Source organism: Chanodichthys erythropterus, chromosome 7, assembly GCF_024489055.1.
Source record: "Chanodichthys erythropterus isolate Z2021 chromosome 7, ASM2448905v1, whole genome shotgun sequence".
NCBI lineage: Eukaryota > Metazoa > Chordata > Actinopteri > Cypriniformes > Xenocyprididae > Chanodichthys > Chanodichthys erythropterus.
In genome coordinates, this window is record NC_090227.1 from 26,124,071 (window position 1) to 26,367,863 (window position 243,793).

General features: G+C 37.4%; 16 protein-coding genes across 21 annotated transcripts in view; 9 read left to right on the top strand and 7 right to left on the bottom strand.

The window, feature by feature from the left end:
• The window catches only part of vwf (von Willebrand factor), a 64,620-nt gene extending 25,510 nt beyond the window's left edge, over positions 1-39,110 (top strand). For both annotated transcript variants that reach the window (XM_067389978.1, XM_067389977.1), the window contains exons 17-52: positions 432-526; positions 651-805; positions 1,498-1,601; positions 1,721-1,859; positions 1,932-2,066; positions 2,355-2,501; positions 3,323-3,463; positions 3,569-3,667; positions 3,788-3,944; positions 6,544-6,699; positions 6,801-6,936; positions 10,023-11,464; positions 13,709-13,819; positions 13,902-14,045; positions 14,146-14,289; positions 17,152-17,316; positions 17,405-17,451; positions 18,575-18,752; positions 19,518-19,732; positions 21,387-21,576; positions 22,444-22,773; positions 24,036-24,283; positions 24,422-24,524; positions 24,639-24,710; positions 28,479-28,580; positions 28,674-28,879; positions 28,994-29,143; positions 33,513-33,596; positions 33,691-33,874; positions 34,618-34,658; positions 34,763-34,870; positions 35,785-35,883; positions 36,777-36,905; positions 37,864-37,903; positions 37,994-38,091; positions 38,187-39,110. In XM_067389978.1, coding sequence (XP_067246079.1) covers positions 432-526; positions 651-805; positions 1,498-1,601; positions 1,721-1,859; positions 1,932-2,066; positions 2,355-2,501; positions 3,323-3,463; positions 3,569-3,667; positions 3,788-3,944; positions 6,544-6,699; positions 6,801-6,936; positions 10,023-11,464; positions 13,709-13,819; positions 13,902-14,045; positions 14,146-14,289; positions 17,152-17,316; positions 17,405-17,451; positions 18,575-18,752; positions 19,518-19,732; positions 21,387-21,576; positions 22,444-22,773; positions 24,036-24,283; positions 24,422-24,524; positions 24,639-24,710; positions 28,479-28,580; positions 28,674-28,879; positions 28,994-29,143; positions 33,513-33,596; positions 33,691-33,874; positions 34,618-34,658; positions 34,763-34,870; positions 35,785-35,883; positions 36,777-36,905; positions 37,864-37,903; positions 37,994-38,091; positions 38,187-38,378 — 6,286 coding nt within the window. In that variant the 3' untranslated portion in view covers positions 38,379-39,110. The remainder of the gene's footprint in view (positions 1-431; positions 527-650; positions 806-1,497; positions 1,602-1,720; positions 1,860-1,931; positions 2,067-2,354; positions 2,502-3,322; positions 3,464-3,568; positions 3,668-3,787; positions 3,945-6,543; positions 6,700-6,800; positions 6,937-10,022; positions 11,465-13,708; positions 13,820-13,901; positions 14,046-14,145; positions 14,290-17,151; positions 17,317-17,404; positions 17,452-18,574; positions 18,753-19,517; positions 19,733-21,386; positions 21,577-22,443; positions 22,774-24,035; positions 24,284-24,421; positions 24,525-24,638; positions 24,711-28,478; positions 28,581-28,673; positions 28,880-28,993; positions 29,144-33,512; positions 33,597-33,690; positions 33,875-34,617; positions 34,659-34,762; positions 34,871-35,784; positions 35,884-36,776; positions 36,906-37,863; positions 37,904-37,993; positions 38,092-38,186) is intronic.
• A 12,288-nt stretch (positions 39,111-51,398) lies between these two features.
• On the top strand, positions 51,399-84,885 carry ano2a (anoctamin 2a). The gene is made up of 26 exons (XM_067389979.1): positions 51,399-51,596; positions 52,599-52,765; positions 54,720-55,025; positions 57,576-57,668; positions 60,966-61,108; positions 61,211-61,265; positions 62,992-63,043; positions 63,187-63,242; positions 63,359-63,406; positions 63,595-63,659; positions 65,713-65,847; positions 66,256-66,416; positions 66,552-66,634; positions 68,682-68,759; positions 69,652-69,717; positions 72,917-72,991; positions 73,069-73,270; positions 73,396-73,507; positions 74,283-74,340; positions 74,424-74,524; positions 74,740-74,891; positions 78,830-78,982; positions 79,090-79,142; positions 79,269-79,450; positions 79,542-79,647; positions 82,104-84,885. Exons 1-26 carry the CDS (start codon positions 51,560-51,562, stop codon positions 83,280-83,282), a joined length of 3,918 nt encoding a protein of 1,305 aa, XP_067246080.1. The 5' UTR covers positions 51,399-51,559; the 3' UTR covers positions 83,283-84,885.
• A 2,779-nt stretch (positions 84,886-87,664) lies between these two features.
• Positions 87,665-96,320, top strand: cers3b (ceramide synthase 3b). Its single transcript, XM_067389980.1, has 11 exons — positions 87,665-87,881; positions 88,764-88,931; positions 89,227-89,344; positions 92,238-92,356; positions 92,480-92,537; positions 93,851-93,901; positions 94,107-94,199; positions 94,582-94,710; positions 95,143-95,249; positions 95,330-95,483; positions 95,721-96,320. The coding sequence occupies exons 2-11, from the start codon at positions 88,768-88,770 to the stop codon at positions 95,835-95,837; spliced, it is 1,110 nt and encodes a 369-aa protein (XP_067246081.1). The 5' UTR covers positions 87,665-87,881; positions 88,764-88,767; the 3' UTR covers positions 95,838-96,320.
• Positions 96,321-96,503: 183 nt separating this feature from the next.
• On the bottom strand, positions 96,504-107,570 carry caps2 (calcyphosine 2). The gene is made up of 16 exons (XM_067389981.1): positions 107,436-107,570; positions 107,310-107,350; positions 107,179-107,224; positions 106,993-107,082; positions 106,585-106,788; positions 104,970-105,037; positions 104,790-104,879; positions 102,630-102,704; positions 102,463-102,558; positions 102,277-102,355; positions 102,088-102,203; positions 101,942-102,018; positions 97,699-97,850; positions 97,406-97,525; positions 97,195-97,291; positions 96,504-96,908 (listed from the first exon to the last, which is right to left on the bottom strand). Exons 1-16 carry the CDS (start codon positions 107,481-107,483, stop codon positions 96,745-96,747), a joined length of 1,563 nt encoding a protein of 520 aa, XP_067246082.1. The 5' UTR covers positions 107,484-107,570; the 3' UTR covers positions 96,504-96,744.
• Positions 107,571-108,336: 766 nt separating this feature from the next.
• On the top strand, positions 108,337-111,387 carry glipr1b (GLI pathogenesis-related 1b). Of its 2 annotated transcripts, none has more exons than XM_067389182.1 (5): positions 108,337-108,706; positions 109,428-109,667; positions 109,769-109,884; positions 110,058-110,143; positions 111,160-111,387. In XM_067389182.1, the coding sequence occupies exons 1-5, from the start codon at positions 108,509-108,511 to the stop codon at positions 111,282-111,284; spliced, it is 765 nt and encodes a 254-aa protein (XP_067245283.1). In that variant the 5' UTR covers positions 108,337-108,508; the 3' UTR covers positions 111,285-111,387. The 2 variants fall into 2 exon arrangements, with proteins under 2 accessions (XP_067245283.1, XP_067245284.1); XM_067389183.1 differs by having other exon boundaries at positions 108,337-108,682.
• Positions 111,388-116,505: 5,118 nt separating this feature from the next.
• On the top strand, positions 116,506-124,647 carry si:dkey-30c15.17 (cAMP-regulated D2 protein). Its single transcript, XM_067389184.1, has 9 exons — positions 116,506-116,779; positions 116,846-117,204; positions 119,204-119,405; positions 119,495-119,628; positions 119,713-119,840; positions 120,620-120,738; positions 123,566-123,706; positions 123,907-124,079; positions 124,195-124,647. The coding sequence occupies exons 1-9, from the start codon at positions 116,506-116,508 to the stop codon at positions 124,645-124,647; spliced, it is 1,983 nt and encodes a 660-aa protein (XP_067245285.1).
• A 3,965-nt stretch (positions 124,648-128,612) lies between these two features.
• bbs10 (Bardet-Biedl syndrome 10) lies at positions 128,613-132,467 on the bottom strand. The gene is made up of 3 exons (XM_067389185.1): positions 132,413-132,467; positions 131,869-132,056; positions 128,613-130,491 (listed from the first exon to the last, which is right to left on the bottom strand). The coding sequence occupies exons 2-3, from the start codon at positions 132,054-132,056 to the stop codon at positions 128,874-128,876; spliced, it is 1,806 nt and encodes a 601-aa protein (XP_067245286.1). The 5' UTR covers positions 132,413-132,467; the 3' UTR covers positions 128,613-128,873.
• A 9,184-nt stretch (positions 132,468-141,651) lies between these two features.
• syt1b (synaptotagmin Ib) lies at positions 141,652-145,329 on the top strand. Its single transcript, XM_067389186.1, has 8 exons — positions 141,652-141,832; positions 141,938-142,113; positions 143,474-143,587; positions 143,754-143,921; positions 144,007-144,174; positions 144,695-144,812; positions 144,897-145,030; positions 145,228-145,329. The coding sequence occupies exons 1-8, from the start codon at positions 141,652-141,654 to the stop codon at positions 145,327-145,329; spliced, it is 1,161 nt and encodes a 386-aa protein (XP_067245287.1).
• A 7,690-nt stretch (positions 145,330-153,019) lies between these two features.
• On the top strand, positions 153,020-153,709 carry LOC137022914 (putative nuclease HARBI1). The gene has a single exon (XM_067389383.1). The coding sequence runs from the start codon at positions 153,020-153,022 to the stop codon at positions 153,707-153,709; it is 690 nt and encodes a 229-aa protein (XP_067245484.1).
• A 2,127-nt stretch (positions 153,710-155,836) lies between these two features.
• On the bottom strand, positions 155,837-160,967 carry si:dkey-30c15.13 (uncharacterized protein LOC558731 homolog). Its single transcript, XM_067389187.1, has 7 exons — positions 160,827-160,967; positions 160,427-160,591; positions 157,949-158,059; positions 157,758-157,814; positions 156,525-156,632; positions 156,296-156,442; positions 155,837-156,204 (listed from the first exon to the last, which is right to left on the bottom strand). Exons 1-7 carry the CDS (start codon positions 160,842-160,844, stop codon positions 156,151-156,153), a joined length of 660 nt encoding a protein of 219 aa, XP_067245288.1. The 5' UTR covers positions 160,845-160,967; the 3' UTR covers positions 155,837-156,150.
• A 2,449-nt stretch (positions 160,968-163,416) lies between these two features.
• Positions 163,417-174,135, bottom strand: LOC137022915 (B-cadherin-like). The gene is made up of 15 exons (XM_067389384.1): positions 174,106-174,135; positions 173,589-173,690; positions 172,897-173,046; positions 172,614-172,769; positions 172,192-172,336; positions 171,934-172,100; positions 168,600-168,728; positions 168,323-168,508; positions 167,840-168,084; positions 167,036-167,178; positions 165,015-165,236; positions 164,708-164,926; positions 164,078-164,214; positions 163,835-163,966; positions 163,417-163,637 (listed from the first exon to the last, which is right to left on the bottom strand). The coding sequence occupies exons 1-15, from the start codon at positions 174,133-174,135 to the stop codon at positions 163,428-163,430; spliced, it is 2,373 nt and encodes a 790-aa protein (XP_067245485.1). The 3' UTR covers positions 163,417-163,427.
• A 3,039-nt stretch (positions 174,136-177,174) lies between these two features.
• anln2 (anillin, actin binding protein 2) lies at positions 177,175-188,881 on the bottom strand. 2 transcript variants are annotated; one of them, XM_067389189.1, is made up of 23 exons: positions 188,777-188,881; positions 188,231-188,296; positions 187,847-188,023; positions 186,616-186,702; positions 186,333-186,505; positions 186,139-186,231; positions 185,090-185,219; positions 184,527-185,008; positions 184,077-184,171; positions 183,582-183,708; positions 183,320-183,455; positions 183,059-183,223; positions 182,833-182,959; positions 182,646-182,694; positions 182,431-182,496; positions 182,311-182,343; positions 181,676-181,697; positions 181,487-181,596; positions 181,147-181,200; positions 180,707-180,793; positions 179,505-179,612; positions 179,289-179,425; positions 177,175-178,476 (listed from the first exon to the last, which is right to left on the bottom strand). In XM_067389189.1, exons 2-23 carry the CDS (start codon positions 188,286-188,288, stop codon positions 178,314-178,316), a joined length of 2,679 nt encoding a protein of 892 aa, XP_067245290.1. In that variant the 5' UTR covers positions 188,289-188,296; positions 188,777-188,881; the 3' UTR covers positions 177,175-178,313. The 2 variants fall into 2 exon arrangements, with proteins under 2 accessions (XP_067245290.1, XP_067245291.1); XM_067389190.1 differs by lacking the exon at positions 181,147-181,200.
• A 580-nt stretch (positions 188,882-189,461) lies between these two features.
• pdp2 (putative pyruvate dehydrogenase phosphatase isoenzyme 2) lies at positions 189,462-192,745 on the bottom strand. 2 transcript variants are annotated; one of them, XM_067389986.1, is made up of 2 exons: positions 192,677-192,745; positions 189,462-192,151 (listed from the first exon to the last, which is right to left on the bottom strand). In XM_067389986.1, exon 2 carries the CDS (start codon positions 192,105-192,107, stop codon positions 190,524-190,526), a length of 1,584 nt encoding a protein of 527 aa, XP_067246087.1. In that variant the 5' UTR covers positions 192,108-192,151; positions 192,677-192,745; the 3' UTR covers positions 189,462-190,523. The 2 variants fall into 2 exon arrangements, with proteins under 2 accessions (XP_067246087.1, XP_067246088.1); XM_067389987.1 differs by lacking the exon at positions 192,677-192,745 and adding an exon at positions 192,513-192,594.
• Positions 192,031-212,292, top strand: terb1 (telomere repeat binding bouquet formation protein 1). The gene is made up of 22 exons (XM_067389982.1): positions 192,031-192,166; positions 193,284-193,341; positions 193,808-193,918; positions 194,021-194,149; positions 196,083-196,211; positions 197,283-197,343; positions 198,096-198,193; positions 198,340-198,468; positions 198,550-198,702; positions 198,784-198,915; positions 200,241-200,366; positions 203,274-203,386; positions 204,571-204,786; positions 204,888-205,186; positions 205,580-205,644; positions 205,796-205,891; positions 206,045-206,314; positions 206,585-206,626; positions 208,066-208,107; positions 210,267-210,337; positions 210,440-210,607; positions 211,512-212,292. Exons 2-22 carry the CDS (start codon positions 193,335-193,337, stop codon positions 211,557-211,559), a joined length of 2,505 nt encoding a protein of 834 aa, XP_067246083.1. The 5' UTR covers positions 192,031-192,166; positions 193,284-193,334; the 3' UTR covers positions 211,560-212,292.
• Positions 212,293-212,489: 197 nt separating this feature from the next.
• Positions 212,490-215,446, bottom strand: si:dkey-238c7.16 (uncharacterized protein LOC559078 homolog). Its single transcript, XM_067389988.1, has 2 exons — positions 214,696-215,446; positions 212,490-213,615 (listed from the first exon to the last, which is right to left on the bottom strand). Exon 2 carries the CDS (start codon positions 213,606-213,608, stop codon positions 212,895-212,897), a length of 714 nt encoding a protein of 237 aa, XP_067246089.1. The 5' UTR covers positions 213,609-213,615; positions 214,696-215,446; the 3' UTR covers positions 212,490-212,894.
• Positions 213,443-243,569, top strand: neto2b (neuropilin (NRP) and tolloid (TLL)-like 2b). 2 transcript variants are annotated; one of them, XM_067389983.1, is made up of 12 exons: positions 213,443-213,511; positions 230,030-230,128; positions 232,354-232,410; positions 232,554-232,697; positions 232,972-233,220; positions 233,352-233,399; positions 236,096-236,116; positions 236,218-236,345; positions 237,747-237,975; positions 239,351-239,464; positions 239,859-239,989; positions 241,308-243,569. In XM_067389983.1, the coding sequence occupies exons 2-12, from the start codon at positions 230,119-230,121 to the stop codon at positions 241,830-241,832; spliced, it is 1,656 nt and encodes a 551-aa protein (XP_067246084.1). In that variant the 5' UTR covers positions 213,443-213,511; positions 230,030-230,118; the 3' UTR covers positions 241,833-243,569. The 2 variants fall into 2 exon arrangements, with proteins under 2 accessions (XP_067246084.1, XP_067246085.1); XM_067389984.1 differs by lacking the exon at positions 236,096-236,116.
• The last annotated feature ends 224 nt before the right edge of the window (positions 243,570-243,793 follow it).

Genomic DNA, 243,793 nt, shown 5'->3' on the forward strand with positions numbered 1-243,793 from the left:
AAGACCAAAAATTATCCAGACACTTGACATAATTTAATTAAGAAAAAAACAATTTAATATACAGCAAGGATGCAATAATTGATCTAAATGGACAGTAAAGACTTACGATATTAAAAAAATTCTATTTCACATAAATGCTGTGCTTCTGAACTTTATAATCATCATCAAAAAATGACCATGTGACTCTGAAGACTGGAGTAATGCTGTTGAAAATTCAGCTTTGGCATCACATGAATAAATGACATTTTATAATATATTCAAATTGAAAACAGTTACTTTAAATTGTAATATTTTTCACAATATTACTATTTTACTGTATTTTTGATCAAATAAATGAGAGACTTGTCAAAAACATCAAAAAATCTTTCCAACTCCATGCTCCAGTGTATATATAATTATTTTTTACATTTTATTGTTTTTTCTGTATGTAGTGTATGTGAGAGCGGATCAATGCAATGCACTTCTAATGAAGCCACTGGATCTACACTGACAGACCTCTTCTTTGACGAACATTCTTCTTCAAGAGGTATTTCTCCTCGCTTTCATAATGGAGCAAAACTGCACTTGATACAACAGAAACACACAAGTGAACAGAATACTGTTGCTCAGTCAAGTACATATAATGAATTCTTTGTGTGTTTCACCTGTAGTGCGGCGCTCTATCTCTTGTCCACCTCCACTGCAGCAGTTTGAGTGTGGCAGTGCAAGGGATGCTGGGATAGAGTGTGCTAAGACCTGCCAGAATCTGGACCTGGAGTGTGTCCGTCAGGGATGTGTGTCTGGCTGTATGTGTCCACCTGGAACGGTAAGTGTGAAAGCGAACACTAGGAAATGCTGTTTGTTACACAATATAATTTATGTTTATATTAAGAAACATTAATATTCATGAACGAAGTAGGACTGGTAAATTCAGATCAGATCAGCTTTATGTTTCCTTAACTATATTTACACAACTTTTTAATGTTTTGATAATTTGTTTCTGAAAAAATACTTTTGAAAAATATTTTTTTTTTACTTTTTTAATTGTTTTTTGATAAAAAAAAATCACATGATTCTTCAGAAATCATTCTAATATGCTGATTTGCTGCTCAAGAAACATTTATTATTATTATCAATGTTGAAAACAGTTGTGCTGCTTAATAAGTTTTGGAAACTGTGATTTGTATTTTTTTTTTTAAATATGAAGTATAAATGTTAGACATTTACTTGTCTATGGAATTTCATAACTGTATTGTCAATAATTTAACACCACATTATTAGAAATATGTACAAAATTATTTAAACCATTAATATTATCTACAGCACATTATTTAGTTAGTTTTCTACATAAATAATTTCTCCTCACAATATTTTTCTTTTCACTCAATTAAAATGCACAAATGAGCATACATTATATTTATTAAACGTATCTATGAGCATTTTACGTATGCAGCTTTTTAATGTATAAATCTTTTTAGGCTATATAAAATTGTTTTTTAATGTTATGGGTGTTTGCAGGTTCGACACAAAAAAGAATGCATTCCACAAGAACAGTGCCCTTGTTACCATAACAACCGCCCCTATGCCTCAGGACAGAGCATTAATGTGGACTGCAACACCTGGTAAATGAGCCAATCATGGCTCTTCTATTGGCTGACACTGGTGTAATGTAATTTTGTTGCATACATCAGATGACAAGAATAAGCATTCTTATTATTTTTTTTTCAATTACATTTCCCAGTGTTTGTGAGAAGCGTCAGTGGAAGTGTACGCAGCGTGTGTGTGACGGTGTGTGTCGTGTGATAGGAGAGACACACTACATCAGCTTTGATGGACTGAAGTTCTCATTTCCTGGACCTTGCCAATACGTACTAGCTCAGGTAAACTCAATATTCTCTCTTTCCCTCATATTCATCCATGTTTTTGCTCATTTTCTTTGTCTGTCTGTGTAGGATTACTGTAATGGATTGGATGGAACGTTTAGGGTTCTGGTGGAGAACTCCGCTTGTGGGATCGCAGGTTACCGCTGCAGTAAAAGCATCACAGTGTTGTACATGGGAGGGCTGATTGTAATGGAACATGGCGAGGTAACACTAAAACTCAGTTATAGAGTTATATTTTACACTATAAAGCTACAGTCTTGGATGTTGTTGCCAATAAAATGTTACTAAATGCACAATAGTGCAAAAGATATTTTGTTAGCAGAGCAAACTAAACCAATTAGATAGATAGATAGATAGATAGATAGATAGATAGATAGATAGATAGATAGATAGATAGATAGATAGATAGATAGACACGTTATGACAAGCATCATGTGTGTAGTAAAAGCATACAGACTTTTTTCTTTCTTTCACTGTTGTCTTCTTCTCTAGGTGAGGATGAAGAGGCCTGTGTTGAAAGAGATAGCGGTTGAGATTGTGCGCTCTGGACAGTATTACATCGTCCTTCTGGGTAAACACATCTCCATCACCTGGGACACAGGGACCCGAATCTCACTGCAGATCAATGGACAGTACAGGGTAACACACATTAAAAGAAAAACACACACATCTGCCTAGCTATCTGAGTGAGCACATACCATAGACAACTTCTTTTTTTTGTTGTGAAAAATATTTGTGAATTATGTTTATCTTGGAGTATGTTACCCAAGTGGTAAGATTTAGCAAGTTAACCAAAAAAGAAAAAGGATTTTTAGAGTAAAAAATGATTTATGAATCAAATATTATGAATAATAAAAAAAAAATTATGAATAGTTTTTATCTTTAAGCATGTCCCCAAAGAGACATTTTTATAAAAGTATTTATAATGTTTTAATAATACATAAAATAAACATTTAATATTTGAATATTATAAAAAAATATTTTTATAATTAAGATAATGAATCAAAATTTATGAATAAAAAATATTTTTTCAGCATGTCCTCGAAAGTTTTTGTCAGATGCATCAAGTAAACAAAAAACAAAAAAAAATTTTTTAGAGTTAAAATGATTTATGAATCCAAATGTATGTATAAAGTATGATTTATTTTTACCTTTGAGCATGTCCACAATATGGGTTTTTATCTGATTTATTAAAAATATATATATATTTATAAATAAAAGCTGATGAATAATTTTTTTTTATTTTAACATGTCCCCAAAATTTTTTTTTTTTTTTTTTAGCAAGAGTTAACGCCAATAAAAACATTTTTAGAGTTAAAAATTATTTATGAATAAAAATGGATGTATATATATTTACCTTTGAGCATGTCTGCAATATAGGTTATATGGGTTACAACTAAACTTGGAGCACAATTGAGAAATTAAGAATAAGCTTATAAGTTTATTTGTGTGTATTTAAGGGGAAAGTATGTGGCCTTTGTGGAAATTTTGATGGCAGTCAGAATAACGATCTGTTGAGCAGCAGTAACCAGATGGAGGTGGACGCTGCAGACTTTGGAAACTCGTGGAAAGTTCGACCTAGCTGTGCTGACGCTGTTCCGGTGAGTTAATGTGCATCACGGCCTGAGCTGGAGAGTTTTCCTACAGCGAGTCAAAGCATAAAGAGATTAAATGATCTCAGATTACATATTTTGATCTGCATGCAGGTGCTGTCTCAATGCAGCACAGACATGGTGAAGCTGGTGACCGTGGAACAGTCCTGCCGTGTGCTCACCAGCACCATCTTCAGGGAGTGCAATATTGTGGTTAGTAACATTTATACTCAATAGTCACAATTAAATGATGACAACACAATGTCATGTGGTCATTACTCCGCTTTCTTATAATTTTTTTATTTTTTTTACTTTTTACTCTGACTGTATCAGGTGGACCCTGAGCCGTACTGGGACATCTGTACTCATGACACATGCTCGTGTCCATCGGTCGGTGACTGTGCATGTTTCTGTAACACCATAGCCGCATACGCTCACGAATGTGCTCAGAAGGGGCTGCTGGTGAACTGGAGGTCCAACGATTTGTGCCGTAAGTTTCACCACTGTACCCCTTAGCAAGGCACTTAAAGGTAATTTTCTCACCAACAAGTTATTACAAACCCAACAGACGTTATTTCTTCTGCAGAATACAAATTAAGACATTAAGTAGAATGTTCACACTCTTTTACACAATGAAAGTGAATGGTATAGAAGCTCTTGATCTCCAAAAATGACAAAAAACTCTTCTGAAACTGTACAAATAGTATTTGTGTTCTAAATTTTTTTTTTATTATTATCAAATTTAAGGGCAATATTTACTGTTTGGAATAGATTTTAAGTCATGTTTTACTTTTAACAGGGTATTTTCTAATTAACCACAAAAAATAAAAAATAATTTCTATCAAATGCTTGCAAATATAACACACACACATATAAGCGATATCAGCTGTGCGATATCGCTCTATATCATCACAGCTATGATTCGGCTGTATACAGAAATTGAATAAAGTTATTAAATACTTTACAGTCTTCACTGCATAAAATTTTATAATTTTCTCTTTTACCCTTGTTCTTTGATTAATATTAATGACAGACATCAAAACAACTGATTTATTAAGCTACTGTGACTTTAAGAGCTGCCGCTGCTGAACATGACGTGGACAGACGTGGACATAACACAGACACGACATTCATAGACAGCGTGTTATCATTTGTCTTGTGGCGCTTGAATGGTTTAAAAGTATTTATGTGAAGAAGAGCGTGATCATATAATGCAACGCTAGCCACATTATGATGGAAAAAATGTACAAACCCGATTCCAAAAAAGTTGGGACACTGTTCTAATTGTGAATAAAACCAGAATGCAATGATGTGGAAGTTTCAAATTTCAATATTTTATTCACAATACAACATAGATGACATCAAATGTTTAAACTGAGAAAATGTATCATTTTAAGGTAAAAATAAGTTGATTTTAAATTTCATGGCATCAACACATCTCAAAAAAAGTTGGGACAAGACCATGTTTACCACTGTGTGGCATCCCCTGCTCTTTTTATAATAGTCTGCAAATGTCTGGGGACTGAGGAGACAAGCTGCTCAAGTTTAGGAATAGGAATGTTGTCCCATTCTTGTCTAATACAGGCTTCTAGTTGCTCAACTGTCTTTCTCGCATCTTCCTCTTTATGATGCGCCAAATGTTTTCTATGGGTGAAAGATCTGGACTGCAGGCTGGCCATTTCAGTACCCGGATCCTTCTACGCAGCCATGATGTTGTAATTGATGCAGTATGTGGTCTGGCATTGTCATGTTGGAAAATACAAGGTCTTCCCTGAAAGAGATGACGTCTGGATGGGAGCATATGTTGTTCTAGAACTTGGATATACCTTTCAGCATTGATGGTGCCTTTCCAGATGTGTAAGCTGCCACTCATGCAACCCCATACCATCAGAGATGCAGGCTTCTGAACTGAGCATTGATAACAACTTGGGTTGTCCTTGTCCTCTGGCGTCCCAGTTTTCCAAAAAGAACTTCAAATTTTGATTCGTCTGACCACAGAACAGTTTTCCACTTTGCCACAGTCCATTTTAAATGAGCCTTGGCCCAGAGAAAACTGTTTAGATATGGCTTCTTTTTTGACCTATAGAGTTTTAGCCGGCAACGGCGAATGGCACAGTGGATTGTGTTCACCAACAATGTTTTCTGGAAGTAATCCTGAGCCCATGTTGTGATTTCCATTACAGTAGCATTCCTGTATGTGATGCAGTGCCGTCTAAGGGCCTGAAGATCACGGGCATCCAGTATGGTTTTCTGGCCTTGACTCTTACGCACAGAGATTGTTCCAGATTCTCTGAATCTTTGGATGATATTATGCACTGTAGATGATGATAACTTCAAACTCTTTGCAGTTTTTCTCTGAGAAACTCCTTTCTGATATTGCTCCACTATTTTTCGCTGCAGCATTGGGGGAATTGGTGATCCTCTGCCCATCTTGATTTCTGAGAGACACTGCCACTCTGACAGGCTCTTTTTATACCCAATCATGTTGCCAATTGACCTAATAAGTTGCAAATTGGTCCTCCAGCTGTTCCTTATATGTACATTTAACTTTTCCAGCCTCTTATTGCTACCTCTCCCAACTTTTTTGGAATGTGTAGCTCTCACGAAATCCAAAATAAGCCAATATTTGGCATGACATTTCAAAATGTCTCACTTTCAACATTTGATATGTTATCTATATTCTATTGTGAATAAAATATAAGATTATGAGATTTGTAAATTATTGCATTCCTTTTTTATTCACAATTTGTACAGTGTCCCAACTTTTTTGGAATCTGGTTTGTATGCTGCTTTAATTGCGTTAAATATTTTTAACTGAAAAAAATGTATTGTGTTTGTTAACGTGCTAATTTTGAAAGCACTAATAAATACATAAAACTGCACTAAACCTATAACTGCACAGGCCTTAGATGAAATATAATGAAATAGCCTATATCAAATGTTATTTTATGAGCCTGGTGAGCACCTATTTGTATTGTTGGAAAAACTAACCCTTTAACCCCAAGACAGAAACATGAATGTGTAAGAGTTAAGAGTTACAGAAAGTCAAATTGTACAACAGTGTGTGCTATATGACTGTTTACTTACAGCAATGAGTTGTGAGGAGCTGAATAAGGATGCAGGAGTGGAGTGTGAGTGGAAATATAACGCCTGTGGTAGCGCTTGCCCTACCACCTGCCAGCATCCTGAACCTCTGAACTGTCCTATGACATGTGTGGAGGGATGCCATGCCGTCTGCCCACCAGGTAGGGCTAAGTCACACATACCGACGAGTAAATTGACTTCATAGACTTCAATCTCACTTTCACTTTCACATTCACACATTCTGTCTGCTTCAATCCCTCAGGGCAAGTTTTAGATGAGGTGCTGAGGAAGTGTGTTGAACCGTCACAGTGTCAGGTGTGTGTGCATGGCGGGGAGAGAATCTCCCATGGAAAACAGTTCATCCTTAACCGTGAAGATCCTCATCTTTGCCAGATATGGTATGCTATGCAACATTCTTCTTTGATCTCCTTCACTCATTACTCCATGCAGTGTGTAGGAGAATCTCATAAAGAAAAGTCATATTTAATCTCAAAATCTAAAAAATAGCAAATAGAAAAAATGAAAAGAATAGACAAATACTTAAGAGTCTATGAATTGATCATTATTGCAGTGAGAGTCCAGACCTTAATTTCATTAAAAGTCTTTGGGATGTTCTGGAGGAGACTTAACAGAGTACTCACCTCTTGCATTGTCAGTACAAGAACTAGACCAATTATTGATGCACCTTATGATGGAAATAAATATTGTGATGTTATTTTCATCAAGAGGTGCATCAATTTTTGGTCAAGATCTTAAAAGAACTGTTCCAAAATATATAACATGCTAGAAACATAATAATCACAGCAGTAATGATCCAGTGATAGACTTTTAAGTATTTGCCTATTTATATCCAAACAACGACTTTTTTTGGCCAGAAAGTGTATACACACACACACATACATTAACATATTATATTAACATATAGGGCCCTATCTTGCACCCAGCGCAATTGACTTTGTACACCGACGCATGTGTCATTCCTATTTTGCGCCCGCGCAAAGCGCGCTTTTCCCTCCACAGAAGCACGTCGCTAAACTAGTGAATGAACTTGACCTCACTGGGCGGTTCAGCGCAAAAAAGGAGGCGTGTTCCGGCGCAAACAATCCCTGGTGCTATTTTGCTGTTCCATTAAACAATTGCGCCACTGACCAGAAAAAACCTAGTCTAAAGTCAGTGGCGCGTTGCGCGTTGTTCATTATGCTATTTTAAGGGCGCATGCTTGACCATAATGTATAGCGTGCACAACGCGCATACACTTTGCTCATGTAATCTACACAGATGCAACAATTATTTTTGCAAATCATATCACATTAGTTACACTAAAAAAATATTAACACATGAGATGACGGAAATCATTGTGGTGTGCCACAAAGATGTGAAAAAACCGTTTAACCGACGCTATTTTGGGTGGGTTTCTCCCATCCCCATACAACACAACTTCTCTGTCTTTCACTGCTCTTACAAGAACATCAGTCTCCTCGGCTGTGAACCGCTCCTGGCGTGCGCCTGGTAAATACGCCATAATAATAGCAATCCATAATGGAACTTGCGCACCTGCTTTTAAAGGGAATGTTGGATGACGCTCTGATTGGTTTATTTCACGTTACGCCCAAACCACACCTATGAATAATGAAGCAACTTCAGACCAACCCATTTTAGATTTGCGCCGGGGGCAAGAGCCATTTAACCCGCCGGGAAAATAGCAACAGCGCCGAGACCCGCCCACAAAGGTACTTGCGCTTCGCGCTTTGACACTTGTGTTTCAGATCGTTAAAATAGGGCCCATAATATTTTTATATATATTTTTATATAATTTTATAATTATATAAAAGTATCCTAAGGTCTGTATATTTTTCATACAATTTTATATTTGTATATATTTTTTTTTTTACATAAAATTATTTTATAAATTATTTTTATATAATTTTTATATACATTTATATACATTATACATAAAATTTTTCAGACACTAGGGCCCTATAATACACCCGGCGCAATGCGACGCAAGGCGCAGCGCAATTGTGTTTGCTAGTTTGCGTCCGGCGCCGTTCGCGTTTTCCCGTTCAGCGCCACGTCCTTAAATTAGTAAATGCATTTGCGCCAGTTAGTGCGCCCATGGGCGTGCTGGTCTAAAAAAGAGGTGTGTTCAGGCGCATTGCCAGCGCATTGCTATTTTAAGGAGCTGAAAATAGACTGCGCCATAGACCAACTCAAACCTGGTCTAAAGTCTAAAGTCAGTGGCGCAATATTTTTTTGTTAGAGCGCTTTGGTGGAAACTGCGCCTCTGGGCGCGTCCACAGTGCGCGTTGACTTTGCTTATTACACACAGGGATGCGCATCACACAAATATGCCAAATATTAAAAACAAAAGGATTACAGTGTAAAAGAATATTATTGTGTAGGCTACATAAATATAAAAATGTAATGATGAATAGTCATTGTGTGTATTAGAATTAGGATACCCATTTTCAATTCAGCCTATTACTACTTATAATGATGAACGAAACTGGCTAATTAATTGAACAATCTTGCCAATACACACACATATTAACTGACTGATCGCGCGGAGCTATTTGAAAGCCTGCATCCAACGCAGACGACTGAAAGATTGACTGGCCACTTAACAGGTAATTTCAGCAAAACATCACTCGTTGAACTCCTCAGTTGAATCGGTGTGTTTAATAAGTCAGTGTATTTTATAATGTTATATGTTATATAATATATATAATGTTATATCCCGTAGATGATCTGCTCGCGTGCTTTAACATCGCGCACGAGCAGATCAGTTTCTTTGCTTGAAAAGCGTTCAGCTTTTCCGCCAACAAATTCCGGCATGTAAATAGCAATCCGCCATGGCGCGAGCGCATCTCGTTCTTAAAGGGAATGGGAGATGACACTCTGATTGGTTTATTGAACGTTACGCCCATTACTCATTAAGAGAATAGGGACAACCCATTTCAAAAATGCGCCCCGGCGCACGGACCGTTTTTCCGTCGTTAAAATAGCAAAAGTGGATTTGGACACGCCCTGAGTGCACCTGCGCCATGCGCTTCACACTTTGCGTTTAGATCGTTAAAATAGGGACCTAGATATCTTCTTTTTTTTTTTTTATAGTGGGTGCAGGACACTATAGTTAATTTATGTAAGTGAGGATAGAAAATACAGCAAATTGTGACATTGTTTTACCCAAAAATTCTAAAAATTATTTTTTTTAACTATAGTGAAAAAACTGTAATAATGAATGAAATGTTCAAGGTGTCTGAATACATTTTGGTTTGACTGTGTGTGTGTGTATATATATATATATATATATATATATATATATATATATATATATATATATATATATATATATATATATATATATATATATATATATATAAACTGTAAAAAATGCATTTTTATACTTTCTGACAGGTTCTAGACAGGCTTTGTGAGATACATAGATTTAGGTGTATAAAATTCATGTTTGTTATGCTTTCAGTCACTGTGAAAGCAACACACTGACATGCGGCCCATGTCCTCTAACTGGTTTGGCCTCCACGCTAGCACCAACCACCATAAGCAACACTCCTACTCCACTCCCGTTTTCCACCCCGGTGCCAGCCGATGCCTGTGATAGGGCGATGGACCTGGCCTTCTTAGTGGATGGCTCCTCTGCTTTGAGTGAAGAAGACTTCAGTTTAGTCAAGCTCTTTATCCTCCGGGTAGTGGAGCGGTTCCGAATGGGTTCCGCCCACACTCGTGCCACGGTTCTTCTCTTCCACTCTGGTGTGAAAAGTTTTGAAATGCAGGTGCAAAAATGGTTCTTCAAGAAGATGGTGCGTGAGCTGCGTTACAGCGGTGGTGATGTAGCATTTATGGACGAGGCAATAAAATACCTAGCAGTCTACATTTACGATAAAAACAAGCGCGAGCACGCAGGGCGAGTTGCTATATTGCTGACGGCGAGCGCAAATCCTAGGCCCATGCGTAGTACTCAGCGTCTGCTGCGTAAAAAAGACATCACCATCCTCACTGTGGCTCTGGGGCCTGACGTCAACATGGCACAGGTTAATGAGATCACGAAGGCCACGCCCAGCAGTCGCTCATACGTAGTGAGCAGCGTAACAGAGCTTGATGATGAGGCTCTGGCCATCACAGACTACCTCTGCACTTTGGGACTGGATCCTGAACCCCCAAAGAAACCCCCTACCAGAAAGCCCAGCACCACTTCAGTCACCCCAACAACTACCACAGCTTCTAAACTCACTGTCGCCACGGTCCCACCAACCGCTGCCATTGTAACCTCATTTCCCAGCATCCCCCGTCCTGGAACGACATTTCCTCCACCCACAGTAACAACATATGAGATTGTCTTCCTGTTAGAAAGCTCAAATGCAGTGGGTGAGGAGGGCTTCAATAAGACACGAGATGCTTTGGTCGATGTTATTGCTTCACTCGATGAGAAAGAGGTGGACAATCTACGGATCACGGTGATGCAATACTCACTCACGGTTACCGTGGTAATCAGCCGCATGGAATTGCAGCACAGGGAGCAGGTGCTGCAGAGAATGCGACAGTTACGTTGGACCAAAGGTGCGGAGGTCAACACAGGTCATGCCGTTCGTTCTGTATATGAGACTATCACTACAGACACACCAAGTAATACACCAGACCAGATGGTGTTTCTTATAACACAGAGCCCTCCGACGGACATCATTCAGCGGCCTCCAAGCTCCACTCATAAAAAAGTGTATCCAATTGGTATCGGCCAACAGATTCGATATGAGGATCTTGCACAGCTGAGCTTCCCGGATGAACCGATCATGCTGGATAATCCCTCGGACCTTAGGATACTACAGCCCATGCTGATAAATATCAGTAAAACAATCAGGAGGCCTCTACTGCCTACACTTCCACCGAGAGCCACACTGCCCCCTTCAGGTCAGATACAACAATGCTACACTCTTTTCGCATCTTGCTATATTCTAGGGCTGCACAATTTAGGGGGAAAAAAATCAAATTGTGATTTTTTTCTGATAAAAATTGTGACTGCAATTTAAAATGCAATTAAAAAGGTTGCTGTGCTTGTTTGTAGGGCTGCACAATTTGGCCTCAAATTCTGTGATTGTGTAATCAATGACTAGAAAATAATACAAATAAATATAGCTGCGAGCAGCAATTATCAGGTTCAAGCGCTTTAAGGCCTTTAAGCACATGTGTAAAAATGTATAATGTTTTAATTAGCAAGCCTGTAACCATCTCGATCATAGATGGAAGAAAATTTACAGCCAATTTTAGTAAAAGTGGCTCCGGCCACTTCGAAAGTTTTGGCGGCCCTTAAGGTCGTATTTCGTAAATCGAAATATTTTAACTTTTTTTGATAATTATTAAAAATCAGACTCCAGAGAATCTTGCTGCACTGGTTTGGTTCTGATTGGGCCAAAAACCTAGGACTAAATCCAAAATACCCGTAAATATTGCCAAAACAACGAGCGAATCCAAGGCATGCATTTTGTCCGTCTTGAACCAAGGATTCCAACAATGTAAGACACTTGATCCTACGCCTACGGTTTAGGAGATATGAGCAATTTTGTACTTTTCACCGCTGTAGCGCCCCAGTCAGGCCAATTGGGGCGAGCCTTGGTGATGTTGTAGACAGTTTGAGTACTATCATCCCTCAAAGTTTTAAGTCTCTACGACTTACGGTTTGGTATGCTCGATCACTTTTAGGGGGAAATGCTGATCCTTGGAGATTTTAACAATTACAATAGGGTTTCAGCACTATGCGCTTGAACCCCTAATCATTACTAAATAAAAATATTACAAAAAAAAAAGAAATATTTCTATTGTAATATTATAAAATAAATAAATTCAAGAAAAAATAAACTACTAATAATGTTTATTTCATTACATCTGTAAAACTATGATACTAAAATTTATGTTTGTCTTAATTTCTCCATTTTTAAACATAAAACCATTGAACTTTTTGGTGGAAAACTGCAGGGATGCCTTGAAACCTCTTTTTTGTTGTCAACAGCCAGTTTATAAGTGCTTCTCATTACAAATCTGAGAAGATGGTTGCCGCATGATGCATTTCTAAATGCATGTTATAAATGACTCAAACTCAAGCAGAGCTGAATTCATGTGGAGCAGCATTAATGTGAACCAAGCCGCTCTTTACTCTGAAAAATCGCAGTCTTTGTTAATCACACTAAACCATATTGTGATTTTGGTTTTATTTAAAGGGATAGTTCAACCAAAAATTGAATGAAAATTCTGTCATAATTTACTCACCCTCAGGTTGTTCCAAACCTGTATGAATTTCTTTCTCTTGCTGAACTCAAAAATAGATATTTTGAAGATTGTCGGTAACCAAACAGTTCATGGGCCCTGTTGACTTAGTCTCCCCCCCCCATTAACTGTTTGGTTACCGACATTCTTCAAAATATCTTCTTTTGGTTTGGAACGACTTGAGGGTGAGTAAATGATGACTATGAACTATCCCTTTAATTGTGCAGTCCTGCTACATTCTTTCTTTTCTATTGTCATCACTGCCTATTCCACTGCACAAGGTCTTTTTCATCTCAGTTCTCAGATTTTTCATTGACGATGAGTGTGATTGCTGTAATTTCAAAAAATGAAAGATAAAAGGAAAAGTGAGGCAGCAGAGAGAGTGACTGGTGCGCAACAATGGAATGATGTAATTCCCTTAATTACTGTGGAAATTGTCTGGCAAATGATGCAGAAACATGGTGTTGTACACAAAATGATCAAAAATGATTGGATTTGGCAGTGGCACAGTGCTGAATGTCAGATGGCTTATTTCAGATGACATATCAAATTATCTTATACATTTTTGGTACTATATCACGCTACAGGAATACTTTTTAGACAGTAGTGTTATGTTGGTTTGACTAAGCAACCACGAAGAACACCTAAGCAACCATCTATCAACTTCCTAGTAACAAAACTCTATAGCACAAAGTATATAAACATTTTTAAAACTGCCTAAGTAGCCGAACTACTTAAGGCCTAGCTAATCTAAAAGGTAAAACCTTTTTAAAAGTTAAGACTTTGTCAAGCCAATATTCAAATGCTGTCTTTTCTAGATTTATGGATGCTTACAGAGTGAATACATACATGCTTTCTTTGTAATTTTATGTATGTGTGTGTGTGTTTGCTCAGTGCCGTGTTCAAAGCCCATGGACTTGCTGTTCCTGTTGAGAGCCTCTTCTGATAACCAGTTTGAAGACTTGAAAACATTTGTGAGAACTATTATAAAAAGCACAAATATTGGTAAGTCTCCATGAGATTGATTTTTTTCATTTTGTGTGTGTTATAATAGTTACTTCTAGAGTTCTACTTATCTGTATTGCAGGTCGCAATCACACACAAGTGGCAGTGATAGTGTATGGGGGAAAATCAGCAGTGGCAGTTACATGGAGAGATGAACAGACAGAAGACAATCTTCTCAAGCTTCTAGATACCCTACACAGCAAGACAGACAATATATCAAGACTGGGTAATCATGCTGTGAAGACACAGCAGCTACAATACAGCCTGACAGTTAAAACATATGCCACACTACATACATGTGGGCGTTCTTTCCTCTTTCTCTGCAGGGGCTGCTCTGCGAATGGCCGTGCAGACAGCCATTTCCTCCACCAGTGGGGGACGGATGGGCATCCCTAAAGCTGTGGTTATGGTGGTGACTGACAGGTCAATAGACTCGGTGCAAGAGGCAGCAAACGAGGCTTTGACCGCTGGTTGGTGAAATAGTTTTCTAGCTTTATTGATTCACTCAATATTTACAATATTGGTCTTAAAATATAAGTCTATGGTGGAATATATTCCAGATTTACTGTAAAAGCAATAATGTGCAACTTGTATTTTTGTTTAAGCACATTAATAGCATGAAATGCGTTTTATTTTTAAAGGTACACCATGTAACTTTTTGCCCTCTAGTGTTTAAAAAAACAAACTGCATGCACTGTGTGGATGAATACTTTGTGAACGTAACTTAACCGAAAAACAATCAAATAAATTGTGGGATTTACAAAGTACTTCAGCTGCACCAGGAGAAAACAAATGTAATATTTTACTGATCTGAGTCAGCACCAATTGAAGATAATGGTGTGGTAAATGAGGCACATGTGTTTTGCTTGGAGTGGAAGCAAATTGTTCTTTCTCATAACTAAAAAAAGAGAACTAGATTATCCTACTGCTCATAAAACATTCACTACTAGGCTTAAGAGATATAACCAGATTAGATAGAAAGGATCTCATGCTGACTAGCTGAACACTTTACTGTAGCTATACCTATTAATATTTAGACACGGTACTTCCTTGAAAATAAATTCCAGCACAGTGCTACAACAACCCATAATGAAATAACCCAGTAGATAAATAGGTAATGATAGACAACACTTTACAATGAACTCTGTTAGAGAGCTACATATGGCAATTTATCTGTTCAATAAAATACCTTTCTTACTTGTTGAGTAATAAAAAAGCCATCTCCATGTCGACTTTACAACATTTCAAATCCCTCTGTTCTTGTCATCTCCAAAAATCCAAGCCAATGTTGATTCTGGTTTTATTACGAGCTCTGTCATGTTCTCTTTTTGCCAGCAGACTCTCCTCTGTTCTTTTAAAACAGGTGATTAACAGAGGTTCGAGATTTATCGTGCTTCATGTCAACCTTTCTTGTACAATTCTTGGGCAATTACCCATATAAACACTTATAATAGGCTTGCCATAGTGAATCAGGGCAGGACCAAACATGTGTTGGAAGAATGACTGATGATTTATTAACTCATTATTTAAATTTTGTTAATTTTTGAACAAAAAAAGTTACATAGTGTACCTTTAAAGGGTTAGTTCACCCAAAAAATGAAAATAATGTAATTAATTACTCACCCTCATGTTATTCCACACCCGTTCAGTCATCTTCGGAACACAAATGAAGATATTTTTGATAAAATACGATGGCTCAGTGAGGCCTGCATTGCCAGCAAGATAATTAACACTTTCAGATGTCCAGAAAGCTACTAAAGACATATTTAAAACAGTTCATGTGACTATAGTGGTTCAACCTTAATGTTATGAAGCCACGAGAATACTTTTTGTCCAAAAAACTAAATAATGACTTTATTCAACAATATCTAGTGATGGGCGATTTCAAAACACTGCTTCATGAAGCTTCGAAGCTTTCCGAATCTTTTGTTTCGAATCAGTGGTTTGGAGCGTGTATCAAACTGCCAAAGTCACGCCCCCCAGTGGTGAACCATTGAAATTTTTAAACACTTATGATGTAATGAAGCACTGTTTACTTAAATCACGTGACTTTGGCAGTTTGAGACTTGCTCCGAACCACTGATTTGAAAACAAAAGATTTGTAAAGCTTCGAAGCTTCATGAAGTTGAATAAAGTCATTATTTTGTATATTTTTATATTTTACTTCATAACATTAAGGTTGAACCACTGTAGTCACATGATCGGATTTAAATATGTTTTTAGTAGCTTTCTGGGCATCTGAAAGTGTTAATTATCTTGCTGGCCTCACTGAGCCATCGGATTTTCTCAAAAATATCGTTCAAAGATGAACTAAGGTTTTATGGGTGTGGAATGACATGACGGTGAGTAATTAATGACAGAATTTTCATATTTTGGGTTAACTAACCCTTTAAGTTGTAAAGGTAGGGATGAGTATGTTGAAATTATTCTGTGGTAATCAACAGCATTTCACTATGACTAATGTTACACAACATAGAACACTCTAGCAACCACCTAACAAGTGAAAAGTGTGTAAAAACAAACAAACAAAAAAGTGTAGATTTACAGTAATGCAATAGAAATCTATGGGCAGAGACATTTCAGATTTAAAAGCAGAAATGTGCAGCTTGAAAGTTTTTTTGTTTAAGCAATTAAACAGTACTGTTTGTACAAACATTTGTTTTATTTTAAGCTGTAAAGTTGTCGAAAACAGAGGGATGAGTTTAAATTTTTCCAGCAGCATACCACTACAAAAGTGCTTAGTATCACGTTAACGTATTAAAAAAAATCAAATAAAAATCTTTTTGAGAATAAAGTCATGATGTTTTGAAAACATTTTATTAGAATAAAAAGTCAAACTTTCAAGAATAAAGTCGTAACATTATGAAATTTAAGTCAGTGAATTATTGGACTATAGTCATAATATTATGAGAATAAAGTCTTAAAGAAACATCAAAGTGAAGTGGAGTCGACCACTGGTTGTTATTTCAAACTGCACAAAAGAGGCTATTTCCTGAATGTCTGTCTGTTTTTTTCTTCTGAATAAATTCGATTTCCTACATAACTGCTGCAGTGTCCTCATACTAATGCTATCTTGGTGCTGATGCAGCAAAAGACCAAGGATTTCTGAGTTGTTAAATCCTACAGTACGATTGCACCACAAATGCACCACATCCATTTTTTTTTGCATTAATGAAGCTGCAGCATCTGTCGCACCCTATTCCTATTGTAGCCTTTTCTCATAATGCTGTGATTGTTTTCTCAAAATATTACTATTTTATTTATACTCTTAAATTTTATTCTTTTATTCTCATAACATTATGACTTACAAGCAAGGTGTTTGTTGCATACAGGTGTGTCAGTGTTTCCTATTGGACTGGGGAACCAATATGACCAAACTGAACTGAGCATGCTCGCGGGTCAACACGCTCAGGACAACATCATTCGCCTGAGCAGCACTGAGTACCTGCTCGCCATGGCTCTACTCGACCAGTCGTTCACCGACAAAATCTGCCGGGGTGAGACTTACATGTACACACTCACACACACATAACACAATAAAACAGGACTAATTTTGATTATAATGACGATGACGATGTCCCTCAGCGGGTCCTCCTGGAGTGTGTGTGGATGATGAAGGGAATGAACGGAAGGTGAGAAGTTTTTAAGAAGGATGCTAAACTTCCATTAAAGACCTCAACTTTAGGAACATCAGCTTCTGATTTTCTTCCATACAACCTCTTGGTCGGATGCAGGCTTTCCGAGAACTCGCATCCAATCCATTTCATTGGATCTCAAGATCCATAATCTATTTCACTGTATCAGGCATTCTGGGCCAATAACTTCACCCCTCAACAACCTTTTTTCATTAACAGATCATTTAATCTAAGGTCAGAAACATATTTTATGCAAGTAAGCAAACATGAATGCTAGGCCAATGCATATTTGGGTGAAAATGGCAGTAGCTAATCACTGAACTCAAGGGGGCGATAGAGTTACATTGAAATGTTTGTGCCATTAAAACTGGAACTTTTTTAGACAGCTATAAATGTCATCATTTGAACTGACTTGCTTATCAAGAGTCTGTTGCTCTGTCATGAGAAAAATGACCATAGAAGACACATTTCACAATGCAACAAATGCATAGCTTCCGTAGATAGAAGTGTTTGCGTTTATTACTTGCATAGTGTGTTTCGTCTACCTAGGTCTGCACGATTTGAGGGGAATAATCTAATTGTGATTTTTCTGAAATTGCGATCACAATTTAAAATGCTATAAAAAGATCTCAATGATTGATGAGATTGTAGGGCTGCACAATTTGGACAAAAATGTTGTGATTATATATCAGTATGACTATAAAATAATAATAATAATAATAGTACAGTAAAATGAAATTATTCTTCTTATTTTTATAATTATTATTATTATCACTAATTAAAATATCAAAACTATATAAAAATATTTAAGAAAAGATGCCATGTTGCGCTTCCAAACAAGTCAAACTCAGAGCAGATACACAGATGAGTTCATGTGGAGCAGCATTTACTGCTAACCGAGACATTGAAAAAACTATAATTATAGCCGCTCTAAGATGTTGAAAAAAATGGATTTATGTATAAAAAACACAGTGCCACACTTCACTCTGAAACATGCAGCCTTAAAGCCATATAGCGATTTTGGTTTTATTTCAATCGTGCAGCACCTCCTGCAGACTAACAAAGGCAACTGATGTTCTGGTTTGTGCGTCAAATTATTCTGATAATTTCTGTTCATCAGCCTGGAGAAACATGGTTGTTGTCGGACGGCTGTCACTCAGTACTGTGCAACCCATCAGGCACAGTAACGGTGCAGAGCCACCGCATCAACTGTGAGAAGATGGAGCCTCCCGTGTGCACAAACAGCCTCCCGGCTCTCCGCTACAATCACACCTGTGGCTGTACCTGGACATGCCCCTGTATGAACACACACCTCTAATTATGCAACAACCAATCCTGTGATGAATCGCATATTAAAGGGGACCTATTATGCCCTTTTTCAAAGTCTTGATTTTGTTTTGGGGGTTTACTAGAATAGGTTTTCTTACTTAAAAGTTCAAAACACATTATTTTTCGCATTTTTTTACATAATTACAGCACCTCTCTTTGTGCTCTGATTGGTCGGCTGGGCCAGTGTGTTGTGATTGATTGTTTTGGAAATGTCAAGCCCCTTACCATAATGTAAGTTTAAACACACTATTAATGCAACTCAACCAGACCTCACACCCTTTATTTTGCATATGTCTTGGGCTTGAATTATTTAAATGAGAAATATTGTGCTGTGTTCATTCCCAGAAGAAAACTCAAGACTACAATCAAGGTATTTCAGGGAGAAACAGTGCTTACTGATAAAGAGAATAACTCCCTTTGGAGTGACTTTGTGCTTTGTAACTCCGTAACAAAGCAACATGAAACACTAAAGAAAGTTAAAAAAAGAAAAAAAAGAAAGAAAGCATAATAGGTCCTCATTTTAGGTTATTTGTACTCAAACATGGATTAAAATTGCAAAATAGCAATTTATTTCCGAGATGATACTGAATTAAACATGCAATGTGATGAGGCCAAGTGACAATTAAGCGTTGTATGGTTTAAAAAGTTGCATAATGCATTGTTTCACATACCATTTACAAAAATTGAATGAAAATGCAACTTCTAACTTAAACATGCTTACTTTCTTTCCTCAGGTAGTTGCATGGGAAGCTCCACTAGCCATGTTGTGTCATTTTCGGGGGCGGCTCTAAAGCTAAGAGCCGCTTGCTCTTATTTGCTGCTTCGCTCAGGAGGGGCGGAGCTAGTGTTGCATGCGGCTGCCTGTAAAAGCTCTCCCAATCAGATCTGCATGAAGAGCCTGGAACTGAGGGAGGGAGGGACAAGTGTGGTGCTACAGGATGATATGAAGGTAGATGCACTGAAAAAGCATGCAAAGTGAAACAGCCAGTGTTGGGGGTAATGCATTACAATTAACTTGAGTTACGTAATAAGATTACTTTTTCAAGTAACTAGTAAAGTAACGCATTTCTTTTTCAATTTAATACAAAATATCCAAGTTCCTTTTTTAAATAAGTAATGCAAGTTACTTTTTCACATTTATTGACTGACAGCTCTCCCGTCCCCATGTTGAGAGAAATAAAGTGCAGAAGTGTTGTGTGCGCTGTGTGAACATGATGGTTATAGTTCTTGTGAAGATGCGTTTATTCATCGCACTGCACAAAAACATTCACTATTCCTCGAAATGAATAAAAACAGTGAAATGCAATCTCAGAATTTTACACAAACGTGATAATTAACTATATTATATTACACAGATATACTTTATGTATTTAATTTCTCTTTATTTACTAATGTCTTTGATGCTGACCTTCAATTATCTAATTTAACCATACTAATAAGCAAAAGAAATAAGAGTGTTGAACTTCCTTCTTCTGTATGCTATTCTTCTATAATCCAGAATGGCAGCACAGCTGAAAGGTTTGTTTGAGCTGCGCCTTCTACTGTACAGGTGTAATTACGCATTTCCTTTAGCCTGAGGCTTACTTTTGGCATGAAAGGGCCTTAAAGGGATAGTTCACCCAAAAATGAAAATTTGATGTTTATCTGCTTACCCCCAGGGCATCCAAGATGTAGATGACTTTTTTTCTTCAGTCGAACGCAAATTATGATTTTTAACTGCAACCGCTGCCGTCTGTCAGTCAAATAATAGCAGTGATTGGGAACTTGAACAATAAGAGTCGAAAAAACTTCCATAGACAAATCAAAATTAAAACCTGCGGCTCGTGACGGCACATTGATGTCCTAAGACACGAAAATAAACAGTATTTATATAATTTTTTACCTCTAAAACACCACTATGTCCAACTCCGTTCAGCTTCCGGCTAGTGAGGTCTGATCGTGCTCTGACAATGGAAGTGATGTCTTGCGCTCATTGAAGTATATGGGCGAGACATCACTTCCGTCAACAGAACGCGTTTTTTGACCTCACTAACAGGAAGCTGAACGAAGTTGGACATAGTGGTGTATTAGAGGTAAAAATTATATAAATAATGTTCGGTTTCTTGCACAAACCGATTGTTTCGTGTCTTAGGACATTAATGTGTCATCACGAGCCGCAGGTTTTAATTTTGATTTGTCTAAGCAAGGTTTATTTACTCTTATAGTTGAAGTTCCCATCCACTGCTATTATTTGACTGACAGAGGGCAGCGGTTGCAGTTAAAAATCATAACTTGCGTTCGACTGAAGAAAAAAAGTCACCTACATCTTGGATGCACTGGGAGTAAGCAGATAAACATCAAATTTTCATTTTTGGGTGAACTATCCCTTTAACATTTGCCAAAAATATAACTTTTTTGTTGTTAATAAAAAACAAACAAGCAAGCCCAGCCCAGGTGAGAAAAAGTAACACATTACTTTTCATAAAAATTAACTAACGCAATTAGTTACTTTTTTAGGGAGTAACGCAATATTGTAATGCATTACTTTTCAAAGTAACTCTCCCCAACACTGGAAACAGCTTACCAAGTTAGCAGAGAAATTCAGCATGTTCTGTACATTTCAGGTGACTGTGGGCGGTGTGTTAACCGCAGTCCCATTCAGAACTGAGGGAGTGACTGTGACACAAATTGGTGCAATACTTCACCAGCTGAGATCAGAGCAGCATGGTTTCACACTCACCTTCACTCCCCACAGCAACGAGTTCATGATCAACGTGGACATCGCCATGAAACCCAACACCACTGGCTTATGTGGTAAATAAGGTTCCTTTAAGCTTACGAATGTAATTTTGAGCTTGATTGCTGATGAGAGTATTACTATAATTGAATCTGCCTGTATCAATGTTTTGTAGTATTTAAAATAAATTTTTTGAATAATTAATTTTTACATTCCAATTCAGTTCCTGAAAGTGATTTAAGGTTGCAATCAAGATGCAAAATTTACACATTTTCCCATTAAATTAGATGATTTTATATATATATATATATATATATATATAGATATATATATATATATATATATATATATATATATATATATATATATAAACGGTAAGTTCTTGTCCTTGATTCTGATTGGTCAATAGCTGTGTTTTATTCACAATGACCAATGGCGTAATAATGTAACTTCTGTTGCTGGTCACGGTCAGGGACTATTTTTTTCCGGTGGAAGGAAGGCTTTAGTGAATGTGTACTTCATGAAAGTTGCATTGATACATATTTTTGGCTTTAATATATGTATTGTGTGGTAACCGTTTTATAAAAGCAATAAGCTACTCGAGGCTAGTGCTGTATCGTGAATAAGTCACAGTTGAAGGGGTTGCTACCTTATTGCTTAGATAAGAAATGATATTAATAATCAATCTGATGCCACCTATAGAAATGTTTGTTTTTCTCTTATCTAATTTAAATTAAAGTTAAATGTAATCAGTTCAGAAAATATATAGCAGCAAATAAATGGTTATTCATAACTAGTTCAAATTAACGTTTGGTTCCAAAATGTGACAATGTCAAATTTCTTTCATTTGCGGTTCCTCTTCCTGTCAGTCTAATTCAAAGTCCAGATCAACATGCTGTGGGGTGTGTAAAGTACATAAAGTAACTTATAAATCTCTCTTTCAGGTTCCTGCTCTGATGATCAGACAGGACTGGTGTTATATGATGGCAGTGTGACCACAGACCCTGACGTGTACCTGAAGGGATGGTCTCTGGGCGAGTGTGTCCAGCATAAGGCGGTTGAGTCGTGTGCTGCAGGTGTGGCGAAGGGCTGCGATGTGTTAAGTTCTGAGGTGTTCGGCCGCTGTCACGCGCTGGTTCCTCCGCAGGAATATATGAAGATCTGTCAGAGCGTGGCCTGCCAGCCTAATGCGGTTTGTGACCTTGTTACCGCGTACAGCACAGTGTGCCGTCAACAGGGAGTGTGTGTGGACTGGAGGACGCCCACCCTCTGCCGTGAGTCTTCTGTGATTCATGAGTCATGAAGTGAAGCGCGTGAGGGCCTTCTCAGATCAGTGGCTCTAGGCCTGTGAGATGGTTGTTCTTTGATCAATGTGACTGAGAAAGAGAACAAACAGGAATTACAACAGGTCTGTGCGCAGTAATGGAATCTTAAGCTTGAAAGAAAGATAATGTGGGAGCTATACATCTAGTGGCTGGTATTAAAGGAATAGATCCCCCCAAAAATGAAAATTATGGCATTAATTAATCACCCTCATTTTTATTTAGGTAATTAATCGCTGATAATATTCACCCCTCTAGCAGTGTTTATAGTTTATATACTAATATATTATTTATTAATATTTTGAATTAGCTTTTATTTTTGTATTTTCGGTTTTCATTTTAATTTTAGTTTAAATTTGTTATGTTCTTTGGTGATATTATTAGTTTTTTAATATTTATATATATATATATATATATATATATATATAATATTTATATATATATATATATATATATATATATATTTTAGTTTTAGTAATTTTAGTATTTCAATTTAACGAAAACAAGTTTTAAAGGTTTTAGTTTTAGTTAACAATAACAGTGCTTCTCTTTAGAAGATTAAAAAAAGATAGAAATAAAAAAATATATTTATTAAATAAATACTAATTTAAAAGATCCATTAATAATTTAATAGTTTCACATCATATAATTAATCAGAAGACTTTTTGCACATCTCCTATGGACAACTTTTCTGTACTTTTTGTCCTTTTTGTCTATGAATTGACATTTTTCCCACATGTGATGATTTCGTGTTCAAATAAAAAATTTAAAAAACAACATGAAGATGAGTAAATAATGATCATAATATGAGGTTATCAAAAAGTATCCAAAATCCCTGCTTTTATGTTGCACAATTCATCAGTGTACATTATTCTAAAAAAAGGTTTTCATAAGAATGTAACAACTTCCTCCTCTCCCCCAATTTTCATTACTGCAGATGAAACAATTCACACAAATCACACATGTGGGGAAAATAAAGATATTAAACAATGATATAAAAATATAATCTCCAGATGGACAAAATCAAATCCAACCCCGAATTTTATTTCCTACTGTACGCTGCTGTTCTCTTTTTCACTTCTGAAATTTTGCATTGCAGAATTAAATGTTGTGAACTGCATTTCATATTGTTAATAATTATGTATTTGCTTTCTTAATTGCGATTGAAGTGTCATATACTTGAATTTTACATCTCAATCTCTCTGTGTGTGTAGCCATGCCTTGCTCGGACTCTATGGAATATGCTGCCTGTCGAACGGGATGTTTGGAGCAGTGTGGCCAAAGCCAGTTCAGTCCTGGTGACATGATGGGTGATGGTTTAATAAAGGGCAATGGATCAGTGTGCTGGAACACTCCCACAGAGGGCTGTTTCTGCCCTGAAGGGTCTGTGTTAATGGGAGATAAGTGTGTAGGTAGAGAGGCCTGCAGTCAGTGTGTGGACCACCATGGGAAAACCCATCAGGTATATTAATTTTGCCATTTATTGAACACCAGTGCCTTTTATGATATTGCAATTGCCCCCTTTATAAAACCAATAAGCCTTTGTCAGATCTGTGATAATGCATACGACAGTCTCATGACCTTGGTGTGTGTGTTTCAGTTTATGGAAAGCTGGAATCCTGAAGACAACCCCTGTCTTCTCTGTGTGTGTCTGGATCAGCAGCGCATTAACTGCACAGCTTTACCCTGCAGCAATGCTAAAGGTAAAGACACAATGTGTATATATTCCCTCTCTCGTCCACTACACGATTAACAGCCCCATTTCTTGAAGTGGTTTCTCACTGTGTGTTGTCATGGTTACTGTTGCTGTGCTACAGCCCCAGAGTGTGGACAATGTGAGATTCTCCAGGAGAAGATGGGATCCAAGTGCTGCCCTGAATATGAGTGCGGTGAGCTGAGAATACACACAGAATCCAGAAATAATGTACATTGTAGTTATCATTACATCAACAATTTATTATCGTCACTAACATTCTAATATCAATAAATACAGATAAATAATAATAAAAAAATTATAATATTGATAGCTGATATGGCCCTGATATATTGTACCCAATATATCTAGACATGCTAAACTCCATCTACAGCTATTTTAAACAGCAGTTTTCAAATTCTTTCATATTTATTATACATGCAATCTGTTAGTGCTCATATTAATTTAGAGATTGGAGTATTTGCACTTTTAAAATTTCTTTTATCACACACAGGTCTATGTAGAATGAAAGTAAATGTAAAAAGATTGTTGTTAAAAAAGAAATGACTATTTATATATTGTTATATTATTGTAGCCTATTTATATAATTTCCCTTATACAGTTATATAGGGGTGGGCAATCTGATGATTTTATATCGTGATCAAACTTGAAGATGTCCACAATCTACTTTTCACGCAAATCGTACAGATTGTGATCTTTTATGTCCTCGTAATAATGTTAAAATACAGCAATGACTGCCTACTAGATGGCTGTGCTGACTGCTGACTGACTTCATGCGTGGTTACGCATTTGAAAAACAATTCAACAGCAGTAGGTCTGTGCGATGAATCAAATTTTAGTTTCGGTTTTTGGCTTCCAATGATTATGAAAACGTGATAATCAAGATATACCGCATACCGTTACTTTCCTTTTAAAGGTGCCCTCAATGAAAAATTGAATTTATCTCGGCATAGTCGAATAACAAGAGTTCAGTACATGGAAATGACATACAGTGAGTCTCAAACTCCATTGTTTCCTCCTTCTTATATAAATCTCATTTGTTTAAAAGACATCTGAAGAACAGGTGAATCTCAACATAACACTGACTCTTACGTAACAGTCGGGGTGTACGCCCCAAATATTTGCATATGCCAGCTTATGTTCGTGACATTTTGAAAGGCATTAGACAAGGGCAGCCAGTATTAAAGTCTGGATCTGCACAGGTGAATCAACAGTGCTTGCATAAGCAAGCAAGAACAATAGCGAAAAATGGCAGATGGAGCAATAATAACTGACATGATTCATGATATCATGATATTTTTAGTGATATTTGTAAACTGTCTTTCTAAATGTTTTGTTAGCATGTTGCTAATGTACTGTTAAATGTGGTTAAAGTTACCATTGTTTCTTACTGTATTCACAGAGACAAGAGCTGTCGTTATTTTCATTTTTAAACACTTGCAGTCTTTATAATTCATAAACACAACTTCATTCTTTATAAATCTCTCCAACAGTGTAGCATTAGCCGTTAGCCACGGAGCACACCCTCAAATGTAAACAATATAACAGTATACAATACTCACATAATCCGACGCATGCATGACAAACACTTTGTAAAGATCCATTTGAGAGTTATATTAGCTGTGTGAACTTTATGCACTGTTCAAGGCAATCACGAGCTCCATGGGCGTGGAGCACGAGAATTAAAGGGCCAGCCCTGAATTGGCTTATTTATAATAATGCCCCAAAATAGGCTGTTAAAAAAATGTATTAAAAAAATCTATTTTGAGCTGAAACTTCACAGACACATTAAGGGGACACCTTAGCCTTATATTACATTTTTTTTTTTTTTTTTAAGTTCTAGCGCACCTTTAAGCGGCATGCTTTCACCCCTCCTTAAAAGCCTAAACGTAACATCCAAATCAGTCAAATCATATAACGTGACTGTCGTAAAATGCAGTCTACTGCGGGACCTGCTTTATTTAAAAAAGAGTTATTAAAAGTGCATTAAACTGCGAAAGAGACTGATTCCCATGTGCTATGTGCACGCTGCGAGAAGGAGCGGAACACGGAGTAAGGGGCCGTTCACATAGAACATGTTTTTCTATTCCAATGCACTACTTTCACCCTCATGCCGTTCCACACCCGTAAGACCTCCGTTAATCTTCTGAACACAAATTAAGATATTTTAGTTGAAATCTGATGGCTCTGTGAGGCCTTCATAGGGAGCAATGACACTTCCTCTCTCAAGATCCATAAAGGTACTAAAAACATATTTAAATCAATGTGAGTACAGTGGTTCAATATTAATATTATAAAGCGATGAGAATATTTTTGGTGCGCCAAAAAACAAACAAAATAACGACTTATTTAGTGATGGCCGATTTCAAAACACTGCTTCAGTAAGATTCGGAGCATAAATGAATCAATGTATCGAATCTGCTGTTCAGAGCGCCAAAGTCACGTGATTTCAGCAGTTTGGCGGGTTTGACCTGCGATCCGATTCATGATTCAATACACTGATTCATTTATGCTCCGATGCTTCCTGAAACAGTGTTTTGAAATCGGCCATCACTAAATAAGTCGTTATTTTGTTTGTTTGCCACACCAAAAATATTCTCGTCACTCTATAATATTAATATTGAACCACTGAACTCACATGAACTGATTTAAATATGTTTTAGTACCTTTATGGATCTTGAGAGAGGAAGTGTCATTGCTCCCTATGGAGGCCTCATGGAGCTAACGGATTTCAACTAAAATATCTTAATTTGTGTTCTGAAGATTAACGAAGGTCTTACGGGTGTGGAACGGCATGAGGGTGAGTAATAAATGACAGAATTGTCACTTTTCGGTGAACTAACCCTTTAATGTTAAAAAGACAGACAAAATCACTCACTGCTCTTTACTGAATAACATTAGTAGTTTTAAAAAGAATCAGTGTCTATTTAATTCATACAGTGAAGACTATGCAGTGTTTTAAAGGGGACCTATAATTCCCCTTTTCTCAAGATGTAATGTAATCCTCTGGTGTCCCCAGAATGTGTCTGTAAAGTTTCAGCTCAAAATGCCCCACAGATCATTTATTATTGTCAAATTTGCCCCTATTTGGGTGTGAGCAAAAACACACTGTTTTTTTGTGCGTCTCTTTAAATGCGAATGAGCTGCTGCTCCCGCCTGTTTTCCAAAAGAGGGCGGAGCTTTAACAGCTCGCACTTCGGTTGCTCAACAACAACAAAGCTGGAGAATCTCACGCAGCAAAAATGACGATTGTCAGTAACGGTGTTCAGCCTTACATTGTTCAAACTGGAGTCGGACACTGATGGAAGTTACAACTTTTGAATGCAACTAGACGTGTCTGTATGGTTAGTGGATAAATTTATGTAGTGCAAATCCAGCGTTGAATTCACCCTCGTTTTTGAAGCAATCCGGTGTAAAATGATGGCATGGCAACAACAACTCTTCCTCTTCTCTAAAGCAGCCCAACATGGCGTCGCCCCATTTGTTGCGTGTTCTCGGAGGCAGGGTTTATGTAAATTTTGTGATGTCACTAACCTGGGAAGAAGCTTGTTGTAGTCCCTACCAGCCGTTTGTTGTAGTCCTTAAACAGTTTTCTTTAAATTCAAATTCTTTAAAATAAAATATCTCCCTTTGCATTGAACTTTGAGTGTCGTAACTTTGCAGACGTTGTTTATGCTCAAACAGTACACTAACTAAAGTTAAAAAAGTGAAATCATAATCAACCACCCCTTTAAAGTTTAACTCAGGGTTTTATGACTATTTTGACAACTGATTGTTTAATGCAGTACTGTGTTGGGATATTCTCGATAGTACATCTCAAAATTTTTAAGATTGCATTTCAGATCGTGGATCATGATTGTTTGTTATAAGATCGTGATATGAAATTTTGGAAAGATAGCCAACCTGCTGATATAGTGTTGTGATGTACTGTGTGTGTTTGTAGTGTGTGATGCAAACTGTAAGCGGCCAGATCCCCCGCTCTGTGATCACGGGCTCAGTGTCGTCCTCACAAACCCCGGAGATTGTCTGCCAGTTTATCAGTGTGGTGAGAGCACATACACACACACATACTCTAGATCGTTTCACATAGATGGTTTCCAATCACGTACACATTGTCTCTTTCACTGCCTTCTTTCAGTTTGTAAAAAGGATCAGTGTCCTGTGACAACAAAACCATCCTGCCCTGCATACAAGAAGCTGACGGTCAAACCGTCAGAGTGCTGTGATTCGTACAGATGTGTGTGTGACTGTCAGAACATCACCCGCACGTGCCCTCCGGGTTACATCACGAATACTATCACCAACGATTGTGACTGCATAGAGGTCACCTGCACGCCTGATAAGGTTGGCACGCTTTTGTGCTCTCGCTGCGCATGTGTTATTTACTTGCCTTTGCAGCTCCATGTCCTGACGAGTGTACTCTGCAATCAGCATGTGATTGACTATTTATATGTGCAGGTGTGTGTGGTGGACGCTGTGGTGTACCAGGTGGGCAGCAGATGGGATGAGAAGTGTAAAACCTGCACCTGCACGGAGCAAGCAGACAGACAGACCGGCCTGCACATCGCTCAGTGTGTGGACCCCGTCTGCAACCAGATATGTCCTCTGGTGCGTCCTACACAACTTAGTTTCAATCTTTGAGTTTGAGTAATATTCATTTGTGAATTTTTATGAATTCTATTCAATTTATTGAACATTGAATGTATTATAATCATATGTTATTTTAAAGAGGCCATATTATGCCCTTTTACTAAGTCTTGATTTTGTTTTTGGGGTCTACTAGAATAGGTTTTTATTAGGGCTATCAAAATAACGAGTTAATTTCGATTAATTAATCTGAGAAAAAATAATGCGTAAAAAAAAATAACGCAGATTAATCCATTCTGTTTTGACCTTTGAACCTGGAGCCGTTCTCGTGTGCGCGAGCTCTCTTTGCACTCTCTCTACCTCACACATAATAATCTAAATCAACTGACACAATGCTAAAAGTTCGTAAGACCGAATCCATGTTTCACAAGGCGCATTCGGAGAATGTTTTAACTGAATAACCGCTGGGTGTGAATAGAGCTCAAAAGAACGTCACCTCATCCTCTCTGACAGGCGCCCTGCACGTGCAGCTGACATAAACCACACTTTCAGTAAACAAAAAGAAAATCCTATCCAGTGGTGAAGTGTTTTATGTGTTGACAAATCTTTTGCGATGTCCTAATAACAGTCGCGATTCGCACGCAACGCGTCAACATCCGCTAATGTCCGATTCGCCAACTAATGACTCATTTGAACAGATACATTTTAATGAATCATGACAACAACTGATCTGTCCACACGGTCTATAATGAATCATTTACTTGAACAACTCTGAAATGAGAACATAAGTGTGCTTACCCCATTTAGCAAGAGTGGTTAGTAAAATTAGCCTTAATAATCCACAATATTTTCAGGTTATTTAAATGACAATGTGTAGTAAATTAGGCCTACCTATAAAATCAGTTAGTTTAGACTGGAGTAAGGTGAAACCAGAACAAAGTTTGTTTTTAGCTAGGTGCATTCAATTGCATGGTAGAAAATTTTTTTTGCAAAGAGGGCAAGAAAGAATTACAGTGAGAGTGACGGGTACTTTATTGTCAGTATCGGGTTCGCAGATCACGTGAGTAGGGCACTTTTTACTGTTTATGTGGATGACCAGGTCTGCCACCACCGAAGACCATTTCTGACCCAGGAAAAACCCTGCATTGATTCATTTGAATTGAAATATTTAATACTTTCACAGCAAAAATTATGTATGCGATTAATTTAGATTAATTAATCACAGAGTATGTAATTAATTAGATAACATTTTTTAATCGATTGACAGCCCTAGTTTTCATGCTTGAAAGTTCAAAAAACATTATTATTATTTTTTTTACATATTTTACATTGTTGCAGCACCTTTCTTCCTGTAACTGTCAGTAATGCTCTGTTAAGTTCCTGTCTCTAGAGCAATGTACTCTGATTGGTCAGCTGGACCAGTGTGTTGCGACTGGTCAACCGGTTTGAGAAAAATGTCACGCCCTTACAATAACCGCAAGTTTCAACAAACCACTAACCCAACTCAACCAGGCCTCACACCCTTTTTCGTATTTTGTTTTCCGTTTTCTGCCCCTCTCTCCTACCATCACAAACTTGAAACTGATCCCGTCAACATGTGAGGTGAGGCTTTTCTAATCATTATTTCTAAGGATGGATGAAGGAGAACAACAAACATTATTCACCGCTGCAAAAACATGTGATGTCCTCAGCATTTTGGTCCTTTTGGACCTGACTTCCGCTTTTGATACTGTCTGTCACTCTGTACTTTTGTCCCGATTGTCTGCATTCGGCATTTCAGAAACAGCTCTACAATGGCTAAAATCATATCTCACAGACAGGCAACAGTTCATTAGCATTGACAAATTCAACTCTCATTCTGTCACCTTCTCTCGTGGAGTGCCTCAAGGATCTGTCCTTGGTCCACTTTTATTCTTAATCTACACACTTCCCCTAGGTCAGATCATCCGGCGCCATGGCTTTATTTTTCACAGTTATGCTGACGACACACAAATTTATTTCACTGTACAACCTAACTCTGTTTTTCCTCCCCCTTCCTTAACATCTTGCTTACACGATCTCAAAATATGGATGGCTCAAAACTACTTAATGTTGAATATGGAAAAAACTGAAATTCTGCTAGTAGCTCCTAAATCCCTTGATCTCACCCAACACGATTTTTCTGTTAATATTGACGGTGTCCTGGTTCAACCCTCTCCCACTATTCGAAACCTCGGTGTGTTGTTCGATTCTAGGCTAAGCTTTGAACCCCACATCAATCAGCTTGTGAAGTCCTGTTTCTTCCATCTTCGCAACATTGTCCGTTTAAGACCCTCACTAAATCTCAAAGATGCAGAAACTGTTGTTCACGCTTTTATAACTTCACGTCTTGATTATTGTAACTCCTTGCTTTATGGTCTACCCAAAAAAGTCATAAATCGCTTACAGTTCATTCAGAATTCAGCTGCCAGGGTCCTCACTTTTACCAAAAAAATCAGCTCACATCACCCCTGTCTTACAGCAACTACACTGGCTCCCTGTTAATTACCGCATCCAGTTTAAGATTCTTCTTCTAGTTTTTAAGGCTCGTCATGGTTTAGCACCTTCCTACCTTCGCAAAATGATTATCCCCTATGTCCCTGCCCGTACTCTGAGATCGAGCACTGAAAACTTGCTTGCAGTCCCCAAGTTCCGTCTATCCAGCGTGGGTGGTAGGGATTTCAGCATATCAGTTCCTAAGCTCTGGAACAAGCTACCACAAAACCTTTGAGATATCTCCTCTCTTCAGACCTTTAAAACTGCCCTCAAAACACACTTATTCACTTTATGTTATGTTATTTGATTGTCTGCCTCAACTTTCCAGCACTGTGCTTGTTTTTTGTAAGTCTAATGTTGATTAACCTTCTTTGTCTGTTCCATCTGGATGATTGATACTGACTGTATACTTATATGTATTCATATTATATTGCAACTAAAGCGTCCTTGGGTTCCTGAAAGGCGCTAAATAAATAAAACATATTATTATTATTATTATTATTATTATTATTATTATGTAGTAAATAAAAACATTTGACATTCTCCAGAGCGCAAACACAAATACACACTGGAGCATTCATAAAAACTGTTTCATCAATATAATATTATTACAGTATCAACTGAGGTGCTCTTTGTTTTCGTTTGACTTGCTTAGCTCCCTCAAGCACCCCCACAGAACTGGGCCTGTCTGTATAATTCGTTCTTCTCAAGAAAGTTGAAAATGTGAAAAAAGCATAATAGGTCCTCTTCAAAAGACAAAATGTAGCAGCATTTAACTTTTGTATTGAGACATACTGCATGACTGTGTGAAATCAATTTCAGCCTGTGCTGTTATAAGTGATTTTTTAATAAGGCATCTATTATTATTACTTATACTTTCAGAAGGGAATTGAAGTAACTCCTAACCTCAAGTATTACATTTTTCTGCACTCATGCAGCAATGAATGAAACCAATATCGCTTTAAAGTTTTGATGAAATTAAAGTAGAGACCAGTCTTTTCTTTGGCATTGTGACAGAAATCCAAATGAAATGAGTTATCGAAAAAAAAAAGAAAAAAAAAGAAGAAAATTAGGGCAGGTTCTATCTATCAATTTTTGATTGTTTTTTTGAGATCTGGACTTGCACTCAAAAGTGGAGGCAGATCTGAATGAGAGCTTTCAGTCGACTAAGAAAGTGAACAAAACAAACACATTCACGTACAGTAAGAATCATTCACAAATACACGCATTTAGAGAATCCAACTTTAATGCAAGCCAGTCAACTAGGTGAATATCATGATGACAACCCAGGCAGCAATGTCAAGTCATGAATTTGAATGGAAAAGACCCAAAATGTTATGCTTAAATAACATATTTCAAATCAGGAATTAAATCTGCCAACAATATGCTTCTTTTAAATCACACAAAAATACTATACTATATATATTCTCGGGCTGGTCCAGCTTATCTGCATATCCACATTCAAGAGTAAACAGTCAATACATCTATGAGAAAGAATATGATAGTGGCTCTTTTGATTTGGATCACCACCAACCACCAAGAACACCTTAGCAACCACACCAAAAACCTCTCTGGCATCTTAGTAGCTAAATAGAATAGCCCTGGCACCTATTCGCAACAGCAATTTTGTTAAAAAAAAAGAAAAGAAAAATGCACTTAATATAATTTCCTTCACCCCCTGCAGTCTTGGTCATATTAACAAAAAGGAAACAATTTAAAAGTATAAAAAAATGATTACATTCTGATGAAAAATAATGAACACAAATATGTTTTCCCTTACAATAACAGGCAATAATGAATCATGCACAGTAAGTCTAGATACATTTATAGCAAAGTACAAATGATTATTATTTCACATTGATTTTTGTATATGTAGGGAACCACATACTCTCATTCAGAAGGTGAGTGCTGCGGTCACTGCCGTAAATCCAGCTGTGTTGAAGGAAGCCATTTGAGACAGGCAAGTATTTAGTGTATTGTTCCTTCCACTCTTTTCTTGTGTTTGAATGCGCTTTGATCTGAAATCAATTCTCTTTGACTTCACATGCGAGCAGGTCGGAGAGCAGTGGGTGTCTCCACACGACAGATGTGTGTGGAGCGAATGTGTACAGGTCAATGAAGAAGTGTTCATCCAGCATACAAATGTGTCCTGCCACCTCATGGACACGCCAAGCTGTCCACTGGGCACAGAGCTCCAGTGCAATAACGTAGATGACTGCTGCCCGACCTGCCACTGCGGTACAAACAGCCTCTCTTCCACACACAAACTAACACAGTCCAAAATTAACTGAAAGGGTTAGTTCACCCAAAAATGAAATTTCTGTCATTAATTACTCACCCTCATGTTGTTCTAAACCCGTAAGATCTTTGTTCATCTTCGGAACAAATTAAGATATTTAGATTTTTTTATCCTCCATTGAAAGCAACGAAATTGCCACTTTCACAGTCCAGAAAAGTAGTAAAAACATTGTTAAAATAGTCAACATCACTGCAGTGGTTTATGAAGCGACAAGAAAACTTTTTGTGCTCAAAAACAAAAAAATATTCAACAAATTTGTCTCTCCCGTCACTCTGGTACGCTATTTACGTTGCGGTGTTTCCGTGTTTCTGATGTGGAACCTGGAAGCGCTGCAACGTAAATAGCGTACCAGAGTAAATAAATAAAGATAGTATTACATACAATAATTTCACAATATTTGCAATAATATAAAAATATAACTATTATAGAGCTCATTCAGTTCCGATATTTAATAAAAATCCTAACATTTCCAAAGAAAAATATCCATTAATGAAATTTCTGAATAAAACGGTTCTTAATAGTAGTAAAACCTATTAAGTGGTTTTATTTGCTTGCTAAATCCAATTTTACTCCTATTTGGTGCTTGAAGTGTTAATTTTGGACCCTGCACACACATACTGCTCGTTCACTGCTGCTCTCTGATTTTCCTTAGACGTTAATGCTTTTTTTTTTCCCTCTGCAGTTCCAATGAATGCCTGCGTGCTGAATCAAACTGTTATTGCGGTAAAGACGTTGAGTTAACATACAGAATACTAATGTGCCATGTGCAGATGTCTTGGTGCATAACAGATTGACTTTGGGGTGTCTTGCTCTGTGTGTGTGAGTAGGCTGGAGAGCGAGTAATGGTGGATGTCTGCACACACTGCGAGTGTGTGGGAGATAAGAGGAGTTATCGGCTCTCTTGCAGGAAGATGAGCTGCTCCCCCTGCTCAGAGGTAAAACCCTCAATCTGAAGATTATTAAAGGGATAGTTCACCCAGAAAAATGACAATTCTGTCATCATTTACTCACCATCATGTCGTTCAAAACCTGTATGACTTTCTTTCTTCCATGGAGCGCAAAAGCAGATGTTTTGCACATGCTTGGAGACATCCAAGCTGCTTTTGTGTGCAATGAAAATACAATAAAAAGGAGCATAATTTAAAACAGCTATTAAAGGGATAGTTCACCCAAAAATGAAAATTTTATGTTTATCTGCTTACCCCCAGGGCATCCAAGATGTAGGTGACTTTGTTTCTTCAGTAGAACACAAATGATGATTTTTAACTCCAACCATTGCGGTCTGTCAGTCGTATAATGAGTGTCAATGGGAACTCCATCTATAAGAGTAAAAAAAAAAACATGCACAGACAAATCCAAATTAAACCCTACTGCTCGTGACGACACATTGATGTCCTACGACATGAAACAATCGGTGTGCGCGAGAAACCGAACTACGTATTAATATAATTTTTTTACCTCTAAAACACCACTATGTCCAACTGCCCTCCACATCCGGTTAGTACGACTGACAGACTGCAACGGTTAGAGTTAAAAATCATCATTTGTGTTCTACTGAAGAAACAAAGTCACCTACATCTGGGATGCCCTGGGGGCATCAAATTTTCATTTTTGGGTGAACTATCCCTTTAATGTCAGTAAAACCACATGCCATAGTTCTAGAGTGTCATGATCTGTCACATTTGAATATTGAAATAAGATAAGAAAGCTTTGTAAAGCTTTTAAAGATACATAAGAATGAGAAAATGATGGCAGAATCTCAATATTTATAAGTAAATTGAGCCTTAAAATGATCGTAAGCCCTAAATATATGAGTACAGTCACATGTCATGTGTGTTTTTTTTTGTAGGGATATACACTGGAGCCAATACCTAATGCTTGCTGTGGCCGTTGTGTAGCAACTTCTTGTAGCATCCGACGACCTGATGGACAGCTGGTCACTCTGAAAGTAATAAATATGTGCAGACATGAGTTAATGTCACAAACTGTAGCCAGTATAGTCAGTGTGGAAAACAGGTTTGAATCTCCCCTCTCTGGTCAATAAGAGCAAGTAAAATGGTTAAAATGGCCAAAACAAGAAAACAGTCATGTTTAGCCATCTTAAGATCTGCTTTGCTCAGAAGAATTGTTTAACCATTTCAAAGGCATCCATGTATGTACTACCATTTAAATGTTTTTTATATATATATATATATATATATATATATATATATATATATATATATATATATATATATATATATATAATTTTTTTTTTTTTTTTTTTAATTAAAACGTTTTTGAGCAAAGACACATTAAATTGATCAAAAGTGACAGTAAAGGCATTTATAATGTTACAAAAGATATCTATTACACATGTGCTGTTCTTATGAACTTGCTATTCATCAAAGAATCCTGAAAAAAAAAAAATCATAATTTCCACAAAAATATATTATATATCTGTTTTCAACTTTGAAAATAATAAGAAATGTTTCTTGGGCATCAAATCAGCATATCAGAATGATTTCTGAAGGATTATGTGACACTGAAAACTGGAAAACTATATAATAATTATTCTAAGAATAAAAATATGCCTTATGCCTTGGTGAGCATAAGAGACTTCTTTCAAGTCATTAAAAAATCTTACTGACCCCAAACTTTTGAAAGGTAGTGTATATAAGGCCATTGTTTATGAATCCTTGAAGAAAACTACAGGATAACCAAACCAGATATAATCAAATATTAATGCTTGAGGAGTTAGTGAGCCGGTATTTTGAGACCCCTTGCTGTAAACGATCCTGATGTTCTGTTGATTTTCAGAATCAGATAGTGTCAAAAATGTGTACATATGTGTGTGTTCAGGCAAATACAACGCGTACAGATGGCTGCACTAAACACACATGCAGTGTGAATAAGGATGAAGAACTGGTGCTGGAGACTCTAGTGACAACATGCCCTCCATTTGACCGCAAAAGCTGTCTGGACCATGGGGTACACACACACACACACACACACGTTTGTTTCACTATATTACTGAGGACACTGGATAGACTTCCATTGATTTTATATCTGTTTAATGAGATTTAATGCAACCCCTACCCTTAAACCAACCCATCACAGAAACATGTGCAAAACACTAGATTTAAATAAAAACATGTTTTTGGCCGATTTGTAAGCCTTTTTAACTGGACCAGTAAAATGTCCTCACTAGTTGATTGTCATAGCGTTTCACTGTATAAGTGAGGCCCTCAAAAGTATAGCTAAACCTGTACACACACACACATACACTTTATAATCTAACAGTCAAATTTATTAAATTAAAAAGTTCCTTTTACTCACATATTACTGAAAGTTCTTTGCACTTAATAGAAAAAGATATGTGAACTCAATAACTGATTATATTAAGCAGATCTCAAACTGAATGTGTTGCAGCAGACTCCTAGTTCCAGCATGCTTTGCTTCAGACTCTGTAAGGAAAGTAAATGTTGAAATTAAATGTTATTTATTTTGTGTTTTTGCACAAGATTAATATAGACTGACATCTGTTAGGGTTTAATTTTCTGTTATGTTGTGCTGTAGTAAGCAATCAACTGCAAGAGTGTTAAGTTAATGTTTCTAAATTTAATGGGTTGTAATCTATACAGTGAATTTTCAGCTACACACCGTATTTAAATGGAGTGTATAGTTTAACTGTATATTAGGAAATATTCTTTTTATAAGTTCACAGTACTCATAACTATTGGTTTCTAAGCTTAAATGGATTGAGGCAATTGGTTTCCTCAATTGAAATGAGTTATCCAACAGTATCAAACAATCACATGACAAACCCTACTCTTTAGTCATCTATCAAACCCCAAACACCAATCCAGGAATATGTTTCACTTGAATAAATCACAGTTATTGTGTTGTACAATTATAAAAAGTGATACTATGCATCCTTTGTCCACAGGGAAAAATAAGCCAGATTGGAGACACCTGCTGTGAAATGTGTAAGTATAAACACAATAACAACCTGCTCAGTTTATAATCTCCATCCATGTGATCTGAACATGACGTGTGCACGTTACATGTCTGTTTAGGTACCGAGCCAGAGTGCAGAAGAACTGTGGGTCTTCTGAATTACATCAGGGTGGACGACTGCCAATCAGAAGAGAAGATTGAACTCACTTACTGCGAGGCGAGTCAATACACTTTTGCATATGAAGGGTGCAACAATATCATGAAGCTATATACATATAATTTATCCCGTCTGTCTTTCTCTCTCACCCACAGGGAAAGTGTACCAGCAAGTCCCGTTATTCTCTGGAAAAGCACAAAGTTGAGAGCGAGTGTGTGTGTTGCTCAGCTACAGGCACCGTGCCCATGAATGTTTCCCTACGCTGCGCTAACGGCACGCGAACACACCACCAAGTCCTCGCTGTCACTGGATGCGACTGCATGTCGCACGCCTGTCCGACCGACTGAGAACAGGCACACAAACCTGATAACATTACATACAAGTGAAAAACTGCTACAATACACTTTCATATATGCATCAACAACAGGTATTGTTGCTCAGTGGAGTTTGGAACAACTGATTTACTGATAATCGAGCACTTCATCATACATTTTTATAAAGGACACATCATTAATAAATGAACAATAATCTCTGCTGCATTGCCATTTTGCCACTAAACAATCTGTCCATACAAATATATTCTTGTTTATAAACAACAATTATGTGTGGTTGTAGTTTATGACTGTTTATTAGATTAAACTACAATAAAGAACGAGGTTAAAGAAGTACTTGGCTTGGACCATTCGGTGGTGCTCAGGACACTTGAACTCATTTGTGTGAGAGCGTTCATGTGCATGGAAAATACTGATCGGTAAATTAGCTGTAAAGGGTGTTGAAGGGTACAATTCACACATCTGGAGGACACGAGTCACACATTAAAGACTTGTTATTCCCCTCTCGGCCTCATTAAATAGAGTATAACAAGGTAAAAGTAGGTTAGAGTAACCAAATGAAAACATGAATAATTTGTTATGTGCAGAAAAGGATTCATGTCAATTTGAGCTGTCATGACCTTCACAATAACTGTAAAATCATCTGGAAATCATGTCAGTAAGTGTGTTTATTAAACCCAGAGAGTCACTGCATTATTACGATGTGTTTTGAAGGTAATTATATAAGTGCATGACTGATCCATGCATTCTCTGATGGGAATTACTTAGCACTCATTGTGTACAACAGCATCAGATATTTACTACAATACTAGTGATCAGTTTGCTTTTGTTCTCTCATTTAAAGGATTAGTCCACTTTCAAATAAAATTTTCCTGATAATTTACTCACCCCCCTGTCATCCAAGATGTTCATGTCTTTCTTTCTTCAGTCAAAACGAAATTAAGGTTTTTGATGAAAACATTCCAGGATTATTCTCCTTATAGTGGACTTCAATGGCCTCCAAATGGTTGAAGGTCAAAATTACAGTTTCAGTGCAGCTTCAAAGGGCTTTCAATGATACCAGATGAGGAATAAGGGTCTTATCTAGCGAAACAATCAGTAATTTTAAAAAGCATATACAGTTGTATTTTTTTTCGAAAATGACCAATTGTTTCACTAGATAAGACCCTTATTCCTCGTCTGGTATCGTTTAAAGCCCTTTGAAGCTGCACTGAAACTGTAATTTTGACCTTCAACTGTTTGGAGTCCATTGAAGTCCACTATAAGGAGAATAATCCTGGAATGTTTTCATCAAAAACCTTAATTTCTTTTTGACTGAAGAAAGAAAGACATGAACATCTTGGATGACATGGGGGTGAGTAAATTATCAGGAAAATTTTATTTGAAAGTGGACTGATCCTTTAAGGCCATTTAATGTTCTGTCGTAAATAAACTGACTGAATAAATGATGTAAAGCGTGCTAAGGCAGGTAAGGTAGTGGTTGTTTAATGTTGAAGTCTCTGAGGTTCAGTTCTGTTGAGAAGTGACCCAGGAAAATGCCACTGTGCTCTTAAACAAAGCGTATAACCCCAGGTTTATCCAAGCAGACAAAATGCTACAAATCAGTTTGGACATAAAAAGCATAGAGACTATTACTGACGCAGTTTAAATGTCAACAGCCTTTAGATATTAATTTATTCCCAAGTATATCAAAACTCTTTATTTTTATAGACTCGGTTCACAATGAATATCATTAATAAGTGTGATTTCATTGTATAATGCATATAGGAATTGTTCATCAAAAACTAAACATATGTCATTATTACTCACACTCATGTTGTTCTAATACTTTATGATTTTTAACACAAAAGGAGAAATTTAGCTGAATATTGAGGTTTCCTTTCCCATACAATGACAGTAAAAGATTACCATGGCTGCCAAGCTCTAAAAGGGACAATAATGTACCATATTACCATACAACACATCCGCTATATTCAATGCGTTCTCGCTCAAATCTTATTTGCATATTAAAATATATTGGTGCATGAAGACGATGCGTCAGTTCACACGTGTTCCCTAGTATATAGTATGCAAAAGGAGTATATTAAATAAGTATGTCCGATTATGCAGTATTCAGATAGTATCTGCTGATTCTGAAGTATGGACCCATATATTCCATAATGCAGAGGTTCCCAAACAGCCTCCCCAGCACTTTGCATGTCTCCTTTGTCTGACACATTTCAGATCTTGGAGTCTCGACTAATGAGCTGATGATCTGAATCAGGTGTTTGATTAAGGAGACAGCGTTGGGAAGGCTCCAGGAAGGTGTTTGGGAACCCATAATGCGATACGAGCTGAGAAGCTGTCAGGTTTAAAAGTTGAGCCGTGTGTGTGTTTGTTTGTTTGTTTTCAAGTGTAAGTGGTGTGAATGCCAATAACAATATCCTTGTGGTTAAACTGTACCTGAATAAATTGTCACAGTTGGTTTTAGTAGCCTACATGAAAAGTTAAAGTACGCACAAGTCAAAGGACATAACAAGATGGCGGATATTTCCGGTAATCTATCTGCGTAACTACGGATTTCAGACATTTCACAGTTTTTACATTTTGCAAGTACAATTTGAAACAGTAATAACTAAGTAAAATTGAAATGATTCGGGCCCACCACACTTTTAGAGGCCCACCATCATCCACTTTCTGCATCCGCCACTGGTCGAGAAGTAAATTATTCAGAAGTTAGTACAGAAATCTGGTCGTAGTAAGTGGTTTGTGTACTTAGAGGGGCATAATGAATTCGACCTCTCATTTGTAAACAAACTGAATGAACAAGTCATCTCGTTCGTGAAAGAAACGAATGAACGATTCATCTGCTGACTGACTGTGAGGAGTTAAACGCTGGAGTATCTTACTGGAGATACTGGAGTAGGCTATATTATATATTTGTAGTATATATTTGTATTCGTACATTTAATAAAGAACACAAAACTTGGTTAACTCTTTAATGAATCGGTTATGTGAATGATTCATCCCTCACGCGTAACGCCTCCTACTGTTAACTTGCAGAAAGAGTCACTGAACGAATCAGTTAACGGATCCAAACGATTCTTTTGAAAGTGTTTAAGGCTGCATAACATCTCCATTTGTGTTTAACTTAAGAAATTAAGTCATGAAGGTTTGGAACAACATGAGGTAAGTAAAAGATGTCAGAACTATCATTCTTGGGTGAAATTTCTTTATTATTTAATGGTTGATCATAAAATACATTACAACTTATTTGTATGAGGCATGTTGAATTGGATTTTGAATTTGCATTCTTGCATTTAGCGTTTGTGTGAGAGAGACGCCGAGTGTGAGGGGGAGGGGGGAGTGTCGGCTGTCACCGTTCTCTCGGTGCACGTGTAACCCACCCAATTAATTGAGGTTGTTCCTAGGTATTTTTTTTTAATGTATTTTTTTTCTCTTTCCTAATGCATAAAATGTTCAGACATTTTTTTTATTTTACTTTTTAAAATTATTTTTATAATTATTAATTTGTTTTCGTGACGGACGAAAATAATTAAAAGAAACGCGTCGATGGGTGCTGACGTCACATGCGCGCCAGCTCGTTGAAGAGAGAGATGTGAGCCACATGTGCGGCTATTATTAATCTTGCCCATCTTCATCATTATTTTTCTAAATTGATGTCTGAACTGTTTTATTGCATTAGGTAAGTCACCATCATTCTTTATTTTCATAAATATGGTTTAAGCATTTGTTTGTTCATATAATGAAATGCGGATGGTTAATGCTGTTCCTTAGACTGGTACAAAGTGTGCAATACCATACTTGTAAAGTGTTTATGCTGAATTTATATACTTGTTAAAGCTATTTGCACATTTATGTTATGAAATAATGTTGTTAAAGTTTAAAAGTTGTAAACGTTATATGCATTTCGGTGATGGATGCTGACGTCACATGCGCGCCAGCTCGTTGAAGAGAGAGATGTGAGCCACATGTGCGGCTATTATTAATCTTGCCCATCTTCATCATTATTTTTCTAAATTGATGTCTGAACTGTTTTATTGCATTAGCGATTGGATGTTGCACCACAAAGTTTGAGGAGATTGGACTGTCTCAACGTTCGGCGGTCGTGTTGGAGTCGCGCAGTGAGGGAGATCCGCGTTGGATTTGCACTACAGAATAATTGCGTCATCTGAGGACTCCGCTTGTTTTCTTCATCGTTTCTTCATCGTTTCTTCATCGTATCTTCATCGTATCTTCATCGTTTCTTCATCGTTTCTTCCTGCAAAGACTGTAGGCATTTACACACACACACACAAATTGAACTGAGACGCATTCACACAAACTGAACTGAGACATATCCACATAAATGGAACTGAGTCATTTATATTCCTCTTGGACTTAAGTATACACTCAAGTACACATACTGATTTTTTTATTTATTTTTTTTTATTTTTATTTTCTTTGTTGTTGATGAACAATATACTTTGTATTCAATTGGTGATTTGTGAAGGGCAAAGAATGTTTTCATGTGATGTGTGCAGTGTGCAGTGTTTAAGTGCATACTGAAAAAAAAAAGAAAAAAAAAAAAAAAAAAAAAAAAAAAAAAATTAAGGGAATACAGTTACAGTTCATTGAAGCTAATTAATGTGTTTCATTCATTTATAATTCATTTTACTATTAATTTTTTTTTTATTCATTCTGTTAGTATTGTACATGACTTAAGTTATACAAGTGCAGACACACATATTTAAAACAAAGTTGTAGTTATCATTTTGATTCAGTGCATGGTGTGAGACCCCGAACCCGGGACTCCAAATACTAGCATAAATAGGAATTAATTGTATTTGGTGAGCTCAGACCCAAGTAGATATTTTTCTTCCTTTTCTTTGATCTGGATTTTATAAACGGGTTACAGATAAGAGAGAGAAAAATTTGGCGCCCAACTTGTGGGGCTGCACTTGTGTGACACAATTAGGTTTTGGTCCAAACTATTCTGAATATTTTCTTAATTTTATTTTTTTCTTTCTTCTTCCTTTAATTTTTTTTCTTTCCCCTTTCTCTTCACAATGGATCTGTGTAAGCTACATAATTTTGATCCTGAAAGATCTATATTGCTTACAAAAGTAGACCCAAAGACTACTCTTGTGGAAGTGAGGAGATTCTTTGACCATCTTGATGAAGTGAGGAAAATTGAGTGGTTAGGTGACAAATTCCCAGGAGAGCTTCTTTGTGAATTTCAGGAGGTTACTACCCCATTAATAGCCGAAGAAGAATATTTGAATGCAGATGACCAAAATGTATGGGGAATCGTGCCACTAGATGGGAGACAGAACAAAGATGTGCAACATCACTCTAACGCCCCAACATCACTATACAGTGAATATTCAGATAAAACCTTGGATAATATGGCTGATCAGCTGTTGGCACAAATAGAGAGTTTGGCGAAACTACACTGCGTAGATGTTGATGAGCTAAGCCAGCAGGTAGTGACAAAGCTTGCACACAAAGCTGATGGTGCAGACAGGGGCCCTTCAACTTCAACCCCTGCTCCAAGAAAATCTTGTAATGTAATGCCAGCAGCGATGCAGTCTGTAGTTACCAATTCAGCATCAAAAGTGTCTTTTGCGATTCAAGCTGATTCACCTCCTGTGGAGAGAAATGTAAAGCATGAGACTCCTGTCACGTTTACTATACCACAGGAGGTACAGCGTGTAGTGGTTGAACATGTGGTGAAGCATGACCCCGATTACCAGGGACATGTCACCTCACCCCCTAAACTGAGAATGTTTTCTGGGCTTTGCCCCAAGCCTAATGGGGAAGTTGATTTCAACACGTGGCAATTGTATGTTAGGCAGTTACTCTCAGACCCTTCTCTGATGGAGAGACATAAGAGACGGCACATTTTGGATAGCCTCCTACCCCCTGCTCTTAATGTCGCTCTAGGAGTAGGCACAAATGCACCACCAGAAGTGTACGCATGGGAACTAGAAAAAGCTTATGGTAGTGTCACTGGTGGAGACGAGCTGTACATCCAGTTTATAGAGACGCACCAAAACAGGGGTGAGAAGTCCTCTGATTATTTGAGGCGACTCTATTCTCTGATGCAGGAGGTGGTTGAAAAGAAAGGAGTGGTTGGCGAACATTCTGATACTTTACTTCTCAAACAGTTCATCAGAGGGTGCTGGGATGAAGTCCTGATAACACAGTTGCGTCTTAAGGAATTATTAACAGGCTCGTCACAATCTGATTTGAGCTATTCCAGCTTGCTGTACAAACTGAGGTCTTATGAGCATGAGAAACAGCTTAAGGAGAAACGTAGGAGTCTACATCTGTATACACCACCTGTTAGAGCGCAAAACCAAGTCCATGTTACTGTTGATCATGGATTTGCAGCTAACACTGAGGAGGTTCAAGACAGTCTGGCATTGACGAAACGAATAAAAGAGCTTGAAGCTGAGGTGGCTAAAGCTAAATCGCAGAAGCCAGCCTCAGTAAATAAATCGTCATATGACCAACTCCAGGTCAGTGGGCCCAAGAAGAGAAGAGGCAAAGAAGGGAAAACATCACACCCTGTGCCTCAGACTCACTCTAAGTCACTGCCTATGGGTGGGTTTTGCTACCGCTGCGGTGAAGACTCTCATTATTTGCAACAGTGTACTAATCCCGTGAATGCAGCATTGGTGCAGCAAAAGTTAGTTCAGAGACATGAGCAAAGGAGTTCTCCCACCAAAGTGCCGACACCCACTGCACATTTAAACTTGGAGTAGCTTCTGTTGAGGAACGAACAGAAGCTGGAGTTGTGAAAAGTTCCATAGAAAAGAGTAACCAGGTCCCTAGTGGTTTAGTTGGGGAACCTTGGGAGAGTAAAGCTTGGGTGGATGGAATTGAGTGTCGCTGTTTAATAGACACTGGATCCCAGGTGACATGTGTAGCAGAATCCTTCTACAAGCAGTACTTACAACATAGGGGTATTACTTCTATGGGAGATTTACTCCGGGTTGAGGGAGCTGCGGGACAAATAGTTCCTTATATGGGGTACATTGAGATAGATGTACAGTTTCCCAAGTCTGCCTGCGGAACAGATGTAGTCGTTGCTGTGTTAGCGTTGGTCTGCCCTGATCAGGTCTACAATGCTCGGGTGCCCTTGCTAGTGGGTACAAATGTACTTCGCCAGCTTGTCCAAGATTTTAAAGTACTGCAGGGAAAAGAATATATACAGCAAATGCCCATTAGCATCAACTGGATGACTGCTTATCGTAATTGTGATGCTAATTTGACACCCTGTAAAGGGGCACAGCACAACACCCCAGTTAGACTGTCAGGCAAGAAATCTGTAACGATTGGTAAAGGGGAAAAGTGCGAAGTGATCGGTGTTTATCGAGTTAAAGATTGTGGTCAGAGCAAGACGCTGATTATTGATGAACCACTGATGCATCACATTCCAGGTGGTTTAGTCGTGGAATGCAAATTGATTCAAGCTGAAGCAAGACCTCGAAATAAAGTCAAAGTAGTCGTTCGAAACATTTCAGACCACAGTGTAACCTTGCAGCCAAAGGGCGTGCTCGCTGAATGTTCAGTGGTGGACTGGATTAAGTCTGTCCCTATTCAAGATAACACTAGCACTTCACAAGATAGCATTTCCCTGATGGCAAGTCTTTTGGTAAAGGCGGAAGACCCTTTGACTCTCAATTTTAATGATTCTCCCATTTCTGAGGAACTCAAAGCTCATATCATTGAGAGGATAAACCGTGAAGCGTCTAGTGCATTTGCAAAGCATGATCTAGATGTGGGACGAGTGTCAGGCGTGGCACATCGAATAGAGCTAATTGAACATGTTCCCTTTAAAGAGCGCACACGTCGAGTCTCTCCAGCTGATTTTGAGGATTTGAGAAAACACCTGTTAGATTTGCTTGCTAGCGAGATCATTGAGGAATCTAACAGTCCTTATGCTTCCCCAGTGGTACTGGTGAGGAAGAAAAATGGAGATTTGAGAATGGTGGTTGATTACCGCAAACTCAATAAACTAACAAAAAGAGATGCATATCCTCTCCCGAGGATCGAGGAGACTTTTACTTTGTTGTCAGGCTCCAAGTGGTTTTCGGTCTTAGATTTAAAAAGCGGATACTATCAATTAGAAGTCGAAGAAAGTGATCGTCCCAAAACAGCATTCACTACGCCATTTGGAAATTGGCAATTTCGGCGGTTACCACAAGGGCTGACAAACTCTCCTGCCACATTTCAAAGAACCATGGAGAAAGTCATGGCTGGTTTGAATTTGCAGGAAGTCATAGCTTTCCTTGATGACTTAATCATTTTTTCAGATACACTTGAACAGCATGAGGATAGGCTCATGAAGGTTCTCCAACGTATTTCTGCATTTGGGCTGAAGTTAGCGCCTTCCAAGTGCAAGTTCTTTCAATCTTCCGTTAAATACTTAGGACATGTTATTTCTGCTCAAGGTATACACCCTGACCCAGAAAAGATTTCTGCTCTAACAGAATGGCCTCTTCCAAAGACTGTCAGAGATCTGAGGGCGTTCCTAGGCTTTGCTGGGTATTACCGGCGATTCGTTGAGGGCTACTCTCAGATAGTCAAGCCTCTAAATGCGCTGTTACAGGGTGAATTTTCTACTAGAGGACGGTCAACATCATCGTACCGGGTTAGGAGTAAAGCGCAATCCTTAGCTGGGAAATGGAATGATGAGTGTCAAGTTGCTTTCGACACTATCATCCAGAAGCTTACAACTGCTCCAGTTCTAGGTTTTGCGGACTGGAAGTTGCCGTACATTTTACACACGGACGCCAGCGTCACTGGCATAGGCGCTGCTTTATATCAAGTTCAAGATGGAAAGACTAGAGTTATCGCCTACGCCAGTCGCGGTCTATCTAAGAGTGAGAAAAACTACCCAGTGCACAAGCTAGAGTACTTAGCGCTTAAATGGGCTGTGTCTGAAAAATTTCACGATTTCTTGTATGGCACAAAATTTACAGTGTTAACCGACAACAACCCATTAGTGTACGTTCTCACAACGGCTAAATTGGATGCGGCTGGCCATAGGTGGCTCGCAGCTCTGTCTATGTATGATTTTGATATTAAGTACCGAGCGGGCAAAACTAATGTCGACGCGGATGGGCTTTCACGTCGTCCTCAAGAACCACTTGTGGATGATGCTGAGGCCATACAGATAGATGAACGTGTAGCAAACTTGATAAGCAGAGCAAAATGTGCAGCAACTGAGTTTGAAAACATTGAGCACGAAGCAATTAAAACTGTGTGTATGCGACATTCAGTGTGTTGCGAGACGCATGTTGTACAGTCGTGTGAGGAGGGAGACCTGCTGGAAGGCAGAGTTATTCCAAGTCCCGCTGTCGAGATGCTTCTTTGCAATGACGCTGTTGTCCCTGATGATTTCTTAGAACCTGAGCCCTGGCCTGGACAAACCACATTACCCAGTATGACTTCCACAGATTGGTACAAGTTGCAAAGAGAAGATGTAGCCATTGGAAGAGTAATTGACCTTGTGGTGTCTGGGGAAACTTTAACTCAGGCAGATAGACTCAAAGAATTGAAAGAAGTGAGTCTAATGCTGAGGGAAAGGCCCCGACTAAGCTTGGTAGATGGTGTACTATATCGCATGGTGTCCGATCAGTATGGGCAAAAATACAAGCAGCTAGTGGTTCCCCCGAGTTTTAGAGACAGAGCTCTTGAAGGAGTTCATGACGAAACAGGGCACATGGGGTATGAAAGAACTTTGGAGCTGGCAAGAGGTAGATTTTATTGGCCGAAAATGGCAGAATATGTTGAGAGAAAGTGCAGGACTTGTGAGAGGTGCGTCAAGAGAAAGGCTCGTGTACAAAGGGCTGCAGAACTCGTAAACATCAAAGCTTATTCTCCTTTGGAGTTAGTCTGTATTGACTATCTTTCATTAGAGCCAGATTCAAATGATACCCGTAACATCTTAGTCATTACTGACTTCTTCACTAAGTTTTCTTGGGCATTTCCCACTAAAGACCAAACAGCCAAAACTGTGGCTTCAGTGTTGTGGGAAAATTTGATCTGCAGTTTTGGTTTTCCTAAGAGAATACATAGTGATCAGGGGGCCAATTTTGAGTCTGAGCTTGTGAAGGAGTTGTGCACGCTAGCTGGAGTTAAGTCGCGCACAACACCCTATCACCCACGGGGAAACCCAGTAGAAAGATTTAATCGAACCCTTCTGGATTTACTGGGAACCCTGAGTGATAAAAAGAAAGAACATTGGAGAAAATATGTCCGTCCCCTAGTGCACGCATATAATTGCACTAGGAATGATGCGACCGGTGAGTCTCCTTTCTTTCTAATGTTCGGACGCCAACCTCGTCTGCCAATCGATCTTTGTTTTGGAATTAACCCAAAAGGGCATAATTCTAAAACTCATACTCATTATGTCTGTGAGTTGAAGCGAAGGCTGAGATACGCTTATCAATTGGCCATTCAAAATTCTGAAAAGAGACAATTGTTGAACAAAGCTAGATGGGATAAGAAAGTGACAGCTGCTGCAGTAGAAGTTGGCGATCGCGTTCTTGTTAAGAACGTTAACATCCGCAGAAAACATAAGATAGCAGATCGTTGGGAATCCACCGTATATGTGGTGATAAAGCAGCCTAATGCAGAGATCCCTGTATATGTTGTTCGGCCTGAGAACGGTGAAGGCTCTGAGCGTGTTCTGCACAGAGATCTTTTACTCCCATGTGGGTTTCTTCCAACCAGTCCTGATGAGATTGAGGAGGCTCCAGTTGTTGAAAGAGCAGTTACACGCAGGATGCATAGACATGAGTTGGAAGGGAGCTTGGAAGTTGAATGTTGTGAAAAGAATGTGGAAGCCGAAGGTCCCATGGTGTCTCTGAACCCTTATGCCCCAGAGTTTCAGTTGGGGATGGCGTTGCGGGAGGTCTCTGATTCTTTGTCTCACAGTTTGTTGAATGATCAGGCAGAAATCTCTGATTCTTTGTCTCACAGTTTGTTGAATGATCAGGCAGAAATCTCTGATTCTTTGTCTCACAGTTTGTTGAATGATCAGGCAGAAATCTCTGATTCTTTGTCTCACAGTTTGTTGAATGATCAAGGAGAAGTCTCTGAATCTTCTGTGTCTCACAGTTTGTTGAATGAGCAAGAAGTTGAAATGCGCCAAGGTGATTGGCAAAGCGCAGAATCTGTTGAGAACAAAGTGGAAGAGAGCTGTGAGGCTGTAATTCAGAAAGATGTCACATCCTTAGTGGATGAAGTTAAAGAGATGACAGTACATCCTGATGAGTTGTGTGCTGAAAAGAGAATTGATCCTCCTATTGCATTAAGGAGGTCCCAAAGAGAAAAGAGACCCCCAAGTAAATTGAAAGATTTTGCTTGGAAAGCACAATGTGGGATGCAGTGTGCAAATGTAGAATCCAAACCCAACTATTTCAGTCAAGTAATTGAGATGATGCAACAACAAATGAAAGTGCAACAAACTCAAAGTGAATTGTTGTTTAGCCTTGTGGGTAATGTACCAAATTAAGTATCTGATGAGGACATCAGAGTTTCAGCAGGGGAGGATGTAACCCACCCAATTAATTGAGGTTGTTCCTAGGTATTTTTTTTTAATGTATTTTTTTTCTCTTTCCTAATGCATAAAATGTTCAGACATTTTTTTTATTTTACTTTTTAAAATTATTTTTATAATTATTAATTTGTTTTCGTGACGGACGAAAATAATTAAAAGAAACGCGTCGATGGGTGCTGACGTCACATGCGCGCCAGCTCGTTGAAGAGAGAGATGTGAGCCACATGTGCGGCTATTATTAATCTTGCCCATCTTCATCATTATTTTTCTAAATTGATGTCTGAACTGTTTTATTGCATTAGGTAAGTCACCATCATTCTTTATTTTCATAAATATGGTTTAAGCATTTGTTTGTTCATATAATGAAATGCGGATGGTTAATGCTGTTCCTTAGACTGGTACAAAGTGTGCAATACCATACTTGTAAAGTGTTTATGCTGAATTTATATACTTGTTAAAGCTATTTGCACATTTATGTTATGAAATAATGTTGTTAAAGTTTAAAAGTTGTAAACGTTATATGCATTTCGGTGATGGATGCTGACGTCACATGCGCGCCAGCTCGTTGAAGAGAGAGATGTGAGCCACATGTGCGGCTATTATTAATCTTGCCCATCTTCATCATTATTTTTCTAAATTGATGTCTGAACTGTTTTATTGCATTAGCGATTGGATGTTGCACCACAAAGTTTGAGGAGATTGGACTGTCTCAACGTTCGGCGGTCGTGTTGGAGTCGCGCAGTGAGGGAGATCCGCGTTGGATTTGCACTACAGAATAATTGCGTCATCTGAGGACTCCGCTTGTTTTCTTCATCGTTTCTTCATCGTTTCTTCATCGTATCTTCATCGTATCTTCATCGTTTCTTCATCGTTTCTTCCTGCAAAGACTGTAGGCATTTACACACACACACACAAATTGAACTGAGACGCATTCACACAAACTGAACTGAGACATATCCACATAAATGGAACTGAGTCATTTATATTCCTCTTGGACTTAAGTATACACTCAAGTACACATACTGATTTTTTTTATTTATTTTTTTTTATTTTTATTTTCTTTGTTGTTGATGAACAATATACTTTGTATTCAATTGGTGATTTGTGAAGGGCAAAGAATGTTTTCATGTGATGTGTGCAGTGTGCAGTGTTTAAGTGCATACTTAAAAAAAAAATAAAAAAAAAAAAAAAAAAAAAAAGAATTCAGGGAATACAGTTACAGTTCATTGAAGCTAATTAATGTGTTTCATTCATTTATAATTCATTTTACTATTAATTTTTTTTTTATTCATTCTGTTAGTATTGTACATGACTTAAGTTATACAAGTGCAGACACACATATTTAAAACAAAGTTGTAGTTATCATTTTGATTCAGTGCATGGTGTGAGACCCCGAACCCGGGACTCCAAATACTAGCATAAATAGGAATTAATTGTATTTGGTGAGCTCAGACCCAAGTAGATATTTTTCTTCCTTTTCTTTGATCTGGATTTTATAAACGGGTTACACACGCGCGCTGTGTCCGACTCTCGCTGGAAGTTTGAGCGTCTCGAGCGCTCCACGGAATTAACGGCAGCAGCACGAGCGCGTTAAGCTGCGCGGGGCCGCGAGCGGATTGTCCACCATCTCACCGGGAACATGAACATGGCACTGAACAGGTCGCCCTCTGCCACGGGTGAGTACTAGCCCTGGCACTCCGCTTGATGTTGTTGATGTTGTTTGTGCGCGCGCGCGCGCATTGGTTTCTCTGAGCCAAAGCGAAAATATATTTGCTGCATATATGTGAAATTGTCACTTCAACAAATTCATTATCGCTTAATATTCAACTGTTGCAGATGCATGCGTGTTATTTCATTTAAACATGCATTAAGAGTCAGTTTGTCTGATCTGAAGAAAACTGAACATTTTGAGGGGCACCAAACTGGTCGTTCATGTTAATTGCAGTGAAATCACTAAGGCGCGCGCCATTATTTGACCCTTCAGACGGGCTTTCACAATTTACTACTCATTAACGTCACTTATTGTGTTATAATTCATCCTTTTGCTGTAGAAAACAAAGAAGAGGGCTCAGTGTGTCTGAGGGGGTTTGTATAATTAGCTGGGGCAATAAGCTGGAGCTATTTCAAGCGTCAACTGACGCCAAGTGTTTTAGAAATCAAATGTTCTTTGATTTCTTTTCTTCTTTTTACATTGACGACAGAATATAAATTGTGATTTGATATGAAAGCACTGTGAAGTAAAGGCACACAAATATACTGTTGATGCATGGTTTGGTCAGGTGGTGTAAATGCGCTTAGCTTTCTCTTAAGAGTCATGAATCCCTGTGTTTGTTTACCTGAGGGCACGAGGCATATTTAAGTGACGCTTTAGTCAGGCGTGAGCATATTTGAAAAGACGAGTAGAGGTGTACGTGGCGCTCTTTATGTAGTTAGAGACAGGTTTACAGGGTTTTCAGCATTGACGCACAGCCTTCAATTATGTTGCTGTCCTTGGTGCTGAAAGGGTTTTCATTCCATTTCAGTTTCAAGCAATTTATTGGCATTTTTGTTTTGCATGCAGTGAAGGTGAATGAAATTGACATAAAAGAAAACGATTAAAAAACAGCAATATACAATAATTTCAGCAAGATATTAATAGACATTAAAACTTAACTTGTGAATATCCCTTTCTCTAACAGAAAATTGGAACGGGGCTCCCGAGCGCATGCGTGTTTCAGCCATGAGGAGTGAGTCCTCTTCAATGCAGAGTGAGAAACTCCGCTGTCTTGCCCGAGATATCTCTGAACTGGGCCAGCAGGGCATGGCCAGCAGTGGGCATGATGCCAGCGACATTGCCGAGGACACGGTTGGTGGATTCTCTTGACTAATTCAGGAATTATCATGAAATGTTGTTTATTATCAAAGACAGGCCCAAGATAGACACTTTATGATCTCTTTTATTAAATTAGTAGCTAACATTATTACATTAAATAATGGTTTTAGTTAAATCAGTAGTTGATGCATATTAAAATAGTGACATTGCATATGTTATATACATCTTCTCCATGGACCCCCTGCAGTACATTTACAGACCCCCAGGGGTCAACTGACTTAAAGACAAGTCAAGTTTTTAATGTTGTTTATATGTCTATGTGGTGTTTTTAATATGCTTCGTGACAAACCATGTGCAAATTCATGAGTCAACACCATTGCTGAGTATTTCCTTCTTAAAACTGCAGGGGAAATAAGACAGTCTCAAACCCGCGGTTTGAAATCGCTGGTGTTTCTGACGTCACAAACTGCCTTGTAACCAATCACGTCAATGTGCCGGCAGGCTTTAGCAGATCATTTACAGCAAACAACTTTCTGTTGATCATGTAAAAAAATCATGTAGATTTAGTGATTCAAAGCATTTGTAAGGATACTGATTGTTAGAAGGCAGCTGTCTGACTCTGACAAGGTGGTTTGTGTAACATTAGCAACACGTTATTAGCTATTTGACAACATAGTCAAGTAAAACTCTAATTATATTAATAACAGTTATGTGTCCGATGTGATACCATTGTGCAGCGTTTACCTCAGTAAGTTGCCCGAGTTGATCTCTGAACTGGTGTGAGCGAGTGGGGGCATTGCTAATTTGCATATTCATTGACCCTGTATATTAAATGAGGCAATGGTGTAGAGTTACATTCAAGCAAGGCATGAAGAATTTTTTTCACAGAAAAAAAAAAAAAACGTTTAAATATGTAATTTTGGTGATCGAAGATGAGTTTTAAGGGATACAATTATTGACTACAGGGGGACTTTAAGGTGTCGGAATATTTTCAGATGTTGGTCACAGAAAGATTGTGGGATGGACCCACAAGTAATTATCACTAGATATCAGCACAAACTATTGAAAATCCCATATCACTACTGGACAGTTATTGTTAGATTCCAGAATCCATTACAGGAAAGCACCTCCCAAGATCAAAACATGCTTCATTTTCATTTTTATTGTATCATATTGAATACAAAACATCTACTAATTGAGATCAGTTTAATATTCGCAGCAGATTTGCCCAGTTGTAAGCCTATTTGTGTTTATATTCCAATGAACTCTGATTATTGTAAAGTTCTTTAGCATACAGTAAGAAATTGCTCCCACAGACACTAATATTACAACCTTAAAATTGATAAATTAAAATATGCATTAAGACTTTTTAATTATGTATTTTGTTTTTATCATTAACATTAAATTTAAAAATTTGATCTGCATAAATTTTACATTTATTTATATATATATATATATATATATATATATATATATATATATATATAATATACATATAATATACACACACACACACAATGTAAAAAAAAAATCACAAAAAAAAAAAATCACAATGTAAAAAATAATATGTTTTATAAGTTCCTTTTTGTCATTTTCATCTTGGGGAAATATATATTATCGTATATATTTAGAACATAACATTTTTAGGGGTTGTTCCTGTAGTGTTGAGAGAGCATTATGTAAACCACATTTGGCAATTTCAGCTGACGCGCTTATCTATTAATTTGCCAACCACAGGGATCGTCCTAGTTATGCACCTTGCTCAAAAAGCAGAATTCTAATCAAACATGAGTATGACATAAAACATCCAACTGCTTTGAACCACCAGCCAGTGATCAGTGGATGACCCAGATCCTCAGTTTTTTGCTGAAACTGCCAACTAAAGGCTATGCAGCTTTGAGAGAGCTCCAGGAATCTGTAATGCACTGCCTTTCTCTGTGAAGCCATGCAGATGTGTCTAGATGTTACTGCTTGTGTGTGTTTTCAGGTGGAGCCAGGCCCTGGTCCAGGAGGAGGGCTGTGTTTTGCAGACGGCCAAAGAAGAGTGGACTACGTTCTTGTGTATCACTGCAAGAGACGTCAGTTCCAACACCGCCTCTCTGTTGTCTCTAATGGTAACGTGCCATCTCAAAGCCCCACCCCTTCACGCAGGAGTACGAAGGGCGAAATTTCGGAGGCGGTGCTGGAGGCGGGGCTTGAGATGGAACCCGCCAATGGACTAAAAGATAAAATCAGGGAGGAATTTGAAAGAAGACTTCAGGAGGAAGGCTTGGAGATTGAACATGACAAAGAGGTTTGTGTGTATGTTATAGTTGTCAAAAGTACCGACTTCGGTACCTAGTCTCTAGTGAAATTTAAAAAAATGTGACACTTTGAGCGCTGTTGACCTCTGATTGGCCATTGAATTCACACGCTCAACAGATAATTGGCTAACAAATTGATAGGCTACAATGATCAACGCTTCAAAAACATGTTGAAAATAGTCATCAATGAAGCTCTTCACTAAGCGCTTACCCAGATACACAACGGGAGCATTTAAAAACAGGCGTCTATTGCGAACCAGCCTGCTGATAGATGCCTGGTTTCAAACGCTCCCGTGCGTTGATCATTGTAGCCAATCACAGATATATCCGATGAGCATGTGAACACAATGGCCAATCAGAGGTGTTTACGAATCCGCTCAACAACACTCAAAGCATCACATTTTTAAAATTTCAGTACTGATTAGTACCGAAGTCAGTACATTTGACAACTCTGTATGTGTATGGTTATGTTCAGAACTGAATACTAGCTCACTGCATACTACACAATATACTGCCTATTATTTTTAATTCTTAAATAATATGTGAAAAAGAATGCATTATGCAATATACATTTTTGTCATATGATCTCATTAGATACATATACTCAGTTATATACATATAAAACTTTGTGGTCAGTAAGATTTTTAAAATGTTTTTGAAAGAAGTCCCTCACCAAGACTGGATTTATTTGATAAAAAATACAGCAAAGACAGTAATATTGTAAAATATTATTACAATTAAAATTATTTGTATTAAAATTTCGTATTTATTTTAAAATCTAATTTATTCCTGTGATTATTTATTCAGTCACATGATCCTTCAGAAATCGTTCTAATGTGGATTCAATCTTGGATTTGAAAAGAACAGCATTCATTTAAAATAGAAATGATACATTTTTTACATTAAACGTATCCTCGTTGAATACATTTGTTGGGTTTTCTTGGGGGGGTGGGTTTTAATTGCTGACCCTAAACTTTTGAACAGTAGTATATGTAATTTCACAAGTGATGTCCAGTTATCATTTTGAAAATTAAAAGGGGCTGTTTTTCTTCTTTTTTTTTTCTTTTTTTTTAATATAAATATAAAATTTACACAAGTGTAAAATGTCTTAAAATTCAATTAGTTCAAATAAGTCAAGCAAAAGGTATAATCATACTGTTACTTCCAGTTTATTTATCATTTGGTTATGGAAGTTGAAGTGTATTGTGGAATTCAGTGTTTTTACAAACATAATAGGCCAGTAAACATAATAGTATGCTATCCCGAACATAGCCTATGTGTGTTCTTGTCTGGCCATGCATGTCTCTATATCAGTTTCCTGGGCAAACAAATCAATGTATCATCATCTCATGTGTTGAGCCATGAATAATCAGGGATGAGCTCAGTTTTGAGTACTAACAGAATGAGCACAATCAAAAGATTCCCAAGGTGACCTTGGAACTTAGGAATTGGAGACCCAGTTTAGAAAACCCCAAACCCTCCCACACTAAGAAAAGTCTATCTTGTTTAAAGGGGGAGCTAGTTCTCATTTTCAAGCAATGCGGCATATTCTAATACTAGTTAACAGCTGCCAAAAGCATTTTTTTTTCTGCAGTGCCGCAGTAGTAGCCCCCAGGCAAGACATTTGAGAAAGACACAACTGTGGTTGTCAAAACTAATGATCGGTTCCCCCTGCATCATGGATTTTCCCAAGTTGAAGCAGGGAGAGCTTAGTATTTCTGAATAGGAGTAGATTGGTTGACTCATGCAGCTTTTTCCCACAAAAATAGCTTATACTCAGGAAATACCCTCATGAATCCAAATATAGTTCTTATTATTATGCAGGTTTGAGTAAACCTTAAATTACACTACATGCTATATGGGTGAATTATTTCGAAAGAAATGTCCGGAAATTTTAATTATATATTTAACTATATTTTGCATAAGAAACCCATTATTTAATTAATCAGTTAAATAAATTAAATTCAAAACAACAAATACTACCATGCTGTATACTTGCAAGTATGTTGCTTATTGCTTAGCTAACTATAATCAATTCTAAACCGCAAAGGCATGTTCCTATGTTTTATGTCTGTATAGATCTAATATTGGCCCCAGGGTTCATTTAATTTAGCATAAAGATTGACTGATGAGAGCAAAATCCTGAGTGAAAGCTGTGACGTGGGTGTGTTTGATTGTTGGTGGTGTGATGGTGGTAGATCAGTTCTGTTATGTTGGTGTGGATTAAATTTGAGTGCTGCTGTCTCCATCCCAAAGGCAGATTATGGTTGATCCTCATTGCCAGAGGTGTTTGTGTTTGATGTGTTTGTGTGTGTGTGTCACTCATCCACGCTGAATAAGACCATTTTAGTAACAGCTGCTTCTTATAGACTCTGTGTGTGATTGCACCTCTGCTTGTGTTAATGAAGACTGCTAAATGACCTTTATCTTGAACTACATTTTCATTTGCATCCTGCAAACCAAAATGACATGAACTGCATTATGCAATTGTGCTTTACTCTTTAAACATATGCCGTTTCTTTCTATCATCTTCTTTCAAGATGAGGACAGTCCGGTTTACTCGTCTTCATGTTCCCTGGTCTGTTCTCAGTCGTGAAGCAGAACTTCTTAAGATCAGAGTGCCCACTAAAAAGGTGAGTCACTTTCTAATAGAAAATCATTCTAAAATGGAAACAAACACATAAAAAGGCTGCATTTGAGAATAAAATATAAAGCTGTGATGCAGTGTGTTATAATTTGTGACACTTATAAAGCTCTCGGGGACCTAATTTTGAGTCTGGTCTCTCTCAAACAGGCACACAGAAAACATGTATGGATATACAGTTTACATGTATGCATTTGACAGAACCTTTTATCCAATGCAACTTATGTGTTCTCTGGTAATTAAACCCACAACCTTGCTTTGCTACAGTACTGATCTTTATATTGAACTTTTGTTCATGAATTCACAGGAAAGATTTCCTAAGATTACTTATAGAGTAAAACACAAAACACTGATCATTAAAAGTCTAAAATGAGAATTTTTAAAGAGAAATGACAGAGGATCTTGAGTTTGTTGCTCAGTCCTATTTGTTTAAACATACTCTCACCTAAGCTTATGCTACTCCTACATCCTACGTCATACGCCGAAACTCGACTCTCGTGAACCCGTGGACAGATGTTTCCAAAGTCTATAGTCTAAGTTATAGTCTATAAATATGGATATTTTTCTTAGAAAAACGCATCACTTCAGAAGGCCTTTATTAAGCCCCTGGAGCCGTTTAGCACAACCGTTTCAAAACTTATGAGAACTTTCAAAAACTTTTTAAAAATAGTGTATTTATTCATAAATATCATGAATTGATGATTACAAATGTATTTATATATTAAATTAACTTCTGACATTTTGTCAAAGCCAGTTCATAATGGCTCTACAGACTTATTTAAAATCACCTTTTGTTTCTAATTATGAATTTTAAATTATTTTGCTATTTCAATATGTGTAGTGTTAGTTTTTAAACCAATATATTGAAAATAAAGTAGAATATGAAGTTTGACCCATTATATTGTGCTGAAATCTCACTTCTAACTAACTGCTGACTGACCTGTTGTTCTGACACAGATTCAAACTGTCATGCTGCAATGCTTGGTCTCTTCCAGTCTAGGCACAATATCAGGATATTTCACGTTGCATTGGTGAATGTAAAGGTGTTGAACACCAAACAATAATCATCAGAGCAAATATGCAAAACCAGAACCTTACATTTGTGGTTCAACGGATCACAGTTCGGATCATATTACGGTTTATGAGTCACGGATCGGATAATTTTTTTTGGATCAGCAAGAAAAAAAAAACATTTTGGGGGTGTGGGGGTAACTGCTTTCCATTTATTACTTAAAGGGATACTCCACCGTTTTTTCATATTAAACTATGTTATTCCCTTAACTAAGACGAGTTGATACATACCTCTCTCGTCTCAGTGCGTGCTCTTTCTCGCGGCGAAACTTTGTTAGCACTTAGCTTAGCCCAGTTCATTCAATAGGGGCCAAGCAGAGAAGCTACCAAACACCTCCACTCCTCCCTCTCATTTCCGTCAATAGAACCAACGTGACTTTTACAGGAGAGGGAGCGGGGGCCGGTGAGAGGACTTTTCACGAGTGAAGATATTACTGCTCCAAGTCAAAGTGCTCCCGAGCACTTGCTATGGTATTCCGCCATACAATATAGTTATCCATTTTACACGCTTAGAAAAGCACAACGTTTTGTTTTGTGTCACCGTCCTAGGTCGAGTTACACTACTCGAGTAACTGTATTTAAATAGGGAAAACGTGGAGGTGTTTGGTAGCTTCTCTGCTTGGCCCCTATTGAATGAACTGGGCTAAGCTAAGTGCTAACAAAGTTTCGCCGCAAGACAGAGCGATTTAGTGCACGCACTGAGACGAGAGAGGTATGTATCAACTCGTCTTAGTTAAGGGAATAACATAGTTTAATATGAAAAAACGGTGGAGTATCCCTTTAAAGCACACTTTAAGTAATCTGATACCACAGCAAAGACTCCTTGCCTAACTAATAAAGTTCAAACATTATTAAAGACAAGTGGACAGTCAGTAAAAAATAAGAACAAATACACTAATTACAAGCATAGATAAACACAATATACAAATTAAGTAAGGTCTAACTGTAGTATTCATTTCAGGTAAAGAAATGTAATACTTAAATGTAAAATAACACTATAGTGTTCACTGTATACATTTAATATAGTTTAATATTTGTTAAAGCTGTGTATTGTTGTTTGGTTAACATTAATGACATATAGACAACAGCAGGTATTTATAGGCTGCTGTAACTTTAAGACCTAGTGCACGGATCCAACATAATGATACACATCCGATTTCTTTAAGACCTAACCAACTGTGTTTACAAGAATACTTGATGAGGCGGGTATTTTGACATATTTGTTTGTGTATGTGTCCATCCAAGTGCAAGGAGACATGAAATTTGGAGTTTGCGTGCTATCTGAAACGCGCCTCTCTCTGTGTGCATGCACTTCGGGTGACAGATAGCAGCATGCGAGTACCAAATTAAGTTCTCTTTTGCCTCCTCTAGTGCTGGAATGGTTTAAAATCTATTGAAGGTGTAAACTGGCAAGACAAAACATTTAAATGATAAACTTTCACTCTATGGTGGTTAAACTTGCACTCCAGATCCAATTAACCCCTATTACATATATTACATATACATATGTATATATGCATGTATAATTTATATAGGTATGACTTGACATTTTACTGCATATTGCATTGACCAATAAGCTAATGTCAATGATAAGAAACCATTCTTTCACTGGTGTCAGTCCAAGCAGTACAGACTTCATAGTCACCCCAACTATGGACACTGGCACAGCCCGTGAGTGTCATGTTTTTTCGTGTTAAGAGCTTTGGCTCCATGATCGTCTTTGTAAGTGCTCCGGGTTGGCGCGGTCTAAGAGCAGTTGTAATGCCAAAAGTCAATTCTCAAAGTCTAAACACTGCAGAGGAAAAAAAAAGTGATCTGATTATACTGTCAACAAGCCGATTACTTGTAAAATGTTTTCAAATTCCTGCAAGGGACATTTGTCATATAGGCCGCATACTAAGATGATTGTTAGCGTTGTGTTTCCCCATACATTTAGATTTGGCTTTCATCCTGAAAGAATGATTTGTCCTTTGAGGTTGTGAGTTGTATTGAATGATATAATCTGATAATGGTGGATTAGCTATTGAAACATATGGACCCACATCCTACATGTGCTTCTGTTTGCCTTCAAATCAAGATATTCCCACTCTACACTTGTGGTGTCACATCATCTGACCCTGCTCTCAACTCTTAGTGTGTCTCGTCTGTCTTTAGCTCTGGATATAAATGGAGTAATCTCTCTTTAATTTCAGTTCCCTTATGCTTGTTTTTCCAGACGTATCGACTGAAAGAGAAGACGGGGCTCATAAGCTCGTTTTGGACGAAGATCAATCAGCCGTTCCAGCCGGGCGTACCAGAGCCCCAGGACCCACGCACACGTGTCCTATCCCAGCCGTTCAGCAGAGACAAGCTACACCTGTGAGTGCCAGCGCTTGCAGACAGCCAGACTATCATAATAGCGCATTTACAAATGGTAAACCCACACATTGGCCTTATTGTTTTTCTTTTTTTATTTTGCAGATTTGATATAAAGTCAAAAAACAGCTTGTTCAGCAATGCAATACGAGGTCGAATTGTGAGTATCGAACCCATAAATGAAAATTATGTTATTTATTCACCGTTATGTCATTGCAAACGCACAAAGGAGACATTTTGAATGATCCATTTTTCTCCCCGTACAGTTACAAGAATTGGGGACTGGAGCTTTCAAGCTTCAAAAATGACAGAAAAGCACCATAAAAGTATCATAAAACTATACCAATTGTGCCATACAATAGCAGACAAAAATGTATATCAGTGAACTCGAGAATTATTCATTCAGACCAGTTTTGTAGGCTGATTTACTGAAAAGAACAATTTTTCTATGAATTAGACATTTGCTAATGGACTCACATGAACATTCCCAAGAGAACTAAGATGAATATTAATTTAATGACTTAACTGGTTAAAGGGATAGTCCACCCAAAAATTATCCCATGATTTACTCACCCTCAAGCCATCCAAGGTGTATATGACTTCTTTCAGACAAACACAATCGGAGATATATTTAAAAATAACCTGGTTCTTCCAAGCTTTATAATGGCAGTGAATGGGGGGCACAATTTTTAATAAAGGCCTTCTGAAGCAAAGCGATGGGTTTTTGTAAGAAAAATATCCATATTTAAAAATGTATAATTTAAAATATCTAGCTTCCGGCAGCTGACTGTACGCATACTGACTAATGCCAAAAGAGTAACCCTTGACGCTATGTATGACGTAGGATGTAGTAGTAGCATAAGCTTAGATGCCTCTCGTGATTTAAACAAATACGGCTGTGCAACAACCTCAAGCTCCTCTTTTCTTAAATCGAGATCCTCCGACATTTCTCTTTAAAATTTCTGGTTTTAGACTCCTTATTTGTGACTGGTGTTTTGTTTTGATCTATCCTCTGTGCTTTTGTCATTACATCATTACATGTGTCGGGTCAGGGGTTACTCTAGGTATTAATCCCATCGCTTCACTTCAGAAGGCCTTTATGAAACCCCCAGAGTCATGTGGAGTATTATACCAATAGATGGATGCACTTTTTTACTTAAAAATTGGGCCCCCAATTCACTGCCCTTGTAAAGCTTGGAAGAGCCAGAATATTTTTTAAAATGTCTCTGATTATGTTTGTCTGAAAGAATATAGTCATATACACATAGGATGGCTTGAGGGTGAGTAAATCATGGGATAATTTTCATTTTTGGGTGAACTAACCCAAAGTTATTTAGGTTATATAGGTTTTATAGTCATTTTTGGTCATTTGGTCCAATCCTCATTCACCTTCATTATATTGAAAGAGTAGCCATGATAGGACAAAATTGGACTTTAATTTAATTTGAATTTATCTTTAATTTTTTGAAAAAAATGAACACTTTTAGTCAGCAAGGATGCATTAAATTTCTAAAAAGTGACAGTAAAGACATTTATATTACAAAAGATTTCAAATGAATGATATTCTTGTGAGCTTTCTATTCATCAAAGAATCCTGAAAAAAAAAATATATTAAGCACCACATCAATGTTTCTTGAGCAGAATATTATAATGATATCTGATCATAATCAATAGTCGATAATATCAAGGATCATGCCATCAAATATATTCAAATAGAAAACATATATAAATTATAATAATATTTCACAATATTACTGTTTTACTGTATTTTGATCAAATAAATGCAGCCTTGGTGAGCAGAAGTGACCTTTTCAAAATGATTAAAAATCCTTACTGACCTGAATTTTGAACGATAGTGTATTTTTGTGTTGTGTTCTCACTCGCAGGTTTATGAAATTTTGAGGCGCACAGCCTGCACACAGACCTGTCAAACTATGGGTATGTTCCTGGAGATGCAGTTGCAACAATTTAAACAATTGAACTAGACTCTTTTAAATTGGATTGTTTAACTAACTGATTTAGTTTGTTTCATTAATTATTTTTACTACATATATTGAAATTCTCTCTGATTTCTGTCTCAGGCATTTCGTCAATGCTAGCCAAAGGGGTTTATGATTCCGCCTTCCCTCTACATGATGTAAGTGTTGCATTTTACCTAGTTTATTTGAAGCTGATTTGTAATTTGTCTGTTAGTTTAGTGTAAATGTGTGATGAAGTTTGGGTAGAGCTCTGTGTGTGTTGTCATTGCTGCAGGGAGACTTCGACAGCTCAGAAGATAGAGAGCATCGCAACGACAGACAGGTGAGTCCTGCAGCTTGCTCTGATTGGATAGCAGTGTGTCATATGGTGACATTTAGCAGCTTATTCCAGTAAGATGTGTGTGTGGGTCTTTGTCTAACAAGATGCAAAGAAAATGGGTTTTGTAATAGAAAAGCTTAATATGAGAGTTAATATAATATAATATAGAGTGATATTTGTGTGTATTGCAGATGTTACATGAGGAATGGGCCAATTATGGAGCTTTCTACAAATTTCAGCCAATGGACCTTATCAGGTATCAGAAATGATGATACTTCACTACATCTAGTTCTGTGAAAGATTTTATTCAGTACCCAGATGGTTATTGACTGGTTTTCCTTTATGAGAACTGTCATATGTGTGTGTACCTTTGCAGACTGTTATAAATAGTTCTACTTCAAAGCATATGGCTTGTTAAAGAGAGATGTGTCACTTCTCAGTATCTTTTAAGATAAAACACCTGAAAAAAATCCCACTGCCTATCCCAAAATGGCTACTTAAAAGTGAAGCATGTAAGTTTTTTTTTTTTTAATGTTAAAATACTTAACCCAGTTTCCAATGAAGACATTAAACATTGAGATATTAGCTGTTTCCATCCAAAGTTGCAAATTTTCACTTGTGTGCAAAATTGAAATATTGTATAAAACATTTGTGAATAAAACACCGTTTCCATCCAGGGAGACAAAGAGAACAAAATTGTCACTTCCTGATAAACTGGTGCCAATTATCACTACCTGCAATAGGAGAAGCCACTGTGGGTCTTTTTTGGAATACATCTTAAATTAGTAGCTCCTCAGAGCGCGCACACGAAACGCAATAAGCATGGTGATGTTATCTTGTGTTCAGAGCCGGATGCTTGCTGTTTGGGAATGCTGACGTTTAAGACCGTTCTGAAAGACAATTATAACGAGCCACTTTGACGACAGAATTTGGCTAAGGCATTTCCAAAAACAACATTTCAGATGCCATGCAATGCTTTCTGCTGTTTAATCCAGTTACGCCATCCTCTTATGCAAAGTCACATGACTTTTTTGATGCGCATCAAGGAATTTATTCGGTAAATGATTCCATCATAGTTTGTCAATACGTGTTTTAGAATTTATGTACTTATTGGTGTTTCCATTCAGCTTTTATTATATCCTAAAATGCGCATAAAAATAGGTGGATGGAAACACCACTGTTGAGAGCGTTCTGCTCAGATCTGTCAGTCTTTTTCCACCTCAACCTATAGCAAGAGTTTGGGCGTGGCTACTGCAGCAGGTGGAGCCAGAGGGTGTTTAGCCACCGTGGCACCATGACTGATGTGTTACATGGGAAAAGACATTCAGCTTTGGGTACAGAAGAGCTAGCCAAATTTCACTGCATTTAGACCTTCAAAGATTAAACGGGTCATGAACAGGGCATTGCGATTCAACGTGCTTCAATGGACGCTACAAGCATCATCATTCACCCGTTCAGAAAGTTAAATGTACCAGTTTATGAAGTTTACTTTGATGTGTCCAGTGTTGACAAATAGTTATGACATGTCAAAATAAAAACGTCTGGTGTACATATGTTGGATGGGTTTATTATAAGAGAGACACTCCCGTTCGCTCTAGACAGAATGTTTCCCTGCTCAATTGCTTACTCATGCCACATAGCAACACAGTTGGACCTTCTATTAAAAGTAGCCTAATTTTACATGAGACGTGTGCGAAAGGGGTGTTTGCAAAATATGCTTTATTTTTGTGATTGCGCTAGGTGCCTCTAGTGCCGCAGAAACTACATCACATTCAAAGTGACATGCTCATCAAACAAGTATAGATTAAATTTTCAGCATAATAAAACATTATTAAATCACCTACAAATGGAAATGAAAGCTGAAATGGAATATGAATTGCATCTGGTGAATTTAATATGCCTTTTGGATATTGCATATATTAAATACGTGCCCACTGTATAGTACAGTATGTATGGTGTGAACTGCAGATAGCATGCCTTTGACAGTACAATAGGAAGATTACTTAGTAAATGTATAACTTATTAGTTGGCTCACATGGAGTCTACATACTGTTTGACATTGTCTGAGCTGAATATGGGGGAGAAACTCCGGAATGTACTTGTATGTGGCAAAATGAAGCTGCCGATTTTATTGGTTGCTGAAAGCATAATCAAAATAGCCCAAATGTTTTAATGTGTGATGTGTAAAACTTTGTGAATGGCATTGGATTTCTGCAGGTTCACATTTCATGCAGTCGTTTTTTGAAAGGTGGTTGTTTACCTTGTCAAATTTGTGACAGTTTTGTAACCCGTTTACCTGTATTCAACAGGAAGTACTTTGGAGAGAAGATTGGCCTGTATTTTGCCTGGTTGGGAGTGTACACACAGCTGCTGATTCCTGCCTCAGCTTTAGGAGTCGCAGTATTCCTGTATGGCTGCTTCACCGTAGACACCAATGTGGCCAGGTAAACACAATCTTCTATCATGGTGGGGTCTTTTTATTGACTTGTGTCTTTTTTTTTTCTAATCCTAAATCTAACCCTCACAGATTTTTAGTAAGACTTTATTTAGAGTGTACATTAAGCAATTTTCTTTGTAGAGACTTACTGTTGAAATCTGTTTTTCTTAATATAAGTTAACCTAACTTAAAATATGTATTTTGGAATATTTACATTTGAATTAGAATGATTTATTTGCTTTATGAACCCTTTTTCCTTGTGGGGATGTTTCATCATTTTTTTGCAGTTTTTGAAATTTGTAAAGCACAACTGTAACTTTTTTAAAAGAAAAACATTTTCTAAGAAAATAGATGTTCATTTATTGCAGTGATTTTTTTTCTTATCTAATCAATAATTAATTTCTTTCTCTTTCAGTCAAGAGATGTGCGATGAGCGTCTTAATTTCACCATGTGTCCTCTATGTGATCGTGTATGTGATTACTGGCAGCTGAGCAGTATCTGCAGTACTGCACGTGCCAGCTATCTGTTTGATAACCATGCCACCGTGGGCTTCGCCATCTTTATGTCCCTCTGGGGTATGAGCTGTATGAATATGTACATTTGATGATAAACAATGTGTTTACTGTACATTTATAATATATTGAGAAGAAAAATGGTGGTTTAAAGAGGAATAGATAATTGTGTGTGTGTGTGTGTGTGTGTGTGTTTAGCGGCAGTGTTTCTAGAACACTGGAAGAGGAGGCAGAGATGTCTACAGCACAGCTGGGATCTTACCGGCATGGAAGATGATGAGGTGAGTAAAATACAAAGCATTTGAGAGTTCTAGAAACTCAATCAACGCCACACAATATCTATGCCAATAGGCTTATAGTTCAGTCACAGCCATGAGCAAAGATTTGCTACTTGCTACTAGTTGGATATAGTTGGTAGTAGGGAAATTCTTATTCTAGAGAGTATTTTACTGGACAAAATGTTGTGCACAGTGTGTACTTTTTACTTGATTTTAAATGCATATACTAACATTCAAAAGTTTGGGGCCAAGTAAATTTTTTGAAAGAAGTCTCTTATGCACACCAAGGCTGCATTCTTTTGATCAAAAATACAGTAAAACAGTAATATTGCGCAAATAATCTTACAATTTATGACTGTTTTGAATAAATTTTAAAATGTAATCTATTCTTGTGAATGCAAAGCTGAATTTTCAGCATCATTACTCCAGTCTTCAGTGTCACATGATCCTTCAGGAATCATTCTAATATGCTGATTTGCTGCATTTTTTCAGGATTTTTTGATAAGTCTTTGCTGTCATTTTTTCATCAATGTTATCCATCCTTGCACTAAATATAAGTATTAATCTTACTGGCCCAAAACTTTTGAATGGTACTGCATTTGCTTAAAGGGAATGTTGTCACCATTTATCAGCAGAGATGAGCATCATAAGCATATAGATACAATAATAAACATGCGCTAAAAGTGATAACTTTCATATGGATAAAATATTTATTGAAAATTAGTGTCGTCTTTTCATATCTTTTGGCTTTTGGTTGCCACTCAAGGCTTCATGGTTCATGTCATGTCTAGCATCACCTCTTATCATTTTTACGCACGGCCTACAATATAGCATGAACATCATTGGAAGCAACGGTTTATAAAGCATCGTTAAACATGATGCTAGATAATAGCCAATTCTCTCCAACAGACCCTCACACTGACTTATGATGGCCTGGCCTTCATTTAGTTTTATTAAAATTCAAGTTTTTTTATTGTTCTTGAGGGTCTGCATCGTTCACCTGGGAGCTGATTCAGTTTAAAGTGTGTGTGTGTGTGTGTGTACTGTGTAAGGTGGTGGGAGAGGGTGGCGTGTATGTGTGTGTGACAGGACATGTGTGAGTAATGAGATTGTGTTCTGCTTAAAGCATTGAGCTGAGTGGATGAAGGACTGCACTCTCAACAAGACGCCATGGAGATCATAAGCATCACGCTAACATGAACGATAATGAAGTTCAATTACATCGCATATTAAGCACTGTAAATATGTGTGTCTAACTCCATGTTTTCTTTGCTTTGATGCTCACCAATAGGAAAGGGCTGAGGTAAACCTATCTCTTGCTCTTTCTTTCTATATTGTTTCCGACATGCTCAAACGCACACCATTTTTCTCACCACATCCCTCACACTCCCCCCACCCTCATCATCGCTCCATCTCCCGATGTTCTGCGCAGCGGGAGGATCAATTTTGCATCCGAGTCTATGGTGATGCTGTTTGATGAATCAACCCTGAATTCATAGGAGGGGGAGAGATTTACAGTGGATTAATTTTGTAGTAACCTATGTGCCAACGAATCCTTTACCGTGATTTTATACCATTAACCTCAGAGAGTGCCATAATCCTGACCACAATGTACTTGCCAGATAATCACAACCTTATTTGTGATGCTGAAAATGCTACCTGTCACTTGAAACACATTTTATATTATAAATATATCAGCTTAAGCATTGTGTTTTGAACATACAACTATATACCACTCTTGTACAGGATGGTAGTCTAACAGATTGAGTCTAGTAGTGTGTTATATACAGCATTTTACCCAGAAAAGCCCTGTGGGTTATGTGCTTTTTAATGAACTTGCAATTTTGTATCATATCAGCGTCTTTGCCTCAAGACAAGAAATAATTTAATGCGGAACCAAGATAATTATTTCTATTTGTGCATGTGTTTGTGAATCCTGTTTCTATGGAGACTGTTTTTCTTATGCATTTCTGAGGAAGTGATGTTGGATTTGACATTGGAGTCCTTCATCACAGAGCTTGACGTGTATGTTTGTATGTTTAAATCTCAGAATGAGCTACGACCTGCATATGAGGACTTTCTTCTTAAGAAACAAGAGAAGGCAGCAAAAAATAAGAAGAAGGAAGAGGTAAACTGCGCTATTACGCACAAAAATGTATGTTGATGATAAAACAAATTTCCATGATTTCTCCATGTCTTTAAGAATTTAACAATTTCAGACTTTTTCAAAATTGGAAATCACAATTTCCAATATATCATGGGAATACAATTTTTTGTATTAAATAAATACATACATTTCTGCTTTTAGTGTATGGAAAACTACTGAATAAGGATGTAGAATCTTTTTTTCTCTCTCTTTTTTCTTACAAATAATTGGACTCAAAAATTCTGAAGGAATTATTCCTGTTGGAATATTTACAATAATTTAAATGTTGTTTTAAATAAAATATAATTATTAAAGGTTGTCATAATTTTGCCAAGCAAGACAATTTCCTGGATTAACCTATTTTGTTAATCCTGGAACAGTATTCCCGTTCAAAACCTTAGCCATAGCCCTACCACTAAACCTAACCATAATTTATCCCTAAGCACCTAAACTTGACATAGACTGTAAACTTGACCCTCAAATCTGATTTGTTGATTGAAATGTTATTCCAGGATCAACAAACATGTTGATCCAGGAACTTGTTGTACTTTGTGAAATCGTGTTTACCAATAAGTTAAGTAATTTATATTAATCACCTTATTTGATTCCCTTTAAATTCCCATTAGGATTTACTAATACTCTACACATTCCTACACATTTATTTAATTTAATATAAATGCATTTTTAGTGTCAAGTTCTTCTTAATCACTAGTCTGGATCTCAAGGCGAAGTCTTTAATTTTTGTTTTAAATTAATTATTGCATAAAAATTCACTAAGCTTAAATACCTGGAATATCATGCAAATATTTCCAAGTAGATATGAGAGAATGAGTGTGTGTGCTGCAGTGCTTTTAATCTCTGCTCTGTGTTCTAGCCGGACGCGGGAACAGATGACAAAGGAAGAGAGAAGCTACTGTCTGCTAAAGGAGGGCAGTCACCGGTGAGGAGGGGGGAGATAATTTGAGAGTTTACTGTGTTTGTCTAGGAGAGAGCAAGCTAATCAACTTAACCAGAAGAGGCGGGGCTTCAGGGATAATGCAGTTAGTTCTCAGCTGTCAGTCATCGAGTGGTCACTGCACTGACCTCTGTCGGACCCCACCTGCCCACCCAACTCATATCCGTCTTTCTCCTTATCTCGTCCCACAATAGCCCTCTCTTATCTTTTTCTTCTTCTTTCAGACAATTTAATTAATAAGATAATGCATTACACAGTCCAACAGAGAAACCATTGGCACGTTGTTTTTCTGTCTGAAATGAGCAGTTTGGTCGCAATTTCACTTGATGTGATTTTGCGGATTTTTGTTACTGTCACTGTGCCCTTGTACGTAGTGTCAGGCCTGCGCCGCACACACACAACACACGTATGCGCTCAAACACTATCTCTGGCGTACACGCTTACTACACACGGCACTCAAAGCAGATTACCTCTCTGGGTATTCCACACTAGATTATACAGGATTAGAGTCAGAGCTGGATTAAAACACGCAAGTTAGAGTGGTGTCCTTCCTCTAATCAAAGACACATGTTCACTGTTTATGTACGTGTACCTGAGAGAGTGTAGTGTTTTAATTCAGATTTCATGTGTTTACGTCTGGTGGGGTGGGGGGTGGGGGGTATCCGTGCTGTTCATTAACTTCAGCATGCACTTTAATCAAATCAACCTTACTTACATTAAATGACAAAACTATTTCCTGTTCTGTTACATAAAATCCCTACACAACTGTAGATTTTTTTAAACTAATATTTAATAGCATTACATTTTTAACTATAGCCAGTTATACCATAAATTGGAAGCCAAATTGGTAATGGTCAATATAAGCATATTTTTAAAAATGCTAAATTAAATATGCATGTCATCGTTTAGCTATATGCAAGCAAATCATGGGTTGACTTTACCAGAAGGTGTACTGCAGTTTTTTTGTTTGTTTTGTAAAAAAAAAAAAAAAAAAAGTAAGTAAATCTCATTTCCTAACATTACATTGTGAAATTAAATATATATTATATGTATATTATTATTATTATTATTATTATTTTTATTTATTTTATTTTTTTTTGCAAAATCCACTAATTAGAAGAATATAATAACCAGTCTTAAGGCCCTTTCACACCAAGGATAACTATGATAACGATAACTATACAGTTTTAATAATTGTTCTAATTCTATGAGAATAGGGAAGTCCAATTCACAACTATAACAGTAATGGCACAGTGGAATGATACCATAAGAATAACTTTCAGAACTATTTTTTTATTTACAGCTGATGAACAATAAAAATCATTGACAGCCAATCAGAATCCATTCTACTTTCAAGAGCTCAAGCATTTAAAGCTCAGACGTTGGTGTGGATGCTAATATACACTATATTGCCAAAAGTTTTGGGATGTCTGCCTTTACATGCACATGAACTTTAAAGGGCTCCTCCACCAAACTTTACACTTGACACAATGCAGTCAGGCAAGTACTGTTCTCCTGGCAACTGCCAAACCCAGACTTGTACATCGGATTGGCAGACAGAGAAGCGTGATTCGTCACTCCAGAGAACACGTCTGCACTGCTCTAGAGTCCAGTGGTGGTGTGCTTTACACCACTGCATCCGACGCTTTGCATTGCACTTGGTGATGTAAGGCTTGGATGCAGCTGCCAAGGAAACCCATTTCATGAATCTCTCTACGCACTGTTCTTGAGCTAATCTGAAGGCCACATGAAGTTTGGAGGTCTGTAGCTTTTGACTCTGCAGAAAGTTGGCGACTTCTTTGCACTGTGCGCCTCAGTATGCACTGACCCTGCTCTGTGATTTTACGTGGCCTACCACTTCGTGGCTGGGTTCCCAATTGTTTCCACTTTGTTATGATACCAGTAACAGTTGACCGTGGAATATTTAGTAGTAAGGAAATTTCATGAATGTACTTATTGCACAGGTGGCACCCTATCACGGTACCACGCTTGAATTCACTGAGCTCCTGTGAGTGACCCATTCTTCCACAAATGTTTGTAGAAGCAGTCTGCATGCCTAGATGCTTGATTTTATACACCTGTGGCCATGGAAGTGATTGAAACACCTAAATTCAGTGATTTGGAGGGGTGTCCCAATAATTTTGGCAATATAATGTATTTATCATTATTGCTATCAATGTTGGTGTGAACAGGATTTATTCTAAGTTTTTTCTTTTTTCTTTTTCCTATATACTATTTTATTTAGTTATTCATTTTTATGTTTTTTTTTTTTTTTTTTTTTACGAAAACAGTTATAGCATTAGTTCACTTCAGAATTAAAATTTCCTGATAATTTATTAAACCCCATATCATCCAAGATGTTTGTCTTTCTTTCTTCAGTTGAAAAGACATTAAGGTTTTTGAGGAAAACATTCCAGGATTTTTCTCCATATAGTGGACTTCAGCAAGGTTCAATAGGTTGAAGGTCCAAATTGCAGTTTCAGTGCAGCTCTACACGATCCCAACAGAGGAAGTTGGAGGAGAAAATGAGATGGGGTTTTTACCCTACCGCGGTACTTCCGCCAACATCACACGTGACCTTTCCAATGTGATTACATAATGCATAGTGTATCACAGAGCAGTGCAAGATGAGCATTTGTGGTTAAAAAGTATATCATTTTTTTTATTTTATTTTTTTTTTAGAAAATGACCAATCATTTCGCTAGATAAGACCCTTATTCCTAGTCTGGGATCATGTAGAGCCCTTTGAAGCTGCACTGAAACTGCAATTTGGACCTTCAACCCGTTGAAACCTGGTGAAGTCCACTATATGGAGAAAAATCCTGGAATGTTTTCCTCAAAAATCTTAATTTCTTTTCAACTGAAGAAAGAAAGGGGTTCTTGGATCTTGGATGACATGAGTGTGAGTAAATTATCAGGAAATTTTAATTTTGAAGTGAACTAATCCTTTAGCATATTTCAACAATACACTAAAAAGGTTTTGATGCCAGATTTGTCTGGAAACATGTTGATGTTCTGTTTAAAAAAGGGCAAAATAGTATATATTTATAGTATGGGCCATCATATTGGTTATTGCTTATCAGTATCAGGCAAAAATATTTATGTATTTTTTTTCACCCAGTAGCTAGTGTATTCAGTGTCTGATATGGTGAGCATATGGAGTAACATGCTGCTGTTCTTGTAGCTTGCCTCAGAGTCTTTGTCATGGACGGACCGGATGCCAGGATATTGCATCAACATATCCTCTATCCTCCTTATGGTGGGTACCTTTCCTAATAAGAGCATGTACATTAGTGTTTTTATATTGCCAAAATTGTTATTTATCTGTTTTCTCAGGTTGGGGTCACATTCTCTGCCGTGTCTGGAGTAATTCTCTACCGCATCATTGTGTTTGCTGTTATGTCAATGAACCCTGATCACGAGGCCAAGGCTAATGTGCGTGTTACAGTGACAACCACTGCTGTCATCATCAACTTGCTGGTGGTTCTGGTGCTGGATGAGATCTACGGTGCTATAGCGGCCTGGATTACAGAGCTTGGTGTGTGTGTGTTTACTTGACAAAAAGATGAAATGTGTTGCATTTGAAAAAAAATGTTTTACTGACTCCAAAAAGCATTAATGATGATGATTATTATGAATATGATGTTAATGTTGCACTTACAGAGATTCCAAAGACTGAAGCGACATTTGAGGAGCATGTGATCTTGAAAGCTTTTTTGCTGAAGAGCATGAATTCATTTGCACCTGTCTTCTATGTGGCCTTCTTTAAGGGCAGGTAAAATGGCATCCATTAGCATACCCACCCAAACTAATGTGACGTTCCGTCTCTGTTGCGAGCTATGATAATTGGATTATTATAATGTACTTTGTTGCCGTTTGTCATGTCCAGTGTGTTGCAGTGTAGTTGTGTGCTTACTGTAGTATTGTGTTTATTGTATATTGTAGTGTTTGTCTTACTGTAGTGTTGTGTGTTTACTGTATACTGTAGTGTTGTGTGTCTGTCCTGTGTACTGCATTGTTGAGAATGTTATTTATTTTGTTTATATTGTATATATCACTTTGTAGTGAGCATTTGTTTCATAAGAATATTTTTATATAGAGAGAAAAACAGTTTTAACCTAAAATCACACAACAAAGAAAACAAAAACTGATACTTTAAGAGTAATTTTCTATTTTGATTTTCGACAATATATTTCTCCTGCTTTTTAATATAATGTACTCAAGTCTCATGTTGTGCACTTAAATGAAAGCTTTTTTCTCTAAATTACTTTTGTACTTCCTTTTTCTACTCAATTGAAAAGAAAACATATTTTATTAATAAATTTCCAGCTGCGAATTACGATTCTATAACTTCTTTTGTGGTGTCTGTGTGTTACATGTAGTGTTGTATGTCTTAATAGTATTTGAGTTGTAGTTTACAATGTAGTTGGTCACTGTGTAGTATGTGTGGCGTCAGTGTCTAATACCAAAATGCTGAATTTTTGGCTTAGCGTTGTTTAAACCAGAGAATATTTTAAAATATCCCTGATAACTCTGGTGTGCTAATTTAGGTTTGCCGGTCGTCCTGGTGACTATGTTTATGTCTTTAAGGATTTCCGCATGGAAGAGGTAATTATTAAAATAATAATATATTTGCCTTCAGTGTTTTAGCATAACATAACTATTTGCATGTACATGTGTTTTTGGTCTAGTGTTCTCCAGGTGGCTGTCTTATTGAAGTGTGTATTCAGCTGGGAATCATTATGCTGGGGAAGCAGCTTATTCAGAATAATGTGTTTGAAATTGCCATTCCGTAAGTGTTTTACACACATGCAAAGTCTTCCTTGTGGTCCCTTTGCTAATTTTCTTTGATTTCACAATGCACCCCCAGTCTATTAAAGAAAGCCCCTAACTCTCTTGGTAAATTAAATTTGAATTATAAACACTGTTTAACATTACCAAAGCAGTGCACAGTGAGTGTTGGTTTAAAATGGCACAGCTGAGCTGAAATTCTGCTTGACATTACAGAAAGCTGAAGAAGATGTATCGCACGTATAAGGAGGAGAAAGATGGATCGGCAGATGAGGAGGACAAAGACTCCAAACGAGAACCGCAGCGTTGGGATTTGGACTATGATCTGGAGCCATATGAGGGTTTAAGCCCAGAGTACATGGAGATGGGTGAGTACCACATGCTCAAACTGAACAATATGCTCAAATGTCAGCAACCTTTGGTGCATCACTTTCATTATTCTACTTGTTGTAAATACTGTGCTTCATAAAAATGTTTAACAGGATGTCATAACTATGTGCTTGGTACATAACTTGAAAGCCTTATTTAGCTGTTTAATGACAGTGTTGTGGCTCAAAGCTCAAACCAAAAATACTTTTTTTAATACACAATCATTATCTTAATGTGAATGATTCATCAGTGTACTTTAATAGTTCTTCAAAATGTAATGATACACTCCATCACATTTTGAAAGTAAATGTGAATGCCGTTTAGTTGGCTTTGTCAGTTTTTGTTTTGAGTTATAATAAATTTAAAGGGTTGGTTCACCCAAAAATGAAAATTCTTCAGAAAACAAATTAAGACATTTTTGATGAAATCTGATGGTTTAGTGAGGCCTGCATCGCCAGTGAGACAATTAACTCTTTCAGAAAGCTACTAAAGATGTATTTAAAACAGTTCATGTGAATACAGTGGTTCAACCTTGGCGACAAGAATACTTTTTGAGCGCCAAAAAATAACGACTTTATTCAACAATATCTAGTGATGGGCCGATTTCAAAACACCTCTTCAAGAAGCTTCGAAGCTTTATGAATCTTTTGTTTCAAATCAGTGGTTCATAGCGCATATTAAACTGCAAAAAATCACAACCCCCAGTGGTGAACCATTGAAATTTTCATAAAACAATTATGACGTAACAAAGCCTTGTCTGCTGAAATCATGTGACTTTGGCAGTTTGATACACACTCCGAACCACTGATTCAAAACGAAAGATTTGTGAAGCTTCGAAGCTTCATGAAGTAGTGTTTTGAAATCGCCCATCGCTAGATATTGTTGAACAAAGTCGTTATTTAGTTTTTTGGTGCACAAAAAATATTCTCGTCACTTCATAACATTAAGGTTGAACCACTGTAGTCACATGAACTGTTTTAAATATGTCTTTAGTAGCTTTCTGGGCATTAAAAGTGTTAATTATCTTGCTGGCAATGCAGGCCTCACTGAGCCATCGTATTTTATCAAAAATATCTTCATTTGTGTTCCGAAGATGAATGAAGGTCTAACGGGTGTGGAACGACATGAGGGTGAGTAATTAATGACAGAATTTCATTTTTGGGAACTAATCCTTTAAGTATAATTGTTAGTCACATCTTCACAATGTACCTCTGGGTGCTACTGTTCAATCAGAATTAATGTTAGGTTTTACACTCTGAATTGTCACATAGCTGTTAGTAGCTTGGACAACTAAAAAGCTTATTCAAAATTTTATTTAAAAAAAAATTGATTTTGAAAGCAAGTAAACCTGGCTCTTATTTAATTACCTTTTTTAATTGGATTAAAAATAGATAACTTTAAATTAAAGACTTGTTCACACTAAGACAAATATTAATTGCAAAAAGTTTGTACGATAAACATTTTATTGACAATAAATGTCTAATGTTAATTGATCTATTCAGATTGCCACAAACATTTGCATGTTGTCAATAGATTTTTTTTTATGGAGGGGCTTCAAATCTTTTTCCTATCACACTGTGAAAACATTTGCACTTTCGGTCACATGCACAGAGCTGCTGCTGTTACAAAAAGATGACTCGTGGCACTTACAAACTGTATGAGTATTATTCTAATGCCAGCCAAGTACAATTGGTCATTGGATCGCTGTTCTTCTCAAACCACATGACTGACTGGGGTACCATTTAGTTGCTGTTGCGTGCACATTACACAACGAATCGTTGACAGGGGGTCTCACATTACACAACTTTTCAATAGGAAGAATCACTAACAACTCTACATAATACATTTCACAACCAAACACACACAAGAAGTGATATAGGAAATAGTGTAAGATCACGTTCTCGTGCTAGACTGCATTTCTTCATGTTAAAATGATAGCCCGTAAGAAGCTTGTGATCCAAGTTGTCTGTTCACTGATTTGCAGCAAAAAAGGTAAAAAGAAGAATAGAAAGGGGATAATTCTTGCTTGAAGAAGCCATGCTTGCTGATGTTATGTTGCAGATCTATGACTCCTCCCCCTGAACTTTCCCTTGCCCTGTATCTTGCTCTCTCGTTAGCTGTAGGTCATCGCTGATGTCATTTTATGCAAACCTCATTTCAGACTGGGTCCAGATATTTAGCATGCTAAATATCTCACGGGCACTTCTCTCAGGTTGCGTCTTTGATCATACACAATACATGATTGTCACTACACATGAATGAGCACCGATTTGCCTCTAATTTTGGGCATTTGTCTGCAATTTCCTGTTGGTGAGTGAAAATCAGGGCTAAAATCGTGCAGTGTGCAACAGTGAATAGTGGAGGAAGAATACAGAAGAGGTATTCTATCAAAGTCTGTTCCCCCATTTCCCCTTAGGTTAATGTTCCTTGTGACGCCGTCACGCAGTTACCAATATTGTTCGCCCATGGTGAGAGATGTTGTTGAAGTGGCTTAGAAGTTGTTGATTCTATCCTGTATGTGGATGGATCTTAACCAGTATCAGTTTGGTAAATATTAGAACCTCATTGTATAAGAAACACGGGGGGAACAGAATCCAACGGCGAGCAATCCAGCTGTCAAAATTCGTTCCCCCACTTTCATGATAAGAGATGTTAAAGTGGCTTAAAAGTTGTTGCTTCTGGATCTGCACATTTTCAGTCAGTCTGTTTTTTTTTTTTAATGCATTGGTCTGAACAGACAATTTGTATACAAAAAACAGACCCATTTGTGTTGGTGTGAACAGGCCTTAAGCTTTGTGATAGTCAAAGAATGACCATGGTGGATGGGAACCCATAGACTCATTTTGATTGGGGGAAACAATAGTATCAATTGATAAGATCCATGACAGATATAAATAAATATAAATCAGATTAACCCTGTAGTACAGTAGCACTAAGCTGATTCTGTGTGCCAATGACTACTGAAAGCATTGTACGCAGTGAAGACTGCCACTTGATTAGTCACGATACCAAAATGATGATTTCATGCTTCGGGTGTGTGATAGCGTGTAAGCACTGCATTGAGTTCTTTTTAAGGCTTATTGCACATAATAACTTCTTTTTTTTTAAACATCAAGCCTGTCCCTGGCCTTTTCTCAGTCACGCATGTTTCTTTATCACTGTAACGTGCCAATAACTTAAAGCAGTCCTGTGCTGCATGGATATATATGTATATATACAATGTGTGCATAATTAATATGCAAGTCAATATTTTGATCATTTTATTTCTAAGCACATTTTACCAATTCCAAACCACATCAATCTTAATAACTACTATTCATTTTGTATTTAATCATTTATACGTGATAATAAAATTGTTAACGAAGGCTGGAAGTGGAAAATGCCTTATATTCAGGAGTGCATGATCATTAAGCAGGTTTACTCTTACAAGTAAAATGGACCCAAAAAGAGATTTAACTCAGACTGAAAAGTCAAAAATTATTAAATTCCAATGAGAAGGATGCAATATTAATGCAGTACTAGAAATTGCACCATTAAGGTGTGACCAATGGACAGCAAAATGCTCATTGGTTCAGGAGGTCATACAAAACCAGGCTAAGAAGAAAAGAAAGTGGTTGGTAAATTTTTGTAACAGAGTGAGAGGAAAATAAATAAAATAATACATGTCATTTATTTTATTTTGAAATCCTCACATCTGCAAGGCTAAATAAGTTAGTAGTAATTCTTCACTGTAGTCACACAGCTGTATGGGAAGCCATAGTTATTACAAGAAATATAAAAAATGTCAAAATGTATGCCAACACCTGCTCTATACTTACTATTATTAGTTTATTAGAAGAAATTTAGCAATGATGTTTAAAGATGCCTGTGATGACTTTGAGGAATCTGGTTTGATTAAGGACATGGATTATTGATGTATGTGTGTGTTTGTCTGCAGTTATTCAGTATGGATTTGTCACACTCTTTGTGGCCTCCTTCCCGCTGGCACCAGTCTTCGCTCTGCTCAATAACATCATTGAAATCCGACTAGATGCGGCAAAATTCGTCACTGAAATACGCCGACCTGATGCAGTCAGTGCTAAAGAAATTGGTATGAAATATAGCAGCAAATATGTACAGACTTACTCATGATTACACTTATCATGACTGTTATTCATACTAGTTCACACTGTTGCATATGTATCTTTCTTTTTACAGGCATATGGTACAACATCTTGAGTGGAATCAGCAAGTTTGCTGTCATTACAAATGTGAGTGTTAAGACAGAGATTGTGACTTATGGTGAAAAAAATTGTTGTTGGTGTTTAGCATGATTTTTCTCATTGCATGCAGATATTTTAAGGTTTTTTCCTCTTTCTATCTCTCCTTCCCTCAAGGCATTTGTGATTTCCTTTACATCGGAGTTCATTCCTCGGATGGTGTATCAGTATTTGTACAGTGAAACAGGCACCATGCATGGTTTTACCAACCACACACTGGCTTATTTCAACACAAGCAACTTTAAGCCTGGTACTGCGCCGCATGACACTGATTTTGACAGACAACTCCGTATTTGCAGGTGCACACAACACACATGCATATACATACTCATGTGAACTCTACTCGCCTACATAACCTGATATCGTTCTCTCTCCTCAACAATTTCATAGGTACAAAGACTATCGAGATCCTCCCTGGTCTCCTGAGTCTTACCAGCTTTCTAAGCAGTACTGGTCTGTGCTCGCTGCACGCCTGGCTTTTGTTATTTTTTTCCAGGTCAGTTTTTGTTACTGCTTCTCTACTTTTTTTTATTGTTCAAGGAATATTGTGGGTTAAATACAACTTAAGCTTTCTCTTGCGCACATTTGAAGTGTAACGTGCTGATCTAGCCCTTCAGACTGCTTCTCAGTTAATGAATAGTGCACATTTATGCCAAGCGATTGCTTATAAGCTAATGTTGATGAATTATGACAATGTTTACTATACAATGTTTATATGGTAATATGTTTTAGATGCTTGTAAGAATGCATATTATCTCCCTCATCTGAACTTAAAGGAGCAGCCTGATACAGTGCAGACTGCAGACATTTCAGAATAAGAGTCACGGTCTATTTCGGGATGGCTTATAATTTATTTTTATTTTTTTTCCTGGTCATTATTGTTACATTGTTTACACAAACTGTATTTAATTTCATTTATATTTAATTCAGAGTAAACTACTATATCTTCTGTCACATGAAGGAAAGACTAAGAACATTATTTGACACATTATTCAATATATTTTACAAGTATAAGGGTTATTATGGTTAACTAAACCTAAAACCATTATAAAATTTTTGTTACTTGAAATAAATGTTAACTGAAATAAATATATAAAAAATTTAAACTTATTTTGTTTCCAAGCTTTAGCTTAACCTGATGTACTAAAATAACTAAAACAGAAATAAAAAAAACTTGATGGACATTTAAAAGCAAAAACTAAAAGACATAAACAAAAAAAATTACTAAAACTTTTAACTAAAATTACAATTAAAGCAGAAAATCTAAAAATCAAATCTGATCAAAATGTTAAACAAAAACTATAATAGTACCTCAATGATAATTGTCAATCCCTGACAAGTACTGAATTGAGCTCTCCTTCGTGTGTTTTTGCACTTGATCAGTCAAAAACCGTCCACTTTGGCGAGTAAAGTACAGTTGGTTGTCTTAAGTGAACATAAACAGTTTAGAGAATATCAGATGTATATCATTGTATTGAATCTGTGTATTGTTAGAGAAATGCTTAATGTGTTACAAATTAACTAAATTAGACTTTAGTTGACTAAATTACTGTATTTACTGATTTAGTTGACTAAAATCTTATGACATTTAGTCAACTATAACTAGACTAAAACTAAAACAATTTCCGATGACTAAAACTAAATGGCATTTTAGTCAAAAGACTATGACTAAAACCAAATCAAAATTTGCTGTCAAAATTAACACTGCATGGAGCAAACTCCAGCAAATAGTTTTTATAAAAATAATGCTTAAGCAGAATTCTGCACATTTATTTTTAAAGGGGTCACGAACTGCATTGTTTTATAATGTTTCCTTGGGTGCACTTATAATGTTAGTATGCTTTTTAAATCAAAAATTGTCACAATTTAGAAATAAAAAACATTTTTCCTTCCCTGATTTTAGCCCTCTGATTTGAACGCTGTTTTAAGGGGCGTGTCTGCTGTGTAAACACCCACTGCTGTGATTGGCTAACATCTTTCCATTTGAAATAGCTGAGTATTACTCCCTCTTTTAGCATGTTTTTACTATTACAGCTCTCAAGGTTAACTAATCATGAAAAGTGCTGCATTACATTTAGATCTATAGCATTATATTTAGATCTTGGCATGAAAGGTTGCAGAGATGAACAGCCGATCAGACATGTTGAGCACATGAAAGCAGTGATCTCGTCATTGCAACTACTTCCTACCTGTTGTATCGCTATTCTCTCCTCCTCATCTCACTAACATGCCAGTGGGTGCGGCTAATGTTGCAATGATGAAGTAGGCGTTGGTTTCACCTCTCTATGCACATTCCAGGATCAGTCGTTCGCTGGGTCTGGTGTCAATAAGAGCTTTTATTGGACTAACAAGGAAGTTTTCAGTTCTGAAACTTACAGGATATTCTTATAGTACGATGACCTCTTATATATCAAAAGCTCAAGGAAAAGTTGATTTCTCAATTCATGACCCCTTTAAAACTCAACATACCCCATAGACAGTGTTAACTTTTACAGTTTTTCTTTTAGTCATTATTGTCTTATGATAAAATGTCCAATAAATTAAAACCATTTTTCATGTCATATACATTAATATTAGTCTATCTTCTAATTTTTATTTTACTAAAATGGTATATGATTTTTGTTAATGAATATAATTTTCTGTTGGTAATGTGTCAAACTATAACTGACAAAACTTTGACCAATAGTTCAAAAATGTCAAAAAATGTATAAACATTTATTAATTAACATTTTTTGGTCCTGAGACTTCCACAGAAAATATATGTACATGTTTTAATATTTAGATCACTTCTATTATTGATTGCTATCAGTATGTGAAGAAAGTTTCAACTAGTATAACAAAAAGTTGTTGGGTTTTTTTTATTTATTTTTTTATTGCTTACTCTACCTTTAACGCAAAACATTCCTGTAATAGTGGACTGGATGTTTGATTCTGTATGTTGTTGTGTTGTAGAACTTGGCCATGTTCCTCAGTATGTTGGTGGCATGGTTGATCCCAGATGTGCCTCGTTCTCTGAAGGAGCAGCTGAAGAGAGAAAAAACACTCCTGATGGATCTTCTGCTCTCCGAGGAGACAGACAAGCAATGCACCCAGTCACACCCACTGACGACTAGCAACATTGATGTAGTCATCAAGGGTTTAGAGGAAGAGGAGGAGCTGCCTGTCTGCAGTGGGGTGATGCTAAGCCAGACAGATGAAGAGCTAAAAGAGGAGCTGCCTATCTGCAGTAGGGTAATGCTAAGCCAGTCAGATGAAGAGCTAAAAGAACTAAAAGAACTTCGGATGACCAATGAAGAGGAGGAGGAGCTTGAGGAAAAATCTGCAGAGGAACCCATTGCATCCACCAGTGATCTGTCTGATGATAAACCTCGACCTTCGACCTGTGAAAGTCTTAATACAACTTCAGAATCCCTGTCTAAGATAGCCTGTCATGATGAATTACCTACCACACCATCAGCATGTTCAAGCCAGTCAGTTCAATCAATCAAAACCAGCTCACCATCACGGCACTGGGAGTTTGACTCGAATGGACCTCCACCTCGAGACCCAACTTGCAAGGCTAAGAGCCGTTGCCGAACACTTCCACCAAGGCCTGGAGGTCCTGAAGCTGAAGAGCATGCAACCAGACCCAGCCACTCCACCACATTCACACACCTTGACCAGAAAGTTCTTCTATCTCCTATCGAACTCACCAGGAACATCCCTAGAGCACTGTCTACAACCAAGCCCTCTGGAAGCCAAGCATCTGTCTCAGATTCACTGGATTCAGAGCTCATGGGCAACCCTTCGATAGCACTTCCTCGTCCACCGTCCAGACCAGAGCTTGCTAGCGGCCTTTTGACAGTCTTGCCACGTCCTCCTTCGAAACCGGAGCTCGTGGGCAGCCAGCCAACAGGACTACCACGGCCTCCCTCCAAACCTGAGCTGTTGGGGAGCTCAGTGAAAGGGCTTCCCCCTCGTGATCCAGGCTTGAAAGTTAAAGGTCGATGCCAGACTCTTCCTTCAAAGTATAGAGGCTCAGAGACTCCAGGGGAGACGTCAACCAAACCTAGCCATTCCACCACCTTCACGCACCTCAGTCAACAGATTCCACCTTCACCCAGTGATCTCAAACGTAACACTCCTGTATGAATGTGACAAGACAAAGTGGAGAAACACTCCACCTCTTCAGCACCTTGCATCCAATCACTTTCAGTGCCAGGCAACCAATGCCATCAACAACTCATCTTTGACTCTAATTAATGACTGAACGAGCATCTTTGGTAACTCTGGATGTAGATCAATTGTTGATGGCTTGGTAGAGGTTCACTTGGTTGCTAACGGGATCCGGTTGATTGACAAGGGGGACTTCTTTTGCACAGAATCATCAACTCATTATGCTTGTGCATTCTGGATATTCTGCTATTCTTCTAGAGCCATTTGACATGGCTTGATGACTCTTAAACTGTCTTATACTGTGACTTGCCATTCTCTCTTTCACATATAAACACTTGTACAGACACACACAACAAATCTCATCCAAATCTTGGACCAGAACAGGTGAGAAAAGAGAGAGGGGATTAGGAATATGGGCCAAAGGGCTTTGCAGTCCATACTGATGCTACTCAGCAAGTGGAACTTTCATTTCATGGTGTTGTTAACATGTACTTAACCAGAATAATAACTAAATGTGAACTTCTTAACATAATACTTCAGCTTCAAAATAAGCCAACTTGTTTGTGGAATTGTCTTTTTGTCGTTGGTGGCAACATCTGTAGTGTCTCATCTACATGACAAGTTAGCACGTAGTTTGGCGGTTAGCATGCTCATAACATGATAAAGAAATGTGATGTTGAAATGGATTCTTAAGACTTACAAAGCCAATTGCACTGTACATTGCAAATACACTGTAGTGATTTACAAAAATCCCATTTAGCACTATGCTAGCACGGCTAAAGCTAATGTAAAGCATGCTATATTCACTGTGAAGAGGTTTTCAGGGATTTAGACCCAGTCATCAATTTTAAATCATTCCCCACCAGGAAAAAGGGTATGAATGCACACAGGCCACGTGCACACTGCCAAGTTTTTGAAGTGTCACCCGCATTTATTTTCGGGAATGAATCGCTAAGTTATTATTCCAATTGTGTACAGAATGCAGGTGTCAATCCTACTACCCAAAACAAGCAATAGTTGACGTCTCGCAGCTGTAAACAAGAACTAGTTTAGCCTGTTTGGTGTTTTCTATTTTCCACAAACTAATATTAGCGTGCTGAGTTTATTAGCATTTGGTCATTTGAATACGTCATTAGTTGTCACTAAAAACCCAACTCTGTGTGAACAAAATAGGATTAAAGGATTAGTTCACCCAAAATGGAAATGATGTCATCATTTACTAACCCTGATGTCGTTCCAACCAATATTTTCTTTCATCCCTGAAACACAAAATAAGAAATTCTGTTGAGTGATATAATGAAAGTGAATGGATAGCCTATTTATACTTTATACAATCTAAAAAGTACCATAAAAGTAGTCCATATGACTGTATGGTTGTACAGTATGCTGTATTCTGCAGTCATTCAACAGCTTGTGTGACAAACAAAAATTTGGGGGTCAACTATTAAAACAACTGGAGTGACAACTGTATTTAGCTGCAGTGTGGGCATGGCCACTGTGTATTAAACTCTGTGTTGAGTGGCAGGTGTGTATGATATGCATTGTGCTACCAGGAATCCATTAGCTAAGAACAGTTACAAACCAGCATTCACATAGAACATTCATGTCCATGTTACAGTATTTCTAGAAATCTTGAGAAACTTTGAAATATTTTGATATTATAATAATAAAAAAAAAGACTGTTCATAATAAAAACTGTAAAGGAAGAAGTTTCTGTTTTTTTATTTACCATCTCGAAGCTAGAGATTGCATAGTTACTGGCACTGGTAAGAGAAAGAAAGAAAGAAAGAAAGAAAGAAAGGAAAGAAAGAAAGAGAAAGAAAGAAAGAAAGAAAGAAAGAAAGAAAGAAAGAAAGAAAGAAAGAAAGAAAGAAAGAAAGAAAGAAAGAAAGAAAGAAAGAAAGAAAGAAAGAAAGAAAGAAAGAAAGAAAGAAAGAAAGAAAGAAAGAAAGAGAAAGAAAATTTTAAGAAATATCTGATTTATGTTTCTATATAGCCCATATAATGCTGTAGTTATGGCATCTACCAGCAGGAGTTAACTTGCTTACCAACAAAACCTTGACCCTGTGTTGTATACTGACCCTCTAAATGCTGTATTGTTGACCACCACTAGATGGAGACAGCAAACCTACACCAAGAGACAGTGAGGGCAGGGACACCAGTGAGACAAAGGACTAGAATCAGGATCCTGTCATGCACAGACTAGTAAGCACAGGTGGAGCCAGTGATTCATACATCTTTACAATATTACAGTGAGAAAAGATTTCTTCTGTACTTTATTACCACATACAGGATCTCTAGGAAATGCCTAAAGGATCCAACAGAAATGTTCCTAAGAGTCAAACGACATAAACTGAATTGTTTTGAAAGAAGTTCAGTTTTATTCTTATGATACATATTAAAAAGCATTAATAACCATAGTCAAAGTTCTAAAGGAATGTGTACACGATTCTTATTGGACCATAATATTTGGAAACCAACTCTTATGCATACTGATAGAATTATAACATAACACAAAACAAAAACTAGATCTAGTTACTAATAGCACTGTTCATGATTATCAATAGAATAATATGCATTTGAAGGATATTAAAAGGAATTTAAAGAAAAAATGGATTGCCTTCATCTCTGCAGTAGTACGACATGTTCTGATAAAGACTGCACAATACCCAGTAGAACTTAAAGGGTTAGTTCACCCAAAAATGAAAATTCTGTCATTTATTACTCACCTTCATGTCGTTCCACACCCATAAGACCTTCATTAATCTTCAGAACACAAATTAAGATATTTTAGTTGAAATCCGATGGTTCTGTGAGGCCTCCATAGGGAGCAATGACACTTCCTCTCTCAAGATCCATTAATGTACTAAAAACATATTTTAAATCGGTTCATGTGAGTACAGTGGTTCAATATTAATATTATAAAGAGACGAGAATATTTTTTGGTGCGCCAAAAAAATAAATAATTAAAAATAAATAATGACTTATTTAGTGATGGCCGATTTCAAAACATTGCTTCAGGAAGATTCGGAGCACAAATTAATCAGTTTATTGAATCATGATTCAGATTGCGTGTCAAACTGCCAAAGGCTGAAATCATGTGACTTTGGCGCTCCGAACAGCAGATTCGATACACTGATTCATTTGTGCGGCCATCACTAAATAAGATCCATAAAGGTACTAAAAACATATTTAAATCAGTTCATGTGAGTACAGTGGTTCAATATTAATATTATAAAGCAGCAAGAATATTTTTTGAGCGCCAAAAAAAACAAAATAACGACTTGAGAGAGGAAGTGTCATTGCTCCCTATTAAGGCCTCACGGAGCCATCGGATTTCTACTAATTTTCAACTAATGTTCACCCAAAAATGAAAATTCTGTCATTAATTACTCACCCTCATGTTGTTCCACACCCGTAAGACTTTCGGTTTGGAACTAAATGAGGGTGAGTCATTAATGACAAAATTTTCATTTTTGGGTGAACTTACCCTACGGATGCTATTAGTTTGATTCCTTTTATTTCCATTGAAATCCATTTAGATAGAATTTGCAAATAAATTATTTACACACTTTAAGATTTTTTTTTTATTATTAGCATACTTTGATTAGTATTGCATTATAAGTTATAACAGTATTGTTGCTATTAGTATGTAAAGTTAAAAGAAATCCTACAGGTGGCGCTATAGGAGTTAAAAAAATCCTAAACAATTTTCTTCAAATTCCTTGTAATGTCCTACATGAGCATTTCATCACATTGCAAATCATAAAAGACCAAACTACAGTGTTCTTAAAGATTTTTTTTTTCAGTTGGAATCTTGTAAATTAGTATATTAGTATATATGGTACAATATTATCATTTTCAATTGTTTCAAAATTATGATCTCGCAGGAATCCTGTACACATTCCTGTAGGATTTTGACCAGTCTAAGTACTGTAGATGCTTTCTTACCAAATCACTCACAAGTTACCAAGAACCGATAGCGAAGTGTTCCAGTAATTCAGCTGGTATAGCAATGACCCTAGCAACACCAAGGTCACAGGTTCGATTCTCAGGGAATGCACACACTGATTAAAAACAAAAACAAACCAGCTTGAACACACTGTAAGTTGCTTTGAATAAAAGCATATCTGCCAGGTGCATTAATGTAAATATGAACTAAAACACCAACACAATGTCACAGCAAACAGAACATTTCTCTTATTCACCCAGTGAGTTATTAACCTGTTTAGGGCATGCAATATTTCAAGGTTCATGTCCTCTCTCTCTAACAGCCTTTCTTTGACTGTACCTGAGGCTGGCCCCTCCCACATATCTAGTTCTCTGGCCCTTTTTCAAGACACACACTCTCAGGCGGTTCAATGAGCTCTTTGTGGGAGGTTGAGGTATGCAGTGAAAGTGTGTATGTGTGAGTGTGAGAGAGTTAGTACCTAGCGGATTCATCTAGACTGGGCACAACTCTGGAGGATCATCTTAAAGGTGTGTGTGTGTGTGTGTGAAGAGAATTACAACAGAAGAGGAGGAGAGAAAAGTGTGTGTAAAATCAAGAAAAGGACAAATCTGAGGGGAAAGAAGGTATGTGTGCGTTTGTTTCTGTTTGGCATGAGTTTCTCAGTTTTGGCATGTTATGTGCGTCTGTTTGTCATGGTAACCATAAACAGTCACTACTTAATATAAGAATACATACAGTAACTTTAGCTTTCACTCCAACAAAATGCAGCTTGAATCAGAGTCTTGTGCTTTTGTCTACTGTGATACAACAAGACAATATATCTTGTATAACACAGAAGACACAAGACTTTGATTCAAGCAGCATTTTGTTGGAGCAAAAGTGCTGTAGCTCAAGTTACTGTATGTATACTATTACTAATGCTAGATACTATTGTTCCTTTGAGCCGTTGGCTTTCAAAGCTGAGTTGGTTGGACTTAAAAGTGAGTCTGAATTACTTTATGTAAGTCCAGATTCGTACCGCAGCTGGATACTCCCAGCGAGACTCTTAACTATCCTCTCTTAGAGCTGTTCAAATGTTTCAAACTCTATTTCACATAACCAAACGTTCATGTTAATTATCTTTTATTAATATAGTCTCACTTTAATATCATTTCATTTCATTAATATTTCTGACACTGACACATTTTCTTAGCTGAAAAAAACAGAAACTAGTAAACATGTTTAAATGCTCAGAATGTTCCAGGAAATTTGACAGGTGTCTGTGTTCATTTATGTCTATTGTGCACTGGAAGGGAGGTATCCTATTACAGGAGCTACTGCATAATAGCATGGGAAAATGGACCCAAATATTCTATTCAGTTCAATTCAAATGTCTCTTTTCTCAACACAAATCAGTCCAAAGCAACTGAATGAATATGTACACTGACTATTGCTTTACTACCTACTTTCTTTCAATCTTTCTGCTAAATGAATACATTTAAATGATGTTATTGTGTTTATCACAGGGCAATGCTCAGCGAGTGGTTTTGGTGGGATCGGCTGTGGTTGCCGAGGCCGGTGACGTGGGCAGACCTACAGGACAGTGAGGGGTGTGTCTATGCCCGTGTGTCCCACTTGTACATCACTCTACCTGTAGCAGTACTGCTGCTAGGTTTAAGGGCATTATATGAAAGGTACATGCACACACAATCTAAATGTTATTGAAAAGACCAGCTTACATCAGCAATAATATACATGCTGGTTTTTGCTGATTTGGCACTGGTAGACTTGTATATCCATGCTGTTCATCAGCAAAACTGAGCTGGTAAAGCCAGTTGGTCAAGGAAGCTTTACTGCTTAAGCTAATTAAGAAGGCTGATGAGAACACCAGCATACAAAACACAACATATGCATTATATGTTCTTATATTTGTGCAGTGAATGGTTTCTGCTTAACACTCTTTGTCACCGGCTTTCCCTCATTCAATAGGCTGATCGCGGTGCCACTCGCTGAGGCTCTTGGGGTTAGAGACAAAAGCCGCAAAAGAGCGTCACACAACCCAGTGCTGGAAAAATACTACAAAGCACACTCTAAACATCCAACACAGGTAACATCCCAAACACAAGACTTAAACAGTGATCTGATTACTTGAAGCCTGTATATATAATGCTTTTTAAATGCATTTAATATGGAACATGTCCAGATCACATTTCACTTCAAAATCAGAAGGAAAATAAAAATTACGTTTTGTGTAATGAAAATGAAGATTATTTTAAGGCCCTTTAATATATATTTTTTGCATTAATTTAAATAATTTTTAAGCAATCAGAAATATTAATTTGTATTAATAATCAGATCAAACAGTAAGTGAAGGATGACATGCATAATTCAGTTATGCAATACTGTAGTTGTTGTTATTCTTTAACCTTCTTTCTTAAAGTGTAAAAGTCTTTCTTAGAACTGATAGGAAAACGAAAGATGGGTTTAGAGTTACAATTGCTTTTGCCGTCAACATTATCTGTAGTAAAAGGAAAGATTCTCAAAGCCTTTAAAGGGTTAGTTCACCCAAAAATGAAAATTCTGTCATTTATTACTCACCCTCATGTCGTTCCACACCTGTAAGACCTTCGTTAATCTTCGGAACACAAATTAAGATGATTTAGTTGAAATCCAATGGCTCCGTGAGGCCTGCATAGGGAGCAATGTCACTTCCTCTGTCAAGATCCATAAAAGTACTAAAAACATATCTAAATCAGTTCATGTGAGTACAGTGGTTCAATATTAATATTATAAAGCGACGAGAATATTTTTGGTGCGCCAAAAAAAAAACAAAATAACGACTTATTTAGTGATGGCCGATTTCAAAAAACTGCTTCATGAAGCATCAGAGCACAGTGAATCTGTGTATCGAATCTGCAGTTCGGAGCGCCAAAGTCACGTGATTTCAGCCGTTTGGCGGGTTTGAACCGTGATCCGATTCATGATTCGATACACTGATTCATAATGCTCCGATGCTTCCTGAAGCAGTGTTTTGAAATCGGCCATCACTAAATAAGTCGTTACTTTGTTTTTTTTTGCCACACCAAAAATATTCTCGTCGCTTTATAATATTAATATTAAACTACTGTACTCACATGAACTGATTTAAATATGTTTTTAGTACATTCATGGATCTTGAGAGAGGAAATGTCATTGCTCCCTATGCAGGCCTCACGGAGCCATTGGATTTGAACTAAAATATCAATTTGTTCCGAAGATTAATGAAGGTCTTATGGGTGTGAAACGACATGAGGGTGAGTAATAAATGACATTATTTTCATTTTTGGGTGAACTAACCCTTTAAAGCAGGCAAAGTTACTTATGATGTTACGTTACATGTTTAAATACAAAAACAGTAGAATGGAACACTCCTCAAATTCATGTCTTATATTTAATCAGTAAATTCAATTAGAACAATAAGACACTTTATAGAGCTGTTACTAATCAAATTAAACTAACAAAATTCTTCTTTGCACTGCAGAGGTAGCACAGAAGCTGCATCTGAGTTGGCACAATTACAACTGCATAAATAATGTTGATATTAATGTTAAAAAAAATGTAAACGTTTGTTTAATCAATATCACACTTGCAATGAAAACAGCTCTCTTGTTCTTGTGATATTGCTTAATAATATTATATCTTTATAGAGATCTCATACAAGTAGACTTTTTTGCAATCATATCTTGAATTTTGTGGGCATTTGTATTAATTTTGGTGACATTTTTGTCTCAATCCCTCTTAAACAAATCATACAATGCATATGCAATTTAGTGATATCCCTGTAATTGGGGTCTTGACCTGTCTTGAAATAAAATTGTGAGTACTCTTAGTCTGAGACCAAGACAAGTCCAAGTACAAATGCGGTCAAAAACAAGACCTTCAAATAAGGCAAATGGGTGGTGATCAATAGGGGAGAAGCACGTGACATATATTCTTCTCAATGTATATTTAAGCAATAGTTCCTAAATTGTACATTAGGATACTTAAATGTCTTTATTTAGCTCACCACTATAGTATTAAATTTATAAACTGTCAGATGAGACTACACATGACAGTTACATGTTAGAACATACAAGTAGATAAATAGTATGTTGAGAAAAGCATAGGTGTCCTGTGAAGCAAGGACAAGTGACTCTCCCTCCCCAGTCATAACCAAGACCAGATAGGCCTTAGCCTACTGTGGCGATGAAGGCCATTGTCCCACATTTTATTCACGTCTACCTTTAAAGGGATTACTGATGTAAGAGGACGGTAAAGAGTTCTACCCATATTCGCTCAGACAATTAAGCAAATTTACGTGCAAAATTATGTGAAAAATTATTTTTTTTTACTTCCATTTCTTCACATGATAATAACAATAATAATAATAAAACACTGTTTAAGTATAAATGATTGTCTTATGGGAATCACAATTAAAGTCACCATAAAATCAAAACTGACCGTTGTTATTTTTTACAGATTATTGCAGTATTTTCACCTGATCTGTGCACATCATTTTTTTTATTTATGTGCCTTTGTAATCTTTAATCAAAATAAGATTTACCTTAGATTCACCTTAGTATAATAATATACCTTATAATAAGTTAAATGTTCTCATTAATTATTGTAACAGTATTGGCAATGCATTATAATAAAGCATTGAACATAAACATTATTAAAACATGATTGCATTTTAGATTCTTTAAAGGTGTGATGTACATACTATAATGTATTATAACTGTAGTTGAGTTATGAAAATATATAATGTGTTGCAACATGTATTTTATAAGGCATTACGAATACCTTTAGATTAAGATTTCTTTTTGTAATCCGTTATATATTAACAGGCTTCAACAAAAATGTTTAAGTATCATTAATAGAAACATTATGTCCTATTCACTGGTATAGTATGTGTAAGGCCAGCAATTACTGACATTTGAAGTTTGTGTGTCTAGGAATGTTTGTGTATGTCATGTACTTAGGCAGATATAAAAGGTGTGTGTAAAAAGTTGGGCTGGTCGGAAAGGCAGGTGGAGCGCTGGTTCCGCGTACGGAGGAACCAAGACAGACCCGGAGTACTCAAGAAATTCAAGGAAGCAAGGTATATTTACACACACTAAACAAACTTTCATGATTGACTCATTCGTGTTTGGCCATATTTGACCTTTTCCTCTTTTCAAATTTGAATGTTTGTTACTAACAAGAGTATTTTCCTTTTTTTTAGTTGGCGGTTTGCCTTTTATCTGTGTTCGTCTTTCGGAGGCGTGTTGGCTCTATATGATGTAAGTGTTTTTTTGCTGTATACAGACCTCAGACTGTATGTGAACATCTGAATGACCTCCAAACAGCTGTGTGTAAGAGTGTGTGTGTGTTACAGCACATGCAGAGATTCTCAGGAGAGACCTTGAATCAGCATGTGTGTTTGTGAGAAATGCCTGAGGGGTAATTAGTAACATTTTCCCACCTGTGAACAGCTCCAGCTTGATAGAAAGATCCAGAAATGGGCACAATAACAGGCATGAACAGGCCCTGCACACACCCAAACACACACATTAAAATTGTTGTTAAGACAAGCAGTTTAGTTTTCACTTTTATGTATTTTTATTTTTATGTAACTTGGAGATGAAATTCCAAATAGCGAGAGAGCTTAGATTATGTTTGAGAATTGTACTTAAGCATAAATCAGAAATCACTTAAGACCAACACTTAAGAGAGTGTGAGTTTTTTTATTTGATTTCAACAGTTCGATAAACAAGAAGTTAATATTGAGTAACTTACATTTTAGACACAATATTGCCAGCTACTTTGAGTATTTTTGCTCCACCAATGTATTTTTTTCAGACGAAGCCACAGCAAATCAACACGACTATCTTATCTTGAGCAACACAGAAAATGAATCAGTGTTTTGAACAAATCGAGTGAGTGAATGAATCAGTAATTCACCGCTTGTTTCGTTGCCGAATGAATCAATAATGTGTTTTGAATGAATGTTGATTCGAATGATTCAATGATTCACTCAATTGTCGCCACCTAAAGGCGTAACGATGCAACTTGGAGAAAGGTCAGTATCAAATATTTTCGTGTGTATTTTATTTGTTTGTTTTGTTTATAAAGCACAATTAAAACAACATCAGGTTGACCAATGTGCTGTATAATAATAACTAGCAAAAAGGAGACCAACAGCGCAAGAAGAAAAAGGAGAAATAAATAAACAAATAAAACAATTTAAAGGGTAGTTCACCCAAAAATGGAGGCAGTGGTTCAATATTAATATTATAAAGCGACAAGAATATTTTTGGTGCGCCAAAAAAACAAAATAACGACTTTTATAGTGATGGCCGATTTCAAAACACTGCTTCATGAAGATTCGGAGCACAAATGAATCAGTGTGTCGAATCATGATTCGGATCGCGCGTCAAACTGCCAAACTGCTGAAATCACGTGACTTTGGCGCTCCGAACACTGATTCATTATGCTTCTCCTGAAGCAGTGTTTTGAAATGTTTTGAAATCATTTTTGGGTGAACTAACCCTTTAATGGTGTTAATTGGTTATAAAAACAAATAAACTGTGAATTATATTGTTTTGTGCAACAGAAACCATGGTTTTATGATCTTCGGGAAGTGTGGGCAGGATTTCCCAAACAAGTAAGTGCGATATGGAAAAACTAAGTGTTATAAAAGCGAAGACTGAATATTTGCATGTTGTTCCGGGAGGGATGTGTTTGTGCAAGCATGTTTGAATGGCAGTTGGTTTTTTAAATATGTTTGTTTTGTGTGATTCTATATGTGTGTGTGTGTGTGTGTGTGTGTGTGTGTGTGTGTGTGTGTGTGTGTGTGTGTGTGTGTACAGACACTGCTGGACTCTCAGTACTGGTATTACATCATCGAGATGAGTTTTTATGGTTCTTTATTGTTCAGTGTGGCTGCAGACGTAAAACGGAAGGTAATTATGCACCAATATCAATATTTCCAGTTCATCTTATCAGTTATGCGTATTTCTGTATCACTTAAAAGATTATGTACGAGTATATGTAATCGTTAAGGTCACATCAAGTTCATAAACACTAGCCTGCAGGTAGCACTGCTATTAATGTCATAACACAGTCAACAAGTTACTTTACACAAGTCATTATAATGCAATAATTCATGCAGTTCAGTGATTTAAATGGAATGCAATGTTTTGCATTTATTAAAATATGCTTTTGGAGACATTTTATGGAATTTGTAAATAACTGATATGAATATGAAATGAATATGCCATATTTTAAGAGATATTTCTGTCAAGGTTTATGGAGCTTTATTTCTCTCTCCGTATGGATTTGTAGGACTTTAAGGAGCAGTTGGTCCATCATTGGGCTACTTTAACCCTGCTGTCCTTCTCCTGGTGTGCAAACTACATCCGCATTGGCACACTGGTCATGCTGGTGCACGACACATCTGATGTCCTTCTCGAGGTGAGAGAGAAATAGTGAAAGAAGAGTCAAACTTATCTTATAAAGTAAAGTCAGCAAGATTTTTTTTTCTTTTTTTTCTATTTATTACATTTTCCACAAAAAAATAAAAAAATAAGCAGCCCAAGTATTTTCAACACCAACATATTAGAATGATTTCTATCAAGACTGGAGTGATGGCAGCTAAATAAAAAAAAAAAATATGATTAAAAAAGTTTTGCCGGGAAGAAATTGTATTTTAAAACATATTCAAATATAAAACAGTTATTTTACACCATAATAATTTACAATATTACAGTTTTTACTGTATTTTGGCAGCATTAGTTAGCTCAAGACTTGATTTTGCCCACAAACTTTTGCATGGTAGTAGTGTATGCATATGTACAGTATAGGGTGTTTTGTGTTAAAGGTTTTTCTTTTATCCGTTTGTCCAAGTCTGCTAAGATGTTTAACTATGCTGGATGGGAGACGACCTGCAACAGCATATTTGTGGTGTTTGCTCTGGTCTTCATGGTAACCAGACTCATCATCTTCCCTTTCTGGTAAGTGTGTAACAGAGGTAAAAGTGTGGAGGATTTTAGGGTTACATTTGTTAAACTGTGCGTCTGTGTCGTGTGTGCAGGCTGATCCACTGTACGTGGGTGTATCCTCTGGACCAGTTTGAACCCTTTTTCGGCTATTACTTCTTTAACGTCATGCTTGTGGTGTTGCTGTTATTACACATGTTCTGGGCCTCCCTGATCCTCCGCATGGTCAAAAAGTTTCTCTTCGGCAATGTGAGTATTCATTGTTCTCCAAATAAGATAGCTATTGAAGCAGTATGCCAAAAGAGGCTGTACATTTCAGTGATTTTATTATGGTGAAGGATTGTTAATAGGACTTTTATCAAACAGCACCAATAGCAAAATGATAAAACACCAACTTTTATTCAGTTTACTAGAAGTACTTTTTGTTTTGATGTTTGTTTGTCACATTCACACTTTACGCACAAGATTAATTCTCTTTCTCTTTAGCTAAAGGGTGATGAGCGCAGTGATGAAGAAGAGGATACGGAGGGCTCTGAGGAAGACTACACGCACACAAATGGATACGCTAATGGATCTGGGAATGGATTGTCTAATGGCCATTGACAAAGAGGGAGAGCTTCCATATATATATATATATATATATATATATATATATATATAGACACAAATAACCTTTTGATGCCATGCATGCATATATGTCCATATTGGACACATGATTCATCTGTGAATTTTCATTTTTGTATAGCCTTTCATATTAAGGTTTGTATATGTACAGATTTTATGGTAGATCAATAAAATCAATACAAAGTATTTTCAAACAAGTTTTTAAATTAAAACTTGTTAGCATGTGCCAATCCAAGCCGTAGTTAAAACTTTCCACATGAAGTTGCCTTGAAAAATACAATAGAAACAGTAATATTGTGAAATATTTGTGAAATGAGTTTTCTGTTTTAATATATTTTCAAATGTAATTTATTCCTGTGACTGCAAAGCTATTATTCCAGTCTGTGTCACATGATCCTTCAGAAATCATTTTAATATGCCGATTTTATGATAAAAAAAAATTCTTAAAATCAAATTATTCTTCTTATTGTTAATATTTTTGGAAACCGTGGAAACATTTTTTGTTCAGGAATAGAAAGTTCAAAAGAACCGCATTTATTTGAAATGTCTTTAATGTCACTTTTGATCAATTTAATGCGTCCTAGCTGAATAAAAGTATTAATTTCTTTGAAAAAATACAAGTAAATAAAGTACTGATCCCTTCATTTTAAGCAGTAGTGTACACTGTGCATTATACAACACAGCGTACCATGTCAAAGCTAAAGCATTTTGTCAATTCAGAAGTCACATTTTGGAATATGAATGGTTATTAATATGAGTAATATAAAGTGACTTTAAGCTGCAACAAAGCAAAAACTATAAAAACATATTACTGTGTACAGTACATGAAAGCTCAATATTTTATTTATATTCAGAAAGTGTCATTCTCTAAACTAGGCAGAGTGTGTCAGATACTCCAGGTAGCTCTCAGATTGTTGATGTATTCTTCATCATCAGGAATTTCAATACTTAGACCCTCATAATAGTCCTCAAACTCAGCATAGGAGACAGTCCTGGTGACCTTTCCTGTTTCCCGTACGAAGGCCAGAATGTCAGGGTTCGGACCAGCTTCTGTCAACAGTCCGAAATGAGAATGATTCAGTAATATCTTTATAAACATCAGTCATCCATGTTGCCCATGCAGCAATAATACTTTTGTGAGGTTGTTTTACTTATTGCCTCATCAAGTATATCTGTAAATTGAACTATCAAGCTTTTCCAGAAATTAATACTGAAGTACCACACGTTCCACATTACCAACATTCACTGTTTGTCATGAAATATTGACCGACAGTGAATAAACACGACTACAATAGCTGCTGCCTGTGAGCAAGAGACTAAATGATCAGTGGCTCACCGTGTGCTGCGTCAGACTGTTGTTTGCCTCTATAGAATTTTTCAATATCGCTCAGGAAGATGGAGCCGGTTTTATTTGGGTCAAGCTTTATATAAACCTAAAAAAAGAGAAAAGATAGTAACATTAGCAAATAGCCAAAATGGAAATTCATTAACTCACAGAGCTCAACAGCGTCCTCTGGAGGACAAAAGCAGTCGGGCTGGTCTGTCACCTTCAGGAAAATGGCTTTTCTGTTCTCACTCATCTCCCCGGTAACGGCACGCATCACATCAGCGGGGTGCACCCGCCTCTCTGCACGCCGACTCACAATCCTCCACGCCGCCTCGAAGTCCTGTCACACACAGCACACGCTAATGTAACGGCTCAGCACTCTCACGTTAAGTTCTACATCAACATGCCTGGTGCTTTCCTACAGTCTGATCATTTCACATAGATAGACATGAGACTTGCTTCAAATGTAGCTTTTTTCTTTTTTAAACATGTTTTATGTTTATTTTTCTTTACCTGCTCAGTAAGGCACAGTTGCTCTATCAGAGATTGTCTGAGCAGCACTTTTTGCCGAACACTATCAATCTTCATATCTAAATTCTTCAGGTCTCTTCCTAGATTGATTAGGGTTTGGATCGCACGTCCCCTCAGCCGATCACGCGCTGCACCTGCAAAAACATCCACCAATCAGAGTGCTGGATTCCGTGTCAAGCTTACTGTGACTGGTTAATTATTAATGTGCCATTAAAAGTACAAGGTCACTTTAAGGTGAAGTGATTTTTAAAACCATGTTTTATCTATTCAGCATGTTTATTTACTTGTCTGACAGTAATGTAATTTCTTTAATGCTCTTAATTTATCTTGATTTAGGGAACCTTTATAATAGAAATTGATACTTTTATTCAGCAAAGTTACATTAAATTGATCAAAAGTGAGAGTAAAGACACTTATAACATTACAAAAGACTTGGTCGATGTCGTGTCGTGTTTTCCCGTCGGCGTGGGGGAAAACAATCCTTTGCCCCTGACTGGAAAAGTATGGTGTGTTAAACCAGTATGACATACCTAGAATCACTTCTGCCAATCGATAGAGCCAGATACATTGAAAAACTGAGTCCGTACAGTATCCGTGACTGGACAAACAACCCAACGGAATGGCCAGATGGGCCGTTTCCCGACATTTTTTGCTACCTAATTGAGTCTCCAGGTTAAGGTGACCAGATTTCCGGAATGGAAACCGGGTACATTTCCTATTTGAGTGGCCAAAATATAGAAATCTCATTTATTATTATATATTATTTGAAAACCAGGGACAATACATTTTTGAATGTTTTATAAAGAATTATTATGATTTAGCTTTATTATTAGGATTTTTGGTCTGGTTTTAATAACCTACAATTCACCAAAAAACTATAACACTATTAAACAGTAACCATTGCAAAAGCAGTTCAAAACAATATGTTATAACAGAAGTATGACTTTACAAAAGCACATTGCATTACAAAAATAAAACATAAATATAAGATCAATAAAATGGCATTTAACAAATATTTAACATTCATTATTGAATTTAATATTTTCATTTCCACAAGCTGTTTATACTGTATACAGAAATAACATTTTAACATTTAAGTTAAAAACTTAAGTTAAAACTTTTAAGATTGTTATTTAACTATTATTTTGCATTTTAGACTAATTTTAAGCACAAAGTAAGTTGCAAGTGTATTATTTATTTTATTCATTTATATCTGAGTGTACCTTCACCACGTGATATAGTTATGATGTAACGTTATGTGTGAAAATTGTTGTGTTATGACTGCGGAACTTTTGTGGACATTTAAATTTGTGCAAAATAATCCCATACCCTGTTGAGGCCCTGTTATAAAACGGATACAAACAGTATTACTTTGGTTACGTTCTTCATGAACAGCGGTGCGTGCGACCGAGTGTAGGAGTGTAGCTGCACAGCCCCCTCTGTTGGCGAATATAATCACTACACGATTGCTCCGATAACCAACAGGCTGCTGTATGTTAGTCGTGTTTTCTTTGCAATGTATTTGCGGGTTGTTTTAAACGAGCTGTAAAACGGGGATATTTCAGTTCCAGTCGGGGATAGAACACCAAAAACCGGGAATGTCCTCGGAAAACGGGGACGTCTAGTCACCCTACTCCAAGTATAATAGACAGCTAATCTTAGATTGTTCAATCTGACTATAATATCAGTATCCCAGGGTCAACAGTCTGTATATCGTTATTCCATTTTCATTAAAGCTATAGAAAACAGTATGTCTTAGCATGTGAAATGAATAAATTCCATGCATAGTTTCGACTGTAGCAGCGACGTTACTCAGTGCTATTAGTCTATATTCAAGGATGTGCTATATCACACAGGAATCTACTTGCAGAGCAACATGAAGAATTATGTTACAGGTCCCTGGAGGCTCACATTTTTTCACCAGTGGCTTTGCAGGAGTGGTTTTACATTACAAAATATCAAGGAACGACATTTGTTTATTTCAGCCACTTTGTCCTCCTTGCCAGTGTCCTGATGACATTTCATCCTACCCGGGCTTACTGAGTGTGCACCCCAATATTTCATCATTTTTGCCATGATAAATAACACAAAATTACTGTATTTGCATTATTGCAAGGGTAGGTTTAGGATTGGTTTAGGTGTAGACATTAAAGCACAATCTGATAGGTATCATTTTTTGCTGTCGATTTGCACTTGTTCTAAAGAATAATATTATATATCAGATTGTGCTACCACCATGTACTTGCATTACAGTAAGGGTAGGTTTAGGGTTGGGGTTTGTGTATATGTTAATAAAGCCGTAAACCACATTAATGTCATACTGGAAGCACAATCTGATTCAATCATTTTTTTACTGTCGAATTGTGCTACCTACTGTTTCAATGGGAGGTAACAAAATCTGACAGGGTTATCAGAACATCAGCTCCATCAGTTTATTTGGCAGTATATAAAACTTCAGATTGTGTATTTTTTAACTTATTAGAGGTGAAGAATGCCACACAGCAACTTTTAGGCTAAAATAAATATCACTATTATTACGAAGAGTAAAGACCAAGCGTCTAACAAGGTCTACCCGTGTTAATTCGAATGGTTTGCTTTCCCCCACGGCATGAACGGATATGACGTTTTTGTGGGCGTTCCCAGTAATTCCAACCAAGTCTATACTGCTCTTTTGAACTTTCTATTCTTTAAAGAATCCTGAAAGAAAAATTAGACAATTTCCACAAAAACTATCTCTGAAGGATCATGTGACACTAAAGACTGGAGTAATGATCACAGGAATAAATTACATTTATAAAATATATTGGTAACACTTTACAATAAGGTTTATTTGTTAACATTAGTTCATGTATTAATCAACATGAACTAACCATGAGCAATACATTTATTACTGTATTTGTTCATTTTTGTTAACGTTAGTTAACCCTTAAATGCATACCTCGGGTCATTCACTACTGTCCTCCTCGTTCATTTTTTAAAGTTAGACATCAACCTTCTTGGTATTCCTCAATCAATTCATTATAAAGAATATAACAAGAAAAAAAATCATAAAATTATAAAAGAATGCCTATTTTTTTATTCATTTTTTGTAAAAAAAATTGTATAGGGTCGGTAACGACCCGAGGTGTGTATGAGTGTATGTATATTTATTCTTCACAACAATAATTGAATCTTAGATGACGGAATAACTGCAATTCACCTTTATTCCACAAGGTGGCAATGTCTGATACACAATGATGAAGTGACGACTCATTCAGACAGAAAATGAAATAATAAGAAAAACATGAAATGGCTCAGTGATTTACTGCAGAGTAAGTACTGAACGCAACCAAATGACTGTAACTGTTACAGGATGAATCTTGAAGCTGTTACAGTGATTGAAATATTGATTTTGAAGATGTTGAATATTATATAGTTTTGAGAATACGTTTGAGATCGCGAATCGGCTCATATTCATGACCTCAAACATAAAACTAGCCCATTATTTGTTGAATTTACTGGCAAATGAGCTCTAACGAGGACAGTGATGATGGCATAAAACATCTGCTCAAACGGAGCCCTTTCAAGCTCCAAAAGGTAACAAAATATGCTTTATTTTATTCTTCTGTAATTTTTACTCTAATATCAGAGGAGTTTTATATTATCGCAACAGGTATAGATCCGGGTCGATAAAGACCCGAATATGTAAGAATGATTGGCGAAACAGTCATGCATTTAAGGGTTAGCAAAAATCCAGCAGTTCATTGTTTGTTCATGTTCACAGTGGATTAACTAATTTTAGCAAGTACAACTCTCGATGAATTAATAATGTATTAGTAAATGTTACAAATGAACATTAACAAAGATTCATAAATGCTGTAGAAGTGCAGTTCATTATTAGTTCATGTTAACTAATGTAGTTAACTGTTAACTAATGAACCTTATTTTAAAGTGTTAAATATATATTTAAATAGAAAACCTATATTTTCAATTGTAATAATATTTCACAATATTACTTTTTTACTGTATTTTTGTTATATAATTAATGCAGCACTGGTGAGCATAAGAGACTTCTTTCAAAAACTTCTTAAAAATCTTACCAACTGACATTAGTGAATGCAACTAATTGGAAAATGTAAATAATTCGATTAAAATTAGCCATCAAAAATGACATACATCAAGTGTAGGTGGACATTTTGTATAAATGCTTATGCATTTGAAAAAAAAAAAAGTATTAAGAATTAACCTTGAATTGCCTTTAGAGTGTTTCGATCATTGACTTCCTCTTCAGAGAGATAATGTAGATCTTCCCCAGACTGAGATCTGTGCAAAAGAAACACTCAGTACTCTAACTTGCGCACTCATGTACGTATGTGTGTGAGTGGTACGTACAGCAGGGCTCCCTTGGCTGTGTCATCCACATCAGTAACTCTGAGGGTCAGGCACGGCTGCTGTCTCAGACTCTGGGGGAGGTGTGGGCCGTCTGTACAGAAATGAAGCTCGGCACCCTGGGGGATGCAGGCAGAGTGTTAATGGATTATTATTATTCGGTGAGTGTGTGAAAGATGATGAGTGTCGAACCTGTGAGATGTCCTGCAGGCTGTACGGCCTCCCTCTGTTCAAATACACACCACGAGCGATAAAGGGCAACGCGTTCCATCTGAAAAAGTTTTGATTAACATTTATCTTTACAAAAATATACCTATATGTGTATGAGCAAAGTGTGATGTGTTGTATTCGCACAAATGCAAAGCAACATAGCCTTACCTGTTTTTCCCAAAATTTCGGTACTCATACACGGTCAGTGTTTGGTCATATGTGAAAAAGAAGCCAATCAGTTTTCGGCAAGCCTCACGTCCACACCTATATATCAAAAACATGTGCATTACAAAATAAAACACACAAAAAATTCTGGATCTCCATCATAATACTACCTTGATAAAATCCTGGCTTGAAAACAGAGCTTGTTGGATAAGGTGTTCTCCGTTAAAGACATCCGAGTTTGTACCCTGTAGATAAAACAAAAATCTAATTATCACAAATCAGTTTTTATCAAAGAGAGCAAATTGTTAGCAGGCACATGAGTATTTTTTATACAGTGATGACAAATTTTAACTTAATTTAACTAGATTCAACAAAAACCCTCCTATTTTGACTTTCTGTAAATGCTTGCTACATGGCCAGTTGGATATTAAATACATTTAAAAAAAATATGTTTAAAATAAAACAATAATATCAAATGAAAACCAATCAAAATAAAACAAAGATTAAATAATTTAATTGGTAAAACTTTACAATAAGGTCTCATTTGTTAACATTAGTTAATGTATTAAAAGGACAGAAAGTGATGCTATGGAAGTCAATGGCTACCATCAGCTGTCTGGTTACTGACATTCTTCAAAATAAAGAAATTCATCCAGGTTTGTAACAACTTGAGGGTGAGTAAATGATGACAAAATGTTCATTTTTGGGCGAACTATCCCTTTAACTAATATGAACTAACAATGAGCAATACATTTGTTACAGCATTTACTAATCTTTGTAATAATGGTAGTTAATAAAAATCCAGCTGTTCGTTGATTGTTCATGTTTGTTCACAGTGCATTAACTAATGTTACAAATACAACATTTGTTTTTAATAATGTATTGGTAAAAGTTGAAATTAACATTGACTAAGATGAATAAATGCTGTAGTAGTATTGTTCATTGTTAGTTCATGTTAACTAATGTAGTTAAAGGGTTAGTTTCTCCAAAAATGAAATTTCTGTCATTAATTACTCACCCTCATGTCGTTCCACACCCTTAAGACCTTCGTTCATCTTCAGAACACAAATTAAGATATTTTTGATGAAATCCGAGAGGTATATTACTCGTACATAGACAGCAATATAATCAACACTTTCAAGGTCCAGAAAGGAACTAAAGACATTGTTAAAATAGTCCACGTGACTACAGTAGTTCGACCTTAATTTTATGAAGTGCCGAGAATACTTTTTGTCTGCAAAAACAAAACATTATTACCTGTGTCATTATCCTTACACAGGTGACGCAGTAAGCACAGTGAAGGCTTCCGTGTTTAAGTCCGAATGCCGGCTCATATTGGCCAAAGCTGCACAAGTGAGCAGCACGACACATGCGTGTGATGTTGACGCAGGAGCCGGCCAATAATGAGTCAGCGTTCTGACGTAGAACCTGGAAGCGCTGGACGTAAACAACGTAGAAGAATGACACAGAAAAGATATTCTTGAATAAAGTTGTTGTTTTTGTTTTGTTTTTGTGCACAAAAAGTATTCTTGGCACTTCATAATATTAAGGTTGAACCACTGCAGTCACGTCGACTGTTTTAATGATGTCTTTAGTACCTTTCTGGACCTTGAAAGTGTTGACTATATTGCTGTCTATGAAAGAGTCATATACCTCTCGGATTTCATCAAAAATATCTTAATTTGTGTTCGGAAGATGAACGAAGGTCTTAAGGGTGTGGAACGACATGAGGGTGACTAATTAATGACAGAATTTCATTTTTTGGTGAACTAACCCTTTAACTAATGAAACCTTATTGTAAAGTGTTACCTTTTAACATCAGGTGACTATTAACCAAAATCAGGCAAAAAGGTTGAGAACCACTTATCTAAAGTGACTTACAAATGAGGAACAACCCAAGCAATTTGTCATAAGAGTCAACAATATTTCTAAGTAAAATCTCTATTTTATGTATGTATACTGAAAATATAAATGGTTCTTGCCAGTTCTTGTAAAACTTACCATCACGATCACTGTGTGCTTGTGGGTTGTTGCAAAGGCGTTGCTATGTGGTTATGAGGGTGTTCTGAGTGTTTTTTTGTTTTGTTTTTGCACGCTGACATGCGGCTGGTTAATGATTTGTTCAAATCAATAACCCCAGGTATGAGCAACAATAAATAATAGTGGTGCTTTCCTTAGCAAAAAGTTCTATTTATGTACAAAAATAAATATAAAAATAAAAATATAATTAGGGGAAATAACCACTATGATCTTCTCCAAACCCATGAGTATGAGACAGAAGGGGAGAAAGAGCGTTTTGTATCTGAGTCATATATGTGTGTGGGTTTTACTTAGTGTGGTGAAGAGTTCTCCTGTAGCGTGGTGGGACACTCGTGGGACTGACAGACACAGCATTCTGTTCCGGATCGCTAATGACAGCCCTGCATGAGCATCAGAGAACCCTCACGATGTTATTACTAACCACAGACTGACAAAAATGGAACAGAGAGGAGAGTGAGAGAGATACTGACCTCGACAGCTGGTCAACCATAACCTGCTCAATTACTGCTTGCAGTTTCCGCTCCTCAGTAAGCCCCTCCTATTCACAAACACAAATATATCATCCAATCACATTACATGCTCACATAGGACTTCTGGAGCTTAACAAACACCCTCCTCCAGGGGGAGACAACAAACTCTGGTCAAAAACGTGCCAGATAATGTCTGACCTGATAAAAAGTCAATGCCATAATTGCCAGAGTAAACTGCTTTTGTGTGGAAACAATAAATGTATGGATAAAATAATAATAAATCATTTCTATTATTTATTTACAATTTAAAAATTATATATCATTTTATAAAAGAATATATAATTTTAGTATTATAGTTAAATTATATCTACAAATATATTGTAAAAACAAATCGCGGGGGGGGGGGGGAGGGGACTATTCATGTTTTCCAAAACATTCATTTTGGAGTGACAGCTAGGATTAATTTATAGCACATTTACACTTATTTCAACGGTCTTTCTCAACATTTAACTAACTATAAATTTCAGAAAGCCTTTAAAGGATTAGTTCACTCTCAAATTACAATTTCCTGATAATTTACTCACCCCCATGTCATCCAAGATGTCCATGTCCTTCTTTCTTCAGTCGAAAAGAAATTAAGGTTTTTGATGAAAACATTCCAGGATTTTTCTCCATATAGTGGATTTCAATGGAGCCCAAACGGTTGAAGGTCAAAATTACGGTTTCAAGCGTTCTACATGATCCCAGACAAGTAACAAGGGTCTTATCTAGAGAAACCATCACTCATTTTCTAAAAAAAATAAAATAAAATTTTATATGTTTTAACCATAAATGCTTTCTTGAGCTATCTCTCTTCTTCTCTATTTGAATTCCAGCAGTGTAGACACTGCTAAGTGTATTACTGCCCTCCACAGGTCAAAGTTTGAACTAAATTGTCATATATAATATGCTAGTGCAAGTATATAACATTTAGTTCAAACTTTGACCTGTGGAGGGCAGTAATACACTTAGCAGTGTCTACACTGCTGGAATTCAAATAGAGAAGAAGAAGAAGAGAGCTAGTTCAAGATGAGCATTTATGGTTAAAACGTATATATGTTTTTTTTTTTTAGAAAATGAGTGATGGTTTCTCTAGATAAGACCTTTATTTCTCACCTGGGATCGCGTAGAATGCTTTGAAGCTGCAATGAAACTGTAATTTTGACCCAACTGTTTGGGCTCCATAGAAGTCCACTATATGGAGAAAAATCCTGGAATGTTTTCATCAAAAACCTTAATTTCTTTAAGAAAGAAGGACATGGACATCTTGGATGACATGGGGGTGAGTAAATTATCAGGAAATTTTAATTTGAAAGTGAACTAATCCTTTAAATTATGTCAGAGTGCTGTATATTTTTTCCTTATAAAGAGCACATGATCAAGCTTCCCACAACCTGCAGAGGATAAAGCATTTTGAAGAATGCATTGATGGACGGATGATCCAACTTGACTATTGTGCTTATTTCAATGGTAAAGAACATGAGTTTGCAGTCTCTCATTATAAGAAAATCTCTGGCAAAGAAGAGTAAGGAAGCACTTGATAGAATAGGGACCGTCGGCCATGTATTGAACTCACCGCATCCATCATCTTGCTGTTGGGCCGTACAGTGTTGGACTGGTTGTAGTTGGGTTGTGCTGTGTTTTTAGAGGTGAAGGTGGATGAATCCAGGTTTGGTTTGTGACTGTACAGTGGACTTCTCTGTGCCAGATCTCTGTGGCTCAGCTGTAGTGATTCTCCATGATCCACATCAGGCACGTGATTTTTAATTGAGTCTTTCATCTTGGTCGTAAAACACCGGGAGGGAAAAGCACAAGAAGCTTAATTCAAACCCAGGCACATGTTGGCTTTATGTAAAAAAGCTCGAAAGCCTCATTCTTTGTAATTGCAAAAGGGGAAAAACTACCAGTACCAGTAAAAAGCATATAATGACAGAATTTTAATTTTGGTGAAGTGTTCCTTTTCCTGTTAATTTTGAATGAGCACCTGCTTTGACTGTGTGGAGTTTGGAGAGCCCCAACTCATGGCCGACAGATCTCCTGTGACAGCAGCATTCTTTGGAATTATGGCAAGATGCTGTAAAAAAATTACATGTACAATAGTATTAAACCTGCTTCGACTCTGCTTGCATAATCAAGTCATTAAACTACACAGCATGTTTTGTTATCCCACCTCCTCCGCCGCGTCTTGCAGGGTCTCTAACTTTAGCACTGGAACTCTGTGAGCGACATTTAATAACTTTAATAAATTATTAACAATATACTGTATGTGTTTACAAGCTTATCTTAGTTCTCTTAACTTACTCTGCTGGCCTCGGCCCGCGGTCTGCTCCAATTATCTTGGGCTTCAGTATAAATATACATGCAAACAGAAAGAATACTTAACGATGAACACCTTTTCGATTTAAAAGCGAGTTATTACGCACTTACCTGTTGCAGGCTTTTATGTGAGGGTGAAGATTTCACGTTTGCTTTCATTATTAGTGTTACTGTACACTATATTTATGTATGCAAATACTATAGTTGTTCAAAATTAACAAGTTTTAATACGGTTTTCACTCCCGAGCTCACGTTGCTGTGGTGATTTTAAACCCAACACAGCACACACACACGATGGTAGCGTGACTGTCATCATTAAAGGATTGTGGGTAATGAAGTCTGAAATGCCTAACACTAAAATAAAAATAAAATGAATAGCCTACAAATACCCATTTATTGACTATGATCACGAATGAGACTTAAAAAAACGCCTGTATAAAAATAAGTAGGCTAGTGTAAGGACAATAAGAGTTAAATAAAAAATAAAATTTGCAACATTTTAAAATGTATTACACAAATGTATAAAATGAGCAGATTTATACATATATTTTTTAATCTAAATAACTATCAAACAAATTAGATAAAACACAAAATTACTTGAAAGACAGCATACTCAAATAATTACATCAATTTATTATTAAATAAATCTATGATTAAAGGTAATATCCATTCCAGTCGTTTAAACATTGAAATAATTTTCATTAAAATCCTATAAGCTCTTTTAAATGCCCGGCTAATATTTAGCTCAGCTGACATCTAAAATAAATTATCTAACTTTAAATGCATTTTTAAAATAGACATTCTAAATATGTAGTGGCTAAATAGGGCAAAATGGCCATTTTTGTAGCACGGCTTATTTTACATTTGGACATAACTAGTGTATGTGTGCGCGCGCGGGCGGGCGTGCGCGTGAATTTGTGCGTGAGAGATGAAGACAAAGAGCCCCGCGCATCAAAATTTTTCGTGACATGGTGGGTGGTTCAATTTCGGTCCTTTAAAAAGCCCCTGTACTAAGGCAGACAGACAGACAGACAGACAGAGAGAGAGATCGACAGACAGAGAGGGAGAGAGAGTGGGCAAATCCACGGCACCATGACGCACAGGTCAGCGCGTCTCCTGCAGTGATGCTCCATTGACTCATTTATCCAGAGCGAAGCAGCGCGGCTCAGGACAAGTCTCCTGCCATGGACTCTCTCGGCAGTCTTCTCTTACGGATATCGGTTCTTCTGTACGGCTCATTTGGCGTTCTGGCGCTTTTGCCGGGAATAACAGAACCGGAGTTCATCCGCAGGTGTGTGCAGGCGCATAACACGCACCGCTCGCGCGTCATTCCACCTGCGGTCAGCGCGCGCTCCATGGTAAGACAGGTGATCGGGACGCAGGTATTTGAAGCATCGGCTATGTTTCGTTTTGATTAATCATTCCTCAAACATTTATGTGTTTATAATTATTTGCCCAGCTTTTTAAGCATGTTGTTTACTCAGTCTTGTTTACTCATCATTTGTCAGTATTTACGTGTTCGTGTGTGAAATCCAATGTCCCAGTGTTCCACATTTTAAATGTTCATGGTAATATATGTAAATTACACAGATTCTGCATGCTACCCTAAACAGCATGTTGTTTTGTTTTTGTCCCAGAGTGTTTGGTTTAAGAAAATAACAAATATGTACAACCATGATTCTGGTTGTCATGGCAATGGAGAGATGTTTTTGTATGAGTGGAAAGAAAAAGCTCCCTATTGTGTGTGTATTGATCTGGATTGCATTTTTGTTAGTAGTAAAGGAATGAAGAGAAAGGTTTGTGATGGTGCTTGAAGAGGGTGCTGAAAGGCATATTCTCAGATATCGCTCCACCAATAATCATTTTAAATGTGTTATTAATTTGTTCTACTATTTGAAATATAAGCATTTGATTTAAATAGCATTAAGTTAAATACTTCAGCATAAAACAACCAAACTTATCTTCACAAGTAAAAAGGATCAAATGTTCTGGGACAAATCTTGGTGCTTGTTCATCTAATCCTGTCAGTCATATCTTAAATCATATCATATTTTGTAAATGTATTGATTTGGATTATTGTTGTGTGAATGTGTTTGTCTACAGTCCTGGGACAATGAATTGGCCAAAGGTGCCAGAGACCGGGCGAGACACTGCAAGGCCTCTCATCATCCCGGGCTGGCATATTTCGGGCATCCGCCATTCGGATGGATGGGTGAGAACATCTGGCTGGGGGCTCCGTTTTCAGCCTTCTCGGTGGAGAACGCCGTACACAGATGGAACAAAGAAGGAGTTTACTCCCTCAAAAATAACAACTGCTCACGGATGTGCGGCCACTACGCACAGGTATGTTCGTTAACGTTATTACAGCTTTGTATGTGAATTGTTTCAGCACTGAAAATTTGTTTCCACTTGTATCAGCCTTGTGTTATTTGTATATGTTTCAGTTAATGTGGTCTACAAGCTTTAAGCTGGGCTGTGCTGTAAATGTGTGCTCTAAAGGAATCGAAAACTTCTCCACTCACCCAGAATCCACTATTTTTGTGTGCAACTATGGCGATACGTAAGTTAGACTTAATAATTTATCATTTGCAGCAAGAATGCAGCAACATTTTCAAGTGAACCAAATGTAAAAGTTTTGCTTGATTTAATAAAGTACAGCACGGGTCAAAATATTATGATGTCTGCCTCTTGTGGCGATGTTTAGTAATGTTATTCTAACACGCTTCATTGCAGAGGACAAGTTCATGGTGTTACTCCATATATAGCTGGTGTGGCCTGCAGCGGTTGTGGATCAGAGATCTGCCGAGACAACGTCTGTAGTAAGAGCAATGACACATCACAATAACTATCACACAGCAAACAATTTGCTACACTTAAATAGCAGGGTTTTTGTGGTTGTTGTTTTTTACAGTAATAGGCCTATTACAGTGTAAACACAATTACAGTTTAGTGTTATTGCAACCTCTAAAAAATATCTGATAAAAAAACTAAACACGATATTCCAAAAACAAAAAACAATGCATTCTGGGTAATATTTGTCATTTTAAGAAAAGAGGCCTATAGGCTACTTTCTCGAAAATGACAAATAATATTACCCAGAATGCACTGCAATACACAGAAGTAATATACTGTAAAAACAATGCATTCTGGGTAATGTTTGTCATTTTCGAGAAAGTATCCTATAGGTTACTTTCTCGTAAACGACAAATAATATTACCCAGAAGGCATTGTTTTTATGGTATATTACTGTTTCAATGGAAAACGGTATCTTACTGTGTAAATTTGTTTTTTTTTAGTTATTTTTTAGAGATCCCATCTGAAATGGTGGTTATCCTTCTATCTATCTATCTATCTATCTATCTATCTATCTATCTATCTATCTATCTATCTATCTATCTATCTGTGTGTGTGTATTTATATATATATATATATATATATATATATATATAAATATATATATATATATATACACTGTATAATACATATATAATATATGGTATATAATATATTGATGATGTCATATTAAATAATATAATTGACTTGAATAAAACATTAATTTAGATTTAGTAGGTTTTTAGACTATTTGACAGTCAATTTCATTTGTATAGCATTTTTCACAATACAGATTGTTTCAAAGCAGCTTTACGGAAAATAATGTTAATGTTTAAAATATATTAATATCTTAATGTCAACTACATATTTTTATTTAAAGAAAAACTTGTTAAAAAAAAAATAATATATATATATATATATATATTATTTCCATATTTAAACTTTGCATACATTTACCAATATGACATCTTTCAAACCTACATCTTAATGTCTCTCTTTACAGGATATGATTGGTTCCCTGGGTGGGACTATGGCCCGCCCTCTTCAGCCCCCAGTATTTCTTATTGGCTCACTAATCTTGGACTGTATCTACTAGGAGTTTGTTGGCACTTTTATGCCACACATTAATGTCATCCTATGTTATCTAATGTCCTTAAACTTTGAATCTCCCCATCATTTATATACAGTTAGATATAAAATAAGTAATCACTGAAATATGATGACATATATAGTTCCCTTTCTGCTGTGTGTAAATCATTTATTTTAGTGCCATATACACAGTAAGTTTGTAAATGCATTTGATTAAAAATTATTTTCATTTTACTTTTTAAGATTGGCAATCATAAAAGTGTGAGTTAAATAAACTTGGGTTATTTTATACTCTTACTGGTTGTCTTCTGTGACCTCATTTCTAAAGTGTGTTACAACCTCTCAGGAGTACGAAGTGTGAACATGACTGTGTGTGTAATAGTGTTGTAAAGATACACATCAGTACGGTGGCTGAGAATTCAGTTGTTGTGTGTTTCACACATATTACCAATGTAGTCACGACACATTCTTGATGATTTTACAGTCACCATGGAAACGGGTGTACGTATAGCACACTGTAGGCCGTGAGTGAGAACAGCTATGAGTCATAAGTTACGAATTATGTTTTGAAGTAGTTTATTTTTCTGAGTAATCAATCAGCAGCGTTCTATTAGTACATGAGTAATGTGTCATCCATTTTTTTAGGATGTCCATACACCTAAATTAATGACACATGAGGATGTCAGAGATGAAGAACATGAGAAATCTTTTTAAGAATCTAGTTTAAAATATTTAAGTAAAGTTCTTTGAAAAGTCATCTTTGTGTTCATGTTTGGTTCTCACACCTCATTTAAACAATTTTCAATTTAAAAAATTAAGTCAATTATTGATGATCAAGATGGTTAAGTTGGTGTACTCATCAAGTAAAAATCAAACTTTCTTTACACTGAATACATATACACATCTACATCATTATTATTTTTTTTTAAATAAATAAAGGAAACAAATATTTAAAGATATACAGTATATGAATTTTTGAGTCATAAATATCTTGATGGGTTCGTGGTGTTATTCCGTTTGAATTGTATAAACCTGAATTGTTTTTTAAAATGCCAAAATACTATTTAAAAAAAAGCTTATATGAACATGCTTATGTGAACTTTTCTGTTAAAACACCTTTTTTTTGCTTTATTAAAATATATTTTAATAGACCTCAAAAACGTGTTGATAATAGAGTTGTATTGAAATTATTATCTGTAGAAATTGCATTTTTAATAACTTCACAGAAAATGACAAAACACAGACAAGAGATTGTAAAGAAAATTTCAGTCCAGGCTATTACAGTGTTTCACAATCGCTTTGGCACATTTTTAACATTCTCTAAAACGTTCTCTAAACTGTAAGCTCAATTGTCACAACTGTTCGCTGGAACATCAGAACTCTATTGCATGTCTGCAAACTATTTAATTCATGCTTCAAAACCTAGTTTTTTTGTCAGTAAATTGGCCAGTGCCACCAAAATAAAAAGTGTTTTTGTCATCGTGTGAGCCACACTGGTCAAAATCTTTAGATGTTTTTTCACTATAAAAATATTTGTTATATACAGATTGCATGTTTTCTACTTTTTAGTTGACACTGTCTGTTTTCTACACTATACAAGAATGCCAGTTTTGCCAAGATGAATGTGTTTGTGCATCACACTGAGCTTTTTAGATACAGATTTCAGCAGTAGGTAAAAATTTACTAGGAAAAGTCTATAGTACACAAAAAAGAAAATGGACATTGGTCACACATTAGGTGTCATTATTGACTATGTACTTACATAAAAAACAATTACAATGGACTTATTGTATTCATATTGTATTACGAAACACGTGCTGCTATTTGTTGTTTTAGAATGTAAATACATGTATGTACACAATAAGTGGATTGTATCAAATGATTCAATTACAGTGAATGTTAGTACAAAGTAGTTAAAGACACCTAATATAAAGTGGGACAAAACATTTTTATTTATACAGCACATTTACTTTTGTATTCTATTTTGTTTTCTATTACAGTATGTCTTTTCCTAACACCACACTTTCTTACATATCTTCCTATTGCTCCTCCACGACAAGCAACTGTGTATTTTCAGTTTATATGTAACACATTTCTACAAAAAAAAAAAAAAAATCTGCTGCTGCTATTTAGGTATTTACACATTCCTTCATGTTCAAAAATGGCAGTGATTGTGCCGGGCAAACTCCATATAGCCTTCTGTATGCTTCCTAACTTGATTGGTAAGATTGTGATTCCTATTTCATTACAATGGCAGGCCATTTGCCAATTCAGCAGACATTACAAATATTCCATGTCATAGGTATTTATGGAATATACATGCACGTCTGACAGATTTTGATAACTGTATGGATTAGACCTGAACTTATTGTTTTGAGAGAAAAAAAAAAGTCTCATTCGAGAATTGAAGCCAAACCGATTGAGAAAAACTGTAGTACGAGACTATGGCTACATTGACAGTGCGAGCCTTAATGCTCAATTCTGATTTTTGTTCACATTGTAGTTTTAAATGTGGCCAACAGGCCTATCAGATTTCCAGTGTAAACCTGGTGTAAACAGATCATGGTTCTGAACTGACCTGCATGCGCAAAAGAACGTTACATCTGTGGTTGCCAGGTTTTTACCACAAAATCCACTCTTCGCAAAGACTCGCCCCCCTTAGTTACTGTTGCTTTATCCGACAAGCCATGGCACTGTCACGCCACACAGAGTGTAAATATATCGCGGAGCAAAGAGGACACTCACAACATGTCGACAGACAAGACAGAGCAGGGGCCTGTACCATGAAGCTGGATTAGCTGGCTAACCAGGTAAGTTTCAGATTAGTTTGCGCCAATCCTGGGTTTTAGGTACCATGAAAGTAACTTGGCTTTTAGTGGTGTTCATCGCCTTAGTAACTTACGCTCCACGGCTAACCTGCTCCAGGGCAGGTTATGTTCTGTGTTAGAGATCTCAAACTGAAATTGGACCAATCAGACGTAAGCTAAGTGACACTGACACACCCAGTGCAATAAAGTCACTCCCCCAGTTTCTATTCCTCTAAATTAAAGGTCATTATATAGTAAAAACAAATATTTAATGATGAAATTGTCTTAATAATAATATAATTTATATATGATTTGTATAATTATATGATCTGTATTTTTATTAATCCATTACACACAGGCAAATTTAGTGTAAAAGTAGTTATTAAGTACTTAGTTTCAATGAATATTAATATAGATCATTATGTAATAGGCCTAAATAAGGAGTAAATATATACTCTTTAAAATTTACTACATGTGACCTTGTATGTTTAAGTCTCTATCGCTATATATTATCAACAAACTTCACAACTTTCACTTGCACTGATAGAGAAAGATCATTTCTTTTATTTGTCTTCTTTCACAGACAAGTATTTTCTATTAGTGTAAATGCATTTAAATTCTTCATTTTCAGCGAAAGAATTTTGAATTACACTGGCTCTCTCGCGAGAAGTGAATGACAGTTTCTGTTGCAAGGCATGTGATTGGCTGTTTGCCACTGATGTCATGGATTCATGTGCCCGCGCTCCACAAACTCAGGATCAAAGCCTGAGTTGACAGAGAAAGTTGATGATCTGCATCATGGTACCAACAAAGCCGGATTGGTGTGGTTTGGTTTTGTCAACTCGAAACTAATCCTATATCCCTGAGTTTGTTCATCTACCATCATGGTACAGGCCCCAGGTTACTATGATATTAAACAAAGTCCCAGCTCAAATTGGTTAATTTTTGAAAAAATTTGAACAATAAATACCGTTTTGTGGCTTTAATGTGTCATGACAGATTGCTCTGGCGCCTCAGCTCAAGTGGCTCGTGAACTGATCATCTCATCCTACTAGTTAATTTATAGCATCAAATAAACATGAATGAACATGAAAAGGAATGTTGTTTCAAATGCAGAAAGATGTCAGTACACACCATTTTTCAAGTTCAAGTCCACCGAGGTTAATCTTCTAACTCCTGACTGCTTGTCGGGAAAAATGGCGGATTCAGTGTTATGATTGGTTAGATCGGAAGGGTCAAAAACTAGCCCAAACGCGTTCGGTGGGGTATCCCGGTAACTCACGGAGTTGCAAAAAAACAACCCACAGAAACAGTGAAAAAGTAACCCAATTATCACGGTCGCAAATCGCATACTTAGCAACACACCGTGTGCTGTCATACGGAAGTAAACACGGCATTAAAGTAGGCGATTTATTTATAGTGTGATCTGCCGAGGAAGCCAGCGAAATTATGCGCAGGCAATATGAAAAATAAAGACAATTATGTGACAAAAGAGATCAGCGTTTTGAAACTTTTATGATACGAGCCCCTCATGTTTTGTTTGTATTATAGAGCTGTCTCTGTAATATTTACGAGTTCTGACATATCACTGCCCTTTTACAAACTACCTTTCGGAACTGTCGATTACGTTGGATATGTAAAATCTTTGAATAGACTCCCATGAGCGCAAAATTGTGACGAATGTTGATCTCAAGTGACGTAAAATTCCGAAATGACTGTTCATACTACAGTCGCATTACAAAACATCTGACCTGTATCAGATCACATATTGAAGTGGCACAAATCAGAATTGAAAAGGTCAGATTCCATGCGCTTTGTTGTTCACACTGTCATGGGGAAAATAGATATAAGTCACATGTGGGCAACCCCCCCCCTAAAAAAAAAACAAAAAAAACAGATTTGGGCCACATTTGATCTAAGGAGGTTACACACAACAAAACAGATGCAAATACATGATAAAAACACCAGGTTTTCTTTTACATTTTGTAATTTTTTTTATACTTTCACAATTAAGTTTGTTTTTGTTGTATATAAACAGACAAAACATTCGTTTACAGCAAGACCTGTGCATTTGCAGTATCCTGACCTCTCACTGCCTGTAATCTGATTTGTTTCACAACAGCACTCTTGTAAGCAAGTGCGTGAGAGAGCCTGAAAGAAACGTTTGTGAATGTGGGCCAATCTAACTCACTGATGTCACGTGAAATTTAACAGAGGCACAAGACAAAGTCAGATTCCTCTACATGCAACTCTTGCACTCACTGTTTGCAAATTTAAGACAAATGATAGTTATACGGACGGCGATAACTAGGAATCAACAACATAAAACTTTCTGGAAGCATCTGTTTGTGGATCTAGGCAGCTGAGATTCTTCTGTTTATGTAAGTGGAACTAAACTATCTATCTTAACTTAACTAACTCTCTGAATATACATCTGGATTTAAAAGGCCATCATGGTGTCGTCTGGTACTACACTGATTGTGGTTACGCTACTTTTAATGATGCCAATTGTGAAAGGAAGACATGAAAGTGAAACTCAACAAAAAGGCTTCTCTGTACACACAACTGGGACTCGGACCATGATGTTTAACATCCCAAACACCGAACGAAATGAAATACATGAGAGCTTGGATGACGTTTCTCTAGATGAGCCTTTAAACGTGCTCAAGAGTCTAGAATTTTATGCTAGTGCTGATGATTTTTCAAGAATCACTGTGGCTGAATCAAGTGATATGTATTCAGCAGCTGATTCCACAACAACTCGATCTGCATGTAATGAAATGAATTGCAAAGATGATAATATTGTACACAAGGAGCCTGAGATGGATATTACTGGGTATGAGGACTTGAGTAAGGTGGGATGTGATAATGAATGCATAATTAATTCATTGTATAACACCTCTGATGGCCTGGATGATACGGCTAGTGAAGATCCAGTGGTCATCACACATCTCGGGCGAATTCAAGGCCGTACTTTGGACAAAGCTCACGTGTTTTATGGCATTCCATATGCCGACCCTCCTGTGGGAAAAAACCGCTGGACTCCACCTTCACCCGTGTCACCTTGGTCGTACACGTATAATGCCACATTTCCCCGTCCCGCGTGCATGCAGGTGTGTGCTGGAGAGTTCTCTCGGCTGTGTCCTCCTAAGGTAAGCAACATGCTAATCATGATACATTTTAAAACCAGCCATCAGTGCAAGAGGAAGCTGGTATATAAAGCTGTTTCTCACCTCTGTCCCGTTTCACAGCATCCCTCCACCACCCCATCACCTCACTCTTAGCTGGTTTCTATCCCAGTTAAGGAGGGGGAGTACTCTGGATTCGGGCCAAATTCCGAGCTCGGAGCCCTCCCCCGGACAGCACACCAAATTCGCATAAATTACTATAGAAATTACTATATTTGATATCATGTGTAAACTTGTGAAATGGATATAGGGACCCAAAAATAAGCTCTTTTGACTTGGGTCTGTAAGCAACCACCTAGCAATCATATTGCAAAGTGCTAAGAAACACTCAGAACACTTTAGCAACCACATAAACCCTGCCAACCACCTAGCAACGCTCTAGAAACCATTTGCAACATGTAGAAACACTCAGAACATGTCAGCAACTGCATAACAACACCATAGGAACCATGCTTAAAACACTTTAGCAGCCACATAGCAATGCCCTAGCAATCACATATCAATATTATAAGAAAGACGTAGATGACTTTAGCACCCACATAGCAATGCCCTGGCAACTACATAGAAGCCACACTGCAACATGCTAAAAACACTCAGAACACATAAGCAATCACATAACAACACCCTGACAACAATCTAGCAATGCCCTAGCAACCACATTCCAACATGCTAAGAAAGACTCAGAATACTTTAGCAACCACATAGCCACACCCTGGCAACTACCTAGAAGCCACACTGCAACATGCTAAAAACACTCAGAACACTTATGCAACCACATAGTAACACCCTGTCAACAATCTAGCAATGCCCTAGCAACCATATTCCAACATGCTAAAAGAGTCACAACGCTTTAGCAACCACATAGCAAAACCCTGGCAACTACCTAGAAGCCATACTGAAACATGCTAAAAACACTGAGAACACTTTGCAACCACATAGTAACACCCTGACAACAATCTAGCAATGCCCTAGCAACCACATTCTGACATGCTAAAAAAGTCAGAATATTTTAGCAAACACATAGCAGTGCCCTGGCAACTACCTAGAAACCACACTGAAACACACTAAAAACACTTTGCAACCACATAGTAACACCCTGGCAACTACCTAGAAGCCATACTGCAGCATGCTAAAAACACTCAGAACACATAAGCAATCAAATAACAACACCCTGAAAACAATCTAGCAATGCCCTAGCAACCACATTCCAACATGCTAAAAACACTCAGAACAATTTGCAACCACATAGCCACACCCTGGCAACTACCTAGAAGCCATACTGCAACATGCTAAAAACACTCAGAACACTTATGCAACCACATAGTAACACCCTAACAACAATCTAGCAACCACATTCTGACATGCTAAAAAAAGAGTCAGAACATTTTAGCAACCACATAGCAGTACCCTGGCAACTACCTAGAAGCCATACTGCAACATGCTAAAAACACTCAGAACACTTATGCAACCACATAGTAACACCCTAACAACAATCTAGCAACCACATTCTGACATGCTAAAAAAAGAGTCAGAACATTTTAGCAACCACATAGCAGTACCCTGGCAACTACCTAGAAGCCATACTGCAACATGCTAAAAACACTCAGAACACTTATGCAACCACATAGTAACACCCTAACAACAATCTAGCAACCACATTCTGACATGCTAAAAAAAGAGTCAGAACATTTTAGCAACCACATAGCAGTACCCTGGCAACTACCTAGAAGCCACACTGCAACATGCTAAAAACACTCAGAACAATTATGCAACCACATAACAAGACCCTGACAACAACAATCTAGCAATGCCCTAGCAACCACATTCCAACATGCTAAGAAAGACTCAGAACACTTTAGCAACCACGTATCACAGCAGCACATATATTTATGGGTCTGTGTATTAATCTAAAAAAGGTTTCTTACTACCGGTGTGAATGTGAATCTGCATTTACTGTACACAGGTTAGCGAGGACTGCCTATATCTAAATGTGTTTGTACCTGTGAGCGTCAACCTGTCGTTGCCAATAGTAACAGCACTTCCAGTGATGGTGTGGATTCATGGTGGCGACTTCATTGCTGGCTCGGCCTCTAAACCTCTGTATGATGGCCGCTTCATCAGTAACTATAGCAACACCGTGGTTGTAAACATGGAATATCGTCTTGGTTAGTAAAAAGGCATTACATTTTCCATATTGGTGTGTGTGCTGACATCTGAATGAGCAAATTTGTAAGATGTTGTGGTCAATTTTTAGGTGCATTTGGCTTCTTAGTCACAGGCAAAGATCCTGAGAGCTCTGCAGTGGGGAATTATGGGATTCTAGACCAGCAGGCAGCATTGCGCTGGGTCCAAGAAAATATTGCTGCTTTTGGAGGAGACCCAAATAAGGTATCAGAGCGCATGGGGGTGGGTGGATGAATGACGACAGTGTGGAGATCTAATTACTGTATATATATATATTTGCGTGTGTAGGTCACACTGTTTGGCGAGAGCGCTGGAGCCCAATCAGTGTGTCTTCATCTGATGATGGAGAGCAGTGAGTCCTTGTTTAGACATGCAGCAATACAGAGTTTACCATTCTCTTTGCCACTGAAAACCAGGTAAAGCACACATAAAACACTCTTAAACTCTTTCCCAAAACCCTGTCAGCTGCCTTGTGGCCTGGAGCCAATACATTTGACCTTAACATATTGCTAACTTAGAAAACATACAGCACACACAGAAATATAGTGTCAAATAATTCATTGAGATTAATCTGGATTATTTTTATACAATTTTTATTCAACATATTTCTCACCTCTTCCACCATCTTGGATTTATTGCTTGGTGCAATGCATTCTGGGATTGCCTTCTCTGTGAAGAATAAATACAGAGCAGCCTTTGAGAATATGGGCAAATCAAGGTATCTTAGTGCAATTCTACTTCGTCTGCATGTCTATGGTGTCATGAACTCCTCCTCCATAGGCAGCTTACTAGGTTTTGGAACGGTGAATTTCACTAAGTACAACATGATCCTGGATCTACATCTTTGTTGATCCTGGAGCAACATTCAAATCAACCAATCAGAATTGAGGTTAACAGTTTATGTCAAGTACAGGCTCACAACCAGTGTCAGGTGCTTCTATATCAGTGTTATTCACTTATCATTTCCCTCTGATTTTAGGCTTACGTTATGGGTAGGGTTAGGTTTAGATAGGGATAGGGTTTGGACTAAATGATCAGACAGGGATGTTGTTCAAGGATCAACAAAATATGTTGACCCAGGAATATGTCTTACTTGGCAAAACAATGGTGACCGATTTGGAACAGAGCCTCAGCCTCCTGAGACAACAGAGAAATTATGATGAAACTGATAATAATGTTGTGTATTATGTTTTAGATGGGATGCTGTGAAATTGGGCTGGGATTTTGCTAAACTAACTAATTGCTCAGCATTTGATCTGCCCTGCCTGCGCTCTCTCAGTTCACATGCTGTACTCAACGCACAGGCTAAATCAGGTACACATACAGTGTCATTGTTAACTAAAACTATTAAAAATCATTTTCATTCATTTAAATAAAGCTGAAATAAAGTAAAATATTAAATATTAAATGAAAAACAAACTTAAATAGAAATGTTGCCTAGGAAACAAGTTCAGTTAAAGCAGGGGTCTAGTTAACTAAAATTAAAACCATAAAAAAACTTGAAATAAAATAAACTTTAAAAGGTGCCCAAGAACGTTCTTTCACAAGATGTAATATAAATCTAAGGTGTCTCCTGAATGTGTCTGAAGTTTCAGCTCAAAATACCCCATAGATTTTTTTAAATAAATTTTTTTAACTGCTTATTTTGGGGCATCATTAACAATGCACTGATTTACACTCGGCGCCGCCCCTTTAAGATGCGTGCTTCCTGCCACACGAGCTCTCGATTATATTACAGCGCATTTACAAAGTTCACACAGCTAATATAATCCTCAAATGGATCTTTACAAGATGTTCGTCATGCATGCTGCATGCATGCTTCGAATTATGTGAGTAAAGTATTTATTTGGATATTAAAAGTTTTATTCTGAGTGAATTTGAGGCTGTCCTCCGTGGCTAACGGCTAATGCTACACTGTTGGAGAGATTTATAAAGAATGAAGTTGTGTTTATGAATTATACAGACTGCAAGTGTTTAAAAAATGAAAATAGCGACGGCTCTCTTGTCTCCGTGAAAACAGTAAGAAACAATGGTAACTTTAACTACATTTAACAGTACATTAGCAACATGCTAACGGAACTTTTAGAAAGACAGTTTACAAATATCAGTAAAAATATCATGATATCATGAATTATGTCAGTTATTATTGCTCCATCTGCCATTTTTCGCTGTTGTTCTTGCTTGCTTACCTAGTCTGATGATTCGGCTGTGTGCAGCTCCAGACGTTAACTGGCTGCCCTTGTGTAATGCCTTTTTATAATGTTGGGAACATGGGCTGGCATATGCAAATATTGGGGGCGTACATATTAATGATCCCGACTGTTACGTAACAGTCGGTGTTATGTTGAGATTCGCCTGTTCTTCGGAGGTCTTTTAAACAAATGAGATTTACATAAGAAGGAGGAAACAATGGAGTTTGAGACTCACTGTATGTCTTTTCCATGTACTGAACTCTTGTTATTCAACTATGCCAAGATAAATTCAATTTTTGAGTCTAGGACACCTTTAACAGAAATACATTAAAATAAAATAAAAAATGTAAACTTATTTTAGCTTATATTTGCCAAAGAAATATTTCCCATTTTCATTTACTAAAATGACTAAAACTGAAATAAAAATTAATAAAAACTACATTTAATAATTTAATAATTTTAATAATAATTTAATAATTTAATAATATTTTAATAATAATAATAATAATAATAAAATTAAACACATTAAAATTAAAATTAAAAAAGTTATTAAAAAATAATTAAAAAGTACTAAAATTACTTTAAAATAAGTAATTCACAAATAAAATGAATTGGAATAAAAATAAATTCAAGCTAAATAGAAATATTAAAAAAAACTAATAAAAAATGACAAAAGCACAAAAAAATACTAAAACTTTAACTAAAATGAAATACTGAAAATATAAAAATAAAAGCTACGTCAAAATATTAATAAATACTAGAATAGTATTTATATAATGGTTAGTTCCTGTCCTTGATTCTGATTGGTCAATAGCTGTGTTTTATTCACGATAAAATACGGCTATGACCGCTTCACCCAACGGTTTTGTGTATCACAACACAACACCCTTAGCAACCACTCTTAGCAACATAAACTGTATATTCTCAATTGATATTGTTCATTGAAGCTTACTGTATTATGTAGAAGAGTGTAGTGAGAAAGAGATCGATTGAGTTTATTACCTGCATTCAGATTTAACATTTTCCATAGGACAGTCCTATGTTCATAATAAAAAAAATCTATTTAAATGTCCGCTGCAATATCTTGTCCTTTTAATAGTTAAGGGGTTTTCCTGTTACTGACAGCGCTAGTCAAAGCATTTTTCAGTTGCGTCTTGTTCCGTGTTCACAACATTTCTGTCTTTTCAATGTAAAAGTCTTCGCTACTGACTGACACACTCATAAAGACAGTCTTTGCCGCCATTAATGACGTAATAATGTAAATTCTGTTGCCGTTCACGGTCAGGGACTATTTTTTCCGGCTGAAGGAAGGCTTTTAGTGAAAGTGTACTTCATGAAAGTTGCATTGATACATATTTTTGGCTTTAATATTTGTATTGTGTTTTAACCGTTTTATAAAAGCAATAAGGTTCTCGAGGCTAGTGCTGTATCGTGAATAAGTCACGGCTGAAGGGGTTCGCGTCATGCCTAACGAAGCCCTTCAGCCGTGAATTATTCACAATACAGCACAGCCTCTTGTACCTTATTGCTTACATAAATAATATTAAAATAACACTGACTCATACTGGACATGTTACATACGAACTAATACAGACACAAAATTGAGGGGTTTGTATAATCCTGATTGGGTTTATTTTGCTTTTATCCCTCTTAATACACAACTATTTGCCAAATAAATAAATAAATGAATGAACATTAAATATTAATTTATTCTGAACTTATTATTTATTATGTGATCAAAAGCATATACAGAGTGATATATGGTTATTTGGGATGATATTCAAATATACAATTTAGTGAAAATTATATAAAAATGCATAATGTTCCGATTAGAATCAAGGATTCCAGAGAGCCATGTAATAAATACATATATCAGACAAAAATATCAGACATTTATCATGCACAAACACTGAAATAATTCAATTAAAATCTAATTCTGTCTTTTGAAGGTTCTAAGATCATCAACCCTTTCCATTTCCTGGAGGTCTTTGAGACATGGGGGCCATTCATTGATGGAGAGCTGATCCAGGAACAGCCAATCACAGCCTTCCAAACAGGCCGCTGGCAGAGTTACAAGCCTATTATACTAGGTTTCTGATACTTTCTACATATACTCCGACAACAACATCAGCATATTCTAGGTTAAATACAAGATAAGCTGTGATATCTTATTACTGTAAGAAATAACTGCTGTGGGACAAATTTATTGCTTACCTCGTAGTTAACCTGGAATATTTTGTAAGATTTGCATTGTTTACCTTTGTGAGTTTTCTCCTGGTCTGCACTGTAGGTACAACCTCTGAGGAAGGCGTGATCTTTGCGTATGGCGTTTTTAACCAGTCCGTGTCGATGCTGGAATGTGTGCTCTACACCGTCGCCATTTTTAAGCAACATGCGCTCAGAATTCTGTACAAATACATTCCTTTCTACCGAAACCAGGACAGAAGAGTAATGCTTTCACAGGTAAGACTTCAGCATCCTACAGACATAAACAACGCAAAACAAACAGCACAAGATATAGGTTAGATATTATGCGCTCTTTAATTTTATTAATGAAGGAATGGGCCTTTTTTTGCAGATTGTGACGGATTATGTGTTTCTGTGTCCGGCTCGATTGTCTGCTCGTTCTGGAGTAAGAGCTGGCGGATCTGTTTGGTTGTATGTATTCGACCACGCTCCATCAGATCCCAACATATGGGCGGGGCTTCCCTTCTGCTACAATCACACCTGCCATGGGGCAGAACTTCCTTTTCTGTTTGACTCCGCCCCCAGCACAAACTTCACACTTACACCTCAAGAGAGCCTTTTGGCCAATCGAATGGCATGCTACTGGGGAACGTTTGCCCACACGGGGGACCCAAATTCTCAAAGTGAACAGACGCACTTCTGCAGAAAGCAGAGGCTTGCTGTTTGGCCACGGTACACGGCTACAGAGGGCTGGCCCATCCTGAACCTGACTCTACAGTCACACCCACAACACGGGGACAGGGACCATTTCTGTGACTTCTGGGACCGTCTGGACATCTATTGAGAGGAGGAGATTGAGCTGGGTGAAAGACACACAAGATCATGGTTCTGACCACATCTAACTATATCTAATAACTAACAACTTTGACAAATCTATTCATACATATATAATCAGTGACAGACTCAAGAATGTTATATGTTTTAACCGGTGTTTTGTTTTGCTCTATCCTCTGCCTTTCCGCGTTCGTCAATACATCATACGTCGGGTCAGAGTTCACCTTTTGGTCGGAACTCGACTTGTGTCTTGCGACTTTACTGGAAGCTAGTGATTATAGCACATAAAGTTATAAATATGGATATTTTTCTTACAAAAATGCATCGCTTCGCTACAGAAGGCTTTTATTAACCCTCTGGAGCCGTATGGATTACTTTTATGATGGATGGATGGATGGATGCACTTTTTTGGGCTTCAAAATCCAAGTTACTATTCACTCCCATTATAAAGCTTGGAACAGCAAGTATATTTTTTAATATAACTCTGATTGTGTTTGGCTGAAAGAAGAAAGTCATATACACTTAGGATATCTAATATGAAAATATAATTTTCATCCCTTTAAAGGTTCCTATGGAAGAGGATTAGGGCCAAGCAATAATAAAAAAATAAAACCATCTCGAGATTAAAGTTGTTAAATTTCGAGAAAAAAATTGTTAAATTATGAGAAAAAACTCATTAAATTTCGAGAAAAAAGTCGAGATAAAATGTTGAGAATAAACTCGTTAAATTGCGAGAAAAAACTCGTTAAATTATGAGAAAAAACTTGTTAAATTTTGAGAAAAAAGTCGAGATAAAATGTTGAGAATAAACTCGTTAAGTTACGAGAAAAAATCTCTTTAAATTTCGAGAAAAAAGTCGAGAAAAGATGTTGAGAATAAAGTCATTAAATTATGAGAAAAATGTTAAATTGAGAAAAAAGTTTAGATAAAATGTTTAGAATAAAGTCATTAAATTACGAGAAAAAAGTTGTTATATTACGAGAACAAGTTCGTTAAATTACAAATTTGTTATCATAATTTAACGACTTTTTTCTCGTAATTTAATGACTTTATTCTCATAATTTAATGAGTTTGAGTTTTTTTCTTGTAATTTAACGAGTTTATTCTCAACATTTTATCTTGTTTTTTTTTCTCAAAATTTAACAACTTTAATCTCGAGATGGTTTTATTTTTTTATTATTGCTTGGCCCTAATCCTCTTCCGTAGGTTCCTACATGCATCCAAGGTCAAAAAACACCTCAGTTTTCATATAATACCCCTCCTAACCGCTAGTCTACTCTGCTCTGATTTGTCAGAAGGCCCAGTCTGTTATGATTGGTCAACTGCTTACAGCACATGTCAGTAAATAAACGCCTATTACCATATCTGAATTTTAGCTCCGGAGGCTTCCTCTGTGTACACTGTGATACGAACAGTAACAATGGTGTTAGTTTTTCCGCATCAGTTAGAGCTCAAGTCCTCATCCTTTTGAAGTGCATGTCAACAACACGAACCATACTCTTTCAGGCCTCAACTACAACTAGTGTTTAAAGGCGGGTCAAAGTAGATGTTGTTCGCGGGCAGCCAGTGAAGCTCATAGGCTGGCATTATGCAAATATGATACATTTTTACGTGGGTATATAACAGGAAGTGAGACTGAAATGGCTGATGACTCGTTTCAGCAGTTCAGAATCGATTCTTTCTTTTAGGAGACAATAACTTTATTTGTCATGCACTTAAGCATAACAGGGGCACTTTATAACTTATTCCTATGATGATGTGAAGTATTTGAGTAAATGTAATTAGTTACTGTACTTAAGTATCTTTTCAGCAACTTTGTAGTTTTACTGAGTATCAAAGATATTAGCAACTTTTACTCTCTTAAATGTACTTTTTACTCCAATAAATTTGTGATGAGCAATGCAATTACACATTACAATTTGCAAGGCACCTAACTTTTTCTGCAGCAGTTTGTATCTTTGTTTCATTTTACTCACCCAGACTTGTCAAAAAAGGCTACTTTACATGAATGAGGTCATACCTGCAGCCGGTGATGAGGCCGAAACCAGCTCATCCAGTGCAAGTAGACTTGGACTATTTAATTTTACTTAACATTATTTTATTAATCCGCTATATTGACCAGATCTTGTTGAAGGACATTGGTTTACTTATGGCCATTTGTGCACTTGAGCTTAACTGAGACGTTTATAGACGTTTAAGAGGCTGTTGTGTCGACCTTGATTTATTACAATATTGAGGTGTTCAGTTTTATTTTGATTTTAGAAAATAAATGTGATTGCTCTCCTCACAAACTGTTTTTTATTTTCACTGGCATGTCTCGCAGGTGTTGAGATCTAGTGCATCTTTGAGCCTACATTCAGTATGAGTAAAATACTTAAGTACTGTTAAAATCAGATACTCAGAGACTTTTACTCAAGTCGTATTGGACCCGGTGACCTGTAACTTGTAATGGAGTAATTTTCACTGCGAGGTATCTGTACTTTAATTCAAGTATGGTTTTCAGGTACTCTTTATACCTCTGGATGACAAAGCTGAATTTTCAGCATTGTTACTCCAGTCTTTACATGATCCTTCAGAAATCATTCTTAAATGTTGATTTGTTGATCAACATTTCTTATTATCAATGTTGAAAGCAGTGCTGCTTAATATTTTTATAGAAACCATGATACATTTTTCTGGATTCTTTGATGACTAAAAAAAAAAGCCTTTTTATTAGAAATAAGAATATTTTATAACATAATGTCTTTACTGTCACTTTTGATCAATTTAATGTGTCCTTGCTGAGGATTAATAAAAGTATTAATTTCTTTCCAAAATAATCTTTCTGACCACAAATTTTTGATTGGTACAGTAAATTGTGCTACTTTTATTGAAAAAAAAAAAAAAAATGTTTCTACAGCATCAGCCAACAATGATTTCAAACTTATTTTTAAAAAAAACTAATTGAAACAATTTTGTATTTCAATGTGAACTGCTTAAAGAACCGTTTTATACAAATTCATACTTGCAAAAAACACATTTCTATAAATATTCTATTTAAACAAAAAGTATGTTAAATAAAATATTTTATACAAATAAATATTTCAAGAAACATGTAAAAATGTCTGAATGTTTTTTCATTATATAACAAAATATCAAAGCAAGTGGCATTTATTTAAAAGGCTTTAAATGTAGTTAATGTGATGAACTACAGCTGTTTTTTATGGAAGAAGATTAGGGCCAAACAATAATAAAAAATAAAACCATCTCGAGATTAAAGTTGTTAAATTTTAAGAAAAAAAAAATCGCTAAATTTCGAGAAAAAAGTCGAAATAAAATGTTGAGAATAAACTCGTTATATTACGACAAAAAAGTTGTTAAATTATGAGAAAAATGTAATTAAATTTTGAGAAAAAACTTGTTAAATTACGAGAAAAAAGTCGTTAAATTACGAGAACAAATTCGTTAAATTAGGAGAAAAATGTTGTTAAATTTCGAGAAAAAAGTTGAGATAAAATGTTGAGAATAAACTTGTTATATTACGAGAAAAAAGTCATTAAATTATGAGAAAAATGTTGTTAAATTTAGAGAAAAAAGTCGAGATAAAATGTTGAGAATAAACTCGTTAAATTACGAGAAAAAAACTCGTTAAATTTAGAGAAAAAAGTCGAGATAAAATGTTGAGAATAAAGTCATTAAATTATGAGAAAAATGTTAAATTATGAGAACAAACTCGTTAAATTACGAATTTGATCTCATAAATGTTTAGTTTATTCTCATAATTTAATGACTTTATTCTCAACATTTTATCTCGACTTTTTTCTGGAAATTTAACGAGTTTTTCTCGTAATTTAATGAGTTTATTCTCAACATTTTATTTTGACTTTTTTCTCAATTTTTTTTTTTTTTGACTTTTTTCTCGAAAAATTGAGTTTTTTCTCAAAATTTAACAACTTTAATCTCGAGATGGTTTTATTTTTTATTATTGCTTGGCCCTAATCCTCTTCCGTAGTTTTTGTTCTACAAGGACATCATAATCTAATAAAAATGATCAGGTGGTTTAAAGTCATTGCAAAAATGGCTCAAATTTTAAGAGAAGGTTTAGCAGCATTTGTTTGTAGCTGTCACTTGGTTTTATTTATGTATGTAATGCAAGAACATTCAGACCTTTTTAATCACAACTTCATCCAATACTTTTTAGGTCACTACATTCAGAAGTCACAGTGTATAGAATTTACACACAACATTATAGGATATTCAGTACGGCTTACGCATCTGTTCTTGGAGTGGCTCTGGGTTCTCTTGCATTCCTTCCTCCTCTTCCTCATCCTCCTCAGAGTGTGTTTGTGGGCCGGTACGTAATGGAGAGCGGGTGTGTAAAATAGCCCCTACACATAAGAGTCTGTGCAAACACTGCAGCACAGAAACAACCAGCTGATGTTTACCACTGACCGACTCTAGACACGGTGCCAATTCAGAACTCTCACTAAACCCGAGCTCAAACTTTAGTTCAGGCAGTTCTGACCCTCCCAATTTGGCCCTGTCCAAATGCTTAAGATGACTCAAGAAACATGTCTGGATATTCAAGAAGCATCTCTGATTGTGAGAGTATAAAGTTCTGGGCACACACAACAAAGCCTCTGCCAGCAGCCTGCAGCACTCTGGGTCACCACAGTTACATTCGTTCAGCAGGAAATGGTGTAGTAAGAACTCAAAGATGCCACCAACGGGAAGCACTCCACCTGCACGCATAATTCCACCCCACAGGTCTCGAGTTGAAAGCATGCTTTGTGATTGGTCCAAAGAAGGACTCTGAGATTGGTCGGCAACCTGAATGGAGCTTTGAAACTGTTTTTTAAAGCTTTCATGTTTCTGAGACAGATGCTGCATCATTACAAACACACCTTGGCTCACACACACAATCTGATCAAGCAATCCTGGTGCTGGTGCACAAAGAACAAGCGTGTGAATGCGCAAAAATGTTCCCAGACAAGCATAGCGATGCCCACCGAGTTGCACACGTCTACAGTTCTTTAGCATCAAGAGGTGTTGAAGAGGTGGATGAGAGAGTGTTTCTGCAGCACTGATGTTGAAAAGGAAGTCCAGCTGGGCCGAGTCGACAAACTCAAGTAGAGCGATGTGGTTCAGTCGAGCCCATTGCACCACACTTTCCGGCTGCTTCACGGATGACAGCACCGCATGCACCTGTAAGTCCAATAAACTCTCTAACTTTTGCTGCATGATGCTCTCTTTACGGTGCAGCCAGTCTTGTTGAACGCATATGGATATGTTGTCACCTGCGGCAACAAAAGAAGGCCCAAAACTCTCATATAAAATGAGAGCTTTTAATGGACCTCGCCGTTCAGTCCACACCGACCAATCACGAGTCACAACCAGGCCTTCAACCACCTCTGAGGAGCCAACAGGAAGTCCTGTCACTGGCGTATGCAGTAAAGAGAAGTGCGAATGTATGAATGAGATTGTTTCTACTGTGTCTTGATCTTGACTGACTTTGTGGTAGAACTCACACAAGACTCGTTTCAGTATATCAGTCTGGCCAATCGGCACTCTTCCAGAAATATACCCACCAATCAACAAATCAAGGATGCCACCCTTGAGTTTGTAACTATGGCGACTACAGTACAATGAGGCATATGGGGTAATTTTGTGCATTATGGCATCATCCAACTCCTTCCGGCTGACAGCGAGAAGGCGATTAGCAAGATTTTGCAGTCCAGAGCCGGTCCAAGATCCTTTGCGGTTCATGTGAGCTGAGTTCTGAATTCCTCGTAAAAGTGCGGCCAGCAGGAGAATGAATGATTTTGTGCCGTCTCCAGTAGCTTTAGCATGTGCACACATGCAGTCCAACACCATCCTAAAGAACAAAGACAACAAAAATGTGCTAAATAAATTCACATCATCATATAATAATATAATTCATATAAAAAACCCTGAAAAATGTCAGAATTTTTAGTTTCTCTCTTGTTTTAGGCTTTTACATATATTCCACAGATATTTATTTTCATTTAGCTTTCTTAAGCTTTCTTAAAAAGTCTAGACTTAGCCCTAAAACCCTACATTTAGTAATATTTTATATCTAATTCTATCTACAGTATCTGTCTCGCTATCTCTCTCTCTATATATATACAGCTATGGAAAAAATTAAGAGACCACTCCAAGTTCAGAAATCAATGTTAAGTGGTCTCTTAATTTTTTCCATAGCTGTATATAGACAGACAGTCAGACAGACAGACAGACAGACAAATAGATGATAGACAGACAGATAGACAGATAGCTAGACAGACAAATAGATGATAGACAGACAGATAGACAGATAGCTAGACAGACAAATAGATGATAGATAGATAGATAGATAGATAGACAGACAGACAGATAGATAGATGATAGATAGATAGATAGATAGATAGATAGATAGACAAATTGACAGATAGACAGACAGACAGACAAATAGATGATAGACAGATAGCTAGACAGACAAACAAACAAACAGATGATAGATAGATAGATAGATAGATAGATAGATAGATAGATAGATAGATAGATAGATAGATAGATAGATAGATAGATAGATAGATAGATAGATAGACAAATAAACAGATAGATAGATGGACAGAAAGACAAATGGATGGACGGACAGACTGACATAGATAGACAGACAGATAGATAGATGATATACTGTATACTGTAGATATATTTTCTATCTATCTATCTATCTATAAACATTATCTACCGTTCAAAGGCTTTTTTAAATACTCTTAATCAGCAGGGATTCATTAAATTGATCAAAACCGACAATACTTTTACATACTTACAAAAAATATGTTAATGTTAATCTATCTAATGCTGTTCATCAAATATTCATCAAATAATTCTGAAAAAATAAAATAAAAATGTATCATGGTTTTCACAAAAATATTAAGCTCACTTTTCAATATTGATAATAAGAAATGCTTCTCGAACAGCAAATCAGCATATTAGAATGATTTCTGAAGGATCATGTGACACTGAAGACTGGAGAAATTATGCTAAAAATTCAGCTTTGCCATCACAGGAATAAATTAAATTTTATAATATCTTAAAATGAAAATAAAAAAAACCTACAAAAAATGTATTGCTCATAACTGCTAGATTGGAATATGATTCAGCAAACAAAATCATACTCCAATCTTGCAGTTATGAGCAATAATTTATTTTTATTTAATTTATGTATTTTTAAAGTGAGTATGTGTACCTGGCCATCGGGTGCTCCAGGTGTAGTGTGCAGAGAATGCGCTGTCCATGTCTGGTGATGAGTGTTTCTCCAGTGTCTCGAGTGAACAGCACACTGCCCCCGTCCGGACCAACACAGCGGCGGACGACACGCTCCAGCGCGCCCAGCACACTGACAGACGCCTGCAGAGACACACACTCCTCGGGCATCTACACTCGACACAACAAAACCATCGAGCACATCACATCAACATGAAACAATATTATGATCAATCAACAAGCAAACTTGTGAGTGTTTATCTAAACAGTAGAAAATTTGTGATGCAGACAGATGCACAAGACACCACCAAGTTCAGTGATATCCGTCATATAACTATAATAACACAACAAACACAGAAGAAATAGAACAAGAAGCCAATGAACTGAACCAAAACTAGCCTACATGTCGTGCTCGAATCATAAAACTTAAAACAAGCTGAACAAGAAATTAAACAGGATTAATATTAATCTAAGCGTCATGATACAATCATTTAAACTGTGTAAAAAGATTTTGAAATGATAATAACCTTCTAATCTGTTGAGCATCCTCAAGCTTCATGCAGTATCCAGGCGACGCTCTTCTTCTACCATCTTCTGTATTTTTCCTGCCAGCATAGCGGAATATACTGACTCCTACCGGACATACAGTGCATATTGCACACTGTTATTTCTTACCCTATTATTTAAATGTATTGTCTTAATTATAAACTCGCTGGTTTGTTTGTAGCGCAAATACTTCTACAGTTTACTGCACTTTGATATTCTTCTCGTTATTTTCCTATAGAGGCTAATAAATCGGAAGTCTCGCACATTCACAGAAAAATTCACAGATTACTTCCTCTTTGAAAAATAAGGTGGATAATGTATAAAATCAATAGCACTATATATTATTACAAAATATTATAACTATATGTAGATGTTTTTAATATTTAAATATAAATTACGTTACCTCTCTTACTTTATTTTAGTGGGGTCCAAGTATGAAACCAACATTGGAAAATCTGGGGTTTTAATCTAATTTAAATCTGGAAATAAGTGCAAAGTTTAATGACTTTGAAAAAAAATGTAAATAATAATAATAATACTTATAATAACTGAAATTCTGAAATTCATGTATCATTTTCATCTCAACCTGTCACTCAAATTATGTTATGAGACGGAACAACACATTTCTCTTCTTAGAAGCAGTTCTGTTATGCTTCACTGAGCTGGTTTATTTTGCACTCTGAGAAACCTGCAATACAATATTAATGATATATGAAAGTAACATTTAATAAAAAAAAAAAAAATAAATAAAAACATTTTAAATATATTGCATGTTTCCCTTGCATAGAAATGATTTGATATGTTCCATACAAACATGGTCCATTTCATCATGTCAGTGCCTGTAACAACTGCAATGTATATTTATAGTTATAATAATAATCAGTGCATTGTACTACCATTAAACTCTAATTTTTTAGGGTTTAAAAATGATATAATTTTAATTTAATTTAAATGCACTATATCAAACCATTTTTATGCAAACAGAAAATATTCTTTAGGAAGCTTGAAATAAATAGTAAAAATGGTAATTGCAACTTTTTATATCACAATATTTTTTCCCTCACTGTTTATATTTCACAATTCGGTGAATTCTGATGGAAAATGTCAGAATTGTGAGTAATAAACTCGGAACTGCAAGAAAAAAGTCTGAATTCTTTAGAAGTTTATATCATGCAATTCTGACTTTCTTCCCTCAGAACCAGTGTTGGGGGAAGTTACTTTTTAAAGTAATCCATTACAAAATTGCGGTACTTACTTTTTATGAAAAGTAATGCATTACATTGCTTTTGTGTTACTTTTTTTCACCTAGGCTGCACTTGCTTGTTTGATTTTTAATAACAACAAAAAGTTCTATTTTTGGCAAATTTCACACCGAAAGTAAAATGCCGGAGTCAGCATCACATGCAGGCTGAAGGAAATGCATGTTTGCACTAATCCAGATGTGCTTCTGGATTAAAGAAGATAAGATCCAGGAGATGGAAGTTCAACACTCTTATTTCTAATATAAAGAAATTTTTGATTATGTGTATTATGATTATGGTTAAATTAGATCATTGAAAGTCAGCAACAAATACATTGGTTAATAAAGTGAGATTAAATACATAAAGTATATTTGTGTAATTTATAGTTAAAGGTCCCGTTCTTCGTGATCCCATGTTTCAAACTTTAGTTAGTGTGTAATGTTGTTGTTAGAGTATAAATAAAATCTGTAAAATTTTAAAGCTCAAAGTTCAATGCCAAGCGAGATATTTTATTTAACAGAAGTCGCCTACATCGAACGGCCAGTTTGGACTACATCCCTCTACTTCCTTCTTTAATGACGTCACTAAAACAGTTTTTTGACTAACCTCCGCCCACAGGAATACACAAGAGTTGCGTTTGTAGAGTGTGTTTGTCGCCATGTCGTCGAAACGCTGTTATTTTCATCCCGCAGTCCAATCACCGGGTCTGATTCCGGCTCAAATTGATAGGGTAAAATTAAAGACATGTTTACAATAACACTGAGCGCATGCATCTCCACCATAGACTGTGATCTCCACGTTATGGTAAGATGCGTGACTTTTCCGGGCACGGTGCGCTCAGAGCTGTCGAATCACAACACAGGAACCGCTGGCACAATCAGAACTCGTTACGTATTTCTGAAGGAGGGACTTCATAGAACAAGGAAGTCATCAGCCCGTTTTTATGACAGTGGAAACAGCGGTATACAGATAAGTAAATTATGTGAAAAATACTGTGTTTTTTTACACGCGAAACATGAACACATGTTATATTGCACACTATAAACACAATCAAAGCTTCAAAAAAACACGAAAAACAGGAACTTTAAAGGTGCCCTAGAGTCAAAAATTGAATTTACCTAGGCATAGTTGAATAACAAGAGTTCAGTACATGGAAAAGACATACAGTGAGTCTCAAACCCCATTGCTTCCTCCTTCTTATGTAAATCTCATTTGTTTAAAAGACTTCCGAAGAACAGGCGAATCTCAACATAACACCGACTGTTATGTAATAGTCGGTGTTGTGTTCGTGTAGGACTCAATAACCACACCGTGTAACTTCGTTCATATCAGATTTATCCACTGACGCCAACCTCTTGCGTTTTCCGACCTTTGCCGTAAACCACTGCTGTAAGCCTTAAAGGCACCGTAACCTGTCACATGCAGTGTATAACATAACAGAGTCCAACAGGACCCAATACTGAACGTTTTCAGACATAACATTTTCCCCCCACCCCCCTGGAAACTAGAACATAACATTTAGCCCCCATTTCCCAGTGTCACTATCACCCCGTCACATAGTCCCCATGCCAGATGGGCGGGACCCTCAGTCTCTGAGGGCATGCTGGCCGTGAAACTGCAACGGGCGCTGCTGGTGGATTACCCCCCCTCCAATTATCTCTTGGCTGTGGCTGCCAACTTAGAGCCGTTGCTGGGGACAGAGGTGATGCAGGTACGGTGGGGGCTGCAACTCTGTGCAGGCGGTTTGAGTGCCAACGAGTCCCATTCTCCAGTCTGTAAGTAGCCGGCCCCAACTGCTTAGTCACCCGCAGGGGCTCTGACCAGTATGACTGCAGCTTATTTTGGCGGTGAAGGCGTTTGACCCTGACCCAAACCCCTGGAGAAAGTGAGGGGGTTTTCACCCTGTGCGTGGCATCAAACCTCTCTTTCATCTGAGCCTGCGAACTTTTCACCTGAGCTCTTGCTTTCTGGAGCCCTGGGCTCCCACGTGCCGGAGCTAGCTCAGCTCTCAAACAGTCCAGTGGTTGTTTTAGTTCACGCCCAATCATGAGCAAAGCAGGTGACACTCCTGTGGTGGAGTGCTTGGATGCCCGGATGGTTAGGAGAGTTTGGTTGAGCGCGTCGCTGAAGATTTTCCCTTCCTCCAGACAGGCTCGGATTCCATTTTTGAGAGTTTTATTCAGTCTTTCCACCCCCCCATTACTCTCTGGGTGATACACTGCTGTCCTGATGTGCTTGATGGACCGTACCATGAGAAACTCTGTGAACTCCGCAGATACAAATTGGGGCCCGTTATCCGTTGTGACGACACTGGGGAGGCCCCACCGCCCAAACAGGCTGTCTAGGCGGTCGATGATGGTGTGTGCAGAGATGGAGCTCAGCTGAAAAACCTCTGGCCACTTCGAATGGAGATTGTGCACAACCAGCAGGTAGCGAGCGTGAGCAGTTGCCCCATGAAGTTCGCCACAGAGGTCAACCTGAATATGCTCCCAGGGCGAAGAGGGCCAAGGGGTCGGGGTGAGAGGGGCTGTGGTGGGCTGACCAGTTTTCCCACTCAGGAGGCAGCAAGCGCAGTTACGTACCATCTCCTCAACATCAGGGTCTATGTTGGGCCACCACACTGTGTCACGGCAGCGCTGCTTCACCTTGACCACCCCCAGGTGTCCCTCATGCGCCATGTGTAGCACTCTGGACCTGAGAATCTCTGGAACGACTGCACGGTGGCCACGGGCCAGGCACACCGCTCCCCAGCAGGAGAGCTCATTACGGAAACGGTAATAGGGAAGCAGCCTGTCATCCACTTTGGCAGGCCAGCCGTCCTGGACATAGGTACGGAGCATCGTGAGGGCCTCATCAGCACCTGAGGCCTGCTGCAGCTCCGCCAGAGTGACTACTGAACTGAGGGGCCCGTGCAGGATGTGGACCCAGTCTTCGTCGCTCTCTGTGTCTGCTGTCACCCCGCCCGTCTCCTTCGTCACTGACACCGCTCTAGACAGGAGGTCAGCTACCGTGTTGGCCCGCCCAGGCAAAAACTCCAGGCTGAAGTTGTACTGGTTAAGCCTGTCAGCCCATCTCAGAAGTCTCATGGGCCTGTGCCCCGAGCCTTGAGTTGCCAGCAGTGCCGTCAGCGCTTGGTGGTCTGTGCGGATGGTGAAAGGCCTCCCGTATAGGTAAACATGCCAGCGTTCACATGCCCACAGGCAGGCCAGGGCCTCCCTCTCCCCTACTGAATACTTCTGCTCTGCAGGGGTAAGTGCCCGTGAGGCGAAAGCCACTGGCCGTTCCACCCCCTCCTGAGTCTGGGAGAGCACAGCGCCTAGCGCCACCCCGGAGGCATCGCAGGTGACCATGGTGGGCGCAGTCAAGCTGAAATGGGTCAGTGTGGGTGGGGAAGTGAGCTGCTGTTTGATGATGCGCACGGCTTCGTGGCAGGCTGGGGTCCAGTCCCACGGAACATCCTTCCTGAGCAGCCGGCGCAGGGGGGCCGTTGAGTCAGAGTAGTGTGGCATGAATCTGAGATAGTAGGCGGCCATCCCCAGAAAGGACGACAGCTGGGATGGTGACTGTGGGTCTGGCAGGGAAAGAATGGCCTCAGTATGGGACACAATTGGGGCGATGCCCTCCTTCGAGAGTCTGAAGCCCAGGAACTCAACCTCCTCAACCCCAAACATGCATTTCTCAGAGTTCAGTGTGACGCCATGCTGTTCGAAACGCTGAAAAACCTGCTCCAGGCGATCATCATGTAGTGCGGTGGAGGGCGCATGCACCACCACATCATCCAGATAGATGGAGACACCCTGGATACCGGCCAGTATGAGTGACATTATCTTCTGAAAACAGCTCGGGGCTGATGAAAGTCCAAACGCCATGCGTTTAAATCTGAAAACCCCCACGTGCGTGACAAACGCTGTAAGGTCCATGCTGGCCGGTGCCAGAGGCACCTGCAGGTAGCCGTTACGTAAGTCCATCTTACTAAAAACAGTGGAGCCGTGGAAATGGCTAGTGAGCTCCTCAGCCGTAGGTAGGGGGTACTTATCAGGGATGATGGCTTTGTTTACATCGGTGAGGTCGACACAGAGTCGCAGTCCGCCCCCCTTTTTCTTGGCTATTACCAGGTTAGACACCCACGGTGATGAGTCAACAGGCTCTATGACGTCCGCCTCCACCAGGCAATGAAGCTCGGCCTCCACCGCGTCACAGAGAGCCAGGAGAATACGCCGAAGGGGCTGGATAATAGGGCGGACCGACAGGTCAACCGTAGGCTGGTGTACAAATCCAGTCATACGGCCCAGCCCGTTGAATAGTTGTGGGTAGCGGTCAGGCCAGGAGGTAGCGACCTGCAGGACATGCAGGCCTCTAGCATCACTCACAGTAAAACCCAGGGCAAGGAACAAGTCTAGGCCCATAATGTTAGCTCCCTTCTGGGTGATGCAGAACTTAGCAGCAGGCGCACATTGTTGATCATATCTGACGGGGAGGCAGGCCACACCCAGAGTGGAGATGGGAAAATGGCCGTAGCCTAACAGGGGTTTAGCTGCTGCGTCCAGAGGCACGTGACTGAAGAAGCGGTCATATGTGCATTTGTTCAGGATTGACACTTTAGCCCCTGTGTCCACGAGGAGTGGAATGAAAGCTGTGCCCACGCGACATGTGCAAAGCTTGAATGAAGGCTGTGGGGTCTGTACAGTGTTTATGGGGACAGCAGCAGTATCATGGCAAGCAGGAGAGGAGCGACAGCAGCGTGCGAAGTGGTTCAACTTATGGCAGTTTCGACAACGTTTTCCCTGGGCAGGGCATGACTGATCTCTGGTTGCATGTTTAGGAGAGCCACAGTTGCTACAGCTCTTGAGCCCACTCTCCCTGGGCCCCCTGTCCACTCTCTGTACATCCAAACTGTCACTCACCCTGTCAGCTGCCTCTGCAGTCGCTGTGTGCTGAACTAACGGTGGTGATGACGTCACAGGCTCGTGCACAGCGCGAATGAACTTGCGTGCCTCTGCTAGAGCAGTTTCCAACTGCTTTCCAATTACTAAAGCATCCACCAGTGTTGTGGAGTCTGGCTCTAGTAAAAGTCTCTCCCTCAGTTGGTTACATGACGTTTTCTCTATTAACTGGTCAACAATAAGTCCATCCTCCAAAACCCCAAAATCACAAAGTCTAGCCAGCTCACGCAATGCTGATACATAGTGGGCAACGGTTTCACCTGGCTTTTGGGTCCTCTGACGAAACTCAAAATGATGCATCCGCCGGCTTCGTCCGCAGCTGAAATGAGCCTTTAAAGCGGCCGTGGCTGTGACATACTTATCATCTGATAAGGTGAGCGTGGCGAAGATTCGCTGGCCCTCCTGCCCGAGACAATGGCGCAGGAGCGCGCACTTCCTGGCCTCCGCGAGGTCCGAGTGTCCCAAAGCCAGCAAATAATCCTCAAACGATGTCAGCCAGCGATCCCATGGAACAGCTGGATCACCAGGAACAGGTAGGAAAGGAGGCGGTGGTGGTAAGACGAGTTCAGACATCCTCGTTCGCCAAATGTTGTGTTCGTGTAGGACTCAATAACCACACCGTGTAACTTCGTTCATATCAGATTTATCCACTGACGCCAACCTCTTGCGTTTTCCGACCTTTGCCGTAAACCACTGCTGTAAGCCTTAAAGGCACCTTAACCTGTCACATGCAGTGTATAACATAACAGAGTCCAACAGGACCCAATACTGAACGTTTTCAGACATAACAGTCGGTATCATTAATATGTATGACCCCAATATTTGCATATTCCAGCCCATGTTTGGGCATTACACAAGGGCAGCCAGTATTAACGTCTGGATCTGTGCACAGACTAGGTAAGCAAGCAAGAACAACAGCGAAAAATGGCAGATGGAGCGATAATAACTGACATGATCCATGATATCATGATATTTTTTGTGATATTTGTAAATTGTCTTTCTAAATGTTTCGTTAGCATGTTGCTAATGTACTGTTAAATGTAGTTAAAGTTACCATTGTTTCTTACTGTATTCATGGAGACAAGAGCCGTCACTATTTTCATTTTTTAAACACTTGCAGTCTGTATAATGCATAAACACAACTTCATTCTTGATAAATCTCTCCAACAGTGTAGCATTAGTCCGTTAGCCATGGAGCACAGCCTCAAACTTATTCAGAATCAAACGTAAACATCCAAATATATACTATACTCACAGGAATGCAGCATGAATGATGAACATCTTGTAAAGATCCATTTGAGGGTTATATTAGCTGTGTGAACTTTGTTTATGCACTGTATAACTGCACTTATAGTTGAGAGCTCGAGAGGGCAGGGAGCGAGAGATTTAAAGGGGCCGCAGCCTGAATCGGTGCATAGTTAATTATGCAGCAAAATAGGCAGTTAAAAAAAAATCTATGGGGTATTTTGAGCTGAAACTTCACAGACACATTCAGAGGACACCTTAGACTTATATTACATCTTTTGAAAAGACGTTCTACAGCACCTTTAATTATTACAAGTTTGCATAAAATTCTGAGATTGCATTTCACAATTTATTTTCATTATGAGAAATACCGAATGTTACTGAAAGTTATGAGATGAGTAAATGCATCTTCACAAGAACTACAATAACCATCATGTTCACACAGCGCACACAACACTTCTGCACTTTATTTCTCTCAGCATGGGGACAGGAGAGCTGTCGGTCAATAAATGTGAAAAAGTAACTTGGATATTTTGTTGTAAATTTGATAAAGTAATGTGTTACTTTACTAGTTAATTAAAAAAGTAATCTGATTACGTAACTCAAGTTACTTGTTGTAATGCGTTACCCCAACACTGCTCAGAACTGTGAGATATAAGAATTGAAGAAAATGTAAGAATAAAATAAAAAATAAAAAATCTGTGGCGGAAACAAGCATCCACAATGCTCACTCAAAATGTGTATAAATGTAATAAGATATAAATAAAGATATAATAATAAATAAAATAAGATTTTTTTATACAATATACTGCAATTAAAATATCTGCATGTCTATATTTTGACTGACTGTGTTGGAAATGATTACATTGAAGGGTAGCAATGACATTTAGACATTTATGTATGTCTACAAAGATTTTGAGAAATAATGCTTTATGTGATTCAAATCGTTTCTACACCCCTGGTTAAAACCTTTGTCATAATGTCCATATGGTTCCACCCACTGCTGCACAGCTTGCCAATTGGATGCTTGTTACAGTCAGTCTCTCTCTCTCTCTCTCTCTAGCAGTGGTACACTTACTCAATCATCCTGATATGTTCTTTCTTTTGAAACAGTCTCAATAAGACACACAAGACATTTTTCTCTCTCATTATCCTTGTTTTCCGTCTTTAATTTTCTGTTCTTGCTCCAAAATTCTTCAGATAAACTGCCAGTTCGAGTACACTTCTCAAATCAGAGCAGCAGGTAAGTGTGTGATTTTTTTACGATTACAGATTACAGTGAACTTTTATGTGTGTACAAGAACATGTTGTGTCCCAGGTTCTGCGCGTATTTTTTTTAAATAAACTATATGATGCTTTTAATAAATTCTTCTATATGAAATCATCTGAGCTGTGGTTTTCAAATATTAGAGGGATTTGTTTGATGGTGTATTTATTTGTGTATATGCATGTTAATTTGTCCTGCATATTTAGGTATAAGTTTGAGTCAGCAATGCATCTCAGGGGTATCAATGTCACTGGCTTTCTGTGTCTCATTTCACTGTAAATAGAGAGAAAATCAATAAATTCCTACTCAGCATTTCTTAAAATAATCCAAGGTTAAGGAGCTTCATGTCACCTGCTGTGTGCGCTGAATGTGAACCTGTCTTTGCCTTTACACCTTATAATGGGATTCCTATTCATTAGCATTCACTAACTATGCAAATGCTAAAGGTCATAAGGGAGTTAAAAACTTTACGAAATTGCATGCAACTCTTCAGGTAATGCAATTCTCTGTTGCTAGGCTTCAGAATGCATGAGGGCGATGCTCTACTGGCTGGTCCTTCCTTATCTCCAGCATCTCCAGCACAGAATGGATCGAAGGTACCTGGACCTACGAGTTCTCCACCCACTGCTGTTCAGGCTACTACCGCAGAGAGTTTGGCTCATAGCATCAGAAGCAAGTTTATGAATGAGCTTCATAAAGTCCCGTGTGAGCACACACTACACAGTCTTTATCACACACACACTTAAACACTCACTCGGCTCTGTATTTGTTGTAATTTCTGTGTGTCTCTGTGTGTGTGTGTTATTTCAGTACCATCCTGGGCTTTGGTGGCCTTCGGCTTCCTCGTAGTCCTCATCATTTTTAGTTGCTGCCTGTGTTTCTGCAGGAAGATGATATTTAAGAAGAAAAAAGAGAAGGGTGGGAAAGAAAAAAATGAAAAGAACACCATCAATATGTCAAGCGTAAGAGAAGAGGGAACAAAACAGGTACAAATTATTAAACAAATTCATAATTAATTTGAATTCAAATACAGTATATTGCATCTGTTACATACAAAAATATATATATAGTTTTTGAAGAAATGCTTTTTTTCAGCAAAGTACCATTATATTGATCAAAAATGAGAGGGAAAACACTGCTACAAAATATTTCTAATTCAAGTAAATGATATCTTTTGAAATTTCTATACATCAAAGAATATTCATTAAAAAATATTAAATAGTTAGTTCACCCCAAAATTATTACTCACCCTCATGTCATTCCAAAACCGTAAGACCTTCATTCATCTTTGGAACACAAATCAAGATATTTTTATGAAATCCGTGTTTTTTTTTTTGTTTTTTTGTTTTTTTTAAGCAACAAAATTACCACATTCAAGGTCCAGAAAAGTAGTAAAGACATTGTTAAAACAGTCATGTGACTGCAGTGGTTCAACCTTAATGTTATGAAGTGACGAGAATACTTTTTGTGTGCAAAAACAAAAAAACCTACAAAACTAAAATAACAAATGTTCTATGTCAGAACGGCGGCTCATTATTGGCTGGCTCCTGCTTTGGCATCACACACATGCATTGTGCTGCTCATGTGACCAGCGTCGGCCAATACTGAGATGGTGTTCTGATGTAAACATAGAAGCGCTGCAATTTAATTAGCATAGCAGAATGACAGGGAAGAGATGAATTTGTTGAATAAAGTCGTTATTTCGGTTTTGTTTTTGCACACAAAAGGTATTCTCATCGCTTCATAATATTAAGGTTGAAGCACTGCAGTCACACTGACTATTTTAACAATGTCTTTACTATTTTTCTGGACCTTGAATGTGGTAATTTCATTGCTTTCAATGGAGGATAATAAAAAAAACTCTCAGATTTCATCAAAATAATTTCATTTGTGTGCCAAAGATGAACAAATGTCTTAACAACATGAGGGTGAGTAATAAATTACAGAATTTTCATTTTTGGGTGAACTAACCCTTTAAGCAGCAAAAACAATAATAAAAGCAGTTTTCAACAATAATAATGAGAAATGTTTCTTGAACACCAAATCAGCATATTAGAATGATTTCAGAAGGATCATGTGACACTGAAGACTGGAATAATGATGCTGAAAATTCAGCTTTGCATCAGAGAAATAATTTATATAAAATATATTTAAATAGAAAATAGGTATTTTAAATTGTAATATATTCAATGTTTTTATAGTATTTCTGATCAAATAAATGCAGCCTTAGTAAGCATAAGAGAATCTTACAATATTACAAACCCAAACCTTATATATATATATTTATATATTAGTGTGTGTGTGTGTGTGTGTGTGTGTGTGTGTTAATGATGGCTGTATTTACAGGTTGTCCATCACGGAATTGATTCTGACTCCAAAGAAGAGGATCCAGAATCTAAAGAGGCTGCAAAATTAGGAAAACTTCTCTATACCCTTGACTACAACTTCACTGACAGTGCGGTATGAATACAGATCAGTGACCAGCATTAATTCAGTCATCAATATCCATATTAATGAAAGAAACTTGCTTAGGCATTGAATTTATTATACTGCTGGAGTGGAGAACTTTATTTTTTAATTAAAATTATGAATAATTTGTGTATATATGACTTTCTTTCTTGTTCAGTTAATTGTAGGTGTGATTCAGGCAGAAGGTCTTGCTGCTATGGATATGAGTGGCACTTCTGATCCATATGTGAAAGTCTACCTCCTCCCTGACAAGAAGAAAAAGTTTGAGACAAAAGTTCATCGCAAAACACTAGATCCGACTTTTAATGAGCACTTCACATTTAAGGTACATGGGGACAATGATGCATTTAATTGCATTAAAATAGTAGAAGATACTTATTAGAATCTGCTTTCTGATATTCTGTCTGCAGGTTCCATATGCAGAGCTTGGTGGAAAGACGCTGGTCATGACAGTGTATGACTTTGACCGTTTCTCCAAACATGATGCTATTGGGGATGTGAGGGTGCAGATGAATAAGGTGGACTTCAGTCATCTTACAGAAGAGTGGAGAGATTTACAGAAAGCAGAGAAAGAGGAGGTACGACTCGGAGTGATGAAGGGAATCTTGATTACATTAGAATGAATTTTTTTTGCCCAACCCCAGAGTTTGAGTTGAAATTTAAAGTGAATAGGTCATAACCCACAGCATGTTAAAGTGGAATGACACTAAACAATTAGTCCAACACAAGCAAGCTTTGCAATAAAACAAATACATTACAAAATCATTTTGATTAATGAAAATTAAATTATAACGTGAAGAATTTTAAAATATATTCATATTTTGCATTATATTAATATTTATTCATATAAAAAATATATGGAAAGTATTATATGGAATTAAGCATTGTATGGAAATGTATGTATCCCTTTATAATTATCTTTATTTATATCCAAAAACAGATCAAACAGACAGTTGTAGTCAATGTAATGACTTTGGCAAGGTTACTGAAGTTGCTTATAGTCAGATATTTTAATTCTTCGGTTGTTGAATTGTGCAGAAATGTATTGATTTCAGGATGAGTGAAATAATAACAGACTTTTTGTTGTTGACTCAACAGCATGAGCGGTTAGGTGATATTTGCTTGTCTCTGCGCTATGTACCCACTGCTGGAAAGCTGACGGTTGTCGTTCTGGAGGCCAAAAACCTCAAAAAAATGGACGTGGGTGGTCTCTCAGGTGGGTGAAAAAAGTGCCCAATTATATACTAACACATTTTTCCACTGAGTTCACCAATTCTGACATTATATTTCTGTTCTACAGACCCTTATGTAAAAATCCACCTGATGCAGAATGGCAAAAGGCTGAAGAAAAAGAAAACCACGATTAAGAAAAACACACTGAACCCATATTACAATGAATCATTTAGTTTTGAAGTTCCATCTGAGCAGATTCAGGTAGAGATCTGTTGATCTTAAAATATTTTAAATATTCAATTTTTCTGAAACAGAACACATTGATGGTTCCTGACTAATCTTCTGTCTCCTTATAGAAAGTACAGGTTGTGGTAACGGTGTTGGACTACGACAAAATTGGGAAGAATGATGCCATTGGAAAGGTTTTCCTTGGACAGAACAGCTCAGGAACGGAGCAGCGCCACTGGTCAGATATGTTAGCCAATCCAAGAAGACCCATCGCCCAATGGCACGCACTTAAACCTGAAGAGGATGTGGATGCTGAACTGACAAAGAAGTGAAGCTGTCTGTGTGTGAGCATTTGTATACTTAAATATTCAGCAGTTTGCTTTAATTTGTGAAGATTGTGTGTAAATGTACGCATGTATGTGTATGTAGGCAGAGGTTGAGGTAAATCCAGTAAAATCTCATCTCTCTCAGCCACATTAATAATCAGAACTACATTCATTTTCTGTATCTTGTGTGCAGATTGTGCAAAGATAAATTAAATCATATATTTAAGCTGCAGTCTGTTAGTTTTGCCTCTTTGTCGCCATCTCTGTTTGAAACCAGCAATTGCAGTTATTTGCAGGATTATCATCTTTACGTGGGTTGTGCTTCAGCACGGCTCCTCAGCGCTGATGAATCTAATGTTTGCTGTCGGTCACTGCACTGGTGGATACTATACTTCAGAATCACTGATTATAGTCTTGGAAGTATGACCAAAAAAAAGAATTTTCACTGGAAAAAGTCATCTGAACAAGTAAGCAACAAATCTGCCACTTTTATTCTGACCAACTGAGAAAAAAAAAGTATTACAATAAATCGTGCAACAAAAGGTGATTAAATCTAATGATCGCTTAGATCAGTGGTTCCCAAACTTTTTAGTATGGAGTACCCCCTGAAGGGATTACCATCCTTCTGCATACCCCCTCTCTTCCACTTTTAGTTACACTTTGCCATTAAGGGACAATATTTGCCCCCTAAATTGATTTTCCAGTGCATATTTTTACCTTTATGAATAACTTTATAAAATAATGTTTTAAATAAAAAAATGTTCAATAGAGAAATATGCAATGATGGTAAAACTAAGTAAAACTTTTAAATATTAAACTTAAACCACCAGTAGGTGGTCACTTTTTTTATTGGTGAGTCATCGACCCCGGAGGATCCTCACACCCTATGTGTGTTATGTCTGGGTGAAGAGCACGCACGGTCGGCGTTTGAGGACACTGGCTGTGAGCTGTGTGAGCGTTTTCCCATGAGAACGCTCCGTTCCCGCCTGACGCTCTTCTCGAGGGGAGAGACGTCTACACCTGTGCCCGGAGGATCTGGTCCTGCTCGTGCTGAGGCTGAGCGGCGGCTGCATTCGTGGGGGTCGCAGGTGGAGCTCGCCGCTAAGTTTGAGAGAGGTGTCACGGTCTCTCAACCTCAAGCGGCGGCTGGCGGGGATGAGCTTCTGGATGACGATGATGCCATCTCCTTGACATCATCGGATCCAGGAGCGAGTGCTCTTCTGACTGAGAGCCCCCGAGAGCAGGAGATGGTTTTGGAAGAGGGAGAAGTGACTGAGGTTGCCTCTTTCTCTTCCAAGCCTCCCTGTCCAGCATATGTGGAATTATTGGAGGTTGTGGAACGCGCTGCAGGCAGGCTGCAGCTGCCGTGGTAGCGTGTCAGGAAAGAGCCCGTTCGTGGCAGATTGGACGAACGGTTTCTCTCCGACCACAACCCTATAATTCCTGTGAGCCTTCCATTCCTTCCCGACCTACATGTTGAGGTGGGGAAGGCATGGAAGAACCCATACTTGGCTAGGATTCATTTGCATCAGCGGGGGAATTTCGCTGATGTGGAGGAATTGGGCCAGCATGGGTATGTGTCGATGCCCCCCATTGACGAGACGTTTGCTAACTATCTCGTCACGGGTAGCGCGCCGACACTGAAGGCTCCGGTTCTGCCGTCTAAACCCCTTAAGATGACATCCCGTTTGAACGGCAGAGCATATGCTGCTGCGGGTCAGGCTGGTGCTGCTTTGCACACGATGGCGGTGTTGCAAGCATACCAGGCTGACCTGCTGAAGGACCTGGACGCCTCGATTGGAAGGTCGATGGCGGCTATGGTGGCTACGGAGAGGCACCTTTGGTTGACCATGGCGGACATCGGGGAGAAAGAGAAGGGCTCTCTCCTCGATGCCCCGGTCTCGCCATCTGAACTTTTCGGCGGTTCCGTTGAGGCGGTCGTTGGAAAGTTTAGGGAGGCGAGGGCGCGCTCAGCAGCATTTAAGAAGTGCATACCGCTCAGGTCCGATTCTGGGCCCAGACAACCGGGAGGCTCTGGTCCGCCTCGAGCCGAGGCTCAGAGGCAGGGTCAGAGATCCAGTGTCGCCGCTCGAGCACCTCCTCCACCTCAGAGTAAGTCTCAGAAGCGGCGGGATGCGAAGAAAAGGAGAGGTGATTTGAGAGATGTGATCAATCAGCGACGTGATCAACACCGCTGATTGCTCTCCTCTCTTGGTGAGGGAGGATTTGGTATTTTCCTTCGCCCTTTTTCTTCGTCCTCCCGGGATATGTTTTTAATTCTAAGCTGTGTACGTTCAGGATAACACCTTTGAACAGTCAGGCCGGTGGCCGGCCCATGATGAAACTTTTTCTGAAGGCCCGCCTTCTGGCTTGATAGTGAAAAGGTTCGTAGGCTTATGGAACCGGGGATATCATTCTTCTACTATGAAAGAACGTGGAAGGAATCTCTGGTCTTCGAGCCGTGGGAAGGTAAGACAAGGTCTGATTTAATCGCTTAAATGTTCGACCTTGTTTTTATTTCCTGTATTGTTTCCTGAATGTGTAACAGTAAATATGTAATAGGGGTTTTTTGGGCAAAAACTGGAGTGTTGAGACTGACTGAGCAAGCCACAGAATGGCTGCTGTTCAGTTTTCTCTCTGTATGATCTGCCGTTCGACTATTATCATTATAGTTTGAGCTGGCGCTCATCACTTCAGTTTATGAGTTTGCCCAGCGCAGTAGCTGTGATCTTTGCTGTATTTCTTATCTGAAATTTCAAGGTAGAGATCAGGCTTATTATAGCGCCTTTTATTTTGAATAGGCCTTTATGTTGTTTGGCCAGGCTAGAACTAAGTGTATGTATGGGGTATGTATAAATAATTCCCATTTGTATTTTAGTTTTGGCCTTCTCCTGAGGGAGTGGCTGAATTTTTTGCCCAGATTATCCCATTGCTTATGTAGGTGCAACTATGAGTGTAACAGCTAGGTTTTTAGACTGCTTTGTTAGAGACCTGATGCTGTTTCTCAGGTGGTAGGCCCTTATCTTTGTGTAGATAAGTTTATGCTATTAATGTTGCTAGGCCCCACTCTCTAGAACGTTCATGCTGAGAGGGAAAAAGTATTTTCTTTCGAGCCACTTGATGTTTTCAAGTTTGAGTTGACTATGCTAGCATTTTAGCTCTGTCCTCTAAGGCTTGGAACAGATTTGAGAATCTGTAGCAATGATTTTATTTTTTCTCTCTGTCAAATAGCATTTATTTCAAAGTTTCCTTTGAGTTCTAGACGTTTGCCCTACATTTTGGTATGTGAGCTTGATATGCTGCCACAGGTTGGCACCCGCTTATTATGGTAGGCCTTCTTAAAAAGTGGCCTCTATGTGTTGGTGGATCCTTTCCCCCAGGGTTACTGAGTGCATCACCTGTTGGATTGCATACTCAGGGTGGCTAGATCACTTTTTGAGAAAAGTTAGTATATGTCAGCTCCCTTTCAGTTATCTGTTTATCAGCTATATTGCATATAACGGTGATTGTAGGCTAGACTGTAAAAAAGAAATCAGCCTCCTTCTAGTTAGCAATAGTTTTATACTGCTGTATAATAGATTTCAGTCTGCTCACATACTGTTTTGGATTTACACTGCTTCAGGCCCTGCAGCATGTTGTTTGAGGTAGCAGGCTCAACTAGCCTCCCTTAAGCCATGTTGGTTGTGTATGGTTCCCTTTAGTCACATAACTTAGGGTACTTTGCCTGTTTGGAAAGTGTAGCCTAGCACAGGTAGCAGTTAGCTTCCCATAGTTAATTGGGTTAGAGCTGGTTCCCTGTAGCTTGGTTCCCTGGAAATTCACGAACTGAAGCCACGTGTCATTGAATCGGCAGGCCCCTTCAGGCCTCCTTTTTAGTTTACATGTTGGCACAGATTGTGTTTTTCTGTGTGGCTTAGGATGAGATGACAGTAGTGAAACCTTACTGAGGTGTGGTTTAGCCTATTGTTGCCTCTCTGAGTCGATGATTCTAGTTGAGCTAAGAACCACCTAGCACCTAGGTTGGATCTTTAGGCTCCTGGAAACGGCCACGAGACTTACGCCATGTGTCCTGGAGGATGCTAAGCCTGCGGGCCGCCTTTTTTTGGACACACTGGTGTTTGTTTTTGGGTGTATTTCTCTCTGAGAACTAGTCATATACACATTCGCTGGCCAGGGGCCCAAGTGGTAGATCAACCCCCTCTTTTGCGGGTTGTTTACCTGGCTTGGGACCTAAACACTACCACGAGCTGATGCCACGTGTTTGTTGAGGTTGTAGGCCTTCCAGGCCTTCCTTGATACGTGTTGGCGTACGCTGTACTCCTCTTGTTTGAAGAGTAAAAAAGTGTTTTTTACTGAGTACACTGCTTGTTGGGTTGTGTTGGGTGGATTATTAAGGAGCACTGTGCAGCTTTCGTTGGCTGCCATGGAAGTTATCTGTCTCTGTACGTTAGACAGGTGTTCAGAAGGGCGTTTTACCATAAAACGGGTCGTTTTCTGAAGTGTACTTCTGTTGTCATGTTGTAAGTCCCTCCCGGGCCTCCATGATTATGTGCTCTTGGCATGGTCTACCTGTTAGGTGAGCTCTGCGCTTCCCCTTTGGGGTTTGGTTTGTAATAGTGCTTAGCTCCCTAAGCTGATTATGGTGGTTGGGCCTTCTTCAGGCCCCATCTTTAGGATCAGCCCCAGGCTGGTTTGTGCTCCCCTTTCAGGGTTTTCAGCGCACAGCCTCCTCAGTGCGTTAATTAAGCACTGGGTAGATCCTAGGTGAGCGGATTATCTCCCCTCGATATGAGGGTTCATAGCATTCAGCTGAGTTCTGCTCTCCAGGATGCCCGTCTCTACGCGTGGGTCTGAGCTGGTTTCTGCCTTTCTGCAGTCACTCTTACCTATTTTCTTCTTCAAGAATGCATTCTAGAGGCTCTGTATTCAGACAGGGTTGGCCTGGACTAAGTCTGTTCCCCTAGTAGACCAGGTTGGCCTCCCTGTAGGCAATGAGGGTGGCATTCCCCTCAAGAGTGGCTGGCCGAGGTTCCTTTTGGTTCCTTGGCCACATTCCCTTAAAGGGACAACTTTTTCCTTCGGGAAAGTGGGTCCCGGACGCCTTAGCGATTTCTTTAGGCTCTATTTGTTAAAAGAGAAAGGTAGAAGCCTTTTGGAAGTTCAGCTTGGGCTGTTGGCCAAAGGGAATGCTGTCACTGACAGCCTGGTGTGACCCGAGGGGGAGTTGCTGAGCAATTTGAGAACTGCTTTGAGACCTTTGTTTCAGCCATATTTTTTGGCAGGCACTCTCCTTAATCATGGCGGCGTTGGTATATCGTTCCCCAAAGCGTGGCAACGCAGAGTGAGGTTCACTTCGAAAGGGAACGTCTCAGGTTACGTATGTAACCATAGTTCCCTGAGAACAGGGAACGAGACTCTGCGTTCCTTTGACATGCTTCAGGCGGCCTGCTGGGCAGTCCCTTCAAGACGATGGATAATGACTGCTCCCGCGGGCGCGCTTTTATACATCCGGGTCGCGCCCCTATGACGTCATAGGCTGTCGCCGGCCAATGAGCATTGGCGTTGTTGGATAGTTGGTTTTTCAGACACCGAGTCACGTGTGACGTTCCCCAAAGCGTGGCAACGCAGAGTCTCGTTCCCTGTTCTCAGGGAACTATGGTTACATACGTAACCTGAGACGTTCTGCTGTGGTTTTCGTTAGAACTATTATTTCATTGCAAAATAGAGTAAATCCTGACAGTACTGCGTTTAAAATGTATGTTTTGTTTTTTGACCTGTTGTATAATAATGTCACGTTTGCAGTCATGTGGATATTTGGGAACAATTGCGTTCTTGCTTGTTATCATCATTAAATACAAGAACTCACACAAGGTATGTTTTTGTATCGGAAAAAAATTGAGTCTTTAATAGAAATTAATCCGCTATCTGTGTCTATATTTGTTCTTCATGCGAGTAAGTGCTTAATCCCCACTTTTACAAAGGTGCATTGTTGAGAACGGCAATAATTTAGCGTGATTTAAGGCAGCAGACTGCACGCGATCTATCATATGTATGCTGCTTCTGTAGATACAGTCATTTTTGACTGCAAAAGATGAGGTAATTTGATTAAAAGTACTGGATTTACGGCATTTTGGCAGTGAGAAATACATGCTCAATTTTAATATTATTTTAAGGTAGAATTAAATGAACTACTCAGCATTTTGTTTGCGTATCCCCAGTTTGGGAACCACTGGCTTAGATCATATCACATCTAACCGTGCAAATTATTGTTATACTTGTTCTCAAATTCGTAATGTTAACATCAGCATTGCATAACTACATATATTTAGTGTGTATTAGCGTTAACTGTAGATTTCAATTTCTGTACAGTCTAATCTCTAATGTTAATTTGTCAACCATACAATCCGCCATCAAAATGATAAGTTTAATTATTGCAGCTGCGGTGAGAAAAGGCTATAAATGATCTGCCACCTGCAGCGTCCTCAAGTGATATAGCCATAGACATCATATAGGTATATGATGTCTATGGATATAGCCTACTAGCTGGGACCCCTTCTTTATGTAAACAGATGTGACGTAATGACGCAAACACAAACGGAGAAATGCTTGAATTTTCAGCGGAAACCCACCAGTATTTATCGAATTATAAAACATTATTACAAGCTTATCATTGTGAATCGGTCTAAAGTAAGGAGATCGTTTTGAACACTGGCTGGTTATATACTTGCTCAAAATTTGATTTTGGATAATTTTTAACTAAAAAATGTTACGGACTGCAGCTTTAAAGATGTAAAAACTGTATTAAAGACAACATGAAACAGCATTAACAATGTAGCTTCAGTAATAATTTTTTTTTTCAATATGAAACAAAATACTCAGCAGCAAATAATGCAGATCAGGGCTGGGTTTCCCGAAACCTTCTTAACTCTACGTCGTTCTTAAATTATAAGCTGTACCTTAACGTTAATACGTGTTTCCTGACACGTTCTTAGTTAAGTATACCTTCTGTAAGTCATACTTTCGTAAGGTTGGTCTGGAGCACTCTTAGCTATACACTGTTGACAGTTCACTCCACTAGTGGCCACCACTGTGCAAAAAGCTTTTTTATAAATCTGAAGCTGTAATAGCGTACACCCAGTGTTAAATTAGGCTAACTGAAGTGTTTTTATAAAAACAATAAAATTGTCATTACACTGATAGTTGTTAGATTTTTAATAATATTATCCAAAGGTACATCAACTGGCAAGCCATTAGGCAGTAAAGGCTAAGGAGTCTATTTAAAGGCAATGATTGTAGTGGGGAGTTTGAAGTATGGCAGCGATACAGCGAATAGTTGTGCTAAATCAAAGACGGTGCCGTCCGCGGAGCCATTTAGTGTATGTGCACTATTGCATACGTGAAAACTTTAGTCCCCTGGATACCATGTCAGAAGCTGCAATTCTAACAAAATTTCGCCTGCCACGGCAGCAAATACAGCAGCTTTTAGATCTTGTTGGTCCTACCTTGTTAAGACAAACTCGACAGAGCTACCCCCTCAGTCCCGAAATTCAGCTGCTGGCGGCTCTCCGTTATTATGCAGTGGGGAGTTTTCTGGTGGTGGTTGGGGGATGGATATGGGCTAAGTAAAACCTCGGTGTGGCGGTGCGTTCACTCAGTCACGGACATCCTGCTCCGTCATGCCACAGATTATATCCATATGCCTTCCGGCAGGCACGAACTGATGGAGGCGCATCAAGGCTTCCATGCCATTGCTGGTATACCGCGGATAATAGGCCTTGTCGACGGGACACTTATCCCCATCGCAAACCCATCAGCGCTCGACCAGGCCTTCATTTGTCGTAAGGGCTTTGCGGCCATCAATGTCCAGGTGGTGGTGGACCACAGGGGAATGTTTGCAGACATGGTGGCAAAGTGGCCTGGTAGCACACACGACAGCTTTTTGTGGGCCAATTCAGTGGTGGGTCAAGACGCCGAAAGAGGGTTTTTTGGGCAGAGCATTTTTTTAGGTGACAGCGGCTACCCCCTCCGAACCTATCTTCTAAATCCAGTCACCAATCCAACCACACAGGCTGAGCACAATTACAACGTTGCACACATCAGTACCCGCAACTTGGTGGAGCGCTCGATTGGGCACTGGAAGATGCGTTTCCGGTGCCTGCATAAATCAGCTGGAGGGTTGCGTATGAAGCCAGAAAGATGTTGTGCAGTAGCAGTTGTTACAGCCATGCTACACAACATTACAGTCAGTGGAGGTGCAGCTTTGCCAGAAGAGGAAGAAGAGGAGGAGGAGGAAGAAGGTGTCCACAACCCACCTCAACTAAGAGATGCCCTACATGCTGCTGGTGTACAAACGAGGCAGCAAATCATTCTCACTGTTTTTGGTTAATGTATTTTTTTGTCAGTTAATGTATTGTTTGTCAGAAACTTAGTTCATGAGTAATAGGACTCAACACTTGTTTCATTAACATATTCCCCATTGGACATGCTCAATAAGATAAAGCATCCTTCAATATTATGTGCCATTGATCATTGTGCAATAAATTGTTTACAATAAAGATGCTTTGCAGACCTAACATCGATGACAGCAAGTTTTTTGTTCAATGAAATTGACGTTTATTAGAACAAACACTGATAATGCATATAACTGAAAAAAAATAAAAAAAAATAAATATTGAAAAAAAAATGCGGTGAATGCGGGCTTTCTTGGAGCCCGCATTCACTGGGTTGGTGATGGTTCATCTGTAATGTAAATCACTTTTTTTAAAATAAAAAGATAACACACAACACTCGACTTTACTGAGTATCATAATCACGCTTACCTTGACCTGGCATTATGATTGGCACAGAGATGGTTGGTCTTTGAAATTGTGCTTCTGACAAAGCATACTGTTTCTCCAGAATCTGAAGCTTCACCTTCTTCACCTCCAGCGTAGCCTGGGCGAGGTTGTTGGCCTCTTGTAAACTCCGCTCGATTCCCCTCAGCACTTCCAGCTTCTCCTTTTCGAGCTCTACTAGCTCTTGACTGCAGTCGCATCGTATAGAAGGACGCTTTCTGGAGCCACTGCTGGATTGCTGGTGCTGGGCGACCACAGTGGAGGCTGATGAAGGTGCAGACAGCTGTGGTGACGCTGGTGCCGGAGAAGCCCTGCCGCTGCTGGCAGGAGAAGAGGGCGCGGGGGTGGAAGAGGGCAAGGATGGCCTGCTCTGAGAGCATGGAGTGGTATCAACACCTGCTCTCAGATCTATACCCCCTGAGATACCCTGTGAAGCTGCTTCTCCGAGTATTGCAAGGGCCTTTTCTTCATCGGGGCTGAGTGCAGGCACAGAGCTGGGCCCACCACCTGTTCTTGCCCAGTCTCTCCGGACTGCAGCACCTCGCGCTTTGGCGGCACTGGCAAAATCGTGCCACTTTTTACGCACAACTTCCCACTCTCGCTGTGGGTGGGAACTTGATGCTGCCATTTTCATGGCTATGCTTTCCCATATGTCTTTCTTTGTTTTGTTTGTAACTGTTTCTGAAAATTAGAAAAAAGTGTGTCTTTGTGGAGTGCCACCTCATCTAAAAGAATGGCCATTTCGGTTCGAGTAAAGCTGGGGGCTCTCCTCTTTCTCAGTTTTTTTTCCGCCATAGTAGCTGTTGAATATATGTTTTGCGTGTTGCACTTTTATTGAGTAGGTCATCCAATTACAGAAATTAGTGATTTACACAAATAATGTGATGCAGCTGCTGGTCAATCAGGAGTAGAAGACACTATGACAAATATATTAAGATAATATAAATTAAACTTTAAACGACCATTGAAGGCATACTGCCAGTTAGTGTAGCGGGTTGAGGCACGATATGTTTGGCCATGAGGTTGCGGGTTCTCGCACTCATTTATAAATTATATAAAATATAATTTGGATTTAGTTTGCAATTTTGATTATTTTTGAGTCCTGTTAAATGCAATTTCAACTATTTCTGAAGTGCTTCTTTTATAAAGAACACCGCTTTCTCACATAACGCAGTGAAGCAGCCTCTGTATAGAGTGAATAATCGATTCTCGAGCCATTGATATCAGCCACTTCAGCACCACCGCCATGGACAGCACCTGATAACGTCGCACTTAAGAAGATATACCTTAAGCAACCTCCTAAGGGATAGTTCGGGGAACACGCCTAGAAACGGTACATCTTCAGTTAAGGTCTACCTTTAGAGTCTTCTTAGCGCGCTAAGAGACAACGTTATCGGGAAACCCAGCCCAGGACTTTATCCGTTAGGATTTCATTGGTGGAAAGTGTCATTACTATATTTGTTGATATATTTTTTCCCCACATGTGAAAAAAGGTCATTTCAGAAGTAGATAAAGATATTACATTTTTATTATGCAATAATTTTCATATTTTTTTCTCTTTTCTCTAGAATGATGCCCACTAAGACCCGTAACATCTATTAGGAAAGTAAACAAGGTCAATTCTGATCTTATGTTGTCTTTACAATAGAACAATATGACTTTCAGCAATGGCACAACAAACACAAATAAAGACACAATTTAATAACATTTAATTGCACATAAATATATTATTATACAAAATCATTGATGAGGTCTATGTGATCCTCACAAATTACATGCATATGTAATGAATGTATATAAATTAAATATAACTTATAAATGATATATTGTATGGAATAAATGGAAGTATGCAGTATCAGGTTTTTGCAATATCATTGCTATTTGCAATAGTAAACTGGGCTGCAAATGCTAAAAAATGTATTTATTCCCTTGACAAAATATAATAAGCCATAAATTTGCTTGCATAAGTTTCCTGATTTCACACACTGACAGTTCAAATGCTGAAATGTTCGTTTTCCAGCAGTGGATCTGTATGTTCTTCTGAGTTCTAAGACACACAGGTTCAGATATTGCATTAATCATAAAATAACCATTAATATAACAGCATATTCTGGTGTTTGAAGGTGTGAATGCTGTACCTGCATTACGGTGATGTAGTCCTTTTTGTAGGAGGTGCTGTAGGACATCATACCTCTCCAAATAAGAAAAAGCGTGTACATGGCTGCAAACATACACTGGAGGATGGACACTACACCACTTCCCTTCAGGACGTTCACCCCAATGCGCTGACAGAGAGAGACAGAGATGAACTCATTTCTATTGGTTTGCCAATGGCTTAATATTATGTGTATGTCTCTGTATTCACACCTGCTGAGTGGTGGCTTTGTCAAGTTGTGAGGATTTCATAAAGAAGGAGGGAAAAGAACAAACTGCAAACAGCAAGCCGAATATGTTCAGGCCCATCAGAGTCATGACCTACAACACATCACAGATCTCATATTACGCAAACAAACAGCCTATATATGTTACGTCATGATACTGTATGTCATGTTAACGACATATAATCATATGTTATAATATGTCATATTGCCAAGACAGAACTGCTTGTGGTTTTGGCCAACCTAAGTTTTTTTTGTTATGATTCAAGCATATAGAAACCATGATTTGAGTGTGTAGAAACAAACAAGACAGTTGTTGTCAGATTTCATTGGTGATTTCAAATATGAAATTTAATTGAAAGCTTGGCAGCTTTAGAGAATTAGATGTTTTTAACACTATTTGAGCATAAGAAACAACATTTTTAGATTTCAAGATTCCCCCATTCAAATAGATAGGATTTGGTCTTGGATGCCCGAAATGGCTGCCTGGAGGCTTTGTAAATATGGCTGCCGAGTGAACCGACTTTCTTTGAAAGGGACTTTGACGGTGCCTTGTGCTGTCATCCAAAAAGTGTCACAAAATCACTTTCACGTACCTTTACTTTGACTGTTCCTTACTGGTGGAATAACCTTCCTATAACTAAAACCCGAGTAGCTGAGTCTTTAGCCATTTTCAAGCAAAGCCATCTTTTTTGTCAACACTTGACAATTTGATAATAACACTTTCTATTCTATTTTTTTTCCATTTAAAACAAAAACCTTTGCTATGTGTACTGTGCTAGTCACAGCACTTAAATATTGTTGCTCTTTAGTTGTTTTAACTGCTAAGTTGTGTTGGACAAAAGCATCTGTTAAATGATGTAAATGTAAGAACATACACATACATTTGTCCCAAACTATAGAACAACATTTAATTTGGACATGAATATCTGAATGTCATCAGGCAACAAAACATCAAACTGATATATATATATATAAAAAAAAAAAAAAAAAAAAAAAAAGCACAAACGCTTTTAAGCAAAACATTTCATAGAAAGACATTTGTGGAGTTAAATATGATAAAGCAATACAGATAATGTTCAAAAAGAACAAGAAGGCAAACAGTATTGTGTCTTGACTAATGAAGTATGCTAATACTTTTTGGGTCACTGTAGCTGGTTAAGCTAGATTAGAAACTCATCAAGTCAAACTCATCACCATTAAAAAAAGACATAAAACTTACTTTGATTTTTTGGGGTTTCCTCTGGAGCTCAATCGCAAGTGAACCGGTGGCCACATACTGAGACATAAACAATATAATACAGACAGAAATCATTAGTAACTCTACTCTAGTGTGTCATACTGATAATTGCTTTGTTCCGATTTTTCTGATTGTCAAATTTGGTTACCACAAAGGTTAATTTGAGCACTTACAAACAGGCCACACCATACTGGAGCTGTCAAAGATGCAGAACAGCTGAAAGTCAAACAAGTATAAGAGAAGGTGCAGAGAATACAGGAGACAGCACTGAAAATCTGAACAACCTGAGAGAGAAAGACAGAAAAAGCAAGAATTACAGTACATGTTGCCTAATGTTGGTCAAATATAGTATGTGAAGTAGTAACAATATGCAATAATAAATCTTTCAAATAATAGTATGCCACATTGTTATCATTTTGCATGTTTCATTAAGTGAGTGGTATTAATCTTGAAAATAAAATGGTTAGCCTTTATCTTTTTGGCAGTCCAATCAAATAATGAGTCAAGAAAAAGATGATAAACATCACTGTTGATTCAGCTATCATTCATCAAATTTTAGTAGCACTGATATACTATTATATTTTCTGTAAATATTTTGTATATTTTCTTTTTTTACTTTAATTTTTTAAGTTAAATCTTTTTATTAGCCTTTTCTTTTTTAAATGTCTATACAGTTTGAAATACGAGTCTATGAGTTTATACAGTATATATATTTTTAGATTTTATTTCATTTAGTTTATTTTATTTAATGTTTTTATGGTTGTAGTTCCTAATCCTAGTCAAACTGAAAACTAAAGACTTGGACATGTGTATACTTTGCTTGTATAACACTATTTTGGTAAATCAAATTATTCATCCACAGATTTTATGTAATACAAAAAAAAAGTTGCATACTATTTTTTGCATAACGTATACAGATGCTGGTCATATAATTAGAATATCATCAAAAGGTTGATTTATTTCACTAATTCCATACAAAAAGTGAAACTTGTATATTATATTCATTCATTACACACAGACTGATATATTTCAAATGTTTATTTCTTTTAATTTTGATGATTATAACTGACAACTAAGGAAAATCCCAAATTCAATATCTCAGAAAATTAGAATATTACTTAAGACCAACACAAAGAAAGGATTTTTAGAAATCTTGGCTAAATGAAAAGTATGAACATGAAAAGTGTGATCATATACAGCACTCAATATTCAATACTTAGTTGCCTGATGCCTGATTTTCTGTAGCAATGCGGCATGGCACGGAGTCGATCAGTCTGTGGCACTGCTCAGGTGTTATGAGAGCCCAGGTTGCTCTGATAGTGGCCTTCAGCTCCTCTGCATTGTTGGGTCTGGCATATCGCATCTTTCTCTTCACAATACCCCATAGATTTTCTATGGGGTTAAGGTCAGGCGAGTTTGCTGGCCAATTAAGAACAGGGATACCATGATCCTCAAACCAGGTACTGGTAGCTTTTGCACTGCATGCAGGTGCCAAGTCCTGTTGGAAAATGAAATCTGCATCTCCATAAAGTTGGTCAGCAGCAGGAAGCATGAAGTGCTCTAAAACTTCCTGGTATATGGCTGCGTTGACCTTGGACCTCAGAAAACACAGTGGACCAACACCAGCAGATGACATGGCACCCAAAACCATCACTGAACGTGGAAACTTTACACTGGACCTCAAGCAATTTAATGTGTGCCTCTCCTCTCTTCTTCCAGACTCTGGAACCCTGATTTCCAAAGGAAATGCAAAATTTACTTTCATCAGAGAACATAACTTTGGACCTTTTTGTCTTTAGCCCAGACGAAACGCTTCTGACTCCGCCTGTTGTTCAAGAGTGGCTTGACACAAGGAATGCAACAGCTGAAACCCATGTCTTGCATACGTCTGTGCGTAGTGGTTCTTGAAGCACTGACTCCAGCTGCAGTGCACTCTTTGTGAATCTCCCCCACATTTTTGAATGAGTTTTGTTTCACAATCCTCTCCAGGGTGCGGTTATCCCTATTGCGTGTACACTTTTTTCTACCACATCTTTTCCTTCCCTTTGCCTCTCTATTAATGTGCTTGGACACAGAGCCTTGTGAACAGCCAGCCTCTTTTGCAATGACCTTTTGTGTCTTGCCCTCCTTGTGCAATGTGTCAATGGTCGTCTTTTGGACAACTGTCAAGTCAGCAGTCTTCCCCATGATTGTGTAGCCTACAGAACTAGACTGAGAGACCATTTAAAGGCCTTTGCAGGTGTTTTGAGTTAATTAGCTGATTAGAGTGTGGCACCAGATGTCTTCAATATTGAACCTTTTCACAATATTCTAATTTTCTGAGATACTGAATTTGGGATTTTCTTAGTTGTCAGTTATAATCATCAAAATTAAAAGAAATAAACATTTGAAATAAATCAGTCTGTGTGTAATGAATGAATATAATATACAAGTTTCACTTTTTGAATGGAATTAGTGAAATAAATCAACTTTTTGATGATATTCTAATTATATGACCAGTACCTGTATATTGCAGAAAAGTGGCATGGTAGTATGCTTTTCTGGAAAGTCTAATACTATCTTAACATTCAAAGATATGCATGCATGTTTCATGTAATCAGTTTTATCAGGTTTGTTGGGTGTCTATGACAGTTAAACTAGATTTTTGTTACCCCAGACAGAAGGATGCGGGTATTAACCACTGTCCCAAACCAACGGACCAATCTATCTTCCATCGGCTCTCCAGTTGTGGAGTCGGCAGCTGGAAGTGGGTGGGGCAAAGGCCGTTCCTTAAAAAACACCTGATGCAGTCCCTCCTGGAACATGTTCTGAGTCATCTGGGACAAAACAAGTAACATCATGAGTAACCATGAAAAAATGGTTGGCTATATATGGTGAAATTCCAAAACTGATTTCGAATTTTTGTGTATTTAGCCAATTTGTCAACATATCCATCTAGAGCAGTACAACATGGCATTTACAGTCATGCTCGACAACTGAAAATGTAATACAAGTCTATAGTGACTGCTATTGACATACAAGTCCTCCCAAATGAAATAATGAATAACTTACCTCTGGATTCACAGGCATATGAAACACACTTCTAAATCAGTCCAAAACAAGTCAACAAACAATGAAGTATACAGAATCACTTCAAGAAGATCTGTCTTCGTGAAATACAGGGTCAAAGTTCTTTCTCAGGTCTCATTCTTAAAGCCCGCCCAATAGGGAGAGTACTGATTTGTGATTAGCCAGAATATGGTCAAAGGTTGTTTAGTGTCATAGTTTCATATTGGTTATTATGACTCTTGTTGTTTAAAGTAAGCTTTATACAGGCTACATTTTTAGAATATAAATAATAAAAAAACACATACATTTTAAAATAGTTCTATTTATTGCTAAAGCAGTGTTTACTGATATAATATACATTACAGAATGTTTAACTAAGAAAAAAACACTGGCAAATACAACAAAGTAGTGATGAGATAAACTACTTTATTAAACAAAAGTAAAATCTTCATTGAACAACAAATGGAAACAAAAAATAAATAAATAAATAAAAAGCAGGTGCTTGTCTTATGTACATTTAGTCACAACAGCTTTAGTTGCATAACACACATTTAAAATGTCTGCTAAAAATATGGAATGGAAAACAAACAAAGAAAAAACAAGATACTTGTATTACCACCCTCAGGTTTTGGATTATTCTTTCTGAATTAACTCTATACTGTCAGAAACACTGCACAGAAATTAGGGGTACAAAAGCTCATCACTGTGGATCCCTAACTATCCTTATCTATCCCTAAATGGTGCATATTAGTATTTTAAAGCTGCAGTCCGTAACTATTTTTGGTTAAAAATGATCCAAAATCAATTTTTGAGCAAGTAAATAACCAGCCGGTGTTCAAAACTATCTCCTTACCTTAGCCTGATTCACACCGGTAAGCTTGTAATAATGTTTTCTATTAAGTGCAGCACCAGTGGGTTTCCGCGGGAAATACGAGCTTGTCGCCGTTCATGTTTGTGTCATTACGTCACATCTGTTTACATAAAGGAGTCCCAGCTATTAGGCTATATGTGAGGATGCTGCAGGTGGAGGATCATTTATAGCCTTTTCCCACAGTAGCTGGAATAATTAAACATATCATTTTGATGGCAGATTGTAATCCAGAAAGGCCCAAACGACAATCATTAATGTCAACTGGAGATTCACCCGTAGTCAAAAGCAGAAGACTTCAGACTGCGGAGTGGCTACAGAAACTGAAATCTACAGGTAACACTAATACACAATAAATACACAGTCACGCAATGCTGATGTTGTTAGCATTAACAATTTTAGAACAAAGTATAACAACAATAATAATTTTCACAGATTTTTCCAGTAAAAATTTATTTTGGTCATACTTCCAAGATGTAGAATCTGTGATTCTGAAGAACAGTATCCACACATACACCTCAAAACATTAGGTTCATAAGTGCTAAGGAGCTGTGCCAAAGGACAACCCGCACAAAGATAATTCTGCAAATAACAGCAATTGCAGGTTTCAAACAGAAATGGCGACAAAGAGGCAAAACTTACGGACTGCAGCTTTAAGGGTACCTTAAGAGTACTTTTGGGGTACATATGTGGGTGGGTTGAAGGACACTGATTCATAGTGCAGAAATCTCCGGAGGGCAGTTTATTAAACAGAAAGATACTCTATTGAGGGTTGATGAAGTGATGAAGGTGAAGTGAGAGTCTGGCTTTCCAGCGTTAGGAGGGCAGTGCAGACCGGTCAGTCCTTACTCAAATCTGGGGGAAGCGAAGATAAAGAGAACACCACTTCTGGCAAGACGTGGGAATTCATTCGGCCCATCTCTCACAGTGCATTATTGGTATTCTCTAGCCATTGAGCGTACATCAGTTGTACACTTTTTATTGCGGTGCATTGTGGGATTGAATGAGTGCACTCTATAATGTCCACTAAGGATTCAGACACCCCTAAAAATGGCTGTTCCCTTAAATAGTGCCATATTTAAGGGTGTTGGAGGCGATTTCTGACATAGGGTTGCTCTGCTTAAATGCAGTCATACTAATGAGGCTCAGGTGTGGCCAATCAGCACATGCTCCCAGCTGCTGATTGAATGATGAGAAGTAGGCTGCATCCGAAAACTTAAAAATGCTGCCTCCGGAGGATCGATTTTTGAAGGCAGCATAGATGCATCCTTTGCTGCCTTTGATATCCCACAATCCTGTGCTTTCCATTCTGTGACATTTGAGCTAAAAGATGGCATCTGAAAGTTGCATTTGGTGGTCAGTTTGTGTGTGCATGTACATTTTTGACCATTGCTTTCCACTTTTGATGTCATTTCTAGCGAGAAATTATTATTTTGCTGTAGATCATTAAACCATTACACTTGCTCAGAAGTCTGTCCGAAATCAGTTTCAAGAGGTGCCTTCATGTGCAAACGCTGCCTGGAAAGTCATTGCCTGATATGGCAGTGAGGCCACAAGTCAGCTGCTTAGGTTTTCGGATGCAGCCGTGGTGACGCAGAAGTGCCCTCGGGATACTCATCACAAGTACAAAGATGTACCTCTTGCCCCAGTAACAAGCTATAGCTATCATTTTTGCTCATTTTTCTGACAGAATGTATTGACAGATTTCACATCACACTCTCCTATATGAGGACATATCATTCATCTCCTCCTACAGCATACATGTCAGCCAGTCTCCTGAACTTAGGTCCCCACTTCTGCAAATCCTGGAAGTCCAAATCTCCATCGCTGATGGACGACTGCAGAGAGCTGAGAGATCCAGCTTCAGACCCCTCACCCTCATGAGCAAACACCAGCATGGAGTCATACGGCACCACACAGTGGTCATCATCTGCTGTCCACAGATTCTACAGAAACACAGAGTCCAATAGATTACACAAGCATGTAACTCATGATGGTAATTGTGGACATGTTCCTGGATCTTTTGTTGGTCCAACCCTTTTACTTTTTTGTTGTTGTTTCAGGACCAACAAGTATGTTGAACTTGCGGAAATAATGGGGACTCTCATGAACATATACACACAAACACTCTTACTATACATACTTCATAAATTAAGTTTCCAATATCTTCTTTCTCTTCTGGATGTTGCCAATAGAAGACCGTATGTAAGGCCGTCGGGGCAATATCTGTAGAGGAAATGTCTGGTCCCCTGCACAACAGCATCATATCATAGACCTGTAACACACATGTACATACACAACATAAACACTGAGTACAGTAAGACTTAACAGAAGTAAACCGATTCAGTGGATTCAATGAACATGATTTGAGGAAGACCATGAGCACCTGGTCCTGTTCGCCGCATCCTTCCTCATTGTAACAAAAAATATTGCCCCTGTCTTCTTCTTTCTGGCTGAACTGTTCCCACTTTCTCCCACACTTTCTCTTCAGGTGAAGAAACAACAGCATCAGCAGCAGCAGCACTAAAGAAAAGAAGAAATATATTTATTACATATTATCAACACTGTTATTAGTAGGCCAGCATTATAATTATTATTATCAATGATAATAATAATAATAAATGTTCCTTAAGCATAAAATCAGCATATTAGAATGATTTCAGAAGGATCATGTGACACTGAAGACTGGAATAATGATGCTGAAAATTCAGCTTTTCCATCACAGGAATAAATTTGAATACATTTTCAAATACAAAATATTTCTTTAAATTGTAATTATATTTCACGATAATAATGTTTTTACTGTGTGTTTTGATAAAATAAATGCAGCCTTGGTGAGCATAAGAACTTCTTGTTAAAACAATATAAAAAAAACTATTACTGACCCCAAACTTAAACGGTAGTGTATAAATGGATTTACAAATATATATTTAGGAATTAAAATATCATATTTAGGTTCATAAATATACACATTTTTTCTTGTTTGTAAGCCCATATTTATGGGTTGTTTGCTTACCAAGAAAGCATAAGATAGCTGCTAAAACATAGACGGGCAGGATGAAGATGTTAGGAGCATATACACCGCTGGAGCAGGTAACGTCATCACCTTTACAGTCACACACCTCCACTATGATAGAACTGTTCTGAGACAACATCTTAGTGTCGTACACACGCAACAGCAGGCTGTATTCACCAAGAGCCAACCGTCTGAGTGGTCTAAACCCCACCTCACAGCCTGAGAATCGAGAAGAGAAAAAATTGTGAGGTATCCAGTTTATCTATAACAGATTATCAAAACTTAATGTTAGCTGAACCAGTCTTACTGGAGTTGCTGATGATGGTCCAGTTGCTTTGATATTCTTTATGTAGCTCTGTGATGAATGGTGGGCCGTTTTCTGGCCCATCTGGATCTGTGATGGTCAAACAAATGGGCTTTGGTTCTGTAGAACATATTTGGACTCTGCTCTGATCCAGCACTGGAGCGTTGTCATTAACATCCACCAGCTTAATCACTAATGTGCCTGTTCCTGTGGCAGGCTCAATGTCTACAGAAAAAAATAAATAAAATTTGCAACAAATTTGAAGGCTTGAGTGTGCAGTTTAAAAAGAAGTGGCATTAAAGTAGCTCACCAGAAGAGTAAAATTCTGTAACCTGTTGTGCATTTTTTTTCTGTAGGACACACAAGGAGATGTTAAGCAGAATGTCTACTCTGTTCTTTTCTGCTCAGTAAAGACTGGTAAATTACCATTAAGAGATCATGTGTGAACACTGAACAGGACATTTTTAAAAATACTGGTAAATAGGTTCTGGCGATTTCCCGGTATGAGAAGTTGTAACAATACCAGTGAATTACTGGTATGATGCTGTGTGTGAACAAAGAAATCGTTCATCAGTATAATCACATACGAGGTCAGAATGCGCAGATGTAAGAAGTCTGCTTTGGACCAATCATAAAGCTCTGTCTGAGCTGTTTTCAGTAAGTTCCGCTGCAGTTATTGTGTACTATTTGTATATGCTAAAGGCTTCTATATTATGCATCTCATGTTTTTAAGAGCAAAACCGCATTCGGTTTGATCATCCTCTTATGCCTGCCACTCAGAAGTAAAACAAAAAATTTAATCAAATTGGACAGATAGTGAAACTAAAGCGCTTCTCATCCAGGTCGATTAAGAAAACAGCTCAATGTTTAAAGGTCATTTTTGATGATTTACATCATAGAGTTCACTAGTGTTTTGGATGTGTGAAAGGCATCTTTCCGTTAAAAAAAGTTGTTCTGGTAATTTTACGGTAATTTACAGGGATTACTGTGTGAAAGGGGCCAATAATGACTATAGCTGTGAAGCTCCAAAAAGGACAAAAATGCTTAATTAAGTAGTCAAAACAATATATTATAATATGCAATTCTTCTAAAGCCAACATCAGATGTGTTTCGAGCAACAGTGTTTAAAGGGGTAGTTCACCCAAAAATTAAAATTCTGTCATTAAGTACTCACCCTCATGTTGTTCCACACCTGTAAGACCTTCGTTCATCTTCGGAACATAAATTACATCAAATCCGATGGCTCAGTGAGGCCTCCATTTACAGCAAGATAATTAACACTTACAAATGCCCAGAAAGCTACTAAACATATATTTAAAACAGTTCATGTGACTACAGTCATTTAACCTTAATGTTATGAAGCGACAAGATAACTTTTTGTGTGCCAAAAAAACAAAATTATGACTATATTCAACAATATCTAGTGATGGGTGATTTCAAAACACTGCTTCATGAACATTCAAAGCTTTACTAATCTTTTGTTTCGAGTCCGTGGTTCGGAGCATGTATCAAATTGCCAAAGTCATGTGAACCACTGGAATTTTTAAATGTTTCGAAACACTTAGGATGTAATGAAGCCTTGTTTACTGAAATCATGTGACTTTTGCAGTTGCTCCGAACTACTGATTTGAAACAAAAGATTCGTAAAGCTTTGAAGCTTCATGAAGCAGTGTTTTGAAATTGGCCATCACTAGATATTGTTGAATAAAGTCGTTACTTTGCTTTTTGGCGCACAAAAAGTATTCTCGTCACTTCATAACATTAGGGTTGAACCACTATAGTCACATGAACTGTTTTAATATGTCTTTAGTAGCTTTCTGGGCATTTGAAAGTGTTAATTATCTTGCTGGCAACGCAGGCCTCACTGAGCCATCGGATTTTATCAAAAACATCTTAATTTGTGTTATGAAGATGACCGACGGTCTTACGGGTGTAGAACAACATGAGGGTGAGTAATTAATGACAGAATTTTCATTTTTGGGTGAACTAACCCTTTTAAGCATCTGAATATTTAATTCAATTACCATTGTCATATGCAACTACTAAGACTGTGTACTGTTCATGTCTTATGAACAAGGCCTCTCTGTCCAGTGAGCTCCTGACTCTGATGAGTCCAGTGTCCTCAGTGATCTCCAGCCAGTTTGCAAAATCGTGCAGCAATTTATATCTGACATCAAAACAAAAACGAAACGATGAACATGACAGAAACAGTGGTGCATATAAAATGGTATTGTTTACAAGTGTATCATAGTAATACCATAGAATCTTTGAGGTACCTTGGAGTACAATTTAAATAGTAGAAAAGATAATAAATAATGAATAATTATAATTAATAAATAATTTAAATACATGAATATGTTAATACCATATACATCAAAGTATCATAGTGTTACAGTACCATCTGATCACTGTTAAATGGTACCACCACAGTACTTCATTGTACAGGCATTTTGTGATAAAAAAAATTGTGATAGTTGGTTTTTACAGTACAAAGAAATAATTCACAGATTAAAATAAAAGAACATCAACATACTATTTACCCAGCCAGCATTTCAATGTTTATCGAATCAACGTCATGCAAAGCTAAATCACTGTTGAAATCTTGCTTATCGAATTAAAGTTGATACCAAAATTGTTCAAAGTTGGTTTATAAGTATTTTGTTAAACATTTTACAATCATTTAGCTTTAAACACTGTTTCAACTTTGAAACAAATGACATTATTACAACTTTGAAGTTTTGTCGCATGCCAGCTGGATAAATACACAAAAAAAGGGGTTTCATGATATGACACCGTATAAATGTGCTGTGTATGTATGAATGTAAAACCTTATTTTCTGCTCTCTAGCAGTGTCTGGGTCTTTGGCCGTGTAATTTTGGATGGTGCTGCCCACCACAACGTTCTCTTGAACCATGATCTGTATCTCTGCAGGCTCAAATACAGGTGGCTCATTTACATCCTGCACCATGATGGTGACTGTAGCAGTGGAGGTGGACAAAGGAACAGCAAAAGGAACCTCGTTCTCTACCACTACCAGCAGAGAGAAATTGTTGGCCTGCTCAAAGTCCAGACCCTGAAAATATAAGGACAACTGGATTTTTATTTTCTGAGGAAAAAATTCACCATCACTGGGTGTTTGTCAAAAAAAACAAAAAGGGGAAAAAAGCTTGTAACACATGCTGATGGCACGACATAGTCACAGTGCTATTGTGAAGAAAATAAAATCTACACTACTAGCCAAAAAGTTTGGGGTCAGTAATATTTTAAGTTTTTATATCTTTGTATCTGAGTGTATATTTGTATTTATTCACTTTTGATGTTGTGATGATTCCCTCCATCCTGCTGGGGCCGGTGCTGATGTTGAAGAAACCTTCCTCGTTGCCCTGGATGATGGTGAACTTCGTCACTGAGTTTGCAGTTAAAGGCTCGTCTCTATCTGTAGCGTCCAACCTTGCAACAATTTCCTCAGCCTTATTTTCTTGAACTGTGCTTGCATACTTCCAAAACACACACAAACAGTTTCATAAGTACTCAATGCCAGATGTGTTTGGAAAATTAAGCTTGAAGCCAAACCAACAATGAACTCACTGTTCTTTTGCTGAACTTAGGTGCATGGTCATTGCTATCAGTGACTTTGATGTTGACCATACAGGTGGAAGAATGACCATGACCATCCATATCAGCCGCCTCTACAGCCAGCGTATACACTGTATGTGTCTGTTACCAAAGAGATGGCGACAGAGACAGCCATGTTCAATAGACAGTTATGAAACGACCCTTTATTATAGTGTTTCCCAACCCTATTCCTGGAGGCACACCAACATCACACATTTTGGATGTCTCCTTTATCTGAGTTTTAGACAAGCACTCGCAAACTTCCCTAAGCACTTCCCCTCGGGGGAATCCTTGCCGCCATTTTGAAGTACGGTCCACTTCGTGAAGTGGACGAGGGAAATTTATATGAACAGATCGTCACTCCCTTGATTTTGACTGAGGAAGCAAGTCTACTTCATATGTACACTTCAGGCAGCTCCATATCCCACAATGCAACAAGACTATGACATCACCGCATATCGCATTTTATTTACCCCACCACAAACAACTCAATGATATATTAATTATGTTTTTTAATATTCAAAACACACATACACTGAACAAAATTATAAACGCAACACTTTTGTTTTTGCCCCCATTTTTCATGAGCTGAACTCAAAGATCTATAACTTTTTCTATGTACACAAAAGGCCTATTTCTCTCAAATACGGTTCACAAATCTGTCTAAATCTGTGTTAGTGAGCACTTCTCCTTTGCTGAGACAATCCATCCACCTCACAGGTGTGGTATATCAAGATGCTGATTAGACAGCATGATTATTGCACAGGTGTGCCTTAGGCTAGCCACAATAAAAGGCCACTCTAAAATGTGCAGTTTTACAGTATCAGGGGAGTCCGAAAACCAATCAGTATCTGGTGTGACCACCATTTGCCTCACGTAGTGCAACACATCTCCATCAAATAAAGCTGATCAGGTTGTTGATTATGGCCTGTGGAATGTTGGTCCACTCCTCTTCAATGGCTGTGCGAAGTTGCTGGATATTGGCAGGATACGCCGATCCAGAGCATCCCAAACATGCTTAATGAGTGACATGTCCGGTGAGTATGCTGGCCATGCAAGAACTGGGATGTTTTCAGCTTCCAGGATTTGTGTACAGATCCTTGCAACATGGGGCCGTGCATTATTATGCTGCAACATGAGGTGATGGTCATGGATGAATGGCACAACGATGGGCCTCAGGATCTCATCACGGTATCTCTGTGCATTCAAAATGCCTCAATAAAATGCACCTGTGTTCGTTGTCCATAACTTACGCCTGCCCATATCATAACCCCACCGCCACCATGGGCCACTCGATCCACAACACTGACATCAGCAAACCGCTCACCCACACGACACCATAGACGCTGTCTGCCATCTGCCCTGTACAGTGAAAACTGGGATTCATCTGTGAAGAGAACACCTCTCCAAAGTGCCAGACCCATGAAATGTGAGCATTTGCCCACTCAAGTCGGTTACAATGACGAACTGCAGTCAGGTCGAGACCCTGATGAGGACGACGAGCATGCAGATGAGCTTCCCTGAGACGGTTTCTGACAGTTTGTGCAGAAATTCTTTGGTTATGCAAACCGATTGTTGCTGTTGTATGAACTGCCAAATTCTCTGAAATGCCTTTGGAGACTGCTTATGGTAGAGAAATGAACATTAAATTCACGGGCAACAGCTCTGGTGGACATTCCTGCAGTCAGCATGCCAATTGCACGCTCCCTCAAAACTTGCGACATCTGCGGCATTGTACTGTGTGATAAAACTGCACATTTTAGAGTGGCCTTTTATTGTGGCCAGCCTAAGGCACACCTGTGCAATAAACATGCTAATCAGAATCTCTATATGCCACACCTGCTGTGAGGTGGATGGATTATCTCGGCAAAGGAGAAGTGCTCACTAACACAGATTTAGACAGATTTGTGAACAGTATTTGAGAGAAATAGGCCTTTTGTGTACATAGAAAAAAATCTTAGATTGAGTTCATGAAAAATGGCAGCAAAAACAAAAGTGTTGTGTTTATAATTTTGTTCAGTGTATATACATATAGAATGCTACACTAAACAATTTCGTAAGTGATCAAAAGCTTAGGATGTTAGCTCAGAACATTGCAAAGGTTCTGCCAGTAGTTGGCACTCATGCAACGTAAGCAATGACGTACATCCGAGTTAACGAGACTGAGAGAAGTTAGTGAGGGAAGGGCATAAAAAAACCCAAACTGGAACGCAGCCTTGGAGTCTCTACTAACAAGCTGATCAGTTGAATCGGGTTTGTTTGATTAGGACGAGTTTGAAAATGTGTAGTGGTGGTGTGCCTCCAAGAACAGGGAACACTGGTTTAATATACACCATTGTTCAAAAGTTTGGGGTTAGTAAGATATTTCAAAAACAAAGGAAAAAGAAAAGAAAATAATCATTTTTTTATTTTTAAAATCAGAGTCATTTGCATTGCTAGAAGCATTGCACAAACCTGGGCAAAATTTAGAATGTAAGATTTGGCTCCTTTTCATTTAATTGGAATGTGAATTGGAATTTGATTGAACTATGAGATTTTTTAAACTTGTTTAAACTTTCAAACAAATTTTTGTCAAGCAGTCATTTAAAGTTTGTCTTGATGAACTTTCCTTTTCAAGTTAAAAATGTCTAATTCTAATTTCAGATCATTTCAATTGTATTAAATTGCAATTCTGCATACTGTTTGCTACCTGGATACAAATTCAATTTAAAAAGCATTCTCAATTCACGTAGCCAGAGTATGATAATCTGCAGAAACTACAGGCCCACCCATAAATCATAGGGCACACAAAAAGATCCTTTTGGTCCAGTGTCATTTTAGTATTATTTATGTATTTTGAGAAAACCCACATTCAAGACATCTATTTTTAATTAGTTTTAGTTTTTTTCTATTTAGCTTGAATTTATTTTTATTTCAGTTTTAGTATTTTTAGTCCTTAAACTTAAAAAACTTGAATGAAATTGGGCAACTAACTAAAATAGATTGAGTTTAAGCTTTGTACGTTCATCTAACATTATATATTATTTCAGCTTAATTTCAATGGACAAAAATTATTATTACTTTAAAAATGTATTTTTGCCATTTTGCCTTTATTGAGATAGAATAGTGTAGGGAACTGACAGGAAGCAAAGTGGGAGAGAGTCCGGGAGAGGACCATGAGCTGGGATTCGAACTCAGGCCAGACGAAGCACAATTGCGCTATGTCAGAGTGCTGCTCACAAGCTTCGACAACAACAAATATTTATAATAGCTTTCGTTTTCATAACAACTGGTCTCTGCATGTGTAAACTCTCTTAAGTTTTAGTACCTCTCTGTCCAAAATGCCCATAGAGGCCAGACTGATGATTCCATTGGTTGGGTCAATGTGGAACACCCCACCGTTGGGTTCCTGTCTCACCAGTTTGTAACGAACCTTGGCGTTAAAGGTTTTGGGGTCATCCAGGTCCTCTGCCGTCACTTGTACGATAGACACATCTGTATAAAACAAAGTATTTTATGTTATGTTGTCTTCTAAGAAACAAATGTTTAGTTATTGAAAGATATTTCTGAGATCTCCACATCCTACCTTGTTTTGCCCTTTCTAGGACCTCTCCCATAAAAGGATTTTGGGTACAGAATGGTTTGTTGTCATTTTGGTCAATAACTTTTATGGTGAGTTCGACAGGGGTTTCATTGTAGTCTTGATCCTCTGCTGAGGCATGAGTTGTGAGCTGCTCGAGTGCACATACACACATAACATACAACATACAGCAATGAACTAAATTAATAATTGATGATCTTTACAATGGAACTGAACAGCCGAAATGCATCATTTTCCTGTCATCACTGTTAAGCTGCTTTGAAACAATCTGTATTGTATAAAGCACTATATAAAGTTTACTTGACTTGACATTTATCAACATAAACTACTTCTATAAAGTTACACACTAACTGTCTTAACATGTTATGTTTGAGAACCAGGTTCTTTGATCAATGCAGGTCACTCACAACATATTCTTCAGTTTCCTCTCTGTCCAGGGATTTGGTGACCCACAACATGCCTGAATATTTTTGCACTTTGAAAAGGCCCTCAGGAGGCTGGTCAGCTCCAGCACCTGTGATTTTATAAATCATTTTCTTGGAAGCAGCAGCGGTGGACTTCATCTATGCAGCAAAACATACAGGCAAAGAAAAGAACATTTCTTAAGTGAAATCTCAAATAAAGACAGAGCAAAGAGGACAATGATATGCAAAATAAAAAGCAAAAAGGACACATAGAAGAGAGATACACCTTCACCACTTCCTTTGGGAATGGGCCTTTGTCATTTTCTGGAATGCTGACAGGGGGAATCAACCAATCCCTCTTTCTTCTGATCATGCCATTATATGGCTCAGGAAAGACCGTCATCAAGACGTTATGGGTCTCTGGGGTTGTACTATTCTGAATGACATAAATTTAAATAGAATAACCAAATATGTAAATGTTTTAAAAGATTTTGAGTAACAGTACAATAGTTCCAAAAAGTATTTGGACTTTTCAGCCACATTTTAAAATTCAAAATACAAATTTCAAAGCAAGATAGCACAAACACACTTTTCAAAATGTTTGTTAGGTTTTAAATGATATGACGATAGATACACTTTTCACAATTATGATTAAAATGCATTTGGACAGTTTGTGGTTGTCAGACGTTGGCAAAACATTTTCATATGTGATTATGAACTACACTTGTGTTCAGAGACACTGATTTGAATCCAATTAAAAAACAACAAAAAAAAACAACAACAACAACAACAGCAGCTGGTTAAATGTAATTGCAAAAATGTCTCAGACAAGTTTGGGATCATTTGTTTGCAGATGCCACTTGTTTTTGCGATGAATTACTTTTTCAATTTTAAGCAAACATCCAAAAACTTCTTGGAACTACTAAAAAGGTTTTAGAAATAATAAGAGAAATCAGAAAAAAGTCAGTAAATATATACCTGCCAAAGCGGGCTGCTGTTTCTCTTGTCAAGCATGAACTGTCCCTGTTGAATGGCTTCTAAATACTCTGGTATGATCTCTCCTTGGATTGTGAATATCACCTGTTAAAGCATACATGAAGCATGCATCATTTTATATGTAATTTCAAATAATAATAATTAAAGAAATGTATAATAATAAAAAATAAAAAAATCCATGACTTTTCACATGAATCAGGTTGCATACAATTCCTATAGGTAAAGCTGGAACACAGAAAACTCAATTCTGATGCATTCATTTTCTTTCTCCATTCTGTGTTAAAATCAGCAGACATGACTCATTTTAAAGAATTACACATACAGCTATTAATAAAAAAGAATGACATGGCTGAATACTGAAAAAAATTCCATATATATACAATATATATATAATTTTGCAAGATCCAACATCTAAACTTTTACAGACAGAAATACAGATAGATGGTGTCTTCATCACATGCATAAAACAAAAATATAAGAAAAAAGAAACAACACTCACCAGAGACAAAACACATGTGTATCCTTTCATGCTCACAATGTAATGGAGTAATAAAATACACGTGAAATACACACTTTAGCTGTGTATCTCTTTCTAGTTCCTAGTGGTAGCTGTGCTGTACAGTCTGATCTCGGTGTGTGTGTGTGTGCATTTGCATGTTTATGTGAAGGTGCTAAAGGCAAAACGTCAGAGGACAATGAGCTTCACGTCAGGTGATGGCATGTTTAAAAACATGAAGCAGGTCTAAGAAGTGTAGGAGTCATATGCAGCATTGCATGGAACAATTCAGTGCCAGCTTCAATAAACTACAACCAACATCCATGTTTTTTTTTTATTTTTTTATCCAACATAAAAATGTTAAGTTATAATAAAATGCAGTCTGTTTGCAAGTGTATTGATGCTTAAGCCCTTGGGGTGAACAAATAGACAAAAGTGTTGCTATGTCATCATGGAAAAATTAGTTCAAGAGAACTGTTTTTGTTTTTTTTAAATGGAAATGCTCCATATACTGTAAATCCATTGCACTGACAGCAGTGCATCTGGTGAATTTTCTGGTAAAACATTACAAAACTGTTCCATAAATAATATTTAACAATGCAGGAACATTAATTCTGCAGTTACTGCCAAGAACTACTGTACAAAGGGGGCAAACATATGATTTGGGTTATTGATTTTTAGCTAATCAATTACTGAATTGTATATACATACTGTAGAACAACTGACTGACTGTTGAAAATAATTAATAATTATCTACTTAACACAAAAGTAACCTTTTAAATGTAATGCTGATAACTAGCTTTTGCAGTCATTCAGTAGCAATAAATGCTACCATGCCACTGTTCACAATGCCCTCACCAAGAAATTGTTTTCTTTAAAAATAATCATACAGTTTAGGACAAAACTTGAAACCCAATAAGGATAAAGCTTACTGACCAAAAGAACTCATAAGCCAACTTAGAAAAAACACCTGGCAGAACATTACAAGCTATCTTGCCTCATAGAAATATATGGAAGTGTGTGTCCTACATCAAGTTTCTTTACGATTTCACTTCTGATCATTACTAGTAAGTATCTGTCTGGATCAGTATTTAAACCTGATTATTTAATCTGCTCATTTAAAGTGAAACTTTTTTGAAAAAAAAAAAAAAAAAAAAAAAAAAAAAAAAAAAACTAATATTTTCTAGATTATGTAAAAAAATACCGAAAAATCTAGTTCACTTGACGCATAGCAAGTGATTACTGAGAAAATGTAAAAATTTACTTAAATACAGGGATAAATTGAATTAACAAATTTTGACATCATTTACTCAGGGTTCCTACACATTTTCCATTTCAAAATTCCATACTTTTCCAGACTCAAATTTCCAGACCTCCTTCCAAACGATTTTCTCCCATTGGTAAGCCTCAGTCTCCTTTCCTATGTTTTCTCTGCTTCATGTTTTTAGTATGGGTCTTACAGTCTTTTAGTGATTTTTAAATCAGTGTTTGATTGTTGAAATAAAGTTCTGTATTTAGTACTCACGTCTAGGCCCTTCTCATCTTAAAACTACGTTCCTTTGTGACTTCTGTTGCGGATTAATCTAAATTAATTAAAGTACTAATATATTCCCGGTTTAAAAGGGTGGCGTAGTGACTTTGTTTCCTTTTAAAAATTAAAATAAATAAAAATAATAATAATAAATGATTGACAGTAGGGCTGAGCATTGACACAAATTTCACAATTGAATGCGATTTGGATTCAGAAGCTTGCGATTTGATTACCTTCGATTCAATATTGATTCATTTGGGGCATACAGCTGGTACATCATTATAATATTAGGTTAAAACTGATTTGCAAGCTACTTTCATATAGGCTAAATTACACATAAGGAAGTTTATATAAAATTTTAATGACAATTATTTTTCTTTTTTTTATTTAGGCTTAAAAACATTTAAATGGTGGCTGTCATGAAACAGATTTATACATTTAATATTGAAGCACATGTTAAGTACAAATACAATGAATATGCAATAGCCTATAGTGCATATATTTAACAAAATGCTCCTCTCGAAGTTCATTTTTAAGCTGAATAATGAGTTTTTGGACATTGAACGGCTTTTCTGAGGTAGGCTACATGCTGTTTTATTGATGCCTTTCTGCAGTTGAAACAATGATTGATCGATCGTATGTGATACAGATTTCAGTAAGTTGTACTTTATCTTTCAACATACCTTCGGATGTTCAATCATGTTTTATTTTGTGCTGTAACTAGTAAAGCGGAAGAGATGGTTGATTCACAAGAGCTACAGCGATCTATCACGCCACAGAGCACCAAAAAAGATCACGACTCATTCCAGCCTATGGGAAAGTAGCCCATTTTCGATTCTTGTGAGAATCCCGAGACACGCACTCGCCCTGAAAAAAACCTCTTCCGATCTACACAATTCACATAACTTATGTATTTTGATTCAAAATAGCTAATTTCACTGTAAAGTGACTAGTTTACAAGTATAATAAATTAGAAAACTGAATAGAGACAATAGTCTGGAAACACAAATATTTTTCCATACTCTGATTTCTTTTTTCCATACTTTTCCAGACCTAGAAAATTACTCAAATCAAATTCCATACTTTTCCAAACCGCGTAGGAACCCTGTTTACTCACCCTCAAGTTGCTCCAAACCTTTCTTCTGCTGAACACAAAAGATGATATTTTGAAGAATATGGGTAACCAAACAGTTGATGGACCCCACTGACTTCCATCAACTGCTTGGTTACCAACATTCTTCAAAGTATCTTGTTTTGTTTAACAGAAGAAAGAAATTCATACAGGTTTGGAGACCACTTGAAGGTGAGTAAATGATGACAGAATTCTCATTTTTGGGTGAACTATCCGTTTGAGTAAAACGGCTTGTAATGATGTTGTCCGGCAATGTAGAGATCTGTAAAATGAAGTCCTACGAATAATATATTAAAACAAAAAATAAGATCTGCTGCCAAGTTTAAGTTTAAAAGAAAACAAATACTTCAGGCTTTAACAGCCATATTTATTTTATAGTACCTTTACCAGGATATGTCATATAGTTTTATATCGTTTAACACAGCAATAGCATATGAGACCCTTGGCAAAAACACATATATGGGACATACATGGCACAGAAACATTTCCAACAGTCTCACAGTCCCTAGAGTGGCAACTCTTCATTCTCAAGAAAACCAGAATCTTCAAATAAACCCCCAAAAGGTCACAAGGTCATACCTTGCTCTCTCTCCCCCTGCAAGTATTATCATACAGTATTTTCAGACAGATAACTCTGTAGTGTTATTCTTACATTTGCACATTCCAGATTTGAAGCCAAGAACCCCATACGACCATCAGATTAGAGTATAAAGTCAATTGTTTCGTTTATGCTGCACAGACTGTCTCCTAAAAATATAATGTACACCTCAGTAGATATAATGCATGGCCAGATACTCCCAAAAGTATACAACTGTCAATGTTTTTCAAAATCAAGTCATATGGAGGTCAAGTCACGAAACTGTTCTCCCAGAAAAATCATAAGCTTTACGATTCATGACGTACTTCATACATTGTACATTCAAATAAAACTATTCTCCCTTCTAGATGAAGACTGCAGTATGACAGTCATATAAATTGTTCCCAGAGTAAATGAAAAAGCAAAAACATAAAAAGCTTTAGTCAAAGGCAGACAAGAAGCGCTTCCCAACTAATGCTGTAAACATAACCATATCATTTAGTGTAATTAAGGACACCCTCATACATGAGCATAACCTGAAACAGATTATAGTATTAAAATGTAAAACTTTCATTTCAGTAATAAGCAATTGTCTGAATAAAGCAGGAGATAAATAAACATTCAAATAGGCACTTAAGAGACTTACCACATACATATAAACTGGACTGCTCTTACTACATGGCTTACCTGAAAATTGATGGCACTGGCAAATCTATCCTTACAGAATCTCTAAGAAGTATTAGATTAGATCAGAAATCTTAACAAATATGCCACTATTCTGTATGCATCTAATAAAGCAAAAGAACATGCACATATGTAGATTATGATACTCTATTACGTAAAACAGTCCTGTTTTGCTGCCCCCGAGTTTATTCTCAGAAGCTCTTCATGTATTTTTTTTAGTGCCACATATGATCTTCTCAGAGATCTCCTTTCTTAGTGTTACATGGTAAGGTTTCACATTTGTGTTGTTACAGAATGCTCTCACGAGAGGTCCCGGTGTTAGAGGATGTGCTGGCCCGGTTATCGTTGGAAACAGGCTTCCTGTTCCAGGTAAGAGAGTCCAGTAAGGTTTGATTCAGTTTCTCCATCCAGTCAGCCCTCTCCTCTCGTGTGTCAGCTGAAAACCAGCACCTGCACAACAAAAGATCATTTAAATACACTTAAATTCAAAATTTTAGTGTAAACCGATAATATTTCAGGACTGAATGCAGAAATGTGAAGCTCATTTGAACAACCCCCTTTCTGGATGGAGCAACTTCTGGTTTTGCCTGATTATCTTTTTTGGAGCTCTACAAACATGATCACTAGTCACTGTTGTTCTATGGAAAAGAGGAGCATGAAAATTCTCCTTTGTGATTCAAGGAAAAAGATATGGCATACAGGTGTGGAACATGAGAGGGACGAAAGAAGTATAATTTCTGGCTGAACTACTGCTTTAAAGTGGTACCAAGGCCAATACAACCAGGCTGCTATGGATACACTTGACCAGAGTCAAATACTGCCATGCTTTAGTAGGAAATACTCTTTAGCAAACATTTAGCCATAATGGTGTCGATTTGTATTGTACCTGAGTGCAAAAATTCAAAGAGTAAACATTTAGCGGGAGTGAGTGACTTTCAGTTTCTAAGTGAAGGATCCAGAGTGTTGTATGCAGTGGCTAAAAGAATCGTAAATATGGAGAGAACGCCGTGACCTCAGTCGTTCCGACTGTCTGTGGGCAGGGATACAAAAATACATAAGTATTTTCTGTAATTTTCACGAAAGCCCTGGAGCTGTCAAAAGACTTTTGCTGACAAATAAGCGTAAATTTCTTGGTCCAGGTAACAGAGAGAAAAAGTAAACATTGTTTATTTACATATACTACCGACATTGTATTTGTAACAAAACAAAGAGCATTGAAAATAGGTTAAGTTACACTTTAAGTAAATACATGGATGCATTACTTCTTCAAGGTCTGGCTGTCTTCTTGCTGAAGGGTGTTAGTCTCTACTAACTCAAAGGTGTGTGGTCGTGCACAGCACTCGCGCTCCACAGGTCTGACACTGCAGAAGCTAAAGAGAGAGAGACTGCCATCTGCTGGCTGGAAGAAGGGATGATAAATATACATTAATGAGTAAAAAGAATGCACATTACATACAAACATAACTGCACAAACCCACCTTGTTGCCCATCTCATTAGGGTAGTTCCAGTAAAGCAGGTGTCCTCCTTCCAGAAGGAAGTAGAACCTCTGCCAGGCTCCAAAGCCACTCACATCCTCAAACATGGTCTACAAAGAGGAAGAAGAAAATAATAACGGCATAAATTTCACAGTACATTTCCTACACACATAGATCATAAATAACACGAAATAACAAAAAGCTGCATTACAAAACATTTTTGGTCCAGCACAGATGAAATTAATAATTCAATAAAAAAAAAAAAAAAAAAAAAAAAAAAAAAAAAAAAACAGTTCTGATGTAATCAGAGAGAAACAACACTGCTTTCTTAGGCCCCATTTACACTAGTGCATTTTTTATTTAAAATGGTGTTAAATCCTAGTCTACACTGGCATTTCAGAAACGATCTCAATCTACACTACACGGCCAAAAATGCATGTCACGACTGTTCATGCACACCGGGCATGTGCATAAACAGTTGCCTCTTGCACATGTAGGCAGCTGCAGTATAAAAAGAAAAAAAAGCTGAGTTTAACTGCACAATGGCTGCTAAAAATTACAACAAAGCCAGCAAGGATTGCAGTTCAGTCTCCATGTTATTGTTTACATGGTCGTCAAGGATACGCAGAGCGAACGTGGGCAGACATGCCATCGTTTTCAAAAGTCTCTGTTTTGGTCTGTTTATACTGAAACGCAACCCTGGTATTTTCAAACTAAAACGGGGTCTGCAGCGTTTGAGGTTTGAAAACGCCAGCGTAGTGTAAACGATAGGCGTAACTGTAGCAAAACTTATGCGTTTTAAAATGAAAACCCACTAGTGTAAACGGGGCCTTAGTGTCTTCCTCAAATGCAAAGCCTCCACCCTGTTCACTGAACTTACAGTATGTCATCAAGCAGAGGTCTGGCTATGCAAGACTACTGCTTTCTGAGACCATCTGCAGCTATACTATGCAAAAAAAACAGAATATTTTTCAATTGGTCTTTCATTTAAAAACTTGCATTCAAATGGACCAGGATATGGAGATAAACTGCTCACTTATCTGCTTTATTAAACGTGTATTGCCAAATGTATTAACAAATTTTTGCTTATATACAAATGAACTGAAGGAGTACCAATATAAAAAAAAAAAATCCCATTTTCATGTAATAAAACCAGCCAACAGAGGTATCAGTCAGGTTCTGGGACACATATACGTCAACTCACCAAAAAGCCCTGATGCTGGACGTTGGAGTGGCCCTCACTGTGCAGCTGCATATAGATGTGGCCCTCTAGAGGAGAAAGGAAGGGAACCTACACAAAATAACAAATGTGTTAGTCACGACACAGGAAAAAGAAAAACAACAGATGTGCATGAAAAAAAAATAATATATAATATATATTTATATTTTAGTCATGGCTAATACAACCATTTCACAGTTCAGCTTTGAGATCATTTTGAATCTATTTTTCAGTCCTAACTGATACAGGACTGGGATATTGTTTTATTTTGTCCCAAAGCAAAATAAATTTTATTGACCATTGCATTCCATTGAATAAAATACCCAGGATTTGACTCTGTCACACACAAACACAGGAAATGAGTAAAAAAATGTGAAATGTGCCGACTAAACCAAAAGCAGAGACTAAGGTGGAAAGAGTGACACCTTTTCCTGAAACTCATCTCCGAGAAGTCGCCTGATTTTGCCTTCAAATTTCATCTGAGTGGAAAGAAACAGGAGAGATGGACAGAGACCCAGTTACATCACCACAACTCCCACCACAGTGCAAACACAAGAGAAAACCTCAGTACACTGTTCAACCATTGATGTCCTAATTAATGCCCAAAGTGAAGATCAACAATCAACAGGTAAAAGTGTATACAATATTTATTGACCTAAATAAAAAATGTGAGTGATAAAACATGTTTAAAAAGGTGAGGACAACACACAAAAACTTAATCTCCTTTTTCTCTCTAATGTGATCACAGTTTAGTTGCATTAATACCTTGTCCAGAAGAAACTTGCTCCGTCCCAATGAATTCAGTGTGATCTTGTGAGAGCCCACTAATGTAAAGTTACTAGAGCGCTGAGCACTCAGGCCAGGCAGAGTAGCAGCTATAATGAACAGAGGAGAAATATCAATATCTGATACCACCAATCAACCAATGATTAAGTGAGGAACTTAAATACTTACACGTCACACTTTGGTTCGATTTCTAGGAAAACAAAAATAGACATTTGGATGAGCTGAGGTTATATAGTAATAAGTAATTTTCTGCCAATTTAAAAGACACATTGGTCCTCATTCTTGAAACATGGGCAGAATTATTTTCTGAATTGTGTGTAAAAGTATTCTTATGCAAGTTGTAACTTTGAATTGAATTACGTGAATTCATTTTATGAACAATTAGGGCTGGGCGATATATCGCATGCGATTGTCACGCGCATTTCGTCAGTTAAGCCGGTTCCCTGAATACCGCGAAATCGCCATCACCTGCTTTCAAATGGAGTGGCATTTAATAGACAGAGCCATGGATCACTGACAAGCTACGCAATATCGTGTTCATTATCGAAGGTGATTCATCTTCGATAATGAACACGATATTGCGTAGCTTGTCAGTGAACTATGGCTCTGTCTATTAAATGCCGCTCCATTTGAAAGCAGGTGATGGCGATTTCGCGGTATTCAGGGAACCGGCTTAACTGACGAAATGCGCGTGACAATCGCATGCGATATATCGCCCAGCCCTATGAACAATATAACAATTACAGAAAATACCGAAATTTGTTTAACTCATGTTTCATGAAACAGAGAAAGAAGATGCATACCGTGATGCTGTGGAGAATCTTCTTGGGAGTCACCTAGAAACACAAACATTTCTGTTGCAGCTGTAATGATAAAAGTAATAAAACACTCTGCTCTCTCAATATGTGGGAAAGTGTACATACCCTTGACTTTGTTGAGCTGCGGAACTGCTGAGTATTCACACTGCAGGTATTACTCTGAGTACTGGACTATAAAACAAAGAAATACACATATATAACAACACCTTATTATGAACTAGTTTAATGTGGAAAAATGTAAGCAAAACAGTTTGTGAGGGGATATTTCCTTTCGAACTAATGAAAACTAATGTTTTTGGTCATATATGAGATGTACCTACCAAACTGTAGACCTCAACATCAATTTCAAAACTGGAGCGAATGTCTTGTCTGTGGAAGCAAAGATTAAACCAGGGTAAATACCTACTGTTATATTTAAAAGCCTTCTGCCAAAAACACTGTGCCATTTTAAACTCTGACATCAGTTTAAAGAAGCAGCAGAGCATTTTATGTAGTGTATGGACTCACAGTGTGATGGAAGTTGGAAAGGAGATAGTGTCTCCATTTTGGGCATCAGCAGCAGTAGCCAGAGGCGTCGCGACAATGTTACATGGGCCATAACGGACCAAAACGAAGAAGTAGTGCGTTGGACGGCCTGTATAGAGACAGCAGCCACAACAAATTGTATGTCAACACTGTCCTTGTACAATCAAGATTTAACTGCTTCCATTAATAAATATGGATTAATGCTCACCTGTACGAGCAGAACACACAAACTCCACCTTGAGGGGCAGCTGGATGCTGCTGATGCTGACAGTGCCCCTGCAGGCCTGGAGAGATGCATTCTGGGACTCTGGTTGTCCAGACTCACCCTCTCTCAGCCTGCTGACCTCTGCCAGTAAAGCTGCTCGCTTCTCACCTGTATTCAGGGACAGATTAGAGCCAAATCAGAGCATGCAGCTTCAGTGATTTACAGAAGGTTCAAGCTTTTTCAATAGGGTTCTACTGTACTTACTGGAGACAAGCAGAAGTTTCTCAGCCTCAGCCTCCTGCTGGGAACCCTTCCCATGTTCCTCATCACTGCAGCAGCTCAGAGCCTGTAGAGTCTGTGTGATGATTGTCTGCAACTTGGCTGCCTCCTCGTTTAAAGCCTTAAACAGACCAAATAAAATCACCTGAATCAAATCCTGAATGCATGACGTCTCTTAAAATACCCCAGACTATGTTTCTCTACAGGAAGACAAATTAATTCATTATCTATAGACCCCTTTTCAAACCTTAATTCTCTCCTTGATGTTAATGGGCTTTTTTGAGGTCTTTTCTTGAACCGGCTTCTGAACTCCAGGGGTCAAGCTCTGAGTAGAGGGAGGGTGGATCTTCCTCTGTGAGCGGTAGGCATCAATGCTGTCAATCATAGGTAAAAGAACTGTAAATGATAATGACCTGTGTATGTGATTTAAAAATAACCAAAAAGGGTAAATACCAGTGGCTGACCAAAATCTAGAAAGCCGAGTGGCTCATGACCGATATAATACTCTTATGTACTACAGTTCAAATTTTTGGGGTCAGTAATATATTTCCACTGCATTTTTAATAAAATAAATGCAGTCTTGGTGAGCATAAGAGACGTTCTTTTAAAAACATCTTACAAACCCAAACTTCTGAATGGTAGTGTATTATATAAGAAATCTGGCTGTCTACCAGTAGTATGCATCATGCCTTACAAATTCAAATGATCAAGATGGATAAAACACAGTGATAGGGAAGCGTACCTGTATAAAGGTGGAACATTTTCAGCAGGACTAGCTGTCATTTCTTCAGGTGAGGGTGGTTGGACTGATGGCTCAGACACAGTGATTTCAATCTTCTGTAGGAACATTCAAAAAATGGTCTTGTTAACCACCTAATACATTTATTTCTATATAATTGATTAAATTCTTACACTGTCACTAAAAGTTGCATGTATTTGAATATTTGAATTTCTAATCTACACAAAGAAAAAAAAAAAAAGATGCAAATCAATGACTGGGATTTCATTTCATATGAAGAGTGGCATAATTATGCTAAAAGTCATATTGATAAAAACATTAATCACTTGGGTTTCATAAGCTACAAAATATATAGACATATTAATAGATTGAACACAATTCTAATGCAATTTCTCCCATTCACTGGCTGCCACTACAAGAACAATTAAAATATCTGAAACCAGGCCAGTATACCAGTGGTGTGACAACAGCCTCCACAGATTTGCTGAGAGGAGAGAGGATACAGCTGGGCGGCAGGGTTAGAAAGTCATCTTCAGCACCCATGGTGGCGATCTCCTGTTTCCCCTCTATTTCTCCTTCACCATGGTCAGACTGGAGCTCCTTCTCTTCATCCACTGCAGAACTGACATCAGGAGTTTCTACACTCTCTTCACACATCTCGCTGTGGTCAAGAGGCTCCTCATTTAATGTGACTATGACCGGTTCTGGTTTGTCTTCCATGTCAACTGTGACCAGTTCTGGTTTGTCTTCCATTTCAACTGTGTCCGGTTCCGTTTTGTCTACCTTTTCAGTCTGTGATGAATTGCTCTCAACTTTCTCCAACTCCACCTCCTCTTCCTTATTTCCATCTTCACCTTTATCTTCCGCTTCTGCGTGCTGTAGAACGTCCTCAAACATCTTGTCAATTAATGTGGAGGTGCTCAAAGCCTCAGGTTCTGTTAAAGAAATATATGTGGTATTTATGGCAAATATGGTAGTTTACATCAGATCCAACAGATTTCAGGAAGCACATTTACCTGTTGAGGTATAAAGTTCTTCATTGGGAAAACGGATGTCCACAGTACATGGAGGTGTGGTGTTCAGACTTCCATCAAATACCTTACTGTCACCTTCACAGGAGCTGAACTCAGTTCCCTTTAGCTCCTCCTGCAGAACAAATAAAAGCTGAAAGTAGGTTTTGCCCTACATTTACAATTAAAATGGTGCAGAAGTGAAAGTTACGTGACGTGTAGCCAACTATGGTGTCCCATACTTGGAATTTGTGCTCTGCATTTCACCCATTTAAGTGCACACAAACAGCAGTGAGTATTGAACACACCATGAACACACACCCAGAGCAGTGGGCAGCCATTTTTGCTACAGCGCCAGGGGAACCATATGCGGTTAGGTGCCTTGCTCAAGCACCTCAGTTATGGGTAATGAGAGTGGAAGAGAGCGCTGTTCATTCACTCCCCCCCACCTACATTTCCTGCCGGTACTGAATTCAGGTTACAAGTCCGACTCTTTAACCATTAGGCCACAACTGCCCCTGAAAGTGCGGAACAGAGCTAAACACTGTTCTCCCAAAGTGAGACTGTGCAAAACAAATCACTTTGCCTCAGTGACCATAACACTGCATTCACAACGCTTAATGGATGACATGTCTGAAGCTTTGCGCTGATGTGACCGTCATAGTGGCAACAGCCAATAACATTACTTTCCGGTGCATGAACGCAATTGGCTAGCTTCATAATTCAGTTCGGCAACGCATGACATCACCCATTCAACGTAAATGAGAAGCTTTAATGCAAACACCCTGTGTGATTGCACCGTAAGTATATACAGGAGGATGGACAGAACCAAGGGTGAAGAAAACTACTTTAACAAATTGTCTCAAATACATGCTCACACTCCCAGGCTGTAATGGAGGCCACTGGAGTTTTCGAGTTTTCCTGTAAACCCAGGGAGAGGATGTAGATGGAGATGCCCTCTGGAAAATGGATATTATTTACTTTTGATCTAAATGCCCTAAAACCAGACAAGATTCCACAAGGAGCACAAAAACATCATAACCTGATTGGCTCACCTCAGTGAGGGAAGAGTCAGACAGACTCCTCTTCAACCACATGTTGTCTGCCACTGGCTGAACCTTCAATAAACGCAACTCATCCTCACGTGCCTGCATAAAAGACAGTTTATCTTAGTAACACAACAAATCCTGATTTGTTTTTGAAGGGTTGAATAGTCAGAAAAAAGGTCAGGTGGGTGAGGCAGATCTACCTGGCGTATACGAGACGCCTCTTTAGTGCTGGGTGTCACTGCAGCGTTCAGCTGCTGTTGGATGCCATGCACAAAGCTGGAGAGATTGCGTGTGCAGGGGGTGGAAGGAGCAGGGCTGTTCAGAGGTGTCGGAGCTTTGAAGCGCTGCAGGCGAGAGCTAAACTCTCCTTCACCTTTCATAAAAATACACATTCAGAATTAAACAGCACCTTTGAAATAATACAGAATGCAGTAAATGAAGAAGCAGTTGTGAAGTGAAGCCGGTGCGTATGAAAATACTCACCAATGTGACAGATCGCCGAGGTCATGCTGCCGCCGCAACCCTCAGACCCGGGGTCAGACAAGCAGCGCTGGACTAACCCAGTCCCACCTGACCAAACAGAAAAAGGACAATTCATTACTAAACTCTGAAAGTATCATTACAAAACATGCTTAAAAGCATATCAACAGCACATTTCCAAACACATTGAGGCAATAAAATGAGCATGCATTATAAAAGATAATGAAAGGTAGTTAATAAATAACATGGCCATTTTTTACTTTTTTTCTGCATCAAGTTTTTACATTCAAATTCAGATTTAAAGGTAAGTGCATTTTGTAGATGATTTAAAGGGTCAACATTTTCCCCTCCACAACTTTTAGTCTTTTTTGCAGTTCCTTTAAACAGTTTTGTAGTGGGGTTACATTTTAAAAGTACAGATATTGTATGTACAGTGGCATGAAAAAGTATGTGAACCCCTTGCAGAATCTGTGAAAATGAGAATTATTTTAATAAAATAAGAGGGATAATAAAAAAAAAAAATGTTATTTTTTTGTTTAGTACTGTCCTGAGTAAGATATTTACATAAAAGATGTTTGCATTTAGTTCACAAGACAAAACAATAGCTGAATTTATTAAAATAACCACACACAGTATTGAGAATCAATGGTTCACATACTTATGAATGGGGTTATTTTAATAAATTCAGCTATTGTTTTGTCATCTTTTATGTAAAATATCTTACTCAGGACAGTACTAAACAAAAAATAACATGCATTTTTTATTATCCCTCTTATATTATTGAAATAATTCTCATTTTCACAGATTCTGCATGGGGTTCACATACTTTTTCATGCCACTGTAGCCTCCATGCAGCCTCATGCATAATACAAAATGCATAATAAGTATACAAGATTAGCATATACAAAAAAAAGTTAGGGCCATACAGTTCTAAAGTGTTAGATTTTATTTAATGGGCTTGCTATTATAGAAAGGAATAGCAAACATTACATGTTCAATGAAAACAAAAATGACTGTTTCCTTTTATGTGCCATTCTGAAATATCAAAAGATGAACAACAAAGAACTTGTTGAACATCTTTTAATAACCAGAGTGGCTGATTATAATAAGCATCATTATACAAACACAAAATTCTGCAGTGAAAATATAGTATCCCATTCCCAAATTTCAAAAAGAGTGTTGTAAAAGTTGGCTTTTTGAGTGATCTTACAAATGGATACATTTGGAATCTTACCATCTCGTCTCTGGCTGAGTTGCTGGACCCTGGAGCGGATGGAGGATATGGCTGGAGTGTCTGGTTTCACCTCTAGCTCTGCCAACCTCGAGCGCGTCCTGGCAGGGGATTTTGTGGGGTCCAGGTTCTCCTCTCCCCCTGCTGCCAACCGTCTTTTCTTCAACACGTTTTCAAGTTCTGGAAACATTAAGTGGCCTAATGGTTAAACTGACAATGTCACATATAATCTTAAAAGTGTATATAAAAACTTCAGCTGCAAATGAAAAAGCTCAAGCTGACATTTTTTATACGTCAACAATTAACAAATTAATATACTAATAATATACTAATACACACATGTCTGTATAAAGCGTGAAGGAGTGAAAGGTGAAAACACATTCTTACCACTACAGGCTGAAGTGTTTTCCTCCAGTGGATCTCTCGGTCTCTTCTGATTTTCCATCTTTTCACCTGACAGTTGAAAAACAGCTTGAAGTTCAGCGAAATTAACTTTAATTTAGAGTTTACAACCTATTCAAGAAAAAAGACTGGCCACAGTCATAAATCAGGTGTATCTGAGATATTAGGCATTTACTTTATGTGAAATTCGACATATGCAGAAGTGTTACTAACTTTGTTTACATAGTAACGTTACTGTAGAAAAATGGATATAGTTTTATTTCAAATCTTCTTATCAACATCAATAAACTACGAACGTTGTCGTCGATGTGAGATTACAGATGAATCTAAACTAACGTTATCTAATTATGTGTTTTGCATATATCGACAGTTTTCGAGGCCAATGCGCTGCTAGCAAGCGACCATTGTTGAACATTGTTGAAAATACGAAATCCAAAATGGACGGAGACATAAAGAGAGAAAAGCTATGGTTTGCGTTTAAATATATTATATCATTTTGTCAGATTTAGAGTTAAAATATATTTATCTTACCTCAGTAAAAGAACCGTGTCAGAGTTGGTGGAGTTTTCAAACGTCTGACTTGTCTGTCAGCTGAGCTCGAGCGTTTGAATTTCCGCGGGCGCTCCGCGCATGCGCAGAGCATCGGCTCACGTCAGTCCGTACAGCCCTCCGGTGGCCAGATGATGGCGTTATGAAATGCAGGGATTTACATAATATTTGCACAAATTTAAACAATAATATTTATATAAATGTTCAATTCCCTTGTACCTGTTATGTATGCCTAACATTAGATGTTGTGTAACAGAAATTAGTTTAAGCAGATTAAGAGAAATCCTCATTCTCATTAAAAAAGGAAAATTCTACACATCTGACTACAAATGTCATTAGAAGAGACAAAATACAAAATTTAGACCAGACAGTAAAATGTGTATTTTACTTTATATGAATCTTTCTGCTTCCTCTTTCTTCATACTGACACCTTTATCGTGTCCAGCATGTGCCGGTTCCTCCTCACTGACTGTGGTCACCTTAACGTGAGGTGTTTTTGCATGACTTTATTCAATAACCTTTATCTTATAAGGCATAACACGTTTAGAGACTACAACGTGACTTAAAGAGGCTCTATAGTTGCTTCTTTCTTTGTGCGATTCTAAAATATCAACAGATCAATGCGATAATTTGGATTAAACATCTTTTAATAACCAGATAGTGTGAATATAACAGACATCATAAAAATACAAAGACAAAATTCTGCAGTGAAAATATATTATCCCATTTAAACATTTAAAAAAGAGGAGAGTCTGTCACTCAAATTAGAACAGAACAAATAGTAACAATATTGACACAAATAACAAAAATATAAAAGAGGAAAACATTGTTTACTACCAGAAAATATGGTGCACCTGTTTTACTTCATGTATCTACATAAGCAGTGTAAAAGACAATTTTGCAAATTGATTTTGAAATATACTTGCAAGTTGATGTAATGTTGACATAAAATGTAACGTATAATAAAACCTTCCATAAAACCGGCCCCTATGACCTTCATACTTTGCACTACAAATATTATCAGTTTAACCATTGACGAGAATTTTGTTGTGGTACAATGACACAAGTGCAAAGTGAAAATGTCTTCATAGCACAAGCCAAGACAGCCCAGAAAAAAATAGCAGGAGCCAAGTGTGCTAAATTCTTGTAATCTTCAGGCTGCACAGCAACTTACACTTAATGCAAGTGATATTAATGTCTTATGGAACAGCTACAGAATAAAGAAGAATATTTGTCATGATTCTAATTCTACTGCTGTGAAAAATACACTTAAATGACCCCTTCTTAGAACAGATATACCCAATATCACTATAATGAACAATCTATAGACAAAAAAAAACAGCCTAATGCGAAAAATTCTAGAAAACTACACTCGTCATAAAAAGATGTGAGGTATAAAAAAGCAGTTTCAGAGATGCTTTTTATTAGTGCCTGAACTGCATAGACAGATTAAGACTTAACCTTCACATTTGTAACCTTGTGCCATTTAAAGTGAGTCACTGAATTCTACCCTCATTGTTTATATTCACATTTTCCAAAACAAAATGAAAGAATCTGCTGCGGACTCAAAATAAAGTCACCTGTAGGCATTTTGAGGTGTATGCAACTATATATATATAAAAAATAAAAAAAAAACATTGCCTCAAATGCATAAAAAAAAAAATCACAGCTGAAAACAATTCTTCAAATATAATTTTATATATATGAAACTTTAAAATGTTCTTCTTTATTAGTTATTAGTTTTGTTGAAGTTCGGGTTAAAGTAAATCACGGTGACGGTGATGTCATCACGGTACATGCGTGCTAAATCACTAGGCAGAGCCAGCATGGTTGCCAATCTCTCCTGGTCCATCTCTCCATACTCATTTGTGCCCAGCGCATGGCGAATCAAGTGTGTGGCTCCATTCAAATCCAAAGCGGGCGTTGCCCTGGCCCGTCGCCGCAGCAGTAGCTGCTGCATTTGTCCCAAGTTGAGCTGGCTGGCTGAAACCGGAGCCTGCAGATGAATACCTGTCAGATGTTCCGCCACAAGCCTGACTGCCTCATCGTTGGTCATCTCGTCCCAGAGACCATCAGAGGCTAAAATTAAAAACCGATCCTGTGGCCGCAACCGATGGTAAGTGACTTCTGGTGTGGCCTCCAAGTAAGGTGGGGTGAGATAATTAGGTGGAGCATACTGATAAAGATTCAGCGCTTCTAAATCGGAGTCTCCATTCTCTAGAACACTCTGCTGTAGCTCACGACTCCACTTAAAGCGCACGTCCCCAAACGCACGCAATGGCATCAGGACCCCGAGCAGCCTGTCGTCTACGATTACGGTTTGCCGTTCACTGGCCGGGTGCTGCCGCCGTATCCGCTCTAGTTCGGTAACATTGGTAGCGTTGTGGTCTTGTGTGAGTGGAAGAGCACTCCAGCTCCCATCATCCTCCTGGACACCCAACACTGCCCGACAGTCTCCTGCATTTGCAACATGCACACCCTCTGGTCCAACGTGTGCCACACAAGCTGTGCAGCCAGCGAAGGCGGCCTGGATGGCAGTGTTCCGCATCAGGTCATTTGCGAGCGGCACCTGTGCCTCAAGGGAAAGATCCGTGTCGAGTCGCTGGAATGCATAGCTGAGAGCATCAGTAGGGCGCATGCCATCACCATGTTCTTCACTCGCCAGAAGCTCCTGCCAGTAAACACGCAAATGATCAACATAGAGGGCTGCTGACTCCCTGTAGTTGTAGTCATTATGGTGCTTATACCACTGCAGAATGGGCGGCACGGGTCGTAAGGTCTCCATGGCGGCCTCTAGATCCTCCAGTACAGACTCTGCCATCAGAGACACAGCAACGTAATAAGGCAGGCGCTCGCTGACCGCTTGAGCACACGCATGTCCGCCGTGCCCATCAAACACGCCGAAAAGCATGCCACGGGTCTGAAGGCAGTTGGCACTGCTGCGTCGGTCCTCTAGCGGAGTGTTGGCTGAAAGCTGGTTACTCTCAAACCTCAGAACCGGACTGGGACCACCACGGCCATCAAATTCTGGAATACGAACAGACTGCTCGTTAGCACGCAGAACAGCATCGATCTGCAGCCGGCTCAACTGGAAGTCCATTTCATGTCTTGGAGCACACAGTGTGTTCTCTCCTTCCTGTCCTGAGCTTCCATCTGAGCAGCCACCACGGGAGGTGAAGCTCCGGGCTTGAGAAGGGAGCAGGCAGCTTCTAGACAGTTTATCAGGTAAAACATGCTGGCTGGCTGCAAAGAAACTGGCCAGATGTCTTCCACCAGTGAAAAAGAGGAGTCTTGAACACAAATAGCCAGACATTACTGCCTGGATGCAGTGACTGAAGCAGTCTACAACTACAGCATCTGGGAACACACAAAGTGAGATCTCAATATTTAGTAACAGACCGACTTAAATTGAAATATGAAATCACATTAAATGAACAGCAATGCGCAGATTGAAAGTTGCAGAAATAGTTGTTATTAGAGGCTAACGTTAGTGATATAACCAACAAAGATTAAGAAAATGTTAATAATACATAGTTATGAACTACTCCATCCCAAAACCTTTAAACTATAGATGTGTTTGCAATGTAATAAATCCAACATTATCGATTTCTCATAGCTGTGAGGGTCAAAATAAAATCTATATAGCCTTACGTATAAACAGTTTACTTTTAACCCGTGATTTTAAAATGAAACCTGCTAGCTTTTAACGCTAACATACCGGCTTTCGTAATAACTGGCACATTTGACGGTTCATTTTACATTTTAATTATGTTTGTCTACAGATATGTGTAATTGAACACATATGCTGGAACTGTCGGTGGAGCAATTCCCTCAAAGAGCTGCTTTAATATGAATGAAATGCTGAGTCAAACAGACACATACCTGGCACTGCTCGCCGAATGATCTTCTTCTGCTCTTCAGTTCCATCGTCGCAGTAGGTTGCAAACGTGCTGCTTCCAGCGCCCCCTAGAGTCCTCTGTGTGCTCAACATTTCACAGATGACCTATTTTTTACTTTATATACACTGTATGTTTCATAACTAAATATATATATATATATACATGTGCATTCAAAGCAAATAATATAAATAATTAAAATTATATAAATAAATCCTAAATAAATTATATACATTTATTTATTTGCGATTTTCATAAGCGGCTCAAATCACGTGATTCAAAAGAGCGGCACGTTATAGAGCGGGAATGTGAAGTTCTTCCGTTGAAATGTTGTTAATTAATCAGTAAAATTAATGCAAGAACTGAAGGATTTAGACGACTGTGGCCTCATCAACTTTATTAAATAATTTCTTTTGTATACTTTAGGATCGTAGCCCGTGGATATGATGTAAGCTAACCAAACCCTTCAATCGTGAAGTTAAATATGGTGGTGTCTTACGTTAGTGAAGTTGAAGAAATGTTTACTTATTGTTATTGCTATTTATTTACAGTTTGTATAGCATATTTTAACATCATTTTTATATTTTTTGCAGGAAATAGTGACACTGCACGTTGGTGGAAAGGATGGTTTAATGAGATGAAAAATGGAAGGTCAACATCTTATCATAACAGAATATAACTTTAATTTGATATACAATATAATAACTTTCATTAACAACATTAGCAAACACAATTACGTAAAATAATATAGATAGATAGATTTTGACAATCTTTACCATGTGTATATATCTTAGACTGTAAGTTTCCATGCAACTGACAAATGCATAACTGTATACCATATATTCATATACTTATGGGCACTATTGATCTGTAAACAATTATTTAATGTTTTAATGACTAATGAAAGTTATTATTTCAGTTTATAGTAAATTGCTTTAACATATCTGGTTTGTGTTCTGTTGAAATGTACCTGAAGTGGCAACATACCCGTATAATTATTTTTTTAAATATACATATTATATTGTTTTATTGCACGGTACCCATCTACTGTGCAGATCCAATAAGTATTTTTTTGCTTTACAAGTTGTAAATGATTTAACAGTGTTCACGTTTTCAGCTACCAAGACAGATTTGCGTCTTTTACTGGAATGTCTGAAATACCAGATGAAATGGCCTGGCTCACAGAAACAAGCCCTTCTCACCATCATCTCAATCTGCAAACAAAGTGGTCTGATTTACAGCTCAGAACATACACATATTACACAAAAATATGACCTGCACAAAAATATTTGACACTTTTTGGTTGTCTTTAATGATTTCTTTGTATCAGGTCATTATGTGGAGTTCTTCAGAGAGATTGGAGGAATTTCCTTCATCTATAACCTGTCAAAGTCCAGCACTTTCTCTCAGGTTAAAGAGACAGCTCTATTTACTCTTGCATCCTTAGCTGAATTGCATGGTATGTATGCATTATATATACAGAGCCCGCCACAATTATTGGCGTCCTTATTAATTTTGAGCAAAACTGGCTGTGAAAATAATTCTGCATTGTTTATCCTTTTGATCTTTCATTCAAGACAATCACAAAATTATAACCTTTCATTGAAGGAAAAGAATTGAAAGGGGGAATCACATTATGAAATAAATGTTTTTCTTCAAACCACGTTGGCCACAATTGTTGGCACCCTTTTATTTAAAACTTTTTGCAACCTCCTTTTGCCAAGATAACAGCTCTGAGTTTTCACCTATAATGCCTGATGAGTTTGGAGAACACCTGACAATAGATCAGAGACCATTCCTTCATGCAGAATCTCTCCAGATCCTTCAGATTCCCAGCTCCATGTTTCCATGCTTCTTCTCTTCAGTTCACTCCACTCCTTTTCTTCAGGATTCAGGACAGAGGACTGGGATTTTCATGGCAGAAGCTTCATTTTGTGCTCAGAGACACATTTTTGTGCTGGTTTTGATGTTTGTTTTGGATCATTGTCCTGATGGAAGATCCAACCACAGCCTATTACTGGATTTCTAGCAGAAGCGGTCAGGTTTTGATTTTATATCTGTTGATATTTGGTAGAATCCATGATATCATGTATCTGAACAAGATGTCCAGGACCTCCAACACAAAAATAGGCCCACAACATTAAAGATCCAGCAGTATATTTAACCGTGGGCATGGGGTACATTTTTATCCCTGTGTGCACCAAACCCATCTGGTGAGTTTGCTGCCAAAAAGCTCTTTTTAGTTTCATCTGACCGTAGAAGCCGGTCCCGTTTGAAGTTCCAGTCGTGTCTGACAACTGAATATGCTGGAGATTGTTTCTGGATGAGAGCAGAGGATTTTTCTTGAAACCCTCCCGAACAACTTGTGGGGATGTAGGTGCTTTTGATCATTTTTTTTAGGCTTTCTGAGACTCAAGACTCAACTAATCTCTGCAATTCTTCAGCTGTGATCCTTGGAGAGTCTTTGGCCACTCAAACTTTCCTCCTTACCGCACATTAGGACGATTTAGACACATGTCCTCTTCCAGGCAGATTTGTAACATCTTTAGTTGATTGAAACTTCTTAATTATTGCCCTGATAGTGGAAATGGGGATTTTCAATGCTTTAGCTATTCTCTTACAGCTACTTTCTATATTGTGAAGCTCAACAATATTTTGCTGCACATCAGAACTATATTCTTTGGTTTTACTCATTGTAATGAATGATTAAGGGAATTTGGGCTTTGTGTTTCCACATGTTTATACTCCTGTAGAACAGGAAGTCATGGCTGGACAGTTTCATGCTCCTAGTCACCCTGGTGTGCTAAAAAATGTAAATATGGATGGGAATATACTTCAGAGATATTTTACTCATAAGAATTTCTAGGGGTGCTTATGACTTCTAATGCATCACATGAACGTATGCTGGCAAAACTTGCGGACTCCACTTATGCTTTCAATCAGAGATGAGGTAGCTTTCTGAGCTATTTGGAAAACAAGTAGAGATGTTTTTTTTTTGTTTTTTTTAATGGTTATTATTGTTTTTATTAGTTTAACAACTATGGATGTTCAGGTTTGGTATTGTATGTGTTTGTGTATTCTATGTTTGTGGGTGAATAGTTCAAATAAAAAAAAGTTAAATGACAAAAAAAAAAAAAAAAATTGTGTTGGATGTATTAGAGAAAAACATTTATTTGTTCCCCCCACTTTCATTTGTTTTACTTCGATGAAAGGTTAGAAATTTGTGATTTTTTTTTATTTTTATGAAAGATCAAAAGGATAAACTGCAGATTTATTTTCACAGCCACCTTTGCTCATATTTACTAAGGGTGCCAATAATTGTGGAGAACACTGTAAATAATTGTATTGTTAAAGACATAATATTTAACTATAAACATATTTTCTCCCTGCAGAGAGCTGTAAACAGACACTGTGCAAAGAGGAGACGTTTCGTGACTTAGCGCAGCATCTGGAACAGAAAATGCCACTTACGGAGAAAAGAGTAGCGGTGTACATGCTGTCTGTATTGGTTGCCAACAACAGTAAGATTAATCATAAAACTTACATCCAATGAGACCATTCCTGTGCTGATAAAGTGGTTTTATCCAAGTTTTTCCAGACAAGCCTACTGTGAATTTTGAATTGTCATTTCTAGTTCAGGGAACTAAAAGACTAAAACAAATAATTTCAAAATATAAGCTTGCACTAAAAATAACCATTATCCGTCAGTTTGACTGAATGAGCTGTAAATATTCCTTCATGTTTTATTTTAAAATGTCAGGAGAATAACGTAACACTATGGTATTTTAATGTGACATGGTATCACAAAAATATCTGTGGCAAGAGCTCTTTTCAGTCGCTGCTTTCTTTTCCTCCTGATTATTTTCTCTTTTTTTCCCTTTGTATTCCGCTGTAACAGTATGAAAAAAAGACAACATATACAATGCATTGGTGTTCTGTTCTCCCAGTTGAATTTGCGATATATCCCATGAATAACTCACTGGAATGCCCTAAGAATCTCTCGTTTTTGTCCCCAAATTCTCAAGTCTTTCCAGATTTGTTTTGATACGGATGCTTTTCCTCTTTTCACTTCTAATCCCAATTAACAGCATTTACTGGAATGTTTATAAAACAGGTAAATACAATTTATTATATGTCAAAATGACGGAAAGCACTTTGAAATATTTTCATGTAATGCTAAAGTTAATGAACACTTTTGATTAAGGCAATGTATGTTAATATAACACAGATATATATTACCAAAGTGATATTTAACCCATCCGTAATATTGCTGCGGAAAGAATCGCGCTTTTAGGGTTATTCATGGTCTGTTGAAAGTACTTTGTTGATGCTTTTACACTTTTAATTTTTCTTTTAATGTTTGATGGTTGAACGGTGAGTAGAATAATGTCATCAGATTGTGCCCAGTTTTTTTTTTTTTTTTTTAAGTGCATTTTTGCAATCATAGCGACAATTTCACTGATTGTTTACAGTTTAACGGAAGTTACATCCATAATTCACGCAAAGCGTCATGAGGAAAAAGGTCGATAGAGTAGGGAGAGAACAAGTTGTCAATTCACATATGGCTTGTGAATCTGTGTTTTATGTTCCAGGATGTGGACAGACTCTTGCTAAGACCTCCAGGTGTATCGAAACCTTGCTCAGTTTGTTCAGGTACACACATTAAGTTCAATTTGGTCAGGTATGCATCATTATCTGCCATTATTTAATATCTTGTATACCTTTACATTTAAATTTGTCATGTCACGTGACCACCTGTAGGGCGTTAATTGGGGCGAAACTGTGAAAAAGTAATAAGTGAAGTGTAGGAGGCCAATTTTATGCCAATTAAGAGTGTGAGGAAAATTAAGAGGAAAATCATGTGCAGAATACAATGTCACAATATGTTGATAATAATAAATGTCAAGAATGAAGCCATTCTGATGAACGGCAAGGCATCTTCAATAAACTTCATCATTTATTCACCATCATGTACAGTAGTTCCAAACCTGTATGACTTTTTTCTTCTGTGTGGTATTTCCTAAGAATGTTTTTTGTCCATCCATAAAATTAACAATTGTATGGACAAAAAAATTAGATTTTAAAAATATTTCATTTTGTGTTTCACATAAGATAAAAATGAAATACAGGTTTGGAACAACATGAGGGTGAGTACTTTCATATTTTTGATGAACTGTCCTTTTAAGTCTCCAAGACAATGTCCTGGATAACTGAAAACATTCCCAAACAAAATTTAATATGCTCCCCTACTTGGTGTGGAAGCGAAACATTTCAAACACTGTCTGGTGTTTGTTAAAGTGATTCACAAAAATCCAGATAAACATCTGGAAATTCACTTAAAAACTCCTTTGCTGCTCGACAGGACCAGATTTCATTTATATTTGCTTTCTTATGCCACTTTTCAGGCAAAGTTTTCCGGATTCTAATGACTCTTATGAGCAGCTGCAGTTGTGGGCCACTGTGTCTAGTGCTCTCTGTGGCTCTGTCAACAACCCTCAGAATGGTATGATTGTGTTCCCTCTCCCTTTTCTACCCATTTACCATTATTAAACCCCAAACGATTATGTAGATTGAGACTGAGAGACAGATTTTTCTGTACACATGCAAATTAACACTTTCACAATCTTCCAATATAATTGTTTATGACAGAGGAGAATCAGAACGTATGTATGCGTGTGTTTCCCCTGGTGAAGACCTGGCTGCAGGAAGTGGCTTTGCCCAGGGCAGAGCTGGCACAGCCAATATGCTCTTTTATTGGCATGACTGTGGCAAACAACCGTAAGCACATAAGCACAAAATAACATATAACAGCACCTTATGGGCTCATTTTCCCATCTCATGTGAAAATGTGTTTTTCAGCTTGTGCTCAGGAGTATTTTGTGTCAGTGGGAGGCCTGAATTCACTCTCAGACACTCTTACTAGAGTTTTGTCTCAGTCGGCACACAGTCCTGCTGCTTGTAAGATGGCTACGGTAATCACTAAAACATTGTCTGCCTGCATCTCCAACAACGGTAAGAGGAATGCATGCACACCCCAGGAGAACCATATTGGGTTGTTTTGAATTCTCCATTTCCTTTCTCTTTCTGTATCAGAGCAGTTGGTATCTTCTTTATCAGAGTTGAGGGTTATTCCAGGGCTGTTGTGTCTGCTGTCAAGCCCAAACCTCGACCAACAAGACAAGCTCGCAGTTGTGCTGACGATTGGACACCTCACGGATGCCTGTGGTGAGTGTATGGGAAACAGACTGGTAAAATGACTTGCATTCTTCTAAAAAGTACAGAAATTACATGCTGCACTACAAATAAATGAATACCGGTAAGTATTAAGTATGAAGTAAGAGCAGGCATTGGGACATGAACTTCATGAAATTGCATTTTGATGAAGACATTTCAAACCTTTTGTGTGTGGGAGGTATTATCCAAAAGAACAAAATGTACTCTGATACACATTTCAAAAGCTCACCAGAAACTACTCAATCTAGGCCCTTTCAAAATACAATAATGATCACACTATCATCTGTGTCTAACCTTCTATATGGGAGTATGCAGATTGAGAATTAGGGTTGCATTCAGTTCATACACAAGCAAAGCTCCAATATATTAGTGCGTGCAAAGTGAACTCTACATTCAAATTCCTGTTACTTCTTTTTATTATTCTCAACAAATTCCTGCAATGTAGCTTGATGCACTTCAACGATAAGTTTCAGCACTGATTTCAACAGTTTTTGCATGTATATAGATAATATTAAGTAAAATGAATAAATCAGCATATGAATTATGATTTGATTTGTCTTTATTCTTGTATCAATATCTTTTCCTGCATCTGTTTAACCCCATATTTGTGCATTCACACCAAGAGTGATTACTATAACAATAAAGATATAGCTCTAAAACATTAAAGAATAGCAGCTTCCACACCACAACTAGAACAATAATGGCATAGAGAAATAATATCTTTGGAATCACTTTCAGAATAATTTTGTTCCAGCTGATGAACGATAAAAACATTGACAGCCAATCAGAATCCATCCTGCTTTAAAGAGCTTGAGCATATAGGCCTGGTTTCACAGACAGGGCTTAGATTAAGCCAGGATTAGTCCTTAGTTCTATTAGGACATTTAAGTATCTTTTATAAACGTCCCCTAGAAAAAACATAACCGGTTTGCATCTTGAGACAAAACAATGGCACTGACATATTTTAAGATATGCCAGTACAAGTTACTTTCAGTTAAAACATGCATTTTAGTCTAGGACTAGCTTAAGCCTTGTCTGTTAAACTGAGGATTAAAGTGACAGATGACAAAATTGCAGCAAGTGCTTAGAATAAACAGAATGATGTTGAGTGTTGGTGTTGATGCTAATGTAGTTATTGTTATAGTTATATTTATAGTTATAGTTCTTAGTGTGAATGGGCCTTAACAATGCAAATAATTAAACTAACACTAACAGTATTTGTTTATATAACATTATAGCAGATTTGTTTTGCCTCCTTTCATGCAGTATACAAATCTTGTATATTGTTGTAATTAGTCTGTTCTCTGTCTATGTAGTAGAGCATCAGTCTCAGTTGTTGTCGGCTGGAGGTTTGCCAGTTATGATTTCCCTGCTCACTGAGGCCAGTGATGAAGAGATCAGAAAGGCAGCTGTGTTCGTTCTGCACACCTGCAAAAGAATCAGTGAGTCTTGTTTTGTTTTGTTTTTTTCTTTGTTTTTTTTTCACACTATGGCTATAATAGCTAATGATGGGAAGTTCGGATCAATTTACTGACTCTGATCTTTATATCTTGTTCAGCAAAATGAACAAATTTTCTTTCTTTCCAAGTCATTTCAGCAGAATTTAATTTAAATGTTACATGTTAATAGCCAAATTTCCCCAAAACATCTTTAGCCAAATTATGGGAAACCGATGTTATTTAATTATTTTGTGACCGCCACATAAGCTCTGCAATCTGTACAAGAAACAGAAATGATTAGTTCACCTCCAGAGTCTTCTGGTCCGAGTCATTTGTTCTTTTGTCACGTGACTGCTTCACGGCTCAGTATTACAGTCAATAATACTAATGTAATGTTGTATTTGTTGTTCAGTATGTTGGATTATATTTAGGAATTATTCTGTGCTATAGTTGAATACTTCCATAGAAGCACAGTTGCTTCAGACAAGCTCAAGGCCACACAAAAACAGATGAGACGAGCAGTTGCTTTTAAAACAGGATGTGGCCACAAGGTTGAATTCAACATTCTACATGTTGAAAAGATTCACTGAAATCAAGAATCCAATCATTTCCACTCTGGCACTCACTAATGTATCTCTGCCAGCCTTGTTGCCAGATGAATGGGAAATTGCCAGAGAAACTGTGCACAATTTGAACAAAAGAGTGTGTACTGTGTTCATAATGTCTAGTGCATTGCTATGTTGAAAATGTGTTGGCTACACAAATAATATCTATTAAAAAATAACTGCATATGGAAGGTATATTGTGAATATTGTGATATACTTTGCTAACTAATATGTGACTTTTTAGTTAAAAAAAAAAAGCTACTTTAGGTGATTTATTATGGCCCAAAAAAAGTGAGTGATTCATAATTAAGCATGATGATTGTAACATTTCTAATTTCTATATTTAACAATTTTTTTATTCAGTAACATTACAAAGAAAATACAACATACAACAAGGTGATGTATCAATAGAGAAAAAAAACAAAACAGCCGATCCACAATGAGTTCAATAGTCAAGTCAATAATACAGGATTTCTCCATACTTTTTATATTATATGATTAAAGTAAATCCACTGTAAACAAGTATCTTGCTTTATTAACGTGATTTTATCCATCATACCTATAAAGTTTAAAGCATTAACCAACTCTTTATTTCTGCTCTTAATGTTATGTAAATAATCTATCTTGACAGAAATTCACAAATTTATAAATTGTAAGAAATAAAAAATCTACAATTTGTGACCAGAAATGCATAATGTAATTATAAGACTAAAATAAAACTACCTGCTTGTTTGTAAGGAAGGTTGGGAAATAATAACTAATTTATTAGTGCAATACAGAATAAATGCAGCTATCACGTGACAAAAGAACTATCGACTCAGACCAGAAGACTCGGGAAGTGAACTAATCATTTCTGTGTCCTGTACAGAGCCTATGCAGGAACAAAAGAATTTTGCGCATGCACAGTCAACACAAAATGAACGAATCACTCTCTGAGACGACTTGTTATTTCCGAGTCATATAAAAGATTTGTTCAAAATAAATGAATCGTTCATGAATGACCCATCACTAGTAGTAGCATGCAGAAGTTTTTGCAAAAGAGTCTTTGGCAGGGAACTAAGAAATATGTAGTGACTACAAAAATAAAAATGCAAATAAATGTCTTCATGGACATGCCTGAAAATAAAATACTTTGAGAAAGCCTTATTCAGGACAATACAAATACAATAGATGCACACTGCTGCCTTTATTGCAGTGGTGATGATATGCTGCTAACCTCAGGTGCACCATATCACACACAGCACCACTTAGTAAACATACCCTTGCAATTATAGTGAGAATTATAGTAAAAGTCCCCTGCAGTCAATAATTTTATAACTTAAAATTCATCTGTGAAAATCAAGATCACATATTTAAACGATTTTTCTTTTGAAAAAAATTTCTCCATGCCTTAAAATAGCTTGAATGTAACTCTATACCCTTGCTCATCATTTAGTATATGCTGGGCTATGAATTTGCAAATTAGTCCCTGCCTCCACTCAATCACACCAGCTCGGACTTCCTGATCCACCTGGTCAACTTTAGTAAATGCTACACAATGGCAAATGTAAATATTGGTTTAATTCAGAGTTTCTGGTTTGAACCAGAAACTGATTCAGAAAAAGAAAAGGAAGAACGAATTATACAGGCAGGGCCAGTTCTGTGAGGGTGCTTGAGTGAACGAAGCACCTTCAAATGAAAGCAAGAGCACCTCAGTTGATAGTATAATAATATCATATCGACTAAACAGATTTGGTGAATGCTCCAGTGTGTAATTGTGTTTGCGCTTTGGAGAACGTCAAATGTTTTTATTTACTACGCGTTTTTTCAGTGGTGAGCAATGTAGCCAATCACAGACATGTTTGTTGATCTCTTGAACGCAGTGACCAATCAAGGGTGTTTAATTTAGTCAGAACACCAGAGTTTTTGTTCAAAGTCAATAAGAGATTTATTGTGCCGTGTAGACAACTTCATTGAAATTAACAAAATTTTGTAAGATCGCAAACTGAGATAAGTTATTATAGAGGGAGCTGTCTTTGCACACTTTCTAGGCTATATGTAATCCATTCAGAATTTGAATAAAAGTCGACACATAACAGTTATTGATATGATTAGCATTTGGCTTGACTATGTTATCAAACAACTAATAATGTATTGCTGATGTTACACAAAGAGTAGGAGAGAGTAAGACGGCTGCCTTCGAACACCACACAGACATATAAACAATATTAAAACTTTTTTTTTTACCACAGAGGGTCTTTAATATCCTGCTTCTATTAAACTTTGGATCATGAGGATTTGACAATTATTTTCCTTTCCCACCCAGCTGAATCATTAGGCGCAGGCATGTCTAGTATGGATCTACAGGATTGTGACTTAGAGACACACCGGCAGTCAGCTGGAGAAATCCTCCAGAGAATACAGCATCTAGAGAAAAAGGTATTTGTGAATGTATATTATTTCAAAGTTTGCATGGCTATTATGCGTAACTGTAAAAGTCATATTAAAACATGGATGAGACAGAGATTTTGAGTTTTTGAGAAGCTTTAACACCTCCAAGAGCATTCTTTTTGTCCAAATTGCTTTAACCAGATTTGATAACATGCTCTGACAGTAAGACAAAAATGTGACTTAAAAGCATTTCAGAGTCCACAGAGCCCTTTAGTTTTTCAATCTTTAACTCGAGCATGCATACATCATGGTAAGGGAAGAGTGCGCTATGAATACCTTCTTACTCATAAAGTTGGCATGAAACGGAAGTTGCGATTGTCATTTCTTCCCTACTGTGACGTCTATCTGAGTGAAACGGCATCTGAAATGAGAGGGCGGGACTTGATTTCGTCTTTTGGGAATTGATTGGATCGTTGGAAGTTGGGTGTTGCTAACAAAATGGAGGCAGATATGAATGCCCATTTGCAGTCAGTTGTGGGGGATTTCTCTCCACCGGACTCACTCCGAGCACCCTCACGTTACTGTAAGAACTTTATGTATTGAGGATGACGAGGACGGTTAACGGCACTAAACAGCGAGAGAGCGCACGCGAGAGAGACTGACTGACTGGCGGTGCGTGTCTGTTGGCACAAAGCAAGCGGGTAAGAGCAAGTGTTTTCGGTTCATTCCTATGGAAGTTGAGCCTATGCTCGCGTGTAAGTTAAGTATGATGCTCAACTTCCATAGGAATGAATCTAAAAATGCTCCGGTCACTTGCTCTGCTCCAGTGGACACGCAGCCTGACTGACTGAGCGTGTCCTCAGGTTCCTTTCCATGTTTGGGTACTGTACACCCCAATGACTGGCATCAGCGGTGGTTAATGCATTAATCTCTATAAAGTGAAGCTTACCCCAGCGACAGCATTTACCCCATACGTCACTGGATCTGCTGACAATTCCAGATAGCTCGACCCTCGCGCCATAGCATGTGACAGGAAGAGACGATGAGTCGTTTTGAAGGGGGAGGGGAGGTTAATGCTTTTGATTAAAGATCATGAGGACACATGAATTTTAAGTGCACGGATAAATTATTGATAATAAATACTACAATATTCCATAAAAAATAAGAATTGTCAATTTTGATTTCATGCCGACTTTAACTTTATCAGCCTAATTTTGTATTTTGATTCTCAGATGGGTGTGAAACTGTGGGAAAGAGACATTGAAAGCCAGCAGCGCAGCATGCAGAGGTCGGCCTCATCTGTGGAATGTAATGAGGCAATGTGGGAGTGTTCTGTGATGCGAAAGGTCAAAGGTCATCATCGAGTATGTGAGGAGTTACACACAACTCCTACAGGAACTCTAGAACATCCAATCACAAATGAAATACCGTACGACCAAGAGAGCATGGTAAGAATCACATGCAACTAATAGTAATGTGTTAATATTATTGAGCATTCTTCATCAGCAGTTTCAACAACATAAAATTGTGTGTTTGTGTATGTGAGCAGCAGTGTGTCAGCTCTGACGAGTGTTTGAGTCAAGCCCAAGTCACTCACTTCAAACGCTCTAGCTGGGAAAAGGGCAAAGAAAGAGAGCATGAACAAATAAGAGAGAATGAGAGGAATAATGAGAGGAGTGACAACCAGGAAAGAAGGAGAGAGAGAGATATTAAAAAGAGAGACATGGAGATTAAATCTGAAAGAGTGGCGAAGAGATTAAAGATGATGAATCTAGACTCAGACGTTAATGGCAACAAACATCTCCAGCACTGCAGCACGCCAGCAAGGGGCAGCAGAGATACACAGCGGTAAACAAAATTCAATTAAATGAGTTTTATTTAATTAAATTAATGAGTTATGCTATAACGGTTTTGCTTGAGACATAGACTGTTTCATTACATGTAATTTGAAGAGTAAAGAGTTCATATCAATGTCTTTTAAAAATATATTGTACACTTGTGGCCAGAAAATGTAAACAAATTGATTTTTTTGTTGGAAGAAAATGTGGTACGGATAGTACAGTATGAGTTATTCTTGTTTTCCTCATTCCCAGTTGTTTTATTCATGATTAGAATGTTCACATTTAATCCAAATTCACATAAAGCATTTAATTTCAATGACTTTTCAAGACACAGTCAGTAAATTTTTCCTCCTCAAGGGAGTGACATTTCTCTCTCCGTTTTATTTTTGTTGGGTTTCAGCCCAGATATTTTCAGACATCCTGATCCCATGAAGAGAAACCAGTGCACACGCACTCTCTCAGATGGTAAATCTTTCTTAAAACATCACGCTCTTTTTGTTCTAAATCACAGAAAAATCTTCGATTCCTCTTCACCTACAGATTTATTTTAGCAATTAAGTTATTTGCCGTTCATTTGATGTTTTAAATAATGAATTTGTGCTGCATTCTTTTTCAGATGAGATGTCTCTGTGCTCTGAGGTGTTAGACAGAGAAATTAATAGGTTTCTGAAGCCGCCCTCTCCCAATAAACCCAGCAATCTACGCTGTGCAGGTTTGTGTCTGTATAAATGCATACAAACAACACATTAGATGATAAAAGCAATGCATTCTGCTACTTTCTGGTTCATTAATACTCTCATTGTTCTTTTTGTCTCACATATCCATGCTGTCACATGCACACACATGCACCTTTTCCAACTCCCAGGTTGTGTGAAACATATGAATGAGATGGACAGTCGTTCATTTGGCGTCGTGTTGCGTAACTGCAGGTTTCAGTGTGACTTTCACCAGGTGCTACAAGAGGCTGAGGATCGATTCAAAAGAAGCCAGCAGTTAGAGAAGACTAGTCACACTTTAACACGTGCTCACATCAACACACACGGCAAAAACAGAGAGCACAGCACATGCACTGATGAGGATAATAAGAGTAGCAAGAGGGAAAAACGCAGACTGAGTCACCAACCATCAGACGGATGTAAGAGATGGCGTCCACACAGTTTTTCACAATGTCTTTGGGATTTTGGAGGAATGTGCACCTACCTCAGATGTTTAGAAAGTAGCTTTGATAGAACAAGGCCTGGAGAACAAAACACACACACTCATGAGTTACATTTAGTCATTTAGCAGATGCATTCATCCAAAATGATGATCTGTTTATATTATATACACACATGCTATATTGGCTTTTTTGTGTGTGGATTTTGTTTCCTTTCTGCTCTGTAATCCTCAGTGTTTCTTTCTTTAGGTTTTAGACTCACACCACTGAGAAGGCCATGTGAAACATACGGTAAGAGAAGCTTTCTTTTCCTATGAGGACAAAAGTGGATTGTAGCTCTTACTGTAGATGTATCTCAGTTGCTTTGAGTTTGGGCATTAGACAGTGGAATTTAGAGGTGGGGGGCATTCATAATATCTGTGCCACTATAAACATCTGCAAACTTCCCTTGTGTGCATATGCAAAGAACTGGGTTAAAATATTGAATAAGGTGATTTTCTTCAACACAAGACTCTCCTTTGCTTTCCAGATTTGTCTATGCTGTTGAAATGTCTTTCCATCTTTACTCGCAGTTTTTTTCCTTTGTGTCCTCCTTTTTCCCTCAGTCTCACTCATTCCATTCCCTCCATTGCCTAGCTGTGGTCTCTGAGTGCTGTTCAGTTGTTCCTATGTGGCTTCTTTCCCATAACCTCAAAACTTACTCACTGGACTCTCTAGATATGTTCTCAGTATAATTGTCAAGTAAATGGTAATGTACCATCCTCCAGTCATTATCGCAAGTCTGGAAAGTGTGATCAGGACCCCAATGAAAAAAGATTTTTACTTTACATTTTTAAGTCATAAGATGGCACTAATGGACTTGTGCTGGTGTACAAGTAGAAATGTGCAGTTTAGCGGCTATTATGCAAAAGAATTTTACCAATCAATGTTCAGTCAGGTTGTCAATACCAATTAATTGACCAATCAGAGTCAAGTATTCTAAAGATCCATGATTATTTCAGCTGGATGTGTTTCTGTTTCTTTAAATGCTTCCAGTCAACTAGAGTGACTCTACTAGAGATTCTATGATGATCTTGATGGATAATTTACATTTTATTTTTAAAAAGTAACATTTAGATGAATATGTAAATTTGTGCTGCACGCTTTCCTCTCAATAACAAAAAACAGCGGTGGAAAAGAAAAGTTAAGAACAGTGGCCATAGCGATGTGGGTATGTTTGCACTAGCTCTGCAATCACCACATTTTTTTTAGAGAAATGAAAACAGTAGTGCTGCACCAATCATAATTCTTCTTTTCTTTTCTTTTTTTTTACAAGCAAATGGGGTGATTCTGATACTGGTTGCCTTTTTTTAAAGCAAATTGATTCTATTGTTTGAATTAATTCCTTTTCTTTGCATTGACATTACAGTACAGGATAGCTCTTTCGGCATTATCCTGAGCATTCGTTTCATGTGTTGTAGAATGAAAGAGAGGCTCTCAGGAGTGCGCATAAACATCACATCCTTTTACCTGGCAAAAACATTCCATTGAGTTACATTTATTCATTTAGGATGAATGTATCTACTAAATGAAGAAATGTAACTCAATGGAATGTTTTTGTTGGAAATTTATAATTATATACATATTCTCATGATCTGTTTATATTTTATACACACATGCTATTTTGGCTTTTTGTGTGTGAATTTTGTGTTTCCATTCTGCTCTGTAATTCTCAGTGTTTCTTTCTTTAGGTTTTAGACTCACACCACTGAGAAGGCCGTGTGAAACATACGGTAAGAGAAGCGTTCTTTTCCTATGAGGACAAAAGTGGACTGTAGCTCTTACTGTAAATCTCAGTTGCTTTGAGTTTGGGCATTAGACAGTGGAATTTAGAGGTGGGGGACATTCATAATATCTGTGCCACTATAAACATCTGCAAACGGCTCTAAAGTTTGATAAATGTTGTGTGTGCATGCAAAGAACTGGGTTAAAATATTAAATAAGGTGCTGTTCTGTAACACAAGATTTTCCCATTTTGTCTTTGCTGTTGCAATGCAAAACTGGTCTTAAACAAATAAATCTGTAGCCATTTAATTATCATCCAAACAAAGATGATACACACATGTAGCATGAGTAGTTGTTTTTTATTTAAATTATATTGAATTATAGGATTTGAAGTAAAAACAGTTTGACTTTAGAATTTTGAAATTATGCTATTTGCACAAAACAAAAAGCAGATGGATGGATATGATGGAGAGCAGATGGATAGAACGAAAATGCAAATTCACTCTCTGACAGTAGGTGGCGCTTATGGAACAGCAGCGATATAGCATTTATTTGGGTACCGCTGAAAACAAATCAGCTCTGTGCGTCTAAACACTATTTTATATATAAGATAGTGATAAGAGGAAAAGAAAATGGCATTGAAAGACAGATCTGTTCCTTCCAGACATACATTCATATAAACACCCATTTTAAAATTTTCTTCTATTATTTAGTGCATCATGAACAGTGAGTATTTTCTCTGCTGATGTGTCTGTTCTCCTCTTTGCGTCAGTCTTCAGTATGTCCCGTCTCTGGCCTGTGTTAATGTCCTGTTTACAAACTTATAATAATATTTTTCACACAAATGACATTTAGGGAAATGATTGCAATGCAGTTTGAGTCTGGAACAGTGCAAAGTCTGGAACAGTGATCAGCCAAAATAAAGCTAAAAACGATTGCTGATCATGTGTTTGGTGCAAAAATATACTGGTTTCCAATTTATGACCGGTCGACCAGTGCATCTCTAAAAAACACACCCCAAGAATTCATTGCACTCACACAAATGCTTTCAAATATATTTTGAGGTCACATAGACTAAATTTTGGGAGCATATGCAACCAAAATTATCACAATTTCGAGCCTTGCACTGTTATGATAGTTTAATTATAAAGTATATTTGAGACTATAGACTATATAGATCTGGCTATGTGAGACTATAGTTTGAATAAATACATTTTCTTTGTATTACACATTTACATTACTGTACAGAATAGCTCTTTTGGCATTATCCTGAACATTGTAAAAGCATTAGTTTCATGTGTCGTAGAACGAAAGAGAGGCTCTCAGGAGCATGCGTAAATGTCACATCCTTTTCCCCGGCAAAAACGTCATTCACATAAAAATCAGTCTACAGGCTTTCATAGTCGACCTATGAAGTCTGAGAAAGTTTCGTTTTTTAGGTTTTGTGGATTATTATTTTAAATTTGTATTTTGTTAATTTATAGTCTACTTGATACCTGAATGGAAAAAGTAAATGATAAAGATTTGGACTAAGATTTACTCAAAGGAGTATGTGTGTGTGAGAGAGAAAGACAGATAGTTGGAGCATATGTGTATGTAAGATGGGTAACTGGATTATGGGTCCCTGGGGGTTCTGATCTCTAGTTATTGAGCTGTTACTATGGAGACTAGTCTGTTCTGTACCCCAGAACAAAGTCATTAGGACTGAGGATATGACCAGACACAAGCACACACTCTGTTGCACTTACAGGATCACGACTTTGCGGTTCACTGTTTCTCTTTAACAAGATCAGTGTGTTCGAGTCTGCCAGTGCACATCCATACATGCACATGCACACATACACACAAGTGTTTTGTTCTTCTCAAGAGTTGGTGGAACAGTAAGACTGTATTTTATAATAAGAATGTCATTCATGCTGAGGGGAAGGTCTTGCTATAGTCCTGCTAAAGAACAGTGTGTATTTGTTCTTTAGGTTACAGGGTTCAGTACTGTGTGTGCAGTTTCACAGTCTGCCCACTAAATCATTCTAAAGATCAATATAACTCCCTGCTGCCCTGTGCAAGTCTTACCATTTGCATTGCTGTTGCCAGCATGGACACATTTTGAATGCTTTGGTTCTTTAATTCAATTTCCTGCCTTGCTTGTTTTCTTTTTAATTTCTCTCAGGCCCAGACATGGAAGAGAACATGGATCACAGACATTTGAAGAGAACCTCAGAATGCTGGCACCCAAAAAATGTATGGTATGCCATGATTTCACACTAATTTAACCTGCATTGAATTTGCCAATCATCTTTAGTCCAGATTTATTCCGTAATATGTAATCGTTTTCTCATTTAGACTTCATGCCATCACAGAGAGAGGCGGAACTGGTCTGCTGATGAGTTGTGCTACCTCAAAATGGGTATGAAAAGGTTTGGTAGGGCCTGGAACTCCATCCTCTGGACGTATCCCTTCCAGCCCGGACGCACCAACGTAGATCTGGCCAAGAAGTACCGACACATGCAGGCATGACATGACCAATAGTGAAGATCAGTTTTCTGAATACTGTAACATATAAATTTAACAAAGCCTATCCAGAATGTTCACTTAATATTTTACTCCAAAATCAAAAGAAAAAAATGGTATATTGTGCATAAAGAATTCCTAATTGTCTTTAGTGCAATGCAAAAGAAAAATCCTCATTATTATTACTGTAATGTACATAAAACATAATTGTATTGTATGTTGAACTGTATTTAGTTTAGCATGACTTGAATAAAAATAAAAAAATCTATGCTTCCAGCAGGATGATTCACATTACAGTAATAAGAAATGGGAGGGGTGCTTAATTTTGAGCAGCAAATCAGCATATTAGAATGATTTTTGAAGGATCATGTGACACTAAAGACTGGAGTAATGATGCTGAAAATTCAACTATGCCATCAAGAAATAAATTACATTTTAAAATATATTTTATAATATTTCTGTTTTTACTATATTTCTGATCAAATAAATGCTGCCTTGGTGAGCAGCAGAGACTTTTTTCAAAAACTTTTCAGTTGTATATTTGTATATAGATAATAATTATTGAATAAAATGATATAAGACTCCCAGTAAAAGAATGAGCTCACTAAAAGGAAATGATAAAGAAACAGTGACCTCTTTGGTATGTGGCGGTCACGTTGTTACATAACATAGTGTGTTCTTCTGAATGTCTGTCTCAAATCAAAATGACTAAATGACAAACTTAATGAGATCTAGAGGTCATCAGATGTTAGTTATATTGCAGTGCCAGTACCTTCAAGGCTATGGTATCTAGCCTGTATATTGTGAAAAGAAGTGCACATATCGTATGCTTGCTTCCTGTTTAATTTCCCCAGTACTGTTCTTTCAGAATTCTGATTTTTCTCTCTCTTTCTTTTACTGACAGAAAACCAAAGCACAGGGTTTGGATCTCTCTCATGCAGGAGATGTATAAAAACATCATCAGATAAACTCAAAATGGACATTTTCTGCTGTCAAATCTATAAGGATTTTTCACCTTTTATGTTATGTCTTATTTGAATAGAGTAATGTATTGGATACTTTTGTTTTTGGATTGTATAGATTTTCCCTTATTTTGCAATATAACAAGGTGATGTGTTAGAAAACAACATTGTTTGCACTAAAGAGAAATGGAAAAAGAATAGATTGTTTTGTTTCTTATAAAGTTATATTTTCCCTTCAGTTTATTTGAAAAACAAGTGATATGTTAACAGTTACCTGTTTATTTGTTTTCGGTCAAATTCCCTTGATTTGCATGTGAGTCATATATTTGTATAAAGTTTACATTGTGCAACTGTAGTGTCCATGTCATCTATAATCATTCCTCTTAAGGCTGAAGTACACAAAGCTCTGTTATACAAGGATAATGAGGCATGGCATTTCCTTGAGATTCCAGCAAACGGAAGCAGCTTAATATTTCATCAAAAACTTTGTTGCATGCTCAGTAAAGAAACCCAGTGGAAAGATGTTTATTTATATGAATCAAAGTTTCTTAGGATAAGAGCCAGAAAGTTAACCTCAAAAAAAAAAGGAAAACTGTCCCATGAGACCCCTTTTCTATGGAAAGAATGTTGCCCCTCTCCCCCAGAAGCTTCTCTGAGATGTGTGTAAGAGAGAGGGGCAACATTCTTGTGCATGTTATCTTCCCAGAAACTTACCGGGAAACTCCTGTGTTTTGGGATCGTTCATACACTTCTATGTTGAGTTTTGTCTGTACTCCAATCTAACACATTACAGAATTGCAGTAATGTTGTCCATTTATTTTCACAGACTGCACTCATCTTGATGTTCTGTTCAGATGTTTGAAGAGATTATTGCGTACCACAAATTTGATTAAATACATTTCGAGTATAAAATACAGATCAAGGAAGAACGTTATTGTGATGTGTTACAGTCTTTATTTTCCTTTACTACAATCATTGTTTTAATGTACATTCTTTTCCTCTTCTATGGGAGATTGGCTGAACGTTTCATACACAATAACCAAGAGCTTGGAAGAATATAGAAGAATAAAGAAGAAAAAATATCAGATGACTGCTTGTCAACGAATCGGTAGGCATAACATTAGTAATGTTTTAAGTATGTATGTTAATATGTTCTAGTAATCTTCTGTAACCAGCTTGCTACCCCAGTTTAATTCTGAATGACACAACCCTGTTTTATGACTACATTTTCAGGAAAGAAAAAAAAAAAGAATATTGTTCTGACATACTTGCACCTAATGACCATCCAGCTGCTGCTGCTGCTTTCTAGAGGTGAGTGTAGTGATTTATATAAGGTTGACATTGTCAACTGCATTCTGTCCCATATCTTCCAAAGTGAATGAAGGATCCGAGTTAGGGATTGTGGATTCATGGGTCAGTTTACAATCCAGGAGGTCCAATGAGGGCGTCTCCACCTTATCCAGACATTCCAACAAATCCTTGTTCTTGGCTGGTGCAGGATTACTAATTTTGTCTTCCACCTTCTCACTGGTTATGGCTTCACTTGCCACTGTGACTCCAGAAATGAGGGCTTCGGAGATTGGAGATTTCAGCAGGTCATCCAAGAGGCTGGGTTCCTGAAGAACATCAGAAGCATCAAGATCTGCTCCAGGTTCAGACTTCTGCTTGGGTTCTTGCTCTGGAGCAGTAGGTTCCTTCCCAATCAGGCTGACGGATGCCAATGCGGACTCCACTGCATCGATACCTTTGTTTACAACGTCTTCCACCGGTGCAGCAATCTGTTCAGTGACTGTATTGACCGTTTCTTCTACAGCTTGTGTAATGGTCTGCAGAACACTGGTTGAAGAGGCAGGCTTTTCAGCTGCTGGTGCCTCTTCTGCAGACTTGCTCTCCTCCTGAACCTCACCTTCAGAACATTTCTGCTCTGCATTCTCAGTCACAGGTGAGTCCTCTGGTTTTGCAGTCTCCTCTACAGCTGGACCTGTTGTCTCTGCTCCTATCCCTACTTCACTCTTCTTCCGACTGAGCTTCGCTCCCATTCTGACCCTTTGCAATAGAGGGATATATCACAGTTATTAAAGCAAGCTCACACAAACAGTTACTTTGATGAAAGTCTCAGACCATAAAAAGGCTGGAGAGATTTCAACACCAGTTTTGGAAGCGATTAGTATTAATCAATCTTTTGGAAAGAGCTTGAACAAATGGGCCACAGGAAGCTGGAATAGCATGATAAAATTGATTAAATGTCATTTTCTTTTCATTCTTTCCAACTAAATCAAGAATGATTGGTCACAAACTTAATAAAATGTAGGTATTAAGGGGTCAGGGTGTTTTGCATATCTTTATGTTAAGCATAAACCAGTGGAATCATTATATAATGCACATCAAAAATCAACTGAATTACTTACATTAACACGTACAACTATTTAATGAAAACTTTGTACTGCTACACATCACATACTGTATGCACACTTTTTTTAATTTTATAGCATACAACAACAATTTCAAAACAAAGTATATAGGATAGAAGTCTTAAACTATAATGCTAAAACTGGGGACCAGCATGGGTTAACATTTAGGTTTTAGACATAAGAACATCATGTTCTCTTGTGGTTTTATTGGCTAGAAAGTAGGGAAGAGCCACAAGCGCACTAATGGATACGAACAGCTTAAATAGCTGCCTTTATTTTGTGTACTAGAGGCATTAAATAAAAAGCTTCTCAGAATTATAACTCAGAATGAACGTATTTTAGAATAGGTAAGAGTAAATTTAAGAGTAATACTTTGTTATTCTAACTCAGCCACACCTTCTTCCATCTGCTGAAGTGTTTTGAACATGGGTCTCATCTGGGGACCACACTCTTGAAAAGAGGTTTAAAGCACAACTTACACTGTCAAATAAAGGTTTAAAAATATCAAACCCTGAAATCTTACGGTGGAATTCAAACCCGTTGTAATTTTCACCACTGACGTGGCATCAGAGCTGGGACAGAGGGACAAAGCAGAGTCCTACTGAGAGTACCGATAAACATGATACTTCTTCATCTTTAATATACTAAGTCGAAAACGTTGCCAACATTGCAAAGTATACATGCGTGGTGAATTGTCAGCCAAGAATAAACCCACCTTTTTTTTTTTTGAACGGAGATTGAGTGGAGTCGCGTGCAGATGCAGGATCAAGGATGGTGAGACTGACTGTGCAAAGGGAGGAAAACTCGAAGAGAGTGATGTACAGTTTCCAAATGAATCACTCTGTTGAGCCGATTCTTTTTAGTGATTCGATTGAGCCGATTCTCAAAGCGTGTTAAGATTACAGAAAGTCATTTAAAAAGCCGGCGTCTTATTAAAGTCAAAGAATAATTCGCACACTGTATTTAACGACCAATATATTTTTATACATAAAAAAGAAAGCAACTAAATTTCGCACTTACGATGATTCAAAAGAACCGTTTTGAACCAGTTCATTGAAAAGAACCGAATCGTTATAATGAACCAGACATGCTACCCCTGAATGAGTCCTTCGTCATTCTCAACAGGGCTGTTGGAAATTTGCTAGTCCCACACAGACACTCCCTGCCCCGCCTTCTTTCAGAACGTCACCGATTTCGTTTTAAAATGTGGAACTATTGATTAAAGTGAGTCATTTTCTGCCTCTTTGACTTCACAAACGGTTCAATAATTCCTAGGCATTTAGAGCCGTTCATTTTCAACACGGTTACACACACAGCAAATACAATTGATCCAAAATTGAATGTTTTTTTATTTTTCAGTATTTTTTTTTATTATTATTATTAAAATTTCAAACAAACAAAGTCAATGTATAATCAAAACTGCAATAATACACATAATAGGCAATAATAGAGGGGGGCTATAAACATTATGTAAATATATTAAAGGAAAACTGAATCAAATTCATTTCAGGAACATTTAAGCATCCATCATCTTCCGGTTGCTGTAAATAATCATTTCACGGAAGAAATTACTATCAGAATCAGAAATTAGTGAATTCAGTTTTTGTTTTGTTTTTTACTAACATTTAGTATAGTTCATAATATAGTTTTATATTATAGTCTAGCTAGGTGGCCAAAAGTGATGTTTTGTTTGTGATAACCATAACGCAATGAAACGTAAAATTGTGCAGACATAATTTTTTGTCAGGCTGTCATATACTATTATGTACTATTATATAATGCTGTGAGCTTTCCTGTGAGCTTTGTTAATTTTATTATTATTATTAGTTTTTATTTATTTTATTTTTTGCATAGTGGAATAAAACTGTAGTTGTAATTGATCTTGTGTGGCTACTGAAAAAACAAATATCCCCTTCTGACATCATTTTTTGGCCACTGTATATAAAATTGTCCACAAGATGGAGACACAGGGTTTAGGATCATTTCTGATGTAACCCTGAAAATGAAGAATTTAGCCTTCTTTTCATTGTTTTGAACCAGTGCTCCATTTTAAATTTTTTATATAAAATTTACCCCATGACCCTGAGATATATATATCTTCCTTTTCAATAATCATCTCTGTCTTTTTATATCTCTCATTTTTGTCTGCAGTCATCTGTTTGTTGTTGTTGTTTTGCTATAGATGATGGCAGCTGTTGTTTTTAGCAGTAATTGTACAGCTGAAGTCGTAATTGCAGAGCTGTGAGAACTCTGCTTGTGTAATGAGTGTGAGAGACAGAGAGATGAAGCTTTTATCACTCTTAAGACTCTCAATCCCTTCATTTTGATTCCTCTATCTCTCTGTCATGACATTTTCATGCTCTTTCTTTTTGGAAAGAGCTTGTGGCACAGAAAGTAAGGGATGATTAGAAACATGTGTTTCGGAAGAAAAACCAGTAGCAAAGTTGCAGTACTAGTGTGTTTATTTTTTCCAGATCTGTAATTTGGATTCTTGTTTTGCTGTTCTGAAATTGTCCTCTCACCACTTAGATTATACATTTCCCTCTGTTGAGAAGGAAATGACACAGATTTTCTTCTCAACAACTAGACAAACAATGTCCATTTCTGTTGCACATTATAGTAAAGCCAAAGAATTCTCAAAAATCAAAACTTAAAATGCAGCAGAATCTACAATCAGACCAGATGTAAGAGTTTTATGGTCATTCAGAGCATGTGTAAAAAATAATGGGTTGGGTTTTCTCTATTGTGTCTTTAATCACATGTATGTTGATGTGTCTGATGATGTAACTCATGGGATTTTATAAACAGCATGATAGAAATATTTTATGTAATGACCTCATAAGGTCAAAAGAGTATTTTCAACAAGATATGTACAGAAAATGCAGACTCAGGATGCTCAGATTAAAAACCATATAGAACATACAGACATATAGACCAAAAAGTGCTTAACATAGTACACTGTAAACCCTATCACTCAAAATAATTAATTGGTTTGAGTACAAGCTCAAATTAAACAAATTAGTTCAATCAAATTAACTTTTATGAGTATTTAGAACTTTCTTTTTCTTTTGACTTCACAAAACTGACACATTTTAAGTAAACTGAACTGTTTAATTGTTTTGAGTTTTATGAACTTGTCTCTTTTAATTTAGACAAACTTAAATTTGCCTGAAACTGGGCTGTTTTCTATTTCCCAGCATGTTTTGCCATTACACTCGAAAGGGAGAATAAATGCTAAAATTAAAGGTGCAATATAATATTTTTGCAGTAAAATATCCAAAAACCACTAGGCAAGTGTTATATATTTTGTTCACTTGAGTACTTACAATATCCCAAATGTTTCCAACTATTTGTAAATCGTGAGAAAATTGCAATTTTAACCAAGGCTCCGGGTGGTGTGAGTCGCTGCCTGTCAATGGACCCTTCGCTAAGCCCCGCCCTCCTTAGTTACTGTTGCTACGCCTGTCAAGCTTTCGAGCCTGGCAAGTCATTTACAGTATGTATGCACCGGTGTCAGACATTTTCAAGGAAATAATTTGTCATTTTGCATTCAAGGGATATATCCACGACATAATATGCAACCGATTAGAAAATAATTTGATCAAAATTGAAGCTAAAGCTCCCAGCGCAAGCAGCAGCCGCTTCATACGCTGACCATTCAAATTGGAAACACACAAATTATTAAGGAAAAGCTTTGTTCATCCACAGCAGGTTAAGTGAAATTAGTGAAAATAACCCAATAATTATAAATCAAACAGCGTATCCATAAGTCTTTTGGAATAAACACAAGACGTTAGCCTGACCACTTTGCAATGAGTTAGCTAGCTAGCTAACCTAACGTTACCCGACAGACTGTCCTACTCGGGCTTACTGCATATGCATACATCAATATTACATCATTGTTGTCATGATATATAACACATTACTGTACTTGCATTATTATTAGGGTTGGGGTAGGTGTAGATGTTAATAAAGCCATAAACCACGTTAATATCACGCTGGAAGTACAATCTGATATATATTTTTCGGATTTTGTCAGAAATCTGGCAGGGTAGCACAAATTGTCAGAACACCGGCATTTCTCCCCTTGGGTTTTAGGTTTCTGAAAGGGGAAAAAAAATCCACCACCCCGTCCAAACTTTTAGGATACCGGGTATCAGATTTACACAATCCCGACCCGACGCACAGCGCTTCGGCATGTTCCCTCGCTCGAAAGCTTGACAGACCTCCCGTCCCGCGCCTACGGTTACTAAACCACGATTGGCTTGTGGCGGTTTTCGGGCGTGGCTTAGCGAAGGGCGTTAACCCTTGGTCTGCCTCGGTTCCGGTTTTATTTTGTAGAAACCATGGAAACACCAAATACGCTTTAATATATTACACGTTTTAATAGACAAGGGAACAACTGTTTTGATATATTTATAGACAGAAAACTAATTGTTGTTATATAGCTCAACACGTTTAGTCTTTTTTCTCCATCATACAATACGTTTTAAAATGAATTGCATGCCATTTATCAACACAAGCCATCCAGTATTTAATATGATATCCTAAAATCGATCTATCTTTACTGCAGTGTGTCTTAATCTCACAGCAGCCACCGAGCGCACAGAGTAAAGTTATAACATCATTTTCAACACACTCAAATGTATCTAATATGATAAACAGAGCTGCGTTACCTCATACTCATGACCGGAAAAGCGGAAACGGCGCCGGCGACTGTGTCATAATAAAAGTTCTGTTGAGGCATGTGTTGCTCAATCGCTCCAGCGGCCTCGTTCAGCTCCCACAACACTTGGTCCTGCTCTGCTTCATTCTACAATAACATTAATAATCCCATCCATGAACATGATTTGTTCCCGAGTCCAATCCCTATTCTTTTGCACCGTCCATTGAGATGGAGACCACATGTCCCATGATTCCGCTCTCAAACATTATAAAGCTACGCCTTTGTTTTGAACAGGCCTCTAGTTATCTCTAGCGGACAGAATTAGTACGAACTGCACATGTTTTTTTGTGCAAGGTTAATGTTAAAGATGTCCTAGAAGAAGTTACAGCTCAAAATACCCCATAGATTTTTTTTAATTCATTTTTTAACTGCCTATTTTGCCTATTTTTAAATGCCTAATAATTAGAAATGAGCCGATTCAGGGTGTGTGGCCCTTTAAATCCCGTGCTCCACGTCCCAAGAGCTAGCCTTTGGCTTAAACAACATAAAAAAAGTTCAAACAGCTATATAACCCTCAAAATGGATCTTTACAAAGTGTTCGTCATGCAGCATGTCTAATCGCGTAAGTACAGTGTTTATTTTGATGTTTACATTTGATTCTGAATGAGTTTGAGGCTATGCTCCGTGGCTAACGGCTAATTCTACACTGCTGGAGAGATTTATAAAGAATGAAGTTGTGTTTATGAATTATACAGATTGCAAGTGTTTAAAAACGAAAATAGCGATGGCTCTTGTATCCGTGAATACAGTAAGAAACGATAGTAACTTTAACCACATTTAACAGTACATTAGCAACAAGCTAACGAAACATTTAGAAAGACAATTTACAAATACCAGTAAAAATATCATGATATCATGGATCATGTCAGTTATTATTGCTCCATCTGCCATTTTTTGCTATTGTCCTTGCTTGCTTACCTAGTCTGATGATTCAGCTGTGAACATCCAGACGTTAATACTGCCTTCACTTGTGTAATGCCTCGATCATGGGCTGGCATATGCAAATATTGGGGCATACACCCCGACAGTTACGTAACAGTCAGTGTTATGTTGAGATTCGCCTGTTCTTCAAGGTCTTTTAAACAAATGAGATTTATATAAGAAGGAGGAAACAATGGAGTTTGAGACTCACTGTATGTCTTTTCCATGTACTTGGGCTTAGTTTGAGAACAGGTATTTCATAAATGTTCCATATTGCTGTACTCTTTCAGCAATTCCTATGCTAAAGTTATCAAAGCATTGTATTACCAATTAGCATTTGCTGAATTATAGTTATAGCTAGCAACATTTCCACTACTAAAAATATAATTTAAGATGTTGTCTCTGATAGCCTTGTGGGCAGTTAAGATTATATGATAATTTCAAAATTCAAAACTCAAAATTTTCAAGTTAAGAGCAATTTAAATGCATGCATACAAAATTTTGAGTTTCTTAACTTAAAAAACAATATGTAACTAATTACCTCCGTTTTTTTGAGTTTTGCCAACTTCTCAAGTTTACAGAATAGAACTAACAGTCATAATGATTAGCTTGGATCATTACAAACAAATCACCAAAACAAATCACAGTAAAGAATCCTTGAGTGACATCGATTTTTACTCAACTGTAAGATTCTATTCATTAAGACTCACTCAGTTGTTGTGATCTCCCGGCCGTAAATAAAACTTAATTTCTGCAAAGAAGAATTTGGAAGTTGTGTCAGGTATATGTTGCGCTGCTAAGGAATAGAAGTACTAAAGATCCTACACTCAAAAGACAACAAAAGTAACAGCTCAAGTGTGATTGAGGTAGTGATAGTAGCTTACACCATACTTAAGGGAAGTATTGGATTGTATTGTAAGTATTCAGGGAATTACCTCGAGATACTGTATTTTATTATATTTACAACTAGGAGTTGTTTAAATTGCCTTTGGTGAACTCAGATTAATAGGTTGTATTCGTATTGAGAATTTCCATGACAACAGACTCAGATTTGACATTGAGATTTCTACAGAAATTATTGTGTTTCCGCCAAGGTCACATTTCAGACATCTCTGCAGCAAAGATTATAAGCTTAAACATATAACAGATTTTGTCTGCTGTAAATAAGAATATGACTTTTTGAATTTTAATTTTCAGGTTAGTCTAGTAAGATAAACATTACCAGTATAAATACAAAGTTAATTCAAACAAATTGTCAGCCAGTGAAGATCAGTATGCGTATCTGACCTCTTTGGTGTGAGTGGGTTTCTGGTGGCTTTAATGTATTTTGAGGTTATTTTTAGTCTGAGGGATGTTGAGAGATTTGCTGAAGTCTCAGATTGCTTGACATCAGGACTTCAGTCTGAAAGACTCTCTCCATTTCCCTCCCCATGTTCTCACAGAGAGAGGCCAGCTGCCTTCATTTATTTCTTTTGGTGAAATCTCAGTTGTCTGGATAGACAGATCATCTGCGTTATACTGTCATTTTCAATATGCTAAACGTATAGTTTAAATTACAGATTTTGTAAATAACCTGAAAAATTTAATAATATATTTATTTTTAATTTGTTTAAATTTCATGTAATTTGATTTAAATTATGTTAGCTATGGGTTAAACTAGACACACTTTGGCAATATTGTAAATCCTAACAGTCATGCCAATAAAGCTTTGTTAACTGATATATAGATGACAGATATATAAACTGTTCTTGTTTGCCAATTTAGACTATTTGCTCTTTGGCTGATTTGCAAAGTCTGAAAGCTGCTTTGCTGAAAGTTTTTTTTAAAAGGAATTCTGGCATCTAACAAAAATTCTTTTTTATTCTTATAAAACTCTTTTATTCTTATAAAAAAGAATGTCAGACAGAAGAACCACTCTTTCTGAGAAAATGACCAAAGCCACAGTTATCGTCACACATCCTTTGAAATATCTGGAGAAAATCACTTATATATTTGATGTCATCTTGGAATCAGTCTGATTGTGTGCCCTGTCACATGGTATATTCTAATCCAGAGTGTTTCCTGGACTTAACCCCTCAAATCCACATATGGCTATACTTGGTTTTTCTGTATACCATGTGTTCTGTGCCGTAGGTTTGAAAGAATATATGAAGAGTTTATTTGCAAAAACAGATAACTCCATTTTTATGAATTCTCACAAATCATGTTTTTTTTATTGTGCATTCCAATTAATAACAATCAAACTGCAGTTGGGCTGTTTTGATTAAGTAATGATAACTCTAAAAAATATAGGTAAATTAAAAAATTAAAATTCATTGAAAGTATGTTTTATATATATATTAAAAGTTTGTTTTTTAGCAAAAGCAGATAACTCCAACAGTCGTTTTTTGGCAAAAGCAGATAACTCCACATTTCATGTTTCATAGTTAAACAAAACCCAAGTAATTGCATTTAAAACACTCTCAAACACACATGTGCACACAAACGCACACACACACCTACCCACCCACGCGCGCACACACACACACACACACACAAACAGATCGGCACACACATACACACACGCGCGCGCACGCTCTCTCTCTCAAACACACACACACACACAGATCGACACACACACACACACACACAGATCGGCACACAAGTACACACACACGCACTAATCCACGCGCGCACACACACACACAAGCAAAAGGACAACCAATTTTTCAGCATGTAAGTCGTGTATGGTGTACAAGGACTTACAGGAGTCGAAATCATAAATCCTCGATCATACGGTGGCCGAGAGAGCTCAACGCGCTGCAAATGAGAAAACATCTTCATCAGTTTGACAACACATGCGCTGCAAACTCCACAACACTTACAAATAGTGAAACGCGCTGCAAATAAAGAAAACATCTTCATCAGTTTGACAACACACGCGCTGCAAACTCCACATGTTTTCTTTATTTGCAGCGCGTTTCACTATTTGTAAGTGTTGTGGAGTTTGCAGCGCATGTGTTGTCAAACTGATGAAGATGTTTTCTTTATTTGCAGCGCGTTTTTCTTTTTGTAAGTGTTGTGGAGTTTGCAGCGCATATGTGTTGTCAAACTGATGAAGATGTTTTCTTTATTTGCAGCGCGTTTTTCTTTTTGTAAGTGTTGTGGAGTTTGCAGCGCGTGTGTTGTCAAACTGATGAAGATGTTTTCTTTATTTGCAGCGCGTTGAGCTCTCTCGGCCACCGTACGATCACTTTTAGTGAGCTTTGATAAAACTTCCCTTAGCTAGCGCGTCTTTTTGAAGTGACTAGAAGCCTTGTCACCTGACCTGAATACTGCGCGCTGATTCGCTAAAACGGACTTATTGGTTTCTGTCTGTACACAAACAAGGGCGCTTGTCGGCTTCTGCTGTAAAACGTGAACTTGCGATGCCTGAAAGTGGGCAAAACCGGCTCTTCTGACAAAATGGATTTAGGGTACAGAACGTGCTATATATGGAGAATCAGGGGCGTAAATTTCATCGGACAGTAGGGGGGGACAATAAACATAACATTTCTCAAGAGCAATTTTTGAAGGGGACACAAATAATACAGCCAAAATGTTACTTATAAAGGATATATGCAGGGGTTAAATTGGGCCGGGGCTGTCCGGGGCTCGACATTAACGCTTAATTTCTTGAAGGGCCAAGAGAAAGAGAGCTTTACTTGTCCTGATTAAAACAACAATAACAAAAATAGTTAGGGAATCACCAAAACGCAAGCATGATTCTATTACATTTAGTGTAAGTGGCGATTGATAATGGATAATATAAATATTTAATAATAAATATTTTATTAATGAATGATTCAGCGTTTTGAACGAATCGGTTGAGTCAAGAATCAGTAATAGCCTATTCCAAAACACCTGCCTCATTCTTGAATGAATCAGTCGTTTGAATGAATGACTAGGACAGTCACTTGCCACCACCTACTGCCAGTTCAGTTTCATGTTTAAATTTTCCCAACATTTCTTATTTGTATATTCAAAAATATTTAAAGACTATCATAACATTATTTAATGCAGTTGTAATTTTTCAGTGTAAATTATTTAATTTGATTCATAACAGTCCTGCTTTATTTTTTCTTATTGAATTTATTGATCAAATGTAAAAAAAAAAAAAAAGAAGAAAGAAATAAAAGATGAAGCATGTAATAAGATTAGGGGAAAAAATGCCCTTGGGGTAAATATCAATACCTTGTATTTTGTATTGATATGCTCTCCTTTAGGCCTACAGAAAGACTTTGTTATCAGATGTAGCTTTGCACACTGCCAACATCTAGAATGATTTTGATCTGCATTTTAGTGTTCATAGCAGAGGGCTATGTCGACTTATTTTTAGTTTGTCAGTTGATAAGATTTTGTAGGCTTTGCATACACATGTGCACTCCTCGAAAGCCTGAAACCTGTTAACTGTTGTTGGTGTGGGTGACATAGTATCCAACAAGCAATTGTAAACAAGCTACCAAACACGCTAGGTAACATTATAATTGCTAAAATAGCGGACTCACGGAAAAAAAATCATGTTATCATCTTGCTTTTTTTTTTGTTATGACTAATTACTCAGCGTCGGCAGCATTAAAGCAAAAATAACCACTTCATCCGATGTTTTTGAATAAAATAGCCTAAACAGCCTACTTACTAGAGCTCCTCTCAACTACCGTCTGTCTTCTTCTCTCCCGCCGGCGCCGCCGGATTTCTACACGCACGAGTGTGACGTGCGCGGTGGACCAAACCACTGTGAGGCAAGGGAGAGGTGACTCAAAATGTTTCTAAACTTAAAACGCCTGTTTGCGTTTGTATTGCTTTACTTCTTACACAATTATTTTAAGGATATATCATTTATTTACAATACTTAGAGTGGTTTTTAATTATATTTTTTTGGGGGGACAGCACTCAGATAGGGGGGTCATGTCCCCCCCGTCCCCCCCGCGATTTACGCCCCTGTGGAGAATAATGCACAGCACTTAGTTCATTTTTTTTTAAAATGGCGTTTATCGGTTTTTGCAAATGAACTCTTCATATATTAACTGACAATATCTGGTGAATTTAAGCGTATAATATAACTGATTCTGATAAGAGGTGATATCATGGTTCGGCATTATTTTAGGACTACATATTTATTGGGTGGGTGGGTGGATGTAGAAAGAAAGATGACAATAGGATGAGATGGTTTTAATGAATCTGAGGGATGCAAAACCCTTGGCTGCTCTGCTGATCCCAGAAAATGTATAAGATTTAATACATTGTGTGTGTGTGTGTGTGTGTGTGTGTGTGTGTGTGTGTGTGTGTGTGTGTGTGTGATCCTGGTAAACCATACGTTGTGGGGGCAAAGATACACAAAGAAGTCATTTTTGATCTTGTGGGGACTTTTTATTATTATTATTATTATTATTATTATTTATTTATTTTGGGCCCTTATAAGGAAAACAACTTATAAATCACACTAAATTATGTTTTTTGAAAATTTAAAAAATGCAGAAAATTTTCTGTGAGGGTTGTGTTTAGTGGTAAGGTTATGGGTTAGAGGATAGAATATAACGTTTGTATAGTATAAAAGTCATTATATCTATGGAAATCCCCATAAAAAAAAAAAAAAAAAAGTGCATGGCCATATATGGCTGTCATAAGTGTTTTTATTAAGTTTTATTAAGTCTTCCACTCTCAAAATTCATTTAGCTTTGCAGTACATACATATTTAAACACATATTTATATAAATGTTTATTTAATTTAATATATACAATTATTTTAAATAAAATATTTAAATTTTAATTATGTTTATATATTATGCAATATTATATTTAATATTTTAATTATATTTAAATATTATAATATTCATATTATGCAAATAAAAATAAAGTAAAATGGTTTACATGTCTAATAATAGTACAATGTCTATAATAGTACATTCCTTTTTTTTCTTCCTTGAAATTAAGTTTGCTGACAGGAAACCCACTAGCAATGTCTCCCCCTCTCTCTCCACAAAGCACCAGATTAACAAAAAGATTTTACTCTTTTCTTAATCCTTCAACGCTCAACCAGACGCAACAGCAAGATTGACTTAGATCTGCAGTCCTGTGCAGACAAATACACATAAGCCATGAACTTAGATGCTGCAAAAAATGCCATGCCTAACTGATGCTCTTTTTTAACCTTTTGAGTGTTATCCAGTATACATGTGATTTTATATTAATGTTTGATTGCATCCTCAGATTATAAGGTTTTTTTTTTTGTATAGCATCACAGGAATTATCACATTGCACATTGTAAAATGGTGTGAGCATCCACTGGAGGTAAGTCTTGACGAACCCAAGTGCAGGTTATTTCCATTTCAAGATCAAACATAAGGGTGTAACGGATGTAAGCCGGTAAGAGCTATGCGTGTAAACCACACTCCCCTGATCTCAAAAGGCACTCTAGCAACTGACACTAGAGACTGTGGTCTTTAGCCTCCTTGTTAGAGTGCCCGACTCCCATGCCGGCGGACCAGGGTTTGAGTCTCGCTTAGAGCGGGTGGTTCGATCATGGGGGGTTACAAGGGCTTGGGCTTGGGATGAACATGAACATTACCTTACAAACAGTGGTACATGGACAATACTTGACAAAGACGCATGGCAAACATGAGGGCTTAAAGGGTTAGTTCACCCAAAAATGAAAATTCTGTCATTTATTACTTACCCTCATGCCGTTCCACACCCGTAAGACCTTCGTTAATCTTCGGAACACAAATTAAGATATTTTTGTTGAAATCCGATGGCTCAGTGAGGCCTCCATAGGGAGCAATGACACTTCCTCTCTCAAGATCCATAAAGGTACTAAAAACATATATAAATCAGTTCATATGAGTACAGTGGTTCAATATTAATATTATAAAGCGACGAGAATATTTTTGGTGCGCCAAAAAAAACAAAATAACAACTTATATAGTGATGGCCGATTTCAAAACACTGCTTCATGAAGCTTCGGAGTGTTATGAATCAGTGTGTCGAATCATGATTCGGATTGTGTCAAACCGCCAAACTGCTGAAATCGCGTGACTTTGGCGCTCTGAACAGCTGATTCGACACGCTGATTCATTTATGCTCTGATGCTTTCTGAAGCAGTGTTTTGAAATCGGCCATCACTATATAAATCGTTATTTTGTTTTTTTTGGTGCCCCAAAAATATTCTCGTCGCTTTATAATGTTAATATTGAACCACTGTACTCACATGAACTGATTTATATATGTTTTTAGTACTTTTATGGATCTTGAGAGAGGAAGTGTCATTGCTACCTGTGCAGGCCTCACGGAGCCATTGGATTTCAACTAAAATATCATAATTTGCGTTCCGAAGGTTAACGAAGGTCTTATGGGTGTGAAACGGCATGAGGGTAAGTAATAAATGACAGAATTTTAATTTTTGGTGAACTAACCCTTTAAATACACAGAGACTAATGACAAAACAAGGGACACCTGTGCACAATCAAACCAGTCAACCAAAGACAACACAACACATGAGGACAAGGGAATCACATGGCATGGGAAAACATGGCAAACCAGGAGCGTAACAATGAGACATGAATAAACTACAAAAATAAGACATGAAACAAAACCCAACACTGTCCATGACAGTTACATTTAATAATTGCACAATGTTTTCTAGCTGCTGTTTATGCAAAATGTAACAAAAAGTAATTAAATCTTTAACAGTGTGCAATTGATGCTGTAATTAATAATTATTCTTGTGATGCTGTATAGGATTTAATATAGGATGCAATAAAACATTTACATGAAATCACATTTATATTAAATAACATTCAAAAGGTTCAAAAAGAACATCACAGGTGTGCTTCAAATGAATGTGGATACCCATATAATCCTATACCTCAATGGATACATGTTGACTTCACCACAGTAAGAGTGGCTTCATTGCCTTATCTAGGCCATTGTAAATGAATGTGACAGAATCTCTATTCTCAGGTGAGAATCTCATCTCCTCTGTCAGAGATGAAAGGGAGTTTGAACTTCATTTGAATTGCAAATGAGTGCCATCATACTTCACTAGGAGCTTAAGTTATTTATGAAAGCCCTTTTTATGTTAGTTGTCAGCAGGCATGGTCTTGTTGGGCCATGAGTGGAAAATAACTGTTCTGTGATCATTTAAGCAGTGCATAATTTTAACTGTTCTGGAGCTTAATTCAAGAGGCTTTGATAACCCCCCCCCCCACCCCCCCACCCCCCCATTTTTGCAGTTCCAAAGTTCACTTTTGAAACTTGTAGCCTAGATGTTAAAAATGTAATATGCGTTTAACATGCACAAAATTAAAATGATAATGCATATTTCAATTATGGGAAAGAATTTCAAGATTATGCCCACCTCCAAACCTCTATAATATAGACAAAAATCATAAATCTGATCACTTAGAGCCGCATAATTCATATTTGTACCACAAACAGTGTGAGACAACTTACAAAGTTTAATATTGAGGGTCAGGGGTCTATGAGCAACAGTGATGCTTGCCAAGTTTAAAGGTGATTAAAGCTATAGTGTGCGACAGGCCTTCACAGTCAATGCATTATGTGATCAGATGTAGCATGTCAGATGTAGAATATCCTTCCTTACAGCGATCATGTAATCAGCTTCTGCAACACGCATTATCAGTTCAGTCCCCATACTGCTTACCAGGCGTGCATGGGTGGCACAGACCCCTCCGAGAGACCAGTGTTAAGTCTCAAATCCCTTGTCTTCAACAGCTGTGTGGACCCCATCTGCAATATTACGAATCCTACTATCAAGTCTTAGCTTGTGAGGTCATGTGGATGCTTCTTTGTAATCTTCCTAGAGCTGTGGTTCTCAATCTGGAATACTGTAAGTTTTAGATGCATTCTAATCTAACATAAATGATTGACAACTAACCGGCTCATTAATAGAGGATTCAAGACCTAAAATGTGTGTCCAGTATGGGAGACCCCCAAAATGTGCAGTGTTGTTGGGGCCCCTGGACCATTGAGGTCCACATTCTTAAAGGGTTAGTTCACCCAAAAATGAAATTTCTGCCATTTATTACTCACCCACATGACGTTTTACACCCGTAAGACCTTTATTTTTGATGATTTATTTTTTTTTTTTGCTTTTTATCTCCCATAGAAAGCAACAAAATTACCACATTCAAGGTCCAGAGAAGCACTAAAGACATTGTTAAAATAGTTACTGTGACTACAGTGGTTTAACCTTAATGTTATGAAGCGACAAGAATACTTTTTGTGCGCAAAAGCAAAACAAAAATAATGATTTTTTTCAACAGTTTCCTCTCTACCCTGTCATTCTACTATGCAGTTTATGTTGAAGACAGTGCAGAGCTTCCGTGTTTACGTCAGAGAACGCCGACTCTGTATTGGTTGGCTCCTGCATCAGCATCACATGCATGCGTCGGCCAATACTGAGCTGGTATTTGGATGTAAACATGGAAGGTCTGCACTGTGTTCACTGCATCAACTGCATAGGAGACTGACAGGGTAGGGAAGAAATCGTTGAATAAAGTCGTTATATTTGTTTTGTTTTTGCGCACAAATAGTATACTTGTCACTCTTGGATTTCATCAAAAATATCTTAATTTGTATTCTGAAGATGAACGAAGGTCTTACTGGTGTGGAACGACATGAGGATGAGTATTTAATAACAGTATTTTCATTTTTTGGTGAACTAACCCTTTAGGACTGCTCAGTACAGGTTCTGTGCCGCCGCCAAATTTTGTGCAAAGACGCAATGCTGAGGAAAATATTAGTACTAAAATATGGTAGCTCTGACTAACCTCAGCCCTGAGTGCCCAAAGCAGTTTGGATGTAACTGTCATGACAGAGTATATATTTAATTATTTATAATTTATAGTTTCATATTCTTATGTATAATTTCATATTTCATTCATTATTTCACGTTTATTTATATTTATATTTAAAACATTTTTAATAAAATAATATTATATTAATGTCGTATTATATACATATACAACATAAAATGTATTAACAGTGACGTATTTAATATTCATGAGTAGCCATTAATCAGCAGTTGAATGCTACCGAATTTGCTCCTTTCAGCAAATCAACTACGCATACTGTGCCTAGGTCATGAAATTAATTAATATTCATGAGCCAAGCCTTCGCGCTCTCATTCTCTCTCTCTCTCTCTCTCTCTCTCTCTCTCTCTCTCTCTCTCTCTCTCTCTCTCTCTCTCTCTCTCTCTCTCTCACATTAGTGTCAAAATGAAAACACGCTGTTCAGAAGCACAGCGCTCAGGAGTTTCTGCAAACGCCTCGGCGTATACAGTTTAATTTTAGTGCTTTCAAATGGATTTTTTCAAATATATTCCAGGATCGAGATGCTTCTTTATTCATTAAATCTGTTGCAGAACCGTTTTGCGACAGTCGAACTTCATGTCGTTGAAAATGTAGACATCAAACAATCTCACGAGAGCAAAAGTGTTCAGTGAAAGTGGAAATGCATGAGGGTGAGTTTGTTTTATTTATTGATAATGTTACTTTGTTGTTGATGAATGTTACTTTTGTCTAAATCTGTTAACGTGTTTGTGCAAGTGTCAAACATGTTTTGAGAATTGTAAAATCCATATAGGCTACGTTTACAATAAAGTACTGTGGTTTTACCATAGTACAGTAGCATATCAGATGGTAATACCGTGGTGCTTAATGATATTCACAATATTAATTTGCCTCACTGTAAAATGTTTTCATAATTGTCATAATAGCATCTTTGTCTCCCTTTATCTAACTTGCCACAACCGTCAATTATATTCAGTTTTATACGTTTTCAGTCACATTTGGTGAAATTAACTGCAGGTTTTGCCATTTAAAAATCATTGCAGCATTTAAACTTACATTTTAAGTTGTTATGGGTTTATTTTTTTAATTTTTATACAATGCATGGTACTTCAAAATGCTTAAAAGAATTCCATAGCATTGCAATGGAACCATGGTAATACCATAGTATTTTTTGTTAAAGGTGCAATATGTAATATTTTCTGGCCCCTAGAGGTCGCTAGAGGCCTATTCAAAGCAAAAGCGTACCTTGATGATGCCAAATTTGAGTGCGGAATCTCGGTCATGAGTATGAGGTAACACAGCTCTGTTTAACATTAGATACATTTGAGAGTGTTGAAAATGTTATAGCGTTACTTTGTGCGTTCGCTCGGTGACTGCTGTGAGAGACTTGTTGCAGATCGATTTTAGAATATCATATTAAATGCTTGTGTTGATAAATGGCTTGCAATTAATTTTAAAATGTATTGTATGATGGAGAAAATGCTGTATTACTGTTACTGTTACTAAAAATAAAGCTGCATCTGATTATGCTATGTTAGCTACTTCACAAAATAGTGTTTTTCTCCGAGGCATGGTACTTGCAAAAAATCAAGAAAATTAGATTTAAACAATAAGAATATATGTGTTGAGCTATATAGCAACAATCAGTTTTCTGTCTATAAATGTAACCAAATAGTTGTTCCCAACAAAGACGCTTTAATGTATTAAATGTTTTAATAGACATGGTTTCCATGGTTCCATGGTTTCTACAAAATAAAACCGGAAACCAAGGGTTAACACAGGTATGACGCAATTGACAGACGACTCCTCACACGTCCCTTATCCTTGGTTAAAAATGCAATTTTCTCACAATTTACAAATAGTTGGAAACATTTGGGATATTGTAAGTACTCAAGTGAACAAAATATGTAACACTGGCCTAGTGGTTTTTGGATATTTTACTGCAAAATTCTTACATATTGCACCTTTAATGGAATTTTTGTCAGAGATGTTTTTCATTCATCCAGGTCATAAAGTCTTTTATAGTTTATTTGTTAAAACATTAGTTGACTTTGGCTTTTCACTCTACTTTGTTTGGTCAGCCAGCCCAGAATGTTACTTGTTTAAAGAAAAACGAGACAGGTGTGGTAGTTGGGTTATTCCTATTATGCTGTGTACATTTTAGATCCCCATTATACTGTAAATTGCAGTTGTCTGCTACAAATTATTGTTTAGAAATCAACATATTACTCCATTATTTTGGTGAGAAACATGAGCAAATATTAGTAATTGGTTTATCTTACTGTAAAACACAAACCTGCCCAACACATATTTTAAAACCCAGTGTTGTTAAGCATCATCAATGAAATCAACGTTGAAATGGAGCTATGACTGCAAAACAACCTGAGTTTAAATCCTAGGGCGGCATCATTTTCCTTTTAATAAACCATGTAAATTGGAAACTCTGAATGTGTGGATGTATATCTCTCAGTTAGGGAGCTTAATGAATTTTATTTTAGACTTTATTATCGTGACCTGTACAATATAACATCCACCTTTTACACAGCATAGCTCAGTAAAGAGCTATTTATAATGATACAAAGTTTTTTTTTATTATTTAAAATAAATGCTGTTTTTTTATAACTTTCTGTTCATCAAAGAATCCTGTAAAAAATGTATCACAGTTTCCACAAAAATATTAAGCAGCAAAACTGTTTTCAACATTGATAATAATAAGAAATGTTTCTTGAGTATCAAATCAGCATATTAAAATGATTTCTGAAGAATCATGTGACTTTGAAGACTGGAGTAATAATGCTGAAAATTCAGCTTCCCATCACAGGAATAAATGACATTTTAAAATGCATTCAAATAACAGACAGCTATTTTAAATTGTAATAAAAAATGTTTTTTGCAGCCTTGGTTCTGCTTATCCTGATAGAGGAGGGTTTCGCATTGGCACAGAAAACTCAAGGTAGGTTTGAATTACGAAATTGCCTGCAAAGCCACATGTTATATTTCGAGTCTTTCCCATCTGTTTTGCTTTAATAACCATTACCTTTAACGTATATCATCTTATGTGTGTATATGTATATGTGTATGTGTGTGTGCTGTTAGCTTTGCCTCAGAATGTGGCTGTTGAGGATAAGAAGCCCGCTCACTGTGGAACTTTGATCCAGACAGCAAATGGGGGATCATTCAGTTCCCCAAACTACCCCAACACCTACCCGCCAAACAAGGAGTGTGTGTACATACTGGAGGGTATGAGTCTCACTTCCACATGCAAAGATACTTATTCTTTCCTATTTGTTGTTTTGGTAAAGCATGCACTGCATACATAAATTCTGTAATTTGACAGAATTTTCAGCAAATACGTATTATCAAAAGTGGCAGTAAAGGCAGTAAAGAATGTTTCAGAAGATTTCTATTTAAAATAAACAGAAATAAATCTAATCATCAAAGAATCCTAAAAAAGAAATGTCATTGTCACAAAAGTTAGTGATGTTAGTTATAACCTCTTTCTCATCTACATCAGCCCATCCACGGAAGAGAATCCAGCTCACTTTCAATGACATCTACTACATTGAGCCGTCCTTCGAGTGCCGCTTTGATAACATTGAAATCCGTGATGGGCCGTTTGTTTTCTCTCCGTTGATTAATCGGTTCTGCGGGGCAAAGAGTCCAGGGATTGTCACCTCCTCTGGACGCTTTATGTGGATCAGATTTTCCAGTGACGAGGAGCTGGAAGGCATGGGTTTCAGGGTGGAGTATTCATATACTGCAGGTAAATACATCTTGCAGTTCTTCATGCAGTTAGGTCTTAGAATCATTTACACTGATGCCTTTTAGCTCTGTTCCTTTTGTATTAATTTATTGCACTTGATTTTTATTATCCAAAACCTCACTGGCATCCAGATCCTGATTTTCATCTCCATGTTGGAGGACTCTTGAATCCCATTCCAGGTAAACTGAATAACACTTGTGTATGGAGCATGGGTTGGGAAGTGGTTATTCCAGTGGGTTTGTTCCAGTAATATGTCTATTTATTGCTTTGGATAAACCAACTACTTGTGTAAACTTTAAGAATCATTACATCTGTCATCAACATTTATGGTTGGTAATTGTACAGTTATATAGTTTTTTGTGCACAAATAATTTAAAATGTTAGTAGGTGATTTTCATTTCAGATTATATATATATATATATATATATATATATATATATATATATATATATATATATATATATATATATATATATATATATATATATATAAAATATAATGAAATATAATAAAATATAATGCCCCTAAGTTAGGGAACTCATTATCTGCATCAATTAGGAATGCTACATCTTGGGATTGTGTTAAAGATTAGTTCACTTTGTAATTAAAATTTCCTGATAATTTACTCACCCACATGTTATCCAAGATGTTCATGTCTTTCTTTCTTCAGTTGAAAAGAAATTAAGGTTTTTGATGAAAACATTCCAGGATTTTTCTCCATATAGTAGACTTCAATGGGCACCAAACGGTTGAAGGTCAAAATTACAGTTTACAGCGATCCCAGACAAGAAATAAGGGACTTATCTAGAGAAACCATCGCTCATTTTCTAAAAAAAATTACATTTTTTTTATGTGTTAACCATAAATGCTCACCTTGAACTAGCTCTCTTCTTCTTCTCTATTTGAATTCCAGCAGTATAGACACTTCTAAGTGTATTACTGCCCTCCACAGGTCAAAGTTTGAACTAAATTGTCATATACAATATGCTAGTGCAAGTATATAACAGTTAGTTTAAACTTTGACCTGTGTATTGCAGTAATACACTTAGCAGTGTCTACACTGCTGTAATTCAAATAGAGAATAAGAAGAAGAGAGCTAATTCAAGATGAGCATTTATTATTAAAACTTATATAATTTTATTTATTTATGTATTTTTAAGAAAATGAGTGATGGTTTCTCTAGATAAGACCTTTATTTCTTGTCTGGGATCATGTAGAATGTTTTGAAGCTGCAATGAAACTGTAATTTTGACCTTCAACCATTTGGGCTCCATTGAAGTCCACTATAAGGAGAAAAATCCTGGAATGTTTTCATCAAAAACCTTAATTTCTTTTCAGCTGAAGAAAGAAAGACATGAACATCTTGGATGACATGGGGGTGAGTAAATTACTTATTAGGAATTTTTATTTGAAAGTGAACTAATCCTTCAAGATACTTCTTAAGACTTTTTATTCAAGCTTTTAATTTGTAATTTATTAATGTGCATTTTTTTTTAATATTATGTATTTTTGCTTTGTTTGATATCTCATTTTGTACATGTAGTGATTTGAGTTTGAGAAACGCGCACTATAAAATTTTATATATATATATATATATAATATATATATATATATATATATATATATATATATATATATATATATATATATATATATATATATATATATATATATATATATATATATATAATATATATATATATATATATAATATATATATATATATAATATATATAATATAAAAAACACACACACACACATACTATATTGCCAAAAGTTTTGGGACACCTGCCTTTATGTGCACATGAACTTTAAAGACATCCCATTCTTAGGGTTTAATATGGAGTTGGCTCACCCTTTGCAGCTATTACAGCTTCAACGTTTCTGGGAAGGCTTTCCACAAGGTTTAGGTGTTTATGGGAATTTTTGACTATTCTTCTAGAAGTGCATTTGTGAGGTCAGGCAGTAATGCTGGCGAGAAGGCCTGGCTCACAGTCTCCACTCTAATTCATCCCAAAGGTGTTCTATCGGGTTGAGTTCAGGACTCTGTGCAGGCCAGTCAAGTTCCTCCACACCAAACTCACTCATCCATGTCTTTATGGACCTTGCTTTGTGCACTGGTGCGCAGTCATGTTGGAACAGGAAGGGGCCATCCCCAAACTGTTCCCACAAAGTTAGGAGCATGAAATTTTCAAAAATGTCTTGGTATGCTAAAGCATTAAGAGTTCCTTTCACTGCAACTAAGGGGTCAAGCCCAACCCCTTAACAACCCCACCCCATAATCCCCCCTCCACCAAACTTTACACTTGACACAATGCAGTCAGGCAAGTACCGTTCTCCTGGAAACTGCCAAACCCAGACTTGTCCATCGGATTGCCAGACAGAGAAGCGTGATTAGTCACTCCAGAGAACACATCTGCACTGCTCTAGAATCCAGTGGCAGACACAATTTCACAAATGTCTGTATGTCTGCATGCCTAGGTGCTTAATTTTATATACCTGTGGCCATGGACGTGATTGGGACACCTGAATTCAATGATTTGGAGGGGTGTCCTAATACTTTTGGCAATATATATTACTGATCATATATATATTACTGGCAATATACATTACTGATCATATTTGTTTTAGAATTCTACTAACCTGCTAACTAATCCTGGCATGTCCTGCGGAAATAGAATTTTTCTTAATACTTGATTTTTTTTTTTTTAAGGTTTTGCTACCTAGCAGAATAACACTTTATACATTATCTTTTTCAGTTGCTATGGTTACCGAGCCCAACAAATATAAATGTAAATTCCATCTTTAGTGCATCAGTTATGTAAACTCCTGAATATTTCAGTGCCCCAGAATTTATTAGTATTACTTTTCCCAGATGCAGTCTGCAGACTCTCAGGTCTCCTTCTCAAGTACTTTAAAGCTTTAATGTTAATAGTATTTTAATGTTATAATGTTAATTTAATTGTCTTTATCTTTACTGTTTTCTCTTCCCCTCAGACTGTCAGTTTGAAATGTCTGGTTCAGATGGTATAATCAGATCTAGTCAAGTTGAGGAGGAAAACAAGGTAAAGTCAGGGGAAGCACTGGATTGTATTTGGACCATACGAGCTCCACCTATGTCTAAGGTTAGTAATGCAGCCCTGTGTAAACATATGTTCCTCTCACATAGATTTGAAAGGGATCATGTACAGTCACTGAGATCAAGTAGATGTTTTTGTATCACCATGGAGGGGTTAATTTTATGATAATGTATGTTATCCTGCTTCTTACACAACTTCCTACCAAATAATTAAATGAACCATTTAAATACTGAAATTATTTTATGACATGAGATGAAAGTGGCCATGAAACTAGCACAGCTATGTAGGAAATAGGTTGCCTGGGAAAATGAGCAGTTATGCAGTTCTGCATCTTTATATGAAATATTTTCCACAGAATGCTGTGAATGACCAATTAGAATCCAGTTTTTCAGAAAGCCTTATAATAAAACTTTATATGTTAGGGCTCTACGCTTACATTTCATTACATTTCTAACCCTAATTAAAAAAAAAAAATTAGGAGCACAGTCAAAGATTTAGGAGCACCTACATCAATTTTCCCATAGCAGGGCAATATTTAAAATTATTTATAATAAAATCTTTTATGTAAAATTCATAAATTTATATTTATTTAAATAAATTGTGAATATAGAAATATTAAATGATTAAAATAATTAAATGAAACTCTAAAATGAAACTAAAACCACCAGTAGATGGCGACAGGTCACTGTCTTTGTCACTAAATCAATAATTCCATTGATTCAAAACGGCTAATTCATTCACTATTCCCTACTTTAGTCCACTAATATAGTTCACTTGAGGGAGTGAATGGAAGGGCTGCCTCTTTTGCATGGTTTGTGCTTGCTGTTTAATAATTATTTGAAACAACTGGCAGCTCCAGTTCAAGATTTGTCTTGAACTCTGTCATGAAAACTATGTATAAATTAATTAAACAATTTAGTAATCAAATAACAAGGAATTCATACCAGTATGATATTACGCTGTACCCACATTGGACCAGCGGTTTAGAAAATGGATGCATGGATGATTCAGCTGCGGGCGCCAACTTCTGGTCAGGCGCAGGAATTCATTCGCTGTGCGATTCTCACAGTACAATATGGGTATTCTCTTGCTGTTGACCATATGTTGATTGTACACTCGTTATTCATTGCATCGGTGCAATGTGGGATTGAATGAGTGCACTTGATAATTTCCACAATGGTTTTGTACACCACTACAAATGGCTGTCCCCTCAAATAATGCCCTATTTAAGGGTATATGGGGCTATTTGAGCACAGCTTTTTTTTATGAGTGGGTCACTGAATCATCGACTCACCTGATTTGCTTAAAAACAGATTCATTCATCAACAAAACACAGCTGCGTGTTTTCTCAGAGATGCACAGAAATACGACTGAAATGGTTACAGACCCCTGTGTGTAACATTTTACATAATTGAAGTAGCATTAACTGTGTCTCTTTTTACACAGATCTATCTCCGCTTTCTGGACTATCAGATGGAGAACTCGAATGAGTGTAAGAAAAACTTTGTTGCGATCTATGAAGGCAGTAATGCCATTGAAGATTTAAAGGCCAAATTCTGCAGTACTGTCGCCAATGACATCACACTTGACAATACCGTGGGTGTTGTTCGAATGTGGGCCGACGAGACCAGCAAACTGAGCCGGTTCCGGATGCTCTTTACGGTCTTTGTTGAACGTAAGCATTCACATACCTTTTTACTTTCTGCAATTTTATTAAAGTAATAGTTCATCCAAAAATGAAAATTTTGTAATTACTTACTTATCCATATGCTGTTACTGTTCCATTGAATGCAAACTTTTTTCATGAAATTTTCCTGTAGCTTCAATCCTTTGTCTAGGAATACATTATAACTATATAAAAAAAGGGTCTATAACACACAAAAACCATCTTTAACTAAGCAAAATGTGTCAGAATATTGTGCTTCAGTAGTTTTAAAGGTGCCATCGAATGTTTTTTTTTACAAGATGTAATATAAGTCTAAGGTGTCCCCTGAATGTGTCTGAAGTTTCAGCTCAAGATACCCCATAGATTTTTTTTAAATACATTTTTTTAACTTTAACTTAATTTTGGGGCATCATTAGAAATGCGCCGATTCAGGTTGCGGCCCTTTTAAATCGCACGCTCTCTGCCCACGGAGCTCGCGTTTGCCTTAAACAGTGCATAAACAAAGTTTACACAGCTAATATAACCCTCAAAATGGATCTTTACAAAGTGTTCGTCATGCATACTGCATGCATGCGTCGGATTATGTGAGTATTGTATACTGTTATCTTGTTTACATTTGATTCTGAATGAGTTTGAGGCTGTGCTCCGTGGCTAACGAGGCTAATGCTACACTGTTGGAGAGATTTATAAAGAATGAAGTTATGTTTATGAATTATACAGACTGCAAGTGTTTAAAAATGAAAATAGCGACCCTCTTGTCTCCGTGAATACAGTAAGAAACGATGTTAACTTTAACCACATTTAACAGTACATTAGCAACATGCTAACTAAACATTTAGAAAGACCGTTTACAAATATCACTAAAAATATCATGTTATCATGGATCATGTCAGTTATTATTGCTCCATCTGCCATTTTTCGGTATTGTTCTTGTTTGCTTACCTAGTCTGATGATTCAGCTGTGCACATCCAGACGTTCTGCCCTTGTATAATGCCTTGAACATGAGCTGGCATATGCAAATATTGGGGGCGTACATATTAATGATCCTGGCTGTTACGTAACAGTCGGTGTTATGTTGAGATTCGCCTGTTCTTCAGAGGTCTTTTAAACAAATGAGATTTACATAAGGAGGAAACAATGGAGTTTGAGACTCACTGTATGTCATTTCCATGTACTGAACTCTTGTTATTTAACTATGCCAAGATAAATTCAATTTTTAATTCTAGGGCACCTTTAAGAGACACAATAACCTGATCAATGATACTAGAAAATTGACTAATGGTTCTAGATTTCAAACATGTGGTGTAAGAGGTCCATCATGTGGACATTATGGGCATTACATGTCTGCCTGTTTTTCTTCTCATTAAAAACTCTGTTTTGCAGCTCCATGTTTGGCCAACACATTTTTCTGTCACAGCAACATGTGCATCAACAATACACTGGTCTGTAATGGTGTTCAGAACTGTGTGTTTCCCTGGGATGAGAACAATTGCAAAGGTAAAAGTGTGCTTTCACGTGACCGTTTTCCAACTAGTGTCGCTAATGAGATGTAAAAGCTTTCTCAATAATTTTTTATAGAACTAGATTCCCTCCTTCAGGGGTTTGACCTCAATGAACTGAAGTTCACTAAATGAATGTTGTATATAAAGCACGTAATATTTATGCATACTGAATTATTAGTCTATGAAGGATTGGACGTCATGGGTTAAAGTGTTTTTATGGAGTACAGAAAATGCCATGTGCCCTAGACATGTAAAGCAGTCATAAGGATTAATGAATTCAGTTTCATTGTCATTGTTCTCATTTAGGTGAAAAATGTAATTTTTCCTCACTCATGACCCTGTCCTCTTCTGCTTTCTTTTGTCTTTGTTGTCCTGTCTCTCTCTCTCAGAAAAGAAGTCTAAAAGTTTTTTCCATCAAATGAGTAAAACTCATTGCATTGTGATTGGAGTGGCCACTGGTGTGGTCTTTCTTCTTCTCATCATATCTGTATTTATACAGATGAAGCAGCCAAGAAAGAAGGTGAGCATTTATATTGAGAAATCACCATTTAGAATGAGAAATTCATAAGTGAGAAGCAGCCTCCTTATAGTACAGATGTCAGAAATGCACTTTAAGGTTATATACTTTTTAACATTAAAAATGTTCTATTCATCAGCTTCATATAAACTTAATATAAGCTGTTTGTAGGTTGATTTTCCTGAAAAAAGTAAACACTGTGGCGCTATCAAAACATTTCTAGTGCTTTTGTTTATTTCAGCCTTCCGACACTGCAATATTGACTCAGCCACTGGTGTGACTTTGGCTCTGTTTGTTTGATCAATGGCAAGGGCAGGTTTATGGAAAACCTTTGTTTTTGCAGAATTCAGTAGTTTGGCAAATTAATTCAACATAATAATATAAGCAATTAAACTGACTTTTTGTTTTTAATACATGTTGTTTAATACATCCTGACAGCATCGCTGGGCGATTACGATTGCGGCTTCCAATGATTATAACAAAATACATGAAAAACGATTATTATGCCAAATTCCATTTTGCAATGATGTTCTAATTTTGTCTTGTGTTATAAATCATGTGCACGCCTTTCCTTTAAAGTGTGTCTGTGCTTTGAGCCCTTCTTAAATATGTTACATAAGTGCACTACAGTTTATCTTAATTTGATATAATTTATTATTTTTATATTTTTATAAATATGTATATGTGTGTATAAACTTCTTAATATGCTATTTTGTGTATAAAAATGTATATATATAAATTTACTTTAAATTACTTATCTCATTTATAATTTGAGTTTTTTAGTTTAACAAGTTTTTCATTTATTAAGTTTTATAAATGCATGATAAAGTCAATAAATAGAAAATCGTGATTTCAATATTGACCAAAATAATCATGATTCTAATTCTTGTCAAAACTAAGCAGCTCTATCTGAAAAAAGCCATTAATTAAAATTAATGAACAATATAACTTTAATAATTTAATAATGTAATTAAAAATGTACTTGACTCATGTATTGAATGCACAAACACAGTCATATTTAGCATGTCCATTTCAAATTTTTACAAAAATGTTCTCTGCAAACTTTTATCAAATTGTAATTCCCCACCTCTGAAACAACTTTCCTTTTTAGATGGTCACAAATCCCTCAAAATCGTATATCCCTCCTTAATTTTTTTCTTATTAAATATCCTTTTCACTCAGAAATACATAAAATTACTAAAGTAGAATGGGTTGTGAATGCTATTTTACACTGATTTTAAGCATCAAAGGGGGGCGGGGGTGCATAAACATTAAAATGCAACAACATGTGACATTGCTAATGTGTATTTATCTCCTACAGGTTTTGAGCCGTAAAGGTTTATTCAGTGCTGCAGAGATGCAGGAGGTGCTGGAGCCACCTCAGTATGAGCTGTTCTCCATGCGGGAAGCTGATCTGCCGGACGAGCTGTCGGACGAGCTGGAGAGTCTGCAGAAACTCCGCCGGTCCTCCAGTGTGTCCCGCTGCGTCCACGAGCATCACTGTGGTGCTCCGAGCAGCGCTGCCTCCATTGTTATGGCCAACAGAGCGCATCATCTCTCGCAGGCCTCTGAGGAGCTGAGTACGGTCATTGGGGCCAGAGGCTGGGGCAGTTTCCATGGACGCAGGAGCAGCTCGCGCTCGCAACCTTTCACGCACGATCCGCGCTCGCACGCTTACAGCGCACAGAGTCTGCACGAGGCATTTGAAGATGATGATCTGGGACTGGAGGGACGTGTAATGGAAGAAATTGGCTATAATGATGTTTTCAGCCGTGGACGCAATGTCGTGATGGTACGTAACCATGCCAACCCTGTTCAGCAGCGTTCCCTCTCTATGGACTTCTGAGTGGAAGGTCAGAAGTCAGCTAACACTTTTTTTTTTTTTTTTGGTCCTGTTTAAAAATACAATAATTTAATACACTGCCCAGCCCAAAAAAAGATTTAAATAGGCAGATACTTAAGAGTCTATGAATGGATCATTATCGATGTGATTATTATGTTTCATGTTATTTGATTGGGAACAGTTCTTCTAACCCTAATTGATGGAGGGTGTAGCTTTTCATTTCTTAAACAATCATGTAGGAAGATAATGGCCATATTCCAGGATGACAATGTCAAGGTTCATCAGGCTCAAACTGTGAAAGAATGGTTGGGAGGGAGCATGAAGAATCATTTTCACACATGAATTGGCACTTCTGAGTCCAGACCTTAAATTCATTGAAAGTCTTTGGGATGTTCTGGAGGAGACTTTACAGAGTGCTCACCTCTTGCATTGTCAATACAAGATTTTGACCAAAAATTGATGCACCTCTCGATGGAAATAACATCAGAACATTTAATACCATCTTTTTTTATCTTGACCAGAATTTAGTTTATTTAGACCTAAAACCCTCTCTTTGCAACCACAACACATGGGAGACTTTTGAGGTGCGCACAAAAACTTTGCATCAGTCACAGGTGCAAATCAAACAAGAGCACAAAAAAGGGAGCATCCCCCGACAAACAGTAGATATACGGAATTGCTGAACAGCTGGGTAAATACAACATGATTAAATGTGGAGATGATTAAAGCAGGATCAAAACTGTTATATACAGTCAAACCAAAAATTATTCAGACATTTTTTGATATTTTTACTAGTGAGTGCAGGACACTATAGTTTATTTATGTAAGTGAGGATAGCGAAATAAAGTAAACTGTGACATATTATACCCAAAAATTCTTCATACCATGAACTACCAGTAAAACTGATTAAAATTTGGAACCAAAAATTATTCAGACACTTTGACCTGACCATGTTTTGCACAAGTGTTATCTGACATAATTAAGATAAATTTTTTCTGACACAGTTTAACTCTGAGATCTTGTCATGTTTTTAAACTATAGTGAATAAACTGTATTAATGAATGAAATGTTCAAGGTGTCTGAATAAATGTTGGATTGACTGTATGCGTCACATTTATGAACATCGCCTGAAAATGTATATACTGCTACTTGAGCTCATAATATAAGGCGCAAATTAAATGTAATTTTTATCTGTAATTTAATGCACAAATAAATGCGAGTCCTTATTTGTACTCAAACAGGCACCATTTTGCATTTAATTGTTTATTAAATTACAGATATTACATTCTGGGATTTGTTTTATGTGCTACTTCCTTTGTCATATTCACATTGTTGCACATGGGGATTCAAAAGAGAACATATTTTTTCCTTTGTAATGAGGTTAAGTATGATAGAACTGTTGCAATTTATTAATTTTGGTAACTAATTGGATGTCAAACATTTAAGGCCCTATTTTAACGATTTAAGCGCATAGTCTAAAGTGCATGGCGCAGGTCCATTTAGGGCATATCCAAATCCACTTGTTAGTTTAACGATGGAAAAAATGGTCGGCGCATCAGACGCATGGGCCAAAATGGTTGTACCTAATGAGTATACATAATGGTGTGTTTTGGGTGTAACGTGCTATAAACCAATCAGTGTCATTTCCCATTCCCTTGAAAAGCCAGGAGCACTTGCACCATGGCGGATTTCTATTTACTTGGTAGAATATAGACACCTTCAACCTGATGAGTCAGTTTAAAGGGTTAGTTCACCCAAAAGTGAAAATTCTGTCATTTATTACTCACCCTCATGTCGTTCCACACCCGCAAGACCTTCGTTAATCTTCAGAACACAAATTAAGATATTTTAGTTGAAATCCGATGGCTCCGTGAGGCCTCCATAGGGAGCAATGTCACTTCCTCTGTCAAGATCCATAAAGGTATTAAAAACATATTAAAATCGGTTCATTTCAAAACACTGCT

Coding starts and splice junctions, on each gene's coding strand:
- ano2a (XM_067389979.1), top strand. CDS start 51,560: ATGAACATGGCACTGAACAGGTCGCCCTCTGCCACGG. Junction 55,026..57,575: donor AGATTGAACATGACAAAGAG/GTTTGTGTGTAT, acceptor TCTTCTTTCAAG/ATGAGGACAGTCCGGTTTAC. Junction 66,417..66,551: donor CATCTTTATGTCCCTCTGGG/GTATGAGCTGTA, acceptor GTGTGTGTTTAG/CGGCAGTGTTTCTAGAACAC.
- cers3b (XM_067389980.1), top strand. CDS start 88,768: ATGCTCAGCGAGTGGTTTTGGTGGGATCGGCTGTGGTTGCCGAGGCCG. Junction 88,932..89,226: donor TTAAGGGCATTATATGAAAG/GTACATGCACAC, acceptor CTCATTCAATAG/GCTGATCGCGGTGCCACTCG. Junction 95,484..95,720: donor AAAAGTTTCTCTTCGGCAAT/GTGAGTATTCAT, acceptor CTTTCTCTTTAG/CTAAAGGGTGATGAGCGCAG.
- caps2 (XM_067389981.1), bottom strand. CDS start 107,483: ATGAAAGCAAACGTGAAATCTTCACCCTCACATAAAAGCCTGCAACAG. Junction 102,559..102,629: donor CAAGCCAGGATTTTATCAAG/GTAGTATTATGA, acceptor TTTGATATATAG/GTGTGGACGTGAGGCTTGCC. Junction 97,292..97,405: donor GAAAAGCCATTTTCCTGAAG/GTGACAGACCAG, acceptor CTCTTTTTTTAG/GTTTATATAAAGCTTGACCC.
- glipr1b (XM_067389182.1), top strand. CDS start 108,509: ATGGACTCTCTCGGCAGTCTTCTCTTACGGATATCGGTTCTTCTGTAC. Junction 108,707..109,427: donor GACAGGTGATCGGGACGCAG/GTATTTGAAGCA, acceptor GTTTGTCTACAG/TCCTGGGACAATGAATTGGC. Junction 110,144..111,159: donor CTGCCGAGACAACGTCTGTA/GTAAGAGCAATG, acceptor CTCTCTTTACAG/GATATGATTGGTTCCCTGGG.
- si:dkey-30c15.17 (XM_067389184.1), top strand. CDS start 116,506: ATGGTGTCGTCTGGTACTACACTGATTGTGGTTACGCTACTTTTAATG. Junction 119,406..119,494: donor AAACATGGAATATCGTCTTG/GTTAGTAAAAAG, acceptor GTCAATTTTTAG/GTGCATTTGGCTTCTTAGTC. Junction 120,739..123,565: donor CAACGCACAGGCTAAATCAG/GTACACATACAG, acceptor TGTCTTTTGAAG/GTTCTAAGATCATCAACCCT.
- bbs10 (XM_067389185.1), bottom strand. CDS start 132,056: ATGCCCGAGGAGTGTGTGTCTCTGCAGGCGTCTGTCAGTGTGCTGGGC. Junction 130,492..131,868: donor CTGGAGCACCCGATGGCCAG/GTACACATACTC, acceptor TTTGTTCTTTAG/GATGGTGTTGGACTGCATGT.
- syt1b (XM_067389186.1), top strand. CDS start 141,652: ATGCATGAGGGCGATGCTCTACTGGCTGGTCCTTCCTTATCTCCAGCA. Junction 144,175..144,694: donor AGAAAGCAGAGAAAGAGGAG/GTACGACTCGGA, acceptor TTGACTCAACAG/CATGAGCGGTTAGGTGATAT. Junction 144,813..144,896: donor GGACGTGGGTGGTCTCTCAG/GTGGGTGAAAAA, acceptor TCTGTTCTACAG/ACCCTTATGTAAAAATCCAC.
- LOC137022914 (XM_067389383.1), top strand. CDS start 153,020: ATGCCTTCCGGCAGGCACGAACTGATGGAGGCGCATCAAGGCTTCCAT.
- si:dkey-30c15.13 (XM_067389187.1), bottom strand. Junction 158,060..160,426: donor CCCGCATCCTTCTGTCTGGG/GTAACAAAAATC, acceptor TTTCTCTCTCAG/GTTGTTCAGATTTTCAGTGC. Junction 156,205..156,295: donor ACTACATCACCGTAATGCAG/GTACAGCATTCA, acceptor TGTGTGTCTTAG/AACTCAGAAGAACATACAGA.
- LOC137022915 (XM_067389384.1), bottom strand. CDS start 174,135: ATGAAAGGATACACATGTGTTTTGTCTCTG. Junction 173,691..174,105: donor ACACATGTGTTTTGTCTCTG/GTGAGTGTTGTT, acceptor ATGCTTTAACAG/GTGATATTCACAATCCAAGG. Junction 163,638..163,834: donor TTGGAAACTTAATTTATGAA/GTATGTATAGTA, acceptor GTGTTTCTGTAG/AATCTGTGGACAGCAGATGA.
- anln2 (XM_067389189.1), bottom strand. CDS start 188,288: ATGGAAAATCAGAAGAGACCGAGAGATCCACTGGAGGAAAACACTTCA. Junction 183,456..183,581: donor ACATCAAGGAGAGAATTAAG/GTTTGAAAAGGG, acceptor GGTCTGTTTAAG/GCTTTAAACGAGGAGGCAGC. Junction 182,497..182,645: donor ATGTTGAGGTCTACAGTTTG/GTAGGTACATCT, acceptor TTTGTTTTATAG/TCCAGTACTCAGAGTAATAC.
- pdp2 (XM_067389986.1), bottom strand. CDS start 192,107: ATGTCTGGCTATTTGTGTTCAAGACTCCTCTTTTTCACTGGTGGAAGA.
- terb1 (XM_067389982.1), top strand. Junction 198,194..198,339: donor TGTCAACAACCCTCAGAATG/GTATGATTGTGT, acceptor TGTTTATGACAG/AGGAGAATCAGAACGTATGT. Junction 198,703..198,783: donor TGCCTGCATCTCCAACAACG/GTAAGAGGAATG, acceptor TTTCTGTATCAG/AGCAGTTGGTATCTTCTTTA.
- si:dkey-238c7.16 (XM_067389988.1), bottom strand. CDS start 213,608: ATGGGAGCGAAGCTCAGTCGGAAGAAGAGTGAAGTAGGGATAGGAGCA.
- neto2b (XM_067389983.1), top strand. Junction 232,411..232,553: donor ATTGGCACAGAAAACTCAAG/GTAGGTTTGAAT, acceptor GTGTGCTGTTAG/CTTTGCCTCAGAATGTGGCT. Junction 232,698..232,971: donor GTGTGTGTACATACTGGAGG/GTATGAGTCTCA, acceptor CATCTACATCAG/CCCATCCACGGAAGAGAATC.